At 45.1% G+C, this 279,434-nt stretch overlaps 3 protein-coding genes across 5 annotated transcripts; 2 read left to right on the top strand and 1 right to left on the bottom strand.

Moving 5' to 3' along the window:
- Window positions 1–19,644: 19,644 nt before the first annotated feature.
- PRKCD (protein kinase C delta) lies at window positions 19,645–48,789 on the bottom strand. 3 transcript variants are annotated; one of them, XM_061196988.1, is made up of 19 exons: window positions 48,580–48,789; window positions 45,221–45,334; window positions 32,656–32,789; window positions 31,346–31,545; window positions 29,973–30,033; window positions 29,638–29,800; window positions 29,508–29,539; window positions 28,276–28,361; window positions 27,890–28,019; window positions 27,141–27,241; window positions 26,010–26,106; window positions 25,732–25,829; window positions 25,393–25,566; window positions 25,006–25,097; window positions 24,376–24,438; window positions 23,218–23,356; window positions 22,876–23,064; window positions 22,152–22,280; window positions 19,645–20,250 (listed from the first exon to the last, which is right to left on the bottom strand). In XM_061196988.1, exons 3-19 carry the CDS (start codon window positions 32,768–32,770, stop codon window positions 20,092–20,094), a joined length of 2,028 nt encoding a protein of 675 aa, XP_061052971.1. In that variant the 5' UTR covers window positions 32,771–32,789; window positions 45,221–45,334; window positions 48,580–48,789; the 3' UTR covers window positions 19,645–20,091. The 3 variants fall into 3 exon arrangements, with proteins under 3 accessions (XP_061052971.1, XP_061052973.1, XP_061052972.1); XM_061196990.1 differs by having other exon boundaries at window positions 31,412–31,545; XM_061196989.1 differs by lacking the exon at window positions 45,221–45,334.
- A 34,866-nt stretch (window positions 48,790–83,655) lies between these two features.
- On the top strand, window positions 83,656–120,247 carry RFT1 (RFT1 homolog). Its single transcript, XM_061195434.1, has 13 exons — window positions 83,656–83,766; window positions 87,398–87,483; window positions 89,514–89,630; window positions 91,050–91,239; window positions 91,816–91,917; window positions 95,304–95,441; window positions 102,350–102,428; window positions 106,634–106,684; window positions 107,401–107,531; window positions 108,690–108,834; window positions 114,236–114,341; window positions 119,242–119,491; window positions 119,820–120,247. The coding sequence occupies exons 1-13, from the start codon at window positions 83,704–83,706 to the stop codon at window positions 119,985–119,987; spliced, it is 1,626 nt and encodes a 541-aa protein (XP_061051417.1). The 5' UTR covers window positions 83,656–83,703; the 3' UTR covers window positions 119,988–120,247.
- Window positions 120,248–150,875: 30,628 nt separating this feature from the next.
- On the top strand, window positions 150,876–279,192 carry SFMBT1 (Scm like with four mbt domains 1). The gene is made up of 21 exons (XM_061195433.1): window positions 150,876–151,024; window positions 223,073–223,227; window positions 232,272–232,366; window positions 243,028–243,268; window positions 250,401–250,489; window positions 253,436–253,682; window positions 254,693–254,787; window positions 255,294–255,395; window positions 257,277–257,427; window positions 259,638–259,720; window positions 262,076–262,202; window positions 263,263–263,376; window positions 265,126–265,168; window positions 267,346–267,410; window positions 269,616–269,755; window positions 270,507–270,616; window positions 271,710–271,885; window positions 275,799–275,977; window positions 276,158–276,403; window positions 277,265–277,393; window positions 278,507–279,192. Exons 2-21 carry the CDS (start codon window positions 223,200–223,202, stop codon window positions 278,645–278,647), a joined length of 2,601 nt encoding a protein of 866 aa, XP_061051416.1. The 5' UTR covers window positions 150,876–151,024; window positions 223,073–223,199; the 3' UTR covers window positions 278,648–279,192.
- The last annotated feature ends 242 nt before the right edge of the window (window positions 279,193–279,434 follow it).

Here is a 279,434-nt window from a genome sequence, read left to right as displayed (position 1 = left end):
CTCCCCCCAGCTCATTCTCTACACAGCAGCCCAAGGGAATCCTCTAGAACCTGACACAAGCACTTACTGTTCAAGCACATCCCCTCCCTCATGACTCCCACTGGATGAAGCCCTGAATGGCCTCTTCCTGCCCTGCTGCAGCCTCACCTCAAACCATCTCCCCCTGTCTCTCCAGCCCTGGCGGCCCAGCTTCTGTCACTTCCTCCATGGTCTCTCCCACTTCCTCTTCTCCCTCCCACCCCTTCCCCAGGCTGCACTGGTGCCGATCACTTAGTGCTGAGAAAAACACAAGGCAGTTTGACAACAGGAAGAAAACGGGGGACTGAGGAGGAGGAGGAGGAGAAAGCTTGGGTTGGGGGGCAAGGGCCTCTCAGGAGGAAGGCACAGCCTATCTGGGTGACAGCCCATGCCTTGTGTGATTAGAGGGCACACATGGTGGGGGGCTGGGGGAGGAAGGATGCAGCCTTAAATGCTAACTTCAGTAATTTGGATCTCAACTATGCCTGAAAAGACTTCCAATTTTACTTTCACAGGAAGAGGAACTTCTTTTTTTTTCCTTCTCCAACCAATATTTTATTGAACGTTTTCCATGGCCCGGGTCCTGTGAAAAGAGGAATCCAAAGCTGGACCAGCCCTAATTCATGTCCTCCAGGCCAGTGATTCCCCAAACCCAGCTAATGAACAGAATGGGAGATTTCCACACACACATCAAGTCCCAGGCCCAGAATATCACCTTTCTGTGGCTTTCCTTAGCAAAGACAAGATGGGCTGAAATTCTCAAGAAAGGGTCCACTAAACCAAGAGAAAACAAAAAGGATATCAATGCATAGAGTGCTTGAAAAATTAATCACACTTCTCCACAGATTCCAAACCTCCCAAACCAAAAGGTCGTCTTTCTGTTCACACCCCCTACACACCTAAGAAATCTGCAAGCAAGCCCAAATTACAGTCGTAATTTCCAAGGCCACTCACCCTGCTACCAGCGGCCTTTGGAGATAATCGAGATATTCTGGTGGTGAAAACTATCTTCCTCCACTTTGCTGCTTCACCATCCATTCTGTGTGTTCTCTCCCCCTCCCCCTCCCTCTCCACGCTCCTCCAGTTTCAAACATAGTAGAGTAACAGAAGGCAGGGGCATGAAGCAGGAGGAGAAATCTTATATTTTAACCAGAAGTTTAATATTTTCATCAGAAGCTGCCAACACGTGACAGATAAGATGCAGCCTTTCTTAACTAAATATTTCTAAATTCTCATGCTTTGGAGGGTTACCTAGGAAATGGCCTTCCTTAGATCTCTGGTTGGGAGAAATCCCTCCCTGCCTCTTCTATATTTCTTCCTTTCATAAGGCAGTTGTATTTATTACTTGCTATTATGGCAATTTGTTCTAGACTGTGAAATCCTTAAAACCTGGGTAATTTTCTGGTTCGTCTTTTTCTCCACATAGCCAGTTGCAGTGTTGTGCATGGGGCAGATGGCACATGAATAGCTGTCCAACAAAGCAGGTAAATGAGAAATGAGTAGCAAAAGAGTACAATTAACCTGAGAAAAACTTCACTTTGGTGGTTGGGAAAGGTGTATGCAGATGCATTGCTAATTTCCTGCCCTTCATTATCTGCAGAAACAGTTTTCCTGCCTTGCGTCCACCCCTAGAGGAATAAGGACATTTTGATAAAGAAATGTTAAATCATGTCACCTCTGGAACTAATTGGCCTGCATGTGCAATTCCAGAAAACAGTTCACCAAAGCTTCATTACTAGACCAAGTCATCCATACTGTTCCTACTTCTGGTATGCTTTGTTCCTTTGTGTAGATTCCTGTTTCCATCTGGAATAATTTTCCTTCTGCTTGACGGACCTCTTTTAACATTTTCTGTAAATGCTGGAGATGAATTATTTTAGCTTTGGATGTCTGAAAAACTCTTGACACCCTTGCTGGCCATAGAATTCTGAGTGTGTGTGTGTCTTTCAGTATTTTAAAGACTTGCCCCCTTGTCTCCTCACTTGCCTTGTTTCCAAAGAGAAATCTGTTGTCATCCTTATTTTTTTTTGTTCCTCTGCCTGTAACATGACTTTTTTCTTTGGATATATTTAAGATTTTCTCTTTATCACTGCTTTTTAGCAATTTAATTATGATGTGCTTTGGTGTATTTTCCTTGTGTCTGTTGTGCTTGGGATTCATTGAGCTTCTTGGAGCTATGGATTTATAGTTTTCATCAAGTCTAGAAAATTTTCTGCCATTATTTCTTCCAATATTTTTTCTGTACCATCATCCCCTTATCCTTCAGAGATTCCACTTCGATATAGATTAGATTGCTTGAGGTTGTACCATGACTTACTGGTGCTGTTAATTTTTCCCCCACTCTGGGTTTCATTGTGGATACTTTCTGTTGCTATGTCTTTAAGTTTTTATCTGCAATGTCTAATCTGCTGTGAATCCCAGTCAGCATATTTTAAAATCTCAGACATCATTGTGTAATTGAGGTCTTTTTTTGTATCTTCCATATTTCTGTTTATTTTTTTTTAATAGGCTTTATTTTTAAAAGCAGTTTTAGGTTCACAAGCAAAACTGAGTGGAAGGTAGAGTTCCCATATACTCCCTACCCCAACACATGCATAGCCTCCCCAACTACTGACATCCCCCACCAGAGTGGTACATCTGTTACAATTGATATGAACCTATATTGACACATCATTATCACCCAAAGCCCACGTTCACATTAGGGTTCACTCTTGGCGTTATACATTCTATGAGTTTGGACAAGTGTATAATGACATGTAGCAATATATTAACATATAGAATAGTTTTACTTACTGCCCTAAAAATTTGTTGTGCTTTGCCTATTCATCCTCTACTTAACTTTTTGAAATATGGAATAGTTATAATAATTATTTAGTTAATAACTAGTTTTAATGTCTTTGTCTGCAAATTCTAATATGTGTGTTGGTTCTGGGTCAGTTTCAATTGATATTTTTCCTGTTTCTTTTCATGCCTGGTAATTTTTTTTTTAATTTATTTATTTTTTAATTTATTTATTTTTTATTTATTTATTTTTGGCTGCGTTGGGTCTTCGTTGCTGTGCGCAGGCTTTCTCTAGTTGCGGTGAGCAGGGACTATTCTTCGTTGCGGTGCGCGGGCTTCTCATTGCGGTGGCTTCTCTTGTTGCAGAGCACAGGATCTAGGCACGTGGGCTTCAGTAGTTGTGGCACACGGGCTCAGTAGTTGTGGCATGAGGGGTCTAGAGCGCAGGCTTAGTAGTTGTGGCACCAGGCTTAGTGGCTCCACGGCATGTGGGATCTTCCCAGACCAGGGCTCGAACCCGTGTCCCCTGCATTGACAGGCGGATTCTTAACCACTGCGCCACCAGGCAAGTCCCCATGCCTGGTAATTTTTGATTGGATACCAGACATTGTGGATTTTATGTGATTGGATGCTGGATACTTTTTATATTCCCATAAATATTCTTAGGCTTTGTTCTACGATGTGGTGACCTCTGGGTACTCTACACAATGACCCTGAATCATGAGGTTTTCCAGTATGGCTTCTGAGACTAGCCACTGTTCCCAACACCCTGTGAGTTCTAAGGATTGCTCCCTCTTATCCACTCAGATAATCCTTTCTCACCTTGGAGCATTTCCTCACACACATGCCCTGATGAGTGCTTAGCCAAGTACTCCAGAAGGATTCTCTGCAGACCTCTGGGCCTTTCTCTCTCATCCCCAATAGGCTACTTTCTGAATTCCATCCCCCTTGGCTTCCCTGAATTCCCAGCTTCATCTTCCCAACTTGGGGAGTCCACGGGGCACCACCTGGTTTCCCCTCCCTAAGCCTCAGCCTGGAGACTGTCTCCAGGCAGTAAGCTGGGCAAACATGGGGCTCACCTCCCATGTTTCCCATCTCTCAGGGAACACTGCCCTTTGTTACCTCATGTCCAGAATCTTGAGAACTGTTGTTTCATTGATTTTATCTTGTTTTTGTTTTTGGTTTTTTTTTTTTCTTTTTTCCTCAGGCAGGACAGGAAGGTAAATATAATCCCTTCTACTCCATTTGGCAGGATGAAAGCAGGATTCTACATCATTTATTTGGATAAAGTGTGGTCAATATATATGATGGGATATCATACAACCCTGAAAGGGAATGCCTTAACCAGTCACAAAAGATTACATATTGTATGATTCTATTTATATGACACATCCTGAATAGGCAAATCTGTACATTCAGAAAGTAGATTAGTGGTTGCCAAGAGCTGGGGATATGGGGGAAGTGGGAGGCTGAAGGCTAAAGAGTATGGAGTTTCTTGAGAGGGCAGACAGCAGAAGCAAGAAGAACTACAATCCTGCAGCCTGTGGAACAAAAACCACATTCACAGAAAGATGGACAAGATTAAAAGGCAGAGGGCTATGAACCAGATGAAGGAACAAGATATAACCCCAGAAAAACAACTAAATGAAGTGGAGATAGGCAACCTTCCAGAAAAAGAATTCAGAATAATGATAGTGAAGATGATCCAGGACCTCAGAAAAAAAATGGAGGCAAAGATCGAGAAAATGCAAGAAATGTTTAACAAAGACCTAGAAGAATTAAAGAACAAACAAACAGAGATGAACAACACAATATCTGAAATGAAAAATACACTAGAAGGAATCAATAGTAGAATAACTGAGGCAGAAGAACAGATAAGTGAGCTGGAAGACAGAATGGTGGAATTCACTGCTACAGAACAGACTAAAGAAAAAAGAATGAAAAGAAATGAAGACAGCCTGAGAGACCTCTGGGACAACATTAAACACAACAACATTCGCATTATAGGGGCCCCAGAAGGAGAAGAGAGAGAGAAAGGACCCAAGAAAATATTTGAAGAGATTATAGTTGAAAACTTCCTTAACATGGGAAAGGAAATAGCACCCAAGTCCAGGAAGCGCAGAGAGTCCCATACAGGATAAACCCAAAGAGAAACACGCCAAGACACATAGTAATCAAACTGGCAAAAATTAAAGACAAAGAAAAATTATTGAAAGCAGCAAGGGAAAAATGACAAATAACATACAAGGGAACTCCCATAAGGTTAACAGCTGATTTCTCAGCAGAAACTCTACAAGCCAGAAGGGAGTGGCATGATATACTTAAAGTGATGAAAGGGAAGAACCTACAACCAAGATTACTCTGCCCGGCAAGGATCTCATTCAGATTCGATGGAGAAATCAAAAGCCTTACAGACAAGCAAAAGCTAAGAGAATTCCGCATCACCAAACCAACTCTACAACAAATGCTAAAGGAACTTCTCTAAGTGGGAAACACAAGAGAAGAAAAGGACCTACAAAAACAAACCCAAAACAATTAAGAAAATGATAATAGGAACATACATATCGATAATTACCTTAAACGTGAATGGATTAAATGCTCCATCCGAAAGACAGAAGCTTGCTGAATGGATACAAAAACAAGACCCATCTATATGCTGTCTACAAGATACCCACTTCAGACCTAGGGACACATACAGACTGAAAGTGAGGGGATGGAAAAAGATATTCCATGCAAATGGAAATCAAAAGAAAGCTGGAGTAGCAATGCTCATATCAGATAAAATAGACTTTAAAATAAAGAATGTTACAAGAGACAAGGAAGGACACTACGTAATGATCAAGGGATCAATCCAAGAAGAAGATATAACAATTATAAATATATATGCACCCAACATAGGAGCACCTCAATACATAAGGCAACTGCTAACAGCTACAAAAGAGGAAATCGACAGTAACACAGTAATAGTGGGGGACCTTAACACCTCACTTACGCCAATGGACAGATCATCCAAAATGAAAATAAATAAGGAGACAGAAGCTTCAAATGACACAATAGACCAGATAGATTTAATTGATATTTATAGGACATTCCATCCAAAAACAGCAGATTACACTTTCTTCTCAAGTACACATGGAACATTCTCCAAGGTAGATCACATCTTAGGTAACAAACCAAGCCTCAGTAAATTTAAGAAAATTGAAATCATATCAAGCATCTTTTCTGACCACAACGCTATGAGATTAGAAATGAATTACAAGGAAAAAAACATAAAAAACACAAACACATGGAGGCTAAACAATACATTACTAAATAACCAAGAGATCACTGGAGAAATCAAAGAGGAAATCAAAAGATACCTAGAGACAAATGACAATGAAAACACGACGATCCAAAACCTATGGGATGCCGCAAAAGCAATTCTAAGAGGGAAGTTTATAGCTATACAAGCTTACCTCAAGAAGCAAGAAAAATCTAAAATAAACAATCTAACCTTACACCTTAAGGAATTAGAGAAAGAAGAACAAACAAAGCCCAAAGTTAGCAGATGGAAAGAAATCATAAAGATCAGAGCAAAAATAAATGAAACAGAAACAAAGAAAACAATAACAAAGATCAATAAAACTAAAAGCTGGTTCTTTGAGAAGATAAACAAAATTGATAAACCATTAGCCAGACGCATCAAGAAAAAGAGGCAGAGGACTCAAATCAATAAAATTAGAAATGAAAAAGGAGAAGTTACAAAAGACACCGCAGGAATACCAAGCATCCTAAGAGAAGACTACAAGCAACTCTATGCCAATAAAATGGACAACCTGGAAGAAATGGACAAATTCTTAGAAAGGTATAACCTTTCAAGACTGAACCAGGAAGAAATAGAAAATATGAACAGACCAATCACAAGTAATGAAATTGAAACTCTGATTAAAAATCTTCCAACAGGGACTTCCCTGGTGGCGCAGTGGTTGGGAATCCGCCTGCCAATGCAGGGGACACGGGTTCGAGCCCTGGTCTGGGAGGATCCCACATGCCGCGGAGCGACTGGGCCCGTGCACCACAACTACTGAGCCTGCGCACCACAACTACTGAGGCCCGCATGCCTGGAGCCCGTGCTCCGCAACAAGAGACGCCACCGTGATGAGAGGCCTGCGCGCCGCGATGGGGAGCGGCCCCCGCTCGCTGCAACTAGAGAAAGCCCGCACGCAGCAATGAAGACCCAACGCAGCCAAAAATAAATTAAAAAAAAAAAAAAAAATCTTCCAACAAACAAAAGTCCAGGACTAGATGGCTTCACAGGTGAATTCTATCAAACATTTAGAGAACAGCTAACACCCATCCTTCTCAAACTCTTCCAAAAAATTGCGAAGGAAGGGACACTCCCCATCTCATTCTATGAGGCCACCATCACCCTGATACCAAAACCAGACAAAGATACTACAAAAAAAGAAAATTACAGACCAATATCACTGATGAATATAGATGCAAAAATCCTCAGCAAAATACGAGCAAACAGAATCCAACAACACATTAAAAGGATCATAAAAAAAAAAAAAAGGGTATGGAGTTTCTTCTCTGCGTGATAAAACTGTTCTAAAATTGATTGCGGTAATGATTGTACGACTCTATGCACATACTGAAAACCATTGAATTGTACACTTTGAATGCGTGAATTGTATGGTATATGAATTATATCTCAAAGCTCTCACAAAAGGAAGGAAATACACTTGAGCTACAGGGCTTAGTAAAGGTCAATTTCAAAAGCATGCGTGGGTTGGCGGGGTGGGCAATCAGGCAGCAGAAGGATCCTCCTGTGCACAGACACTGTTTATAATGAAGTTTAAAAACATGCAAAACAATTCTCTAGGGACTTCCCTGGTGGCGCAGTGCTTAAGAAGCTGCCTGCCAATTCAGGGGACATGGGTTTGAGCCCTGGTCCGGGAAGATCCCACATGCCGCGGAGCAACTAAGCCCGTGCGCCACAACCACTGAGCCTGCGCTCTAGAGCCCGCGAGCCACAACTACTGAAGCCTGCACACCTAAAGCCTGTGCTCCACAACAAGAGAAGCCACCGCAATGAGAAGCCCGCGCACTGCAACGAAGAGTAGCCCCGCTCGCCACAGCTACAGAAAGCCCACACGCAGCAACAAAGACCCAACACAGCCAAAAATAAATAAATAAATAAATTAATTAAAGCAAAATTTAAAAAAATTCTCTAGACTATGCTCAGGGTTGCCTATGGTACAGAGAAATGGTCCACACTCTAAAACCAGGTGCTGGTTCCCGCTGGAAGAATGCAGAGGAAATGAGGGTGGGAAGTACAAAGGGTGGCAATTTTATCTCTACACTTTTCTTTAAGAGCTTTGTTTTTTTTTTTTTTTTTTTTTTGGTTGGGCCACAGGGCATGTGGGATCTTAGCTCCCCAAGCAGGGAGCCAACCGGGCCCCCTGCAGTGGAAGCACGGAGTCTCACCCACTGGACCACCAGGGAAGTCCCTTTACGAGCTCTCTTAATAAGATTACTTGTCAGATAAATCACCCACATTTCCCCTGATGTCAGTGCCCCTCCATCCCTGCGCAGGCCCAGCACCTCACAGCGAACGCCAGCCCCACGGAGCCTGACTTCCCATCTCTGATGCAGAAAGAACACCGGAGAGTTTTAAAAAACAACCCTTGAAGCTTGTTTTTTGCTTCCCTTGGGAAAGCGCAACTATCCCACCACACTTGCCCGTGCTGCGTCTCCCGCAACCTTCCCAAAGCCCCAGAAAATCTTACCGAGCTGGTTCAGGCTGCCCTCAGCGGAACCTCGTGGGCCCATCGGGGTAGCTGCTCCTCCGCGCCCACGCCCAGGGTCCGCAGCACTCTCTCCGCAGCCCCGCCGGGCCACCACGCCCCGGCCACGAGCTCCCGCACTAGCTCAGCTGTAGCCCGCCCACAGCCTCCAACAAGTAATGCCAAGCTCATGATAACCCCCACCTGCGGGCTGCACGCCCACCTCTTAACACACCAGGAGGGGGTTAAACCGCTCATCAAGCCTGTCCTCTCACTCCAGCTGGCTCCCCTGCCTGAGCGCTCACTTTCTGCCAGCCTGGCCCCCCCAGTGCAGAGAGCCCGACCACCCACGGGTGGGGGCTGGGAGCAGGGCTGTGCTCAGGGGACCACGCATCCTTGGGGCGGGACTCCAGGGCCCTGCCCAGCTCCCAGGCCTTGGCTCTGCCAGTTCCTCTGCCTGGGACCGCTTCCCCGACCCCACCCTGTTGCCTACTCATTCTTTTTAACTTCTAAAATGCTGTGAAATGTCACCTCCGTAAAGAAAAGCACATAGCACAAATGTACAGTGTAACAAATCATTAGAAAGGGACACCTGGGTAACCAGCAGTCAGGTCAAGAGACAGAACGCCTACCTGTTCTTGAAAAAAATACTTTTAAAAATTATGAAATGTTTTGAGCATAAAGCACAGAGGATAAAATAAGCATCGGCAGACCCTCCACCAAGCGCTATGAACCTCTGATGGTTTTCTGTACATGCTTCAAAATTTTTTTGAAAGAGGTAAAGCATTACAGACAGAAGCCAAGCCCTTACGTAGCCTCTGGAGCCCAGGTCTCCCCCCACCCCTACCCTTCAGAGGAGCCAGCGTCCTGCGTCCTGGTTGCACCCTCTGACTCCTGGAGTTCTGGGCACTTCACACAGAAGCTTGCATCCCTGAGCTCGTGCAGCTCTGCGCTGCCCTATTTCATCACCCCACACATATCCTTCCACATTTCCTCTTAACGTGGGTTTGAGAGTCAGTCGGTGTTGAAGCTGGCAGCCCTGTCCACTGTGAAGGCGGAGGCTCCATACCCACTGCATGAACTCACCTCCCGTTCTCCATTTAGTCTCCTGTGTGGACATTCGGTTGTTTCCACTTTTGCACTTTACAGTGTGGCAATGAAAAATCTTACCTGTGTGGCTCTCAGTGTCGCGACCAAGACTTTCTCCAGCAAGAAGGCTGGGTCTTCAGCAGTCCCAAAGGGTGTCAAGTTGCCTTCTGGGGGAATGAGGCCAATTACGTTCCCACGCTTGCTAACAGGGACCCGCAGCTTTGCATCTCAGCAAAACTTGGTATTAGCAGACTTTAAAAGTGTTGCAGGTCCGACAGTGGGACCTACTCATTCTTTGGATCTCAGGATTAAATGTCTCCTCTTCCAGGAGGCCTTTCCAGTCCCTGTTGCCCTCCCAGGAAGAGCCGGTGCTTCCTCTTTCCACCCACAGCCCCAGCGGACACCCTGACCCCCACCCTCCCCTGTACTGTAAATTGCTTACAGACCTGCCTCCCCCAGGAGACCACAAGCCTGTTCCTCATTTGCGCAGTTTCCCACCATCCTGCAGAGCCCTGACATGCAGTCAGCGCTTACTAAATGCTCACAGAGTGAATTGACGAGTCCAGCCTTCATTTCAGAGACATGACCACAAATACACTAGAAAAGCCTCCAATGCAGGATCTGACCTTAGTAGCTGCTCAAGAAACATCAGCCCAACCTGTGTATCTGCATCCTGGACGCATTTGGGGTCTCCCAGGAGGCTCTCCAGCTCTGCCTCTGGAACATGCTGGGCAAGGTCCTGAGGGGTGAGGGAGAGGTTTTAGTGTGGCCCTAAGACCAAACAAGAGGGGGTGGAGAAGGGGAGACCTCCAGGCATCTGTCTCTCCTGCTGCTGCTGTGGCAAATTTCAATGGAATTTTGTGACAGTGGGAATTACTACCTTTCATGTCATTTGATTTTAGTTTTTGCCAAGAACTGGGGCTTTTTTTTTTTTTTTTTGAATTTTCTTTTATTTATTTTTTTATACAGTAGGTTCTTATTAGTCATCCATTTTATACACATCAGTGTATACATGTCAATCCCAATCTCCAAATTCATCACACCACCACCCTCACCCCCCCGCCGCTTTCCCCCCTTGGTGTCCATACGTTTTTTCTCTACTTCTGTGTCTCTATTTCTGCCCTCCAAACCGGTTCATCTGTACCATTTTTCTAGGTTCCACATATATGCGGTAATATGCAATATTTGTTTTTCTTTTTCTGACTTACTTCACTCTGTATGACAGTCTCTAGATTCATCCACATCTCTACAAATGACCCAGTTTTGTTCCTTTTTATGGCTGAGTAATATTCCATTGTATATATGTACCACAACTTCTTTAACCATTTGTCTGTCGATGGGCATTTAGGTTGCTTCCATGACCTGGCTATTGTAAATAGTGCTGCAATGAACATTGGGGTGCACGTGTCTTTTTGAATTATGGTTTTCTCTGGGTATATGCCCAGTAGTGGGATTATTGGGTCATATGGTAATTCTATTTTTAGTTTTTTAAGGAACTTCCATACTGTTCTCCATAGTGGCTGTATCAATTTACATTCCTACCAACAGTGCAAGAGGGTTCCCTTTTCTCCACACCCTCTCCAGCATTTGTTGTTTGTAGATTTTCTGATGATGCCCATTCTAACTGGTGTGAGGTGATACCTCATTGTAGTTTTGATTTGCATTTCTTTAATAATTAGTGACGTTGAGCAGCTTTTCATGTGCTTCTTGGCCATCTGTATGTCCTCTTTGGAGAAATGTCTATTTAGGTCTTCTGCCCATTTTTTGATTGGGTTGTCTGTTTTTTTAATATTGAGCTGCATGAGCTGTTTATATATTTTGGAGATTAATCCTTTGTCCGTTGATTCGTTTGCAAACATTTTTTCCCATTCTGAGGGTTGTCTTTTCGTCTTGTTTGTAGTTTCCTTTGCTTTGCAAAAGCTTTTAAGTTTCATTAGGTCCCACTGGTTTATTTTTGTTTTTATTTCCATTACTCTAGGAGGTGGGTCAAAAAAGATCTTGCTGTGATTTATGTCAAAGAGTGTTCTTCCTATGTTTTCCTCTAAGAGTTTTATAGTGTCCGGTCTTACATTTAGGTCTTTAATCCATTTTGAGTTTATTTTTGTGTGTGGTGTTAGGGAGTGTTCTAATTTCATTCTTTTACATGTAGCTGTCCAGTTTTCCCAGCACCACTTATTGAAGAGACTGTCTTTTCTCCATTGTATATCCTTGCGTCCTTTGTCATAGATTAGTTGACCATAGGTGCGTGGGTTTATCTCAGGGCTTTCTATCCTGTTCCATTGATCTATATTTCTGTTTTTGTGCCAGTACCATATTGTCTTGATTACTGTAGCTTTGTAGTATAGTCTGAAGTCAGGGAGTCTGATTCCTCCTGCTCCGTTTTTTTCCCTCAAGACTGCTTTGGCTATTCCGGGTCTTTTGTGTCTCCATACAAATTTTAAGATTTTTTGGTCTAGTTCTGTAAAAAATGCCATTGGTAATTTGGTAGGGATTGCATTGAATCTGTAGATTGCTTTGGGTAGTAGAGTCATTTTCCCAATATTGATTCTTCCAATCCAAGAACATGGTATGTCTCTCCATCTGTTGGTTTCATCTCTAATTTCTTTCAACAGTGTCTTATAGTTTTCTGCATACGGGTCTTTTGTCTCCCTAGGTAGGTTTATTCCTAGGTATTTTATTCTTTTTGTGGCAATGGTAAATGGGAGTGTTTCCTTAATTTCTCTTTCAGATTTTTCATCATTAGTGTCATCATTTCATCATTAGTGTCATCATTCATCATTAGGAATGCAAGAGATTTCTGTGCATTAATTTTGTATCCTGCAACTTTACCAAATTCATTGATGAGCTCTAGTAGTTTTCTGGTGGCATCTTTAGGATTCTCTATGTATAATATCATGTCATCTGCAAACAGTGACAGTTTTACTTCTTCTTTTCCAATTTGGATTCCTTTTATTTCTTTTTCTTCTCTGATTGCCGTGGCTAGGACTTCCAAGACTATGTTGAATAATAATGGCGAGAGTGGACATCCTTGTCTTGTTCCTGATCTTAGAGGAAATGCTTTCAGTTTTTCACCATTGAGAATGATGTTTGCTGTGGGTTTGTCATATATGGCCTTTATTATGTTTAGGTAGGTTCCATCTATGAGCACTTTCTGGAGAGGTTTTTATCATAAATGGGTGTTGAATTTTGTCAAAAGCTTTTTCTGCATCTATTGAGACGATCATATGGTTTTTATTCTTCAATTTGTTAATATGGTGTATCACATTGATTGATTTACATATATTGAAGAATCCTTGCATCCCTGGGTTAAATCCCACTTGATCGTGGTGTATGATCCTTTTAATGTGTTGTTGGATTCTGTTTGCTAGTATTTTGTTGAGGATTTTTGCATCTATGTTCATTGGTGATATTGGTCTCTAGTTTTCTTTTTTTGTAGTATCTTTGTCTGGTTTTGGTATCAGGGTGGTGGTGGCCTCATAGAATGAGTTTGGGAGTGTTCCTTTCTCTGCAATTTTTTGGAAGAGTTTGAGAAGGATGGGTGTTAGCTCTTCTCTAAATGTTTGATAGAATTCGCCTGTGAAGCCATCTGGTCCTGGACTTTTGTTTGTTGGAAGATTTTTAATCACACTTTCAATTTCATTACTTGTGATTGGTCTGTTCATATTTTCTATTTCTTCCTGGTTCAGTCTTAGAAGATTATACCTTTCTAAGAATTTGTCCATTTCTTCCAGGTTGTCCATTTTATTGGCATAGAGTTGCTTGTAGTAGTCTCTTAGGATGCTTTGTATTTCTGTGGTGTCTGTTGTAACTTCTCCTTTTTCATTTCTAATTTTATTGATTTGAGTCCTCTCCCTCTTTTTCTTGATGAGTCTGGCTAATGGTTTATCAATTTTGTTTATCTTCTCAAAGAACCAGCTTTTAGTTTTATTGATCTTTGCTGTTGTTTTCTTTGTTTCTATTTCATTTATTTCTGCTCTGATCTTTATGATTTCTTTCCTTCTGCTAACTTTGGGTTTTGTTTGTTCTTCTTTCTCTAGTTCCTTTAGGTGTAATGTTAGATTGTTTATTTGAGATTTTTCTTGTTTCTTGAGGTAGGCTTGTATAGCTATAACCTTCCCTCTTAGAACTGCTTTTGCTGCATCCCGTAGGTTTTGGATCGTTGTGTTTTCATTATCATTTGTCTCTAGGTATTTTTTGATTTCTTCTTTGATTTCTTCAGTGATCTCTTGGTTATTTAGTAATGTATTGTTTAGCCTTCATGTGTTTGTGTTTTTTACGTTTTTTTCCCTGTAATTGATTTTTTAAAATGCAAGCATTTTGTGAAATGAGTTATTTTGAACTTATCATTGATGCAAAGTGGGTCTAATTGGCTTAATTTTTTCTCAACTCATGATTTAAATCCAGGAAGTGGCTCAGAGAGGTTTTGCCAATACTATTGATGGCAGGTTTCTAAAGGTCTGTGGCTGGCCACAGCTGTCTTGCTCTTGAACCATGTCCCAACCCTCAGCTGGGACAGTGGGCCAATGCCACCTGCCAGCTGGAGGACATTGACTTCTGAGTTCCTGGGGTTTGGTCACCTGTCGCTTCTAATGTCACAAGGCAGGATTGGCAGCCACCCTTGTTTTACCGACTCCTTACCCATGTCCCCAGAGCAGGGGCAGGGGAGCTCATATCAGTCATTCACACCTTAGTAAGGAAGAAATTGAGGAAATGGGATTCTAATTGTGTGATGGATGCTAAAGAATGGGGTTGAGATTTGGGGCAGCCCAGAGACCCTCTTAATGCCAGGGGAGCTGTCTAGATGTGTAACCTCCACATCTCTGAATCTCTTCAAAATGGTCCTCGGGCACCTCCTTGCTGGAATATTTCCCCAGGGACTAATGACGGGAGGTGGGTTAGGAACCGAGCACTGTACCTGGCACAAAACGGTCCTCCCTGGGCCTGCAAGCCCGCCGGCCACCAGAGGGCGCTGTAGCTTCCCGGGGCCGCCGCAGGCTCCCTCCCTTGTGCCTTAGGGCCCACCGATCTTCCGCCTGTGCTGGGCGCTCACGCAGGGGGTCCCAGGGTCCAGCGGTGGAGCCTTCCACACACAGGGGCTGGGCGGTACTGGCTGGCGACTTCACCTTCCAGGGTGTGGCCCGCTCACAGCCGCATCTCCTTGCTCCACCAGGATGACTGGGCGAAATGCAGATTCCCAGATCTCAACCAACTGGCTCTCAATCCTGGTGCCCGTTGGACTGTGGGGCGCTTTAGCAATACTAATGTGGGGTCCCTTCCAGAGATCACCTAGAACTAGACGCGGGGCAGCCTGGGCATCGGATTCCTATGTACAGTCAGGGCTGAGACCTGCTGGCTAGAACTTGGCATAAAGGATGTGTTTTATCAGTATGCTTTGCACGCTGACTGTGAGAGCCACTGCCTTAAAGGGATTGTGGTCTGCGCAGCCCATGCATTCATTCACTCATTCACTCATTCATTCTTCATTCCACCTTTGGGTGCCCTCACGAGCTGGCACATGGAACCACAGGGTGGAATCACTCTGAAGTTTTGGTTCTCTAACTTGCTCATCTTGATTCCTTGGCCCTGCACCACTTTCCACATCAGGAAAGTATTTAACCACCTCCCCAGGTGCTGGGTGTTCTGCTTGCTTCCAGTTTTTCCCAATTAATCCATGAGGTGGTGGGCATCCTGGGCCAGCCTCCTGGGGCCTGTGGGTGAGACTCCTCTGGGTAGCTCTGCTTGGGAAGGGGGATTGCTGGGTCATGGGGTGGGTGCATTTTAGGATTCATTCATTCATTCATTCATTCATTCCACGCCACATGGCTTGCAGGGTCTTAGTTCCCAAACCAGGGATCGAACCTGTGCCCCCTGCAGTGGAAGCGCAGAGTCCTAACCACTGGACCGCCAGGGAATTCCCGCATTTTAGGTTTTAATTGAAACTGCCAAGGTGCCCTCCTGCAGTCTGGTCAAAAGGCCCATGGGTTCCAATGTGCAGCTGACAGGCCCGCTATCCTGAGCATGTTTCATCCCCTTGAGGGGATGGGGTCACAGTGGCTGCTGTTTACTAAGCATCTACTGTGTCCTGAGACCGTGGGATGCACTTACAGAAATCATCCTAGTCCACGAGCATCAGCATAGTTACATGCATACCTCGGAAATATTACGAGTTCGGTTCCAGACCACCGAAATAAAGCATGAGTCACAAAAAATTTTGGGTTTCCCAGTACATATAAAAGTTATGTTTACACTATACTGTAATCTATTAAGTGCAATAACATTAGGTCTTAAAAAACAATGTACATACCTTAATTAAAAAGTACTTTATTGCTAAAAAATGCTAACCATCATCTGAGCCTTCAGCAAGTTGTAATCTTTTTGCTGGTGGAAGGTCTTGCCTCGATGTTGATGGCTGCTGACTGATCAAGGTGGTGGTTGCTTGAAGATTGAGGAAGCTGTGACAATTTCTTAAAATAAGACAAAAATGAAGCTTGCCATATCAAATGACTCTTCCTTTCATGAATGATTTCTCTATAGTACACAGTGCTGTTTGATAGCATTTTACTCACAGTAGAAGTTCTTCCAAAATTGGAGTCAATCCTCTCAAGCCCTGCCACTGCTTTATCAACTATGTTTATGTAATATTCTAAATCCTTTGTTGTCATTTCAATAATCTTCAAAGCGTCTTCACCAGGAGTAGATTCCATCCCAAGAAACCACTTTCTTTGTTCATTCATAAGAAGCAATTCCTCGTTCGTTAAAAGTTTTATCATGAGATTGCAGAAATTCAGTTACATCTTCAGGCTCTACTTCTAACTCTGGTTCTTCTGCTATTTCCATCACATCTGCAGTGACTTCCTCCACTGAAGTCCTGAACCCCTCAAAGTCATCCATGATGGTTGGAATCAACTTCTTCCAAACTCTTCTTAATGTTATTTTGACCTCTTTCCATGGATCACAAATGTCTTAATGACATCTAGAATGGTAAATCTTTTCCAAAAGGTTTTCAATTTTCAGATCCATCAGAGGAATCACTATGTGTGGCAGCTATAGCCTTGTGAAATGTATTTCCTTTTTTAAAAAATAAATTTATTTATTTATCTTGGTTGTGTTGGGTCTTCGTTGCTGCACGCAGGCTTTCTCTAGTTGTAGCGAGTAGGAGCTACTCTTTGTTGCGGTGTGCAGGCTTCTCATTGCGGTGGTTTCTCTTGTTGTGGAGCACCGACTCTAGGTGCATGGGCTTCAGTAATTGTGGCACGTGGGCTCTAGAGTAGTTGTGGCTTGCAGGCCCTAGAGCGCAGGCTCAGTAGTTGTGGCGCACGGGCTTAGTTGCTCCGCGGCATGGGGGATCTTCCCGGACCAGGGCTCAAACCTGTGTCCCCTGCATTGGCAGGTGGATTCTTATCTTTTTGCGTTCTTCTTGGCTGCGCTGTGCGGCATGTGGAATCTCAGTTCCCCGACCAGGGATTGAACCCATGTCCCTTGCAGTGGAAGTGCAGAGTCCTAACCACTGGACTACCAGGAAAGTTCGGATTAAGTTCTTATATGGGCACAGTTTGTGGTGCTGCAAAACAATTACAATAGTAACATCAGACATCACTGATCACCATAACAAATATAATAGTAATTTAAAATTTGAAACATTGAGAGAATTACCAAAATGTGACACAGAAGCACAAAGTGAGCAAATGCCGTTGGAGAAGTGGTGCCGATCGACTTGCTCCACGCAGGGTTGCCACAAACCTTCAATTTGTAAAGAACGTGATGTCTGCAAAGTGTAGTATAGCGAAGTGCAGTAAAATGAAGTCTGCCTGCGTCCCCATTTTACAGTAAAGGAAACTGGGGCTCCGGGAAGTTGTCACTCACTGAGGTCACACAACCAGGGACATGCAGGGTTTGAAACCAGGGGTATCTGACAGCAGAGCCCTGCTCCTGCCCCCAGGCCCTCCTGCATCTGTGTTTGCTTGGCTCTGAGTGTGAGGCCTGGTACACATTTCAGGTGGAGGCCAAGCTCGCTGCTCTGCCTACCCACCTACCTGGCAGGTGGAGGGCCGCCTTCCAGACCCCCAGATCCCAGTGAAAGCGTGGCTCCGGGCCCACCACGAGAGGCATTTCCTGGGCCACCCGTCAGGCCTGGTGCCTACGCAACTCTGGGAACAGGCCTTGAGCTGCACAGCTTCCCAGGCAGTTTGGCAGCATCCCTGGCAGCTGCTTCCCCGTCCCCCAGGCTTTGCCCAGCCCCATGGGGTACTGAGCATCAGTCTCTGAGGGGTTCCCCAGAGCCGGGAGCTCCAAGAGCCAGTAGGGAGTAATGGTCCCGTTTTACAGATGAGGAACTGAGGCCTAAGGAAGAAACTCGTGGTGGTTACAGTGTGTGGGTAGCAGAGTAGAACTCACACTTCCGTTCTTCCCGCCACCCTCCACAGCCTCTGGCTGAAAAACGACTTAGTCTCCCAGCCCACACAGGAGGAAACGGGCTCTGGCTGCACGGCTCTGCCTTGGAGCTGCAGGACGATGGGAGAGGCTCTGAATTCACTCACCAACTGTAGTTCTGTTCTAAACACACTCTGGACCACCCCGGGGGCTTCTGGGGCCTGTGCAACAGAAGTAGGGAACAGGGGTCCCCAGGCTCCTCCTCTGGGCTCTCACAGCCCCAGCATTCCCCAGCACAGCCCATGTCACGCTGTCTCCCCCACCTGTGAGCCCAAGGGGACAAAGCCCCACTTCTGGGGCTTTCACTGCTGGACGCAGAGCAGGGATTCAAGTGTTTCCCGAGAGGATGGCAGGTGGAGAAGACAGGGGGACACTTAGGTCTCTCTGGGGGGGGTTCGCCCCCCAAACCCCGCAGCACCAGCCCCCCCTTATCCGGCTCCTCTCCAGCTGTGGAAACTTGTACCTCAGCCCAGAAAAATGAACTTGCTGGAAGTCAGCTGCTTGGCTGCCAGGGCCAGCCAATCCGGCGCTGGGGGCACCTCGCTCACCACCAGGGACGAGGGCCGGGGGCTGGACCAGAGGGGCTGGAGGGAGGGCCCTGCCTGAGGCCTGTGCCCAGAGAGAGGTGGAGAGGACGAAACAGGAAGCCGAGAGTGGGTGTTGAAGTGGTGGGGACAGAGAGCTGCACGCTCAGGGGGACACCGGCTGCCACCAGCTTCCTCGCTGCAAACGGGCACACTGAGCAAGTTTCTCAACCTCAACCCGGCCACTCGGCATTTTCTTTTTTCTCCTACCCTGCTCCCCTCCCTGTCCCCAGGTAGGAAAGAGCTCCTGAGATATAGATTCTAGAACTCAGACACAGACTCCTCTGTGGCAAGGGCGGGGACAAACGTGAGATGAGGAGTTACACCGAGTACCGCCTTGCTTTGTCCCCATTTTACAGATGAGGAAATGGAGGTTTCAAATGATTAAGTTACATCTTAAAAGCCATATCTTTTGGCTACTCTGCGATTTGAATCCAGAGCTGTCTGAAGCCTGAGCTGTATTTCCTTCCTCTCCCGTCCTCCTCCCCAGTCTGGGCTGGCCTCGACGACTTTGCTCACGTCTCCCAGCCAGACCTTGCACTGTCCTGCTTTTCAGCGCTCGCCCCTCACTCTTCTGAGATAGACTCTCTGCAGCTGGTCCCACCTCCTCCCATCACCCCACAGACACACCTGGGGCTCCCTCAGCCACCCAGAAAAGTTTTCTGTTTTTGGCCCACGGCCCTGGAGCCAGAGGAAACCCATAAATACAAACACATTTGCATGAAAGCCCAGGGGTCTGCATCTGCAGCTAACAGCTCGGTTTAACTTCCAAGACAGAGCTGCCAGAAGTGGGAGCAGCAGCCACCAGCTTTCTGGGAGAAACGTGTCCCGACAGCCAAGTCGGTATCAGTTGGTGTTTATTTAGACGCACAAATAAAAGAACCTGATGGTTCAAACAGCTTGTGCTCCTTTTTTTTTTTTTTTGGGGGGGGGTGGTGGGAGGTGGGGAGGGCGTGCATCATATATATAATATATATATATTTTAAAAGATCAACATATCACCAGTCCCCCACATTTTTCTCTACTGAGCAATATATACAGCCCATATATATATATATATATATATGTGCGTGTATATATATATATATTACATATTTTTTTCAATAGATAACTACATTCAAGTAATGAAACACAGGATTTACAATTTCCCTCTGAGAGCAGAGGAAAAGCAAATTCACATACAATTCACAGAGGAAGTACCATGAAAGCCCAGCCAGACAGGAGCTGAGGCCTCTCTGGGGGACGAGGGAGACAGGCAGCAGCAGAAATTATGACAATCACACTGCTGCTTATCGTGGGGGACAGGCAGGTGCCGATGAAGTGGGGGGCCCCGCCTGCTCTGCCTGGGCCAGGTCAGCAGGCCGTGCTGGCTGACCCAGGCTCCCTGGCTGGGGTGGGTTGGGGGCACATGTCTGGCAACCTCAATTTTCCAGGAGCCCCTCGAATTTGGGGTTCACAAAGGAGAAGCCGGCAAATGCTGTTTGGTCCATGGAGTCGATGAGGTCCTTGTCGCTGTAGGAGAGGCGCGGCTTCTCATTCAGGAACTCCTGGTCGAAGTTGCTGTAGTCTCCAGGGGACCTCTGCAAGCAGAAGGCAGGGGTGCGTAAGTGGGACCCAAAGGGCAACCTTCCAATGGGTTCCCGAGGTTCTGGGAACCCATTCCCGGAGCCATAATCCCTGTTGGGCTGGGCCAAGCCAGAGCTGTCCTTATTTAGAACAGAAAAGGGAGTCTTTCCTCTGGAAGGTGGATGCTGTTACCAAGGGAATGAGGGAAGCCAGCAGGGGGCCTGGAGGAGGAAAGGTGGACATCCACCCAAGCAGGGTTCTAGAAGACCACAGCCCTGGGTCAAAGCCCACCCACCACCTGTTTTTGTAGGTCCCACAAGCTAAGGCTGGCTTTTGCATTTTTAAATGTTTAGGAAAAAATCAAAAGGAGAATAACACTTCATGACATGTGAAAATTAAATGAAATTCAAAGTTCGGCATCCATAAATAAAGTTTTATTTGTACACAACCACACCGCCTCACTGACATACCGTCTATGGCTGCCTTGAGACTATCTGGCCTGCAAAGCCTAAGATATTTACTATTAGGCTGTTCACAGGAAAAGTTTGCCAACTCTCTGCTTCTGAAGGTACAATGAAAGGGTGATTGAAAGAGGTCTTAAGCTGGTGGCCCTCAGGCCAAACTGAGCTGCAGGTACAACCATTTTGACTAGCCATGGGTTTTAATGGCATTTGAGCCAATATTTTAAAATTGGGCAATTTGACATAAAAATCCTGGTTTCTGGCTTCTTTTGAAAATTGACAGAGCAGAGCAGCCCTGGGCCCATGTCCTGGCACGTCCGCCCACTCTTGGTGCTGAAACCCGCTTGGCCAGCTCATCACAGGCCCCACTTCCCACTAACAGGGGCTGCCGATCAGCTGCCTGGTGTTATTTAAAATCAATCTATCCCTCTTTCTATCAAAAGCGAGACACTGAAAGCAGGCTGTGTGATTTTCCTACAGCTGGCCTGGCCTGGTAGTGACGTGCCCAGGGCAGGAGGCACTGAGTTTGAGATCCCTGGAATGGGGGAGTGCTCTGCGGCTTCAAGACACAAACACATTACGCAGGCTGCTCAGTGGGAACAGCGTGTCCTGACAGAAGAGGGGAAGCAAAGGAGAGAAAGGGGAAGGGAGGGAAGAGCTGCGATCAGAGAAGGGCCACGGGGTTCAACTTCTGAGAAGTCCAGCCTGCCTCTGCTCTCCTGCAGGCTCCTTGGCGGCTTCTCTAGATTCTAGGCCTTTATGCAAACCATCCCTCCTCTACCTGGAATACCTCCCAACTGCCCTTGGCCTGGCCGAGCTTCCCCAGCCCTGCCGACATCCCATGTCCTCTCAGACCCACCCCGATCTCTGCATCTTGGGCACCGGCCCACAGACCCTCCCAATGGCAACTGATTGTGTGTGGCCTTGTGACATGTCTTGTACTGCTGTCATTTATCATAAATGACCATCAGTGTGCAAGTTTCCTATCTCTCTGAGGAGCTGGGGCCCCTCTAGCTCTGGGACTGGGCCTCCCACTTCGCTATGCAGCCCAGCACAGTGCTCTGCACCCAGAGGCCACTCAGCATTTCCGATATTTTTTGGAAAATGGATTGGATAGATGGGTAGATGGAGGGAGGGGGGCCTTAACTCTGATCCCCAAAGCATACTCCCCTGCACACAGTGGGTTTTAAAGAATGTATGCTAAAGGGTGGCTGGATCCACTGTCACCAACGTTTGTTGAATGACTGACTGAGGAGAGATGGTGAGGATACGAGCGTAGAGGCTGTGGCTCAGTGTGCCAAAGGTTGGGAAAGCAGATTTGCTAGAAGAAGGGAGAGGAGGAGAGCATGTGAATGATGCAGGAGAGAGGCAGGGCAAAGCAGGAGGAGTCCACCCCGGAAGGCAGTGAGGGACAACACTGAGTGGGCAGCCCCCACTGGAGTGGGATCACGTACCACTCTGGGCTTGAAGGGCGGCTCCACTGCACGTTTCTCCAGCAGAGCCCAGTTGATGGTCTTGAAGAAGGGGTGGATTTTGATGTTCCCTGTCACTCCCAGCCTCCTGGTTGTATCCCGTTCAAGCAGCTGCAACGCAGCAGGTAACCTGGTTAGCACCCGAGGGCTGTAGGAAATGGGAGCCTCAGAAAACCCCCAAGCAGGCCAAGGGGTGCCCAGGCTGGTCCAGCCCAGGCTGGTGTCACAGCCCAGGGCCTCTGGGGCTGAGAAGTCCTCTCTGGCCTCTGGTCCCATGTCCGGTGGAGAAACAGGGCGTGGACTGGTGCTGCCAGGACTCTAAGCTGGTGGGACTTGTGAGTAAAAGCAGGAGCCCTTACTGGGTGTTTACCATCTGCCTGGCATCATACATTTATGTTTTTTTCCCCAAAACTCTGTGAGAAAGGTTCTCTTCTGGCCTCATTTTGTAGATAAGGAGATAGACTCAGAGTTTAGCCTAAGGTCTATCTGTCTTCTGACCCCAAGCCCATCATTGCTATGCCAGGCTGATTCAGTGCAGGGAACATAGACAGGAGGTCCCAGGAATGTGGCAAGAGAGTGACCCCCCAATGTGTTAGGACCGGAGCACTGGTGAGGCTGCCATCCCTGAGACAGGAGGCTTCTGGCATTCCCGTGACCTGGCGTCTGCCAGCTCCTGCCCCTGCCAGCCCAGCCCAGGGGCTCCTACCTTCTCCAGGATGTCCTTGGACTCCCTGGTGATCCAGCGGGGATAATACGGTGAGTCCACACGGATGGACTCGAAGAGTTCGTCCTCATCGTCACCGTGGAAGGGGGACTGACCAATGAGCATCTCATAGAGAAGGACTCCAAAGGACCACCAGTCCACGGAGAATGAGTACTTCAGGCCCTGCAGGATCTGGGGCAGAGGGGGTGCCGGAGCTGAGGGGGCCCTGGAGCACAAGCCCCGGCCAGCCCTCCTCAGCCTCTCGGCTGTGGCTCGGACATCGCCACCCACCCCCTGTGGAGACAAGGTGTCGGCCAGAGGCGGGGCCGCGAGGGTGCCACTCACCTCGGGGGCGATGTAGTCAGGGGTGCCGCAGAAGGTGCTGGCCTGTTTGTCCCCGAACATGTTCTCCTTGCACATGCCGAAGTCAGCAATCTTGATGTGGCCGTCCCTGTCCAGCATCACGTTGTCCAGCTTGAGGTCCCTGCGGGGAGGGGACAGGAAAAGGAGTCGTTAGGGTCCAATTCCCCTCCTCCCCGTAGTCCCCTCCCATGTCCCCATTGTCAGCCTGGAAAGCCTAGGACTCTCTCCAGGGGATGAGGGAATGAGGAAGAGGAGGGGAAAGAGGTGCTAAAAACAGGTGCTTCCTGCAAGCCGCCTACTGTGTGCTGTGTGCTGGACACACACCATCCTACTTCCTGAAGCCCAAAATGAGGCTCAGCGAGGTGGTATCACTTGCCTAGGGTCACCCAGCTAGTCAGCTGTGGAAGCGCCCTGGACTCAGGTTTGTCAGACTCCACAAGGGCAGGGAGCCCGTCTATTTTATGTAGGTAGTTGAGTAGATAACTTAGGCACACGGTAACAAGCACCAGAAAAGCAGAACAGCACAAGGCCCATCTTCCACTAACCTCGCTTGCCAGGCCCTCCCTAGACTGAGTCCAGGCACGGACAGCACATTACAATGTGCATCTCACGCCAACTTTTAAAGCCTGGCCCCTAACATTCAATATGCACTGTCCCATGGATTGGTTTTCCACTTGACAACGTACCTTGGGATCATCCCACAATAGTACACACAGCACGGCCTCAGCCTTTCGGATGAGTACATATTAATCCATGGCAGGATGGGACTGTCATTTATTGGGTGAGAATTTATGAAACCAGACCCCACTGGTGGAAGCTCAGAGTGCTCGGATGCAGCTGCAGAGGGAGACCAATGGCTCCAAGGGAGGGAGACACCATACCAGTCAGTGCTACGCTCCCGCCAAAGGTGTCGAGTATGGGCAGGGAGTTCCCAGTCCCTGGAGCTGTGCCAGCCTCAGCTAAGGGGCCACAAGGAATTGTAGCAATGGAGTAGGTGGTTTAAGCAAATATCCAACTAAAGACCGACTCCAAGAGGAGATGGGGCCACAGCTGGACTGGGATCCACTCAGAGCATTTCAGAGGATATGATGGGGTTGGGGCCTCCCCTCCTAAACACGCCCCACCTTCCGATCCCCGCACCTGTAAATGATCCCTTTCTGGTGTAGAAACTGTAGTCCACAGACTATCTCAGCCGCATAAAACCTGGATGAGACACACACACACACCAAGTGTCCTGAGATTTCTGTGAGCAGCCCCTGCTTCTCCCTGGGTCTTCATCCCCACCCCGAGGGACAGGAAATGCTGAAAATAACTCCACGGACAACCTGGTCCTGATCAAGCACATCTTGTATCAGGCAAGTAGGGGCTGGTAGTCAAGGCAGAAGAGAAAATTGTGAAGAAAAAAGTTCCAAATGAGACAATTCTCTGTCCTAAGAGTGTATGCATTTATATAGATATGCCTGTGTGCACACACACACACAGTCTGAGGGTGCATGCTAGTTTGGGGGCCACCCACCTGGGTCCTGCATTGTGCAGGATCACCCACCCGCTGAGGCCCAGGGAGGGGACAGGACCTGGCATGTCTAGGTTGTGTTCGCAGCCACAGCTCACCCCTCACCCCTAGCTTCCCACACGGGGCGGGGGATGGCCCTGGCCACCCCAAGTCTCTCCAACCCCAGCTCCAGCCCAGGCTGGCTTCACCAGGGGGAGGGAAGAAGGAATGGAAGGCAGATGGGCAGAGGGCTCTTCCCCCAACAGGGCCTCGCGTACGTGGCACGGTAGAGCTCGAAGCGGCCTTTGTCCTGGATGTGATACATCAGATCGCCCCCATTGAGGAACTCCATCACAAAGAACAGGTGGTCCTGCGGGGGGAGAGTGGTGAGCAGAGGCACAGAAAGCGGCAGGAAGCTCCTTCACTGAGGACCACTAGGGGCAAGCCCCAACAGGAAGCAGGGGGCAACTCTGCCCTGGCGGATGTGAGGGGGGAAGAACGGCCCTGCCCTGGGGAGTCTGAGGAAGGGGGACTCAGTGGCCTTAAGTGGTCTGAGGAAGAAGACTGGGCCCTGCCCTGGAGAATCTCAATGGGAGACATGGTCCTGACCTGAGCGACTGAGGGGGGCTGTGGGCCAGGGGCACTGATAGTGGGCGGGCCAGCACCTTGGTCTGGAAGGTGCAGAAGAGATGGGTGAGAAAGGGATTCTCCCCAGAGAGCGCCAGCACCCGCTTCTCCACCATCGTGCACTCCACGTCATCATCGATCAGAACCACGTCCTTCTTGAGGGCCTTGATGGCGAAGAATTCCTTTTTGCCCTTCAGCTCTGCGAGCAGCACCTGACAGATGGGCAGGGGTGCTGAGCAGGGGAGGTTCGGACCAAAGGTCAGGGCGCATGGCCCAACCCAACCCGGAAGCACCCAGGGAGGGTGGGAAGCAGGTGCCCCTTGGCTACCGAGCCCAGGTCCCTCGGGCTGCCTGCCCCAGGGCCATGGGGCCCTCACCTTCCCGAAGCTGCCTTTGCCCAGGACCTTGAGGAAGGTGAAGTTCTCAATGCTGCACTTGGTGCTGCTCTCCCAGATCTTGCCGTAGGTCCCAGTTCCTGCCCGAGAGACAGCTGCTTCAGACTCATGTCTCATGTCCAGAGGGTGGTCCTCCCCTGCTGGGTCCCTCCCCACAGAAGTGCCTCCTCTCCGGTTGCACTCAACTGTGTGGAGAGGCTGGGTCCCATGCTGGTGTTGGGGGGTAGGGGCTTTCCGGGAAGGAATGGGCAGAGCTTCACCTGGGACATCATCTGCAGAGACTCCTGGCTTCTTCTCAAAATTCTGGTAGATCCCAACAGTCTCTGCAGTCTCGGAGTCTGACCTCCGGGCAGGTCTCTGGAAGGGGTAGGGGTTGGGGGGCCAGAGGTCATACCATGGTCAGAACTCCCAACCCAGAGGGGGGACCCCAACCATCCATAACTCCACCCTCAATATGGGTGACAGCAGGTACAGAGCCCGGGACCCCAGGCGGTGCATGTGCATGTACACATGTGTGAACAAGCACGCGTGCACACATGCACACACACACACACACTTCCGGCACAGAGACGCTCGGTGGTCTGGAAGGCACTGATTACAAACAAAAGTTCTGGAAATTGAACCCTAACTTCCCAACCACCTACTCAATAGATTTTTATTTGTGTTGCCTTCACTTGTTTTTTTTTTTCCTCACTTGTGATAGATTCTAGAATCTTAAAGTTCTGTGGCCTCCTTCAAGCTCCACCCATACCCAAACACACACAAAACATATACACACTGGACTTCCCTGGTGGCACAGCGGTTAAGAATCCACCTGCCAATCCAGGGCACACGGGTTCGAACCCTGGTCCAGGAAGATGTCACATTCCGTGGAGCATCTAAGCCCATGTGCCACAACTACTGAGCCTGTGCTCTAGAGCCCGCGAGCCACAATTACTGAAGCCCTCGCGCCTAGAGCCCGTGCTCCACAACGAAGAGTAGCCCCTGCTTGCCACAACTAGAGAAAGCCCGCATGCAGCAACAAAGACCCAACACAGCCAAAAATAGATTAATTAATTTAAACAAAAAAAAAGTAAAGGAGGAAAAAGAGATTTTAGGTAAACTCTTTTTTTAAAAAAAAAAACAACATATACACATAAAGGCTTTAGTTCCAAGTGTTCCAACCTTGCAGTCATCCAGGTTCACCCTCAGGAAAAGCACTGCTTGAATAACTAATTTCTTAGGAGAACAAGCCCACCACCCTCTAATGTCCAATCCTTGAACTGGATCTTCCAGAAGTAGGGTCTTATGTATAAACGCCCCTCACTGCAGTTCCCCAGGAGTGGGCATGAGCCCTGACTCGTCCCCAACCCTGCCACCCTCTGTCCAGGGTTCCCACAGTGCCTGCCCACCTGGGTGACTTGGTTCAAGGCCTCGGCCAAGAGCTTCTGGTTGATGCCACAGAGGTTGGCCACCTTCATCTGGCACTTATGGTGCACGTTCATGCCACAATCTGGGGTGGGAGAGAAGCAGAGCCATCAGGGCCCCCGCCCAGGCAGGCAGCCAGCAGGCTCCAAGAAAACTGTCCCCTTGTCCCAGGCCCAGCCAAGGGCAGGGAGGGATGGAGGAGAGAGCAGGAGAGAGGAGGGCTTTTGGCAGCGTCTGCTGGGTTTCCTGCCTTTAGAAAAAGATGTATCTGAAGCCATCACGAGCACCTCAAATCTTTCATTATTTAAAGAAGAAAAAGAAAAAACAAATGTCTGGGACAAGCTAGGCAAGTCACTTTTCCTCCAGATGGCTCTCGTTTCAGTGAAGCCTGAGGTGGGGGAGGGCCTGCTAGGAGCACGTGCTGAGCTGGTGTGAGACGGGCCCTGGCCGAGCACCTTCCGCCCGCTTTCCCCTCAGTGACTCTTTGGGGCCGACTCTACTCTAACGCCTGTTTTATACTTGCGTGGAGCTCTCAGTGGTGGGGCCACCTTCTGACGGTCACACAGCAGTAAATGGCAGTCAGTCGGGCCAGTGGGGAGGGGCCAGGAGGCCTCACCCACGTGAGAGTCCCCGAGCGAGGGGGCAAAGGCAGCCTCAGCTGGTCTCAGCTTCCGAGGTCCGGGTGGGCCCCCCTCCCACTTCCGCCGCAGCCCCCGCCCTAGCCGGCACGCACCTTCACACTTTAATCCCTGCTTCACCAGCCCCCAGAGCAGGCTGCCGCAGTGGTCGCAGAAGGTGGGGCTCATGTAGTTATAAACCTTGAACCGGTGTGGCATGTCAATGTTGAAACGTTCTTTCTGGAACTAGGGGTGCGGGGTGTCACAGGTCAAGGGTCACATGCCAGCTCCAGCCCCTTCCTCACCCCCTAACTCTCCCTGACCCAACCCCATGCGTGGGAAGATCCCCAAGAGGGCTCCATGGGGACTGGGAAATCCAGGGATCCCAGGGGCCAAGCCAGGGGAAGGAAGGAAGAAGGAAAACGGGGAGGAAGGGTGACCCCACAGGGAAGGGGTGGGGAGAGTTCGAATTCCTCCCGCCCTGCCCTGGGCCCGGCCTCACTATGGTGTCCCGGCTGTTGGCTGCAGTGCCCGTACACCGGCCAATGATCTTGTCGATGCATTTCTTGTGGATGGCAGCGTTGCATTCTTGAGGAGGCCCAGGCCCAGGAGGGGGACGGGAAGGCCCCGGAGGGGCAGAGTCTGTGAGCTGGCGCCCCCCGGCCCAGTCCTGCCCTCCACACAAAGCCCCCGTGCTCCCCGACCGCCCAAACCCTCACCACACGGAGCCCTCAGCCTAGAGCTTGATTTTTCTCTCCTCCAGTCAGTCCCTGTGGGAGGAGTCTGGGAAGGATGGGGCGGGGAGGACAGGTCGATCTGGGGGAGTCTCGGAGGTTAGGAAAGGCTCAAGGAGTCCCGGTGGGCAGGGAGGGGGGCATGGCAGTGAGAGAACTAGAGGCAGGGGAGCCCTCTTTGTGGCTCAGGACAGCAAACAGCTCTTAAGCTCTCTCACCCACCCACCCACCCACCCACACACACACACACACACACACACACTGACAGATGCACCCCAACACAAAGGCACTCAGATACACGTACACAGCATGTATAATGACAAACTTTCTTACATAGAATGCTTACCGGGCACCAGCCACACTTAAAATACAGCTTTACATATTTTATCCCATTTGATCTTCACAATGACTCTATTGCCCCTATTTTACAGATGAGGAAATTGAGGCACAGAGAGGTTAAGTAAATTTGTCTAAGGTCCTACAGCTAGGAAGTGGTAGAGCTGGGATTCAGACCCAGGCAGGCTGGCTCCAGAGCCTGTGCTCACCACCACCGGTCCACACTGCCTCATGCATGCACCGACGGCCGTAGAGAAGGGTGTGCTCATACGTGAGTACCAGATGCACACAGCTCTCAACAGAAGCACACATGCAGCCAGGGATGTGCTGGCAGAGGTCTAATAGCCTCTCTGGGGGGAAAGAGCCCCGATGTGCAGCACTGGCAGATTCTATGTACATACTCCACCAGGGCCTATTTCAGGCTGCCAACGTGATGTCACTGAACAGGAAGCGCTGGGAAGAGACACGCCGGCTCCAGCACTCACTGACGCAGCCGCCGTCCACACACACACTACCACATGGAAAGCCTCACGTGCACACACTCAAGCACAGGCTTCATCCAGACACACCGTCCCAACACAGGGACACAGGCTTCACTGTGAAGGCATGCAGGCACATGCGTGCACACACATGTGCATACAAACCGGGCTGTGGAGACACTTACGCCTGCACTTGTAGCCTTGCTTGTTGAGACCCCTGAAAGACAAGTGCCCAGGCAGGGTGAGTGAGGGGAAGCACCGGGGATGGGGGCCCTCCCTCACCCACCCCACCCCAGCGGATACAGCCAGTCTCACCAAACAAAGTCTCTGCATACAGAGCAGAAAGTGGGCTGTCCAAAGAAGGTGGCAATAAACTCGTGGTTCTTGATGTAGTGAATTTTGGCCTGTTTGATGGCTCCACGGCGGTTCATCGTTGGGAACTTGGCCTCGCCTTCACCCCGCATTGACTGCTTGCAATCTGGGGGCCGGGTAGCAGTGAAGTCAGCCCCAGCCCACGGGAGGGGCCACACCCCTTCAGTCCCTCCCAGGGCAGTCCTGGACAGAGCGCCAATGGAGGCTGCTTTCCTAAACCTCTGTTCTGGCTCTGGCCTCTGAACCTCCGTCCCCAGCCCAGGTAGGGAGGGGCTTACCTATGTCTTCCAGGAAATACTGCACAGACATCAACACCTTGGCCTGGGGTTGCAGGTCCAGCTGCAGGGGTGAGGGTGGGGGAGTCAATGAGGGCAGGCCTGGGCCAAGCCAGACTCAGAACCCGCCCCCATGGTTGGTCCCTGAAGGGCCAGGGAGTCCCGGCGGCCTAGTCAGACACCTGTCTGCCCAGAGTGGGCAGGGCCCCACCCCTGAGCCCCGCCCCCAGCCCTCACCCAGGGGTATTATTACATTTGGGGAAGTGAAAGGATCCAGCCCACACCCAGCTAGGCCACATGGCCCCAGGAACAGAGTGGGAAGGGAAACTCCCCGCCCCCAACCCCGGCTGCCCGCTTCACAAGGATCTTAGAATGGAGGCACGGCATCCCCCCACACATGCAGACACACAGACACACGCATACTGACACAGCGTGCTGGTTCTCTCTCTCTCCCTCTCTCTGTCGGGGGCTCTGTCTGTCCAGTCTCCTCACACAGACTGGCTCGTCCTAAGGGCAAGACCCTCAGCTCCCCCAGGGCCTGGTGACTGACAGTGTCCCTTGGGGTAGTGGACAGAGAGCACAACAGCAGTCTCTGCCTGATTCTTCAAGGGTGGGTGCAGCCCTGGGCCAACCTCTCTCGGCCCAGTTCCTTCACCCCTCACTGGAGGCTGAGTAGAGTCTCCATGGTCACAGGTCTTTCCTGGTGGGGACATCTTGGCTGCAGGAGCCCACATGTAACCCCAGGGGGCAGGGATGCCCTGCCAGCGCTGACATCCTGTGGCCACGAGGGACATATGGCCATGTGTGCGTGCAGAGTCCAGGTTTCAGCAGGTGAGTGGCGGGCCATGAGCCTTCTCCTCCCCGACCCCCCCTGCTGTGGAAGATCATAACTGGTGTTCCCCGATGCCTGCCTGGGTTTGGAATATCTGTGAAGATTCCAAACAGAACTGGGAACAATGGGGTTCTCTGAGAAGGGGGACCTGGTGTTGGGACTAGGACCCACCCTTTCATACAGCTTGATATGTTTTACTATGTGCACATCCTGCCTTTGCAAAATTAAAAGGGAAAAAAGCAGCTGTAATACCAAGGAGGGCTCTCTTTAGCACCGCCTACGTGCCAGGTTCTGCAGTAAGCCCTTTGCATCCAGCTGCTCGTTTCATCAGAACTGACCCCACCGTAGGTCTTTTAGTAGTTTCTCCTTTTACAGATTCAGAAACAGACTCAGAGAGGCGAAGGGTCTGATGAATCGCAGGACCAGGATTCGAACACAAGCTGTCGGCTACAGAGCTGCCCCAGTGGCCGGAGCAGCCGGGTGCCCTCGGCCGTACCCGCTCACTTTGCCCACACACATGCGTGACTGTGGCTGTGCCCCTCACCCAGAACTCGGCCTTGCCATTGTTCTTCTTGCAGCGCTCGGCCAGCACCGACACACCCACTGTCACCTCGGACACTGGCTCCTCCGCGGCTCGCATCAGCACGATCTGGATGACGCGACCCTCGTAGATGTGGGCATCGAACGAGGACTTCCACTCGGGGTACATGGTGGGCTTCTTCTGCACCAGCGTCTTCCCACGCTCTGCAACGGGTCAGGAAGGCAAGGTCGGGCTAGGGCCCCTCTGTGCCTCAAATCCCAGGCCTTCCCACAGCCTTCCATCCTATGGAATCTGCCTGCTCTCTCCCCCAGGGCCCAAGTCTCCACTCCTCAGCCCTCATGACCATGCTCTGCTCGCCTCACCAGCCCCGTCTCACTCACAATCCGCATGAGAGCACAGAAACGCTGGAAGTTTCCCCAGGGTGCCCTGCTAGGTTCCACCCCGGGCCTTTGCTCCTGCTGTTCCCTCTTCCTCCAGCCCCTCTTAGATGTCACCTTCCCTTAGACATTTACTCAGTGACACCGCCACAGGCTCCCACATGCCAGCCATGGTGTTGGAGGCAAGGAACACGGTACCTGTCCTCCTAGAGTCCCAGTCCTGGGCAGAGACATGAATCAGTTCACCCCTCAAGTGAACATTAAATCACAGCTGTCATGAGACTGAAGAGGACAAGGTCACTGGTTCTAGACCTGCCCATGGTCAGGTGGCCTGACCCAACCTAAGGGTCAGGGAAGGCTTCCTAGAGGAAGGGACAGCTCAGCTGAGACCTAAGGGATGAGCCAGGGGTTCACCAGGTGAGGGCAGAAGCAAGAAGGAATGGCGTGAGATGTTTGCTTCTTCCAGGATGACCTCCCTGACTGCAGCCTGGGATGGTTCCTCGTCTGGACTTCCCTATCACAGGATTCACTGTCTGGCTCTGCTACCAGACTGTGAGCCCCATGAGGGCAGGGCCTGGTCAGCCCTGGAGCATGGCAGTGTTCTCAGTGCCTAGCACAGGGCCTGGCACAGATGGACATGTGGAGCTCCTGCAGGGAGCCTGTTCTTGGGTGAAACAACCAGTGGGGGAGGAGCCAGAAGCCCTGAGCTCCACAGAAGGTTCCATGTAGCCAGTGCAGGAGGGCCTACAGGCAGTGAGTAGCCTCTGTTGTCCTGCATCGCAAGCTGAGCTGGGCAGGGAGACGAGGACAAGGAAGAGAAGGATCCCTCAGAGGCTCTAGGAGAACAAGGCACAGTCCCTTCCATTGCCTCTTCCTGGCCCTGGCTTCCCCGCCCCCCCCCCCCCCCGCAGCTGCTGCCAGTGCCTGCGGCCCTACCTGTGCTGAGTGCCTCCTTCATCCTCACAGCACAGAAGGGCTGGCTTGCCTCGTCTGCGGCCTGCAGGGAGCCCAGCTCGTAGGAGTTGAAGGAGATGCGCAAGAACGGTGCCATGTTGGGGCTTGCAGCAGGGCTGTGGAGACAGAAGGTGTGAGGCAGGCAGCAGGGACAGCCCTGGGAGGTGGTCAGGTATCCGCTCCCCCCAGGGCTCCCACAGCATTGAATGTGGCCCACATGGTGCTTAAAATGCACTAGTCCTAGTTGCCACCATTAAAATTCAGAAGTTTTATGTATGACTAGATTGGCGGCCTCCCTAGTGAAATTGGAAGGTGCAACATCAGGCCTACTGGGCAATATCTGGCTGGCACTGCCCCCTTTGTTGGGCACCCCTGCTGGTTGACTCCAGTTCAGAGGCCCCCTTCCACTTGTCTCCAAATCCTATCTAGGCCCTGGAGGCATGTGAGCCTGTGACTCCCATGTCATTCATTTAGGGAGTCAGTCATTCAATGCCTCCTTTAATACCCAATGGCTGTTACCTAGTATGTGCTGGCCATAGCACCTCGGTGCCAGCCAAGATGGGCAGGACAGCACCCCTCCCTCCCTGTACCCTGCCCCATGCAGCCCTCCTTGGTTTTTTGCTCATAACCACCCAGGCAGACAAGTAGGGCCAAGACAAGTAGCAGGGCCAAGATGATCACCCCCACTTTTCAGATGGGAAACTGAAATCCTGAGGTTGAACCAGAACCCAAAGCTGGGATACTACTAATTAAGCACCCACTTTGGGACCAGGGTAGTGAAAGGCCCCACCCACATCAGCGTGCCTGACACTTCTGAACCTGAGCCCCTTGGGGTCAGGCGCTCTCGCCTACCTGGAAGTTTGTCCGCACTTTCAGACTAAGTTTTTCCAAATATAAAACTACTTTAATGTCGAATGTAACGCTGACTTTGCTTCTTAAACCACACAGGTTGGCCCCACACGCCCCCATTCCTCACAGTTCCTCAAATCGAGGATCACTACGGGTGGCCCTGAAGGTCCTTCGTCTTGTCCTCGTGGAGGATGCTCAGCTGTGCAAGCCCACAGGTGTACACTCGTACACCTGCACAGACACTGGCTCCGGGCCTAGGCCCCACAGGCGGGAGCTCCACAGCCGTGGCTGCAGGAACGCTCGCTAACGTTCTTCCCCGTTTATACGTATTTGCTCCATCCTGAACATAAGCCGGCACGGAGGCAGACTCAGACACGCACTCTTACCCACACACGCGCCTGTGTGCACGGGCAACAGCCACCCTGGCCCTGGGACAGCTCCCCCAGCTCCTCCACATGGCTGCAGAGTACCAGCCAGGCCTGCTGGCAGCTCCAAGCCCAGATGAGCTCACAGGAAACCCTTGACCTCAGCCTACACCCCAGCCCAATGGCCCGGCCAGTCCTCTGAAGCCTGCAGCCAGAGTGGAGGGGAGGGACCATGCGGGGCAGACCCCACCACGTCCCCTGCCCGGGCCAGGCTCCTACTCAGAGGGAGTGAGAGTGGGTGTGTGAGCTCACGTCTGAGACCAGATAGGCCAGCCACAGTGACCCCTCAGCAGGCAGGGAGGGAAAGCCAGCTGTGGGCGGCTGCTGCTTCCTCCCGGGGCCCAAGCAGGCATGAGTGTGCAAGCTGGTGTTGGGGGGAGAGGGGCGGTATGTGTGGGTGTGACTGCACAGCCATGGAGATGTGTGTGCCTGCGAGGACGTGTGAGTGGGTGGCAGGTAGTGGGCACTCAGCCAATGTTGAAGTGGAGAGCGAGCTGCGTGGGCCTGGCTGGGAGCGTGCATAGGAGCCTGGGTGAGTGTCTCAAACTTCTAGGCAAAAGGACATCGTGCCCCTCCTGCCACCCTGTGTGGTCTGGGGGTCCAGAATCATCAGCAGGGCCCCTGCACAGCACACACTTGCCATGTGCCTGCATCCGCGTTCCAGGGCCTGACCCCCGGCAGACGTGGCTCAGCCTCATGCTTCCCAATAGGATAACCTCGAGACCCAGGTGGGGCCGTGATGAACTTCCTGAGTGTCTCAGAGGATGAGGGGGCAGGTGGGCAGGGACAAAGGAGGAGCAGCTGTGCTGCAGGGGGCTGGGCTCGTATGGGAGAGGGGGTCAGGGCAGCCCTGGGTGGCAAAATGATGGGCAAGCTGCCTGGGTATAAGATCCTATCACCCACACTGCCTTGGCTGTGGGACTCTGTGGGTCACTTGGCCTGAGTCTCAGTCATCCCCATCCTCCAGATGAGGAACAGTCCCTCGCTGCAGGGTTGTCACGATGATGAGAACTTGGATAGGACGAGAGCCAACACCAACCCCACAGCCTTAGGGCGGGGGCCTCTTACCACTACAACCCCTTCTTGCTTACAGCACCCCTCTTTCATCTGTGCACCTTCCTTCACCGCTTACAAAGTACACGCACATCCCCGCCACATCCACTCCACGTCACCCCCCCACCCCCGTAGCCTGGGAAGACGGTCCTGATAACTGACTCTACCTCTCGGGGAAACCAAGTCTCCAGGAACAGAGCTGCTCATCCTGGAGTAGCAGGTGAGCCCAACACCTACCGGCCAGCTCCTCCTCCACCCTTCCCCCACCTCCCCTCGGGGCCCAGTCCAGGTGGCCCATGGGCTCCGGGTCACCCAGCAGGAGCCGTCCATGGACCACCCAGGGCTGTGAGGCAGAGACAGGATCATCAGCCTGCCCTCCAGCTCTGCAGCACACTCGGAGCAGTTGCTGTTCGCAGTCAGTTAGAAGCCACCAGAGGGAAAACCACAACCACAGCAGGCCCCAGTCCTGGCCCCAAACCTGCACAGCCAGGCCGCAGCGCCGTGGGAGAGAGGACCCACGGGCTGCCCTGGGGCTACTTGGCAGTAACCCTAGGGTTAGGTCACCTAGTCCCAACTACCAAGGACGAAAACTAGAGCATGGGCCCTGGCCAGGTTCTATCACCTCCTCCACCTCAACTGCACCGCCTGGACCCCCAGAGGAAGACAGGCACCACGAGCTGGCATCTTCTTCCATTGATGGCCATGTGACCCTGAAAGAGGTCTTGGGCCCCTGCACACCAGGACCCCCCTGCACAGCAGAGCCAGAGTTGCCCACCTACCTTGCAGAGCATCTGAACACTGGTGGGAAGGCCAGGGGGTAAAGTGACAGCACAAAAGCAAGGTAGGCCAACTATTTATAGCCCCCATGCAAATTGGCTCAGGTCCACAGGCCCCAAAGGAAGGCCACTGGCTCAACCTCATCCCCACTCTGCAGGGCCACGGAGGTGGCAGAGGTTGGACTCCACACAGGCCTCCATGGGGACCAGCTCCTTGGAGCCAGCTGAGGCCAGCCAGGCCTTTCCCAACCGCCTGTGGACTCCAAGTCTCCACTCTCCTGCTTCTCTAGCCCACAGCAGAGGCAGCCCCGTGAAGCAGAGAGCTCCGGACTTGGGAGTCAAAGGGCCTGGGTGTGAATCAGTACCCTCACTTATAAGAAAGATCATCCTTCTCTGAGGCCAACATACGCCAGACCAACCTTGTAATGGCATTAGCTCACTTTATCCCTGTGCAGGTCCCGGAGGTGGATATTTTACTGATGAAGAAACAGGATCAGAGAGGCTAAGTGACTTGCCCAAGATCACAGAGCCAGTAAGTGGTAGAAGGAGGATCTGAATCCAGGCCTGCCTGACGTTGCAGCCCACATTCTTCTGGTATGCCACGTCAGGAAGAGGAGATGAAGGGCAAGAGGGGGCAGAGGTAGAGATAGATAAATGTGCAGGGAGCAATACACACAAACACACCCATGAGGACAAAGTAAACAAGAAGAGGGGTGAGGGCACCAGGAGACAGGTCCCCTGTGCTTGACCACCCAACCCCCTCCAGGCTGGTCCTAGGTCTGACCTTGGGGACCCCCCGCTACTGTACAAAGAGGGTGGTACAGACCCCTGAACTGCTACTTTTTCTCCTGACCCAGCTGTTTGGGACAGACTCCAGTTCTTAAAACCTGGGGAAGGTCTGGCTGCATCCCAGCCCCATGAGATGAGGGCTTGCTGGCCCTGCTCCCCACCCTGCCCTAGACCAACAGCCCAGAAGTACGGAAAGGCAGGGCCAGGCCGGACCAGAACAGGCAGCCCGCTCCTCCAGGGCAGCGGAAACCTTCTCCCAGCCAGTCAGGGGCAGTGGGCAAGGCCGACCTCGAGGTGACCAGTGACTGTGCCAGTTGAAGCTCCTGGGGCGTGGAGGACAAGTATGCACATTACACATCCACGTGTGTGTGCGTGAGTGTGTTCCAGTAAAGGGGGCAGGCGGGGGGCGTGGCCTGAGGGGCACTATCAGGAACAAAAACGCATTTTCTCATTTTCCTACAACAATCACATATAACTTGTTGGATAACAATTTTGTTAGAGGTAAAAAATAAAACCCATCAAGCCAAAAATATCTCCCAAGAGATGGGCCTTCAGAAACTGACATGTCCATCTCCTCTTTGTACAGAGTGGGGGAACTGAGAACCGGGTCCTGCAATGAGGGTCCCCTGGCCCCCAGATAGGGCCGGGTCCCCTCCACCCTAGTCCTTCCCTGACATTTGATTCTGCCTCACAGGCCACAGGGTGATGCCTGCTGGACAGAGGAGCAAAGCAGGGCCCGAGAAGAGAGGCCTTGGGCAGGCTCTTGGGGAGAGTGTGAGAATGTAGAGGGGGGCTCCCTCACAAAGTCTGCCCGGGGAACAAGAGGAGGCAGGCTGAGGTCAAGCAAAGCAAGGGTGAGTAGGACCACCTGAGGCCCCTAGTGGGTCTAGGGTCTGGTTCCCTTGAACAGACCCCTGAGGAGAGGGGGGTACACCCCTCCCATGCAACCCTCCCCACACACACCCGCCCAGCCTGGGGCAGCCCCTGTCACCTGCCCACGGAAGGCCACCACCCACTGCCGGTCAAGGCTGGCGGTGGCGGCAAAGCAAAGTGGGGCAGTGTCGGCCTAGGCCCTCTAGGGACACAGACCCTGCCTGGGGGGAGCTCAAGGTCCGGCCCACATCAGTCTTGAGGGATGAATGGAAGAAGGAGGACACAGGAGGCCCAGGCAGTGGGAGGGAAGGAGAGTGAGAGGCAGTGTGATTGCAGGAGGGAGCAGGGCTGGCCCTGGCAGGGTTGCAACAGGGCAAGGGGGCTGGGCGTGGCAGAAGCTGCCGGGCAGGGCAGGCAGGCGGGTAGCAGCTCAGCTGGGAGGCTGGCTTCCCCAGATGGCCTTCCCAGACAGAAGCAAGTTAAGGAGGCCACAGGGGTTTCACAACCCAGGAAATGGGCTCAGCAAGAACAGGGGGTGGGGGAGGGGAAGGGCTAGCAAGACCCCTCCAAGGCCCTTCCCCCAGGGCCTGTGCCCCAGCCCCCATGTCCTGGGAGAGGGACCAGCCATGGTCTCAGGTCATGGCCAAGTCCCACAGCAGGGGATGCTCCCCACCCCTGCTCTCCCCCAGGACTAGCACCTTATCCCCCAGCCAGACTCCTTCTCAGCCCCTCCCTCGCCCCACACAGACCACCCACTGCCGTGGACTCTCCTCCCCTTTCCCAGTGACCCCTACTACCTGTCACCACTCCCGGTCCCTCCCCAGTCCATTCTTCTCACAGCTCCGAACCTCCTGGACTCCCACTGTCCTTGGAGAAGGCCCATCCCTCAGCCTGGCCCTGGCCTCCCCACCACCTCACATCTCACCCCTGGCTACTCTGTGAACACATGCCTCACTTTCCAGCTTTTGCACAGGCTGCTCCCTCAGCCAGAATGTCTCCCTGAATTCCTCCATATCCTTACACATTGCTCTGAAGTCCAGCCCTTCCTTCCCCACTTGCCAGGAAATCAGCTGCCCCTCCATCTCACGTGCCCCAGCAGGTACCCTGTGCATGTGTCTGGGATCACACTCAGCAGAGGACCTGGGTGTCTGCCTGTAGCTCAGCCTTGTCAGCTCTGGCGACACATCTGACTGTCCTGGGGACATTCAAAAACCCCACTGCCGGCCGACCCGGCCCACTGATAGGAATCAGAGGTGAGGCCTGGGCAGCACAACTGAACCTTCTGCAACTGTCCTTCCCTCAGAACCAGTGAAACACCTGGCTTTTCCCTCAGGAAAACCCATGCCTGTGGCGACAAGATTCTGCACATGACAGGGTGGGGACTGTAGGTCTCGAAGGCCGAGCCTGGTCCCAGGTCACCCCCAGCCAGCGGGCATCACAGTGACAAGACACACCAGGCCCATGGAACTCACAGCCTCACAGGGGACAGCCACATAAGTGTGTAATTACAGAGAAGATGACCGCTGCTCAGGCAGCGAGAAGGCCTGGGGTAGAATGGGGGCCGGAGGGGCCTGTCAGCAGGGGCAGGGGAGGGGGTGTGCCTTAGGAAGGGCTTCAATCTGAGAGATGCCCAGGGTGCCACGGGCCCATCTGGCCAGAGGGTCTGGAAGGGTAAGGGGGACAGGTCTTGGGACCCTGGCTGTCACTGGCTCACACTCACCCCTGCCGGCCCGTGTTGGGTGTAGGACCTGTGTGGGGCACAGTCCACAGCAGGCACAGGCCTGAGCCACTCAGCTGGCCCTAGGACTGGGGAAGCCCTGGGCTCAGCCAGAGGGAGGGCTCCAGGTACCCCTGAGAGGGGAACAAAAGCCCCTTCATGGCAAGACTGAGGACAAGAGGCCTCTGTGAGGAGCCAGGGTGGGGGGTATGTCAGGGCCTTTCCCAGAATAACCACACGTGTGTGCCCACACGGGCACACCCACCAAACCAAACACAGTTACACGTGGGGAGCCCTGATTGCAGTTGGACATACACACACAGCTGTAACCATAGGCACATACACAATCCTATGACAACTCAGTAACGTACACACCGAGAAAGACACCCCTGCTCCCCAGCTCTCACATGTTGACAGACATCCAAGCCCACGTAGATCACACAGGACATTCATACCCTCACGCATTCACCAGCACAGAGAGATCTGTGTGCACACAGGGAGCCGCGAGCACACAGGCACATAGACACTCCAGGCTGGCAGAGATCAACTCACAAGCCTGGAAGGACCCACACGTGCCTGACTACGGTCTGCCACCGGAAAGTCCAAATGTAGCTTTTTATCCTGCAGCCCGTGGGGCACGACAACTGGGGACAGGGGAGGGAAGGGCAGCAGGACATCAGGCAGGCTGGGCCTGCCCACTGAGGGAGGTGGAGAAAGTCCCTCCTGGTCTGGGGCAAAGTCCAAAGTGTACAAGGGAAGGAGTGGGCCGGTCAGGCTCATCGCTGGGTGGCCTCCCACTGCCTGAGGGGAAGTCAGTGGAGGTTGGGGACGAGGCTGGGGGCCACAGGTGCAGTCACAGGCCTGGCGCACAGGAGGAGGGGCGGGTGCACCTGTGCAGGTAGAGCAGCCATGCGGGCACCCCACACAGGACCTCCACGGAGCTCCAGACTCACTGGGCAGAACCTGACAAAGAGAGGGTGGGTAATTCACCCAAAGCCACAAAGCCAACGGGGCAGACCCCAGGGTGGCAGAGAGGGACTCTCCGGTTCTAGCCCCAGAACTGCCCGTCTGGCCTCCCGCAGGACAGGGTACGTGCTTGACAGAGGGCACGGCTCCTCCACCAGCCCCCACAGAGGTGGGCCCGCAGTCCATTCCTCAGCCCCTCTCTGTGCACCTCCTTCTAGAGTCCCTGTGATTTTCCTGATTGTCGACAACAGCCTTTGTGTTTGAGAGACGGTGAGATGGCCATCTAAGGCTTTTGCCATCCATCCCCACAAGGTGAGTAGGGCCTAGATGATGCCTCCCCACTTTAGGGATCAGGAGAAAGCTGGAGAGAGACAGGACCATGGTGTGCCATCCCACGGTGGGCAGTGAACACAGGAACTGGAGAGCAGGGGCTGGTTGTAGGCTGGACAGGTCTGTTCAGATGGGGTCTACCCTGGGTGCCCTGCGAGCTTGGCCAAGGCCCTCTGGCGTCATCTGTGAAAGGGATGATCTTGCCCTGCTCAGGAGGTGGTGCTGAGTGTAGGAGCTGTACCGTCATCCTTATCAGCGCTGTCATCCTCACGCTGGGCCCTCTCCCCACCTGCCCCACCGCCCATTTCCAGCTGTCTGATAGCCATAGGGGCCTCCAAACTTCCTTGGATCAGTGGGTAAAGGGGCTCTCTCAAGCCACCCAGCCCTGTGGTACCCTGCTCTGGTCTGCTGCTCTGGAAAGAGACCAGGCTGGGCAAAGACAGCTGAGTCCACTGGCAGACCCCCGGCCAGCTACCGTCTCTCTCAGGACCTCAGTCTCCCTACGTTGACAATGGAGACTTCTCAGCTTCCTCCAGCTCTGATACTGAACGACCCTGCAGTTCTCCTCCTACCTCCTCCCAGCCCCAGCCCACAGCAAGCGGACACCTGCTCCAGCCTCAGGCCTAGGTGACTGGCTACTCCACTGTGCCTGTTTACCCAACACAGCCATAGACATAATCCAAAGCTTCCGGGGCTGTTGTGAAAACAGCGGCTCAGCCACCACAAGCCTGCCCTCCTGGGCACCCTGGCAGGGACCTTCAAGGGACAGCCACCCCAGCCCTGTACCCAGGGCCTCTCGAACTTCCCCGCCAAAGGCCTGCTGAACCCTCTCCTCCCTAGTCCGGGCTTTACGTGCTACCTCTCGACTCTCAGGTTTCACTTTCAGCCCAGACCCTCCCGAACTCCAGGATCCCCAACCTCGCCAAGCTCTGGAGGTGCTCAAACACATCCAAATGAGGCCTACTGATGTTCTCCACGAAGTGCCCCTGGTCTCCTAGCAGCGCCAGCACTCAGGCCAGACACCTGGCGGTCGTTTCCACCTTCCCCTTCTTCCCAGCACAGCAAGGCTATCACTTTTGCCTCCTGTCCATCCCGAAGTCCTCTCTTCTCTCCATCACCACCCCATCCAGACACCATCACCTTCTGCAGGCCTGCTCCAGCCTGCTCACTACCCTCCATCCTCTCCTCTGGCCCCCACGGTCCCTCTGCCCCAGGGACTAGGCAGGTCTTTTAAGACAGTAAAGCAAATCTTGTCACCCCCTGCTCAAGTCCCCAGTGTTTCCCATTTCCCTTCTTATGAGCCCAGACCCCTCTCCCCGGCCTCCTGGCCATACCCCGCCCTGCTCCTGGGCCCCAACCCCAGCGACCACTTCTGGTTCCCTAAACAGCCACGTTCCTTTCTGCTCAGGAGCCTCTGAGCTCGCTGTTCCGTCTTCCTGCTCCTCCCAAAACACACACTGGCTCTTTCTCATCATTCAGGTCTCAGATGGACACTCCCTGATCTGCCCATTTCACAGGTGAGGTGACTGAGGCTCAAAGCAGTCCAGTCCCTGGCTTGAGTACACAGCCAGTAAATATCAAGCAAGGATTTGAAGCCAGATCTGTCCGACGCCTGCAGAGGTCTTGCTCCTAAACCTTCGATGCCCTCCCTCACACTCCCAGCCGAGGCCCCTGCCCATCTCCAGCCCTCCAGGCTCCTGGCCCCTGCCTACTACACCGCCAGCATTACCATTCAACACCCGAGAACCCCAGCCCCTTGGCCCTGGATAGCGAAAGCCAAAGCTCAGCCCAACCCTCACTGGGCTGACCTTCTGTGTGTCCCTGGGACAGGCAGGTCCCTGCCACCAGCTGCCACATGGCAAGGATGTATGTATGGATGTGTGTAAGGGGATTTCCAGCTCTCCCCACTCCTCCAGCCTCCATCAGCCCCACACGTCCGCCCCCTTGCCCAGCCCAAAGGCCAACTCCAAGGGTCTGAAGGGCAGACAGGCTGGCGGGAGGGTTCACCAGCTACCCCCTCACCGCCAGCCTCAGCTTTTCCAAGCCCCATGTCCCAGGGCAGGGGAGGGGCTTTGAGGAGGCCAGAGGGGGCAGCAGGCAGCTGCGGCTTGCCTTTCCCTTCCCTGCATCCGTTTGTCAGGAGATCTATTTTTCTCCCTTTGAAAGAGAGTGAGGGGGAGAAGAGCTGAGTGGGCACAGCTGTTCCACCCTGGAGTTCTCCTCGGAGAACGCAGAACCTATTGAAACAACAGAACCGTCCCCACCCTGCAGCATTGCCGCTGGAGGCAGAATCGAGACCCGGCTTCTCAGCCGCAGCCACTTGGCCCTGTGACACTGGGCCCGTGCCCAGGCCATCAGACGATAATAATCCCATCATCAGTACCACCTGCTGTTCTTCGAACAGTTACCATGAACCGGGTGCTGAGTGCTTTTTACAGCTAGTTTCTACTTCTTACACACGAATAGCGTGCCAGGCACGGTCCTGGCTACTTTGCATACATCATCTGTTGTTTCCAGCACAACCTGGTAAAGGTGGATGCTGTCATGGTCTCAGGTGTCAGAGGGAGATACTGAGGCACTGGGTGTCAAAGCCACTTGCCCAGGCCCATTCATACAGCCGCTTAGAGCTGCCTAATCCCAGAGATGCAGCCCAGCTGATGTCACTCACACACAAGGGGCCATCCCTGCCTGAGCTAATGCTCTGACCCTCAGCTTACAGCTTGGAGGAAAATAGGAGCTGGGGTCATGGAGGCTGCAGGGGACTCCGTGGCCTCTGCACCCCCAGCCCACTCCTTGAGTTTCTGTCCAGGCCTGGCCAGCCCTGGCCATGGAAAGCCTGGCCGGTTGACCTAATCCACTGGCCAGACACTGCTCTCGGAGGCAAGGCTGGGGTGGAGCAAGCCACAGATGGAGAGCTGGTCAGTCCCACTCTAAAACCACTTCCTGGGCAGCCCAGAGGAAGTGAGCCTCCGGAAACACCTCGGACGGTCTCTCCTTGGGCCCAGGCCTTGGAAAGTGCACAGACCGCCCCAGGAGAAGTCCCCTGCCTGCCTCCCAGTCCCCAGGGCCCAGCAACTCCACGTGCACCGGGCATGGACACTGCAGGGAACAGAGGAGCTGACAGGATCCCTCACCCGCCTGTGAGCACCTTGGCCCCATGACCACAGGCAGCCCACTTCCTCCTCTGTGGCAGCAGCCACAAACGGTGCCAGCACAGCTGACATGGCCCCTCCCCTACATTTATCCCCCCTCCCCCCAGTGCCAAGCCCTGGTCAGCCTGGGGGCCTAGCCCAGGCGGGCAGGATAGCTGGTGAATGCCTGGAAAGAGCTCACCTCCCACTGTGGCCCTGTCCCCTGGAGTGCCTGTGGTCACACGGCCACACCTCAAACCTCACCCTCAGTGCCAGATGCAGGCTGAGCTGTGACCCTGACCAAGGACCGCCCCCCCTTCCTGACCCAGAATGGGCACAGTGTGGTATGTGTGGGCAGGCGTCTGAGTGCACGGATGACTGGGTGAGCGTCTGTGTGCGTGTTTGAGCGTGCCTGCGGGTGAGTGCATGTGAACACCTGTGTACGTGTGTGTGCATGTGTGCTACGTGTGCAAGTACTCGTGGGTATGCGGTATGGGTGCCGAATGCGCCTCAGCTTGTCTCCCTGTGTGTGTTTATATGTCTATGCCAGCGAGATAGGTGAAGTTTGAGAGTAGAAAGTGGGCTGGCTTTAAGGCTAATTAGTTGAACTTAGGGAATGAGGCTCAGTGGTGGGCAGGAATGGCGCCCTGATCTCACACAGCAGAGTCCCCCAGACAGCCAAGGACACATCACCTCCTCCCCACCAGGTTTGCAGGGAGGCTGAATAAACAGAAGACTCAGCGTAGACCCTGCCCTTGTTCAGCCCCTCCAGGAAGTGAAAGCCCTGACCTCTTGCCCTCCCCTCAAGGGGGAGCCCGGCCCCCACCATCTATTCACCCCTGAGACCTGTAGGTGCCTGGCAGCCAGTAGGGGTGGGAGTGAGGGGTTCATCTGGGAGGACGCCTGGGGGAAGAACACCTTGGCCACCCTGAGCACCCTCCAGTGCCCCCCAGAATCCTGTTCACTGGACTTCGGACACTCAGTGGGTAACTCACACTTACCCCTGTAATGCGGGCTGAAGGAGGCAAGTCTGGCCCCAAAGGAGGGAAGTTTTAGCTTTATAAGGGGCCTGAGAGAGTGCAGCCTTTCCCAGTATTCCTTAGAGACTCCCAGCTCACCCTGAATCTGGGGGCTGGGGATGGGGATTTAGAGCCTCTCCTCTGGCCCCAGAGAGGCTGCGGAAATGGGGGAACTGGGGTGTGGAAGAGAGCTTGTGCCAGGAGCCGGGAGACCTCGCTCCATTCCAGCTCAGTGTCCAACCCCTACAGGGCCCAGGGCAAACCTCAGTTTCCGTTCCTGATGACAAGGACAGCCTGAGGCAGAGAAAGGGGCCAAGGAAAAGCTGATATATCCACTCTCACCCTGGCTCAGACACCACCTCCTCTTGGCACCAAACCACTGGAGGGCCCCAGGCCTCTGAGCTCCAAGGCCAAAGCCTTCCCTGGGCCAGAAGCCAGTTCTAGGCAGGGAGCTCTCAGGGGCAGGGCCAACTGCTACCTGCTCTGGGTGCCTAGCCCCATACCCAGACCAAGGACTCTGTGTGTCCCCCCACTCCAGTCCCAGGGCAGAAGGGGAGGAGCCCAAAGAGGATGGTCATCCCTGTACACTGTCCATCTGCCTAAGAGGACCCCATCTTACCTGGGGCTCCCGGCTCCCCTTTGTCTGTAGCCCTGGCTCCTGCTGCCACCACCGCCACACAACCACCACCAGAAGTAGGCCCACCGCCCTCACCTGGGCCAGTTCCTGGCAGACCTGCAGGAACAAGAGAAAACAGATGAGCTGGGAGGCGCCACCAAACAGGCTCTTCCCATCAGTCAGCCCCAGCATGGCTGACACAGGCCTGGCTCAGCCTCGTCTGGTTCTGAGACCTTGGCCTCTGTGGACCTGGCTTTCTCTTCTATGAAATGAGGTATTGGGCTTGACTTTTCCAGGGCACTGGCTATGTGTCCACTCTATGATTGGGGTCGGAACACTATGTCTCAGCCCTTGGAGCATTCCCAGACTACAGATACAACAAGAAAGCTGTTCCTCATCCTCCTGTCTTCAAGAGCCTGCCCTGTGGGCTTGGAGACCTAGGGTGCAATCAGGTACCACCGCTTTGTGGCCTGGGGCAATTCCTCTGAGCCTCAGTTTGTCCCATCTTTAAAGTGGGGAGACTACATCTCCCCAGATGGTACTGAGGCTCCAATGATGTGGTGTGCCAGCTGCTGTGCTGAACTCACACTGGGAGTGCCAAATGAATAGTGACACTTTTTTATTCTTTGTTTTGCACCTTCTAGTTCAGGTGATTCTCACATTACTGTGGTGCCCATTATACAGCTGAAAAAATGGAGGCCCAGAGAGATCCTAAAAGGAAGGAACAGCAAAGGCAACAAGGTGACCTGAGTCTCCTGGCTGAAAGGCCTGAGCACTTTCTCTGCAGGCCAGGCCTCCACAAAAGTTTCTCCTCCCCAGATGTGAGCTGCTCCTCCAGCTGAAGCATCCTCGAGCTTTATCTTTTTGTCTGTGCTTTAAGTTATTTCTAATTTTAAACTCCAATTATCTGTGCCTGCTAAATGGTGTCAGTGGCCTGCGGTCACAGCTTCGAATCACCCCCACCACTCTCTCCCCATCACTGCTGCTGAGACTGGTAGGGGGTATCATGTGGGTTCAACAGGGCTGGATGTAGGTGGGGTCTCTGTCAGCCATCTTCCCTCCACAAGCAGTCTGGTCAAGGGGATGGGAGGGGGCAAAAGATACATCACAGGCAGGAAATTGGGTTGGGACTATCTGGGCTTTTATTAGCTCCAGCTCCCAGGAGAACGGGGACCATACAGTTTGGGGGAGGTGAGTGGTCACCAAACAAGACTTAGCATGTGCTGAGCTTTCACTATGGACCAAGGCTGTGCTAAAGGACCTCTGACACAGGACTTCTGGTCCTCACAACTTTCTCCACCCTGCAAATAAGGAAACTGCCTTAGAGAGGCCTAGTTCCCAGCTCTTGCTCTTAAAAGGCACAGCGCGTATTTGAGCCCAAATCTTTCCTGGGTCCAGAGCCCTCGGTCTTAGTCACAACACTGTGACCTCAGGTGTCTGTGAACTTGGTAGAGTGGAGGAAGGTGAGAGATGGAGGCCTTCCCCGTCTCCCCAGGAGCCAGGGCTGAGCCTGAGTGTGTCATGTGCACATCCACACTCTCACGGCCTGCCACATGCATACACATACACACACACACACACACCAGGGCTCTCACCTTCCCTCCCGGCACTGCCACCCCAGGGCACAGGCAACACACACCTTGTGACATCCCCTCCTGCTACTGACACCCACGCCCAAGCACTCTCGGTTCCCCACAATCACAATGACTCCCCAAGCACACATCCTCACAGTTTCATACAGTCAGACTGTGAGTCTCCCACCAGTCATACGCTCAGCCTCGCCCCCAGCCAAACTCCTGTCACACGCCAGATCCCTCATACCACCCTATAGCCAGGTACAGCTGTCCAAACACCTCCACATCACACACACACACCCGCACAACTGCCTTCTATCAGCCTGCCCACCACACCCCAGCTCAGTCCACGGCAGGAACGAGGAAACCCAAGGGACCAGTCCCCTCCCTCAGCGACTAGGTCAGCCTGGTCACAGTGGCTCAGTGGCAGAGAACAAGAACATGTAAGTGCACACACATACACCCACTTATACAGACACACTCACACATGAGCCTGGTGGGCTGACACTAACACTGCGGGCTGTACGTACTCATGACCACCAAGACATACCCAGTGTACAACACAGGACCCTCCAGGCACATGGGGACACACGTCCCAACACACAGAGGGGAGTCTGGTGACAAAGAACATAGTACACACATAGCTGCAGAGGGCACACAGAGCCTCAGAACACTCAAAGAGATATATACACATACACACAGGCAAGTCACACATGTTTAAAAGGACAAACAGGGTCAAGTCCCAGACCCGGTGACAAAGAACACACAAGGAGACACAGATACACAACATACCTACACGACAGATGCGGACAACTGAGCAGAAGACAGGGTCCACGCACATAGGGTAGGGGCCAGAGGAGAAAGGAACGTCGCCTCACTCACACCAAATCCTTCTGACCCGGTTCTGGTGGGGGTCTCAGTGGGGCTCTCCCCTCCCCGACAAGGACGAATGGAGGAGTTGGGGAAGTGCGGCAGTTCTGCCGGTGCCTACCTCCTGCCTCTTCACCCCTTCTCTCCTCCGCCTCCTCCCCTCTCCCGGCTGGGCCCCCAAAGGGGTGGCATCTGGACTGGGAAGGGGCCACTGGAAAAGGGGGCTGGGGGGCGTAGGGGTGGGAGGGGAAGGGCAGGGGATAGTGTAGACTGGAGCCACGCCCAGCCCGGAGACAGACAGGGAGAAACACACAGAGACTGAAAGAAGAGAACAAGCGAGGAGAAGGCGCCGCGCCGGCTGGGCAGGGCAGAGTCCCAGCGGCGGGAGGCGAGGCCCAGCGGGCGGCCTGGCCTCGGCCCCGCGGTAGAAAAGAAGAGGCGGCGGACAGGCAGGGGGCGGCGAGCGTGGCCGGGGGCGCCGCTCGCGGAGGACAAGATCTAGGGGGTGGCGGGAGGTGGACTGGGGGTGGGGTGATGAGGCGCAAGCAGGGCGAAGGACAGCCGGATGGGTACTAGGAAGAGGCGGACGGGGGAACATTGAGGGGGTGGGGACGGATGGACGGACAGAGAGCCCCAGGAATTCGGAAGGGACGGGTGGACCCTCGGAGGCGCTGGGGGCACACGCGGGTAGAGAGGGGCCGGGAGCAGACGGATAAGAGCCCCTCGGCCCCTACCGCTGGACAGAGGGCCAGACAGACAGACGGCGGCACGGAGGCACCGGCGGGTCTCGGAGCGCGGCGGGACTTTCGCCGGCCGCGGCTCAGTTTCGGAAACGGGAACCGGAGCGGGGAGGGAAAGGGAGGGGTGGCGCGCCCTCGGGGCAGCCCGATCCCACGTCTGGGCCCGGCCCTCACTCACCTCCGGGCGCGGGCCAGGCGCCAGGGGTCGCGGTGGCTAGAGTCTGGCTCTCGGCGCGGCTCCCGGGCGCGCGCGCGGATGGGGGTTCGGTGCGCACCCGACCCGGACGGGCCCGGCGGCCGGTGAGGTACCACCCGGGCCTCGGCGCGGCGGGCGAACGCCGGGGGTCGCTCAAGTGATCCCGGGTCCGCAGCCTCTAGCTCCCGCGCAGCGGCACACGGAAGTGCGAGGGGGCGGGGCGGCGCGGCGCGACCTCACCCAGGTGCCGGCCTGGGCCGCGGCCCCGCCCTGGGCCCGCCCCCACGAGGGCCCGCCTCCACCCGCGGCCCCCGGGGGTCTAGCGGCTCGGCATTCCCTGGCCGGCCACTCAGTGTCTGGGCCTCTCCGCCCGCCCCGGCACCCCTCGCCCCCGCCCGCCATTAGGGCACGTACCAGCCCTCAGAAGGGGCCTCATTTTACGGAGGACGCTGAGGCCGGGGGGGTGGGGGGCGATCTCCCCGCCCCACGCCCCGCACAGCGAGCCGGAGAGGCGCCGGAGGGGTTCCCCAGCGCCGGCGCCCGGGACTCCCGGCCCGCCAGCTGGCCCGCGTCGCCGGGCCCTCGCTCTTTCTCTTCCTGTTGGCTGGAGTGCGGACGCGGCCGGGCTCGGTGCCCGCCGCCAGGCCGGCTAGTCCCGGCCCTGCCCCCGGAGACGAGTGGGAAGACTCCAGGGCGGGAGGCTCTAGATGGTCCACCGCTGCTGGTCAAGCGATTCTGGGAGCAGCCCCTACCCCGATCCACCAGTATTCCTCCCTCCTGCCCCTGCTTTTCAGAGTTCCCCATCACCTCTGGGAGGCTCCTGATCTTCCTTTCCAGACTTAGAACTTGGTTGTCTGGCATAACTCATTCATTCATTTCATTCACTGGGTATCCTCTGGGCCTCAAGTCTGGGGAAAGAGTAAGGCCCAGGGAATCCATTCCCTTGCCCCCAAAGATCAGAAAACCAAACCAATGACTCCATACTCCAAAGAAACGTCACTTTTCAGAGGAAAAGAAGAGGGTTCCAGTTCCAGGCCTACCTCCTGGGGGACCACCTAGAGGACAGTCTGGACAGCTCTTCCCAGCTGAGACCTAAGGGATGAAAATGGGAGGCAATCCCTGAGGAAGCCTGAGCTGACCAAGGGGCCCACAGCCAACACAGGCCATGGCCAGGATATTAGTCTTCTCAAGGAGCAGGTGGTTGCAGCTGTTAGAGTGGAGTGGGCTTGTGGGGGAAATGGATGGGACAGAGTGGCTGCAGGCAGAGACGGGCTCACAGGGGCAGAGGTGCTGCCATGTCGTTCAGGTGGGAGGACCCTAGGTTGGGGAAGATGGGTGGGAAGAAGGGGTCACACCAAGTGGGTTACAGGGCTGTGGGAGTGGGAGGAAGGGGTGTCCAATGAGACCTCCAGGGATGGAGAGCCTGGCAGAGATGTGAATCCTGAAACTGTTTTAAGTGTGTGTCGGGGTGGGGGGGTGGGGGGGTGGTCTGGACTGGAAAGAGAAAAACTACAATGATTCTTCCCACAAATGGGAGGCTGGCGGGGGTGGGGCGTGGGCCGGGCGGCTGCTACTCTACGTTCCAGAAGGAGGACCTAGTTTGAAAACTGGTTAATGTCTAGGTTCCCAGCACTGGTGCCTGTCCCCTACCCCACTGGGGGAGGCTCTATCCACCAAACTGAACCTTCAGGTCACACTGGACTATCATTTGGGAAATAGGGCTTATGCCCTACTCCTCACAACCAGTCTTTTGTACACACTGTTCCCTGGGACTGAATGCCATTTCCCACACATCCCCAAATCTCTACCTCTCTTGGTTGTGTCCATTCAAATGCCACTCCTCCGTGATGCCCAGCTGTGAATCCATGGCACTTCCCTGAGCTAAGGGACTCCATTCATTAGTGTGATTTGTGTCCTCATCCCCACCCCCACCCCATGGCTTCCCTGGGGTTGGGCTGGAGGAAAGGGGAGCAAGGTGAGCTTCAGGTGACTTTTGCTCACCTGGGATCAAGTTTCCCTCCTGGCTCCTCCCTCCAGGTCCACAGTGGCCAGCCTAGCCTCTCCCTCAACATCAACAATAGGCCCAGCCTGTGCCAGGGATCACTGGAGGGAGGGCAATGGAGGGCTGCCTCTTGGGGAGCTCCAGGACCAGCCACCAGACCTTTGCTCCCACACGCCGAGGTTCACCTTGGAAAATGGAAAAGAAGAATAATCGCTATCACTGATGGAGCTTCCCCAGTGCCAGGTCCTGTGCTGGGTACTGGATGTGTGCAATCTGATCAGTCCTCAAGGCACTTCAAGGTGAAGGCCACTTTTGGTGATGAGCAAACTGAGTCTCAAGGAGAGATGAAGCCACTGGCCCAAGGATTCACAGCTAGTAAATGGCAGAGGTGGGATTCAAACCAAGGTCCACCTGGCTCCAAAGTCCAGGGGTTCTCAGTCTCAGCACTACTGACCCTTGGGTCAGATGATTCTTTGTTGTGGGGGCTGTTCTGTGCATTGGAGGATGTTTAGCAGCGTCCCTGGCCTCCACCCACTGGATGCCAGTAGCACTCCCCTCCCTTAAGTCGTGACAGATAAAAATGTCTCCAAAAAGGGAACCCTCCTACACTGTTGGTGGAAATGTAAACTGGTGCAGCCACTATGGAAAACCGTATGGAGGTTCCTCAAAAAAACTAAAAATAGAGTTGCTATATGAGGCAGCAATCCCATTCCTGGGCATATACCCAGACAAAACTATAATTCGAAAAGATACATGCACCCCTATGTTCATAGCAGCACTATTCACAATAGCCAAGACATGGAAACAACCTAAATGTCCATCGACAGATGAATGCATAAAGAAGATGTGGTACATATATATAATGGAATATTACTCAGCCATAAAAAAGAATGAAATAATGCCATTTGCAGCAACATGGATGGACGTAGAGATGATCATACTAAGTAAGTCAGAAAGAGAAAGACAAATACCATATCACTTATATGTGGAATCTAAAATATGGCACAGATGAACCTATCTACAAAAGAGAAACAGACTCACAGACATAGAGAACAGATTTGTGGTTGGCGAGGGGGAGGGAGGTGGGGGAGGAATGGATTGGGAGTTTGGGATTAGCAGATGCAAACTATTATATATAGGATGGATAAACAACAAGGTCCTACTGTATAGCACAGGAAACCATATTCAATATCCTGTGATAAACCATAATGGAAAAGAATATGAAAAAGAATGTCTAGGGCTTCCCTGGTGGTGCAGTGGTTGGGAGTCCGCCTGCCAGTGCAGGGGACACGGGTTCAAGCCCTGGTCTGGGAAGATCCCACATGCCGCGGAGCGGCTGGGCCCGTGGGCCACAGCTGCTGAGCCTGCACGTCTGGAGCCTGTGCTCCGCAACGGGAGAAGCCGCGATAGTGAGAGGCCCGCGCACCGCGATGAAGAGTGGCCCCCGCTCGCCGCAACTAGAGAAAGCCCTCGCACAGAAACGAAGACCCAGCACAGCCAAAAATAGATAAATAAATAAATAAATTTTAAAAAGAAAAGATGACTACTATAAAAAAAAAGAATGTATATATATAAATATAAAAATATATATATAACTGAATCACTTTGCTGTACAGTTGAAATTAACACAACATTGTAAATCAACTATCCTTCAGTAAAATAAATTTTAAAAAAATGTCTCCAGACACAGTCAAATGTCCCCTAGGGGGCAAAACCACCCCTTGTTGAGAACCACTACTTTAAAGCAGGACTGGTGTTGCAGGAACAAGAAGGATTTAAATTAGACACCAGGAAGCACTTTCCTGGCCCTCAGGATTATGCAGACTCATGAACTCAGGGGCTGTGAGCACACACTAGCTTCAGCCAATCTTTCTCCTATGGAGATTCCAAGGGGAGGCGAGATGTCCCCAGAGAAGGGCAAGGGGCTGAGGCTGTGCAGGCCACACTGTGGCCAATGCAGAGAAAGGATGCAGGTGGGCTTCCCTCTAGAGACAGGCCCTGGGATCAGGGGACCCAGGGAGAACAGGCTTGTGTGGGGCCCAGGGAATCCATGCTAAGCTCAGCTGGAGCCACTCTGCATGTTGGAGTTGCCCTTTGGTGCCACACTGGGTGGGCCAGGGCACAGTCCAGGTGAGCTTGCTTCTGTGCCTCCACAACCTGACTGGTACTGACCTTAGAAGGGCCTGCTGAGGCTTGGGAGCAAGGCTTGGCTGTATCACATGCTAACTGTATGACCCTGGGCGGGTGACCACACCTCTCTTATCCTGAGTTCTCACCTGTGAAATGGGCTGATGACAAACCATGTTGGTGGTTAAGTGTTGGGTGAGATGATGTGTGTGCAGTTTCAGCCAGGGTGGACACCTGGTGAGGCTCAGCTCACACTGGCCAGGGGCACAGGTAAGGTCACTTTGCCAAGTCACAGGCTGTTAGTCTCGGAAGAGCCCTTGTTAGCCTCTCATGATATGGGGCATAAATCCCCAAGCAGGGCTGGGTCCATAGCAGCCACCCAGAAGTGGTACTTTCCCTTTTCCCCTATCCAGGTTTGCAGCCAAGGAAACAGGCCCATCAGAGTTAGCACTGAGCAGTCTCCAGACTCCTACCCCCAGCATCCACCCAGGGCTGTCCCCCTGCAGGCTCCCTGGAGGGTTAGTCCAGAGGATGGCCAGCCTGACCCCTGCAGCTTCTACCCCACCCAGAGGCCATTAACCCTGGGGGCCCTCAAACCCCTCCACAGGAAGGCCAGGACTCAGCCAAGCAACCTGGAAAAGGCCTGGACCTCCCTCCGTCTCTGGGGCTCGCCCACCTGAGGGGGCAGGATGGGGTCCCCCACTTGATCCCTGCCAAGAGTTGGTCCTTGTTCTGGCCTCTCTGCCTATGCTGCCTCTCTGTTTCTGCTTCTCTGTATCACCATCCCTGTCCCTGAAGCTTTGGCTGCCATCACCATCCCCATCACATCCAGAGCACTGGCCTGACCAAGGGAGAGTGGGCTCATGTTTCTGGAGCAGGAGGCCTAGGCCAGCAGGGATGGTGCTCCTTGGCAACTGCTGGGGATGGCAGAGCCTGGGTGGGTCCTGTTGGGGGTAGTGCATGCAGGTGAGAAGGGCACTTGGAACATGGTCCAACCTGCGGCCATGCCTCAGGTCACCAAGATGACCATGGGCAGGGGTTTCAGCCTCAGGCACTGGGTAGGCAACAAGTAAGGGAAGTGGCCTTGGGGGTAGTACCAAATGGTAGGGAAGTGCCAGGTCAGGGGCCTGAACAGGCCAAGTTTACATCCTGGCTCCACCCTGGACCTGTGCCTTAACTGTGCCTACTTCCTCATCTGTGGAATGGAGAAGAGAACAGTAATATTGGCCTGGTGGGTGGTTGAGAGGATGGAAGAGATCAAGATTCTGGGGCACTAGGGGCAGAGCTCAATCCATGCTGGTGTTCACTACCAAAGAGTTGGTGAGGCCGGCTAATGGTCCACAAGTTCTGTCCTCAACACATCTATGTTTGGGTGAAACTTGAGAAATACCTGGGGTAGACAAGGGGAAGGTGCTTTCTGGGAGTTCAGGGCACAGGGTTTTCCCCAGGCTCTCACAGAGCAGGCAGCCCCTGGACTACCCCAGTCCTGCACTGACCACCGCACAGCCCCTGCTCTTCTGAGTCCCCTCTTCGGGCTCCTCTACTCCTCTGCCCACCAAAGGGGCGTGGATAGGCATTGGTGTTGTCAGGGGCAGTCACGGACTAGCAGCTATCCCCTGGCACAGAGACCCAGGGGACCCCCCCAGCTCTCCGGCATCACCCCTACTCCCCCATCACCCGCACGCAGCACCCCCTCTGCTAAGATCTGCCAGGTCTCACACTAGGCTCTGACACCTGCGGAGTCGGAGGGGCTCTGTCACCCACAGGGCGGGGAGGGCCGCCGGCCTCACCAGCTCCCTCGCTTGCTCACCTGCCTCAGTCTCCCTCCGCAGCGGGCAGCTCACCGTGCCCAGCTTGGCCGGTGGGAAACGGGGGACGGCGGGTAGGGGTGGCCCTGAGTTGGAAAGGGTGGGGAAGGACCGCCAGGCACACCCGGATCCCCACCCGGACAGCCTCGCCCCCCAGCAGCGGCCGCGGCGCACACGCCCCCGCAGGCAAGTCTCCCGCGCCCCGGGCCCAGCCCAGCCTAGCCCCGGGGAGGCCTTTCCCAACGGCGGGCGGAGGCGTCCGCCTCGCCACGTGACTCAGGCCCGGCTATAAATGACCCGGCTCTATTCCCGGGTCGGGCCGCCACCTGGAGGCTGGAGTGGCGCCGCCTCCTGGGCCCGGGCGCTGGGTGGTGTCTTCTCCTTGCCGTTCGCTGCTGGCTCCGTCCAGGAGAGTCAGGGAGACTTGAGCACGCCCGTTTCATGGATGGCGCAACCTGGAGCCTGGGCGAGAGTGTCGTCCAAGGCACCAAAGCCTGCCCCCTGGGTGGGAGGACGGGGGCTGGATGGGGGGCGGGGGTGGTGAGAGATGGGGAGGGAGAGTCACAGAAACCTAGAAAAGTAATGAAGTAATGACACACATTGGCTGTTCTGATGAAAAACAGAGCAAATAAGGAAAATAGTGACAAGTTTACAGAGAAAAGTAGAAATTTCTCATAATTGCACGGATAATTTCATCTCCTCAGACAAACCTACCCTCCACACTGTTATTGTATCTTAGAAATTGTCCTATTGGAAGGCACAATCTGGGCAGGCTTTCTGGAGGAGGTGACTGTGAGGAGGTGACAGAGCAGTCTGGGGCTCAGGACTCCTTAATCATTTTACCCTAGGACCAGGATGAGGGATCCTAGGTTCCTGACCCAGCCTTCACCCATTGTTTGCCAACAACTCTTGGCAGGGCTGTGAGCAGGGGCAGTGAGCAGTGCCTGCAGAGAGAAGTGGTTGGGCCAGTTGGACCAGCAGAGCCTGAGCAAGGTACCTGCACAGCCAGCACCCTCCATCCTGGGTGTGCTCAAGTTGTGCTTTGCTCTTGAAGATGCCATTCCATCAAGCTCTTAGCCGTCTAACAAGGCCCCATGCAAAAGATCCTCCTCTAGGGAGACTTCCAGATTCCTGTCTCTAACTAAAGAGGTCCTCTGCTTCCTATGAGCCCTCCCCTCAGTTCTAGCCCGCTCCCATCCCCTCTGTCCAGGGCCTCTCCTGAGGCACCAACCACATGGTGCAGACGCTCCAGAGTAGGAAGAACTAGCATGCAGCTTCCACACTAACTCACTGTGTGACCTTGAGCAAATGCCAGCCGTCTCTGAGCCTCAGTTTCCTCATCTGTAAAATCCCCAGCCCTTGAGGCTGCTCTGAGGATGGATTGAAATGCTGGCTGCAGAGGGCCCAGCCCTATGCCCAGCACTAGAAACAGGCAGCTGGGCTCTTCATGTCCGTCTCCCCCAGGCTGCGAGCTCCCTTGGCAGACATACGCCTCCTCCTCAGTGCCCAGCAGCCTGTGGTGGGCAGAGACAGAGGTTGCCAGGTGAGGAGCCTCGCCAGGGAGCTGAGTCTCACCCTTAGGCTACTTGCGCACCCCATCACCTTCACATGCCTGGGCCTTGCCTCTGCCCACAGGATTCTGCAGGAATGGACTGTGGCCATCATGGCCACAGCAGCTAGGCAGGTGGCCAGGCTGCTGGGCAGGCCTGGGCAGCAGGAATGGTGAGCCCTTGGAGCCAGAAACACAGCCAGTTCCCAGGCCAGCCCCTCAGGGCCTGTGGGCACCAGGCAGTCATCCCAGGGCAATAGAGGGAAGAGTGAAGAAGGCTGGAATTTCTGGATGGGGGTGGCATTTGGGTCAAAGGCTGGGATATATAATCTAAGCCCTCTGGTGGGGCCCATGTGGGACCCTTTACACCCTCACTCTAGGCCAGTGGGGTGAGGACTCTGGCTAGCTGCATCCAGCTGTACCAAGTTTCCCCAGGTGGGCACTGGAACTGGGGCCTCAGCTTCAGGCTGCAGGCCTAGGATCACAGGGAGATTTGGGAACCTTGCAAAGAAGATGAACTAGACTTTCAACTTGGCCTCAGGTTTCACAACCTGGAAGCCTGGGAAGTTCATGCTGATGTCTGCTCTAGCTCTACTGTGCTGCTGAGCAACTATGCTGGTCTGTCCTTTGGGGTGGGAAGGTAGCTTTCTTGTGTGGGGGCCACTCTTTGCCTCGGGAGCAGCTCTCTGGAGGGAAAGCAGAAAGGATGAGGAGGGAACTTGGGGAAGTGTGAGTGGGTTTTAGTGCTGGGCAATAGGGGTTGCGGTGGGAGTGTTCTGTGAAATCTGGCTTTGGGTTCTTGTGTGTGCACCTAGGTGCCGGCTGGTGTGCACGTGTGGGGGGCTGGGGGGTGGGGATGGAGGGAAGCTGGTGGCAGTGATGCCCAGTCTTCCCTCCTGTTCCTCAAGCCCCCTCCTTCCACACCACCCACATGAAGCCACCGGAATCTAGAGGAGAAGACTCCAAGGAAGCCTCTGCTGCCCACCAGGCTCTTGAGAAGCCGGGCTGTGGCCAAACCGCAGCCTCTGTGGGGTGGGTGTGGTGCATGGCATAGCCGTGCCACAGGGGATGAGAAATGAACTTTTCTTCCCTCAGGCAGAAGCTTTGCTCCCAGAGAGGCGGGGAGGGGACAAAGGATTCCCAGCCCCTGGGGTGGATCCAAGTGGGCCTGCGCTGGGCAGCCTCCTGCCCTTTCCCCACCGCTCAACCTCCACCCCCCACAATGTCGCCACCCCAGCCAGGTCCCAGGTCACTATGGAAGCATGTACAGGTCTTTGTCCCCTTGGTGCCTCAGTCTCCCCTTTCTTTTTTTTTTTTTTTTTTTTTGGCCACGCTGCACAGCATGCAGGAATCGAACCCACCCCCCCTGCACTGGAAGCACAGAGTCTTAACCACTGGATGGCCAGGGAAGTCCCTCAGTCTCCCCATTCTGACTTCTCCATTCTTTTGTACCCCCTGCCGCCGCCCTGGGCCACCAGTGCCTCTTGTCTGGCCACCTGCAGTCTTCTGTACTCAGGACCCCAGCTCCACACCCCCAACAATTCTTTCTTCTCACAGGAGCCACACACCCCTCCTGAAGAGTCCAGGACTGCTCAGTCCCAGCCCCGAAGTGACCATGGATCTCTCGGGATAAAGGACAAAGTCTCGACATGACTGTCAGGCCCAGCCTGGTTCAGCCCTGCCTCCCCGGCCCCTGCCAAGCGCCCCAGCTCCTGTGAGAGAAATTTCTTTCAGTTCCTACCAGACAACCTCCTGCAGTTTCTCACCTCCAGGCCTTTGCCCATGCTCTTCCCTTTGCAAGGTGCACCATGCCTAGCTAACTCCTTCTCAGCCTTCATATAGGTTCTAGCTTAGTTGCCACCTCTTCCAGGAAGCCTCCCCTACCCCCTGTACCAGGTTAGGCAGAGCTCAGACATCAGGGCAGAGTGTGCCCTCTCTCCCTGGGGAACACCACCACTGGGGGGTTGGGGGATCGTCCTTCCACCTCCCCACCCAGGCCTGCCCAGCTTCCAAGCCCCAGCCCAATGCTTTACCTCAGCCCCCAGGTGTCTGAAGAAGAGAGAACAGGGTGACCAGCAGGAAGTAAGGGGACAACTGGGGTGGGGGGGTTCTCAGGATGACTCCTGCAGCTCTGGCCCACCTGCCCTACAGGGCCTCCCTTGGGAGCTGGTACCACCAACTGATCCTCCAGATTTGCCCGGGGCTTCCAGGGTTTGGGGGGCTTGGCCTCTCAGCTGAGCCCCAGCTCAAAGGGAACCCTAGCAGCTGAGGATGGGTCCGGCATCCTGGGTGTTGTCTGATGGGAGGTAGGCATGAAGTGAAGCTTCTGGAGAAGGACAAACCTTTGGGCTGGGGTGGGCCTGAGCGCACACAAGTAAGCGAGTTTGTGTCAGGGGTGGGGATTGTGGCAGAATGGAGCTAGACACAGGCCCCCGATGGACATGCCTGAGGAGGTGCCTGGCAAGCACTGTGAAGCTGGAGGCTCACCCTGTGGTGCCTCTGACTTGCTGCAGAATCCCAGGAGGCCCCTCTGCCCCTCCAGGCCTTGACAGCTCCAGCTATACAAGAGAGGCGACAGGATGGGACGTATTAAATTATCACCAGGATGATACTGGCCCCTGCCAAGGACAGGCTGAGCAGTTCAAAACAGCCTCTCGTTTAGTGCTTGGGGCAGCTCCAGTTTACAGGTGAGGAAACTGAGGCTCAGAGGGGTGAGGTCACCACCCAAGGCCACTCGGCAGGTCAGGAAGAGGCGGCCCCCCAGGTCTGTGTGAGGTCGCAGCCTCCAGCCTTTCCGGAGGAGGACCTGGTGGCTTCAGAGGCAGAGGCTCCTAGTAGTTAAACCTGGTCTCTGGGTTCCCCTCCCAGCTCAGCCCTCACTGGTTGTGTGACCTCGGGCAGGTAGCTCAGCTTCTCTGAAACACGATGAAGGATGATAAGAGCCCTAGCTCTCCGTGGCCACGAGGATTAATTGACCCAGTGAGGGTAAGGAGGAGGCCACTGCCTTCCCTATCCCATCTCTCCCTCCTCCCCAAGTCCGCATGAGGACGTGCTGGGAGCATGGACAGGAGTGGGCCACTCTGAGGGTTGCAGGCATCAGGTCCCGCAGTTCCACCCAGATACATTCTTCTCTTTACCCCTTGGCTAGGAGCCCCCCAATTGCCATCTAATTGCCTCCACCTGGGTAGAGCAGGCATTCTGATCCCATCCCACAGAGGAGGAAACTGAGGCTCGGGTAAACCCCCGCCCAAGGCCACACAGGTTGTTGGAGGAGAATGAGGCAGGAGCCCAAGGCCTGGCTTGTCCACGTGTCCTGCAGAGAGTCGCTGCCCCTTCCTTAGACAAAGGCAGGATGCTGTGGTGGGGACCGGCTCTGCTGCCCTCCAGTTGGTTCTGACAGGGGCATTGTCAGGACAATTCCTCAGGAAGCTGGAACGGAGCAGATGTTCTGCCTGGCTTAGGCCGGGCCCAGATGGCAGCCTGGACGTTGGCCAGTGTCCCCACCAGAGGACGGGATGGAGTCCACCATGATTTGGGAGGCCGGACATCTGTTTTCCTCTGCCTGGCAGGGATACTGGGCTGGAGCAGCCGCATGCCTGAGTGACTGCCCTTCAGGGTCCCCTCTTCCCTTCCACGTGCCTGCGGGGTTCCCAGCCCACAGTGCAGCCCAGGCCCCTGAGCCTGAGCCTCCTGAAAAGGGCCTGTCCTTACAGGTTGTGTTGAAGGGCAGTGGCCGAGCTCAGGAGGCCCAAGCCTGAGACCAGGAGTCCCCTGGCCATTGGGGGCGGGCTTCTTGCAGCGAGTTCAGCCACTCAGCCTTGTGACCTTGGGCAAGTCACCTCCCCTCTCTGGCTTCAACTCCCTTATCTCTGAATGGGGTTGTTTATAGCCCCTCAGAGGCTCAGGGAGTGTAGACAGAGGAGGGTCTAGCACTGTGTCTAGATCAGAGTGACCTCCCAATAGATTACTGCTATTTCTGTTATATGATTTAATTTTGATATTATCAGGGTGCATTTAAGGATGGGGTGGGAAGCTTACATGGCCTGAAGCCCTCTGCATAAAACCTAAGGCTCTTAGAAGCTTAATGCAAACCATCTCATCTAACTCCCCATCAAATAGATGGGAGACTAAGGTCCCAAGGGGCAAAGTGACTTGCCCAGGTAACCAGCACAGACTCCAACAGAGCCAAGAATAGAACACAATTCATTGTTCTTTCCCTCCTGCAATCATTTAGCAAACACCAACTGTGTGCTAGACCCTGTACTAGAGCTGAGGAAGCAAGGACAGCTCCACCACAGGGTGCCCCTGGCCTGGGCCAGAAAGACAAGGAGGAATTCCTTCTCGGGCAGTGGTGAGGAGGCAGAGAAAGCACTCAGAGCCGGAGCAAAGACTACATCCGAGACCAATCCTAGGAAGAGCGAGGTGAGCCTGTGGGGCTGGAGCATGGGGTGCACAGGGTACCCCAGGGGTCAGTGGGGGATTCACATTCTCAGGGGCCTTGGATTCCATGCAAAGGCCTGGGTCTGCATTTGGGCCTGTGCTGAAGATAATGGGAAATGAAGCCTTGGGAAAGGGGTTTTCCAGGCAGAAACTGGAAGCGATAAGGTTGGGAAGACAGGCATTCTAGGCAGAGGAAAGGGCAAGGGCCTGGAGGCAGGCTCGGCTGCAACAAACCCCTTTAAATGAGTGGATAAGTGCAGCATGGCCTTTATCATTCACGCTGCCGGGGTCTGTGGGTCCATTAGGGCAGGGCTCAGAGTGCCCTGCCACATGCTGCTGATGGCACCTGCATTGCAGGGGTGGAGACACAGCTGATGCAGAGACCTCCACCCACCCACCCCCATGCCCAGCTCCCCCCACCCCCCGCCGGCAGCGCCTGAGGCTGATTACAGCCTGCTCCCTGAGCACAAGGTTTGCCGACGTGAAAGGGCACACATGGGTGTAGGTCCAGGGAGATTTCTCTAATCTCTGCCCTTCTGACCTTTGCTCTGTGAGCTCAGCGCGCAGCCCCGAAGGATGGGCTGCTGGGTCTCCGACCAACAGACTCATGGGTGAGGGTGTGGCTGTGTGTAGGGGGTTCCTGAGTCACCTCAAACCCTCTTCCTTTCGTTTACTGTTGGTTCTGGAACCTTTACCTATGGGTCTCTGGGCTCCCTGGTGTCATCATTCTAGCACGTGACCTTCCTGGTGCCTGTAGGATTGAGCCTTAAACTGTGTATGTCTTTGTTCCTTCCCTAGCTGCAGGGTCACACCCCCTTGAGGGCCATGTCCTCTCCTCCAGATCACTCCCCATGCCACCACACACATGGCCGCCACCCTGTGAGGGTCAGGCATACTGTAGGCTCTTAGTGAAGACTGGCTTTCCTGGGGCGGCACCCCATGCCCAAGCAGTGCTCAGCAGCATCTGTTCACCTCACGTTTGTTGGCTCCCTCTGGGCCCTGGGCCTCCACGGGCAAAGGGCCAGGGAGCTGCTTCCCCATGGAAGTCAGGCTGGCTGGGATTGGCCTGAGCCTCTGGGGCTCCCTGTCCTGTACCCTCCTGCAGCTCTGGCAGGCCCTGCCCTGGAAGCTCCTCTGCGGATCCAGAGACATCCCAGCCCTGCCCTGGGGAGAAAGATGCAGTAGGCGGGGATGTGCCCAGAAGAATCAGGAGCAGCAATGCACGATGAAACAGCTCGGGGCAGACCTGCCTGTGCTGCTGCCCAAAGCACTCAGACACAGGATCCTCTCCCTGACCTGGAGGCTGACCCCTCGAGTCCCCACCTCTTGCTGCTTTAAGATGGGGAAGTTTGGGGTGGGAAGTCACCATTACTTCCTCCATCATCACCCTACAATTGCTGACATGGTTGAGTGTACAAGGACGTGTCTGTGCATAAATTCTTGTGTGTGAGAGGCCTGCAGTGGGGGCAGCAGTGTGGGAGAGCAGGAAGGTGCAAGTGCACACGGTGGTGAGAGGAAGGCCAGGCTCCAGCCAGCAAGGGTGCATGACCTCCAGAGACGGCTCAGGCTCAGGGTTGGCCCTTGAGGCACCCTCATTCCCAGCCACCCCAATGCCAGCATCTGCCCTCCTAAGACCAAGGCCTGGGCACCTGAGGGGAGGAGGGGAAGGGGACAGTGGGGAGGAGGACGAGGATAGAGAGTCCACTGTGGGTCCTCTGGAGCCTCCCCATTCTGGCCTCACACTGTGTCCAAGAGGCCCTGGAGTACTCTCCAATCAACTCTCCTGGCTGCCAAGGGTCCCCAGAGCAGCCTTTGCCCCCAGGGCCTGGGCAGAGGCGGGTCCGTGGAGACTGTGGGGTCCTGAACTCTTGGATCCTGCACTCAGAGGTCAGCTTCCTTGGAAGGGCCTCCTCCCCAAAGAACTCAATCTTTATCTGTGTCTGGCAGTGGTCAGCCGGTGTGGGGAAGACCAAGGGCACTGACTGGGCATCAGAATAAAACTTCACAATTGCTGCCCCCGCCCAGTGCCACAGAGCTCTGCCAGAAGGTAATTATAGGTGGCCTGGGATGGCTGGCTCTGCTCATAGCCCAGAGCTCAGCAGGCCCAGGGGACTCAGGGCTGCAGGGAACCCTTGCCCACCCCATTTTGCTCTGCCCCAGGCCTTCAGGTTCAAAACATTCCAAGTCCCCAGCTCCAGGGCCCTCCAGCAGCCTTGATGCCTACCAATCTTGGAAGAGGTCCCCTGGGGGTCCAGGTGGACTCAGGACTCTACAGAGGATGTGGTGAACATGAACTTGGTCTCAGAATCTTAGAATCATAATAAGAACAATAATTCCAGCCCCTGCATATCAAGTACTCACTACCTACCAGGGCCTGAACTAATACAATGTTTATTAACTCACAATCTTTCCACAAAGCCCTTACGATGTGAGGACCATCATTAGCCCCATTTTACAGGAGAGGAAACTGAGACCCAGGGATGCTAAATGACACGCCGATTCTCACACAGACAGGACATGGCCAAACTGAGCCTTACATCCCAGACTGCTCTGAATTCCAGGCCAGAGTTCATAGCCACTAGGCCAGTCTACCCGTAATGCCACAGAAACAGGGATGGGGGTAGGGGGGACAGTTGGAAACTGGCCTGTGTGGAGTCAGACGAGCGATGGGTGCGGAGGTATTGGCAGCTAGCAGGGAAGGGACACAGCTCCCCTTCCAGAGGCTTGTTCCCCAGCTGTGAAGGCTTGTGCAGACCTTTCTGTGTGGCCTCACGGGGTGGGTGTCCAAGGGGCAGTGAGAGGCTGGGGGAACAAGGGTAGGCGCACACAGTCTGGCTGCCCCACTGTCAGCCTTCTCGGTCCTGCCCAGGTTCTCCCAGACCAGAGGGAGCATCCTGCCCGGCCCCACCTGTTCCGGACCCCACAGTTTTCTTCCGCCACAACCTGGGAAGCTATGTGAGGGCAGGGGGTCACACAGGAGCTGAACCTGGGACCCCTATGGGCCCCTTGCACTGCCCCGGGCCCAGTGGGGGTGCCTGAGTCTGCCGGGCATAGAACGCTTGGGTCCAGCCTCCTGCAGCACAAGCCTCCACCTCCTGGGTCCTTGCCAAGATTTATCTCTGGAATTTGCCTTGGAAAACTCCTGGTTCCTGCTGACTAGTGAGGGCAGAGCTGTGCCTGGGTTCAGGATCTCAGTCCACACCGTCCAGAAGTTCTCATGGGCATCTAACTTCTCATTTGCTGTCTGTCATTCTTTCCCATTCTCTTCTCCCTTTTCCCTTTCTGGTTCTTGCAGATACAATAGTAAAGAGGCCCTGGGTTCATAGCTCCATCTCCATGAATGACTAACTCCAAATGACTTCTGTGCTGACCTTGTTAGTAATCAACAATGAACCCACAGACATTTATTGGGTCCCTACTCTGTGCTGGGAGTTGAGGAGAGGTGAAAGGAGGGGCTGACAAATTCTGAAGTAGGCTACTGTGCCCCCCCCCACCCCCGTGCTGGTGGCCAATATTGCTAATCGATCACAGCACTTCTAACTGAGCCCAGAGGGATACAACTCAGAATCCTTCTCAACAGAGCTGCAGGGAGCCATTGGCAACCAGCCGCAAGTGACACATCAGTTGAAACCCATTTACCCTCCATCTCTTCTGCAGCCCACCTCCTGCCAAGGATCGAGGCCAGGGTCAGGCCAGGGCTTCTTGTGCAAAGCTGTCCTTGTCCTGTCCCACCTCACACTGCCTGTGCCCTGATTTCTTTGTCCTCGTTCTCAGCGCCTGACACAGGATGGGGAGAGGGCAGACAGGATCATCTGTCTTTGTGTCTCAGGTTCCTCCGAGGCTCTGATGGCCTGGTTAGGGACTTGGCCCCAAAGTAATGCAGTGCCTTTGGATGGAAGGCATCTGGGCCACTGCATCCAAGCATCTTTCAAAGCTGCCTCCGTCTGGGACCCAAGACCCTCCCCAGACACATATCTTCTCAGAGATGCTCTGGGGCCTGGGGGTCATAAGTCCCCTCACCTAGTCTCCTGCTCCCGAGGTGCTCACTGTGCATTCCTTCCCAGGTCGGCAATAAGATCCTGACTGCTGCCTTGCCTTTGGTAGCCATTCACACACGTGGATTAGCATCCACTGGGTGCCAGAGCCTATGGCAAGGGTCAAGGACCCCCCAGCAGAAACAGCGGGTCCCTGATTCAAGGAGCTTGAGGTCTGTAGGAGAAAGAGACATGTTCCTGGATGGGTGATTGAGAAAGCATTAAACTCAGGATCAGACAGGTGGGAAGTCAATCCCAGCACTGCCACTGAGCCTCAGTTTTCTTGCCCGTAAAATAAGGATAATTGTAATAAGAAACACAATAACACCTGCTTCACAGACTTATTTAAAGGTTAAACAAGATAACTTATGCCATCCTTTAACATTATTTGTTGAGCACCTACTATATGCTAAGATTTGCCCTCAGTTCCAGGGATATGATCGCTCTCTTGGAGCTGACAGAGAGAGAGCAGACAAGTCTCTAGGAAATGACCACATCCTGTGAGCAGAGCCCACATGGGGGAAGCCTAGGCACTATGAGAGCCAGAAGAACTCCTGACTCCACCCAGGAAATCAAAGAAGGATTCCTGGAGGAAGTGACTCCTGAAGGAGGTGGATGAATTAGCCAGGCTTAGGGAGAAAGGTGTTCCAGGCAGAGGGAGCAGCATGAGCAAAGGCTAGGCAGTGAAGATGGTGCATATGAAAGGGCCCAGCACTGGGCCTCAGCACTTGTTTAAAAAATACAAGGCAGGAGAGTGGCCCAGACAGACTGGCCTGGGTGCTGGATGTGGAGCAGATGAACTGGGTCAGGTACGTCCAGGGAGCTGCATTATTTACTGTCCCATCTATAAAATATTTACACAGGCTTCCTGATGATTTATGGTGTTTGTTTTCCTACCTCGGGGCTCCTGGCAGGTAAACCATGTGCCCTGCAGCTCACCCTTGGGCGGAGTCCCGGGGCACCGATGCCAAGCACCTAACTGGGCCAGGAGGAGGGCTCTGGTCCATCAGGCCAGGCCATTCAGCAGCTCTAAGCTCTTCTAATGAGGTGTGAGCCCCGCAGACCTGAAGTCCCCACCGCAGAGTACCCAGGGCAGAGTCAGGAATCCAGGGTGACAAAGGTCCAGGCTATGGGGAGAGGCAGACCCAGATGATGACCCAGTGCTCCCTGGCTGCGTGGTCTTAGACGAGGTGCCAGACCTCTCTCATCTTGTCTTCTCCCCTGTAAAATGGGGTTCACGGTGGTACAGTGTTCTGAGGAGTGGATTGAGATCACATAGCACAGGTGTCAGCTCAGTGACTGGAAGCTTGAAACTCTATACATGTTATATTAAATGTCTGCGAGGTGTAATATTAGGACAACCTGTCAACTGGAGCACACCTCATAGAAGAGCACAACTCTTATAAGTGTTTTACGTGGGAAGTGGGTGCCTTTTCATTTGCTTGGGTTGAGAGCCAAGAGCCTGCGGAAACCTTAGAAGGGCTTGACCCCAGCTTCCCACAGAAGGAGACCTGCTGTCCCCTCTGCTCGGCACCTCTCTCAGAGTCTTTTTAGAAATCTTTCTTATAATCTCTCTAAAATGGGCCCAGTTTCCTGTCCATTTCTGGAAAGGAAAAAAGGAAAAACCCCAGATAGAGGGAGGGAGGTGGGGTGGAGGGCTTGAGTGGACCTCTGCCCGGGCCAGCTGGTGCCTCCTACTGCTCTGAGGGGGAAGAGCCCTCAGCCAGCGAAGGTGGAGCTGGGGTGGGAGGTCCAGACCCATGGCTGATGGGCTGGCAGGCTCGTGAAGACTGGACTACAGGGAAAAGCAGACACAGGGCTGGGTGCCCCCAGCCTGAGACAGCAGGATGGGCAGGTATGGTGAGGTCAGCAGATTCCTGAAAGGAGCTTCTGGAGAATCATGGCCTGGATGTGGATGAGAAATCGGCCCACATACCCAGGGTCTTCTTCCAGGGCCCACCTGGACCGGCTCGACCAACCTCTCCATTGAGCAGATGGCCACACTAAGGGCAGAGGGAGTAGGAATCAGCAGGCCACGCGGGATCGGAATTGCGACCAGAACCCAGGGAAATCCACGCCCTCCTCTAAAAGTCACAGATCCATAGACTCTCAGAGAGCAAGTACCCTCAGGAACCACCAAATCTGACCCCTTGCCACAGTAGACAGAGGAGAATGTGCCTATTCTGGGCCTACTTACCGCAAATCATGCCTCACCCTTCCCCTGCTCTGATCCTCGTCTATAGCAGAGGGGTCAACCTCTTCAGGCTGCATTCCTCATACTTCTGTGGCTTGGTTTAGCCTGTTGGGGGCACTGGGGGAAGGGTGGAAGGAGACAGGAAGAGAAATGCCTTAGGCAATGTTTCCAGCAGTGCCTGCCTCTCTTCTGTGGCCTCAGATCCCCTGGACAGGCCCAATGAGGTTCTAGCTTCTTCTGGATAGCCAAGTATTAGTCAGTAATACTTTAGTGAGAATCAACTGATGAAGTTCCTTAAGTTCACTACATTCCCAGACAGCTCTCCACAAAGCAGAAGGAAGCTGGCACAGAGTGAGGGTGAGGAAGGCAGATCTCCAAAGGGAGAGGGGGCTGAGGAAGCAGAGGATGGGTGCCACAGGCAAGCCCTTTGATCCTGGACAAGTGGCCTTACCTCTGTGGACTTCAGGGTCCAACAGGAAAAGAGAAGCCACTTGAGGTGTTTCAAATAGAGGGAACTGAATGTAGGGAATCCATTACACAGGTGATGGAAAAGTAGAGAAGCTATGGGGAAAGGAAAGGCAGCCCAGAGAGTAGCACCAGCAGGAAGCCACCACTGCCTCCAGGCTAAAGGGACAAAGGAGAGAGTGGTGCGCATGTGCCACCCCTGGAGATCCCCTCCCCAGAGCCCAGCAGCCTGGTGGATTTTCCCCACCTTGTTTCTCAACCGGGTGTTTCGGGCAGCAACTTCCCACTGAGCACATACTTCCTTCCCTCGGCTGCAGCTCTGGGACACAGCTGTCTGGAAAACCTGTGGCCTCCTCTGTCCGGCTCATCTGGGAACTGGAGCGGCTGGGCCTGTGCATCACCCCCACAGTTCCCAGAGGGAGAGCCAGGGGCTGCTGCCCAAACCAGGCACTGGGGGAGAGAGCTGAGGACTGAGGCCCTCTGAGCAAGGCTCCAGAAACCCAGGAAGTTGAAATCTCTACCCCACCATCTAGACTCCAAACAGCACCACCCTCTAAGGGTCTCAAGGCCAGTGCTAACCAAGGGACCCACAAATCTTTACTGAGCACCTACTGTGTGCCAGACACCATTACATCACCTTGGTTTTACCTGACTCCAAACCTGTGAGGTGGGTATTATCATATAACCCCACTTTATAGATGGGGAAATCAAGGTTCTAAGGGGCTAAGTCATTTGTTCAGGCTCCCTACACTAAGATGCTCTATATCTCAGAGCCCTGAGGTATAGACGTGGAGAACCCTTGGCATTCACCCTTTCAACATAGGGGTTTCAAGTGCTTGAGAGTGATCCCAAAGGCTGGGGATTTTCTGTCATTGGTAGCATTGCCGAGGCATGAATTTGAACCCTGCATAGGTAAGGCTGGTGGTGGGAGGGTGTCACTGACTTTGAGGCTTAAACGGAGTAAAGCAGGCTAAGCATTTCACCAGCACCCTGTGTGAAGGCATAGGGGCTATTAGGCTCTGGGGTCAGGTTACCCACCCCACCTCCATCCCTTTACCTCCTCAGCTGTTAGATGAGATACATAGTCCTGACCTTAAAGGGTTCTTGTGAAGACTGCAATCACGTATGTAAAGGTTCCAATGCTTCTGTCATATATAGGGGCTGTTAGGACAATGACGTTGATCTTGGCCTTTGCAAACAGTGACATAATTCAGGGCTCAGTGGTAGGTTGTGAGGCCTGAATTGGTAGGAGGTCCAAGGGCAGACAGTGTGATCCTGGGGGGAAGGGTGGCCAGGAAGGTCCACGTCAGTGAGGTGTGAAGGGCAAGCAGGCAGGAGGCACCAGGTTGTGTGCTCAGGGCCTCTGGTCTTTGGGGTCACAGAGGCCTGAGTGCAAATGGCAGCTCTGCCCCTTCCTGGTGGTGTGACCTTGTGCATGTTACTTCAGTGGGGACTCACTTTCCTCATCTGTAAACTGGGGTGACATCACTGCCCATTTCTTAAGGTGTGTTGAGGAGGTTAAATGCAATAATACACCTGAAATCCCTGGTATACGCCTGGCACATGCAAAGAGCTTAATAAATGTCAGTAGTTACTGTTAGTTAACATCAGTGGTTACTGTTATTTTCATGAGGGTTGGACCAGCACTTCAGGACATAAGTGGAGGTGATGGTTCCTCCATGGCCCCAGCAGTGACTCCCGGGCCCCAGCAGCCTTGGGAACTACTTGCTTCTCCTCTCTGGCCTTCTCTGAGGGAGGATTCCTCTAGTCCCCGGGGAGGAGGTTTTTCTCCATCACTTCCCACCAGAATTGGACTAGGGGGAGTTAGACTCTGTGCCTCTCGGGATTTGGGGTCTGACTCATACCCTGACTCACTTGTTTATCAACTGGAGATTGAGCCTACGCGCCCAAGCAAGGGCTAGACTGGGGAGGGGAATGGACATTGATTAAAAACTGAGCGAGGTCCTGCCAAGAGGAGTTTACGGTCTAGGGCGCAAGGCAGACCAGACTGGCTGAGGTACAGGCTGTGATACATGTGGCGGTCAGTCTTCTTAGATTCACGGTATTTTCTGAGCAGCTGGCGCAGAATTCTCATCCTCCTCAACCAGGTTACTTTCTCTGGCATTCGAACATTGGCAGTACCCTTTCTCTTACCTATGCTCATGTGCCTGCCCTTCCAGTGGGCCAAGGTGTTTTTCCAGCATCAAGCCTGCGAATGGACTGTCACAGGCTTCCAGATGATCAGCCCATCTTTGATCAGCTTCCGGATCTGCTGACGGGAGTTGGCATTGGTAATTTCATTAGTCTCATTGGGGTCCAAGCAGACCTTCTTTTTGCCACAGTGGAGGACACTGAAGCCAAGCCTTTTCTGAAGCCTGAGCATACTCATGCCTGCGGCCGCAGCAACAAAAGAGTGGACAAGGGGCTTCCCCGGTGGCGCAGTGGTTGAGAATCCGCCTGCCAGTGCAGGGGACACGGGTTCGATCCCTGGTCCGGGAAGATCCCACATGCTGCAGAGCAACTAAGCTCGTGTGCCACAACTACTGAGCCTGCATGCTGCAACTACTGAAGCCCGCGCACCTGGAGTCCGTGCTCCACAATGAGAGAAGCCACTGCAATGAGAAGCCCGCGCACCGCAACGAAGAGTAGCCCCCGCTCGCCACTAGAGAACTAGAGAAAGCCCGCGTGCAGCAACGAAGACCCAACACAGCCAAAAATAAATAAATAAATTAAATAAATTAAAAAAAAAAAAAAAAGAGTGGACTGCCATTTTTGATTCCACTTTGCTTTCCCCGAACCATGTCCCAGACACCGAGCCTGCCCAAGGGGTGTGTGTGTGTGTGTGTGTTTGTGTGTGTGTGAATGACCTAAAGTTCCCCACCACACTAAAAAAAATTAAAATGCTATTTCTCCCTTACTGCCCCCTGCCCCAGAATAGAGAGCTCACTTGTCATGGTACTCAACTTCCTCAGACCTCATCAGAGACACACTCAACTTCACATTTCCAAGGAGATTCTTGACCATTTATCCTCTGATAGACACCCAAAGGCTGAGTCCTCCCTTTCCCATTCCAGGTCCCAGGTCTGTGGACAGATTGCTCATGGGCTCCATCCACTTCAGTCTTGAAGTGGCAAAGGGGAAACAATTTCAAGGGCATAAGCCATATTGCCCCCTGCTTCATGACACTGCTCTTCTAACCTATGAACTGAAGTTAGCTGTGAGGACCTGAATTGACCCAGGCTGCTCCAGTGCTTTTCCTGCCTCCGACATCTCTCTTCTGGTTCTGCCTACACCCTCTTCCCAGCAACCTTAGTCAAGGTCTGAGAAAGCCTGGTGTAGTAGAAAGAAACCTATTGTCTTGAGTTCCAAGCTCTTCTTTGCCATTTAACAGCATGTGATTGTGGGAAAATCATTTACGATAAGCCTCAATTTTCCCTGTCTTTGAAATGGAAATAATAATAGGTGCCATGCCTGAAGGGTTAAGAAACTTAGTAATTGTGATTATAAAACAACACTCAGGACACCAAGTAAAATAGGCTATTTCATTAATTGCTAGTGAGTACAAAGTGGGAGCACAAAGTGTTCCTTTTTAAAAAAAAATATTTTAATTTTATTGGAGTATAGTTGATTTACAATGTTGTGTACAAAGTGTTCTTTAACAGGTGAATGGTTAAACTGTGGTACATCCGTATCATGAAATAAAAGAAACAAACTACTGATACATTCAAAAACTTGGACGGATTTCCAGAGAATTATGCTGAGTGAAAAAATCCAATCCTAAAAAGTTACATAGTGTATGAGTCCATTTTTCGAATGAAAAAATTTTAGAAGTGGAGGATAGGTTAGTGGTTGCCAAGGGTTAAGAAGGGGGTGACATAGGCGTAATTATAAAAGAGCAACATGAAGAATCCTTGTGGTGTTTGAACTGTTTAGTATCTTGACTGTAGAGGCAGATGTAAGAATTTACACAGGTAACAAAATTGCATAGAACTTAATATACACACATACACAGGTAAAACTGGGGAAATATGACCAAGACTGGTGGATTGAACTAATGTCACTGTTCTGGTTGTGATGTCATACTATTGTTTCACAAAATGTTACTACTGGGTAAAAGTGGACAAAATGTACAAGGGATCTCTCTCTATTGTTTCTTACAACTGCATGTGAATCTACAATTACCTCAATTTTTTAAAAAGGATATGATAGATTATTAATGTTTCTGCTGGGTTTAGGAGAAAGAAGGGGCTGCCCTTGTGTTTCCACTGCAGAATTCCAAAGAGGAAGATTAAAAAATATTACTCTCAAAAAAAAAAAAAAAAAAAAGAATTGGACTAGGGGAGTGGTCGAGGCCTCCTGGACTGTGGCACTTGTGACAGCTCCACCTGCCCCTAGAAGGTCACTTAGAAAATAGGCCTGGAGACCCAGCTGGGAGGAGCTGGCTCCCCTACCCTGGCCTCAGCTCTGATGTCACTCTGCAGAGGCCCTCCCTGACCACTCTGTTGAAGTAGGCCTCAGGATCGCATCACCCTACTTTTCTGACTTCAAGGCACTTTTCAGGATGTGGAATTATCTTATCAACTTGGCTATTGGTTTACAGTCTACCTTTCCACCCTGGAGGAAAGCTTCTTGCGGCAGGGTCCTGGTCTGTATCTTAGAGACCAGTTTGATGCGTAGCTCTCAACAGGTACTCAGTAAACATTTGCTGGATGAATGGACCACAGAGGCAGAAGGTGTGTCTTGGTGGAGGCACAAGAAGACTACTGGACAGAGAGGCGAAGGCCTGAGTCCCAAGCCCAGCTCTGCCCCCACCAGCTGTGTGACCCTGGGCTCCAGTCTCCCCATATGTACCGTGAAGTCTTTGGGGAGAGAGGCTCCAAGTCCCTTTGGTTTCTGACATTCTGTGCCTCTGAGAGGTCCACAGAGCAGCAACTCTAGGAAGCCTCATTGGCTCCCAGGTAACAGGGAGTCCCCATGACAAATGCAGCCGGGTCTATTTTGAAATATGTTCTTGAACTGTCTGTGTCTGGGCTTTGAGTGACTAAGCCCAGAGAATTCTACCTTCCCTCGGGGCCACCACCATTAATAAGTGACCTGGGGCACCGACCACAAGCACATGCACATGCACAAACTGGTTTGCAAGGCAGAAATAGAGACACAGATGTAGAGAACAAACGTATGGACACCAAGGGGGGAAAGTGGCGGGGGGTGGGTGGTGGTGGGATGAATTGGGAGATTGGGATTGACATGTATACACTAATATGTATAAAATGGATAACTAATAAGAACCTGCTCTATAAAAAATAAACAAATAAAATAAACCAAAAAAACCATACACACAGACACACTCACTATCACACCTGCTTGTACACACTCACATATACTTGCTCACATGTTCACACCACACGACACAGGTGAACACTCACACATGTGTACTCACATGTTCTCAGACACACACACAGATGCTTAAGCAATCACACATACACTGGTATGAACACATACACGCAGTCACACACATTTGCACTCCTACACGCTCATACTCATTTGTACACTGTCATATGCACTCACTTGCACTCGCCTACACTTGCATGTAGACTCGCAATGCTTACATACTCACGTACGTGCTTGCACGTGCTCACAGACTTCGCCTGATACACAAGTGCACTCAGACACTCAACCTGCATCCACACACTCACGTATACACTCACACACATTCACACATACCCACTCCCATACCCACGTTTACTATCACACATGCTCAGTCATGCTTAAAGTCAGTCACGCACACATGCACACACTCACACACACGCACACACTCACACACGCACACACTCACACGCACACACTCACACACATGCACGCACACACACACATGCACACATACCATTCTGTTGTACAAGCCCAACCCCCACCCATCTGCAGCTTGCCCCTCCAGAACCACCCAGGCCTGGCCCCATCTGATGGCTGCTCTCTGCTCTCTTTTCCCTCTTGGTTCGATTTATTTTTCTTAGCCACAATGAGCATATTTGGAGAAGGATCTATTTTCACCCTATCTGGAAACGTACTTCCTTTCAGCCATGAGCTCGGCAGACCAGTGAGAAGGCGCCTGGCTGCAGTGGCACGGGCTGGGAGGGGTGAGGAGAAGCCGGGATGGAGACCAGAAAGTCCCAGAGGCCAGACAGCTTCCTAGGACGGGGCTGCTGCAACCCCTCCTGGGGCTGCTGCCTCTGAAATTCTTTTTTGGGTAACCCTGAAATCAGGACAGCTCCTTCCCATAGAGGTAGCTGTGACTGGGAGAGTCTGGCTCACCCCTTTGCTCCTTTCATGTGACGTGGGGGTTCCACTGGCTCCTTATCACCTCTCTTTTCTAGGAGGAGTCGAGCATTTGTAGATCATCTCGTCCCTCTCGTCCCATATAACAAAAAAGTAACATGAGTTATATTGAGTGAACATTTCCTCTCTCCCAACCTGTGTAAACCCCTTTGCATGCATCATTTCATTTCAGCTTCGGAAGTACCTCAAGAGATTGCGTTGTTAGTCTCCCATTTCACAGATGAGAAAACTGAGGCTCAGAGACATCAAGGGACATGCCTAAAGCACACAGCCGTGTGGGGCAGAGTAGGCTCCTCTGTCTTCCTATTGCTCAGGCTCCAGCAGCCTCACTATCCCTAGCATTCACCCTGCAGAGCTGCCTGGAGATGACCAGGGACTGTGTGGGGGCCCTGGCTGGGTGGCCATGGGTTTAAATTGGGATTCCCTGAGGGTGCTTACCCAGAGGGTGCCTCCTCTGTTGGTGACCTGGGTGGCTGCCACATATCAGTCACACCGGTGTCAGGTGTGGCAGGGCAGCCTGTGGGCAAGGCAGGCCCCTGGGAGGGTGCATGGCACAGACAGCCTCTGAAACCCGAGGCCCTTGTCCAGTCTGTGCCTCCTCCCCTCTTGGATCAGAGTCCCTTCTATCACACACATGCTCCAGTGTGACAGCCCTGGGAGGCCGAGCAAGGCAAGCCTTCACGCCCCAAGCAGAGTCCATGGCTCTGTGTGCCCCTTCCCATCCCAGTAAGTCAGCACACAGGAGGTGCTCAGTAAATGTTAGCTAAAATAAAAAGAATTTTTAAATGGCAAAGGATTTGAAGAGACATGTCTCCAAAAAAGATATACAAATAGCCAATAAGCACATGAAAAGATGCTCAACATCATTAGTCATTATGGAAATGCAAATCAAAACCACAATGAGATATCACTTCACACCCATGAGGATGGCTGTGATCAAAAACATGGACAATAATACGTATTGGTGAGGATGTGGGGAAATTGGAACCCGCATACACTGCCAGTGGGAATGTAAAATACTACAGCCACAGTGGAAAACAGGGTTACCACAAGACCCCAGCAATCCCGCTCCTAGGTACATAACCAAGAGAACTGAAAACATGTCCACACAAATATCTGTACACAAATGTTCATAGCAGCATTACTCATAATAACCAAAAAGTGGAAACAACTCAAATGTTCATCAGCTAATGAATGGATAAACAAAATGTGATATACCCATAAAATGGAATATTATTCAGCCATAAAAAGGAATGAAGCAATGATACCTGCGACAACATGGATGACTCTACAAAACATTAATGCTAAGTGAAAGATTCTGGGTGCAAAATACCCCATTCTGTAGGATTCCATTTTTAGGAAACGTCCAAAATAGGCAAATACAAAGAGACACAAAGTAGATTAGTCATTGCCAGGAGCTGAGGAGAAGGGGAAAAGGGGAGTGTCTGCTAATGAGTATGGAGTTTCTTTTGGGAGTGATGAAAATGTTCTGGAATTAGATAGTGGTGATGTTTGGAGAACGCCCTCCAAGCATGAATATGCTAACACCCACTGAATTGTACACCTTATTTTTATTTTTATTTTTTAATATTATGATGTTTTATTTTATTTTGTTATTACTTTTTAAATTTGTATTGAAATAAAGTTGATTTACAATTAAATTGTACACTTTAAAAGGGGTGAATTTTATGGTACAGAATTATGAAAATAAGTTATATATTTTAAATTTTATTTATTTATTTATTTTTGGCTGTGTTGGGTCTTCGTTTCTGTGCGAGGGCTTTCTCTAGTTGCGGCAAGTGGGGGCCACTCTTCATCGCGGTGCACGGGCCTCTCACTATCGCGGCCTCTCTTGTTGGGGAGCACAGGCTCCAGACGCGCAGGCTCAGTAATTGTGGCTCACGGGCCCAGTTGCTCCACGGCATGTGGGATCTTCCCAGACCAGGGCTCGAACCCGTGTCCCCTGCATTGGCAGGCAGATTCTCAACCACTGCGCCACCAGGGAAGCCCAAGTTATATATTTTAAAACATTTAAATGAGCCTGGGACTTCCCTGGCAGTTCAGTGGTCAAGACTCCGTGCTTCCACTGAAGGGGACATGGGTTCGATCCCTGGTTGGGGAACTAAGATCTCACATGCTGTGCGACATGGCCACCCCCAAAAAAATTAATTTAAAAAAAATGAGTATAAGAAAAAAAAAAGTCAAAATAATCTCTATGTGGGTGGAGGATGGAGGTCCAAATATTAAATGATTTTCCAAGGTCACAGGGAGAAACGATGTCAGCTCTACTGATGCAAATACAATGAAAATAACACTAATAGCTCCTATTTGTTGAGCATGCTCAGTCTATGTGCCTGGCAGTATGGAAGCCTCTGCATGCATTGTCTCATTTAACTCTCACCATAACCCATGTGGCAGGTATTATTATTATCCCCATTTTACAGATGAGGAAACAGAGGCTTGGAGAAACGAAGTGTCTTACCTAAAAGACACTTGAACTTAGATCAGTCCATCTCCAAATGGTTGAGGAAAATGATTCTGTGAGACCTATTTTTTAAAAAATTGTTATTGCCTGTTTTGGTTTTTACATGACACTTGCGTCCTCAATGCAAGAAAAAAGACACAAATGCAAGTTGGTGGTGCTGCTTTCGCTAACAGGCTGTCAGGTCCAGGAAGGGCCTGCCCTGGTACCCGACTCCACTCTGGTCCCCAGGTTCGATCCCCACCTTCTTCAGGAGCAGGTGCTGGCAAGTAGCCTTCGAGAAAACAGGCCCGGGAGAGCCTGGGGGCAACTCTCCATGCTGGACTGTTGTTCCATAGGGCAGCAGACACACCATGTGCTCAGGCTAGCGGCCTCCACTGGCTCTGGCCCAAATTCTTTGGGGTTTTGGATAAACAAAGTCTGCCCGTTTCACCTCTATGTGACCTTTCTACGTGTGTAGCCCTGGGTCCCAAGAGCCAGGCCCCAGGGACAGCCCCTTCCTACCTAGCATGTGAGAAGAAGCCCTGGGTGTTTATGCCAGGTCCAAGCCAGGGGCGGGAATGTGCCAGGGGCGGGAATGTGCCAGGGGCGTTTCCTCCCCGGGAGCTTTGTGAATTGCTGAGAAGCAGCTTGCAGAAAATGGTAAAGGGGGGCCTTTGAGGTCTGACAGTCTGAGCTCAATCCCAGCTCTACTACCTATTGGCTGGGTAACCCTGAGCAAGTCACTTTACTTTTCTAAACTTCAGTTTCTTCATCTGTAAAATGGGGATAATAACTCAGATGATTATTATATAACTATTATAAGCCCACCATGTAAAATTTTGTTTTAAATAAATTTATTTATTTATTTATTTATTTTTGGCTGCATTGGGTCTTCATTGCTGCATGCGGGTTTTGTCTAGTTGCGGCGAGCGGGGGCTACTCTCCACTGCAGTGCGTGGGCTTCTCATTGCGGTGGCTTCTCTTGTTGGGGAGCACGGGCTCCAGGTGTGCGGGCTTCAGTAGTTGTGGCACGCGGGCTCTAGAGCGCAGGCTCAGTAGTTGTGGCGCACAGGCTTAGCTGCTCCGCGGCATGTGGGATCTTCCTGGACCAGGGCTCGAACCCGTGTCCCTTGCATTTGCAGGCAGTTTCTTAACCACTGTGCCACCAGGGAAGTCCCCCCACCATGTAACATTGATGAGAGGGTTAATTGAGGTGATGCATGAAAAGTGGAGGCCTGACTCACAATGTTAACCATTTTTACACTTATGGGGGCCATGGACCCAGAATCAGAAAGTCCAGAGGCTGACTCCCTGAGGCAGCCTACGTATGTGTATACCTGCGTGCACACACACCTTCATGTCCCCACACGTTTACTGGCTGCGTGCACTGCACGTGATCTTACATTCACATTTTCACATCCGTGCTCATACATAAACTCACAAGCATGTATGCATTCACGTGCGTGTGCACATACTCCCACACACAGACTTTGTCTGTCTGAAGGCAGATCCTGGCAAATAGACCTGCACACACATACAGATGCACGCTCACCTCCCCCCATGCATGTGAACACATGTGCCTGAATTTGTATTCATTCACACATGCATGTCCACATCCATGAACTTGCTGTTCTTCTCAGGGCTTCCAGCCCGGCACTGGCCACGGACCAGTGGGGGAGGACCTCCTGCACTCCAGGGCAGTCAAAGGCACTTCCTGGGTCCTCCAATGGGCTCGGCAAGTTTCCTCCTCTGTGTTCTCTCTGCCTGCATGTCCCTCTGTCTGACCAAGCCCTCTATCCCTTCAAGGTGCAGCTCAAAAACAGTCCCTGCGGGAAAGCTTCCCTGATGCCCCCGCCAGAGAGCTCTGACCCCGACCCTGAGCTTCCCTTGCCTGTTTTTTTCCACCTCAGCCTGCCTGGTATCACAGTCGTGTTCTCTTGGAGAGGGACCCTGAGCTCTGAGAGGGCAGCGATTGTGACTCATTCACCCTTACCTTCCCTCCTAATGCCCAGCACAGGGTGGTGGCTCTGGAATAGACATTGTGTTGATATGAACCAGGCTGATAAGTGGACATTGCAGTTTACTCTGTTATCTCTGCACAAATCAAAGCCCACAGGAGCCAGCAAGGCCAGGGCCCTGTGGCTGCTCACCCCCAACCCCTGGGCAGACGCTGGGACCCAGGGGCTGCACTGTGCATCCTTCCTGATACAAAATTTCCCCAAGGCCCTCGCGCAGGCACCGCCTCCAGTCCCTGCTGCCCTGACCACTGAACTGTGGCCCAATCCTGAGAGCAAGACCCCTTGATGGCTGGATGGGCCTGGGGGCAGATCTCAGGACTCAGTCTGCTTGCTTTAAGCAGACAGAATTTCCCAGCCCACCGAAAGAGGTAGATTTTCCAAGGTGCCTGAAGATCTTCCCTCAGGCTGTCCTTCTCAGTGCTTGGTCCACTGTATCAGAATCACCCAGAGTGCAGGTTAATGCATATTCCTAGGCCCACCCCAGCCTTCCTGAATCAGAACTGCTGAAGTGGAGCCAAAAAAATCAGCACTAACAATAAACAACCTGGTTTAGTCCTGGTTAAGGGTCTGAGAGTCACACCGCCCAGTGCAAATTCTGACACCGTCATTTACTAGCCCTTAGGCAAGTCCCTTAACCCGCTAAGCCTCAGTCTCCTGGTCTGTAAAATGGGGATAATAATGGTGCCTACGTTGTGGGGCTGCTGTGGGAGTAAAATGAGATCATGAAAGTGAAGCGTGCAGCATAGTGCCTACACGGGCTCAGCAAATGTGGACTACTAGTAGCACAGCCAAATTCTCATGCCCGGGGACTTCTGAGTGAGGGACAGAGTCTTGAGTTTCTCTTGCAGGGAGGGCATTGGTGGAGGTCCTCTGGGCAGCAGGAAGCCTTGGCAGGGCAGAGCTAGTGGCTGGTGTATAGGACCATGCCCAGCTCTTCTGCCTCCTCCCAGCTGAGGTCCAAGGTCCTGCTTCCCATATCTTCCATCCTGCCTCCCCACCCGCCAGCAACCTCCCTCCTTGCCCTGATGCCCCAGGAGTCTAACTGGCTTGGCAACAGCCCTGGCACTTCCTCCAGCTTTGTAATAAAATAGTCAGCTCAGGTCAGCTTTCCCTGGCAGGGAGGCTACCTGCCATGGAAAGCAGGGGGCAGGGGGTGCGGGGAAGCCCAGAGAAACAGCTCCTTCAATGACCACCAGTGATAATCTAGTGTTCTCCCAGGGGTCACTTGCTCTCCAAACAAGGCAACCCCCAGGAAAGAACTCTTCTTATCACCATTATCATCATTAATCATTTTGTGTCTTGCCATGGGCTAATAAAACTCTTCCACCATTAAAATCTTTTTTAAACTGAACTTAAAATTTCATTTATGTATGCATTCATTCATTCAATATTGAAATGCCCACTGCTTGTCAGGCACCGGGGCTCAATGGTGATCACCAGGATTGGCAAACTTTTTCTTTAAAAGGCCAGATAGTAAATATTTTCAGTTTTTCAGGCCAAACTATTCTGCTGTTCTAGTAAGACAGTAGTTATAGACAACAAGTAAACAAATGGATGGATGTGGTTGTGTTACAGTAAAACTTTATTTGTGGGGAGGGGCAAGATAGGGGTGGAGATTAAGAGGTACAAACTACTATGTATAAAATAAATAAGCTACAAGGATATATTAGAAAACAGGGAATATAGCTAATATTTTATAATAATTGTAAGTGGAATATAACCTTTAAAAATTGTGAATCACTACGTTGTACACCTGAAACTTACATAATATCGTACATCAACAACTGTACTTCAATTTAAAAAAATAATAATTTGAAAATACAGTGGAAATGTACAATATGATTCCAATTTTCTTTTTTCTTTTATAAAATTTATTTATTTAATTTATTTATTTTTGGCTGTGTTGGGTCTTTGCTGTGCGCAGGCTTTCTCTAGTTGCGGTGAGTGGGGGCTACTCTCCACTGCAGTGCGCGGGCTTCTCGTTGCGGAGGCTTCTCTTGTGGAGCATGGGCTCTAGGCGTGCGGGCCTCCGTAGTTGTGGCACGAGGGCTCAGTAGTTGTGGCACATGGGCTCAGTTGCTCCACGGCATGTGGGATCTTCCTGGATCAGGGCTTGAACCCGTGTCCCCTGCATTGGCAGGTAGATTCTTAATCACTGCACCACCAGGGAAGCCCCGATTCCAATTTTCTAATTAAAAAAACCTTTACTGTGGACCCTGAAATCTGAATTTCATGTAATTTTCATGTGTCATGAAATAGTCTTCTTTTGATTTTTTTCCCAACCTTTTAAAATTATAAAAATTATCCTTAGCTTGCAGGTGGTTTAAAACAGGCAATAGCCAGTGGGTCACAGCTCACCAGCCCTGTGCTTAGCCCTCCACACAGGAGTGTGGCACACAGGAGTGTGCCAGGCCCTGTTGGTGCCAATACCTCTAACAGAGGCAAGGCCTTTGGAGAGGCTCAGCACGGAGGCAGGGGACAACTTCAAGCCCACTGCAGCTCAACCTCTGCAGCTCTCCCAGAGTCCTCATCTGTAATATCTACCTCATGAGTTGTTGAGAGGATGAAGGGGTTAGTACATGCATGTGCAGTGCTCACACGAGCACCTGACATGGAGTCAGTGGTCGGTGCTCACTGATTCTCATTACCGTTCCTTCTGTCCCACACACCCGTGCACCCCGCACGGCTCTGGGCACAAAGTGTCTGCTCAATCTCTCCTTGCTAAATCCTTCCTTCCAGAATGAGAGAAAAGGGCCCCTAACTCCCTGCCCAGAAGCCCCTTGGGGTCTGTACCCTGGACTCCGGGGAGGCTTTGCACCTTGGACTTAGCTTGGAGCATTTCCCTTTGGCTTCTTTGCCCCCAGTGAAACGATTCCCTAGTCACTCCCAGACCAGCCCACCTGGATGCCTAGGGTTAGAGTATGTTGATGTGAAGAGCTCTTGGGGACTTCCCTGGTGGTCCAGTGGTTAAGACTCCGTGATTCCAATGCGGGAGCATGGGTTCGATCCCTGGTCGGGAAACTAAGATCCCACATGCCGTGCAGAGCAGACAAAAAAAAAAAAAAAAGAGCTCTTGGCTGTTTGCACTCCAAGGAGGAGCTGTGGAGGAGGCAGCTGCTTGGCCGGGGAAAGAGGGAGCCAGAGCCCACCTCACCTGCCAGCCCAAGGTCCATGGGGGTGGGCAGGCAGCCCAGGTCAAGGCCTTGGGCATCTCGGCCCACAGGCTGAATACCTCGACCCTCCAGCATTTTGCTCTCCTCTCCAAGTGGTTGCCTAATTTGCTTTGCCTTCCGGAACAGCACCCCTCCCTCCCCATCTAAAAGCCTCTATTACCTTATCTTATTTCATTCTTTCATAGCACTTATCACTATGTGAAATTTTATTATTTATTTACTAGGGTTTTTTTTTTTTTTTTCAATCTTCCTTCCACTAGAATTTAAGCTCCTGAAGGGCCAGACTTTTGTCTACTATAATCCTTACAATTGCCATCACAGGGCTGATAATATCCCCTATTTAATAGCTGAGTGTATAGCGGTCACCTGGTTAGTGAGTAGCAGAATGAGGGTTCAGGGTCAGGTCTGTCTGACAGTCAAAAGCTTACATTCTGAGCCCCCGCCATAAGACAGAACTTGATTAATCTGGCAAGATGGGAGTGGGGGACATGCATAGGCCTTGAACCCCACAGTCTGTTTCCAGCAGTAGTAGCAGCAATAACAGGTCAGGAAGCATTCACGGGTGTCCTGGGGACTTTCTCTGCCACTGCTGCAGGAGGCAAAGCCAAATGGACTTCATTCCTGCCTTATTGGAACTCATGGGATGTTTAGACATAGCCTAGTCTCTTCACTGCAAAGCAGACTGTGCTAAGAGCTATAAAGGGTTACAAAGTGCTTTACAGGTGCTGTCTTTTTTTTTTTTTTAATAAATTTATTTATTTGTTTTTATTTTTGGCTGTGTTGGGTCTTCGTTGCTGTGCGCAGGCTTTCTCTAGTTGCGGCGAGCGGGGGCTACTCTTCGTTGCGGTGCGCGGGCCTCTCACTGTCGTGGCTTCTCTTGTTGCAGAGCACAGGTTCCAGGCGCGCGGGCTTCAGTAGTTGTGGCAGGCGGGCTCAGTAGTTGTGGCTCGTGGGCTCTAGAGAGCAGGCTCAGTAGTTGTGGCTTAGTTGCTCCACGGCATGTGAGATCCTCCCAGGCCAGGGATCGAACCCGTGTACCCTGCATTGGCAGGTGGATTCCTAACCACTGCACCACCAGGGAAGCCCTACAGGTGCTGCCTTTATCCGCTTAGGCTGCTGTAATAGAATACCATAGGCTGGGTGGCTTAAACAACAGGAATTTATTTCTTGCAGTCCTGAAGGCTGGGAAGTCCAAGATAAAGTGGCCGATTCAGTTCTTAGTGAGAGCCCTCTTCCTGGGGTGCAGCCAGCTACCTTCTTGCTGTATCCTCACATGGCAGGGAGAGAGTTCATCTCTCTGGTCTCTTCTTGTAAGGTCACTAACCCCATTCTTGAGGGCTCCACTCTCGTGACCTAATTACCTCCCAAAGGTCCCACCTCCAATTACCACCACATTGGAAATTAGGGCTTCAACATATGAATTTGGGGAGGACACAAACATTCAGTCTTTAGCAGGTGCTGTTATACTCACAAGTCAGAACACTGGGGCCTGGGAGGGTAGGCCGTGCCGTTTGGAAAGGAAGGCACTTTGGGCAGAGTTGGCAGCAGAGCAAAGGCCAATTTGGGCCTGTTTGAGGAAATGTAAGGGATCCAAATGGCGAGAGCCTAGAATGTGTTGTGAAAGGGCAGTGAGAGTGTGAAAGGTGGTTGAAAGGTAGGTTGGGGTCAAATCACCGAGTGCCTAAAAGAGATAGATGGAGCTTCCTATGGCCCGCATAGTAGATGATAGGAGCATGGACAGAACAACAGCCGATTGTGTCGGGCACTTTACATTTTATGAAGCACTTTCCTACCATTCTTCTGCTCTGTCCTCACAATTGGTGGCATGCAGACAAGAGAGGCAAGTTTAGGATCAGGAGCCTGGGGTCCACTCCACCCAGGCACAAGTTATGTATATATGAACAAGTCACTTCACGTCTCGTCTCACCTTACTCATCTCTGACAACAGGTCCCAATTTTCAACGCTTGAGAAAGGATTACATAAAACCACACATATGAAGATGCTGTATTCAACTTCTGGTCCTCAGTTCTTTCGTTGTAAAATTGGGACAATCCTGTCTACTCTAATTCAGGGGACCGTGTCCGTGATTTTGTAAGCGATGGCAAAAATCTTATTACGGAGGCCAGTGAATAGTTTGTTCGTTTTGACAGATGAGGCCAGGGAAGTTAGTGTTTCTTGGTTGGTGGGCTGGGAGCCTCAGAGAAGGGGCTTTGTCTACTTTAACAGCGCCTCTTAGTATGGTCACAGTATTTAACTTATTTGGAACAGGGAGGCATACGCACAGAAACCACACGTTCTCTCAAACGGCAGAGGCGATGCGGCGCAACCACGCTGACTCATCCGAACCCGGTCCACTTAAAGGGCCAGATCTTCCCGTGCCCCGCCTCCGCCGTACAAAATCGCCAATCAGCGAACGAGCCGCTCCGTGACGCTATCTTCTTGCGACAAAGCTGGCCGTGTGAGGCGTTTACTGGTGACGGTCCCCGGGCGCTGAGGCTATGCGCCCCCGGGAGGTGCTGGGCCAGGCGGCCCGGCTGGCCTCCTCTGGTCTCCTCCTGCAGGTACTCTGCCGGGCCGGCCCCAGCCCGTTCCGCAGCCGGGATTCACGGGGAGGTGGCCATGGGGCCCTTGAGAGCCCATCCCGGGGCAGACCCAGCCCTGGCGTGAACCCCGCTACTACGGAGGGGTTCCGCGAGAGGCGGTGGCGGCGGCGGCCGAGAGGGGACACCTGGACCCGGAGCTGGGAGCCTGCGTTCAGAATCCTGGCTGGGAGACTGCAAACAAACCCCTTTCCTTTTGAGCATTATCTACCCCATATGGCAGTAGAGGAGGGTTAGATCAGGTGGCAGGGGTGCCTCTGGTGCTTTAGAATCTCATTTTTTTAAGGCAAGGGTTTATTTTTTCCATGTCCCACTCCTTACCCTCAAACACTTTTTTTTTTAAATTTATTTATTTATTTTTATTTATGGCTGTGTTAGGTCTTCGTTTCTGTGCGAGGGTTTTCTCTAGTTGTGGCAAGCGGGGGCCACTCTTCATCGCGGTGCGCGGGCCTCTCACTATCGCGGCCTCTCTTGTTTCGGAGCACAGGCTCCAGACGCGCAGGCTCAGTAATTGTGGCTCACGGGCCCAGTTGCTCCGCGGCATGTGGGATCTTCCCAGACCAGGGCTCGAGCCCATGTCCCCTGCATTGGCAGGCAGACTCTCAACCGCTACGCCACCAGGGAAGCCCCCTCAAACACTTTTTTCAAACTCTGACTCCCACTGAGTTCAGAGAGACAATATGGCTTGGCGAAGAACAGGGACCTGGGCTCAGACAGGCCTGGACTGGAATCTTGGTTCTACCATGTCCTTGTTGCATGACCCAGGACAAGTGACTTCACCTGCTAAGCCTCAGCTCCTCCTCAGAAAATGGGGGTAATAATAGTACCTAGCTCATAAGGTTGCTGTGAGGCTAGGTTGGGGTTATTCAGATAATTGCACTTAACAGTAGTATGCTCTGGCTCTTAGTATGCACTCTTCCTTAAGGCAGTGTGACCTTGGACAAGTCACTTTCCCTTCTTGGCCCTAATTTTCACGTCAGATATGGTGCATGCCAGTTGATCCAAATGGTATTGTAAAGATTCTTTTAACCCTAGAACCTGGTCATTCTAAGTCATGTGGCTCAGTTTCTCTATGTCCCACTCTCGACCTGTTCAATCCTTCCTCACAAAAGTCCTGAGTCTACCTTTCCCCTTGTTTTAGAGAGGCAGCATTTCACATAGAGGTTAGGAGAAAGCACCAGGCAGACTAGGGCTCAAGTTTGGGCCTTGCCACTTGCTAGATGCCTGCACTTGGAGAAAATCTCTTGACTTCTACAATCATCAGTTTCCTCATCTTAAATGAGAACAATAATGCAACCTCATAATGTCATTAGGGAGATTAGATGAAATGCCTAAGTGCCTGGCATATTATAAGTACTTAGTAAATGTTAGCTAGTTTTATTATGGTAATATGAATTTTTAAAATGGTCACTGTAGGGGTGAAATGAGCCAATCTATGTAAGGCATGTAGAAGAATTCCTTGCACAAGATATGCACTTAATAAACATTAGCTAGTCATCTAACCCTAAATTAGGTGAACCCTAAGTTACCTAGTTGTGTTTTTTTTTGTATTTCACAACATTAATAACTTTGAATTCAGTGCTTTAGCCACAGTGTTGATTGTTCAACCTTTGATGATACCTTACTACTGAGATTAGCTTCATTAAAAGAAAACAAGTCATAGCAGAAAACACACTAGGCTAGGAGTCGGGTGGCCTTACCCATAAGGTCAAGCTGGGTCATTTGCTTGCCATGTGGGCAAATCCCTTTGCTCCGAGTTTTCTTGCTTCCCGTGCATTCACCCAGTTGCTTTTAGGGGTCAGGTAATTAACAGATGTGAAAGGGCTTTTTTTTTTTTTTAAACTGTTAAGGCCTTTACAAATGTTGCTAATAAGGGCCACTATACGGAGCAAATACTGGGGAGTGTGAGCAACCTCATAGCTTCATTAGCTCAAACCTTTATTCAAACCAATTAGGAGATATGGATATAGCCTAAGACATTAAGTTTCTTAGTGATAACTTTGAAGTTAACATAAATGTGTGCATGTGGTTTTTTTTTTAAATAGCTACAATCTTTAGGTTTCTTGGAGTGTTTTAATTCAGTCTTGTGTGCTTTCTCAAATTACAATGCAGACACTTGAGGTAGCTTTGCAATTACATTGTGTTCTGAAAGAATTTAAGAGCTTACTCTCTGTAACTCTGAGCCAGCCATAGTGTATTAATGCCTTTCATTTGTATGCATTTTTCAAAAATGCTTTCACTTCCACGATGTCTTTTGATCCTTGTCATCAACTCTCTGTGATAGGTAGCCTCACTTGACAGGGATGAAAATTGAGGCTTACAGAAATTAGAAGATGATGGGTTTAGCTAAATGGTGAGTTGAGACTCTCAGCTGAGTACTTTTTCCATTAAGAGCTGCATGAATTGGTTTCAAATCTCTAAAATTGAATACAGAATTTGGTGTCTATGTATGTACCCGCATGTTTCTAAGGAGAAGCTACCAAGCTTTCATCAGACTTTCAAAAGGTCACCTTTGACTCCATAAAGGTTAACACTGTGATACCTTGGCTTTGGAGACCTTGCTGCTCTGTGACACTTCAGGGACAGTGTTAGACTGCAATCTCCCTTTTTGGTCATACCTTCCCCCGGAGATTTTCAGACCACTGTGGTCCATTGGCATAGTTTGATTGGATTTTCCAGATTGCAACTGTTCATGTGTAACTCTGAGAGTGCTTGACACAGAAGTGATCTGTCATTTGCTCTGGAGTGCCCTTGAGTTACATCTGTGTTGCTGCCAGGATGCAGAGGGGGTGTCACTTAGTGAGGCTTGCACCCCAGCCATCATCCCCATTTGGCAACCTCACTTAATTGCAACCTGTTTTTCTCTGTCTCATGGGAAGAATTCTTTGTTCAGGTGGTTTTCTTGAATTCACAGGCTTGAAAGTCTCAGGATATATCCTTTTCAAATGGCAATAGCTGGACTCTGTTTTCCTTTCCCCTCTATTGTATATTATCTTATTGCTGTTTTTTGAAAGGTATTTCAGTTCCTCTCTGGAAAGTGGCAAATATTCAGTAAATAAACATAGCCTTTTCTGTTTTCTAATTGAGAAACCGAAGTTCAAAGAGATTTAATGTCATTGTTGGATCCTTAGATATTACTAGGCAAAGAAGGAGAAATTAGATTCCGTGATTCCTGGTAAATCTGCTATATTCTGCAGACTCCCACTTGCTAAGCGTGTGCTCTTTCTAAACAGGCTGGAGGGAGGGCCAGTGTGAAGCACTAACTAGAATTCCCTTTCTGCTCCCTAGAGTGCCTGACTGAACTTGAAGAAATTCAGTGCATCTGTCAGGGCCTCCCTCTTCTCATCAGTAAATTAGGGAGACTTCCACATGCCTTCTTGGGTTCTTTGACCATTGCACGAGAGTGCTGAGAGACCCCAAGGAATGAGATTTCAGAAGCAGTGCAGACAGGTTGAGCATTTTAAAGAGAATCTCTCTGGCAAAGCTGCTGTATGTCGTTACATTAGGAAGAGCAGCCATCTTGTGTTCATTTCAGCAAAGTAAACCTTCCCAATATAATTTATTCTTATGTATTTTTTTTCTTTTTCTGTAGGTGTTGTTTCGATTGATCACCTTTGTCTTAAATGCATTTATTCTTCGCTTCCTGTCAAAGGAAATCGTTGGCATAGTGAATGTCAGGTAAGAAGGGGTGTACCCTGGCATTGTCCACAACTCACATCCCTAGTAGGGTTTTCTTCAAACTGTGTACCTGTGTGTCACCCTTGGATTTTAGAAGCATGGACCTTTACCAGAAGCAGAGTGTTTCAGCAGTGGGCTGAAGAGAAGCGTTAGGTGATGTTACTTTTAATGGACCCATGGTGTGTTTTCCATTAGCAGCCTCCAAATACACATTTCTCTGCCCGCTCTTCCGCTGTGCCTTAGAACCCAGGAGAGGAGTGGGAGTAATTCACTGCAAACTCCAACTCAGGTATAATCCTGTGTTCTCGTCCTGCTGACAGCAAAGGAAGCAGGAACTCTGCAGATCGTGAGGATGTGCTTTGTAATTGCAGGGCTGGAACAGCCACCTTCCTTCCCTCCTCGGTGAATTTTATAATTGGAAAGTGGCAGTGGGATGAGAGCTGAGTCCTTGTCATTAGTTCCTTGGAGGCTCTTAGAAAGCCAACTTGCTTTGTCTTTTAGACTCTGTTTCTTCTACTCTCCTCCTGTCTGTTCAAGGACAGCCACACATATTCTGTCTTCACAAATGACACAAAAGTATATGAAGTGATGTGAGTGCTCAGTATAGCTCAGCTTCCCAGGTGTGTCTTCATGTCCTAGTAAACAAGACATTATGTTCCAGACAGCATTTCACATCTAATATTTACCGAACATATGCTCTTGGCTGTGTTCTCAGAGCTTAGAGAAGGGTCTCAAACTTTGATGGGCAAAGGAATCATCTGGAGAGCTTTGCAATTGGTAGGACTGAGGAGGTGCCCGGGAATCTGCACTTTGACAAGTTTATCAGGTGATTTTGAAATAGGGACCATACTTTAAGAAATGCTCTTTTTGGGACTTCCCTGGTGGCGCAGTGGTTAAGAATTCGCCTGCCAATGCAGGGGACACAGGTTCGATCCCTGGTCCGGGAAGATCCCACGTGCCACGGAGCAACGAAGCCCATGCGCCACAACTACTGAGCCTGCGTGCCACAATTACTGAAGCCCGCCTGCCCTAGAGCCTTGCTCCACAGCAAGAGAAGCCCCTGCAATGAGAAGCCTGCGCACCACAACGAAGAGTAGCCCCTGCTCGCCACAACTAGAGAAAGCCTGCACGCAGCAATGAAGACCCAACGCAGCCAAAAATAAATAAATAAATAAATTTATAAAAAAAAATAAGAAATGCTCTTGTAAAAGCAGGAAGGAAGAGGGCCAAGGCCTCTTAGGTACTCAGACTTTAAAGCAGTTTGGGCCTCTACCCACTGGCTTCCCCCAGATTTGCAGATCCCTGCATTGACAGCCCTTGTCTGACCTGTCCACTTGCTTAAGGTATAGTTCAGTCTCATTGGGACAGAAGCACTGGGTCACAGAATGGTCCCTGGACAACCTCAGGTACCTTAGCCCTGGGCCATCCTCCTTCTGGCTTCATCCAATCAACTGCCTGTTGAGGAAGGGGAACTGTAGCTACTCTTTGCTAAGGTGCAGGAGGGTCCACCTAGGTAAGCCCGCCAGGGGGAACGTGGGCAAGCCTTGCCCATCTGGGTTGCAGCAGCCCCAGTAGTGGTTGCCAGCCTCATTGCCTGTGTTGAGATTCTCCACTCAAGAGAGCCTCAGCGTCTTTCATAGGGGTCATTAGGTCACCAGTCTCAGGGTGGCCAAGAGGCCCTCTTGCTGTGTGGGGTCATATCTTGTCCTTTTTTCCTCCTTATGGTCAGAGCCACACCTCTGTATAGACACAAAGGCTGCAGGCTTTGGGGGCTTCTGTGGCAGTTTCTGTCCTAGGCATAACTCTCTATAGGCACACGCTCATATGTCCCTTGTTTGGTTCCTAACTCTCCTACTGTATGGATCAGATTAGCTGGGGAGGGGGCTTCTGTAAGAAACCATTGCCCCCCGCCAATCACCACCAGTGATTTATGACCAAGACTTTTCCTCCTCCCAATTGCTGGCAAAATCCCAGAAGTTGTCTCTATGAAAAAACTAGACATCATGTTGATTTCTGCTTTTCCTTTACAGGCTAACACTGCTTTACTCTACCACCATCTTCCTGGCCAGAGAGGCCTTCCGCAGAGCATGTCTGAGTGGCAGCACCCAGCGGGACTGGAGCCAGACCCTCAACCTCCTGTGGCTAACGTGAGTTGTGCTTTGGCCAGAGACGGTTTCACGGAGGCAAGTGTGATAAGTGTGAGAAATTAAACAACAACACTCGCCTAAAGCTGAATAGTTTCCAGCTTGGGTTTTGCAGTGGGCTTCTGGGCCCTTGGCGTGGGACAGGAAGGGGAGAACATCTGTGTGAAGGAGCATCCCTGGCTGTTTTCTCTCTGGATGGCCAGGAGCCAGGAGGAAGCTCCGGGTAGGGGTTTCTGTGCCACGTTTCTAACCCCACTTCTACCCTCTTTGGAGGCTGTTTCTGCTATTTTGATTCCCACTGGGCCTGTACCATCTTTCTTATTCCTAACCTTTTTCCTTAGAGTGTTTTCTGCGCTTTTAACAGCCACTTATTATTTTTTGAAAGCCTTTTAAGGGTTTCTTTGTATCTCTCCTCCATTTTGTTATGTTGATTTCAGTTCTGAGCCTTTTAGAATATTCTTGAGGACCAAGTACATCAGCTAAAAATTGTAATGGCTTTTCTGCAGTTCGATCCCTGCTGGGAGGGCTAGTGATTAAAATGGTTTCCCAGTCCTGCCCTTGCATAACTCCGTATTACCTCATGGAGATGACTGTCATAAGGGCTGGTAGGTGTTTATTTTATTAGAGGAATGACTGTTAGCCACCCAGTCATATTGAAGTGCTGTCTGGTCACACCTGAAGGGATACTGTGCACTGGACTACCAGTTATTTGAGGTACAAGGACCAGCTGTATACCGTCCTTCAGTTATTCTAGTGCAAACAGCAGGCACTTCTGGGAGTTTTACTTACGAGTCATTGTAACACAGTGGATAGGAGTGCAGGCTTTGGAGTTAGATCAGGATTGGGTCCTACTTCTGCCCTGAATAGCTGTCTATGACCTTGGCCAAATTACCCAATACTTGTCAGCCTTAGTTTCCTCATCTTTTAATTAATTAATTAATTAATTTTTGGCTGTGTTGGGTGTTCGTTTCTGTGCGAGGGCTTTCTCTAGTTGTGGCAAGCGGGGGCCACTCTTCATCACGGTGCGGGGGCCTCCCACTATCATGGCCTCTCGTTGCGGAGCACAGGCTCCAGACGCGCAGGCTCAGTAGTTGTGGCTCCCGGGCCCAGTTGCTCCGCGGCATGTGGGATCTTCCCAGACCAGGGCTCGAGCCCGTGTCCCCTGCACTGGCAGGCAGATTCTCAACCACTGCGCCACCAGGGAAGCCCCCTCATCTTTTAAATGGGGGTAATGACAGAGTATCATTGTGAGGAGTCAGTGAGATAAAGGGGGTGAATCATATGCCTGGCACGTAGTAAGTGCCTGAATAAGTGGTAGCTATTTTTATTATGACTATATTTCTTTTCTGTTCAATGTTACTATTTTAATATATTTTTATTTTTATATTTAGCATATTAAGAGACATTTTTTCCCTTTTCTAGAGTCCCTTTGGGTGTGTTTTGGTCCGTGTTCCTGGGCTGGGCCTGGCTACAGTTGCTTGCAGTGCCCGATCCTGACGTCATCCCCCACTATGGAACTGGAGTGGTGTTGTTTGGGTTCTCGGCAGTGGTGGAACTTCTGGGAGAGCCCTTCTGGGTCTTGGCACAAGCACATATGTTTGTCAAGCTCAAGGTCAGTGTGCCTTCTGCTGTGAATGAGAAATGAGAAGAATAGGAGAAAGAGTGGTTTTTAAAAAATGCTTTCATAGGAGAGAATGGTCTTTTCAGATTTGCATCTAAAAAAATATTTGGAAAAAGGTAACATGATCAGTTCAATTAATTCACTTGAGATTTGTCAGATGAGTTTGGTTGAAGTTTACCTCTGCTACACTATTAATGAAGAACAGGTTTTGTTAATAGGGAAGTTATTAGTGTAAATAAGAATTTAAAAGGACGTTTTTCAGATTTTTCTAGTGATTCTATTTAGTTGTATACGAATATTAACTTTTCATCTTTTAAAATATATTATTTGATACATACAAAATAATATAGTGTGTAACATATATGTAAATCTTAAAGCATGATAATATACTGAAGGTCCATGAACCTACCACCCAACCCAAGAAGTAGAACATTATTAATACTGTGTCCAACCATATGCCCCACCCCTACCACCAGGGTAACCACTATCCCAGATTTTCTGGGATTCCTTTGCATCTTTAGTTTTTAATAATGTTTGTAAAGTGTACCCTTTACCATGGGTTTGCAGGTGATTGCTGAGAGCCTGTCAGTAATCCTCAAGAGCGTCCTGACAGCTTTTCTCGTGCTGTGTTTGCCTCACTGGGGACTGTATATTTTCTCTTTGGCCCAGGTAAGAGTTATGACTTTTAACTTTTGTATAATCTCTGTTTCTCCATCTGTTTTTTACTTCTTGTTTCTGTTACTCCGTGATTTACATTTGCAGTATTCATGTATGTGGAGAAGGCTGGAAGCTCTAGAAAGATGGTCTTGGCACTGCTTCTCCTCTGGCTGCCATGTCCATCCCGCTGCATACACTGACACCACTGGTGTTTGTGGGGACCTGGTGAGGGCCACATCCGGCCTTGTTGTCAGACATAAAAACTCCTTTATACATTCTGTGGGCAAGCCCAGCCCGTATCAAACTGATCTTTGATTGTCTGACAATCCTATGGAGGAGAGAAAAAGCAGTAAGGGGGTGGAGTGGGAATCAAATTGCATGTGTGTTATTTTCCCTGGATTTCAATCAGTTGTTTTCAGAATAGCAGGAAACTCTGCCAAGCCTGTTTTAAACTTAGATTGAAATCTCTCATAATTCAGAGGGTGTGAATCAAGTCATAGGAGGTACGTTTTCAGTTTTAGCAATTTTGGCTTCAATTCCATCTCATTTTCTAGTTCTAGTTCATATTTCTAGTTCTATTAAAAATGTAACTACAGTACTAATGCTAATTTAAAAAATGAAAAAAGATCATATAGTTATCAGACCATCTCATAGTACAAACTACTTTGTAATTTTTCTTAATGTATTGGAAGACAAGTTAAAATTCTTAGTAATGATTTATGTGAAAATGTTTCCCATGTCCTAGGCAAAAGCTACAAATATTTCTGTGAAACACAGAAGAGCTAGATTTAAAATTATAGATTAAGAATGAGAATTGCTTCCTAAAAGCAGCTAGCTACAATTGCATATTTTAGAGAAGTTATCTCTGATTATTTTTGCCATGTTTTATTAGATCTAGAACTACAGTTCTCAACATTCATCATTGTTTGTGATCGACTCTCCCTAATAGGATAGGAGGGCAGTAGAGATGCCCAGTTATTGGTTGACTCTTCTTGGGAAAGTTACTTGCATTATGACTTTCTCATTGTCGTAGTTCCCACCCAGGATACGTCATAGATCATAGGTCAGCTAGGCCAATTCTGAGTTTATTGACATCCTTATCATAAGATTTCTGAGAGCTCTTCTCTGGTACATTCTCTGTCAGTCTCTGTGGGAGAGGTCTAAGAGCCAACAGCACCTCATATCAGCAGGCGAGCCCCACCTATGGCGCTAGGATTCCCCTTTCTCCAACCTGCCTTCAGGTTCCTCCTTGAACTGCCCCTCTCCCCATGGCATCATAGCTCAAATAAAAGAGTCATTCTAGAATATATAAAGAAATCTTACATCTCAACAACAAAAAGACACACCATCCCAAAAGTGGGTCAAGGACTTGAATAGATATTTTTCCAAAGAAGATACACAAATAAATAGCCAATAAGCACATGAAAAGATGCTCAACATCATTAGTCATTAGGCAAATGTAAATCAAAACCGCAATGAGATACCACTTTACAGCAGTTAGGATGGCAATTATCAAAAAGATAGAAAATAACAAACGTTGGTGAAGATATGGAGAAATTGGAACACTCATACATTGCTGGTGGGAATGTAATATGGTGCAGCTGCTGTGGAAAACAATTTGGCAGTTCCTCAAAAGTTAAATGTAGAAGTGCCATATGATCCAGCAATTCCACTCCTAGGCATATACCCAAAAGAACTGGAGATGGGTGTTGAACAAAATTTTGTACATGGATGTTCATAGTAATACTATTCACAATAGCCAAAAGGTGGCATTCAGTTGATGAATGGATAAACAAAATGTGGTATATCTATACAATAGAATATTATTCAGCATAAAAATGAAGTACTGATACAACATGGATGAACCTTGAAAACATGATACTAAGTGAAAGAAGCCAGACACAAAAGGCCACCTATTATATGTTTCCATTAATATGTAATGTCCAGAGTAGGCGAGTCTCTAGAGACAGAAAGCAAGTTAGTGGTTGCCAGGGGCTGGGGGAATGGAGAGTGACTGCTTAATGGGTCCAGAATTTCCTTTTGGAGTAATGAAAAATGTTCTGGAATTAGATAATGGTGGTTATTGTACAACATTGTGAATGTACTAAAAGCCACTGTCATTATGTGCTTTAAAATGGTTAAAATGGTCAATTTATGTGACTATTTCCTCAATTAGAAAAAGGGGAAGGGATCATGTAGTTAGGATACTCTGTAAAGAGGTTGTTGCTCTTCCCGAGGCTCTGGTCAGCAGGAAGATGGAGAGAGGCAGGGAAGGGGGCTAGAAAAGGGTGCTTGTTACAGAGGATGTTGGCATCAGGTGGTGTGGCTCCCCACAGCGCTGCTTGTGTCTTAGAGGGTTTGAGGCATGAAAGAAGGAGAGTGGATGGCGAGTCTGTCCTCAGGCATGGATGGGCGTGGAGAGCAGAGGAGCCTACACCTGCTAAACCCAGACTCCTTAGTGCGTTTACTAAAGGAGCAGGCTTGGTGTTTCCAGATTGAAAGTGGGGCCTGGAGGTCCCAGTACTTCTTAAGCTAGTGTGCACTGTTCTCAGGGGGAGAGGGGATAAGGGAGCTTATGAAAAGGGGCTCTTTAGTTTTTTTTTTTCCCTGCGATGCCACGCAGCTTGTGGTATCCTATTGTAGTTCCCTGACCAGGGGTCGAACCTGGGTGCCCGGCATTGGAAGTGCAGAGTCCTGACCACTGGACTTCTAGGGAATTCCTGAAAAGGGTCTCTTTGGATACTCCTCCCCAACCTGCAGACAAAACCCCAGGCTGCTGCTCATGGCCAGAAGACATCTTTTTGTCCTAGATGGGAAGAGGAAGGGGTGGAGCCTCTTAGCACCCCGTCCCTCCCCATCCTGTAGTAGCTCTTGCCCTGCCCATGCACTGGGCAGAGAGGAGAGCCAGCAGCTCAATTCTGCTTTTTAATCGTAATGTCACAGGTTTCTGGGGTTCATGGAAAATCCCCAGCCCTAGATGATGGACAAGTCCCTGGATACTAGCACAGCCAGGACACATGGATTCTCACGGTGTTCTGTCTAGGTGGGAGAGCCATCCCTTTGTCCAAATACGAATCTTTGGAGAACGTATCTGACATTGCTCTGGTGGTTGTCCTAGTGGATGCCTGTCACGGAACTTATGTTCTGCCTGCCTGGAAGAACTTCTGTTCTCCCAGTCAGGTGAAGTGTTGTGACACCTTCCCTAGAGATGCTGCAATGGAGCTGGGTCATACTGAGTAGTGCTGTTTTCCAGAGGGTGAGGCATTGCTGCATAGAAAGTACAGTTAATTAAGACAGTTCTATTTCTTGACTGGCCTTTGAGGTCAAATCTATAGGTGTATCTTAATTATGCTTACATTAAAACAGTGTAATTTAAACCCATTATTTTCTTTTTTCAGCTTTTCTATACTGCAGTTCTCGTGCTCTGCTATGTTATTTATTTCACAAAGTTATTGGGCTCCCCAGAATCAGCCAAGCAACAAGTTCTTCCTGTCTCCAGAATGACAGATATGTTACCCAATATTACGAGAAGTAGAGTAAGTAATGTATTTTGTCTGTTATCATTTTAATCACAGATGCTAGTTATCCTTGAGGGAAGGAAATGACAACCTTATTGCTTATTGTTATAATAATAAAGATAATTTGATAACTCATGTCTATGGAGTGCTTGTTATGTGCTCAGCCAGGGTTTCTAAATCTTGTCACTATTGACAATTTGGGCCAGATAATTTTTGTTGTGGGAGCTGTCCTTTGCATTGTAGGATGTTTAGCAGCGTTCTTGATCTTTACCCACTAGATACCAGGAGGTACCACCCCCAAGTTGAAACAACCAAAAATATCTCCAGACACTGTGCAGTGTCCCCCAGGGGACAGAATTGCCCCCAGTTGAAAATCACTCTGCCAGCCCCTGTGCTGGATGATTTACATACCTTATTTAATGCTTATAACAACTCTTTGGGGCTGACATTATTATTTCTATTTTAGCGTTGAGGAACTGAGGCTTAGCAACTAAATTACCTGCCCAAGGTGAGGGTCAGAGTGAGGACAGGAGCTGGAGTGGCATGAATCCCAGCAGAGCACAGGGCTCTCACCACTGTGCTCACTCTCTCTGTTCTGCTGCATCTCTTGGTTTTTCCCGGGACTGACCTCCAGCACAGATAGACTGCAGGGTGCTGACAAAGCAGGGAGGGCCCTTGCAGAATTCCTTTGCCTAGTGTCAGGCTGCTCTCTCAGGTGATCCGCTTCCCCACGTAGACCATTGAGGATTCCAGAGGCTGATGTGTGAGAGCAAGGCATAATCTCTTTCTACTCAACCCTTCAACTTTCAGTCCATTTGACTTTTATCTCCTGACTCTCGTGGGGTCAGTGCTAGTGTCTCTAGCCCAGGAGCCGTGCATGTGATGTCTTACCACATCGCCTCTGCACAGATGCTCTGTGACCTGCTCCATCTGGGCTGATGCACTTTCCCTTTTGCTCGTACTTATTTGCTTGCTGGATGTGGTGCACTTAGTTGAGGTAAGGCTTCAGCTGGACTTCTCCTTATAGCTCTTTTGTGATTACTTGAAAATGTAATAAAGTATTTGGGACTTAAGTCTCAGAACTTAAGGAATCTTGTTACGCAACTTTTCAAGAAAAACGAGAAATTATGTAGCAAAGCCAGGTATGTTCTTATTTGTTAGATGAGAGTTCTCCATTCTGATCAACTAGATCTTACCTTTAACCTAAATCAACATGACAGTTTTTGGATACCATGGTGCCTTATCTTCAGGCCTAACAGATCAGGACTCCAGATCACTTCTCTTGCCTGGAGCTTCTGCTCCCTGCCCACAGAGCGGGTCTGAGAGTGCGGAAAAGTCCCCCTCCCTGAGCGCTCCCCAGGGCCCACCTGTACCAAGCCTGGCCAGCTTTTCATACTGGACCAACGCCTGCACCCAGCAGTATTTTGGAAAGGAGCGTTTTTACTGTTAATACAGGCAAAGAGAGAGAGGGTAAGGAAAAGAGTCTGACAAGTGTGTACTTAACCCTGTGACGGGCTCAGAACTCCAACCTTCAGTTTCCTTATCTGTCAAATGGGCATAATAAGAATACCTCCCTCCTAAGGTGGTTGTGAGAGCCAGATGAGATGGGGCATATAAGGTGCTTAACACTGTGGCCTGGCATGAGTGCACATCCATACGTGACAGCCCACACCATCACCAGCATCTCGCTGCTGCTCTGAGAACAGGAGTAGCTCCACTCGAGCATCCTAGCCAGGCAGACACTGATGACATTGCTGAGAGCTCAGCGGTTTCACCTGGCAGTCTGTCCCGAAAGTACCCATGCTCATGTTGTCAGGACAGAAGTCTTGACCTTAAGAAGGTTGGGTGTACCTGTCACACACGATGGTGGCAGCGTTCCTGCTGACAGAACACAGCCCCTGCTGGGTGTTCTCTGGGATACAGACACGTAGGAAGGTGACTGCTTAGCCTCAGGGAGCTTCCTGTGCATTTGGGAGGCAGTAGATACAGATCTGAAGCCTGCAGGACTCTCTCCAGACCTCAGGGTCCTCACTTTTAAGGTGAGATTGTTGGTCTATACAACCCCTTAAAGACTTACAGAATTCTGTGAAAGTATTTGAACTTTGACAAAGAGCCGTTTATAATAACTGCCATTGACTACACACTTACTCTGCGCCCGGCCTTAGGCGAAGTACTGTACTTGGACTTCTGTCCTTAATCCTCTTGGTAACCCTATGAGGTAAATACTATTGTCTCCCATTTTACAGGTAAGAAAACGGAGGTTCAGAGACATTAAGTGACGAACCCCAAATCACACAGCTGGCTTTGGACCCACTTCTCTCTAACTTCTGTCTGTGGAAAAACCTTAGTCTGTGTGTTTAACCTCTATGCTATGAAGCCTTCCAAAAGAAATTGGCTTATTGCCAAAAGTAATTATTTATTTACTTAAAGATTGGGAGATTCCAGGTAGAACAATTCATTATTCAAGTTTACTTTTTTAAAGAGAAAAGAAACGAGACAAATCTGAATGCAGTGGATGACTACACCAGCGACATGCCTAACTCGACTCTCCAGAGCAGCTTTCTGCCCTGGGGGCTCCCTCCTACGAAACTGGTCAAAAAATTGCATTCACAATCAACTTGACCAAATTGGGAGATATCTTGCCTCCTCTTATAGAATTCCATCTTCTTTTTTTTTTTTTTTAATTAATTAATTAATTTTTGGCTGCATCGGGTCTTCGTTGTTGTGTGTGGGCTTTCTCTAGTTGCGGTGAGCAGGGGCTACTCTTCGTTGTGGTGCGTGGGCTTCTCACTGCGGTGGCTTCTCTTGTTGCGGAGCATGGGCTCTAGGCGCGCTTGCTTCAGTAGTTGTGGCTCACAGGCTCTAGAGCACAGGCTCAGTAGTTGTGGCGCGTGGGCTTAGTTGCTCCGTGGCATGTGGGATCTTCCCGGACAAGGGCTCAAAACCATGTCCCCTGCATTGGCAGGCGGATTCTAAACCACTGCGCCACCAGGGAAGTCCAGAATTCCATCTTCTTTAATGTTATTTATTTAGCCTTAAAATAATGACATCTCAAGTAACGGCTGCCTTTTACATCTTTTCTATTCTTTGACACTTCTGAGTGACTTAATATGAGAGATCGGCTAAAAGTCAAGTAAAGCTGAGGAATTTAACACAGCAAGCATGTACTAAGCAGTATCCTGTCTTAAGCACTGTACCAGGTGCCCTGAGTGGGGTCCCTGTGCTCAGAACTTGCACTGTGGTGGGGAGATAACATGTGTACTCTGCTAACTACACTGTGTGTCTAGTGTTAACAAGATAGAAGCACAGAGAAAGAACTGATGAATTCCATCTGCAAGCGTCAGGGAAGGCTTCATGGAGGAAGCTGCTTTTGAGCGGGGCCTTGACGCCTGGGCGGGCAGAGGTGAATGTGCACGTGTGGTAGAAATGAGCATTCGTGGCTGTAGGAAGGAAGAACATTTGCTCAGGGCCTGTTATGTGCCCATCACCGTGTTGGAATTGGGATTGCAGAGATGACTGGGTCCTTAGGTTTGTTGGACAGCTGGGGAGGGGAGAGGTGAGGAAGCAAAAGGGGGAAGGAGGTGATGGCGTGCTGGTCTAGAGCCGGGTAATAATGCCCTCAGTGCTGCCGAGTGCAGTTCAAGGGCAGTGGAGCCTAATGAAAGGTTTTTGAACAGTACCATGGTCTAATTGCTTGTGTTGAGAAACTTACCATCTGTTACAGATTTATCATTTCTAGTTTTCTCTCATTCAATGCTCATACCAGCTCCAGGAGATAGGACTTCTTATCCCACTTTGTAGGTGAGAAAACTGAGGCTTAGCAAAGTTAAGTATTTTGCCCATGGCCTTCATAGTCCGTAAGTCAGGAGCTGTAGGGAATTCCCTGAAGGTCCAGTGGTTAGGACTCTGCGCTTCCACTGCAGGGGGCATGGGTTTGATCCCTGGTTGGGGAACTAAGATCCCACATGCCGCCGTGGCCCAGCCAAAAAAAAAAAGAAAAAAAGGGTAAGAAATGGGACTTCCCCAGTCTCACCCCTGGGTCCAGTGGGTGAGACTCCATGCTCCCAATGCAGGGGACCTGGGTTCAACCCCTGGTTGGGGAACTAGATCTCACATGCATGCCGCAACTCAGAAGAAGCCGTCATGCCACAACGAAGATCCCTTGTGCTGCAACTAAGACCCAGCGCAGCCAAAATAAACAACAACAACAAAAAGTCAGGAGCTGTAGTTTGAGCCCCAGTCTCTGAGCTTGACTCCAAAGCCTGAGCCCTACCATGAGGAGAGAAAAGGTTGGAAGAGGATCAGGAGGAGGCAGTGGCAATCATCCATCACTTTTCAAGTGATGAGGACAGTGGAGGGTGGGTGGAAGCGGGAGCATGGACGAAGCCAGGGCAGTCGATAGCCCTGGAGCGACAGGGAGAGGAAAGAGTGCTGTGTGGGGTGTGGAGGTGATGGAGGGCAGGGGACAGGACCGTGGCCCTGGTGACTCTTGTCAGTGTGGTAAAGATGCAGCTGGTTGGACCATTCTGAGTCAGAAGAGTTTGGGAAGTGGAAGAGTAACTCAGGTTAAAGCACAATGAGCCCCTGAGTTCTGATTCCAGACTTTCTCTGGAGGTACTGCCCATCACCTTTCTCCATCCGTACCTCAGTTTCTCCATCAGTACCGGGAGGCAGTGGAATGGCTTGTTGGTCACGGGATTCTGGAGAAATTCACAGCCTGTAGACCAGCTCAGCAGCTTAGCAATACCAACCTAGCTCTTGGGGAAGAGGCCTCTTTTGACCTTCCCAAGTGACAAATCCATTCAGAACAGAATGATAAAAGCCCGAAGAGTGCTTCTTTTTCTACCACTTAGCAGGTGCCTCTGAGAAGAAACCCAATCTCTGATCAGACTTCCTGCCTCTGTGTCCTTAATGAGCATTTTGGAGTTAGTAAGCAGTGTGGCCATTCCTTCCAAACCATGGGTCCATTTAAATTGAAGGCATTAGGAGAAAGGAATGCTCAAGTATAAGCTTGAAGATCAGATGCACTGTCATGATTTCACTCTCCTAAAGAACTTTTTATTTACTTTTTTTTAAAGAGCTCAGCCACCTTCCCAAATCAATTCATAGCCTAACAGCAAGTAGGCTTCACAAAAGCCTTGTGGGCCCGCTGTAACTGTTCATTTCCTTTGGAAAGAGCACAGTTACTGCTTTGCAGATCACACCCCTCGCCCCCTCCAGAGGACCACCTGGCATGGAGGGGGCAGACTGTGAGAGAGAGAAGGTGCTGTACCCAGGCTCCCCTGAAGCCAACTATGGGCAGGATCAGTGTACGAGGATGACATGGTCCACAGTGCCCCCTAGTGGTATAGGGAGGTCTGGCGCTCTTTGTTCTGGGGAAAGGAAATGCCCAATTTCCTTCTCACTGAGGAAAATTTCCTCCTGGACTAGAGCTACCCCTGGCATTCAGCTCCAGGTCCAATGATGCACTGAAGTCAGTGTGGTTTGGCAGGATTCAGAACTGTCCTCCAAATCCGGAAGAAAGGTTCTGAAACCAAAGGGTGAGGAGATTTGAGGACTGGAAATGACCCTTGCTTTCAAAGGGTACTCTAGACTTGCCCTGTCCTAAATGGTAATGTGGACAGGGCAATGTGGCTACAGAGCATTTGGAATTGAGATGAGCTGTAAGTGCACTCAATACACACTGGATTTCAAAGAATTAATATAAAAAATATGAAATGCTTCTAGTATTTCTTTTCGTGTTGCAATGATAATATTTGGGGTCAAATCAAATATATTAAAATGAATTTCACCTGTTTCTTTTTACTGTTCACCGTAGGCTGCTAGAAAATTTAAAATCATATATATGGCATACATTATATTTCTACACAGATGGGCTTTGGGCCAAGAGCAGGGGCCCATGTGACTGGGACAGGTTCTACGCCTGCCTTTGGGCCAGCTTCCATAGCTAAAGTTGACCTTTTAGAGAGGTGGGGTGGGCTTGGCCTTGTGATTCACCCCTTTCCTCCTAAATAGCCCCCTGAAATCCCACCTTTCAAAAGTCATCAACTGAGTTAATAAGAACTTTCCAAAATGCAGGTACCCTGAGAATAAGAACCTAACACCTAAACTGAATATTCTGGAATCCCAGGATGCCTTCATGTTTGAGGAGGGGCCCCTAGAAGGAACTGGGAGGAAGTAGAAAAAAAGAAGTCATGTCCAGCTAGCTTGCCCCTCTCCTGCATTTTGTGGTCAGCTCTCTGGCTTTGAGGCTACCTGTCTCTTACAGGTTGACCTCTGCCCTTCCTAAGCATTTTCTTCCTTCTTACCCTCCTTGTCCCTAGGAAATGGGCAGTTTGGTGCTCCCCCTGAGAGTTTTAGAAGAGCCATATCAGAAGTTTGTTTTTTGTTTTTGTTTTCCTTTTCTCTGTCGTTCCAATTCTATGTGGCTTAACTGACCTGGAAGGCCTTACTTTCTTTTGAAATATACAAGCCAAGCTCATATGCTTTCTGTAAAGGGACCCTGGCTGGCTAAATAGAGCACTAAGATGTACATTGAGCAGACTTTGTCCTGCAGCTTGGCATGCTTCAGATGTCTTTTAAGGAAAGAACTGACTGTGAGCTGTGTGTGTTCCATGTGGTCAGCTTACTCTCTGGGCAGCAGCAAGGGGACAGCACAATTCTTTAGGGGTCTCAGTGAATGAATCTTGGGCAGGCCCCACAGGGAGGCTCTTCCACCCAGAGACTTTGTCTTCACATTTAGGAATGTAAGTTCTTTGCCAGTATTCGTGGATGTCTTCTGTGTGCTTAGCAGTAAATGAAAAATTAGTGGGGACTATCCAAATTGGGATTTAGAGACCAAACTGAGTTTGCCTCTCATGTAGTATTATTGTATTCTTAGACTTGGAATACCTGGAGTTTTTGTTTTGTTTTGTTTTTTCTTCTAGGCTTTTGTAAATTGGGAAGAGGCTAAATTGACTTGGAGTTTCTTCAAACAGTCTTTCTTGAAACAGATTTTGACAGAAGGTAAGTAAAAGGTCTCTCTGAGCAGTCAGGAAGCCGAAGTATCAGCCAGGGGATTCCATAGAACTGCTGATTGCCTAGATGCAGACCACCTGCTGCCTAGAGCCCCCAGGGCAGAGGACCCTCAGAAATAGGAGTTTTTTAAGCAAGGAGAGGAAAACTAACATTTATTTAATTTGATACTTCAGTTGTCTAATTTAAATCTCCCCACAGCCTTGTAAGAAAGATATTGTCACCATTTATTATGGATGAGGAAACTGAGGGTCCGTGAGGTTACATAACTTCTGCAGGAATGAGGAGCAATTTAATTTGAATCCAAGTCTAACTCCAGAACCCATGTTAACAGCGTTTAAACAAATGTATTATAAAAATATTATATCAATTACAGAAAGTTTGGAAAATACAGAAAACTATCTGTAATCTCATTTTCCTAACTTTTTATACACTTCTTTTTCTGCACTTTTTAAGAACCAGGTTTTTCTCATTTTATTTTCTTTAACAATAAAATTCACCTGTGGGATAGTTTGGTCGGCCTTCCAACTTCTCAGGACTTTCCAGTTTAACAGTGACAGAGCTCTGAAGCAGAGGGCAAGCCAGGAGCTGAAAGTATATGTAATTTTTCTATATATATGTATTGGTTTATTTATACCCAGCTTTAGTTCAAAGAATGAGATTGGAGGTGGCTATAAGCTGCAGAAGGTAGTAGTTTCTCTCTATAAATTTCGTGTGTCTGTACATCTATATATCTATTACTGAACGTGTTTCTAAATCTTTTCAAAAATTATCTTTTAATTATGAAAATAATATAACCCCATTACAAGAATTTTGGAAAATAGAAAAGTTTCCTATAATTCTAGCATTCTAACACAAACATCATTATTATTATCTTGTTGTTTTTCCTTTTCCACCTTCTTTATTTTATTCATTATGCTTCCAAAGGGAAGTAACTCCCCCTAAGCCTCACTTCCCGCATATGTGAGTTAAAGGATAGGACCAGGAGGCGCCTGAGGGCTCCCTGAACTTTGCGAATGGATGTTTCTAGCCTGAGCCCATAACGCTGCCATTACAGAAGTGAAACTGTTCATAGGACTTCTGGAGGAAGTAAAGGTCAGAAGCCTTCAGAGAGCTGAGTGAAGGTGCCTTAATGCTAAGTTTCTTGAGAGCAGCGAGTGTGCTGTTCACCACTGTCTCCGTGGCACCCTGCCAGGCCTGGCACATGATAGGTATTCAGCAAGTATTTTTTGATAAAGAAAGGTACTGTATAGTGAAATTGTATATTGTGATAGTTCCCATTATTGTTAGAACAGGCAAAACAATGGAGGGAGTTTTGGGAAGGGGTGTTACTTAAATGCACTTTTTTTTCCTCCTGAAGTTTAAAGGACAGTTTGAATGAGTTGAGGAATGGTCCTAAGTTGGTTGCAAGCAGTGGCCCTAAGTTGGTTGTCTGGACTGCAGTGGCTAGACGTGTTTGCAGTGGCAGGTGTCAGCCACACACTCAAGCCTCCCAAGCTGGGTCTGCTCCATGGTTGGGCCGTCCTGACCTGGCTGGCAGAGGGCCCTTAGGGACTTTCCAGGGCCTCCCTCTCTGTGGCTGTGAAGTAAGGAAGGGGCTTGACAAGGACACCCAGATTCTTCTTCTCTAAAAACTACAGCTCTAAAAAATTTGAAATCATTTATTGTTATAGCAAAAATGTGTGTGTGTGTATGTGTGAGTGTATATAGTATATGTGTATGTATGTGTGTGTATGTGTGAGTGTATATAGTATATGTGTATGTATGTGTGAGTGTATGTGTGAGTGTATATAGTATATGTGTATGTGTGTGTGTGTATGTGTGTGTATATAGTGTATGTGTATGTGTGTGTATGTGTGAGTGTATATAGTATATGTGTGTATGTGTGAGTGTATGTGTGAGTGTATATAGTATATGTGTGTGTATGTGTGAGTGTATATAGTATATGTGTGTGTGTGTATGTGTGTGTATGTGTGTATATAGTATATGTGTATGTATGTGTGTGTATATAAATGCTGTTACTTTCTGCCCCCACATTTCCTAAACACTGTGTGTCAGGTGCTGAGAACACACAGATGAATGAGGAACAGGCCGTGGCCTCAAGGAGCTCATTCTCTCCCCAGAGACACAGGCATTTGTGTGGTTAACTCCGATACAGGGCTGTGAGGGGCTGTACTTGGAAATGCCAGCTCATTCGCCAGACATCTCTTGAGTGCTGTTTAATTTCCTGGAGCTCTGCTAGGCAGCCAGGGGCACGGAGATGACTGAGACATGGTTCCTGCCCTCAGGGAGCTCACAGAACGTGGGAGGGAGAGGCCTTTTGTGCCAGAACCCAGGGAAGTCCCTGAAGAAAAGTCATTGCAGGTGGTGAGAATACCAACAGCTGAGGCTGGGAACACCGGCCCAGCCTGACTCAGAGCAGCTGGAGGGGCTAAAACCTCCATGTAGGGTATAGCAGAGGATAACAGTGTGATGGTGGGAGGTGGGGGTGAGGTTGGTGAAGGGAGGCCAAAAAGATAGCTTGGGGTAAGTTTATAAAAGGCCTCAAGGGCTTCCCTGGTGGTGCAGTGGTTAAGAATCCGCCTGCCAATGCAGGGGACATGGGTTCAAGCCCTGGTCCGGGAAGATCCCACATACCACGGAGCAACTAAGCCTGTGCGCCAAAACTACTGAGCCTGCGCTCTAGAACCCACGAGCCACAACTGCTGAGCCTGTGCGCCACAACTACTGAAGCCCACGCGCCTAGAGCCCATGCTCCGCAATAAGAGAAGCCATTGCAATGAGAAGCCCACGCACTGCAACAGAGTAGCCCCCACTCGCCGCAACTAGAGAAAGCCCACGCGCAGCAATGAAGACCGAACGCAGCCAAAAATAAATAAATTAAATAAATAAATTTATAAATAATAATAATAATAAAAAAATAAAAGACCTCAAATGCAGAATCAAGGCACTTGGACTTTTTGCAAACACTACAGAGCCATTCAAAGTTGTGAAAGCAGGGATTGACTTAAGATCTGTATTTGCAAAAGCTGGAACTGTTAGTGGTGGGGATGGATCAGAGCAGAGCAGAGATATAGATGGGAACTAGTGCAGTCCCTGAGGGCCCGTGCCTGGGAAGACTTGCAGAGGTCCCTGCCACAAATGCAGTGGCTGGGAGATTGTAGGCAGGGAAGGGCTGAAGAGGGACTTAAGATCACATTGCTTCTCGTCTCTTAATATTGCTTTCCTCTTTGAGCAAGTTGCTAGGAGGTGAGAGTTGGCCCTTCAGAGCTATGGACATTCTTCAGTGCCCCACCTCCATAGTGGTCAGTGCTTTCCACTCACAGATAATAAGAACATTCATGGAAGTTGGGGGTGGGGAATAGGGCTCTGGGCTGGTGTCTTCACCTTGAAAGCATTAGACTGTCTTGAATTGTGAACTTGGGCTCCAGGGAACTGCCAGCCTCCACGGAGCTTTATCCACCCAGAGAGGAAACTTTTGATGAATCTATGCACTTAATCATGGACCTTTCATTTCACAGAATTTACGCTCAGATTATCTGACCTCCCTGAAAACTTGAGATAATCATTTTCATCATTAACATTTTAGTAACTCCTCATACTTTTTAAAAAACTTATCAGACTGGTTTTATTGATTTTTGTTTTTTTGTTTTTATTTATTTATTTATTTATTTATTTATTTTTGGCTGTGTTGGGTCCTCATTTCTGTGCGAGGGCTTTCTCCAGTTGCGGCAAGTGGGAGCCACTCTTCATCGCGGTGCGCGGGCCTCTCACTATCGCGGCCTCTCCTGTTGCGGAGCACAGGCTCCAGACGCGCAGGCTCAGTAGTTGTGGCTCACGGGCCTAGTCGCTCCGCGGCATGTGGGATCTTCCCAGACCAGGGCTCGAACCCGTGTCCCCTGCATTGGCAGGCAGACTCTCAACCACTGCGCCACCAGGGAAACCCCTGTTTTGTTTTTAATTTAACTGGTTTGGAAATTTGTTGTCAGTAAAGCCCCCTGCACTATCCAAATTGTTATTATTTTGAGATTATTTGAAATCAACATTAGGACAAGGAACATGTCTTCAACTGATTACTTAATTTTTCTTCTTTGAGAATATTTACCAACTGGAAGAGATGATAGACGATAAAAGAAAAGGAAACAAGAAAATACTGTACATTTGAAATGCTAATTAGTTTGCTTTTCCATTTACAGGCGAGCGATATGTGATGACATTTTTGAACGTGTTAAATTTTGGGGATCAGGGTAAGATGAAATTCTGTATTGTTTTAATTAAAGATGAACTATTAGTAGACACTTTCTCATATTTTTCTCTGCAGTTTGATACATTTAATGAAAAAATGAACCTGAAGATTATTTTTTAAAAAAAGATTATAAGAAATGAATCCTGAAGATTAAAAATTGTAGGTCTTTATAAATATATATTTGACTATCCCCTCTCATGTGACGTGGGTGGCAAGTTCTCTTTTGAGATTCTCTGCCCTTACCCTGCTTTCTGCAGAGCTCTGGTGCTCATTTTGGGGGCCAAAGGGTGCTAAGGGAAAAGGGAGCTCATTGCAGTCACAAAGATTTGCTCCATGTTTGTGTGGCTAGATAGGTCTTAATATTTTTTTCACACTTATTTTTGAATATAATCCCAAAGTAGTGGAAATAAAAAGAAAAAAAATCAACTTGGCATTAATGACTTTTATAAAAAAATGCTGGTGATGGAAATGTTCTGTATCTTGACTGTATCCATGTCAGTTGTGATACTGTGCTATAGTTTTGCAAGAATTTACTGTTTGGGGAACTGGGTAAAGGGTACGTGGATCTCTCTTTTCTTTCTTGCAACTCCATGTGAATCTATAATTATCTCAAAAAGTTTAATTTAAAAAATTAAATTAGAAAAAATTTTAATGGTGCTATAAAAATTCAAATAGAAAAGCCAATATGATTGTTATTTCTTCCTTTTTGTTTTGTAGGCGTGTATGATATAGTGAATAATCTTGGCTCCCTTGTGGCAAGATTAATTTTCCAGCCAATAGAAGAGAGTTTTTATATATTCTTTGCTAAGGTGCTGGAGAGAGAAAAGGATGCCATACTTCAGAAGGAGGTAGTCTTGGTTCTCACGTCACCATCTCCCAAGTGAATTCTCTGTCTATGCGCAGGATAAACAGACAGAAACGTGGAACTATCTGTTCCCCTCTGTTAGATCTGAAATTTTCTTCTCGTTTTCATTCTTCTATCACATTCTGAATGATGGCAAGACCCTGAGCTCACTTCTTCTTTCACAGCTTCTCCTTTTCCCCCTGACCAGCCCTTCTTTTTCACCCTTTGTCCTTCTTTGTGACCTTATTCTTGTCCCAGCCCTCTCAGAACTCTCTGCGGCTGTCCCCAGTGCAGCGCAGACCTCTTTCCATGGTCTAGTCTTAGGTGTAAGAATGAGGTTGCCTCCCCCATCCTCAGATTCTCAAGTACAAAAGATGAGCCGAAGGATGCAGAGACTGGGTCAAGGCTAACTGAGGGTGCAGGGAGGAAAGCATGCGGGCATTTGGTCTCGCTCACCAACATGCGGGTTTAAGGTCTCGCTCGCTAAACAACTTAAGAAGTTGTTTAGCTTCTTAAGGACTGTGACATGCCCAGAGCTCCATTCTGACTCTGAGAATCGATATACTCCGGCCAGTAAAAACAGAAGAGATTTTAATCCAGGAGTATTTGGTTGTAGAAACTTCCCTTTTCCTAGAACCATTGAAAATGTCTGTCTTAGAATTAGAAGCAAGCTAAGTCGGCCTCTTACATCTCTTAGAAGACATTTTGCAAAATGCAGTTTATGCACAGTATTTCAAAATGAGCTAATCTGGTTCTCAGACTGATTTAGGAATGTTTTCCTAAGTGTAGATTCCAGGAACATCAGGGTTTGGAGTTGTTTGTCAGGAGAAGCACGCTGACAAAGCTAGCTAGCAATGTAAAAACTCATCCATTCAAGAATAAATGTCAGAGGGGGAAGTGAGTGTTTCCTAGGCAACATTTGAGATAGTTTATCCTAAATGAGTTAAAAACTAACCCTCCCCTGCACTGCCTAAGGAGGTACACTTTGTCTTTTTCCCTCCATTCTAATTGACATAGAAACAAACCCAGGCTACAGAAAAGCAGTGATGGCCCTCAGCAGTTGAAAGAGTGATCTGTAAAACAGCAAAGGGAGAAAGTCAGATGTGAAGTTTTTCTTTAGCTCATGATTCATCCCACTTCCTTCCCTCTCCCCCGGCCCAAGGAGGACGTTGCTGTGGCCGCTGCGGTTTTGGAGTCCCTGCTAAAGCTGGCCCTGCTCACTGGCCTGACCATCTCTGTTTTCGGCTTTGCCTATTCTCAGCTGGCTTTGGACATCTATGGAGGGGCCATGCTTAGCTCAGGATCAGGTATGCACGAGAGGTTTTTCCAGATCTGTTCTAATTTCCAAACCGAAATATTTAGAAGAGTCTTACAAAATTCAAACACACGACTGACATGTGTGTCAGTGTAGGGAAAATTGCCGGTAGCTGGGGCACCTGAGGTCAAACCAACTCAGGGTGCAGTTGGAGCTTTGGCACCAGGTCGATCAGTCCCGCAACCTCACTTGGAGCAGTTGTTATGAATCCTTGGCTTTCCTCTTAGCCCTAAAATGTGTTTTGCCGATTGCTTCCCTGTGCTCCCTCTGGGGTAAGCGAGGAAGGCAGAGAGCAGGCTCTGATGAGTCTCCGCTTGGTACTAAACACATCTGAAGACAGTAAATGCCACATAAATCTCACGGCCTGATGCATAAAAGCCTCCGAAGGATAACCCAGAGCCATTTGCAGAGAATGAAATTGATCTCGGCAAATAAAGTGGTATATTTAATCCAGTGACTCTTGGGTTTTGAAGGAGAAAAGTATTGAATGTGTCTAACTTTGAAACACTTGGTGCCCAGGCCACTGGGCGTTTCACAGCATCGCTGGGCCCTGGGAACTTCACCAGTTTCAAAATGCGCTGGGTCGTGGAGTGGCAATCCATTTGGAGTGTTTCATCTTGGGTTTAGCAAAGATGTTTTTAATTCCTCAGGTCACTAGACAAGAACCCTGAAGACTTCTTTCTGCTGCCCTATCTCAAATGTAAAGGGCCTTCTCCAGTGCCATTTTACAAGGTCACTGGCATGTTTTAGTCGCCACTATAATGGGCCCAAACTTTTAGTATTAGGGGAAGAAGGGCCGAGTTTCTGCTTGACAGCAAAGGTTGTTAAGTTTGGAGAAACACCTGCCATGAAACCAATGACGTGGTTTGCGGCTGCCTGGGTCAGGCAACTGCAGGGAGGCCCGCATTAGGAAGCCATTAGCAAGTCAGTGTGCAGAGAGCGAGACAGGCTATTTCACAGCAGCTCTGCCCCTTTGGAAAGGTAGTCACCAAGGAGCAGCCTTTGTAATGCAACCACAGGACAAAGCCACGAGGAAAGGGCTGTCCCGTCCATGTAATGTTCACTTGCTGGATTCGTTAATCATAGAAGATATATCAACAAACCATTGTCATTGTGTGGTCCTTTTACTCAAGTGAGATGCTGGTACCAGTCTTGAGAATTTAAAAGGGTCAGTGTTAGTTGATTTCTAAGGTAATAAATTCTGTCTGATGGTTTATGTCAGAGTCATTAATAATTTTATTTATTTTTTATTTTTAATTTATTATTATTTTTTATTTTTGGCTGCATTGGGTCTTCATTGCTGCACGCAGGCTTTCTGTAGCTGCGGCGAGTGGGGGCTACTCTTCGTTGCAGTGCGCGGGCTTCTCACTGCGGTGGCTTCTCTTGTTGCGGAGCACGGGCTCTAGGCACGCGGGCTTCAGTAGTTGTGGCTTGAGGGCTCAGTAGTTGTGGCTCACGGTCTCTGGAGCGCAGGCTCAATAGTTGTGGCACACGGGCTTAGTTGCTCTGCGGCACATGGGATCTTCCCGGACCAGGGCTCTAACCCATGTCCCCTGCATTGGCAGGCGGATTCTCAACCACTGCGCCACCAGGGAAGCCCCAGAGTCGTTAATAATTTTAGACTCAAAAAGGTACCCTCTCTGTCTCATCTTCAGAGAGAGAAGAGTCTTGAGAGTGGTCTGGTTTCTCAGTCTCTGAAAAGGATGTGTGGTTTGGTGTAGCCGCTGCAGGATCTTTAGGACCCTTGTCATCTCTTGCCTGGCTCAGGCCTCCATCAGCATCCCTGTCCTGGCAAGGTCTTCCAGCATTTGTCTCCTCATTGCAACTGCTTCTCATTTTGACCAAACTTCCAGTTCTCTGTGCCTCTGGGAGGGTCATTTTGTCTCCCCAGGGTGCCTGTCGGCTTTCCTTCCCTTGTCTGCACTCCACCCATCTTCTCCTTGCCCTACTCCTGACTCTTCGGACTAGTGCTGCATATCAGAATGCCTTTCCTGTGCCAGAAAACATTAACACTGCTGCTCTCCGCCCCCCACCATAGTCTTTTTTGTTCCCTTAAAACTACCTCACAAAACTTTACTTTCTCCAGAAAGTCTTACTGAATCAGAAAAGAATGGGAACTTTCCATGCCTCAGCCCAACCACTTAGTTTTGAAAGTGGACCTTGCAATGCTGCTGTCCTCCGTTGCCCCAGTTGCGTGCTGGTCTTTTTCCTCACCTGTGAAATGGACTCACCTATGACCTGAAGTGGCCTCTCAGAGGCCTCTGTGCTGCTGTCTCCAAATGTAGGACTTGGGCGCACCACAGGCAGGCTTTCGTGGGGCATTGTGGTTTTGCTTTGCATTACTTGGCCCTAGCCCTGTATATAATTAGGGGCTTTGGAAGTGCTCAGAGACTTTTCTCAGAAGTCTTTCTCATACCTAGCTTTTCCATCCTAAAGAAAAATACATTCAGTGAACTTCCCTGAGATTTCTCACATTTATCTCTTAGGTGCTTCTCTCTTGCCCTTTCTTTTACTTTTTTTTGTCTGGAGAAGGAAGGATTTATTATTTGCAGCAAGTAAGGAGAACACTTGCTTTCCCAAAGCAGTGTCTTCTCTTTTATTTTTTAAAATCTTTTTTTCTTCTCAATCCCCTAATATTAGTTTCCTAGGGCTGCGATAACAATGTATCACAAACTGGGTGGCTTAATTTCAACAGAAATTGATTGTCTCACAGTTCTGGAGGGCAGAAGTCTGAAATCCAGGTATCAGCAGGGCCGTGCTCTCTCTGACATCTCCAGAGTAAGCACCCTTCCTTGCCTCTTCTAGCTAATGGTGTTGGCCGGCAATCCTTGGCTTGGAAATGTATTAACTCCTATCACGTGGCTGTCTTCTCCCTGTGTGTCTTCACATTGTCTTCCCTCTGTGAGTGTCTGTCTCTGTGTCCAAATTTCCCTTTTTTATAAGGACACCAGTCATAATGGATTAGGGCCCACCCTAATGACCTCATTTTAACTTGGTTATCTTTATAAAGACCCTGTTTCCAAATAGATCATACTCTAATAGATCTAGATAAATCTATTAGACTTCAAATTACTTCAGATTACTTTTGAAGGGGATATATAATTCAAGCCATACTACCACTCACTTCAATCCATAGTTTAAGGTTCCATCCACAAATTCCCCAATTCCAACCTCTTTCCCCAAAATTGACTCAAAGCGCTTCTACTTGAATCACCGTTTCATGCAGGAGTTTTGTGTCCTCCACATTGCAAAGCAGCTCACTATCCACCTTCAGATAGACTCACACATGCCGTCGGCTTTCAGTTACCAAGTGAGAGGTGCAGGTTAGGAGAGGAGCCCCGCTCCTCTCTGCCAGAGAGAGGAGGATGGAGAGAAGCAGGAAGCACACTGAGCATAGCCTCGAGCCACCGCAGGGCAGAACCTGGTCCCTGCCTCCTTTGCTGGAGTCATCCCACAGCTGGGGTGGGGGCCAGGCTACTTTCTGCAGCGACTTGGGGAATGAAATGCAACAGGATACGGTACAGTGTGAACCCAAGAGAGGGCCATCAGGGCCGCCCTGTTAGTAGTCCTTTTGTCCTTTTTGATGGCCGTAAAACTATTTAGGGTCCCCATGACGCAGGGATGTTTTATATTAAGCAGCTTTCATACACCATGAATAAGTTTCAGATTCCGAGACTCTGGAACTCCCCCCGCCTTTCCCTTTTCTTTTAGCAGTTAAGTTTTTTCGTTATTGAGGTCTAATTTACATAAATTAAAATGCTGTCCTCTTAAGAGCACAGTTTGGGGGCTTCCCTGGTGGCGCAGTGGTTAAGAATCCGCCTGCCAATGCAAGGGACATAGGTTCGAGCCCTGGTCCGGGAAGATGCCACATGCCGTGGAGCACCTAAGCCCGTGTGCCACAACTACTGAGCCTGCGAGCCACAACTACTGAGCCCACGTGCCACAACTACTGAAACCTGTGCGCCTAGAGCCCGTGCTCTGCAACAAGAGAAGCCACCACAATGAGAAGCGTGCGCACCACAACGAAGAGTAGCCCCCGCTCGCTGCAACTAGAGAAAGCCCGCGTGCAGCAACGAAGACCCAATGCAGCCAAAAATAAATAAATAAAATTTTTTAAAATGCGTTAAAAAAAAAAAGAGCACAGTTTGATGAGTTTTGACAAATATCTACACCCATGTAACCAACATCCAGATTAAGATACAGAACATTTCTCTTACCCCAGAATGTTCTCTTAGGACCCTTTCCAGTCAACTGCCCCCCTCCAACTCAGAGACAAGCACTTCTCTGATTTCTGTTACCATAGATTAGTATTGCTTTTAAAGAGAATTTCATATAAATGAAATCATACAGCATGGGCACTTTCATGTTCGGCTTCTTTCCCTCAATATAATGTTTTTGAGATTCATCCATGCTTTTACATGCATCAGTAGTTTTTTTTCAACTTGACTGCTGAGAAGTATTTCTTTGTGTGGCCGGCCCATAGTTTGTTTATCCCTTCTCCTGTCGATGGTCACTTTGGGCTGTTAGGAATAAAACTGCTATGGATGTTTTTGTACACATGTTTTTGTGAACACATGCATTTGTTTCTGTTGGTTGTACACCTAGGAGTAGAATTGCTGGATCATAGGTTAAGTACATGTTTATTTTATTAGAAACTGCTTGGCTGCCTCTCAGTAATGACCCTCTTAAAAGAGGGGATCAGGGAATTCCCTCGTGGTCCAGTGGTTAGGACTTGGCACTTTCACTGCTGAGGGCCCAGGTTCAATCCCTGGTTGGGAACTAATGTCCTGCAAGCTGCGCAGCTCGGCCAGGGAAAAAAAAAAGAGGGGATCAATTTCGTTTTAAGGCTCCCGATTTTTGTTAGCAGATCTTCCCAAAGCTTGTTAGTTAGCTGTAGAACCACATCACTTTGTTTTAGGAGAAAATAATTTTGCAGGCTCTGATTCTCCCTGCAGAGTTGTGGGTGTTCTATCTCTGTAGTTTCCTGCTGCTCCTGAGCCCTGGGCTTCTTCAGGGCCTCCTCAACTGAGTTTCTCTTAGCATGCAGGGCCACTAGTGTCCCCAAGTGCTCAAACTAGCAGGCTTCTTCATGCTGATTTAAAAAGTGAGATTTGCTTGCTGGCTAGATAAGCTTTTAGTTGTTAGGCAAGAGATCTGTACATTTATTCCTAATTGTCCTTTTGTTTTTAGCTGTTTATTTTAGTCAGTACTGTAGAATGCTGGGAGTCCTTCCAGATAGTTAAGACCATAGGCTCAAGCATGCGTCTGCCCACTGATGACATCAGCAGGGCTCATGACCCAGCTCTGGTGTTCTCTGACCAACCAGCCGAAGTGAGGGTGCCCGTGGGCCTCCCGTTTGGGCTCTGGAGTCTCGGTGGGTTGTTTCCTTACAGGTCCTGTCCTGCTGCGTGCCTATTGTCTTTACGTCCTCCTGCTTGCCATCAATGGAGTGACCGAGTGTTTCACATTTGCTGCCATGAGCAAAGAGGAGGTCGACAGGTAGGTAACCTTAAAGACACACCTCTAATTATGGCCTTCAGCCAAAATGAAGTAACTTCTTTCTTTTCATTCTGAACATACATTTACAGAAGGCTCTTTTAGAACCAGGAGTGTGGTGCCTTCCTCAGGCACCATTCAGTAAGTCCTCCCCACGGTAGGGCTGGGGGCAGCAACTGCTCCTCGCCTCCCTTTGTGAAGGGAGAAGTCTGGGCCCTGAAGGGTTGTGTTAGTCCAGGTGGGCAGAGGCAGGCACCAGACAAGGTCCACTCCTCCACCCACCTCCTTGCCCAGTGCTCCGATAGGTTACCAAGGAGCTTCTTCAAGATGCAGATCTATAGAATCTGATTTGTAGGTCTTGCAGAATCTCAGGGATCTGTGACACCTCTCCTCAGAGAAAGGCCCAAGTGCACATACAAGTTTTGCCACATTTTTTCCCATCCATTGACCCCCCAGGTCAGGACCTCTGCCCTGGAATTTCAAGCAGAAGTTTTTAACACTGGTTATGAGTCACAGTGCCCCATGGAGCTTGTTAGAAATGCAGATTCCTGTCCACCCTACTCCCACCACTCTCTCTCCTACCACGCCTACAGAATCGGCAGGCCCTGAGCATGTGAATGTTTTTTTAAAACTCCTCAATGATTCTGACGTGAACTCCTGGTAAGAGCCTCTGACCCACACCTAGGATCATTGATCTCTTGTGTCCCAGATGCCAAAATTAGCAAGGTGGTATCTGAAGACATCACTGCAGAGTGCAGTTGAGGAGAAGGATACAACTGATAGGGACAAAGAAGAGAGAGGAAGAAGAAGAGAGAAGGGGTGGGTGTAAGTAATGGGGCGAGCGGCCCTCGTTATCCCTTTGCCCCTTGAGGTCTGGGTCCCTCGGGGGTTTCATGCTGCCTCTGTAGTGCCCTGAGTGCTGTTGAAACCCCTCAGAGTCCCGGTGCGGGGGTAGGATGGGAAAAAGGTACTCAGAGAGTTGACGAACCCTTCCTCTCATTCAGAGCAGCCTCTGTCTGCTTCCCACTGGGACCTGTCTCACAGAGGCTTGGTGACCTTGTATGCTACACCGTAGTTGAGAACTGGAGTCTAGGGCAGTGGTCCCAGCCCAGACTGCTCAGAAGTTCTGGCCCCCTCCCATACCAGCTGAACTGGAATTTTAGGAACTTAGGCCAAGGAGTCTTTTATTACTCAGCTCCAGGAGATTGCTGATGATAGATAGCGAGGGCCTTAGGAACCGCTGGCTCAGACCAGCTTTCAAAGTGAAAACTGCATTGAACACTGTGACCCAGTGCATATTTGGGTGTGACTGAAAGGAAGCTTCCATGAAGCAACAAGTACCCCGGTTACGCACAGGACACACTGATGGTTTTTAATTCTGTTCTATTTCATTCTTTAAACTGCCATGTCATGACCCACTTAATTGATTTCCCAGCCTACTTTTAGGTCACAACCCATAGTTTTCAAATGGTGGTCTAGACATGGATTTTACTTCAGACAGTTAAATTTATACCTATAAACCGCTTTGAGTGTATCTTTTTTTTTTTTTTTAAGTGGATAAAATGTTCTCTAAGTTTAATTTTGAAGTACTGTGTTTCTACTTGAAAGGTGCTTCTAACATGAAATAATTTAAAAATATAATTTAAAACATACTAAATAAGGCACTGAGGTGTAGTGGAAAGAGTTCTGGACTAAGAATCTATCTCTTTGAAGGGAATTTTGTTATAACAATTTCAGCATTAGTGTTGAGGGGGAGAATCAACACTAAGCCTGATTAAAACATTAAAAATACATATCTTGCAACAAATCATGGGGGAATATAGACAGTGGCCGGTTGCTTTGGTTTCTCTTACATTGCATTGACCCAAAGAAAGCAACTTTTTAAGTTATTTGTAGTAATGGGATCAGGACAGTATATTAAAATCTGGAAAATTGTTTTCATGGTATTAGTAGTCAACAAAGAGAAAAGACAGGGCCTTGTTCTCATCTGAAGTAACTCACTTCCCCCAAGAGTAAAATGTGTGTGCCTTTAAGCATGGTCTCCAGGTTTGTATTAAACATAGCAGCCCCCTTTCTGTCTGGGCCCCTGGCCCCAACCCTCAGTCCTGTCTGAACACAGGGAGCACCTGGGCTCATCACAGACCCCAGCATTTTTTCCCTCTCTATGAATTTAGCCAGACATAAAACGGTAGTAAGAATTTTTATAGTAGAATTGAGCAGCTTAGTTAAGTGTTATGATTGATTTACGTTGTACATTTCAGATTCTGAATTGAAAAATATATACTGATGAAATCATGGCTTTTAGTTAACTACCTACAGGTTAATCAGTGTTTTTCTAAATAAAAATAGGGGATTTGGTTGGATGTGAAATATTAGAATGTCCATTGAACTGCAGGTTGCTTTTTTGTTAATAACCTCATACTATGTATAGCATAAAATTGATGGCTTTTACATTATGCTCCACTGAAGGATTTTTGTTGTGTTTTGTTAAGGATATATCATTTTCTTTTGTTCATCTGACAAATACTTTTTGAGCATCTACTCTCTAACAGGCATTTCTTTAAGCTCCAGGAATTCAGCAATGAACAAAAGAGAAGCGATCCCTGCTCTCCTGGAGCTGACAGTGGGGAAGGCAGGTAGCAAACAAGTAAATAAGCAAGAAAATATTGTGCTTTGCAGAGAACTAAAACAGGGTTATGTAGTGAGAGTGGGGGCGTTTTTAGATTGGGGGGGCCCCTCCAAGGAGGTGGCATTTAGGCTGAGGCCTGGATGACCAAGAAGAGTCTGCTATGCAAAGATGGGGCCGAACCTTCCAGGCAGAGGGGACAGTGATGCAGAGGCCCAAGACTGACAGCTCCTTTTTCTGACTTGTTGGCCCTTGAGTGCCCAATGTGGAGTGGGACTCCGTAACTGTTGAATGAAGGACGAGTGCACACAAGACTGGCACCATCCTTTGCATGGTTGCGAAGCCTACAACGTATGGCTGTGCCTTGATGTTTTCAACCAGCACCCACTGGGGGATGCTTCAGTTGCTGCTGCAGTCATCTATCTTTTGATAAGCCTGATTAAATAACTTCCTGTCTATGTTAGCCAAGCCTTAGAAAATAGTCATTGTCACTGACTAATTTTCCATTGATTTAAAAAGTGGCATTTTAATTTTATCTTTAAAATTCTCATTTTTTCCTGAAGTGGATAATGTCTTTAAGGCTGTAGATTTATGAGTTCTGGAAAGTTCAGTAGCTGCAGAGCCCTCTTCTAGTGAAAAACAGTGGACTCCATCATCATCAGCACCTCCCGAATGGCTACGTTAAAGAAACCACACCATGGAACTTGTCCCTGCTTGAATTAGCATGATTTCATTCATTGTTTCCATTCTACTTGGGGCTGGGTGAGGATGACTTTGAAAGTTTGTGAACCTATGGCCTAAACTCCAAGCATTGGTCTTAATAAACCTTTCTGAGATCATTTCTGAAAAAAAACTGAACAGATTACACATCTCTGCTTCTTTTTGGAAAAGAGGTCAGAGTACTGGCCCAGCCTCAGTGGCCTGTTATAAAGTTGGCCATTCTGATCATTGATTAGCAGTTAGTGAAGAAACTTCCCCTTTGAAGATGTGGGCTCTTGTAGTTCCATTACTCATTAAAAGAAACTCTCTCAACTAAGAAGCAAATGAATTCCCTCTCTGGAATTCTGGATGAAAGCATACCTCCCCTGTTGGAGTACAGTGTGTGTGTGTGTGTGTGTGTGTGTGCACGCGTGCACGGATGTGTGTTCTTGCTATCCTCTCTGATGAATTATATCTCCCATAGCACCTTGGGCTTGGTCAGCCCAAGGACCAGAACCTGGGCATTTGGAGGCCACAGTGGCTTTCTTACCACCCCTCCCTCCTGTACAGAACCTGAGTGGTGGCCTCTGAGGTTTCCTAACCCAGCTGACACAGCTTGGGGATCTAAGGAGTTTGGTTCCCTCAACAACTATACACTTAGAATGCCTGCTGTGTGCTAGGCAGAAACGAGATGCTAGAGAATTTTGTTCATGGATGTACCACAAGCCTTTTGGAAGACTGTGGCAGCTATTTTATCTCTGCTGAGACTCAGTTGAGAAGTGAAAACTGAAGATAACTAAGTGATGTGCTGCTCTGGAATCATAGAAGTGAAAGGAGCAGTATAATCGCTCCAGTCATAGAACCCACAGAGCTCTGGAGATGCAGAGAGCAGAGGAGGGATGTGTAAGAGTCTGGGAAACCCTTAAGGTGGTCCAGGCCTTGCTCCCTGTTTCCATTTCATTATGGAAGCTGGTCACTTGCTTTGAGTGAGATCCACTGGCCAAGGTTATGGGGCTTCTGCATTTTGCAAGGGAAGCGGTATGCGGTGCTAAAGATTAGGGGCCAGGGGTCAGGTTGGGGTGTCGGCTCATTCCTTAGGCAAATTACTTAGCCTCTCTCTGCCTGGTTTCCTCGTCCATAAAACGGATCCAAGCTCCACAGGGAAAGGGCCGTGTGTTCATCCACCAGTGCATCCCCAGCACCCCTCACAGGACCTGTCAGAGTGCCTATTCACATGTAATTGTTACCCGTGTCATATTGTTGTGTCTCACGTTAAAGACAGGCTGAAAAGGATTTTTATGTGTTCTGATCACAGTGTCACTTAAACTAACCAGTTATTATCCTTAAACACCATAAATATGTTGAGTTGTTCATTTTCCTACTCTTCTATTCAGGGGTGAAAGGGACAGTGACATTTCCATGTTGTGCACTTAGCATTCGATGTTGTGAAAATCAGCTGGATCGCGGGAACTTGAAGGTGCTTTCTGTGAATTCATGTTCACAGCCACTTTCTTTGCAGCAGCCCGGTCTTGGGACCAGGTACCCACTGCCCTGCATTGCTTGCCTCCCTCTTCCCAGGTACAATTTCACAATGCTGGCCCTCTCATCTTCGTTCCTGCTGTTAGCCTATCTCCTGACCCATTGGTGTGGCAGCGTGGGCTTCATCTTGGCCAACTGCTTCAACATGGGCATTCGGATCACACACAGCCTTTGCTTCATCCACCACTACTACCGGAAGAGCCCCCACAAGCCCCTGGCCGGCCTGTTCCTGTCGCCAGTCCTCCTCGGGGCATTTGCCCTCAGTGGTGGCATTACTGCTGTTTCCGAGGTGAGGTGCCCCGCAGCCTTCACACCACGTGATTTTGCAGCATGTCCACTGTCCCTCATTCCAGGCATCCCGTTCCTGCTCTACCTGACCCAGCTGGACAAGTACTTGCTTCCTCTTACCCGTTCCCCTAAGCTTCTGGGACAGCATCTTATGATAGAAATGACTGATCAGTGGTACCCGTGGGAACAGAGTAGACCCTAGTACATAGCTGTCATGCCTTTACCTGACTGGAAGCTGGAGCGGTAGGGCCTCCACTCCCCCTGGCTTGCCCCAGAGAAAGGAGGTACGGCTGGGGGCCCAGGGCAGTGACAGTGGTTTCTTTCTGCAGGTGTTCCTCTGCTGTGAGCGGGGCTGGCCAGCCATGCTGTTGCACGTCGCTGTGGGGGCCCTCTGTTTGGGAGCGACTCTTGGGACAGCGTTCCTCACAGAGACCAAGCTGATCCACTTTCTTAGGACTCAGTTAGGTGTGTCGAGACTCACTGACAAAACGACATGACCTCGCGGAAGCCTTGTGGCACCTGGACCAGCTGTGGGGCAGTTTTGTGGGTGGAACATGTTTTCTATGCAGAAGAGCCCAGTTAGGGGTCTGTAGTGGAGCGAGACCAACACACAGGTGAGTCATCGGAGCGAACCACCAGACCAAACACTTACTGTCCATTTGAGGTTTCAGACAGCAAGGAGGAGTTCCATTTTTAAGGGAAGACCAAAAAGCTTTTAAAATAGATACAATTATTTTTTTCACCATTTTGTTGTAATCAGCATTTTTCTTTTTGAATAATGTGTTAATTCTTTTTGGTTGAGATTGACCTTCAGAACTACATGTTCCAACAAATTCTATCTTGGATGATAATAGTTAATAATCTTCTGGCCCAGAAGGAGAGATGTAGCCACTTTACCCTCCACAGGAATATTTAACATATTCCATAAAAGCTGGAAGGAGAACTTGATGTTATGTGATGTTGTGCACCAAACAAGAACAAGTTGGCCCTGGAGTTGTGGCTTTCCCCACGTCAACACTGTGGCCTGGTTGTTTAGCGAAGGAGAAATGTTGCTCAATGAGAAATCCAAGAAATGAAGACACAGTCTTTCAGATCACATTTCCCACAGTTAGCCAGGCAGAGTCACGTCTCTCCCCTTCATGGCTGTCCCCCACTCCTACCCCCACCCCCAGGCCAGCACATGTCTTCCCACAGCAGGGGAAAGCCGGCTCACGACCTCTGGCCTGGCCACTTGAGAGAGGAGGGCTTTGAAGGACACTGTGATCCTTCGTGAGCTACTCTGAAGGGAACACCGCTTTGCAGTTGGCTGTAACTTCTCATGAGGAGATTGCACAGATGACAACTAAAATTGAATAGAGGTGTCTTTTTTCCCATCAGAATGAAATAGGGTAAATTCTATATGGCATGTGTCACTGAATCACACCCTTCCCCCGCTGACCTGTTACTTCCAGCACTGGTCAGTACACCGGAATTCCAGCCCCAGGACAAGACTGGCAGGCCTGCGGATCTGGTCCTTCAGGCTACAATGTGAGCCCAGGCTAAGGCTTGCCTCCCTGCCCTGCACCCAGCAGGTGCTGTTCTCAGGCAGCAAAGCATTCTTCTTCTTTCATTAATGTATTACTATATTAACTGATGTAATTAATGTATTTATTAATTAGATGTGATTGACCTTTGGAGCTACATGCACAGACTATATCTTGGGTGGTAATAGCTAGTAATCATCTAGCCCCGACGTCCCCAAACTTTCTATGTTTACACCCAGAGAGCAGGGAAGCTTGTATCAGATGGCAGTTTGGCTGAAATGCACACATTTAAATCCACTGGCCCAGAGCCAAAGCCAAGAGGCCAAGGATAAAGACCCACCAGTGCACCAAGACTAGGACCCAGTCACCTGGACACCTTTTTATCTATTCAAGGAGAGAATGCTTCGTGTTAATTGCAGGGAAAGTAGCTAAATGCAAGGTGTCACTGAACAATCAGAGGCCCTCCAGAATCATGGGCTTGGTCATGTTTTGTAAGGCAGGGTCAGCCTACCTCAGAAGAACTGATTGCCCCGTGGGGTAGGGTGGGTGGCACACACAGAAGGCAGCCCCCCGCCCCCAAGTACTTTTTTTTTTTTTAATAAATTTATTTATTTATTTTTGGCTGAGTTGGGTCTTTGTTGCTGCGCGTGGGCTTTCTCTAGTTGCAGCGAGCGGGGGCTACTCTTTGTTGCGGTTCTCGGGCTTCTCATTGTGGTGGCTTCTCTCTTTTTTTTTTAATAAATTTTATTTATTTATTTATTTATTTATTTATTTATTTATTTTGGCTGCGTTGGGTCTTTGTTGCTGCCCACAGGCTTTCTCTAGTTGTGGCGAGCGGGAGCTACTCTTCATTGCGGTGTGCAGGCTTCTCATTGCGGTGGCTTCTCTTGTTGCGGAGCACAGGTTCTAGGCACACGGGCTTCAGTAGCTGTGGCACGTGAGCTTAGTAGTTGTGGCACCCAGGCCCTAGAGCACAGGCTCAGTAGTTGTGGCACACGGGCTTAGTTGCTCCGCGGCATGTGGGATCTTCCCATACCAGGGCTCGAACCCATGTCCTCTGCATTGGCAGGCGGATTCTTAACCACTGCGCCACCAGGAAAGGCCCCCCAAGTACTTTTTTTTGTCTTTTGAATGCACAGAAATGGGCCTCCAGCCCTCACAAGTTCCTACTCTGCTACCGTTGACCACCCTTCTCTCCCCTAGAACCCTGTCATCCAACCCCTGCCCACTTGACCCCAGACTCAAAGTGTGGTCCTCGCACTACCTGCCTCAGAATCACCTGGATTGCAAGTTATAAATGTAGGTTTCCAGGATCCATTCCAGACCTTTGGCCTCTGCGTCTCTGGGGCAGGACTTTGGGACCAGCTTTTTCGGCAAACTGAGGTTGGCACACCCCATTATCCTCACCAGCGTCAGTGCCCAGGGCCAGTCGTGCTCGTGTTCACAGTGTCCATTCCCAGCTCTAGGAAGACAGCTGCCATTGCCTGAGCAGCAATGCTGACGCCCCACCTCCTCGGGAGCAGGAACACCATGGCTCCCACTCTGTTCTCCAGCTTGGAGAGTCTCTGTGTCTGACAGCAAGGGCTCATGCTCATCTCGTCCCCATGCGGCCGGGCTCTGCTATCAGCACGGGGCTGCCACAGTCAGGGCCAGCGCCTCTTGAGAGATGGCCAGCTGGGACGGCCACCGGGGACTGCTTCCTGTGGCCTGCTTCCCCGTTTATAGAAAGAGGAGTCCCCGTGGCCCAGGGTTTTGGGAAGCAGGTGTTGTCCCATTACTAACACCTGCTTCCCGGGCTCCAGCACTTGGGCAGCAGGCCCTTTGCAGCCCATGGCCTCTGCCTCTGTCCCTGCTGCTCCCTGGAGCACAGCTGGGCCCAACCACTCGCTCTGGGGCTTTCCCCCCTGTCCCCCTAGAGCCACACCTGTGCCTCAGGGTGCTTGCATACATGGGTGCTGAGCTGCCCCACGTTACCCAAGAAGGGTTTTGGGGGGGAATCACACTTGAGGCTTTAAGTGCCACTCAAAATATAGTGAGGCTACTTCTCCATGGAAACAAGTCTCTAAAGCACATCCATTTATGAAACAAAGAAGCTTTTGTTGGTGAGGATAACAGCATTTCTTCTTTCTGTGCTGCTCTGGCCACATATGTGTTGGTGTCTTCAGGTTTGGCCTGTCAGGTCCCTCCATGAGGGGATGCTGCTGTGCTACTTAATACTTCCTCAGCTGTGACTTCTGGCTCAGGAGATGCTGTATACTCTGCCCCACTCCCTGCCACTTACCACCTAATTCACCAGGGCACCTCCTCCCTCCTGTCTTTTTTTAAAACCATGTATTCATATTGCTAGTTTCATGTCAATTTCCCCATTTTAAAATGAATAAATTATTTTCTTCACATCTCTGCGAAGATGTTTCATACTACTTCTGCTTCCAAAAAAAGAAACAAAAACTCTTAAATTTCAAAAAGAAAGTGGGCAAGTACCTTGAGTATGTGAATCATTTTTATTCCTCATCAGAACGCTTCTCCCTACATTGATGTTACTGGACCATGATTCTGACTTTGAAAGAGGGGCTGGATTCCTGGCCCCTGCGATGGAGCTTTCTGTGTCCCAGACTGACAGGCTTGGCAGTTTATTCACTGCCTTTCCCTTCCACCCAAAGTAGTGCTTCCCATTGTTGACAGCATTTTTCTCTTTCCTATCTTCTCTGTCTGGCCTGTCCTTGTCTTGGTCATGTTTTTAAAATATGCAGCCATTTTTGGCAGGTCAGAACTAATATCAGGGCAGGGAGGACAAGTGTGTGATTTTAGGCCTGTGGTTTTTAGGGAGTCCAGGGTACCCCTTCACCTTTATATCTTCCTCATTCGGGTGCTTGACTCGTGTATTTTATTTGGAAATCAGACTTCTGAGCCAATCACATGCAGGTGGAAAGTGATTTGTTTTACTGCTGTTTACCTGAGTGAATGTCCTTAATGTTGTAAATATTTTATTGATATTTGTTAATTAACTTTCTTTTTTTTTTTTAAACAGGGTTTTTTATTTTTATTTATTTTTGACTGCGTTGGGTCTTCATTGTTGCGCGCGGGCTTTCTCTAGTTGAGGCGAGCGGGGGCTACTCTTCGTGGCGGTGCACGGGCTTCTCATTGCAATGGCTTCTCTTGTTGTGGAACGCGGGCTCTAGGCGCGAGGGCTTCAGTAGTTGTGGTGCGTGGGCTCAGTAGTTGTGGCTCGCGGCTCTAGAGCGCGGGCTCAGTAGTTGTGGCGCATGGGCTTTGTTGCTCTGCGGCATGTGGGATCTTCCCAGGCCAGGGCTCGAACCTGTGTCCCCTGCATTGGCAGGCTGATTCTTAATCAGTGTACCACCAGGGAAGCCCAAATTTCTTTTTTTTAAGATTTCTTTTTTAATTCTATTTTATTTTACTTTATTTTATTTATTTATTTTTGGCCACGCTGTGCGGCATGTGGGATCATAGTTCCCTGACCAGGGATGAAACCCACGCCCCCTGCAGTGGAAGTGCAGAGTCTTAACCACTGGGCCACTGGGGAAGTCCCTAATTAACTTTCAAGGGTAGCAAGAAAGGTGTTTTATTTGAAGAGTTTGGGGGGAAAGGAAGACTCATTGATTTGCATCATCAGTCCGACCCCAATTACTGTGGCAGAATCATTCCCCCTACTTAGTGTCATTCCTTCTTAACCAGAACCATCTGGGTGTATCAGAGTGAAATAGGGAAAATGGGCTCCTAATGTAGTTCAGCCTCCTTTAGGGGCCTAATGAAGGAAGTCTTATAAATACTTCTTAATTATCCTCCAGATTAATTAGCCGAAGTTGCTAGGTGCCCCTGTCCCAAAGTGCAGTCAACTCTTGGCCTGTCAGCTTCTCCATCCTTCTGGGGTAGTATGGCTTAGAGGGAAAGTGCTAGAGGTGAGCTGTAGGGAGTTAAGTCTTTCCCTTCACGAACGGGGTCCTCACCAGAGTAGGTGCACCCAGAACCCTGTCAAGGCTGCAGCACGCTCATGGAGACCCCTCCCCATGGCTTGTCAAACCTGTTACAGTACACCCTGTCCCACATTGAGCATAACAGATATGTAAGTATGCAGGAGTTGTGGTTGGCTAACTCTCCTGGTGATATGTTCTGTAGACATTTGAACATCAGCTTTGAAGCTTTGTGTTTGGATCCAGTAAGTTTTTTTCCATCTCAGTCATTTCTGTAGGTTCCTGAAGAGTTGAAGGGCCCTGGATTCTGCGCCTATGAGGCTGAATAAACAAAGGGCCCCAGGGGGCTTGAGAAGGAGGAGAGGGGGTGCCTGGACGGCTGCCTCACCATGAGGCTAGCAGATGCTGGGTGCTGGGGCAGCTCCTGGTTTCTGTGCTCCTCCTGGCTTCACACTGGCGTGATGCCCACCTGTCCTGGGGCCCAGATGGTGGGCAGTCAGGCTGGTGGGCAATGAGAGGAGGAGTTCCCAGAAATAGGTGCTGCTCTCGGGTAGAGGTCCACGTTCTTCCAATGATGAGACAGTCTCTTTCTTTCTTTTTTTAATATTTATTTATTTATTTGGTTGCACTGGGTCTTAGTTGTGGCTCACAGGCTCCTTAGTTGCGGCTCACAGGCTCCTTAGTTGCGGCTCGCTGGCTCCTTAGTTGCAGCAGGTGGGCTCCTTAGTTGCGGCATGCATGTGGGATCTAGTTCCCTGACCGGAGATCGAACCCGGGCCCCCTGCATTGGGAGCATGGAGTCTTAACCACTGCGCCACCAGGGAAGTCCCGAGACAGTGTCTTTCACCACCTTTTATCTCCTGCCTGCAATCTCTCCTCTCGGGTTTAAGCTCTGTTCTGTACGCAAAGCCCCTGAGGAGAAATGGAACTGGCCCAGGTTAGCTACTGTGGGCCATGGGTCATAAGGGAGCCAGTGGATGGGCCACCCTCGGGGCAGCTGAGTGCCCAGTTCAATCAGCTCTCACTGGGTAGGGGCTGGGCAGGGTGGCATGGTTCATCCGGAGTTGCCCCTTCAGTCTCAGAGGAGCTGCCCAAGGGCCTGTGATGTAACACCCAACTTGTGAGGGAATGTTCTAGTCCACCATTTACTTGTCTCATTACCTCCCTCCATCCAAAAATGTGTCCCTGTTGGCTCTACTGTCACCGTGCTGCCCTGGTCTGACCAATGCACTTGGCAGAGGCCACCTGGGTTCAGAGTGCTCAGTGGGAAGGGGACCTGAAAACCTGGCAACTCTCAGTCCTTTAATCTCATCCGCATCACAAACTGGGGCCTTGGAACGGGACTCTGATGCTGTCAGCGCAGTAAACAGTGACTAATTAAGACACGACTGCATTAGTCACGTTGGAGGTGACAACTGAGCAGCATGTTTCGGGTTCGTGTCTGAGAGATCCTGACACACTTTTCAATTATGTGGAACTAATAGTGTGCGGCTTCCATGCAGCCGTGTCGGGGGGGAGAGAAGGGGAGTCTGAAATGAAAGCCTGACTCACTGTGGCTCTTCACTCACTTCTCTGCACTGCTTTTTGAAAATCACAAAAGTTGTCACCGGGGAGCATGGCATCAGGGGGACCAGAGGGCATCTTTCAGAAGGAGAGTTATGAGACAACTCCGGGTGACACAGGAGCCTCGGTCCTTTCAGGAGGTGTGCGTCGTGAACCCCAGCGTTGACTAGCCCCAGCTTCCCCTGGGCTCAGGGCACACTCTCGTCCAGCCCTCATCAGGGACTGGCACGGCCAGGCAGGGAGAACCACGAGGACCCAGGAGAACCAAAACCCTTAGCCGTGAGGGAAACGGCAATGTTTTCCCCCACACGTAATCCCAACCAAACTAGGGAATGTTGCTAAAATAGCTTTCCTTTTTGTTTCCCCCAGGGCATTGACACAACAATTTTATGAATAAACCAGATTAGCACAGCGCAATTTTATGTTCTTGAGCTAGAGCTGAAGATTCCTTTCTTCCTCATATGGCTTGTGAAATCCCTAAGTGGCATCTCTCCAATGACAAGACGATGTTCTTGCAGGTGTGCAGATGTCCAGCTCTGGGGGGCAATAGAAGGGATAGAGCTACTTGCATTTTTTTTCTTTTTTCTTTAGTAAGCGGGAGTGACATCATACGGGGCTGATGGCAAGATGCCGTAGCGCACTGGCCACTCATCCTTGCCTCTTTTCAACTCTCCCTGCAGCAACCCTACAAACACATGGCTGAGAGCCAGGCTCTGGGGGAAGACCCCAGAGGTGTCCTGCCCGCGGCGTTCCTTCCATGTGCACCACCACCAGGGAAGTCCGCTTGCGTCCATGTCTGCCTTCTGAAGTACACGAACAGAGTTTTGCTTTCTAAGCGGCCCATGGTGTCGCATACATGGTTATACTCCAGCCTGGCTGCCCTTTTCTAACTCAATGGGTGACCTTGAACAAGCCTCCCTCGCTCTACCACCTGTGCCAGGTACCATCTACCTTTGGGCTCCGTTCCTCCCTCGGGTTAACAAGGGCTGGATTTGAGCTGTAGTGATGACATTGAGCCTGAGGAGATGGACGGACCATCCAGCTCCTACTCCAACTGGAGCAGCACCCTTTTTATCTGTTTTGAAAATTAAGGGTTAGTCTAAGAATTTGCTTGAAAAAAAGGTTCTTTTTGTTAAAAACAAAACCAAAAGACCCCACCAAGTTTGAAATCCACAATTTTGAATGTTTTAAACCTCCTCGCTGACCTTCCATGACTTTTTCTCCCACAATTCCTCTCCCACCTCAGTCTTTATCTCATCTTAAAGAATTTAAGGTAATTGTTTTGCACAGGCATTAGCACGCATAAGAAGTATTTGGGAGAAACAAATCTGGCCAAAAATTATGTTGCATTACAAAGAAAAAGTTGTCTGTACCCCATGGTCCCCTGTCTGTTGGTGGCCTTGACCCCAGGTGACACCACCAAGGAGTGGGAAGGCAGCTAACTTTGGCCACTCCATCACTTTGTAATCATAGGCAGGATATCTTGCCTCTCTGTGCCTCAGTTTCCTCATCTGTCAGTAGCCCACCTTGCATAGCCCAGGGAGGATGGAAGGAGAACAGAGGTAGGACAGGCAAATGCAGCTCTGAAAGCCTTGGAGAAAACAACCCATAACAAGACTCCCTACATGTCCTGTGTGTGCACCTCCCTGCCCGCTTTCTCTTCTGCTCCTCACCCTCAGCCAGTCCTCTCCTGATGCTGTCCACCCCACCCCCTCCCCAGCCCAAGCTCTGTTCTCCCCACCCTCGCTCCTATTAACCCACTCAAGGCCTGTTTATGGCTGGGCCAGCAAAGGAGCGAGAAGTGAGGACATTACAAATACTGGTGATTTAACCACTTTTCTTTAGCCCTGTCACCCCCAGAAGGCACTAAACCCCAAACATGTGGCATTAGTAAACACAGGACCCATCCCTTTTCCCCCGCTTCTGCCTGGTCTGGTTCTTTGGGTGCCCTCGGGAGCCCAGCACCACCTGCTATCCAGCCTCCAACCTCTCACCTCTCCGCCCCCTGGGCCCTCGCCCCCGTCAGGTTCAGTTGCTCATGCCCTTGACCCCATCACGCTCCTTTCCCTTTCTTCCAACAGCCCTATTTTCATTCTCCCTTGAGAATTAGGAAGGCAGGTTGTGTGTGGGTTCCAGAGAGGGTCTTGGAGGCAGACCCATCCCCACTTCAACCTTGAGCAAGATAGTTAATCTCTTTGAGCCTCAGTTTACGCATCTAAAACTGGGCATTAGAGCACTTGCCTCATAGGATGTGGCAAGGATTCCATGAGAGGATGGAGGGGCACTGAGCAGGGGGTGCCCTGCACCAGCCCGTTTGCTCTGTGAGTGGAATTATAAATCTGCTGAACAGAGAGCAACTGTGGCCCCTGGGAACATTTGTTTCACGCCTACCTGCTCCCTCCTTCCCACCTAAACCCAGTCCACAGACATGCATGTGGTTGAGTCTTTTTCCCTTCAGTGGCAACATTTCTTTCCCCTTTTCTTGGAGGCAGTGCTGCAGGTGAAGAGGAAACGAAAGATCCTTCTCAGCCCAGCTTGCCCGGAGGAGCTTAGAAGGTGAGGACATGGGTAATGGAGACTGCCCGAGGCCTTCTGACTCTTGGCCAACTCAGGTAGGCAAGCCTGGGGAAGCAAAGCCACAGCTTCCAGGGAGAGCCAGCAAATGACCTCTTTCAGGCTCAGCCTGAGTGGCCCCCCAGAGCAAGAGGGGATGCTTCCAAAGCTTGTTAAATGATTTTCAGCAATTTCAGAAATTACCTCAACTGGTAGTTTAAATTTCCCTGTAGCCTTAGATTAAAGCAGAAAGAAGAAAGACCCCAGGTGATAGAAGAGAATGTGGCTTTGTCCAAGGAGGGCCAGCTGCTGTCGGCAGCTTCTGAAGAAAATGGAAAGGTCTGCATTGGTCCTGCCATGTGGGTGGGCGGCCATGGGCACTGGCTCCCCTGACCTCAGCTTTAGGCCTGGGCCATGGTGACTGTGAGGACACTCCCGAAACTCCCCCCGCCACCAGCCTCGATCTCCAGTTTGCCAGTGTCCGCACCTTGAACCCACTCATCAAAGCTGATCTGAAACTTGTTGAGTTCTTCCTCCTCACCCTAAAAAAGACAACAAAAAACAACCATTGCCTCTGCCATCAGCCTCTCAGACTTAACCTCTATAAACTTCTATTTCGTTTGTTGTTTTTCCTTCTCTGGACTGGGATAAAGGATGCCAGGTTCAGACCAACCAGCTTTCCCCTTCCAGAAGCAGCTGGGAGGAAGAGAAAGGCCAGAACCTAGGGTGCCCAGAGGGTTCTGTCTTGAGTGCTACTATTAAGGTGGGATTTTCCTAAGAAAGGAAGTGTGTTCTGCCCACAGTTAGGACTCAAGGAGAGCAGGGAGACACCAGACATGTCTGGGTCTGGCGCCGCTCCTTGGGGAAGGAGTAAGGCTGTTGACCTTTGGTGTCTGGGTCATTTCTGAGCAGTGGGGGTCCATCAGGCCTTCCTCTTGCTCCTCTTCAAAAGGCTGTGACCTGGGTGTGCCACAGAGCCAGGTGCTCCAGTCCTCCCAACTCCCATCAGCTTCTGTGGGCCACTCCCCCGACTCTGCAAGATTTCTGGTTGTCTTTGCAGCTTGGGAGATGATGTTTTAGCTCCAGGGACCGGCTGTTGATACAGATAATCAACAGAGCCAGGGAGCCTGAAAATCACGCTCTAATTCCAGGCCTGCCGCTGTCTGTTCGTAAGATCCTCTTCTCCATCTACAAAAGGTTCTGATCCCTACTCACTGTTGCTCTAGGACCATGGTGGGGGCCAAGAAAAAGTCACCATGCAGCACTATTTGGGGCTGAGTGGAGAGTGGGAAAGCAGGTGGGCCTGTGTGCTCCGAGGCTGGAGCCTGGGCCTGCGTTCAGACAGGGGAGCTAGACCAGAGCAGAAATCATCAGAGTCTAAAATATCTCCGGGTATTGTTCTTCCTGGTAGCAAATGATCGTATCTCTAACAGCATTATGTATTTTAGGTATTTCTTATGTTAACTTATAAGTTGTAAATTATAAAGTATCCTGGGCAGCCAAGTGCCCTGTAGACAGTTAGAAACGCCCCATCCCGTCCATGGCCTCTTTTTACTTTGCATGTGGTGCACACATCTTGCCATGTATACACTGCCCTCTACATTGTTCTTTTTTACTACACGGTGTACCAGTTAAGTTGTCCCCAGTTTTCCCTACATTGTAAACCATGTGGTAGAGAATATCTTGACACAGAGACCTCTTCTGCACTTTGCCCACTGATGGAGCCTGAGAGCGCTCTTGCTGTATCAGAGCAGGGCCCTGCCTCTCGGCCCCAGCCTCACCCCAGAGGAAGCCCCGGGATGGAAGGAAGCCTCTCCAGGTCACACTGTGTTAATGACCAGCCAGCCTGGAGCCCAGACCCAGGACCTGCTAGCCAGTGGGCCATACCGCTCCTTTCACATGAAAGAGGCTTTGCACAATGCCAGGCACCCAGGCCATGCTCAGCAGTAACTGTCAGATCATGGCAGCCTGTCACTGGGTCATTCAGCCGACTGTCTTTCCCACTGCAGAAGCCGGGAAACTCCTGGAGGAGCAGTGGACCTTGGTGCCTCTGGTGAGCACAAGCCAGCAACGAGGACCCGACCCTCCAGGCTCCACTGCCTCCTTGGCTGCAGGTGGAGTGTGTCTGGCACAGGGAACTGCTTCCCAAGGTGTCAGGAAAGTCACTGATACCCCAGGCCTCCCCCTGGAGAATCTAACTAATCAGCCTGGCTGGATGGGGAACTTGGGAACTAAAGCTACCAGTAAACAGAAAGGAAACCACCCGCTGCTCCTGCTCCTCCCTCAGGGTGACGTGATCTCCTCAGGGAAGTGGCTTTGGGCCTTGTTTCCCTGCCCAGAGGCATAGGGTGCAGCCGGTTAGGCTCGAGGCCTTATTTGTGCAGCCTTCCTGGGCGCTTGGTGAGCCACCGGCCCATAGGTGGAGTCCATGGTCTTGACAAGGTCACTCCAAGCTCTCAGAGCTGAGTGTGGATCCCTGCTAGGCTGTCTCCCAACTCTGCCACCCTGGACGAGTTACTCTACCTCTCCAGCCTCAGCCTGCTTTCTATCTAAACTCTACCTATTTTTATTTTCAGTTTTTCTTTTGATCAAAAAAACACATGTACATAGTTTTAAAAGATAACCCCCAAAGGGCAGGTTCTGCTCCCCTCCAAGCTTCCTTCTCCTTGGCCCATTGTTTTAGTTCTTTTCGTCATTCCTTCTTCTGTTTCCCTTCATATTTCTAAGTAATTTGCATATAATGCTATTTCTTGATTGTTTTCACTTCAGAATATTGACCTCCTCGTATGGAAAAATGAGCTCTGATGGCCACCTCCCTGCACACTTACCTTCCCATCCTCTCAGTGTTATGATTTGGGGTAAATTGATATTCATGTTCACATGGTTAAAACTATAGAAACATTGTTCTCTGCTAAATCAAGTAGTATCCTATTTCCTTTCTACTACAATCCTCAGGCTATTAATGGTCTCGTTATTTCATTTGCTTTTTTAAAAATACTTTATGCTGTCCCCTACAAAATTATAAAATGCTGAGCAAACACTATAAAGCTCTTGGCAACACGACTAACCTCAGCAAGTATCACGGAGTCTGTGTTTTCCCTGGAGACTTTGCTCGGGGAGCCCCTCACCCCGCCTCCTCCACTCTCACGGTCCCATCTGTGGGCCCCTCCCTTCCCCAGAGGGAAAAGGCTCAGAGAAGTTAAGGAACTTTGCCCAACATCATAGCAGTAGTAAGATGGGGACAGAGATGCGGGCCTAGCCCAGGAGATGCAGTTACAGTCAAGAGCCACCACCCCCTCACCAGAGGATGCTGCAGCCCTGTGGGGCAGCGACCATGTAAACAGGACCACGTGGTGGGTTTAACCTGCAGCAGGATTGCATGTGGTGGGAATTCCCTGGCAGTCCAGTGGTTAGGACACTCATGGCACTTTCACTTCCATGGGCCCTTGTTCAGTCCCTGGTCGGGGAACTAAGATCGCACAAGCTGAGCAGTGCAGCCAAAAAAAAAAAAAAAAAAGGATTTAACGTGGGGCAGAGGCCTCAGCCCTGACTGCAGAGGGCAGAGGCGGGTCTCCCTGCTCATCCTGAGTGACCCTTCCTGGTAAGTTCCCCCGCATCCACGTCCGTCCCTGTCCCAGGAAGATTTGAGAACAGCCTGAGCCACAAGTCTGCCCGACAGCCAGGTCCACACGTTTCTCTGACTGCCCATGGCTACCTCCCGTTGAACAGGCTGAACCAGCCCTCACGCAACTGCCAGGCTGACACGTGCCTCCCAGGGCCACTGGCAACCCCCTTATCACAGAGAGGCCACTCTCCCACCACCCCAGGTCTCCTTCACTGGGGGACTGAGCTCTGACCCCAGCCCCCATGCTCTGCACTGGAGGCGACTCCTTTCCTTTGCTGGTCACAGTCAGCTAAGGTGAGCTCCTGGGAAAGCATGGTTCTGAGGGCCCCAGGGCGCCTGGTCATCCAGTTGTTCACACACAGGCAATTCCCAGCCAAGGCCGCCGAGTCCCTAAAGGCAGCGCACACCCCTGAAGGGGACAGAGAGCCTTCTGAGTCCAGAGCTCTTGCTGGAAACCCCTGTGCCTCACACAGAAGAGGCCTGTGCATGGTCTGGGGCCTCTGATGACCACCATCCACCCGCCCCTGAAGCTGCACACCAGGAGTGTTGTCAGACGGAGGCCAGACCGGTAGGGGATGCTGCCACTGGGCCAGGACCGCCCCTGGGACACAGGAGCTGGTGCAGGACATGTCTCGCTGGCCTCAGCCATCAGGAAGCAAGGAGTGGGCGTCAGAGGTACTTGGGAAACGGAAGATGCATAGATCTCTCCAAGCAGCCACATGCCTTCTAAACAGACAGCTCACCACGATTTAATCGGCAGCTCAAATTCAATCTGCTAAGTAGGGAAGAAGAAAGTGTGTGGTTGTCATGGCAACACCAAATTGCCCAGGACTGTTAGTCTCTCAGGTAGGAAAGGGAGGGGAGCAGAGCCCAGCCTCTGTTTCCTTGATGGGGATGTTCTGGGGAACAGGGGCCAGGCTGGACACACCTGCTTTCTTCCCACCACCCCAGCTTGCGGCTGAGGGCCTGAGCCGTGTGGTGTGGTGTAAAGGGGGCTGGCTGGCTCAGGGGCCTCACCCTGGGGTCTGGGGCCCAGGTTGGTCAGCCATGCGTGTTCCAGCCCCACGTCAGAGCAACTGGGACTTGGACCCCCCCTTTTCCTCTTACCCCCCAAATCCTATGACTTCCTAGCAGTGCTGTGCCCACAGGCCTGGTCATGGGCATGTGCACAGCTGGCCTTGCTGGCCTATCCTCTGAGTCCAGTCTGAATGACCAAGGGAACAACAGCCTCACCCAGAGAGTGCCAACCAGAGCCACACGAAGGAAGGTGTGGGGCTGATCCTTCCACTCACAAGTACACCGCACTGCCAGCCTGGCCCCCTTCTCTCCATCAGGAATGGGATGAAGCCATCTGATGGGTTGCCCCCTGTAATCTATGCCAAGCTGGGCCCAGGCCTGGGTGGGGGTGAGTGGTAGAGGAAGGGGCTGCTCAAGTGGAGGAGTTAAGCACTAGGAGCTTCGCCTGCCCTCATACCCACCTCCAAGGCCCTGCTGATCAGCTTCATGTCTATCTCTGTGGTCCCAGGGCCTGGTCCTAGGAGGTCCATGGACACTTAACGCATGAATGAATGAGTGAATAAATGAATGAATGAGTGGATGACGTATGGAGTGAGGACTGGGAGCAGAGGAACTGGAGAGGCCAGGTTGGGATGAGGAGCTTGGGGGAAGGCCTCAAAGGGAGGTGTTTGTCAGGCTCCCCATCCTCCAGTCTGCCCCAGCCCTGCGGCAGCTCCCGTCTTCCAGAGGGACCACTGAGGTCCCTGGCAGATGTGGCCCTGTCACTTGATCCCCCCTCAGAGAAGCAGGGACCCCAGGGCCCTTCCCCCAAGGCCGTTCTCACCTGGTGCCTGATGGGGACTGCCTCCCTGGGACCCCACAGACCTGACTGCTTTTGCTACACGGTCTGTGGGTTCTTCCGCTGTCTAATTAGTGCTAATTGGGAGCAGGAAGTGTGTGCGTGAGTGGGGATTCATGGGGGTGTGTGTGCCTGGAGCTCGGATGTCCTTGTCAGAACCTAGAGGCTTCTTGGGACGGACCCTTGCCCAGAGCCACGGGGTCTCCGTGGGGCCTCGGTGGGACTGACTGGGCATCGTGTGCGCTGAGTGCTTCTCTGCAGAGGCCTGTGCTGTCACTGGCCACCTCCTACCCTGGGCGCCAGCTGCCCCAGGACCAGGCAGGCCCACTTTGTTCATGTGAATCCTCAGCGCCTCGCACAGAGCCACAACTCTTTGCATTTCAGACTCCAGGAATGAAGGGAAGAGGCCTCCGGGGCTGGCAGGAGAGACATGGAGGGCCTGGGGGAATGACCCGGTCCCAGGCTCAGCTCATGGTTCGGTAAAGGCAAGGAAAGACTTGCTTATCTGATGGGTTCACACTTGGGCCTCCCTTGAGGGACAGAGGATGCAGAGGCTCTCCCTAGAGAGGCGGGACTTCCCCTTAGTTTTCCCTCCTTCCCCAGTCCCCACCTCCTTTCACTTGGGGCACAGATGGGGGTGTCCAGAAGCAAAGCAGCTTTTGTGTCAAGCCCTAGGCTAAGTTCTCAGCTCCTGTGGTGCTCCCCCCATCCATAGGCACTGGTCACAGCCTGATGACAAGCTGCAATGGGGGAAGCAGGGGTGCGGGCATGTGGGGAGCCTGGGCAGAAGCATGTGCCCCATTCCAGAGCTAAGGCTCTCCCTGCTTCCTGTATTGCTTGTATTGACCATGGTCCGTGAGTACCCTCATCCTGGGCACAGTCAGGCCTCCCTCTTAGTGGACCCAGACCCTGTGACCCTAGGACCCTAGGACCACCAAGAGCCCGGAAGCAGGGCCCTCAGGGCTCAAAGGTGCTCAGAGATTAAAATAGCTGAGCCAGCTCCTAGGACCAGCCTCAGTTTCAGCCACTGTAAAACAGACTTGTTCCTGTGAAGCCGGCACTGGAGAAGGTAGAGCGGGCAGTGGCTTCCTCTGAGGCCTGGGATCCAAGAGGAGAGGCCTGACCGCCGGCGGCCACTAGAGGGCAGGACCCTCCCGTGTGTTTCCTCCAAAGGGCTGGTGAGCAGGGTGGTGGGAGACAATGGCAAGGCAGGCCCTGGACACAGTTGCCAAATGCTGAATGGCTGCTAGTCAGGTCCAGCAGAGGCTGGGGCACTGACCAGAAGTCCACCTGGGCCCTACACCCCACAAGCCCTCACTGAGCCTTTAGGCTTTCCCCTCCTGAGCCTGCTCAGCGCCTCGCCTCCCCTTCTTAGACTATCAGCGGCAGAGGAGCAATTGGAACTGGCTCTTCAGCCTCCTCTGGGGACACTGAGGACACTGAGGCAGGTAGGAACTCAGCTGGCCACACCCCATGCGTTGGCTTGGAGTAGACCAAGGGCAGACCGTGACCCAGGCACTCACAAAGACTCCGTGGGGTCAGAGTTGTTGGGATCATGCTGCTTCGGCAGATGAGGAAACTGAGGCTCAGAGGGGCTTTTGTCTGCCCGAGGTACACCAGCAATGGTGGTACAGGGATTCCAGCCCGGGCAGGGGGACGGCAGAGCCTGTGTTTGAGCTACCACACAGCATTGCCATCACACATGCAGAGACACCCTCCCATGACCCTCCCAGACATGAATGCATGTGTGCCCATAGGGCCCTGGTAGCTAGCTGCAGCAAGCACGGGGTGTCTCTGCACCCTGCCTCTCCCAGCCAGAGGCTTCTGCCTCATCCGGGCCTGGCCGGTAGCGAGGCCCAGGAGCGCTGCCTCACGGGTACAGGCTCATTGAGGATGCCCACCCCACCCCTGGGCAGGAGGAGCTGTGTGAGAAGCTGTCCATGCTGTGACCATGCCTCCTTCATGGCCCCTTGGCGCTAGTGGGGAAGTGGGTGCCAATTAAGGGAGCAGATGGTGGCCCTGTCCACCTCATGAGGCTGTGCTTGCAGCCACGGGAGTCAAGGACCTGCATTTGAGCCCTTGCTTGGCCTTGTTCCTCCAACCAGGCTTGGAGCTCTTTGCCCAGGGTGGGGAGTGGGGAGTTCCTGACCCAGGCCGCCCTACTTCTGCCCTTTCCCAGAGAGGGCGGAGGCCATGGAGCTGCTGGGTATCATATTTCCGGTGAGGGCCTGAGCAGTTAGAGGCTGAGTCCAGCTGTTCCAATACTGCCTTGGAGCAGTAGAGAATGAGGGTGTCTTGGGGGCCTGTTTCTGGAGCTCTGGTCTGAACTGAGCTGTAGCTCATACAGCTGATTTGCATGGAGATCCCCCACTGGGCTGCTGGGCTGAAGTGGTGGGCCCTGTTAAGGGCTGGGGTATGGTTGGGGAGGTAGCCCTGTTGCCAGATCTTTCTCTATGGCCCAGTTGGCCTCCTGGTGTGTTGAGACCTGTGAGCATCAGGCACGCCTGGGAGGGCAGCTCCGCAGGCAGGCCCGAACAGGGTACTTGGGGGAGCCCTGTCTTCCAGCCAAGTATCTGGGGAACAAACCCCACAGACTTCAGAGTGCACCTCCAATAGTGCTAGGGTCCTGTCAACAGCTCCAGTGACCATAGGATTCAGTGCACCCATTTTACAGATGGGGACCCCCAGACTCCGGCCACACCACCCCTTCACCAATAGCTTCTTCACTGGTCTCCTTGACTTCAGTTCTCTCTTTTCCTTCCTTGTTTTCAATTAAAACAATTTTTTTAACTTTTAAAATTAGTTTTTATTACATAAGAAGTACATGAAAACATCCTCATTTTTAAAATGTAATACAGTAAGATTAAATTGAAAGGCTCCCTTGGCCTTGTTCTTCACAAGCTCAGAGTTCACAAGGGTTAGGAGTTTGATATTGCTCTGTAAAATGAGAATAATTATACTTCTGCTACCCAAGCAACAGATTTATTGTATAAAAAAAAAGAAAGTGCTTTAGGAGCATGTGTGTTTAACACATACAGATGATTTATCAAATGTCCTGTGACTGTGAAATGCTTGTGTCCCAGTGGCAGTGCTCAGCTGTGCTAATGCCCTGGCCCTGCAGGCAGCCCATCCCATGATGACACTGCCACCCACGCCCTGACTTCCTATCTCTGTCCCCTTATTTTGGCTTCAAGACTCAATCCTTTTCCTTTAAAAGCTCACATCTCAAACTATTTTCAGAGTTTATTTTCTCCTTTCTCCCAACCCCCCCACAATAAGATTTGGGTTGGGATGGGGACAGGTAGGGACGTGGGGGAAGCCAAGCAGGGCAGGAAATGTCTAGCAGAACACCCCTCCCAGACTGTAGACCCAGGTGCTTCTGCACAGCCTGTGCGTCTGGCAAAGCCTGTGCTCCTGTGGACACGCAGCACCCCAAAACCAGCCATGTCCCCCTCCCCCTCCTCAGTCATTGTAATTGCAGCAGAGGACGTGCACTATATAGATGTCCCATGGGCTTATCTGTTCCTCTGTTCCTGGACGTCTAGGCTGTTTCCAGTGGGGTGCTATTCCAGACTGCCACAATGGACACCCCTGTGCACATCTCCTCTGGGGTCTTTCAGAGATGCTGAGAAGTGAACTCGCTGAGCTGAGAGGCAGGTGCTAAATCACCCTCCAGGGACTTCCCTGGCAGTCCAGTGGTTAAGATTCCGCGCTCCCAATGCAGGAGGCATGGGTTTGATCCCTGGTTGGGGTACAAAGATTCAGCATGCCACACAGTGAGCCTAAAAAAAAAGAAAAAAAAAAAAATCACCCTCCAAACTCTTGAGCTCATACCCAGGATCAGAGGGCTTGTTGCACTTTGTTCCACTAACACTTTGCCAAAACATCTCCTTTCAATGTGAATTTCTTTCATTACTCATCTTATATGTTACTTATTAATTAATTAATTTATTTATATTGTATATATTTAAGATGTATAACTTTACATCTTAAAGGCAGGAGCTGTCTGGTGAGGCCTCTCCTGAAGCAGAGCCCTGACCTCAGCTCCTTCTCCAAGGCCGGGAGACTTGGAGATTGAGGTCAGCGGCCTGCTGGGCCCTCTCCTCCAGGCTGGATCTGAACTACACCCTGGCCCCAGGTTTCTTCCTGACATCTGACAGCAGGGCTGGCTGGAGGTGTAGCTGACATGGTCCCTGCTCAGGCTCAATCTAACTAGGGGGGAACTGCCCCAAAGCAACTCACTTAGAAAAGATTGACCTTTCCTGGATTTCTCAATCTGAATGAGCAAATCCCAATCTGTCTCGGCCTTCACTTTCTGCTTCTAGAAAATGGGGTGAAGGAGGACCCAGAATAGGAGATTAAGAAGCAATGGACAGGCAGGTGCTTTGGGTAGCGGGAAGATAGGGTCCGGGTCCTGGGAGCTCAGTGTGGATTCTAGCATCTGCCAGGCCAGGTGCTGGGAGAGGTTGAAGTGTCAAGTTTGGGGCTCTCCTGGGCCTGTCTCAGATGTTTCTCCCAGCCCTTCCTGAGCTCACCGTGCCTTTTCTATGCCCACTCCCCCCGCATCCCACCAAACAGCACTGAGGATTTGCTGGCCAGTAGCCACCAAGAGCTCCAGGGAAATAGAGAGCAAGCCCATTTGATGATGGAAATGGGCTTTCAATAATGCGCATTCTTGGGATGCCCTGGGCTTGCTTCCCTCTGACCAAAGGAGACCCCACCTGGGAGAGGGTGAGGAGAGGGTAGGGAGAGAGGGAGTGCAGGGGGCAGGGGCCGGACTGGGCTTTCTGCCTGGCTGCAGTGCTTTGGGGTTATGTTGAGTGTCTGGGTGGACGATCACAGGCAGGTGACTTTTCTCTGAGCTCCTGTGTCATCATCTGTAAAGTAGGCAGAATACTACCTGCCACACAGTGTTGTGGTGAGAATTGAATGAATCCACACATGGACAGACCATCTAGCCAAGGGCTGCACACATTTGAAATGGACCACAAGCAATCGCTGATCAGACATTGCCCAGTGTTTAGTGGACACCCAATAAATGGTGACTGTTACCATGGCGGCAATAGTTTATGTGCCCATGGCCGCAGGCACCTGTGCACGTCTATAAGTCCACGCCTGTTGCCAGGGATCCTCCCGGGATGTGTGTGAATGAGTGTGTGTGTGGTATGTGTTTCCGCATGTGGACAACCATGTCTTGCCACAGGTGTGGGTGTGGGCCCCCTGGGGTCATTTCTTCTGCAGAACCAGTGCTCAGAAGGTAACAAGTAGGGGACAGTCTGAGGAAGGGCTGGTGCTTGGATGGAAAAAGGAGTGGACAGGCTGAGCATGGGGAGAAGACAGGGCAGGAAAAAACAAAGATGAGATTAGTCTATATTGGGTGCACTGGCTAAGGTCTGTTAAGGTCAATCCCTGTCACCCTCTGCACCAGGGCTACCCCTTAGGAGAGGCTTGGGCTGGGCCCCTCCTTCCCAGCAAGGTTGGCTACAGCTGACTTTATGCCCCACCCCAGCCAGGCAGTCCTGGGGCCTCAGAAAAGCCCAGAGTCTAGTGGTGACAGGTGGCCCAGCTGACTTGAGGGCATGATGTGGCCTGTCCAGTTGTGATCTGCCTCCAAGCCCTCCATGCTGTAAACTGCCACTGACATGTGTATGATCTCATTCACCAGCCAGTGCACTCAACATTCGGTTGAGACCAGAACCAGGAAGATCAATTCCCAGCCAGGCTCCTGCAGGATGGGTTGGATGAAGGGAGCGCTAGGGCGCACACACAGGGCCTCTGCCTGCTTCTCTGCAGCACCCCTCCCCCAGAGGCTCCTCATTTCGGAGTGCATCCTAGAGGCTTATTTTTCCTATCGAGGAATAAGTTACAGTCAGTAAAAAGCACTAATCAGGACTGTACAACCCGATAACTCTCATGCAGATGGACACCCATGTAACCATGACCAGAGCAAGGTTCATCATCCCAGAAAATTTCCTGTGTGCCATCCCAGTCTCTAGCACCTACCCAGGAAGTAATTGCTACTCTGACCTCTATCATCAGAAATTAGTTTTGCTGTCCTAGAACATCAAGTAAATGTAGTCATACAGCATTTTTTTTACATCCAGCTTCTTTTGGTCAGAATGATGTCTTTTAGATTTGCCCATGTTGCTTTGTCTAGCATTTGTTCATTCCTTTTTATCACTGAGTAGTATTCCATTGTATAAATATACCACAATTTACCTATTCTTCTGTTGATGGGCCTCTGGGTTGTTCCAGTTTTCAGTTATTATGAATAAAGCTACTCTGAATATTCTTGTGCAAGTCTCTGTGTGTGGGTGTGTTTTTACTTCTCTTGGGTAAATTTAACCTAAGAGTGGAGAAACTGGATCACAGGGTAAGTGTGTGTTTAATTTTATAGGAAACTGACAATAGCAATGAATGTGAGTTCCAGTTGTTCTTCATCCTTGGAAGTCCCTCTGTTTCAGACCCTCGGTTGCCTCAAAGAGCCCACCCCATTTCCCATCTGGAAGTGAGCCTGGCTGCTAGAGGTGGCAGGCATCCTCCAGGAACCCAGAGTCCTGCTACAATGGAGAATCTGGCTGATGTGGGAGACTACAAGTTGGGCACCACAGAAGACCTTTACTTGCATGCTTTTACTTAATCCTCTGGTTGCTGGGGTCCCACCAAGAACAGTGCACAAGACATTTGCTGTCTGCAGAGAGCCTGCCCCCACCTGCCAAGTCTGCTTCTCCCCAGCAGTGCCTCCTGGCTGTCATATTGAATCTATCAGAGGACCCAGCACAAAGGTGCTGGGAGGGTCTATAGAGTCTCTCCTCCTCCCCTACCTGCACAGAGGAAAAGCCAGGCCCTGGGAGAGAAGGGACAAGCAGACTCAGGTTTTCTGCTCCCAGCTCAGGAGAGGAAATCAGGCCTCCTTCCTTGGAGAGAGGCCCTTTCTAGGACCCCCTTTCATTGAACCAACGCTAGGGAGGACTTTACTCAACTGGGAGCACTTCTGGGTTGGCCATTTAATAGATCTATCTGTGCACCTCAGTCCCACCTGTGCAGGCACACAGCTGGCATCAGTGAGAGGAAGCACGCATGAATGATTTAGTCTGGCTCTGCTGCTTGGAAAACTCCTTATCTGAAATATTCACAATCGTGTTCACAGCCCAATCCCAAATCTTAGAGCTGAAAGAACCTCTAGACATCTTTGAGTGCATTGCTCTGCTTTCAACAGCCCAAATGTTACTAGCCAGATTATAAGGATAAAATAAGTGATATCAGGAAGTTAAAAGTGACTGTCTCAGGTTTTGTGCTCCAGAACTGACTGAAGACAGTGGAGAATGGAAATTTGAGGACTTAGGAGCAAGACCCAACAGGAATGAAGATCACACATCTCAGGACTTATAAAGTAAGTAATGAGAAAATTAGAATTCAATTGGCTACACTTCATTTTGTACAAAGCTACTGGGTAAAGCAAGGTCCATTGGCATTGTCTCTGATTTTGTCTGTATTATGCAGAAATCTCTTTCCTCCCAAATCCACCCAGCGCTGACAAGCAGGGAAACAAGTTGGGGGCCTAGAAGTGGCACCACACATTTGGCTGGAAGCCCCGCCAGGTAACTGTGAGGCTCTTGTTTATCAGGGAGATTAAGCTTCCCTGTTGCTATAACAGGCATCAAACAAACATAATGAATGTCCGTGTTAACATGTTATAGATTCATACCAATATCCTAATAGTTATTGAATGTAAGCTATACCTTTTTTTTTTTTTTTAATTATTATTTATTTATTTATTTTTGGCTGTGTTGGGTGTTCGTTTCTGTGCGAGGGCTTTCTCTAGTTGCGGCGAGCGGGGGCTACTCTTCATCGCGGTGCGCGGGCCTCTCACTATCGTGGCCTCTCTTATTGCGGAGCACAGGCTCCAGACGCGCAGGCTCAGTAGTTGCGGCTCACGGGCCCAGCCGCTCCGCGGCATGTGGGATCTTCCCAGACCAGGGCTCGAACCCGTGTCTCCTGCATTGGCAGGCAGATTCCCAACCACTGCGCCACCAGGGAGGCCCTGTAAGCTATACCTTAATAAAAAAGGAAAAATGGCAGCATGGGAAGAGGCAGGGAGTGCGATGGAGGGCATGGGACAGGTGGGGACTGTGGTCTCCAGTCATGGCAAGCAGGCAGGGGATGGAGAAAGGACTCCGAGCATCAAAGGGATGCAGGCTGCACTTGCCCAAGCCCAGCAGGTGGCTTTGGGGAGAGGCTGGGAGGGTCCGCTGTCATGTCACCCTTTACTCTTTCCTCTCCTGGTGGGCTTACCCTGCTAACTCCCTTCCAAGGGCCCAACGGCCAGCTCTCTTCATGAACCTCCCACCTCTGACCCTTCAGGAGGCCATGACAGGCTTGGAGAATGTTCTGTGCCTGAGTTGGCCCTACTCTCTACTCCCTCCTGGCTCCTGGGCTGCAAGCAGCCAAATACAGGAGCCCTTGGCCAGCATAGTGAGCCTTGGTGTCCTGATTGCAAATGCCAGCTCCTCAGCCCCAACTTGACCTCCAGGTCTTGGAAGTGACCTCTCTGGGGTCAAGCCTGAGTGACTGCTTCTTTTTAATGTGGTTTTCAGAACAGGTGGGTAGAGGACCACAGGGAATGGGGACTAAATGTCCCATCAAAGACATACACATCAGATAAAAGTGTGTATGTGTATTTAGGTATTTACATATATATGTATGTGTGTGATATATATATGCTTTTTAATGTGTATGACTGTTGACGGGACATTTATTATATATATTCAAAATATTTAATACATGTTATATTAATTACATTGTATTATATACTATAAATTATATTTTCATTTACATATTACATATTACACATTTCATATTACACATACATATCCCTATACATTTAGTATTTCATATTGTTTTATTATATATTTTCATAGATCATATGTTATATTACTAATTAATAATTATGAATATTTCTAGTACATTATATTTAATATATTACATAATATATATGCTGTTAACAAAGAGGAATGAAAACACACATCCGCAGAAAGACTTACATATGAATGTTCATAACAGCGTTATTCATAATAGCTCTAAATTGGAAAGAACCCAAGTGCCCATCAACAAGGGAACGGATAAACAAATAGTGATATATCCATACAATGGAATACTATTCAGTAAGAAAAAGGAATGAGCTACTGTTACATGCAACAGCATGGAGGGATCTCAAAATCATTAAGTTGTATGAGAGAAGACAGGCAAAAAAAGAGTACCGACTATTTAATTCCATTTATATAAAATTCTAGAAAATGCAATCTAAACTGTAGTGACAAAAGCACATCAGTGGCTGCCTGGGCATGTTGGCAGAGAGAGGGATGAATTGCAAAGAGATGTGAAGAAACTTTTGTGGGTGATGAAAATATTTGTTTTCTTTATTGTCATGATGGTTTCATAGGTATATTCATATGTCAAAACTAATCGGATTATAAAATTAAATATGTATAGTTTATTGTACTTCAATTATACTTCAGCAGTGTAAAAAAAGAAGCATTTTTAATCCCATTCCTTTTTTTAACAATATTATTTTTAATGTATATTTCTTTAATATTAAAAATAATCTTTAATATAATAGTTTGTGAGGGCCAAAATGATTATACTCCTTTGATAAATAAAATGAAAATTATATTAAAGTAGTATTTATCTTACCTTTACTTCTTCCTTTTAAAATTTCTATATATTGTGTATGTTTTATAATGCATGTAATATTTTACTAGATATAATAGTATGTGTGTATAAAATAATGATTTAAACATAAATAAACATACTGGAGGGTGTATGCTCAAAAATTCACCGATACGGGTACAATATTTTGAAGACCAGTAGAAAAGAGAGGTGCTGAATCTTCATTCCTTGGGCATTCTGTGTGATTAAAATAATACTATCTAACCTGAAATAAAGGAGTGGTTGACCATCAGAGGAAAAGGGAATAATCTTCTGATACATGCAACAATGTGGATGCATCTCAAAAACAGACACAAAAAGGTATTACTCTATGATGAATTTTTTAAAAACAGACAACACTAACTATGAAGATAGAAATCAGGTCAATGTTGCCGCAACTAAGACCCGATGCAGCCAAATAAATTAAAAAAAAAAAAAAAAATCAGATCAGTGGTTGCCTGTGGGCAAGGGAGTCACTGGAAGGGGATGGAAGGAACTTTCTGGGTGATGGAATGCTCTGTATCTTGATTGTGGTCGTGGTTACCTCTGTCAATACTCAGAGACTGCACGCTTATAAAATGGGTGCATTTTACTCTATGCAAATTACCCCCCCCCCAAAAAAAAGAGTATTGTAAAAAAACCTCACTGTGCAGGTCAAGTAAAGTACCACCTGGGGCCACATTTGATCCAAGGGCTACAGGCTTGTGTCCTCGGAACAAGTCAATGCAGACTTCTCTCATACAACTTTTAAATGGAGTTATTACTCATATACCATAAAATTCACCCTTTTAAAGTGTACAGTTCTGCAGTTTTTAGTATATCATGAAGTTGTGCAACCATCACCGTATCTAATTTTTGAACATTTCACCACCCCAAAGATAAACGCCAGCCTTGTTTTCCCTGCATTGCTGAGTGTTCTTGGTCACCAGTTCTGTGCCCTTAAACTCTTGCTAGCAGATAAGAAGTTGAAGGGGCAAAAAGGCTTAGGAAAATTGCATGGCCCAATAATATAAAATTGAGAACATTGCGCCCATTAATTTTGTTTTCCTCCATGAATTGGGAAAAGAGAGCTGTGGAGGTAGAGGGGGATCCCTGGGAATGAATTGTGCATAGCCCTGGGCTCGTGATACTCAAGGATGGAAATGGGGTCTGGTGAGCCTGTGCTTTTCCCAAGGTAGGTGACTGGGGAAAAGCAAGCTAAGTGCCCTAGGTAGACAGAGAAGGAAGTGGAGAGATCTTGGGAGGCCTCCTGCAGGAAGTGGCTTTGGACCAGGCCAATTATTATAATTCTGTTGTGCTTCGCAGTTTGCAAAGAGTGTTTATGAACATTACTGCCTTGGATTCTCAGGACCCAGCAAGATAGGTGGCTTTATCCCCATTTTTATAGAGATGAGGAAACTGAGGCCCAGAGAGATGAAGTGTCCCATAAAGGAGGTCTTATTGGGGAATTCCCTGGCGGTACAGTGGTTAGGACTCCGTGCTTCCACTGCTAGGGACCCGGGTTCGATCCCTAGTTGGGGAACTAGGATCCTGCAAGCCGTGCGGCGTGGCCAAAAATGAATAAATAAATAAAAATAAATACATTAAATTAAATTTTTTAAAAAGGAGGTCTCATAAATAAACAGTGACTAAATCTGGACTTGACCCCCAAGCTGTGTGCCTCCAAGCACACTGCTTTTTCCCTTACAACACAGCATAGGAGAGAGGGATGCCTGGCGGGGTGAAATTGCAGGAGCCAAGACGTGGAGGTGGAGCCGGGCAGGTGTTGAAGGGACACGTGACAGTGGCCTGTGCCCCTAGGGCAGCAGGGCCAGCATAGTGAACTGGGCTTCAATGGAGAGTAGCATGGTGTGAGCAGGGACTCTTTGGTGGTGATCTACTTGATCCTTTGCATGATTAGCCCCAGGGCATCATCATGTGACTTGCTTCCCTTGGGCTGACTGAAGGGTGCTGGCTGGTCAGTGGCAATGGAGGGCTGCTGACAGCAGGGCCTGGGAGGCTGCAGAACTTTAAGTTCTTCTTGGGTGGAAAATGGGCCCACGTCCTGGCTGAGGGCTCTGTGGGTCCCCAGAGTCCAGGCCTGGCCCTCATGCTCTCATTCAGAACAAGGCCCTGAGTTGACACCACCTGCAGAGTAGGACTGCTTGGTTGGAAGTAGCAGGGGATGGGGGTTCACACGGAATGATCACACACTGACCCCTTGGTCAATGAGGGCAGGAGGTCATAGCCACCACCCGCAGAACCAGTAGGAAGTGGAGACTGAGTTGGGAATGGCCAGGGTACTTCATGGGTGTGCCTACCTCTGGTCTTGGATGTTGCCAGCTGACCCACTAGCCACCCTCTCATCAACCTGCTGCCTCTCATGGAAAGGGCCAGCTTCATAGTGAATGAAACAGGCACATCTCTGCCCTCAAGGGGACTGATGTCTGTGGGGTTATTAGACAAGGGTGACAGAACCCCCCAAAATGACAAAAATACAGATATAAATTATAGGTACCAATTGTGGGGAGAGAGAGAACCTGTCAGGTGGAGCGGGCAGGGAAGACTTCTCTAAGGAGACCACCTTCTTATTTATTTATTTATTTATTTATTTAATTTGTTAATTTTTGGCTGTGTTGGGTCTTTGTTGCTGTGCACGGGCTTTCTCTAGTTGCGGTGAGCGGGGGCTACTCTTCATTGTGGTGCTTGGGCTTCTCATTGCGGTGGCTTCTCTTGTTGCGGAGCACGGGCTCTAGGTGCGCAGACCCGAGAGCACATGGGCTTCCGTAGTTGCCGCGTGTGGGCTCAGTAGTTGCCACGCGTGGGCTCTAGGGCTTGCGGGCCTCAGTAGTTGTGGCACACGGGCTCAGGAGTTGTGGTGCCCGGGCTTAGTTGCGCTGCAGCATGTCAGAACTTCCCGGACCAGGGATCGAACCTGTGTCCCCTGCATTGGCAGGCGGATTCTTAACCAGTGTACCACCAGGGAAGTCCAGGAGACTACCTTCTTAAACAGATACTGGAACAATAAGATGGTACTAACTATGTGAAGGTGGGTGCATGAGGTGGGATGGAGAGTGTCCCAGGCAGTGAGAACACAGTGTGCAAGGGTCCTGAGGTGGGAAGGGGCTTGTCATACTTATGGGATGGAAAGGATATAGGTACAGGTGAACTGCAGCAAGCAAGACTGGTAAGTGGTGCCTGGTGAGTTTGTAGGGTGGCCAGGGCCAGTCTCAGAGGCCAAAGTAAGTCTTTTGGCTTTTTCAAAGTGCAACGGGAAGCCCTGGGAGGCTTTTGAGCAGGGGTGTGCCATGATCAGAAGTCAGTTTCCTCCATGCTCCTCTGGCATTGCCTCCTCTGTGAATAACTACTATACGAAATTCCAAGCGGCAGAGGGGTTGAGGACTGGTCCACCTGGTTTGTGGTCTAGTTCTGGCTCTCACTGAGTGACCTGGAAACTCCCAGTTTGCTCTTTGTCCATAGAGAATGCCATGACCTGCCCTGGGGGGTGTTGCAAAGGGTAAAGAAGATTTCCTGCATGTGCACACATGTCCACACCTACACGGGGCCCTGCACAAGCCAGACTCTTAAATGGTAGTTTTCAATTGTTCCTTGTGGCTTTCTGCTCTTCCTCTTCCTCAGGGGTCATGAAGGTAAGCAACAGAGAGAGGCTGGAGTCAATGAGGGACCTTGCTTCTGTCTGAGTTTTAAAATATTTGGATAAATGGGAAGATAGCACATGTCCTGGTTGGGAAAATGAAATATTATAGAATATTTGATCTGTTTACATGAATTCATAGGTTTAATGTAACTCCATGCAAAATCCCAATTTTTTTTTGGAACTAAAAATATCAATAACAATGTTGATATTTACTGAATATATATATATATACTATATGACAGGCATTGAGCTTGTGAGGCAGGTGTTACTTTTATCCCCGTTTTACAGACCAAGACCATAAGGCCTAGAGGTGATAAGCAACTTGCCAAGGTCACAGGGCTGGTGAGTGTTGAACCTGGATGATCCCATCTCCAAAGCCAGCACTCTTAAGCCCTGTATGATTATCCTAAAATGTGTAGGGACTTAAACCAGTCTGGATATCAAGTGATATTCTGAATAAAAGAAGACCCCATGAGGAGGATTCTAGCCCTGCCAGATGTGAGAACCTATTTTAAAGAACCAATATTTAGATCCACATGGTATTTGCTTAAACCAAAGTCTGTGAAAGGAAATGGACAATTCAGAAATAGACCAACCAAAATCAAAAGCCTAGCATAAAAGTAGATTTTGACTAAGCAAAGGATAAGGGAAGAATTATTTAATTAATGGTGACTGCATAAAAACTGGTGATGATGGTGGTTAGTTAAATCTATATTTTACCCCACACGGCAAAATGAACTTGCCATGGATAATCACCAAAGAACTAGATGTAGAATGAAGTTTTAGAAAACTAGCAGAAAATAGACTATCAGATGGGTGGAAGAAAGGTTTGTCTGCATTGAAACAATTCTAAAAAACCACAAAGGACCAGAATGACAGACTGAATAAAACAAAAAAGAACAATGGACTGGGAAATATTTGGATCACTGATGACAGAAGAGCAATATCTATAACATAAAAAATGCTTATTCAATGTTAGAAGAGGTTCAAGTCCCTAAAAGATGAATGGATATGAACAGATCATTTACAGAAAGGGAAATACGGAATAGTAAATGCATGGAAAAAACATTTCTTTTTAAAGTCGTCTAAGAAATACTGAAGTAACCTTGAAATACCAATAGACACTGTTAAAATAGGGGAGAAAAAATGATGGTACCCAACGCTTAGAAATGTGTATTGAACTCTTTTACACTTGTTCCTGGGAGGTGCAGAGTAAGTGGGGCAGCTCTTTGGGAAGCCCTATGGCACTGTGGGGCAAGAACACCTTGCTGTTCCTTAACCTTCCACCTGGTTATTCAACTGCCAGGAATTTGTTCCAAGTGCAGAACTAAGATACACATTAGCAAACAATTACAAGGAACCAAAATAGGCAATATTAGGAGACTGAGTGAATGGATGAGGATACCTGCACACATTAAAAATGAATCATGTGAACAGAAGAAAAATGTTAGCGATGGTAGCAAACACAAAAGAGAATGTGTGGTTGCAACTATGTAAAGACGTGCATATAAGCGGAAGGTTTCATGTATGAAAAGTTGCATTTTGTAGTAGTAGTATTATGGATACTACTTTATTCTTTTTGCATGTTTCTTTCTCCCTGGTTTTCATATTGTCTTTTCAGTGGCAGTTAAAACAAAAACAAAAACAAACCAAAAAAAAACTGGATTCAAATCTAGCCAGCAGCGTGACTTTGAGCAACTCTGTCTGTAAAGTGGGGTAATGTTTTCCAGCGCGGTGGTTGAGGTCAGTAGGACGTGATTTGAGCCGCATTTGGCACCCCAGACCTCCTTCTTGCGGTGGGGGCGCCTCCTCCTCCCCGAAAGGCAGGAGCCGTCAAAGCCCTCTCGGAGACCTCCTCCCTGGGCTCGGGAGTCCAGGCACTCCTGGGTCTCCATGGCGCAGGGACTCCTTCCTGCATGGAACTCTCCAGAGCAGGTGGGGATAGGGGTGTCCCACTGGCACCTGCCCTCGCTGGGGAAGGGGCGAGCTCGGGGAACATAACGCCCGTGGGTACCTCGGGTTGCGGGGCTGGCTTGTAGCCACCTTCGAGCTTCTGTCCCGACCCAGGGCCCCCTGCACTCCCGCCGGAATTCGGCAGCCGTCTTGTGCCCCCTCGCCGGGGCCCCGAGCGGCAGGAAAACTCGGATTTACAGGGCGCCTCCTGCGGAAGCCTAGAGACACCGGGTGTGCCGGGGGTCCAGGTCTGACTTCGCAGACAGGGGGCACTTGGGTGCCTTCCCAGATCTCAAGGGTCGCGCCACGTCTCCGACGTGGGCCAGGCGGGCGGACGCAGCTCTCTCCCACGGCGACACGCGCCGATCTGGTATCCAGCTGTCGCTCGGTCCGTTCCTCCGCTAATGCCATCTTGCCGGAGGCTGTCACGTGTGGACGACAGCATCGCGCTTCGCCCCGGCTTGGACGCCAAAATCGACACAGGGACGCCACCCGGTTTCCTGGGCTCTGTCCACAACCCGAGGTGAGGCACGGGCCCCCTTCCCTCGTGGGTTGGAGCAGGGACAGGGTAGGCACTGGGTCCCTGGGGGCGCGTCTCCCCGTCGGAGCCAGGCAGCGCGGGGTCGCAACGCCGTCGGGGGCCGGAGGCGCCGCCGCTTGCCCTGCGCCACGGCCTCGGGGGTGTCCGCTGCAAGTTGTGGGCTGCGGGCACGTGGGGCGGGGGCGGCTGGCGGCGCTGGACCCCCAGGACCCCAGTCCGCGGCCGCCTCGCCTCCCGCAACCGCCCAGCGGTGCGGGAAGACAAGCGGGCGAGTTCTGGGAGGCCAGGCCGGGGGGCGCCACGCGCGCGGCGCGAGGGGCGCGGGCTGCCGGGAGGAGCGCGGATGGTGGGGGGGCGCGGGCGCATGCGCCCTGCGCCCGTGCCATATTGGAATGAGTCGGAGCGCGGAGCGCCGCCGCCGCCGCCTCCGCCGGAGCGCGGGTGGAGGGGGGCGGGGAGAGCTGCCGGCCGCCCCGCTCCGCGGAGCCCAGCAGGAAGAAGGGCGCGAGCGGGCGAGTGCAGGCGGCACGAGCGGAAAAAGCGCCCGCACGGGGGAACGAAAAGAAGGAAAGAAAGAAAGAAAACGAGAGCGAGAAGGGAAAAGCGAGCGATTGAGCGAGCGCGCGCGCGAAAACTCCCGACAGGTAAAAAAGCGGGGCCGCCGGCTGGGCCTTCCCGCGCGGCGGCCTGAAGGGGCGGCGGCGGCGCCGGGCGGTGGACCGCGCGGCGGCCCCCTCGAGGCGGCTACGCAACTTTGCCAACGAAAATCCGCCGGGAGCCGGAGGGCGGCGGGCGCGCGGGCTGAGGCGCCAACGGGCGGCGGCAGCACGTTGGGGGCGGGGGCGGGGCGGGTGTGTGTGTGTGGGGGGAAAACGCGGCGCCCGCGCGCGGCCTGGCGCGTCCCCGCGCGCCGGCCTGCCGGGCGGCAGGAGCGCGCCTGGGCGCCTCGCCGCGGCGGCGGCGGCCGGCCGTCCCGGGCGGGCAGCGCGACGCGCGGCAGCCTTGGGGCGTGAAAGGAAAGTGGCCGGGCGGCGGCAACGCCGGCGCCCAAGTTCCCCGGCGCGCTGGGCCCGCCGCGCGCCCCTCCCCGCGCGTCCCGCGCTCCCGCCCGCCGAGCCCCCGCGGACCCGCCCCCCGGGCTCGCTCCGGGCCGGGGCGCGAACCCGCAGCAGGACCCGGGGGCGCGCCGCCCGCGCGGAGGTCCGAACTTCGCAGGGCCGAGGCGGCCGCCGAGCGTCAAGCGGCCGCCGAGCGTCAAGCGGCCGCCGCAACCGGTTGCTTCGGGCCAGCGTGGTGGAGTGCGCTGGGCCTTCCTAGTGCCGCGCGAGCGGGCCGAGGGCTCGCGGGGAACCCGCTGCTCGACCCCAGCCGGGCTTGCCGCTCGGGAGGTCCGTGACCGTTTCGATTTCTGTTCTTAAAGTCTCGTTTTGGACCTTGAAAAGAGGCTATGGAGAGGCGAGCAGAATGTCCTGAGAAGGCAGGCCTGCCCTGTGGGGAGCAGAAACGCCTTATGAGAACAGAGATAAATTCCCGCGGAAAGGATGTATGTTAAGTTTTTCACAAGATGTCAGTTGCTCACTGGGTTCTAAAACTGAGCCGTAAAGGACAGATCACCTGCACGTTTTGTTATGCGCCAGGATTGGGGTAGGACACCCTTGCCAGGGCCAGGCGTTTTATTTAGTGGGGGTTATTCCCAGCGGTTCACTCAAAGCCATGCGGGTGGACGGCCCTGAGCGAGGTTTCGTGAGCCCTACTTAGCAGTGATACAGTCTTGAGAACCAAGAAACCATCAGATTTGAAAGGAAATAAGATGGATTTTGTCAATCCCTGCATATGCCTTCTTCTCTGGAACCACATTTTTCAGATGTCACACTTTATTGCATCGCAAGCAAAATGCCTGAAAATGTAATTGTTCATTTGTCAACTGTCTTGACAGGAGGAGGGAAGATGAGTGTTTTCTTGCATACACTTTGGGGCCTGTTTGCCTCGTGTTTTGAGGGATATGTTGAATCTTTCTAGGCCACAGGTAGATTCAGAGTTGAGATTTGTTTACAATGTCAGAAAAGTAACTGCTTGGTGCAAACGGGAGTGGCCCAAGATCAGGAAACAGTTACGTTACTGCTGTTGTCATTGACTAGCTGCCTTATCTTGGGTATGTTTCTTAACCTTTACAGATTTGGTTTTCCTTATTTGCAGAGTTAGAGGATGAATGGATCATTATTCTGCGTGCTTTCAGTTCTAAAATTCGGTGACTTTTTAAAGTGAACGATTAAAAAAATCTCGGTCTGTACTTTGAAAGGTTCTACATAAAAGTGCTCACAATGTGCATCTCTATTAAAATACATTTAGAGAAAATATCTTGGGAGCTCTGTCTGGATGATTTTATGTAATTTATTATCTGGAAAGATAGTTACACATGTATTTTAATATGTTTTTGAAATTTTATATATTTATTCATTTATTTATTGAGGCCTAATAGTAAAATCTTAAATACATAGAGTTCAATTACTTTTTATGTATGTATACGTTCTGGTAGCTACACTCAGATTAAGATATAGAGCATTTTCAGCCTCCCAAAGGGCTCTCTTAACATTCTTTCTGTTCAGTAAACACCTTCCCCCTCCCAAGGTGACCACTATACTGACTTCCGTCACCACTGGTGAGTTTTGTTTCGCAACAGAACTCTTTTGGGGGTGAAAGGGGGCAATATTAAACTGAAGGACAACACGTGTGTAAACCTGGAGTTATGGTCATGGTCGTTTTCGCCATGATCCTGATGCTTTTATAACAATTCTTACTTTTTAAAATATCTAAAATAACTAAAAATTCTGACCTGGGAGACTTCTTAGTCAGAAGATCACTTTTTAGCTGAGGCAGTACTGTGCAGGTTTGGATCTGTGGTTCTTGGGAGTCCTTGTGGACATGGGGCCTGTATTAATGTTATTTCTCGTTTTTGGAATACAGGTATATTTGCAGACAGTAGGTTTGAAGGATGAATCATGAACTTTCCCAGCAAGTCAGATTTAAGTTGTCAGTAGATGAATCAGTTCCTTAAAGCCTAGAATTTGCTGAGAAAATTAAATGAAGATTGATTTTTTAAAGTTCAGTGAATTAAAGAATGTGGGCATAAAGCTTTAACAACCTTTTAAATGACGGCAATTAACTTGATTTATATATGCAGGATATTTGCCTGGTTTATCAAATCATTAAAACTCTAGCGATGAAAGCAAAAACAAAAAGTAACTAAAAGTTATATCAGGTGTGTTTTTTTTTTAAATTTCAACATGATTAAGATACCTTTTTGTGTTAGACCTAGGAAGTTGAGTTTTTTACATTCCCCACTGAAGCAAGTACTTAAGCAATTTGCTTATCCTTCCCAAATGCCTTTTAGTATATTCTTGTACCCTTTCTTGTTTCTGCTGCTAAAGGAGAGGAGTTAGAGGTTGTAAGTGAATTCTTGTTAGTTCTCACAAAGGTCTGTGTTTTTTTACTGCATGGCCATCTGTGTGATAGAAAGTTGGGAACTGTCTGAGGCCTGTGGTAGGGATGTATGGGGTGTAGTCCACAAAGTTAAAAGATTTGCTTTTGTGAAATCATTCTGCTGAATAATTGTGTTTTTCTGTGACTAAGTCAGACAGTTGGCCAAAACCTAAGCTGAATTTGGTCACTCTACCCCAAGAGTCATAGCATCATTAGCAAAGAAAGTAATTCATCGCTTAGTTATTATTGATCCACCAGTTTTTCTCTCTCCTTCCTTCCTTCCTCCCTCCCTCCCTTCCTTCCTCCTTTCCTTTTTTGGTGGCTCTTTTTAGATTTCTTAGCTTTGGCATTATCAGATATTTAACTTAAAATTTGTTAAATTTTTGAGAGATGCAACTGAAGAGATGCAAAATGAGAAGCACACATGAAAGGGAATTCCGTCTTTTGCTGTTTGTTTTTCTGTAAACTATGATTTTTCTCTTTAAAAATGCTTTTCTTATTCATAGTCTTGCTGCTCCTGTAGGGTACTTTTGCTTTCACAGTGGTAACTAGATTGGGCTTAGCTGTAGAATGATGATGTAGAAGCTGCTATCTTTTGACTCTGAAGTCTATAGAAAAGCTGAACTGTCCAAACTTCATTGGCCTTTTTATTATGACTTCATGTTATGTTCACATTAAAGAAGTGAATACAATCCAGAAAGCAGAAGACCATAAGGCAGGTATTTTGAATGCTAAATATTTTTTATTAAAGCTTTTCTATCTTACAATTTCCTGAAACTTTTCTTTCTGGAATTATTTGGCTGTTAACCAATATTTCAGAATAATTTAAATGAGAATGAAAGAACATTTAATCAGTAAATGGTATGGCTTTGTTATGGCAGGGTATTTTTATCTCTGTAAATAGAATTTGTCTTCTAACTGGAATGTTTTGTAATTGAAAAAAAATTTTCTTCTTGTACATAGTTGTTAAATTGGCTGAAAGTCTCCGGGGATTTTGGTTACCTGGGAGATTTTGAACCATTAGACTTCAGGGAGTGGGATTTTGATATGACTCTATACTTCTTCAAGTGGAACTGGCCCCATTGGAAAATGTTTAAAATAGAAAGGATGTGGTCAGGTTGTTACAAGTTCATTTTTAAGCTTTACAAAAGTGGGAGAGAGGATAAGAAGACAGGTTATTAAAAGAAAAATTGTGACTTTACTGCAGAAGTTTTAACAAGTTTGATTGTAAATCTTTGCCTGTTGCTGAAAGGCACCTAAAGATTTGTAGTTATTTTTTAGTCTCTTTTATTCAAGAGGATGTTTATAAATTTATTCAGCTCTTTTTGACTTTAGATCGATCATCACTCAAGGACGTAATTTTTTAAAAATGTTGTCTATATATTGTGCTAAAGGTATTAGGTCCCTGCTGAACTTTGTGGTTTGATAGTTGAGTAACTTCAGAGCCAAGCACCGGACTGTGTGGGTAAAGGCTATACAGTGGCATTTCTAATATGGTGTACAGTGCTGCATGCAGGTGTGTTTGCTTAATCTAGAGAAAGGTTAATCACTAGACTGATTTGGGGTGGATAGGGCAGTTGAGAGTAACTGCTTGGTTTGGGAAAGTTGGTTTTGGGCTGAGATGACATTTGGAGAGGGTCTTAGATGAGAGATGGAGGGAGGTTTGTTGGCAGCTGCAAGTGCAGGACAGTTGTATTTGGAATGACAACATGAGATGAACTGAGAAATTTATCAATCATTAAAATACCTCAAGAGTTTTTCCTGCTGAAATTCAGTTTAAAGTGTTAACCAACAAGTACTTCGATTTAATTCCAAAATATATATATTTTTTACCCAGAATAGTTTTAAAATTTATTTATTTTATTTATTTATTCTTGGCTGCATTGGTCTTTGGTGCTACGCACGGGCTTTCTCTAGTTGTGGTGAGCGGGGGCTACTCTTCGTTGCGGTGTGCGGGCTTCTCATTGCGGTGGCTTCTCTTCTTACAGAGCACAGGCTCTAGGCGTGCGGGCTTCATTAGTTGTGGCTCGTGGGCTCTAGAGAACAGGGTCAGTAGTTGTGGCGCACAGGCTTAGTTGCTCTGTGGCATGTGGGATCTTCCCGGAGCAGGGATCGAACACTTGTCCCCTGAATTAGCAGGTGGATTCTTAACCACTGCGCCACCAGGGAAGTCCAGTTTTCATTTTTATTATTGAGCAAAATGGGCACGGGTAGGTGATCTAGTAGCTAAAGCTAGAAATATGAAAAACTTTGGGTATTTGATTGTTATTATGGTCATTTATGATATCTGAACCCCTTGACCTCTTAATGTAGTTGATGCTTGTTATTTTCATTTGTTTCCCTTTTGAAGTTGATTTTAGTCCTCAATCATGGTTTGTATTTGCATTTAAAATATACATAAGTTTCTATTATTGTTAATATTGATACAAGTAACACTGTACACAAATTGGGAAACAGACTTAATCTGCTCTTAGGCATTATCTGTGCCTGGTTTTCCTTAAGGGCTCCTGGGTGAACCCAGAGAAATTTTAAATGGCTCTGTTGCCAGTAGTAGCTGTGACAAGGGAAGCAGCGGGCTGGGTGGGCTCTTCTGGCCTTGCCTTCTAGGGTGGCTCTCCCTTCTCTGCCGTGAGTGCTTGAGGAGGGCTCCATGACTTCTACAGCCAGCTCCAGAGCTTTAAGGCACAACAGGGTTCTGAAAACCGTTTCTCCTCCCCGCCCACCCCTTCACCTTTACCCTGATTTTGGCTTTCTATTAACTTTGGGAGGAGCTCTTTCCAAAGCAGCTATACTACTGAAATCTCAGGTTCTGGTGTGGTATTCTTTTTCTGCCACTCCTTGAGAGGCTTCCCTGCTCTTCCTGTCTCATCTTTGACCTCATTGTTACCTCCTTTTCCTCTCAAAGAGTTCCAGCCCCTTTAAGCCTGGACCCATTGTCCAGTCTTTTGCTTCCTGGCCAGTACCCTTTACTCTGGTCCCTTTGCCCTTCTGCAGCTTCTGCTCTGTTGAGTACCACCCCTGCCAGTCCAGCCTGTGCCCGCTCTGCTGTGGGCAGACTGCCCACTTCAGACCCTGAAGGAGACTTCAGGGTCTCCTCCTGAAGTGGCCCTATGTGCCACTGGCTCCACACAATCTTAGCTCGAGGCAGACCCTTTTCTTTTTGCCTTCTGTGACCTTTTCAGACCCTCCTTTGGTGGATTCCCCCACATTTAGACTTCATCTAGCCCTTATGACCCCCTAAACCTTTCTGCTGAGCTTCAGATCCATATATCCTCTGCTCTCTGGGCCTGTCCAGTTTGGATGCTCTGCTGGCCTCTCAAAATCTACAGGTCCCGAACAGAATCCCTCAGTCTACCTTAAAGCTACTCCTCTAGCCAGCCCATCTGCCTAGGTCTCCTTTTTTACCTTCCTTCTTAGTGATGGTGTCCATTTTTTCCCCCAACAGCTTTCCCATGGAACTGAGTCTCATTCTTGAATTACCAACCCTTTACTTAAGAATGTGCAGTTCTGACTCCTTGGCTTTCAAACATTTTTAGAAGCTATGGGACCCTTTGTTAAGTGAAATCTTTCTAGGAAGCCCAATATATAAAATAAGTAAAACTAGAGTTCTGGTGGGAGGGGAGTGAAGGGTCAGCATCCTGTCCTGCCACTTAGGCCTCCTGGTGCTGTCCTCTTCCTCCTCCGAGGCAGAGCTGGTATCTGGTCCTTAGACTCTGTAAGTGGAACTCTCTGGAGTTGCTCAGTACTGCCTGAGGGCACTCTGCTTGTCGGAAAATCACTTGATCTGTTGTGCACCCCACCTCTTTCCCATTGGTTTTATTTTAATTGTGACTGGTAAATATAAAATTAATGTGGTGATGAATCTTGCCAAGGAAAAGGAAAGCCACTTTGGAAAGTGAAACTAGGTATTAAAAAGAGCCAACTCCTTTAAATGCTGAAACTTTCAGAAGTGCCCAAGGGTTTCTTTCAAGTTTTACGGAAGTCTCTACTAACTTATCTTTTTCTCTTAAAAGCTGCTCTTCTACAACACGAACATTCAAGTAAACTTAGTTTAGTTTTACTGTTTTTGTTTTGTTCCTTTACCAGTATAGCAGGTTTGTTCAACCCATAATATAACTAAAATGTTAAATATTTGCAGTTAAAAATATGTTCTGTTGCCTCCAAATGGTTGTCCATACCCTCCATCCTCTGCCCTTCCTTCTCCAATCCATCTGACACAATGTGGCCAGATAGCTCTTTCTAAGCAAACTTGATTTTATCACATAAACTTATTCTGCTGCCAGCAGGGGGAAAGTCCAGGCTCTTCAGGAATGTGCACAGAATCCTTGAGGAGCTTGTCCCCTCACCTGCCCAGCTTAGCCCCCTCTCACACACGCTGTCCCTCCAGCCACGCCCACACCCTGGTCCTCCGCACATACTCTCCTCTGCATGTCCAGTGTGTCCTCCACTAACGCAAGGCTCCCCAAATACTAGTCTCGCATGTACCAATCTCATGCTTTTGGCCATATTTGATTACCATAATTATTCTTTTAATATTTTAAAAATTTACTTTAAAATTTTGACTATTTTATTTTTTTAAATATTTATTTATTTATTTATTTGGTTGTGCCGGGTCTTAGTTGCGGCATGCAGGATCTTTAGTTGCGGCATGCGGACTCTTAGTTGTGGCATGCATGCGAGATCTAGTTCCCTGACCAGGGATCGAACCCAGGCCCCCTGCACTGGGAGCATGGATTCTTACCCACTGGACCACTAGGGAAGTTCCTAAAATTTTGACTTTTTAACTTAAATTTTATAAAGCATTATTACATTTTAAAAATAAAAATAATGAAGTACAAGTAATAATAAATCTAATCGTTTTATCAAAATATATTCCTTCAGTAAGTTTCTTTTATTTATTTATATATTTACTTATTTATTTTTGGCTGTACCACGTGGCTTGTGGGATCTCAATTCCCTGACCAGGGATTGAACCCAGGCCCTGGCAGTGAAATCCCGGAACCCTAACCACTAGACAGCCAGGGAACTCCCAAGGTTCTCAACAAAGACTTTGTACTTAAAATTTTTAAAAACTATGTACCTCATAATAGGTGATATTAAGGAATTTTTTTTTTTTTAGGTGTGGTAATGGCATTGTGACTATATATGAGAATGCCCTTATTCTTGGGAGAAGCAAGCTGAAGAGTTTAGAGCTGAGGTATCATGATGTCTCACGATGTCTTCAACACTTTCAAATGGCTCATGAAGTATACATATATGCACATATGTATAGAAAAATAAAGCAAATCAGGAAAATTTTCATAACTTTTGAGTCTAAGTGGAGAGTATTTGGAATTTTTTCAAAATCTCTATGTTTGAAAATTTTGATTAAAGGTTGTCTTGGCTTAAGTATAAAAATGGCTGCAAAAAAAGTTGGTATTAAAAAAAGTTTTTAACCCCAGTACACAATGGGTAACATACATACATGCACACACACACACACACACATACATATACAGAGAGCACAGACCCACTTGTTGAAGTGATATTTAGACTACCCACATATTCAGTGTTGTGGAAAAACCAAATGCTAGTGAAAGTTTTTTTTTAAAAATTTAATTTTTAAATTGAGGTATAATTGACATACAACATTATATTAGTTTCAGGTGTAAAACTAATGATTTGATACTTGTATACATTGGGAAATGATCACCACAATAAGTCTAGTTAACATCTGTCACCATACCTAGTTACAAAATTTTTTTCTTATGATGAGAACTTTTAAGATTTACTCTCAGATACTTTCAAATGTGTAATACAATATTATTAACTATAGTCGCTATGCTGTACATTACATCTCCATGACTTATAACTAGAAGTTTGTACCTTTGAAGTTCTTAATAAATCCTCTTTAAGCAATACCTGTGAAGTTGCAGTTGCATGTTTTATGTGTTAACTCTTTTTCCCATTCCACCTTAATGATGCTATGTAAATACTTTAAAAGAAAGTCTTCAGCAGCCCCTAAATTTTCTCATGTTCCACCAGTGGTTTGGGTGTTGTGCTTAGGGGACTACACTAAGGAGATTCTTGCTTGTCCTGTAAGACTCAGGTCTCCTGTGGAGTTTTTCTTCCTGGACTCCTCCAGGCCAGATTAACTACCCTTTGCCCTGGGTACTCACAGTATTCTACATATTCTCCTCTTGTGAATATTACAATTGTAATTATTTGTTCAGTGTCTATACCAGATTGAGAGCTCATGGTGAGAGACCCTGTTTTATTCTTTATTGGTACCTTGCATACAACGTAGCAGAGAGTAGACAGTAGATGAATTATAGCTGAATGAAAGCACAGAAGCAATACTGCAGCACCATCATTTATAACATTATTTCTACTCTAAAATGTATTATGTGCTAAATAAGAAACTATGATGTTTAATCAGATCCTATCTTGTCACTCCTAGGCTTAGAGCCTGCCAGTGGCTTTCCATAGTAATTACAGTAAAATCCAAACTCCTTTTGGTCTGTAATGCCCTTTGTGATTTGTTCCCTGTCCACCTCTGCCACTTTTCCGCCTGCTTTCCCACAATCCAGCCACATATCTTTTCTGTCCCTCCAAGTACACTGAGTTTGTTACATTTAGTTCCTTTTCATCAGAGGGGTCAGCTCAGTAATGAAACCTTTCCTAAACATCCTTACCTCCACTCCCCTGGTTTTTCATGTCTCATTACTGTTTGGTTTTCTTCATGGCACTTATCACTATATGAAATTATCTTATTTTTAGCTCATTCTAATATTTAAATTTAAAAGTTTAATTTATTATAAAGTGTTTTAGAGCCCCACTGTAGAGAATATTAAAACCTACTCCAGGAATGTTTTTCCTTATTGTTCCTTGTGGGAAAACTAGACAGTGCACTAATGCATTGTTCTGTTTGCTGTTGTAAACTCCGTGAAGATAGGAACCAGGTCTGTCCTTTAATCAGCATGGCATCCCTGTACTGAGAATGGTGTGTAGCAAATACATATATGTTAAGTGGAGGTATGAATAAACAACCAACTTGTAGATGATCTAAGAAAAAAATTTTTTTAAATTCTGGAGATTTGGGGGCGGTGTTATAGTTTAGTTCTGAACGTTCAGAATTTTTTTTTTTTATGAGAAGTCAATATTTTGCAGCTTGGAGTGTCTGTTTATTGTTTTAGGTGAGCCACATTCCTTTCCTCAACTTCATTTTCTTTATAACTTATAACATCACTTTTTCGAGGATAACTGCCCATCTTTAGATCTTTGACAAATGCATTTCCATTAGTAAAAATCAAATTGAAGGGCATTAGCTCCAGTCATTTGCTTTACTTTTCATGATAGTAGTTACAGAGAGGCAATCACCAGTCTGGTTCTATATGAGCATAGGATGGGGCAATTCTATTGATACTTCCTTTGCCCTCATGTAACTAATGAGAGCCTGTTATTTGCAGGTGCATGAGCCCCAGGTTGAGCTTCAGAATAAAATCCAGTGGATCCATTGTCCTCCCACCATTGTTAATTGAATTGGTGCTCTTACTGTGGTGGGAGTGCTGATGATGTTGTATCTGGATGAGGACTGGGGGTACCTGAGAACAGGGGAGGCACCACAGAAGTGAAAGAGGTTGGCCAGACTTAGACTTTGCCTATAATCCCTCCCACCCCCTACTCAGTCCTGCCTGGAAATGGAGAAGTTTTGGAAATCGTGAAGCTATGGGGGAAAAAACCCTCTATTTTTTAATTAAAAAAAAATTTTTTTTTTGGTTTGATATATTTTGTTCTGCTTCCATGCACCAAGGAAAAATGAGTCAATACTCTAGTTTTTTACTTAACTGATTTTTGGCTGGAGAGAGTTTAGAAAATTTGGACTCTTCAGTAATTCTGAAGTTCTTTGTTAGTTTAGAAACAAAAAGATAGTATGTAAAACTGTTTAATCATAATATAGTTAGTATGTGATAATAACATGTAAAATGTAATTGAACTTTAGTTGCAGATCTATTAATATATTTGAATCATTTAAACTTTGATTACAGTGGAGCCAAACATTTAAGGGATTTTTGCATCTTGGTTTGAGGAGGAAGTATACATTTTTTTTTTAGCACGGTTGGCAAAAAGTTGAAAGTTACTGTGGGTAGAATGAACCTCTTCCTATACCACCACTCCACCCACCTGTTTTACTGAATTCAAATGTTGCCACAAAGAATTTAGAGATAGATAAGAAAAATGAGATTGCTTTTAATAGGCATCACTTTTTCTTGCATTGCTTTATTTTTATCATAATCACAGACTTAAGTACTTAATCTTTTTGTTTGTTTGCTTGTTTTTCAGCCACACCGTGCCCGTGCAGCTTGTGGGATCTTAGTTCCCCGACCAGGGATCAAATCTGTGCTCCCTGCAGTGGAAGCTAGAGTCCTAGCCACTGGACCTCCAAGGAATTCCCTTAATCTTTTTTTTTTAAACAGGGATACATGTATGTAGTAAAATATTTTTTGAATAGTGAAAAAGAGTGTACAGTACTCCTTTACTGAGATCCCTGTCCTTCAGTCCGTTCTGTACAATTTTTTTTTTTTTTGGCCACACCACATGGCATGGATCTTTGTTCCCCAACCAGGGATTGAACCCGCACCCCCTGCCTTGGAAGCTTGGAGTCTTAACCACTGGACTGGCAGGGAAGTCCCCTCAGTCCCTTCTGCAGGCCACTGTTATCCCTAGTTTCTTTTGTTTTCTTCCAGAAAAATTCTATTTGTATAATGATATATATTTCCCCACCCACTTCAAAAAACTCAATTGGTAGTGCTCTTTTCATTTAAAATATCTTGGATATATCCAAGTACACAGAGATCTGCCTTGTTCTTTTAATGATTGCCTAGTAGTCTGTTAATGGATGCTCCATAATTTATTCAGTCGGTATTTCCAGTTTTTTATGCTATAAACAGTGTCATGGACTAATGATAACTGCATTTGCTTGGATTAAGACAAGCTTTCTAGTACTGAATGTGTTTTTTCTGAGTTAATGTGTTTGTATAAGTAGACTGTTCTCCAGCACTGGGTGCAGTAGAATAAGGGGAGCAGGAGATAAAGTCTCCGCCACTCCTTCCCCTTCCTGTGGGGCAGGAGGGGTAGAGGGGGCAGAGTTCCCAGCCGAGTCTTGGGAGGCTGAGGTGTCTGAAGATGTCCACAGACTGTGAGGTGTTAACCATGCCTTTAAAGCCCAAGACCTGTGTGTGTGCATCTTGTTATCAATTTAGTTTATTTGTGTTTGTGTTTTGGTTTTGAGAAAATCACAGCAGCATGGATTGGCTAACAAATTATTTTATTTTCTGGAAATTTTTTTGTATTCTTTTGTTCATTGGCAGTAATACAGCTAAATTTTTTTTTAAGTTGCTTTTTATCTGAGCCACTTGATAAGGAAGTTTAAACAGAATGCTATGGTTCCAGTATCGTAACTTCTGAAGAGACTGAATTTGGAATCTTGATGCATTATGTAGCTGAATCTTAAAGTGTTATTATATTTCAGTAATCTGAGTTCTTACTTCTTACCCTTTATTGGAAGAACTTGAGAACACTCCCTCAGAGCTTACATTCATACCCCCATAAGTATCTCCTCTGTGTACTGCCATTGCCTCTAAAATACTGTCGTCAAAAAATGGGTAACAATTCATGGTAGTATATTCCTAACCCAGGGCTGTCATCGCTTGCACAGAGGGCGCACACACTGGGCCAGCGATGGGCGGGCACTGCTGGTCCACAAGTGCTAGTGCCCTTCCTTGCAGGGGCTTGCAGCCGCTGAGTGCACTACTGGGCTTTCCGGAGTCAAGTGTGTTTGCTCCGCTGTGGCATTCTTTCTGCCGTTTATTTTGTATTCTAGTGAGTAGTTTTGACCCATGAAGGCAGACAAAAGGATGCGACTTGTAGACTTGGACTTGTGGCAAAGAAACAGCATCACATAGTATGGCAAAAAGCAAGTTCTTATGGGTTGATAAGGTGCCTTCAGAAAGTGATCTCAGGACTTTTCCTGGTGGTGCAGTGGTTAAGAATCCCCCTGCCGGTGCAGAGGACATGGGTTCGATCCCTGGTCCGGGAAGATCCCACATGCCGCGGAGCAACTAAACCTGAGAGCCACAGCTACTGATTCCACGCGCCACAACTACTGAAGCCTGTGCGCCTAGAGCCCCTGCTCCACAACAAGAGAAGCCACTGCAGTGAGAAGCCTGCACACCACAACAAAGAGTAGCCCCTGCTCGCCGCAACTAGAGAAAGCCCACATGCAGCAACGAAGACCCAATGCAGCCAAAAATAAATAAATAAATAAATAATTAAAGAAAAAACTGATCTCAGAAAAAGAAGTATAGAAATCGGCAATTAGATTTAGTCAAGTTCCTTGTAATGTGAAAAGCATTGTAAACAACAGGGCAGCCTGGCAAGGTGGACCGTTCAGTGTTTAAAGAACAGGTGGAAGAAACAATGGTTTGAAGCCTTGTTTTAACATCAGAGGATTTGAAGAGGACTGTAGAGCAAGCAAATTGCCTGTGGATAATGCCTAATAAATTCACACAGGAGCTCTGCTTTAACGCCCTCTCAGGTGAAAAAGGCACTCCCGATTGGTCAGTGTGCACACCAGGACAGTCAGCAGTGCTGACCTTGAGGCACCTCGAGGTGGTGGGCACTGAATTTACTTCTCTTGTGAGAATGACATTACCCCTCCCTGGAGGCAGGAAAGTTATTGCTGCATTCGAAAGTTGTGGTTTTTTCCTCTCTACTGAATTGGAGGTACCATGATCTGTTGACATAGAAATTTATTCAGCAAACTTTATAAAGCGGTGGTGCCAGGAGTTTAGGGAATACAAAGTTGAGTAAATTCCCTGCCCTTGAGAAGCTTATAGTACCAGGATAAGATATGATACAAAATAGCTAGTGTTTAAGTGCTGTCAGAAAGGTACAAAGTGCCTCCTATGGAAGATACTTTGACAGGACTGGGAGGAGGGGCTAACATTTTTGTAGGGTGTTATTTTGAGAAATGGTTTTTGTGGAATAATGTTTGTGGGAGTAAAGGTCAGGGAGTGAGTAATCTTTGAATACTTACTCATATATTATTAGTGTAAGACTTTCTCAGACTTAAGACATTTCAGTTTTTAATGGAGAAAAGGCCCAGTGTAAAATAAGAAAATAATCCTGAACTTTTCCTTTTCAAATCCCTTTCCAAGCCTTTATCTTTAGTGCTGCTTCCTCCTAAAGCTGTTTAACTTTGGTGAGGTTCCCACCAACTTTCCCTCTTTGAGAGTACCAGAAGAAGCAAAGAACTAGCTACAGTGATCTTGGGCTGTTGTATCTGAAACTGAAGGCAGGCTCATTGGGACCTACCTGGAACTGGAGTGAGCAGCAGTCAGGACATGGGGATGGAGGGGAAACTCTGTTAACTTGTGTCCATAAGCATGCAGCTTGGCAAGATTACAGTATATCCTAAATGGGCCCCAAACTTTTTACTTTGTTATCTGTTGAGTTCCCCTAATTTGCTGTTTAATTGCTGAGGGAGGTTATTATGCTGAGTGCTTATATGTGACTCATTTGCTGTTTTGATTTATTAAAATTTTTATAACCCTGGCATGTTATGCATTAATTTTTCCATATATTGAGTATTGTAGGAAGTTAATTTGCAATTATTACATTTTCTTTGGCTAATTATATTCTCACCTGGTAGGAGTCAGAATTTTTTTTGTTTTATAACTTTTATGCCCTAGGAGAGTACAGTTAACTGCATCATCAATTTTATTTATTTTTAATTAATTAATTAATTTTTGGCTGCGTTGGGTCTTCGTTGCTGTGCGTGGGCTTTCTCTAGTTGCCGGGGGGGCTACTCTTCATTGTGGTGTGCGGGCTTCTCATTGTGGTGGCTTCTCTTGTTGCGGAGGACGGGCTCTAAGCGCGCGGGCTTCAGTAGTTGTGGCATGCAGGCTCAGTAGTTGTGGCTCACCAGCTCTAGAGCGCAGGCTCAGTAGTTGTGGCGCACAGGCTTAGTTGCTCCGCGGCATGTGGGATCTTCCTGGACCAGGGCTTGAACCAGTGTCCCCTGCATTGGCAGGCGGACTCTCAACCACTGCGCCACCAGGGAAGCCCTAGAAATTTCTATTGTTGTGGATTTCAGCAAGATTCAGGGACCAGCCCCCGACTTTTTAATGATCACATAGGAGTTCAAGATATATTCAGAATTTGCTGAGCATCCTCACTGTCATTACTTTTCGTCTTAGCTATCATCCAGTCTCATTTGGATTATTACAGTAGCCTCCTAACTGATTCCCCTCCTTCTGCCCTTGCTTCCTCCAGGCTACCCTTGACACAGTGAGATTCTGTTAACAAGTAAGTCAGATGATGTCACTCCTCTCCTCAGAATTTCCTGCTTTCACTCAAGTCTTTGTCATATCCCACAAGGCTTCATGGCTTAGCCTTCCCACCTCTCAGACTTCCTCCCCATTATCTGCTCTCCAGCAAGCCCAGGGGGCTCCCACCTGAGGGCCTTTGCACGTGTTGTTTCCTCTGCCAGGAATGCCTTCCTGGAGATATGTGCATGACTAGCTCTCTAGCTTCCTTGGGGTCTTTCCCCCAAAATCACCTCAGTGACCTGTGTGATTAAAATTTCAACCCTCCTGGTATTACGCTCAGTGAAATAGGTCAGTCAGAGAAAGACAAATACTGTATGATATCACTTATATGTGGAATCTAAAAAATAAAACAAACTAGTGAATGTAACAAAAAAGAAACAGACTCTCAGATATAGAGAACAAACTAGTGGTTACCAGTAGGGAGTGGGGCAAGATAGGGGTAGGGGATTAAGAGAGGTACAAACTACTATGTATAAAATAAATAAGCTACAAGGATATATTGTCCAGCGCAGGGAATATAGCCAATATTTTAATAACTATAAATGGAGTATAACCTTTAAAAATTGTGAATCACCGTGTTGTACACCTGAAACTTATTACCTAATTTTTTTTTTTGGTAAATTTATTTATTTTATTTATTTATTTTTGGCTGCGTTGGGTCTTCGTTGCTGTGCGTGTGTTTTCTCTAGTTGCAGCGAGCGGGGGCTACTCTTCTTGCAGTGCGAGAGCTTCTCATTGCGGTGGCTTCTCTTGTTGCGGAGCACGAGCTCTAGGCGTGTGGGCTTCAGTAGTTGTGGCACACGGGCTCAGTAGCTGTAGCTCGCGGGCTGTAGAGCATAAGTGCTGTAGTTGTTGCATGGGCTTAGTTGCTCCGTGGCATGTGGGATCTTCCCGGACCAGGGATCGAACCCATGTCCCCTGCATTGGCAGGTGGATTCTTAACCACTGTGCCACCAGGGAAGTCCCTTATTACCTAATTTTGTAAATCAACTATACCTCAATTAAAAAAAAAGAAAATTTTAACCTCCTGCAAAATTTCATATCCCTGCCCCTGATTATTTGTTTTCTCCTTAGCATTTATTATCTAACACTGTGTATTTTACTTCTCTAGCCTGTGTATTATCTCTCTCCTCCACTTGAATGTTAGATCTTTGACGACAGGGATTTTTGTCTATGTTGTATCTCCAGCACCTAGAACAGGGTCTTGCCTACAGTAGATGCTCAGTAAGAAGTTGTTGACTGAATGGATGAATGAATATTTTATAGCATAGCTCCCCACCCTGGTTTGTGAATTATATAAATTCTGAATTTGGTAGGCTATCAGACAATGTCTAGTCAGGAAACCACTCCTAGGTGCTTCAATCAAAAGGGCATATAATTCTATGTGTATAACTGAGTCACTTTGCTGTACCGCAGAGATTGATACAACATTGTAAATCAGCTATACGTCAATTAAAAAAAGGGGAGGTATGATTCTAGGAATTGGATACAAAAGGAAGGGCTGGAGGAGCAAAGGGGAAGGTGGTATTGCGTAGAGCCCACACACCACCATTTTTCACCTATACTGCTGGAGTTCAGTAACCGCCAAGCAGGAACCTGTACGCCTGCCAGGGCTGCTGCCAGAGTGGAGTGAGAGCACAACTGACAAGGGGGGCTGGCGATGCGGATTCACGCCTGATGATTGGAGGAGAGTCTAGAAGGGTAAACATGGGGCTGAGTACCAACATAAACTATCCAGCACAGGTGGTATTTATTTAATTCATACGTAGAGATAAACTTAGATGTAGGACAAACTAAATTAATAGCAAGGGTAAGATCTGAGATCATGAGTGCAACATTAGAAAGCTAAGAATTAAATTCCAACTTAGCCTAGTCACATCCATGTGTTGAACCACAAAACTGAACTCAGCCTCTCGAAATGGAACACGACAGGAAACATATCTTCACTGTGGCCGTGATCTCTTAGTGTGATTAAGTGCTCATTTCCGTGAGTTCAGTAAATCTGTGTTTAGGCCCAATTGTGTCCCGGATTAGATCTCTGTCACCTACAAGATCATACTGGCCTCTCCTAATCTGATTGTAGTCCTTACTCAGAGCCCTGCTATCAGTTATTGGTCTAAGATGTGACAGGCTTGTATTTATGGTCCCTCTGATTGAGTGCTCCTCCCTTTGCTGCTCAGATCATTCTCACCTCCCCCACACCCCCCAAGACACATTGCCCGCATCTTGTTGCTCCTTTTCTCGCTTATGAACAAGGATACCAAGGTCTAAATATACTTGATTGCAAACTATATTCATGTTCAGTGCTCGTCAATATTTATGACATGAATCTATTACTGATAAGTTTATTTTTGATTAGGGATGGCAACATTTAAATCTCTCAAGATGTGGAGGGAGATCATAGTGGAAATGGTAGGAATTAGTGGGACTTCTGTTGCCTATTTCCCTGCTTCTCTAGGCCCCAATTAAAATTGGCCTAGGGATTTAGGTTGAATGTCTGTTTCTTGGATGTGAGGTCTGTCACTGATAGATCAAAAAATACTTCTTCCACCTACCCCCCAAAAAAGAAAGACAAAATGAAATCCTATGCAGTGATTACATTTACAGATTTAGAATTCTACTGTAATTTATTCATGAAATTCACATCTGTGCTTTTTTCCTTAAATCTGAAATTCTAAGGGCTTTTAATGTTAAAAGTTATCTTCAGGGAATAATTTATCCTGTTTTTGGTGAATTAAATAATTTATGTTCAAGTACTAGCTTATTTCTTTCATCAGGTTATTTCGGATTTCTGTAATGCTCATTATTTTTCTTAAATGATGATCCTTTTCTACTTGTAAACTAAATAAATGGATCTTTCATGTGCCAGTTTGGATCCATCTCATTATGTTCATGGATTCACTTGTAAGGATAAAATCAGTCTTAAAATTGTGACTAGCTATAGTCCCTTACTTTCCTAATAGGATTATTTTCTTCAGTCTAAACAAACTGAAAATAAACTTCTATGATTTTTATTTTCCCATAGACCGGAGTATTTCTATAGCAAAAAAATTAACTACTGCCAGAGCAGCTTACATTCTTCTATTCTCTGTGCCACCTAATAAATGAGGCCTTCACAGCAGCATCTCTACCACTGACAGCAGCAACATTTTGAAATGTTGGAGTCATGGAGGAGGAGGGCCATTTTGGCTGGGGATACTGGCCTCTGGCGGATTTGCATTTAGTCTTCTGTAAGTCCCTTTGAGAATCTGAAGTGCGCTTTAGAGAGAAATATTGCCTCATCAAAATTCTAGGAAAAAAATGTTCTGTTTAAGTTTAAGCAAAAATCATTTATTTTCCCTTTCTTCATGCTTCTACTACTTACTCCTTTTAAACGATTTTATTCCTCCCCTAAAGTTGCTCTGTTTTTGAGCTGTGGTTGTTGGAGACTCTCATAGAAAGGAGGCTGGGCTGGAAGTCTGTGACACTGAGCCGCTGGAAGGGCCCGCAGACACTCCCAAGGAGCCCATGTCTTACGAAAACACCTTTAGAAACTGTCATCAATTCATTTAAATTAAGTCTCCAGAGGGCAACAGAGCGCACTTGAGCTAGGAAAATAGCTGTGACCCAGAGATACTTACTTACTTTTGACTTCTTAGAGGCATTTACTCTTATTTAACTTTTTATTATGGGAAATTTTAAACATACACAAACGAAGAGGTAATAACAGTGTATCCCGGTTACCGATCACCCCTCATTAACATTTTGCTCTTTTAGAGGCATTTTTCTAATGCATTTAGGCATAAAGCACTTACGTTTTATAATTATCTTTTTCTCCTCTTGGCATTATGTTTTAAGCAAAATTTTCTCCTCATTTACATTGGCAGATTTAAGTGTGTACTAGTAACTGCTGAGACTAGTTGTAGAGAAGCGATAATTTGATCTTTCAGTAGAAATGCACTGAGTATAAAATAAACAGATCGCTGCTAGAGCTGTACTTTACAAATAGGTTAAGTTATGTATAGAATATTACTGTTAGGCTCAACTTAGCCGACAGCGGACCTCTACTTTCACTTACAGTATGGAAAAATCTGTACTATAAAACTCTGGTGGAAACCTGGCTATAGATAGGAAATGTTTTCTTTTCTTCCCTTCTTTTCTCTCCTTCCTCTGTCCTTGATTTATTTCTTCTTTCTGCCACTCATTCTACAAATATTTATTGGCACTGCATGTACAACCCAAACAGAGGGAAGCTTGTATTTTGGGAAAGTAGGGAGATAATAAACTAGTAAGGAAATAAATAGAAGCTAGTATTTGTGATAAGTACTTGGCTGGTAGGCTGAGTGATATGTTAGAGAATAAGATGAGGACATGCTCAATAGGGTGACGAGAAAAAATCTTTCTGTGCTGGTGACTTTTAGACTTATGATGTGAAGGGTGAGAAGCAGCTGTGTGAGGAGCACTTTGGGCAAGGGGATAGTACTTAAGAAAGAGTCTGAGGTGAATTAGGAACCAACAGAGGAAGTGATTGGAAGGAAGATGGAGTGGTAAGTAGGGACCAGACCTTCCAAGGCCTTGTAGATCCTGGTAAGGAGTTTGGAATTTATTGCCTAGGAAGTTACTGAAAGGCTTTAAGTACGATTGTGACAGGATCTATTGTGCCTTTTTTTTTTTTTTCTAGCTGCGCCTCATGGCTTGCGGGATCTTAGTTCCCAACCGGGGATTGAACCCGTGCCCTCTGCAGTGGAAGCGTGGAGTCCTAACCACTGGACCACCAGGGAATTCCCTCTGCTTTGCCTTTAAAAAGATTTCTATCTGCTGTGTAGAGAACAGACTTCCGAGTGTGAAAGGAGAGGCAGTTTGGAGGCTACTGCAATAGTCCAGGTGGCTTGGATTAGGATGATAGTGAAAATGGAGAGAAGTGGTTAATTTCAAGATATATGGTCACAGTAGACTCAGTAGGATTTGCTAATGGACGGAGTGAGGGCGATTGAGCCATTGACCATGGTTTCTAAGTTTTTGGCTTGGTTGGTTGTTTATCACTGAGATGGGGAAGCCTGGGGAGGGTTGGGTTTAGAAGCAAATTAGAGTTCTGTTTTGCTTGCCTGTGCAACATTGAAATGGAGATTCCAAATGAGTAGTTGGACATATGTGTCTGGAGCTCAGGGAGCAAGTGCCATGAATTTGCATGATATCGCCCAGGAAGAGAATGTTGGATGTATACGGGGAAAAAGAGAGCTCAGCACTCAGCTCTGAGGAATTCCAAGATTTAGAGTTTGTGTGATTCTGGAGGAGCCAGCAAAAGAGAGTGAGATGGATTGAACAGAGAGGAAGAAGGAAAACCAGGACAGTAGTGTCACAGTAGCTGAGAGGAGAAAATGCTTTGAGGAGTTTACTGTATAGTTGGGGGGGCCTGGTGAGACCAGAGAGGAAACCATTGGATTTGGTGATTGAAAGGTCATTGGTGATCTGGCCAAGAGTAATGTCAGTGTGTTAGGATAGACTAGCCAGATTGGGGAGGAAGTGAGGAAATGGCACATGTAGACAAGCTTCTGAGATGAGACTTCTTACTGTGAAGGGAAAGCAGAGAAATGGAGAGGTTCTTAGAGGGCATGACGGGGTCAGGAGAGGTTTTCTTTGATTATTGAGATGGCAGCATTAGAGCGTGTTTGTATGTTCCTCTGATGTGACTAATCCTGTGGAAATGTAGTACAGAAGGAATAACTGATGGTGTTATATTATTAAGTGGGTGAAAGGGGTGGAATCTAGAGCCTCTGGAAAGGGCGTTTCCTTTGTCTGAAAGATGGAAACAGATGCAAGCAGGTGATGGGAAAATAAAGGTAGTTCTTGGCCTCTCGCATTTCTCTGCATAGTTACCTTTTTTTCTCTCCTAGTTCTTTATTTTTAAAATTTTTTTATTTTTGGCCACGCCACGCGGCATGTGGGATCTTAGTTCCCTGACCAGGGATCGAACCCATGCCCCATGAAGTGGAAGCGTGGAGTCTTAACCACTGGACCGCCAGGGAAGTCCCTCTCCTAGTTCTTGAATTCTTCTATTTTCTGAATATGCATAGACATCCCATTTGTAATGAAGAAATTAAGCAGAAGTTTATTACTGCTTATTGTACATAGACATGCATCTTTTTAAAGAGGGAAAGAAAAGGGTTAAGAAATAGCACAAGATGTATGCTCATTTTTCTTACAAGAAGTCATGCTCATTTTGTTAAGGTAATTTGGAAATATTGCTAATGTTTTTTGAAAAGTGAAAGTATAAGCTACAGGAGAAGGGAAGAGGCATGGTGATGCTTTCTTTCATGGCGTTCTGTCAGTGTGAAATGGTGAAATTTCTCCAAGTTGCTATTTAAGTTCAGCCTTAAACTTGACAGTGCAACATGTTGCAGTCCTATTGCTCTGCTTTTGAGGAAGTATTTATTAAGTGTGTAAGACTGGGTCATGCAGAAGGGACATGGGAGACTGCTTATGAGCAGGTTAGATGTAAGCCCTCAAGAGGATAGGGGCTTTGTTTTGTTTATCACTTGATCCCCAGAGTAGGGAACAATACCTGGCAGGTAATAGGCACTCAATAAATATCTGTTCCCTGACTATTAAAATAAAGTAAGCATCATTTTATTAGCAGACCTGGAGAGTAAAGTGACTACTGCATACTCAAATGAAAACGTTTCCTCTTTTATCCAGAGGTCAAATTCTTACCTAAAACAGTGTGGTATGGTAGAAAGAACACGGTCATTAGATGAGACAGATGTGGATCCCATCTTTATCTTTTAACACCTTGGACTTGTTTCTTAGCCTCAGTTTTTTCATCTGTAAGATGGGAATAGTAGCAGTGTACTTCACAGAATTATTGCATATTTGTATAAGGTATGTAAAATACTCCTAGCTGGCATAGTAGGTCCTCAACAAAAGAAGGATCTCGTTAGTTTCCTATTTTGCTCAGTGGTTGAGTCTAGTTACTGGAGTCAGATCTAGTTCCCAATAATCAGTTTCACATGTAGGGGAAAAAAATGAAATTGAATCTTTCCCTTGTAGCTGATGGACTAAGGAACTGAATGTAGAGGCATAATTTAAAAAATTTTAGGTAATAATAATAAGAGAAGATCATTGTGACTTCAGGGTGGGGAATAATTTTTTAAAATAAGGTGCAGAAAGCACTAACTGGGGACTTCCCTGATGGCACAGTGGTTAAGAATCTGCCTGCCAATGCAGGGGACACGAGTTTGATCCCTGGTCCAGGAAGATCCCACATGCCGCGGAGCAACTAAGCCCATGCACCACAACTACTGAGCTTGTGCTCTAGAGCCTGTGAGCCACAACTACTGAGCCCACACGCCACAACTGCTGAAGCCCACATGCCCTAGGGCCCGTGTGCCGCAACTACCGAAGCCCGCGCGCCTAGCGCCCATGCTCCGCAACAAGAGAGGCCACTGCAATGAGAAGCCTGTGCACTGCAACAGAGAGTAACCCCTACTCGCCACAAACAGAGAAAGCCCGCATGCAGCAATGAAGACCCAACACAGCCAGAAAGAAAGAGAGAAAAAAAAAAGAGAGAGAAAGAAAACAAAAAAGCACTAACTACAAAGAAAAGGTTGTTAAATGTGACTACGTTAAAATTAAAAGTGTTATCAACAGATACCATAAAGAGAGTAAAAAAATTAGCCACAGAGTAGGAACATAAATTATAATCACATATAACTGTCAGAATATATAAAGAGCTCTTTCAAATCAATAGGTAAAAAAGACAAACCAATGGAAAAATGACTTGAGCAGGCACTTCCCAAAAGAGGAAATCCAGTGGTCAGTAGACGTTAAAAAAAGGTGTTCAACCTTACTTTAATTGGGGAAATGCAAATCAGAACACAGTGAGATACTGTTCTACACTCGCTAGATTTGCAAAAATTAAAAAATCTCACTGGGAAATGAGTTTGTGGAGCCATGGGATCTCGGTTCACTGCTGGTGGGGTGTGAGACGGGACAGCCACTTTGGGAACGTTGGACATTGTCTGCTTTAAATGTTGGATATAAGCTCATCCCGAACTCAGCCAGACTGACATGTCTGTGGCCTCAGGCTGGCACTGGGACGATCAAGATTAAGGCTGTGATTGTATGGTTACTAGAACTCAGGGGGGCCCGTGGTGTCTGATAGTGAGTGAGCAAATCGCTCCTACTTTGGAGGTAGGAGTGTGAACTTAAAGCTCTAATGATTGTTCTTCCTTTGTCCTTTAGTTATTATTAATGACTGTGTTCTGGATCTTAGAAAGCCCTGTATTTTCTTTTCTTTTACTGCTAAAAGTAGGGTGCTAAAAAGACAGCAGTCTAAATAAAAGAAAAACAGTTGTTTGTTTGTTTCTAATTTTTTTAATTTATTTTTTTTGACTGAGTTGAGTCTTCATTGCTGCACGTGGGCTTTCTCTAGTTGTGGTGAGTGTGGGCTACTCTTCTTTGTGGCGCACGGGCTTCTCATTGCGGTGGCTTCTCTTGTTGCAGAGCACGGGCTCTAGGCACGCGGGCTTCAGTAGTTGTGGTGCATGGGCTCAGTAGTTGTGGCTCGTGGGCTCTAGAGCACAGGCTCAGTAGTTGTGGTGCACGGGTTTAGTTGCTCCGCGGCATGTGGGATCTTCCTGGACCAGGGATAGAACCCGTGTCCCCTGCATTGGCAGGCGGATTCTAAACCACTGAGCCACCAGGGAAGCCCAGTTATATTGTTTTTGATGAAATAAGTCTTCCCCCACTGCATACATTGCCATTTGAGGCAGAATATTGAAAAACAAACAATTGTAGGCTTTACTTTTTCTCTTATTTTATTTATTTTTAATAGTTTGATGCCTCTATTCTTTTTTAAATTAATTAATTAATTATTTTTTGGCTGCATTGGGTCTTCATTGCTGCACGTGGGCTTTCTCTAGTTGCTGTGAGTGGGGGCAGATTCTTAACCACTGCGCCACCAGGGAAGCCCCTTTTTCTTTTATTTTAAAAATAGCTTCATTGAGATTTGATTTACTTATTATGAAGTTTACCACTTATTCAAAGTAAACAATTCAGTGATTTTTAGTATATTTCCAGAGTTGTGGAAACCATCTTTATGATCAAATTTAATTTTTATTAGTTTTTTTAAAAATTTTATTTATTTATTTACTTGGCCGCGTTGGGTCTTAGTTGCGGCATGTGGGATCTTTAATTGCGGCATGCAGGATCTTTTTAGTTGAGGCATGTGGGATATTTTATTTGTGGCATTTGAACTCTTAGTTGTGGCATTAGAACTCTTATTTGCAATATGTGGGATCTAGTTCCCTGACCAGGGATCGAACCTGGGCCCCCTGCATTGGGAGCGTGGAGTCTTAACCACTGCGCCACCAGGGAAGTCCCCATAATCTAATTTTAGAAGATTTTCATTATTCCAAAAAGAAACTTTGTACCTGTTAGCAGTTACTCTTTATCCCTACTTCCTTGCTTCCTCAGCCTAAGGCAACCGGTAATCTACTTTCTCTCTCTCTAGATCTGCCTATTCTAGACATTTTGTATAAATGATATATAATATGTGATCTTTTGTGATTGGCTTAACTTAGTATAACTTAGCATAAAGAGAAATCATTTAACTTTCCCAAAGCTACACAACTAGTAAGTGACAGCCAAATCCAAAACCTAAGTTCTGTCTTCCCCATACTAAGTTCCATTCAAAACAAAATCTTTACACATAAGCTTTACCAAAATAGATTTCCTCATTTTCTGTCATTTCCTCTTAGACATTTTCCTGCATATTCTAAAGCCCCAATTCAGGAAAGAAAACAAGTCACTTCTTAGAATGTTTTCAGAAACACCACCCAGTGAATCAGCTAACAATAAATAAAAAATACATCTGAGAGCTGTCACTGGTAACAGGTATTCCTCTGTAAAAAGCTCTGAGGAACAACAACATAGCTAGTCTACCTTCTAATTGTTCGGCTATTTTATCATATTCTTTATTCTCATCACAAAATCAGGTGTCCTAGGCGCTCTCGGGACTGGTTCCTTAGACACAGACAGGCCCCCTCAATGAGTGTTGATGGAGTGAATGAATAAAGACACAGCTAGCATAAACTTCAATACAGCAGAGAGAAATTATGAAGCTAGAGGAGCCTCAAAATGAGAGCATAGGGCTTCCCTGGTGACGCAGTGGTTGAGAGTCTGCCTGCCAATGCAGGGGACACGGGTTCGTGCCCTGGTCTGGGAAGATCCCACATGCTGTAGAGCGGCTAGGCCCGTGAGCCACAATTGCTGAGCCTGCGCGTCTGGAGCCTGTGCTCCGCAACAAGAGAGGCCACGATAGTGAGAGGCCCGCGCACCGCGATGAAGAGTGGCCCCCGCTTGCCACAACTAGAGAAAGCCCTCGCACAGAGACGAAGACCCTACACAGCCATAAATAAATAAAAATTAAAAAAAAAAAAAAGAGAGCATAAAGCAACGTCACCTCAACACAATCATTAAAAAAAAAGCCAAAACCATATTTGAGTCATACAAAAAATAATAGACCTCCACCTACTCACTTCCTACATTTGGATTTTAAAATATCAACATTTGCATATGAGTGCATAATGGCATCTCACTGTATTTTAATTTCTTTTTTTTTTTTTAATTTAATTTATTTATTTATTTATTTTTGACTGTGTTGGGTCTTCGTTTCTGTGTGAGGGCTTTCTCTAGTTGTGGCAAGCGGGGGCCAGTCTTCATCGCGGTGCACGGGCCTCTCACTATCGCGGCCTCTCTTGTTGCGGAGCACAGGCTCCAGACGCGCAGGCTCAGCAGTTGTGGCTCACAGGCCTAGTTGCTCCGCGGCATGTGGGATCTTCCCAGACCAGGGCTCGAACCCGTGTTCCCTGCATTGGCAGGCAGATTCTCAACCACTGCGGCACCAGGGAAGCCCTGTATTTTAATTTCTATTTCCCCAATTAAAGCCACAAAAATGGCTATAATCAGGAGAGAGAGAGAGACTAGCAAGTGTTGGCAAGGATGTGGAGAAACTGGAACCACCACACATTGCTGGTGGGAATGTAAAATGGTGCAACAACTTTGGAAAACAGTTTGGCGGTTTCTCAAAAAGGTAAACATAGAGTTACCATATGACCCAGCAATTCCACTCCTAGGTATATACCCAAGGGAAATGAAAATATTATACGCAAAAACTTGTACATGAAAGCTCACAGCAGCATTATGTATAACAGCCAAAAAGTGGAAACAACTAAAATGTCCATCAACTGATGAATGGGTGAGTCAAATGTGATATACCCATACAGTAGAATATTATCTAGTAATAAAAAGAAATGAAAGACTGATAGGGGCTTCCCTGGTGGCACAGTGGTTAAGAATCCGCCTGCCAGTGCAGGGGACACGGGTTCGAGCCCTAGTCTGGGAAGATCCCACATGCCACGGCGCAACTAAGCCCATGCGCCACAACTACCAAGCCTGTACTCTAGAGCCCAGGAGCCACAACTACTGAAGCCCGTATGCCACAACTACTGAAGCCCTCACGCCTAGACCCTGTGCTCTGCAACAAGAGAAGCCACCGCAGTGAGAAGCCCACGCACCGCAATGAAGAGTAGCCCCCGCTCGCCGCAACTAGAAGAAAGCCCGTGTGCAGCAACGAAGACCCAGTGCAGCCAAAAATAAAATAAACCTTATTTCCTGGCCTTTAGAATGGGACTATTTCTTTTTTTCTTTTTTTACTTTTTTATTATTTTTTTACCATATATTAAATTTTTTATTTTATTTTTTTATTGAAGTATAGTTGATTTACAATGTTGTGCCAGTCTCTGCTATACAGCAAAGTGACTCAGTCGTACACATATATACATTCTTTTTTTATATTCTTTTCCATTATGGTTTATCACAGGATATTCAGTATAGTTCTTTGTGCTATACATTAGGACCTTGTTGTTTGGAATGGGACTATTTCAAAGGGTGGTGGAATGGATGAGGTATTATATCGCACAATACCTGGCACAACGAGTCAGCTGTCTTCCTCCCTGATCTCAAGACTGTTTTTAAAGAAAACGATGCTGCATAAATAAGCCATGTTCTTTCTTAAAGTAATTGAAACTATCAATTAACTGATTATTATCTAATAGTAATGAAAGTGTGAGAGCATTTTGGCAAAAGAAAAAACAAGAGCTAACACAGTAATATATGCAGTTGTAATCATTTCGTAGAATGTAACAAAATTGATGCAATTTTATTTTTTATTTTATTTTATTTTTTTCTGCACGTGTGGCATGTGGGATCCTAGCTCCCTGACCAGGGATCGAACCCATGCCCCCTGCAGTGGAAGCACATAGTCTTAACCACTGGACCACCAGGGAAGTCCTGATGCAATTTTATTTTGTAAATTTAAAAAAATTATTTTTTTTAAATTTTATTTTTGGCTGTGTTGGGTCTTCGTTGCTGCACGCGGGCTTTCTCTAGTTGCAGCGAGTGGGGGCTACTCTTCGTTGAGGTACACGGGCTTCTCACTGCAGTGGCTTCTCTTATTGCGGAGGACGGGCTCTAGGCGCGCGGACTTCTGTAGTTGCGGCACGCAGGGTCAGTAGTTGTGGCTCACGGGCTCCAGAGCACAGACTCAGTAGTCGTGGCGCACGGGCTTAATTGCTCCATAGCACGTGCGATTTTCCCGGACCAGGGCTCAAACCCGTGTCCCCTGCATTGGCAGGCAGATTCTTAAGCACTGCAGCATCAGAGAAGACCCCCTGATACAATTTTAAATCACTCTTAATTCTTAGGAGTTACCTTTTTTTTTCCTTGTCAATTCTAGATTTTTCTGCCATTTCAAGTTATAAGTAAAAATTCTTAACAGGAGAAGATTTTTAGAGGTCACGATTATATTCTAAAACAAAATGTACTTCGTTTTGCAATAGTAACTTGTAGGAATGTTTCTGATAAAAGGCACAGGGAAATGCTCATAAATGCAGTGTTTTATTTTCCATCATTTTGTTGAAAATCATTAGTATGTCCTTGACGGAGAAAACTGCTCTTTTTTTCTATAAGGTAAGATGGTGTTACATGCTTTGTAACAAGTGAGGTTTGCATCTTGAGTTAATGACTCTGTAAGTATAATACTGTTACATTTTGAACGAATTTAAGAATCTATAAGGAACTTGTCCAGAATTTTTTTATCTGGTGGCATAGTTCTCGCATTGCTTTCAGTATTATGAAATTCTAAAACAGTGGATTTTAGTAGAACACTGCGTCTGGTCAGCTTTGAACTCATCCATATATACCACTAAGAGTTGTATTCATGATGACATATTCTGCCCATTTTAAATTTATCTGTTACTTACGGTCCCCTTTGTAGAAGAGTTTATTCTTCAGATAAAAGATTGAAGAATGAGTACTTCTATTATTTTGAGTACAAACTAATGCATAAGTTGTAACTTAGCAAGTTTTATGATTGGCTGGGACTATCTCTGTTTAAGGCTCAACACTGGAAACATGGAAAAAATTTTCCATTGAACCAGTAAGTGTTTTTGCAAATCAAATTCTATAGCACTACAATTCCTATAGCAAGTTTCTAGATGATTGTGATTGGTCTTTCAGATGTTTTATTTATAAAAACATGGTTTAGGATTTCAAAAAGGTAGTGAGAAATATTTGTAATTTTTTTTATAGCTTAACAAGTTCTTCGTGTCTTCGTTATTGGTCTCTCAGCACTCAAAACCTTTCAACTGTAAAGAAGACAGAATATGTTCCAATCAGTGTATGTTAATTTGTTATATTTATAGCTGAACTCTGTTCCTCATGGAATTGAGCTCGCAAAGACTAAAATGTGTCTGTCATTTTCTTTCAATTCTAGCACCTTCAATAATGAGAAGTATGGGCGCTAACCTTTGACTTTTGGATTTGTTGGTCAGTGTTTTCCTAATTACTTTGGTGAACAAAGGATTGTGAGAACTGTTCGACATTGCTGCCCTTTTTAAGGGGCCATTAAATCTTGTCCATTTGCTGCTTGTTCGTTTTATACCTAAATATATGGTTGCTTCTTATTCACTGCATTCACTTTGTATCCCCGCCTTCTCCTCTCAGCCACCCACGTTGCAGCCTCTGCTCCTGCCATACAACTGGAAAGCTCTCTCAGACGTTGCCGGTGATCTTTGCATTGGCATGTCCAGTGCCCTTTTCTCAGTCTTCATTATCCATTGAACTTCCTTTCATAATTGTCTTTGTTGATGGTGCACTCTTTGCGAGAGGGCATTTTCTTGACTTACTGCATTTATGTTTCTTCTCTATTTAATGTATGTGAAGTGACTTTGATAGTGGTCAACAAAAAGTGCTACCTCCTTTCCCCTTTTTGTTACCTCCTTTTCTTCCTCTTGGGTTTTTCTGAGAAGTAGCTGCCTGCACTTGCCAGTTGACTCATAATCTACAGCCCAGCCTGTCTTATACTCTGTCATCTCTTAGCAGCCTAATTTTCACCTGCCTTTGGGACTTCACCTGGATGGCCCACTCTTTTTTTTTTTTTTTTAAAGTATTTATTTATTTATTTATGGCTGTGTTGGGTCTTCGTTTCTGTGTGAGGGCTTTCTCTAGTTGTGGCAAGCGGGGGCCACTCTTCATCGCGGTGCGCGGGCCTCTCACTATCGCGGCCTCTCTTGTTGCAGAGCACAGGCTCCAGACTCGCAGGCTCAGTAATTGTGGCTCACGGGCCCAGCTGCTCTGCGGCACGTGGGATCTTCCCAGACCAGGGCTCGAACCCGTGTTCCCTGCATTGGCAGGCAGATTCTCAACCACTGCGCCACCAAGGAAGCCCTGGATGGCCCACTCTTAACCCAGGGGTCCGTATCAGTCATAAAGGATGCACCAGTCTTTGACATGTCCCCCACCCCAAAACCTCAGTTCTGTGTCACTACTCTTTGGCCTTTCACATGATAGAATTTGGAGTCATCTCTGATTTTTCTGTTATTTCCTACTTTGAAATATCTCTTAGGTTTAGTGTTTCCTCACCATTCTGATGGCTGCTTCTCTGCCCCAAGCCCTCAGCCTTTCGTCTCTGGGCTGTTTTCTGCTGGTCTGCCTCTAGTCCTAATTTTCCTTTAACTGTGTATATGTCAGCTGACAGATAAACTTTAAAACGTAGTACTCCTGGAGTCTTTTCTATTTGCTGCCTTTTGTGTAATATGTAACTTTCTACTGTGTACACCCCTCTGTGTGGCCTTATGCTATACACCAGCAGACTGATCTGTCCTTCCACCTTACGTGCAAGCACACTCCCCCCACCCATACACACAGCTGATGCCAGTCTCGTGCCTGCCTTGCTGCCTTTTGCATCCTGCTTGCCCTGCTAAGAATGTCTTCTACTCTTTCCTCTACCTTTCCAAGGTTCTGTCCATTCTTCTTCAAGATGAAGTTCCTTTACTTTTACATGCAGCTTTTTTTTTTTTCTTTGGCAGCTATCTTGACTCACGGTTAACTTTTCCTTCTCTGTGCAGCTGGTTTTCTAATGTCTTGCATTTCAGAAATTCCCCCCGTGGCTCTGTCCCTAACTTTAAAATCCTTTAGGGCAAGACTGACCTTTGTATCATGATCTTCCATCCCTAGTGTAGTGCTAGGAACGAAGGAGGCGCTCAGTAGTAGGTGGAGGTCAGTTTCAAGAAGGGTTGAGAAAACATTGTAAACATGTGGGTTTCTAATTGCATTGGTAAATATTGGAAGACAGTTCTAAAGATAAAGATAAAACAGATTTTTATAAGGTTGGTGGTATTTCCCTGGGATGGTTTTATCTTTTACCTGGTGCCGTTTTGTTGATATGGTATAACAGATATTGTGGAATTAAAATTCAGTGGGGGAAACTTTGAGCAAATTACTTTATTTAAACATAATGTTTTATAAGTTAAGTTCTATATATAGAGAGAGACTCATTTGCCACTTTCTCAGTCAGCTGCTGTAAATACTATGTTATAAATAAAATATCATTAGTCAGACATACTGTATTTTGATTGTACAGATTAAGTGAATGTCATCTTATTTTGAAACATGGCTCCACTTTACCCCCTTGTACGTTTTCCCATCTACATTATGTAAAGAAAGTTAAGAAAATTTCTTGTTGTTTAATTTTCCCAGAGCATCTGGAATAGAAAGGGCCTACCAGCTCTACAGAGAGTTAAATCAGGATCCATGAGCTACTTGCCCTAGCTGGGCAGCCGTGTCCAGTCACTGCCCAACTGTTCTCTCTCTCTTTTTTTTAAAAATTATTTTGGCTGCGCTGGCTCTCAGCTGCGGCACGTGGGATCCTCATTGCGGCATGTTTAGTTGCGGCATGCGGACTTCTCAGTTGTGGCATGCATGCGGGATCTAGTTCACCAACCAGGATCAAACCCGAGCCCCCTGCACTGGGAGCGTGGAACCTTATTACCCACTGGACCACAAGGGAAGTCCCGCTGTTCCCTCTTGATAGCTGTCTCCCTTTGCCTTCCCCTGGGCTAGGGAGGGGCTGCCTGAAGCCCCCTGCACTCCAGGCTGTAGGAGCAACTGAGAGCTAGAAGAGCTTTCTGATTCTTCTCCCTTTACTCAAATTGTGCCTTGTTTGTTTAGTGAGAAAACAGAACCTCTTCTTTGAGTTCAAAGGTTTCTTTTGCCCTTTTCCTCTAGGCCTTAAGACATTCTAACCTTGTTACTTGCTTTTGTCTCCTTTCCCACTAGTTTGAGGCAAAGGGGCAATGTTTTATCTTTGTAGCTGCTTCACAGTACAGCACAGTACAAGAACCAAGTAAATATTTGTTGAATGAATAAGTGGTTCATGTGTTTAAAAGCCAAACTTTTTTCCCCTTTATTCTCTCAAATTCTCAGCAGATTAACAGCTTTGTTGTTCAAAACCAGGGGTTCTTAAGCTTTTTGATATGCATGTATCCCTTTGGTAAACTAGTGAGGCCTGTAGACCATTCTCAGATTGCTGGTTTTAAATAAATAAAATACATAGGATTAAAAAAGAAATCTTTGTGTATATGTGCATCATCTGTAATGTGATATGAAAATATGTGTTCTTTCTGTGGTGACAAAGTTACAGTTACTGTTAATATTGCTGTGTTGTCGCCTACACTCATATTTGAAGGAAATCATAAATTTCAATTTGAGATTAGTTAAAACAGATGTAACAGCTTTCTCTCATTCACATTCATGCGCCCCTGAATTCTCTTCATGGATCCTAGCACTCCAGGTGAAGAACCTTGCTCTAAACAGTAGGAATAAGAGAAACTATTTAAGGTAGGAAGACATTTTAAGAAATTTGACACTGTTGCTGATTTTTAGTAAACAAGTCTGTGATAGGGGGAGTTGACAAGATTTTTGTAAATTGCTGAGGATGTTGATGGAGGAAGACTTGGGGGTTAAATAATTTCTGTTTTATAGTGATAACAGGGAACTGTGGGGGTAAGGGAGTAATTTCCTGAGTGCATAGTATACAGAAAACCCTTTTAAACATACATATGTGGTGTCTTTCTTAATCATGTTTGGAAATAATAGAGTTAGCATTTAGTGGGAAATTCATGAATGCTGGAGTCAGAGAGACCTGAATTTTGAGTAAGTTTCTTAATCTTGCTTGAACCTTGGTTTTCTTACCTGTAAAATCATTATAATGCTTACTTCCAAGTTCTGTGAAGATGAAACGTTTGAGAGCGTGTCACAGTGCTTGGAGCTCCCAGCCGGTGCTGGTTTCTCTGTGATGGGAGTGGTTTGCCTTTGCCTTGCGTAAGTCCAGGGTCTTATTTCCTTCTCCGTAAAGCAGGGGTATTGGAGTAAAGGATCCTTAATATCCCTTTAACCTGAAAAGTTGTTTGATATTAGGAAGCCTACTTCTTAGGCTTACTAAGATGTAAACTTACTAACTAGATGCAAGCTGTAAAGAGATTGTTTAGAAGCGGGAGAGAATTAGTCTTGAGTATCTATAATCTGGAAGGCATTCTCAAAGAAACCAGTTTATTTCATCCTCAGAGCCACTCTGTAAAAAAGGTGGTATTCCCACTTTACAGATTAGGGTATTGACCCAGAAGGGTAAAAAATCTTCCAAGGCCATGAATTCATTTGTGATGAACTGAAGTTTGAAGTCAAGGTTACAATGTGGAAAACCTGTTTTGGGCTTTCATTTTTTGTTATACAACACTGTTTCGTACTACTTTCCTAGTGATCAAATGCCAGACTCAGTTTAGTACTTGTCCTACAAAGAGAACACTCTTGTTGGAAAGAATACATGTATATGTATTAAGATTATATTTATTACTTTCATTTTGGAGAGATAACCAATCATTTAAAAATATTTTTAAAATTTTGAAACAGCCAAAAACAGGGAAAACTTGTAAGTACAATAGGGAAAATGTTTTCCCACCCCAGAGTCTTTGGCAGTAAGTTGTCCATCTGATGCTCCATCACTCCCGAATACCCTGCTGTGTTACTTCTGCAGTAAGGACATTCTCCTACATAAGTACAATATAACTCTCAAAATCCGGAAATTAACACTGACACATTATTACCATCAAATACACCTCAGACCCCATTCAAGTTTGACCAATTGCCCCAATAAAGTCTCCCACCTCCCCACTGCCCCCTTTTCTTGGTAAAAGCAAAGGGATCCAGTTGAGAATCATGCTTTGTATTTAGATGTCAAGTTGTCTTCAGCCTTTATTTTGATTTTCATGATCTTGATGTGTTTGGAGATTATAGGCCTGATATATTTTAGAATGACCCTCAATTTGGGTTTATCTGATGTTTTCTCAAGATTAAACTAGGGTTATAGGTCTTCGGCAGGAACGTCACAGAAATGATGCTGTGTCTTATGTACCCTGAAAGGAGGCACAGATTTCAATTTGTCCTGTTTCTGATGATCAGCTGTTTATGGTGGTATGTGCCAGGCTTTCCACTGATAAATTACCCTCTTTCCATTTGTAATTAATTAGTATTTTGTGACTAAGTACTTTGAAACTATGTAACTATCCCATTCTTTGTCAAACTTTTAAATTTATTGATTTATTAATTTATATCAGTATGGACTCATGGTTTTCTATTTTATTCAGTGAGCTATAGCTTTGTTACTCGTTATTTTTATTTATGTGTAAGTTGTCCTAGATGTGGCCAATGGGAGCCCTGTTAAGCTGGCTTCTTTGTCTTTTTGACCTGTGTCCATCATTCTTTGGAGCATTTTCTCACTTTTTGGCGTCAAGTGTTCTAGGCCAGGGTTTCTCACCTTTGGCACTGTAAGTGCTCATATGCATGGCTATTAATCTTAGTATCCATTCTATTCTGCAAGAAAATAGAACATTTTTGAAAAAAATAACTACCAAATGCCAACCTTTTTGTATCCTTAGTAATATATCACTTAGCGTGACTTTCTGATACTACTGTGAAGGTGACAGAGAACCTGATATTCCCTTTTGTGCATTTTTCTTCTCTCCTACCTAGGGGAAAAAAGAGGTCTTCTTGTCTAGGAACTGCCAAAAAAAAGGTAGTATAATTGTCAAAGCTTTTCCATTGTCAGAACAAACATTAAACAAAGCAAAGCAAAATAAACATTTCAGTGTCATTGGCACAAGAGTGGAAGAGGAAATGTGCTCTTCAGTTATTTGCTTGCTCATCTATCACGTATTTAATTAATATCTTCTGGTATCAGGTACTGAGCAGGGCTCTTTGCAATGCAGCTGAGATTCCAGGGCAAACAGAAATCAGTGGTTCCTGCATACCCTCAAGGAGCTTACAGTCTAGTGGTTAAGAGATGAGTAATCGTGAAAAGAAACATGGACTGACAGATAGTCATACAAGGAAATGCCCTGAGCAGCAGTTCCTTACTTACGAAATGTGGCAGATGTTCTACTTTACAAACTGTTCTGAGGGTAAAATGAGCTCATTAAAGGAAAAGTCTTTTGGAAACTGCAGACATCTTACATAAATGAAGTGTTTCTTTCCTGTCACTCTATCTTCTGGTGTTTCTGGTCTTCTTTTTAGAATTACTAAAGTAAGCATCCCCTGATCTAGCTTCCAGGCTCTTCCTCCCCACTCCAATCCTGAACATTACTGCCCATCTTTCTATATGTACACTACCATTCACTTTCATGGCACTTAACTCTGTTCGAGTGTTCCCATATTTCCTTCAGGTTGAAGTCCAAACCTTTGGTAAATAAGGCCTCCAGGTTAGCGTCAACCTAGCTTTCCAGTCTTGTCTTGTCACTTGTGTTGAAGCCCTCAACCCAAACCAAATTGGTCTAGTTGCTGTGTCTGAAGTACACATTGCACTTTTTCAACTCTGTACCTTTGCTCTTATCCTTCTGCCTGGAATTATCTTCATTTTCTCCATTTTTCACAGTTACATCCTCATTCTGGACCTGGCTCAAACCAAGGCCTTCCTTCGCTTTGCTCCCATTGTGTGTGGTCTGTCCAGAGCACTTGGTAGTCATCATTGCCCTCTTAGGTCACTGTTAGGTTTTCCCAGCTGGCATTACATGCTTTCAATGTATAGGGACCATATTTAACATGTGTTTTATATTTCCCATATTTATGTAGTGTTCAATAAATTTTTTCTAATTGATAAGAAAAGTGATTAATTCAACCCAACTCCGAAGAATTTAGAAACAAAAACAAAGGGCTTCCCTGGTGGCGCAGTGGTTAAGAATCCGCCTGCCAACGCTGGGCACACGGGTTCGAGCCCTGGTCCGGGAAGATCCCACATACCGCGGAGCAACTATGCCCGTGCGCCACAACTACTGAGCCTGTGCTCTAGAGCCCGTGCCCCACAACTACCGAAGCCTGTGTGCTTAGAGCCCGTGCTGCGCAACAAGAGAAGCCATCGCAATGAGAAGCCTGCGCACCGCAACGAAGAGTAGCCCCTGCTCGCTGCAACTAGAGAAAGCCCGCGCACAGCAACGAAGATCCAACACAGCCAAAAATGAGTAAATTTTTAAAAAATCCATTATCTAAAAAACAAAACAAAACAAAACAAAACAAAAACAAAGCCTGACTTTTCAGAAACACAAACTGAGTTTGCACTGCAAAAAATTATTGCTCTGTACCAATTTTGAATTTTGTTAAAAGTTACAGGGACTTCCCTGGCAGTCCAGTGGTTAAGACTTTGCCTTCCAGTGCAGGAGGTGTAGGTTCGATCCCTGGTCAGGGAGCTAAGATCCCACATGCCTGGTGGCCAAAAACCCAAAAAACATAACACAGAAGCAATATTGTAACAAATTCAATAAAGACTTTAAAAAATGGTCCACATCAAAAAAAAAAATCTTAAAAAAAAAAGTTACAACACATCTGACTTAACTTGTCCCTTGCCTCCGCAAAAGATGAACACTTTTGCACTGTGAGTACACTGTTGTCAAGAAGGAGGCTTCAAACTGAGACAGTTGCAACCCCTTTTGTCCCTCTCTTTTGACCCATTTTGGTACCAGGGTTGGACTGCTTCAGCTTAGCAGTTAGATGTATTAGCAGGGGTCAAGTGGGGTGCCCAAGATGATACAAGTGGATGCTGGTGGTGCTGAAAGGGGCTCAAGACAAGACCCAGTATTCCCCTTTTGTACATGAATGATAAAGAAGTTGTGTCTCAGAATCTGAGGAATCTGCCACTTGATTATCTACCATAATTAAAAATGAAAATCAGAATAAAACTGAAGTCATTAAAAGCAATTCATTCTACTAAAAAGAAAAAAAAAAAGAAATGCCCTTGTGTACTATGGGCAAAATGGGAAAAATGTCTCATGCTGTGAGAACAGAAAATAGGAGGAACCATGAGTTTAGGTTTCAGTAACCAAATGTGATCTAATAATTGGTGTTATTGCATCTTTTTGAGTTGAAATTCCATATTATATCTTGATGGATTTTCAATGATAGACTGTTTTTTTCCCTTACTGCTCTAACTCCAACATTCACTGTTGAAAGAATGGGTTGTTGAAGAAAAGAATGGTCAGAAATTGGAAATACTCAGATAACAATGATGATCTTTTAGTCAATACATACTTGTTAAATATTGATTTTCCAGAAAAATCTCTAAAATACAAAATGCATTTTGGATGTAATGTGTTTTGGACGTGATGTCCAAAATATAATTTGGGATATTAGTCATGGGAGTCGCCTCATGCTGCTGAGAATGCAGCAGGTTTTTTCAGAGTAGTAGCATCCATGAATATCAGGATGTCATTTACCATGCACACTCTTTATTTCTGTGTTTACAGCAATTAATGCTGCTGCTGCTTCTTTGTTACAGCCTCTAAGAAGACTGATTTATCACTATAATTTTTTTATGGTCTACTTGTCATTATAACAATATTCAAACATACATGGAAACAGAAAGCCCTGCTACTTGGTTTCTGCAATTATCAACACGTGGCTGGCTTATTTTATCTATACTCTTTTTCTCTCACACACACACAATTTTGCCTCCCTCACTGTATTGTTATACAGCAAAACTTGAATATTTTATCACTTCATAAATAATTCAGTGTTTATCTCTAAAATGATGACTTTTTAAACCATACATGTTTATCACATGTAAAAATCAGTTAATTCCTTAATACTGTTAAATATCCAGTTGGAGATATCACATGATATCGCTTATATGTGGAATCTAAAAAAATGGTACAAATGAACTTATTTTCAAAACAGAAATAGAGTCACAGATGTAGAAAACAAACTTACAGTTTCTGGGGGAAAGAGGGGGAGGAAGGATAAATTGGGAGATTGGGATTGACATATACACACTGCTATATACAAAATAGATAACTAATAAGGACCTACTGTATAGCACAGGGAACTCTACTCAGTACTCTGTAATGGCCTATATGGGAAAAGAATCTAAAAAAGAGTGGATATATGTATATGTATACCTGATTCACTTTGCTGTACACCTGAAGCTAACACAGCATTGTAAATCAGCTATACTCCAATTAAAAAAAAAATCCAATAGGTATCATCACTATTTTTTTTTTTTAAGATTTAATTTTATTTATTTTCGGCTGCATTGGGTCTTTGTTGCTGCGCGCGGGCTTTCTCTAGTGGTGAGTGGGGTCTAGTCTTCGTTGCGGTGCGCAGGCTTCTTGCGGTGGCTTCTCTTGTTGCGGAGCACGGGCTCTTGGCAGGCGGGCTTCAGTAGTTGTGGTGCGCAGGCTCAGTAGTTGTGGCACATAGGCTTAGTTGCTCCACGGCACGTGGGATCTTCCCAGACCAGGGATCGAACCCGTGTCCCCTGTGTTGGCAGGCGGATTCTTATCCACTGCGCCACCAGGGAAGTCCCATCATCACTATTTTGAATTCTCTTCCACGTGAAGATTAAAATTTGACTTGTGGTATTGGCTGTTATGCAGAACCTGTAGAGGTTTTTTTCTTTTGAAATTGAGATCTAAAAAGAATAGCTCTGTTTCTGGAATGAAAATCTAAATATCATAATTTTGTAAAATATTTCGGGCTAAGACCAAAAAAAACAACAACCAACCACTGAAAATCTAGGTATAACAACCTTGATTAAATTAACTTGAATCATTGTGTTTTTCCCATTGCTTCAGTACTTCATGAATACCATACTACTTGTTGGAAAAAAGAGGAAGGTGTTTTGAAAATTTGTGCTCCAGGTTTAGCAAGCTGGTGCTGACTAGGTGATGAGTTTGTGTATGGCTCTGGGTGGCAGTCACTGGTCTTAGACTATGGGATTTAGGGTGCTTAGGACAGGCATCCAGTTATTCAGTATAGTTCATTTTAGCAGGTGCTTAAATGAGCACTTACTCTGTGCAAATTAAACTGAGGAGAATATCTCCTAACTACTGAATGTTGAGTTAATTTGAAATAATAATTCTCTTATTTCTGTTATAATTCAGAAATATCACAATACATAGTGCAAATTGTGTTTGAACTTTTAAAAGTACAAACTGGACTACTCCATAGAAAACACATTTTAAAATAGGTTATGGGTACTTCCCTGGTGGCGCAGTGGTTAAGAATCCGCCTGCCAGTGCTGGGGGCACGGGTTCGAGCCCTGGTCCGGGAAGATCCCACATGCCGCAGAGCAACTAAGCCTGTGCACCACAACTACTGAGCCTGCCCTCTAGAGCCTGCACCCTAGAGCCTGCGAGCCACAACTGCTGAGCCCACGAACTGCAACTACTGAAGCCCATGTGCTCTAGGGCCCATGCTCTGCAGCAAGAGAAACCACCGCAATGAGAAGCCTGCGCACCACAACAAAGAGTAGCCCCCGCTCACTGCAACTAAAGAAAGCCCACACAGCAACGAAGACCCAACGCAGCCATAAATAAATAAATAAATAAACAAATAAATAAATCCCTTTTCTCCATGCCCTCTCCACCATTTATTCTTTTAAAAAAAAAAAAAATTATTTATTTATTTGGCTGCACTGGGTCTTAGTTGTGGCTCTTGGTCTCCTTAATTGCTGCTTGCTGGCTCCTTAATTGCAGCTTGTGGGCTCCTTAGTTGTGGCATGTGAACTCTTAGTTGTGGCATGCATGTGGGATCTAGTTCCTGGACCAGGGATCGAACCCAGGCCGCCTGCATTGGGAGTGTGGAGTCTCATCCACTGTGCCACCAGGGAATTCCCACACATGCTGTTACTTTTTAAAAATGTGTTGCGCAACAATGTGAATGTACTTGATGCCACAGACCTATACACTTAACAGTGATTAAAATGGTAAATTTTATGTTATGCATATTTTACCACAATAAATAAATTTTAAAATATTGTTTACATGATCCAAAAGGCCATTGCATTGCATTTGGTCTCTTAATTCTCTTTTTTTTAAAAATTGCTTTATTGAGGCATATTTTATACCTTAAGTGAACAGCTTCATAAGTTTTAGTAAGATTATACAGTTGTACAACCATCATCGAAATTTAGTTTTAGAACACTTCCATCACCCCCAAAATGATCTTTTGACCATTTACTGATAATCCTGCCTCTTCCTGGCCCCAGGCAACCACTGATCTGCTTTTTTTTCTACAGTTTTGCCTCTTCCACACATTTCATGTAAATAGAATCATTCAGTATGTAGTCTTTTGTGCCTGGCATATTTCATTCAGTGTGTTGTTTCTGAGATCCATCCCTATCATTGCATGTTTTGGTAGTTTGTTCCTTTGTATTTTGCTGAGAAGTATTCCATTTTATAGATATACCATATTTTGTTTATCCATTCACTACCTGATGGACATTTGGGTGGTTTCCAGTTCAAAGCAGTGAACACTTGTGTAAATGTCTTTGTATGGATATATTTTCATTTCTCTTTGGTAGATGCCCAAGAGTGGAATTGCTGGGTCTAAATTTTTAAGAAACTGCCAGACTGTTTTCAAAGTGGCTGTACCATTTTACATTCTTTTACATTCATTCCAGTATTGTGTGAGAGCTGCGGTTTCTCCACATCCTTCTTAACGCTTGGTATTGTTCGTCTTTCACTTTAATCATCTTCATTGGTGTGTAATGATATTTCGTTGAGGTTTTAATTAGCATTTCCCTAATGACTAATGAAGTCGAGCATCTTTTCATGTGCTCATTTGCCATTCATATATTTTTGTTTAAGAGTCTCTTCACATCTTTTGCCTATTTAAAAAAATTGGATTGTTTATTGAATTGTAAGAATTTTTATATACACATCCTTTATTAGACATATATTTTGCAATTATTTTTCCCCCAGTTTGTGGCTTTTCTTTTTCTTAATGGAATCTTTGAAGAGAAAACCACTTTTAAACTTTGATACAGTCGCAATTTATTGATTTTTTCTTTTGTTGTTTGTGCTTTTTTGGGGGTCATATCTAAAAAGTCTTTGCCAACCTAGGTCAAAAACATTTTCTCCTTGTTTTCTTACATGTTTTGAAATTTTAGCTCTTATATTTAGCTTATTGATTCCTTTTGAGTTTTTATGTATGGTGTGAGGTAAAAGTCGAGGTCGATGTTTACCATGTTCCTCTGACTTCTCTATTGGATCTAGAAGCTCAATCTGATTCAGGTTTGATTTTTTGTTTGTTTGTTTGTTTGCAAGATTGTTTCATAGTTGGTGTTCTGTTCTTCCATCATTAGGCAAGTAACCTTTCAGCTTGTTTTTTGTTTTGTGATTGGTGTAAACTGTTTGTTGATGGTCAACACTCAGATCCATTAATTGTATCAGAGATTCTGTCATTCCTTCATCATGTGTTAGCTGGATTACTTTCACTAAACAAACTCCTTATCTTCTATTATCCAGTGGTATAGTTGTGTATGATCTCTTTCGTTACAAATGCAGTGACTCTTGTTATTAACAAGTCATTTGGGTTATTTTTCCTAATGCACCATTTCCCAGATGACTTGGCAGACAAAGAGTTTCAACTAATTAGCAAGTTGAGTTTTGTTTTTTTTTTTCTTCCTCTGTCTCTGCATTAATGGCTTATGAACAAATCCTTCTGTTGGAAACTCTGTAAAGTGTTCTCCTTGGCTTCTTTGTAGGCAAAGACTGTATGTATCCTGAATTATTGCTTTATAAGAGCACATTGCAAGCTTGACCTTATCTTTTCCCAGCATAGTATTTTATACTGAATATATAGTAATTGCTTGCTTTTCTGTTTTTACAGCTCTGATTTATGATGCTGCTGTCTCTTATGCTGCTTTATTGTTATGAAAAGGTTTTCTGTTCTTTTCTTGATCTTAAGTGTAAATAAGAAGAGTTATAAAGTTGACATACATTCTGCTGAGTTTTTACTATTTTTTTTTTCATTTTTTGTACCTTAGTTATTAACCCTGTTTTCAGAATTCTCCCTAAATGGGATAATTTCTTTTTCTTTTTTTTGGCTGTCAGTGTATCTGTTTTAAATACTAATCTAATGTCACAGTAACTCTGTAGTGTTTTGTAAGTAGATGTACCTCTTAATTGGAGCTGTATGTAGCAGATGCTTAGAGTGGTCAGAACTAAGTGAATGGATGGGGCCAGGGGTGGGGAAAGTTTCTATACTAATTGATCAGCCTAGATTTAGTGACTTTGTTTCCTTTGGATAATACCCAGAAGTGGAATTGCTGGATTGTATGATAGTTGTATTTTTAGTTTTTTGAGGAATCTTCATGCTGTTTTCTGTAGTGGCTGCACAATTTACATTTTCACCAACAGTGCACAAGGATTCCCTTTTTCCCACATTCTCACCAGCACTTGTTATCTCTTATCTTTTTGATAATAGCCACCCCAGCAGGTGTGAGGTGATATCTCATTGTGGTTTTGATTTTCATTTTTGTGCTGATTAGTGATGTTGAGCATCTTTTCATGTATCTGTTGGCCATCTGTATGTCTTTGGAATAAAGGTCTATTTAGTTCTATGATTGGTTAAATTTAAAGAAACATAATGAGAAAGGAACAGTTCTTTAGTCCATCAAGACTGATTACCAAGATCTCAGTATCGAAGTCTAATTAACTGAGCAAACTTAGTTTTGAAATATTTTGCCTGGTCACATAAGTAGTGGACTGTGTAAAGTGAAATCAACATCATTTTAAGGTTTTATTTTATTCTTTTGTATTCTGTTGGGATACAGACACTGAAATGTGTTTCAGAGGAAGACTAGGATGGTGAGGGAACTCAGGACCTGTCTTAGGGAGAACTGTTCTTTCAGCTATGTGAAGGGCTCTTGTATGCGTGAAGGTGCAAACTCATTCTGAATGGGCAATGGCTATGGGTAGAAGCCATTGGAAGTTGGGGGCAGTTCAAAGACAGACTGTGTGGTGCAGCTGCTCAGAAGTAGAACAGATTGTCACAGAAGGTAATCATGGGAGTTTTCTGTACTGTATCATTGATGGTGTTGGAACACAGAATGGACAACTTACTCAGGGATGGGCGGGGGGAGACTTGTTAGAGAAGCACCATAGGTTAACGGAGAGATGTTAGTTGTGGAAATATTGGGGCATGAGAATGGTGTATAATCACAAAACTATGAGGGTCATTGGACTAGATGTGACCTATTGAAGTTTTTTCTAACTTTCAGATTCACCAATATCAGTTATTTAGTGAGACAAAGAAAGATTTAAAAACAATCATCCAGGCAGTTGACTTAATGTATTGTAAACATGTAATGTTAGGTATAGTTCCTGATGGCACTAAGCAAATGTTTGAAAATGAGACAGTGATGTGAGCATGAAGTATTTAATTGTTTGGGGAAAAAAACGAGTAAAGGGAAAAAGGTTTATATGTTGAATGTCATTACTCATTTGAGTAAGGTGGAAAAAGTATTTTATTCTCTTCATACTTCACCCCACTCCATCAGTATCCCTCCAAAATTGCAAGGTTGACCGGGTAACCCCAAAGTAGTAATTTTTATTTATTGGGTTTATTCACATGTTTTACAAGGTGTGCTGATGTCTAAATTCCCAAGGCCAAAATTCCATGATGTTTAGCTCTCATTAGAGGATATGTTAAAATGGGAGAAACTTTCCCTCCCTCCCTTTCTTGACAAGACTTTTTCATTAAGGTGGCTCTTTGAAGTCTAACTGGCATTCTGAATTTGTTTGACATTTTGTTAAAGATTCACGCAAGAGCAGTACTCTGGTGTTTGAAAAGCTTATTGATTTTTTTTCTTAAAAGATTGCTTTGAGAGGAATTTGAAGTAAGCTTATGACTTTTTGGTAGTTAGATTTGACATTAAGCCTCTTCCAGCATTGGATTTTGGTTTCCAAGTCAGCAAGGACTGACTGAGTGTCCTATTTGTCTGTCATCTGACTGGTGGGCATGAAATTCCAACTTGATATATCTAAGCCTGGGATAATCTTCAAATTATCATTTTGGAGGAAATGAATGTGAGTTTAAACAACTGAGTTGAGTTCTCTTTTCTACTTTAATAGAAAATAATGCTGTATTTATAATCTCATATCCTATAAGAAAATACTGAAGAAAACATGTTAATGATTTATAGGGTGTACTTTGAGTTGTTATTATCTTTATGATGATGTTTTTCCTGAGTGAGTGGCTGTGTTTTGACCAACTAGTTCATTTATTTATTTTCTGAACAGTTTAAATACAATTAAAGTAATAACCATGTCTCCCTCCCACCCCTCATCCTAAAAAACAACCAGCCTTTGGAATGTAAGTCAGAACAGTTTTCATAGATGGTGCTAGAAATTTTTTCCCTCTGAAAGAGACATTAATCACCAGTTATTTACTTCAAACCTACCTTCTGTTAACTTGCAGATAGCAAAGTTTTGATTTCTTTTCAGCTTGTTTTGATGACTTCAGGCACCTGTCTCTGTTTCAAACTGAAAGAAGTTTTATATTTTGTAAAAACTATTTTTTTTTAATAAAATATGAAAATTAGCGCAGCATAGTCAGTGTTGTTAAGGATTGAATATTATGTAGATAGTTTTGTACTACACGCTAAAAAGTGGAATTGGTAAGTGCTAATCTTAGAAAACTGGTAACCTTTGTAGTACCGTATTTAAGTTTACTTAAATAATAATTTAATGGCAGGAAAAATAACATCATTTTTAGGGGAAGAATAGAAAAGTGGGGTAGGAGGCATTGTTTTTGTTTAAAAAGTATGGAGATTTAACCAAAAATCTCTCTATATTTAGCATAGGCACTTCTAGTTTTTAGAGGATGTTCACTGTATATATTAATATATGTGGGTATTGAAATCGACAAAAGCAAATAACAAGCTGCAACTAAGTTAGGGTTTTGGTTTTACATCTTGCATATGAATTTATTTATTTATTTATCTGTCTATTTATCTATCTTATTTATTCATTCATTCATTCATTCATTCATGGCTGTGTTGGGTCTTCATTGCTGCACGTAGGCTTTTCTCTAGTTGTGGCGAGCAGGGGCTACTCTTCATTGCGGTGTGCAGGCTTCTTATTGTGGTGGCTTCTCTTGTTGCGGAGCATGGGCCCTAGAGCACGTGGGCTTCAGTGGTTGCAGCTCGTGGGCTCAGTAGTTGTGGCTCGCGGGCTCTAGAGTGCAGGGTCAGTAGTTGTGACGTATGGGCTTAGTTGCTCCGTGGCATGTGGAATCTTCCTGGACCAGGGATCGAACCCATGTCCCCTGCATTGGTAGGCAGATTCTTAACCACTGCGCCACCAGGAAAGTCCCTTGCATATGAATTTAACTGGATTCCTAATTAGTTAGCATAATACAGACTTTGTTTTTCTCATGCCTATTTAATACTTTGCACTGAATTATTTTATAGGTCTAACACATTTGCAGCATATCTCCAGTAGTGACCAGAGGTTTACTCCTTTTTTGGAAGCACTTACTTTATTTTATCTTATTTTATTTATTTATTTATTTTTGGCTGTGTCGGGTCTTCATTGCTGCGTGCGGGCTTTCTCTAGTTGTGGCGAGCGGGGGCTACTCTTCGTTGCGGTACGCAGGCTTCTCATTGCAGTGGCTTCTCTTTGTTGCGGAGCATGGGCTCTAGGCGCATAGGCTTCAGTAGTGGCTCGCAGGCTCTAGAGTGCAGGCTCCGTAGTTGTGGCTCGTGGGCTCTAGTGCGCAGGCTCAGTAGTTGTGGCGCACAGGCTTAGTTGCTCCACAGCATGTGGGATCTTCCCAGATCAGGGCTCCAACCCGTATCCCCTGCATTGGCAGGCGTATTCTTAACCACTGCGCCACCAGGGAAGTCCCGGAAGCACTTACTTTAAAAGCTACTAAAGAGTTACTTTGTTTTCTGAATAATTTATGCTTTTTCTAAATAACTTATACTTGTTCCTTGTATCATTTTTATTAAATGTTCAGCATGCTTCTTAGGTTTGCGGACCACAACGTAATGGCCCGGTGTTTTGCAATAGACAGTCGCCATCATGCTATTTTCCAGGGATGCCTCAGGGGGCAGCAGCATTGCCCTGGAGTTGGGAGGGGTTGAGGGACTGGTTTTGTCTGATCATGCAGTATGGATACATACAGTGATTTTGAGTGGTTATAGCCTATCCAAAGTTACTTGGCATTTATAGCTGATAATCTTTTAGGGCCTTAAATTCTTTTAAAAAATTCCAATGAATTAATCGTACTGCACACGTGATTATAGTCCAGGAGTCTGTGAAGTCTGTCATAAAGCTACTTAAAAATACCTGTGCGCTTAATGTAACAAAAGAAAGCAGCAAACTCCCGAAAGCATCCTGCCTTATAATCACGCCCTCCGTTGAAAGCTTTGAGGAGAAAGAGTGGGAGTTCAAGTTTGGTGAATGATTGCATAAAAGTCAAGCCTCCCAGAGGTCTGAAGACATCAATCACTGCAACTTGCCCTTGGTTCTCTTGTCGAGGCCTCTGGGGTAGGCAGAAGCCTCTTTACTCCCTTGGGGCAAAGGCTTTGTTTTTGTGCTTTCCTACTGATTTTAAGGTTTTTGGTGATGGCTGTTTATCACTGATTCTTTTTTTAGCCTTTTGACTGTTTTCTGAACTAACTCAATGTCATTTCATTACACCAAAGAAGAATTAATAAAGAAATGTACTTTAATTTTTTTAAAAAATGTGTGCTGTATAATTTTGCTAGGAGGAGTTAGGAGGATATTTGGTAAGAAAAATAAAGAAATAAAGAGGGTGTTTCAACTACATATGGTCTGGGAATCATTTTAGAAACAAAAGGTATTTTCATTCTAATAAGAGGCTTGTTAAAGAAATAATAGCTAATATTCTTTGAGGGCTTAGTGTGCTGTAAACTTTTACGTGCATTAATTAATTGAATAATCAAAGTAGCTGTATGGGATAGGTACTATTGTTAACATCTCCATTTTACAGAAGAGCCTACTGAGGCATAAATTGATTCTGTAACTTGCCCAAGGCCACACAGCAAACAGGCTGTGCGCCTGTCAAGCCTTAGCAGTCTGGCTTTTGAGGCCACATGCTTCCTTACCAGAACTGTCCAGTTACTTTTGATATGGTGTTGATCATTCATATACCTTGATTTCCTCTCTTTTAGAGACCTAAATTTACCACTTAAAATATTTTATTAAACTTTCTGAACTTTTGAAAGTTGTAATGTAGGTTCAGTAGCCTCTAAAATTTATGATCCCTAATAACTTCCTTAGCTGGGAAGACATGGTTGTATGGAAACATGAGGGTTTAAACATATCTCTAATATTCTGATGGATAGGATTTATTAGGTACCTGCTGTAAGTGTAAATTATCATTTACTCTTCACAACAGCTCTTTACCATATTCCCTATTTAACAGATAAGGAAACTGAGCTAGTAAGTGGTGGCCGGGGGATTTAAGCTGGGTCTCATTTTTACAGTTAGTCTGGTCCATTATTTCACTATCTGCCATTCCCCGGCATGTGAATTTTGTTGTTCACTATTTAGAGAAACATTTGCCCAACTGATGAAGACAAAGGCACAAAGTCAAAGAAGAGTTCTCTTCTAGGCACCTGTATTGGCTTTATCGAGTGATCTTTTTCAAGATACTTACTGTGCTGAACTTTGGGTAGAACAAATTTAGTTATACTCATTATTCAGCATCAGTTGATTTTTCATTCTCTTCAAGAGAATAGTCGGCTTTTCAGATTCATCAAGAAAAAGAGGGAGAGGACTCAAATCAATAAAATTAGAAATGAAAAGGGAGAAGTTACAATGGACACTGCAGAAATACAAAGCATCATAAGAGATTATTACAAGCAACTATATGCCAATAAAATGGACAACCTGGAAGAAATGGACAAATTCTTAGGAAGGTATAACCTTCCAAGACTGAACCAGGAAGAAATAGAAAATATGAACAGACCAATCACAAGTAATGAAATTGAAACTGTGATTAAAAATCTTCCAACAAACAAAAGTCCAGGACCAGATGGCTTCACAGGTGAATTCTATCACACATTTAGAGAAGAGCTAACACCCATTCTTCTCAAACTCTTCCAAAAAATTGCGGAGGAAGGAACACTTCGAAACTCATTCCATGAGGCCACCATCACCCTGATACCAAAACCAGACAAAGATACTACAAAAAAAGAAAATTAGAGACCAATATCACTGATGAATATAGATGCAGAAATCCTCAACACAATACTAACAAACAGAATCCAACAACACATTAAAAGGATCATATACCATGATCAAGCGGGATTTATCCCAAGGATACAAGGATTCATCAATATACGCAAATCGCTCAATGTGATACACCATATTAACAAACTGAAGAGTAAAAATCATATGATCATCTCAATAGATGCAGAAAAAGCTTTTGACAAAATTCAACACCCATTTATGATAAAAACTGTCCAGAAAGTGGGCATAGAGGGAACCTACCTCAACATAATAAAGGCCATATACGACAAACCCACAGGAAACATCATTCTCAATGGTGAAAAACTGAAAGCATTTCCTCTAAGATCAGGAACAAGACAAGAATGTCCACTCTCGCCACTATTATTCAACATAGGTTTGGAGGTCCTAGCCATGGCAATCAGAGAAGAAAAAGAAATAAAAAGAATACACATTGGAAAAGAAGAAGTAAAACTGTCACTGTTCACAGATGACATGATACTATACTTGATAATCCTAAAGACACCACCAGAAAACTACCAGAGCTAATCAATGAATTTGGTAAAGTTGCAGGATACAAAATTAATGCATAGAAATCTCTTGCATTCTTATACACTAAGAACAAAAAATCAGAAAGAGAAATTAAGGAAACAATCCCATTCACCATTGCAACAAAAAGAATAAAATACCTAGGAATAAGCCTACCTAAGGAGGTAAAAGACCTGTACTCAGAAAACTGTAAGACACGATGAAAGAATTTAAAGATGATACAAACAGATGGAGAGATATACTGTGTTCTTGGATTGGAAGAATCAACATGTTGACAATGACTATACTGCCCAAAGCAATCTACAGATTCAATGCAATCCCTATCAAACTACCAATGGCATTTTTTTACAGAACTGGAACAAAAAATCTTTTTTTTTTTTTTTTAACATCTTTATTGGAGTAAAATTGCTTTACAATGGTGTGTTAGTTTCTGCTTTATAACAAAGTCAATCAGTTATACATATACATATGTTCCCATATCTCTTCCCTCTTGCATCTTCCTCCCCCCCACCCTGCCTATCCCACCCCTCTAGGTGGTCACAAAGCACTGAGCTGATCTCCCTGTGCTATGCGGCTGCTTCCCACTAGCTATCTATTTTACGTTTGGTAGTGTATGTATGTCCATGCCACTCTCTCACGTTGTCACAGCTTACCCTTCCCCCTCCCCATATCCTCAAGTCCATTCTCTAGTAGGTCTGTGTCTTTATTCCCATCTTTCCCCTAGGTTCTTCATGACCTTTTTTATTTTTTTCTTAGATTCCATATATATGTGTTAGCATACGGTATTTGTTTTTCTCTTTCTGACTTACTTCACTCTGTATGACAGACTCTAGGTCCATCCACCTCACTACAAATAACTCAATTTCATTTTTTTATGGCCGAGTAATATTCCATTGTATATATGTGCCACATCTTCTTTATCCATTCATCTGTTGATGGACACTTAGGTTGCTTCCATGTCCTGGCTATTGTAAATAGAGCTGCAATGAACATTTTGGTACATGACTCTTCTTGAATTATGGTTTTCTAAGGGTATATGCCCAGTAGTGGGATTGCTGGGTCATATGGTAGTTCTATTTTTAGTTTTTTAAGGAACCTCCATACTGTTCTCCATAGTGGCTGTATCATTTTACATTCCCACCAACAGTGCAAGAGGGTTCCCTTTTCTCCACACCCTCTCAGCATTTATTGTTTGTAGATTTTTTGATGATGCCCATTCTGACCGATGTGAGATGATATCTCATTGTAGTTTTGATTTGCATTTCTCTAATGATTAATGATGTTGAGTATTCTTTCATGTTTGTTGGCAATCTGTATATCTTCTTTGGAGAAAGGTCTATTTAGGTCTTCTGCCCATTTTTGGATTGGGTTGTTTGTTTTTTTGATATTGAGCTGCATGAGTTGCTTGTATGTTTTGGAGATTAATCCTTTGTCAGTTGCTTCATTTGCAAATACTTTCTCCCATTCTGAGGGTTGTCTTTTCGTCTTGTTTATGGTTTCCTTTGCTGTGCAAAAGCTTTTGAGTTTCATTAGGTCCCATTTGCTTATTTTTGTTTTTATTTCCATTTCTCTAGGACGTGGTCAAAAAAGATCTTGCTGTGATTTATGTCATAGTGTTCTGCCTATGTTTGCCTCTAAGAGTTTTATAGTGTCTGGCCTTACATTTAGGTTTTTAATCCATTTTGAGTTTATTTTTGTGTATGGTGTTACGGAGTGTTCTAATATCATTCTTTTACATGTTGCTGTCCAGTTTTCCCAGCACCACTTATTGAAGAGGATGTCTTTTCTCCACTGTATATTCTTGCTTCCTTTATCAAAGATAAGGTGACCATATGTGTGTGGGTTTATCTCTGGGCTTTCTATCCTGTTCCATTGATCTGTATTTCTGTTTTTGTGCCAGGACCATACTGTCTTGATTACTGTAGCTTTGTAGTATAGCCTGAAGTCAGGGAGCCTGATTCCTCCAGTTCCGTTTTTGTTTCTCAAGATTGCTTTGGCTATTTGGGGTCTTTTGTGTTTCCATACAAATTGTGAAGTTTTTTGTTCTAGTTCTGTGAAAAATGCCAGTGGTAATTTGATAGAGATTGCATTGAATCTGTAGATTGCTTTGGGTAGTAGAGTCATTTTCACAATGTTGATTCTTCCAATCCAAGAACATGGTATATCTCTCCATCTATTTGTATCATCTTTAATTTCTTTCATCAGTGTCTTATAATTTTCTGCATACAGGTCTTTTGTCTCCTTAGGTAGGTTTATTCCTAGATATTTTATTCTTTTTGTTGCAATGGTAAATGGGAGTGTTTTCTTAATTTCACTGTCAGATTTTTCATCATTAGTGTATAGGAATGCAAGCGATTTCTGTGCATTAATTTTGTATCCTGCTACTTTACCAAATTCATTGATTAGCTCTAGTAGTTTTCTGGTAGAATCTTTAGGATTCTCTATATATAGTATCATGTCATTTGCAAACAGTGACAGTTTTACTTCTTCTTTTCCGATTTGGATTCCTTTTATTTCTTTTTCTTCTCTGATTGCTGTGGCTAAGACTTCCAAAACTGTGTTGAATAATAGTGGTGAGAGTGAGCAACCTTGTCTTGTTCCTGATCTTAGTGGAAATGGTTTCAGTTTTTCACCATTGAGGACGATGTTGGCTGTGGGTTTTTCATATATGGCCTTTATTATATTGAGGAAAGTTCCCTCTATGCCTACATTCTGGAGGGTTTTTATCATAAATGGGTGTTGAATTTTGTCAAAAGCTTTCTCTGCATCTATTGAGATGATCATATGGTTTTTCTCCTTCAATTTGTTAATATGGTGTATCACGTTGATTGATTTGCCTATATTGAAGAATCCTTGCATTCCTGGGATAAACCCCACTCGATCATAGTGTATGATCCTTTTAATGTGCTGTTGGATTCTGTTTGCTAGTACTTTGTTGAGGATTTTTGCATCTATGTTCATCAGCGATATTGGCCTCTAGTTTTCTCTCTTTGTGACATCTTTGTCTGGTTTTGCTATCAGAGTGATGGTGGCCTCGTAGAATGAGTTTGGGAGTGTTCCTCCCTCTGCTATATTTTGGAAGAGTTTGAGAAGGATAGGTGTTAGCTCTTCTCTAAATGTTTGATAGAATTCACCTGTGAAGCCATCTGGTCCTGGACTTTTGTTTGTTGGAAGATTTTTAATCACAGTTTCAATTTCAGTGCTCGTGACTGGTCTGTTCATATTTTCTATTTCTTCCTGGTTCAGTCTCAGAAGGTTGTGCATTTCTAAGAATTTGTCCATTTCTTCCAGGTTGTCCATTTTATTGACATATAGTTGCTTGTAGTAATCTCTTGTGATCCTTTGTATTTCTGCGGTGTCAGTTGTTACTTCTCCTTTTTCATTTCTAATTCTATTGATTTGAGTCTTCTCCCTTTTTTTCTTGATAAGTCTGGCTAATGGTTTATCAATTTTGTTTATCTTCTCAAAGAACCAGTTTTTAGTATTATTGATCTTTGCTATCATTTCCTTCATTTCTTTCTCATTTATTTCTGATCTGATCTTTATGATTTCTTTCCTTCTGCTAACTTTGGGGTTTTTTTGTTCTTCTTTCTCTAATTGCTTTAGGTGTAAGGTTAGGTTGTTTATTTGAGATGTTTCTTGTTTCTTAAGGTAGGCTTGTATAGCTATAAACTTCCCTCTTAGAACTGCTTTTGCTGCATCCCATAGGTTTTGGGTCTTTGGGTTTTCATTGTCATTAGTTTCTAGGTATTTTTTGATTTCCTCTTTGATTTCTTCAGTGATCTCTTGGTTATTAAGTAGTGTGTTGTTTAGCCTCCATGTGTTTGTATTTCTTACAGATTTTTCCCTGTAATTAATATCTGGTCTCATAGCATTGTGGTCAGAAGAGGTACTTGATATGATTTCAATTTTCTTAAATTTACCAAGGCTTGATTTGTGACCCAAGATATGATCTATCCTGGAGAATGTTCCATGAGCACTTGAGAAGAATGTGTATTCTGTTGTTTTTGGCTGGAATGTCCTGTAAATATCAATTAAGTCCATCTTGTTTAATGTATCATTTAAAGTTTGTGTTTCCTTACTTATTTTCATTTTGGATGATCTGTCCATTGGTGAAAGTGGGGTGTTAAAGTCCCCTACTATGATTGTGTTGCTGTTGATTTCCCCTTTTATGGCTGTTAGTATTTGCCTTATGTATTGAGGTGCTCCTATGTTGGGTGCATAAATATTTACAATGATTATATCTTCTTCTTGGATTGATCCCTTGATCATTATGTAGTGTCCTTCTTTGTCTCTTGTAGTAGTCTTTGTTTTAAAGTCTATTTTGTCTGATATGAGAATTGCTACTCCAGCTTTCTTTTGATTTCCATTTGCATGGAATATCTTTTTCCATCCCCTCACTTTCAGTCTGTATGTGTCCCTAGGTGTGAAGTGGGTCTCTTGTAGACAGCATATATATGGGTCTTGTTTTTGTATCCATTCAGCCAGTCTATGTCTTTTGGTTGGAGCATTTAGTCCATTTACATTTAAGGTAATTATCGATATGTATGTTCCTATTGCCATTTTCTTAATTGTTTTGGGTTTATTATTGTAGGTCTTTTCCTTCTCTTGTGTTTTCTGCCTAGAGAAGTTCCTTTAGCATTTGTTGTAAAGCTTGTTTGGTGGTGCTGAATTCTCTTAGCTTTTGCTTGTCTGTAAAGCTTTTAATTTCTCCATCAAATCTGAATGAGATCCTTGCTGGGTAGAGTAATCTTGGTTGTAGGTTTTTCTCTTTCATCACTTTAAATATGTCCTGCCACTCCCTTCTGGCTTGCAGAGTTTCTACTGAAAGATCAGCTGTTAACCTTATGGGGATTCCCTTATGTGTTACTTGTTGTTTTTCCCTTGCTGCTTTTAATATTTTTTCTTTGTATTTAATTTTTGATAGTTTGATTAATATGTGTGTTGGCATGTTTCTCCTTGGATTTATCCTGTATGGGACTCTCTGTGCTTCCTGGACTTGATTAGCTATTTCCTTTCCCATATTAGGGAAGTTTTCAACTATAATCTCTTCAAATATTTTCTCAGTCCCTTTCTTTTTCTCTTCTTCTTCTGGGACCCCTATAATTCGAATGTTGGTGCGTTTAATGTTGTCCCAGAGGTCTCTGAGATTGTTCTCAATTCTTTTCATTCTTTTTTCTTCATTCTGCTCTGCAGTAGTTATTTCCACTATTTTATCTTCCAGGTCACTTATCCATTCTTCTGCCTCAGTTATTCTGCTATTGACCCCTTCTAGAGAATTTTTAATTTCACTTACTGTGTTGTTCATCTCTGTTTGTTTTTTGTTTGTTTTGTTTTTGTTTTTAATTTATTTTATTAATTAATTTATTTTTGGCTGTGTTGGGTCTTTGTTGCCACGCGTGGGTTTTCTCTAGTTGCAGCAAGCGGGGGCTACTCTTCTTTTCTTTGGTTGCATTGGGTCTTCGTTGCTGTGTGCAGGCTTTCTCTAGTTGCGGCGAGTGGGGGCTATTCTTCATTGAGGTGTGCGGGCTTCTCGTTGTGGTGGCTTTTCTTGTTGCGGAGCACAGGCTCTAGGTGCGCGGGCTTCAGTAGTTGTGGCACATGGGCTTCAGTAGTTGTGGCTCACGGGTTCTAGAGCACAGGCTCAGTAGTTGTGGCACACGGGCTTAGTTGTTCCACGGCATGTGGGATCTTCCCGGACCAGGGATCGAACACGTATCCCCTGCATTGGCAGGTGGATTCTTAACCACTGTGCCACCAGGGAAGCCCCATCTCTGTTTGTTTGCTCTTTAGTTCTTCTAGGTCCGTGTTAAACATTTCTGGTATTTTCTCCATTCTATTTCCAAGATTTTGGATCATCTTTACTATCATTATTCTGAATTCTTTTTCAGGTAGACTGCCTATTTCCTCTTCATTTGTTAGGTCTGGTGGGTGTTTGCCTTGGTCCTTCATCTGCTGTGTGTTTCTCTGTCTTCTCATTTTCCTTAACTTACTGTGTTTGGGGTCTCCTTTTCACAGGCTGCAGGTTCGTAGTTTCCGTTGTTTTTGGTGTCTGTCCCCAGTGGCTAAGGTTGGTTCAGTGGGTTGTGTAGGCTTCCTGGTGGAGGGGACTAGTGCCTGTGTTCTGGTGGATGAGGCTGGATCTTGTCTTTCTGGTGGGCAGGTCCACGTCTGGTGGTGTTTTGGGGTGTCTGTGACCTTATTATGATTTGAGGCAGCCTCTCTGCTAATGGGTGGGGTTGTGTTCCTGCCTTGCTAGTTGTTTGGCATAGGGTGTCCAGCACTGTAGCTTGCTGGTCGTTGAGTGGAGCTGGGTCTTTGCGTTGAGATGGAGATCTCTGGGAGATTTTCCCCGTTTGATATTACATGGAGCTGGGAGGTCTCTGGTGGACCAATGTCTTGAACTTGGCTTTCCCACCTCAGAGGCTCAGCCCTGATGCCTGGCTGGAGCACCAAGAGCCTGTCATCCACACGGCTCAGAATAAAAGGGAGAAAGAAAGAAAGAAAGAAAGTAAAAGATAGAAGAAAAGAAAAGAAAAAAGTTATTAAAATAAAAAACAAAAAATAATTATTACAAAAAAATTTTTTTAAGTAATAAAAAAAAACAACAAAAAATGGACAGGCAGAACCCTAGGACAAATGGCAAAAGCAAAACTATACAGATAAAATCACACACAGAAGCATACACATACATACTCACAAAAAGAGAAAAAGGGAAAAAAATATATATATCATTGCTCCCAAAGTCCACCTCCTCAATTTGGGATGATTTGTTGTCTATTCAGGTATTCCACAGATACAGGGTACATCAAGTTGATTGTGGAGATTTAATCCGCTGCTCCTGAGGCTGCTGGGAGAAATTTCCCTTTCTCTTCTTTATTCGCACAGCTCCTGGGGTTCAGCTTTGGATTTGGACCCGCCTGTGCGTGTAGGTCGGCTGAGGGCATCAGTTCTTCGCTCACACAGGACGGGGTTAAAGGAGCAGCTGATTCGGGGGCTCTGGCTCACTCAGGGCGGGGGGAGGGAGGGGTACTGATGCGGGGCGAGCCTGCGGCGGCAGAGGCCGGCATGACGTTGCACCAGCCTGAGGCGCACCGTGCGTTCTCCCGGGGAAGTTGTCCCTGGATCACGGGCCCCTGGCAGTGGCGGGCTGCACAGGCTCCCGGGAGGGGAGGTGTGGAGAGTGACCTGTGCTTGCACACAGGCTTCTTGGTGGCGGCAGCAGCAGCCTTAGCGTCCCATGCCCATCTGTGGGGGTCCGCGCTCATAGCCGTGGCTCGCGCCCGTCTCTGGAGCTCCTTTAAGCAGCGCTCTGAATCCCCTCTCCTCGCGCTCCAGGAAACAAAGAGGCAAGAAAAAGTCTCTTGTCTCTTCGGCAGTTCCAGACTTTTTCCCTGGACTCCCTCCCGGCTAGCTGTGGTGCGCTAACCCCTTCAGGCTGTGTTCACGCCGCCAACCCCAGTTCTGTCCCTGGGATCCGACCGAAGCCTGAGCCTCACCTCCCAACCCCGATCTGTCCCGGCGGGTGAGCAGACAAGCCTCTCGGGCTGGTGAGTGCTGGTCGGCACCGATCCTCTGTGCGGGAATCTCTCCGCTTTGCCCTCCACACCCCGTTGCTGCGCTCTCCTCCGTGGCTCCGAAACTTACCCCCTCTGCCACCAGGAGTCTCCGCCCGCGAAGGGGCTTCCTAGTGTGTGGAAACCTTTCCTCCTTCACAGCTCCCTCCCACTGGTGCAGGTCCCGTCCCTATCCTTTTGTCTCTGTTTTTTCTTTTTTCTTTTGCCCTACCCAGGTACGTGGGGAGTTTCTTTCCTTTTGGGAGGTCTGAGGTCTTCTGCCAGCGTTCAGTAGGTGTTCTGTAGGAGTTGTTCCACGTGTAGATGTATTTCTGATGTATTTGTGGGGAGGAACGTGATCTCCGCGTCTTACTCCTTCCGCCATCTTGAAGCTCCTCCTCTCACAGTAGTTTTTGCTTGTTTTTTGTTTTTGGGGGGGCCAGAAATCAGATTTTGAATTTTGATTTAAATCTTCATTGACTGCTTCTCTGTATTTAGTGTACTCTTTAAACATATTCCTTAGAGTTATAGCAAAATTAATACTGAAGGAACACTTTCTCTTTCAGTTTACGCACACATATTATTTTTGAGAAATTGGAAATTCTCCAGTTTGCTTATAATAAATATAAATGCTTACCAATACTTATTACACTGAGTATTCTCTGGTATCTAAAATATATGTATATATATTTTAGTTGTATAAGAAAAACTGCTTGGTCTAAAGGTACAATATATAAAATTATCTGAATATTAGTTTCAGTTAAACTTTTACTATTTTACAGCTTAAAAATAATTCTAAAAAGAAAAAAAAACCCAAACCAATTTATTCTACCAAAGTTTTAGTTCAGTAATTAATCATTTGAATTTGCAGTTCGTTAATTCAACAAGTATTATTTGAGTACCAGCTGTGTCTTAGGAGCCAGGATTTTAATGTCTCATTTGTTCATGACTCTACCCTGGTGCCCAGCACAAAGCCTGGCATATCCTAGGCATTTAGTAAATATTAGTTGAATGAAACAATGCATGTTCTTGTGGAGTTTACTTTCTAGTGTATGTCCATATCTAGCATTGCAGGGGCCGTAAAAGAAGTAGAATACATAGTCTGTATACATTGTAATGGGATGTGTTTGCTAACCCTAGCTGTGCCAGTTACCACTGCAAGGTGAACACTGGGTGATATTAAAGATTCTACACATTTTGAAACTATCTTGCCTTTCTTACTAGGAATGAAAGTATATTTCCCAGAAGCTCCCCAGTAAGTTTTCTCTTATTTTTGAGCCAGGACTGGGTCACATAGCCATAAGGAAGACTCAGAGCACAATTATCTGACAGAGAGGAATGAGACTGCCTGAGCATGATCCATTATGTGGAACAGGGGACTTTGCCATCATGATCAAATGTGGAGTTTGGTGGCAAGGAGGAAGGGATGGAGGGAAATACATATTAGGCTCTGCTAGTAGTGACCATTACAGAATTGGAGAGAGTTGAACTGGACTGGGCTTAACTTTGTACAGTGCTATGAGAAAAGTAGTTTCTAGGTGTATAAAGGAGTAAAGTGGGAATTTAAACCTATTTGAGAAAATCTTTAATCTTAACACTTTAAGCAAAAGTCTCATAAATCCTCTTCTTTGGAGATTAGTTTGTCATTCACTTGAAGAATAAGAAAATTATATTTCTTTTTTCAAGTGTTCATTAATTCAGAGTTTTTAGGCTTTTATTCTTTCATATGAATTAACCTAGTTAAGGACCTAGTAGAATAACATTTTGGGAGAAATTCGTTGATGGCAACACCTATCTAGGTACCATTCAGACTCCTGGTTACTTACCCTTGTAGTAGAACAGTGTAGAACCTTGAAGTTAAATAAATGAATAAACAGGAGAGCTAGAGTGTAAATCATTTAGGGCCATCACTTTGTGGTACAGGAGATAGACACTTCACAGTTACCCTGAGCTACAGGAAAACTAGAGGAGTTTAGGCTCAGGAATCAGGCTAGGGTTCAAATGCTGCCTCTGGTGTTTCCTAGCTTTATAAACCGACAGGTTATTTAATTTCTCTGAACCTCAGTCTCCTCATCTGTAAAATGGGGTTATCATGTATGTGATAAGTAAATGGTTGGTTAGGATTAAATAGGATATAATTTTAAAATAGTTAACACTTATATTATGCTTACCATGTACTGTTGGGCAGTGTTTTATTTACCGTATAACACACAAAAAAAGTGCCAGGCACATACATAGTAGATACTCAAATATTACTTCTTCCTTTTTTTTTTTAAGATAAATGGCTGACAAGCATTTGTTGCATTGGAATGATGTTTCTCATCTGTCATTTGACATGAGAAGGCTGAGAAACAGCAACCATGAAATTACTGAATAGTTTCCTGGCTTTTTGTAACCAGACATGGTCTCTTCCTGTAATCCTTTTATAAAATTATTAAAAGTGGTACATTTTGACAGCGTTTGTGTTGGTGAATCACATTCCTCTTTATTTAATCAGATTAAAGACATATTGACTCTTTTAACATGTGCTCGTGCTACTGGCTCCTGTAAATAAAGCCTGTAATCAATGAGAAATGTGATAATATTTGAGCTCTAGAAGATCTGCTATTTCTGCAGCTTACAAGATAATGTGAGGATAAAGAAATGCTTTTTAAATGCTTATGTCATATTTTGGTACAGTGAAAGATAATTTCAAAACCTTGATTTAGTAGTCTTGGTATCTGGCATAGTGTAGGTGCTTAGTACCCTGGTATTAATTAGCAATTGCTGAGGAAACAGGACTGCAGAATGGCCATACTTACAACTGTGAACCAGGGATTTATAAATTGGTTGGCATAAAATTTCCAACCTCATTATAGTATGATTCAGTTTTCAAAAATTATTTATGTCTGAAATTTTTGATAGATGTGTATTAAAGAAGGCTTAGAAAAATGGACATTTAAGTGCTTTTAATGGAAAATTTGTGGGTATTGAATTTTGGGTTTTAAAATAAGACAATAAGACAGCATAAATTACTAAACTGGTATGAGGAAGTGCCTTCATGGATGATTAGTAAACCTAGAAAAAAAGTTGAAGTGTAAGAGAGGGATTGAAGATGACAAGAAGGTTCCCAAGGTGTAAGATAAGGATTGAACCCATCTAGCTGTTGTAAAGAGTTGTTATTTTGCTCAGATGAAGTATAGCAGATAAAGAAAATAGCTTATAAATTGGAAATACTTTACATAGTAATAATTCTGTTGATTGAAAAAGAATTTCCCTGAACACTCAAAGAGCAAACCCTTAATAATGAAGAAGGCAATCATATTGCCCTATTTTGCATTGAAGCCCTCAATTTGTCTTCCTCAAACCACTCCTCCTTTAGACTTTGCTTTTCCCCAAGTGGCAACTTCATCCTTTCTATTGCATAGACAAGAAACTTAAAGAGTCAGCCCAGGTAATGCTCTTTTTCTCACACCCCACATCCAGTCTCTCATTTACTATTATTCTCAGTGTTTTTACTGCTTCTAACCTGGAGTTAGCCACCAACACCTCTCACCTGGATTATTCCACCGTCTTTTAAATTGGTCTTCCTGCTTCTACTCTTGCCCATTTACAGTCTTTTCTCAACATAGCTGCAGAATAACCTTTTTAAAAAATAGGTCAAACTGTCTCTCTCTTCTGCTCCAAATCTTCCAGTGGCTTCCCCAAAACTAAAATCTTCACAGCAGCCTACAAGTGTACATGTAATCTGGCTCCCTGGTACCTTTCTAAACTCACCTCCTAGATCCCAGCCTTGATCATTCTGCTGCAACAGCAGTGACCTCAGATATCCTGCACGAGCTCTCACTTGAGGGTCTTTGCACTTCTCCTTTTCCTGCCTGGAATGTTCTTCCCTCAGGTGTGGGCTCATGTCACCTCATCACTAAGACCTTAATCACCTTTTTGAAAGTAGTACTTCCGTCCTCCTTCCTTGCTTCATTTTCCTCCTGACATTTATTTTTGTTCAATATGCTATATACACTTTGTTTTTCTGTCTCCCCGCGCTGGATTGTGAGATCCGTGAGGGCAAGGTTTCCCCCCCTCTATTTGTTTACCTAAAACAATATGTGGCAGATAGTATGTACTCAGTAAATATTTATTGATTAATTGAGAAAGCAATTCCATGGCAGTTTGTTGTATCACTACTGTTGATCTGTAGAGGCTTCTTTAAATAAAATAACTGATATTAGCTGTTGATATGAAGTCTAGAATATGGCAGTGCTAATTCTAAACACTCATATTTACTAATGTCGGGAAGTACTTCATTAGAGTTCCCGGCTTCCCTTAGAGCAGATGGGTCACGTGACTAAGTTTTAACTAGCAGAACGTGGGTAGAAGGGAGGTGCCGCTTGCAGGCCTGGCCCAGGAGACCCTCCCATGAGTGATCCCCCTATACTCGAAGATTTGAGAACCCTTTGTTGAAGATGGAGGAGGTGTGAGGTAGAAGGCACTTGGCTCCATGAATTACCACGTGGAGGGGAGTTGCCCCACTCCTTAGGAATATCTGTTTGGACTTCATGTGTGTGAGAAATAAATATCTGTTGGATTAAACAACAGAAATTTGGAATTTATCTTTTAAAGCATTAACTTAACTAATACACAACAGTGACAGCTAAATTATCTTTCCTTGTTCTGTTGCATATCCTAATGGTGACCCAGACTCCTTGTCTCTTTTTGTCATTGGCTTCTGTATTTGAAAATGGGAATAATATTATTTTAAAAGCACAGTTGTGTCCTTAATATTTTTTTACAGATTTTTTTTTTTACCTTTTTTTTTTTTACAGCTTTATCAAGATATTTTTACATACCATAAAGTTCACTTATTTAAAGTGTACAGTTCAGTGGTTTTTATTCAGAGTGGTACAGCTATCACAACAACCTAATTTTAGAATGTTTCAACACCCCTGCAAGAAACCCTGTACATGTTAGTCACTCCCCATTACCCTCTCCCCCAGCCTGGGCAACCACACTAATCTGCCTTCTGTCTCTATGGATTTGCTTATTCAGTACATTTCATATAAATGGAAGCATACAATATGTGGCCTTTTGTGTTTGACTTCTTTCACTTGGCACAGTATTTTCAAGGTTATCTATGTTGTAGCGTGTATCAGTACTTTGTCCCTTTTTATGGCCAAATAATATTCCATTGTGTTAGATATCCCACATTTTATTTATTTATTATTTTTTTAATTTTTGGCTGCGTTGGGTCTTTGTTGCTGCACATGGGCTTTCTCCAGTTGGGGTGAGCGGGGGCTACTCTTGGTTGTGGTGTGCGGGCTTCTCATCGCAGTGGCTTCTCTTGTTGCGGAGCACAGGCTCTAGGCGCGCGAGCTTAAGTAGTTGTGGCACGTGGGCTCAGTTGCTCCGTGGCATGTGGGATCTTCCTGGACCAGGAATCGAACCCGTGTCCCCTGCATTGGCAAGCGGATTCTTAATCACTGCGCGACCAGGGAAGTCCCCCACATTTTATTTATCCATTAATGGGTGGGTGGACATTTGGGTTGTTTCTACCTTTTGACATTACAAATAATGCTGCTGTGCACATTCATGTACAAGTTTTGGTGTAGACATATGTTTTCAGTCTTCTTGGGTATATACCAAGAAGTGAAATTGCTAGGTCACATGGTAAATCTATGTTTAACATTTTCAGGAACTGCCAGACTGTTTTCTAAAGGGATTGCACCATTTTACATTCCCACCAGCCTTGCCTTTATGTTTTATCACCCCCAGAGGAGTAGGGTCCTGGTAAATATCATAGTTCCCTAAGGACTGTAGGTGGGAGACAGTCACAAAGGAGACGGGGAGCGTGGCAAACAGTGTGAGGTTGACGGCTGTCTTGCCTCTCCTCTCGCTTGCTTATTTATGTGGCCTCTACTACCCTGGCTTCCTTGCTAGTCTTAAATAAATTTATTTATTTATTCATTTCTGGCTGAGTTGGGTCTTCGTTTCTGTGCAAGGGCTCTTCCCAGCTGCAGCGAGCGGGGGCCACTCTTCATCGCGGTGCGCGGGCCTCTCACTATCGCGGCCTCTCTTGTTGCGGAGCACAGGCTCCAGACGCGCAGGCTCAGTAGTTGTGGCTCACGGGCCCAGCTGCTCCACGGCATGTGGGATCTTCCCAGACCAGGGCTCGAACCTGTGCCCCCTGCATTGGCAGGCAGACTCTCAACCACTGCACCACCAGGGAAGCCCTCCTTGCTAGTTTTAGAACACACCTCATATGTCCTCATTCTAGGGCCTTTGTTCTGGGTTTTCCCTGTGCCTGGCAGGCTTTTTCCTTCTGTTTGTCCTTCAAGTCTTTGTCCAAATGTTACCTTTTCAGTGACGCTCCCCACCCCCTCGTCCCCATCACCCGCCCAACCTCCACATTTAATTTTCAGCCTATGCGTCTCCCCTGCCCAGCTCTATCACTTAACCATATTTCGAAAAGTACTTTTTCTCCTTCCCACTAAAACATAAGCTTCATGAGGGCAGAGATTTTGGCCAGTATTCTTCACTGATAACATCCCTAATATTTTGATAGGGCTTATTAACACAGAGTAGGTTTCTGGTAAATATTTGTTGAAAGAATGAATAAATAACTTTCCATGTCAGTAAATGCATTTTTTTCTTAAAATAAAAATTTAAGTCACAGAAGTACCCATATGAACACATTCTTATCATAAAATGTTTATTCAATGCAGATAAAGCACAAATTCCCTTTTACCCTGTTCCTGAATCTCACTCTCCTAGAAGTAACCACTGGTAGTGATTTGGATGCATTCTTCCAGATCATTTTAAAGGTATCTGTAGATATATAAAGAAATATATGTACTATAGAAATATGTAGTTTTGTGTATGTTTGAGTATGTTTTATAAGCATGCACACACACACAAACTACTGTCTATACCCAAAACCTTTTCATCACTCCCAACATAAACTCTGTACCCATTAAACTATCTCGTTCTTTTTAACTCTCATCTTAATGGATGTGCCCTAATTTACTGATTGATATTGAGGTTTCCAGTTTTTCCCTAGCCACAGACATTGCTCAAGCATACATTTAGGCTTTTGCACTTTGTACATGTGGGAGTGTTTTCTCTGTGTATGCCCTGGAAGTGAGAACAATTTAATCTCTTTCTTTGAAATCGTTATGCTGCTTATTTATTTTTTGGATAGTTTTCTGAAATAGATACTGGAAATTGAATTGCTCAGTTGTAGAGAATACAAGTTAAAGTTTTTGATGGAATAAAATTTCTCTCTAAAAGGGTTGCATCCATTTGTGCTCTTCAACTGGCGGTAGCAGCATTCATATCTCCATATCTTTACCTATATTGGGTGTTATTAATCTTTTATTTTTGCCAATCTGTGAGTGAAAAATAACTTGTTTTAGCTGTTGATGTTAAACATATTTTCATATGCTTATAAGTCATTTGCATTTCTTCTGTAAAATTCCTGTTTATATCTGTTTTGCCCCTATAAGGTTTGGTCTTTTTTTATTGATTTATAGGTGCTTTGTGTAATTATGGCTATTAATTCTTTGTCTATTATATTGATATATGCTGGCAATATTTTTTTCTAGTCTATAACTTGGCTTTGAAAGTTGTTTATGGTGTCTTTTGCTAATCAGAAGTTTTAAATGTTTATGTAGTCAAATGTATCCATTTTATAGCTTCCTTGCTTAAGGAAGTCTATACTATACCAAGGTTATAACCATATTCTCTTGTGTTTTTCTTTTAATTTGTTTGGAGTCTTAATTTTCATGTTTTGCTCTTTTAATTCACCTGGATTTATTTATGTTGCAGCATGAAGTAAGGATCTAATTTTTTTCCTCCCAAAATGGATAGCCAATTCTTTATTATTAGTTTGTTCATCCTTTCACAATTGATATGGGATGCCATTGTGTCATAAACTGTACTCTCATATAAATGCATCTATTTCTCAATCTCATTCTATTTTATGGATGTATTTGTCTTTTCTTGCACTAATACTACACTATTTTAATATTTTGATAGAAGGAACTAGCTTCATCATATATGATCTTTTACAAAAATGTAGCTTGATTGTACATTTTCTCTTTTAGATGCATTTAAAAATTAGCTCATCAAGGTGAATAAAATACCCTATTGGGATTTTGATTGGGAAGGAAAACATTTCTCTAGCATAGTTTTATTGGCCATGTAGTAATACATTGTATGTTTGTACCATATTTTACTTAAAAATTTCTCATTGTTAGTCCAAAATAGCCCTTTTAAAATATTGCCTCGTAATTTGGCTTTTTAAAAGATTGAGATATAATTGACATATAACATTGTATTAGTCCAAGGTGTACAACACTGTGATTTGATATATATATATATATTGCAAAATGATTCGATTGTGTATGTATATATGTGTACACAACATCTTCTTTATCCATCCATCCATGGACAGTTAGGTTGCTTCCATGTCTTGGCTATGGTAAATAATGCTGCAGTGAACATGGGGGTGTAGGTATCTTTTTGAGTTAGTGTTTTCATTTCCTTTCATTTCACATACCCAGAAGTGGAACTGCTGGATCATATGGTAGTTCTATTTTTAATTTTTTGAAGAATCTACATAGTGTTTTCACACAGTGCCTACACCAATTTATATATTCCCACCAGTGGTGCACAGGGATTTCCTCCACATCCTTGCCAACACTTGTTATTTCTTGTCTTTCTGATAATAGCCATTCTGACAGGTGTGAGATGGTATCTCACTGTGGTTTTGATTTCCATTTCCCTGGTGATGTGATGTTGAGCACCTTTTGAAAAAATTAGGGTATTCTTGAGTTGTGGGTTTTGTTTAAAGCTTTTACTGGTCTTGTAAATTAATAAGTACTGATTTGTTCAACTGAGATAGATGTGCCCTGTGTTGCATTTACATAATCATGAAAAAGCTAAGTTAGGGTCAGATTTAACTTAGATGATTTGAGTGGCTAAGATTTGTCAACTTAACAGACTTATTTTTTATCTCCCTAGTTAAACATGTAGCAGTGGGTTAAAAACAACAACAACAAACAACTTAATGAAACAATAGAAAATTTCTACCCATGATAATCAAGTTACATTGACATTTGACAGATGGAAGCATAAGATTTAATTTAGATAGCCTGTCAAATAAGATGTGCACAAGGTCAGGGAGTGATGATTAACCCTTATGGAGAGTGAAAGGCCAACTGAAATCAACACCTGTTGGGGAACAAAAAATACAGTGACTCTACCACTAGCATTTACCATCAAGGGCAGGGTTAACTTTGCAAATCTGCCCAAAATGGAGCATCTGATTTGCTGAATTGTTTGCACTTACCATATTTACAACATACTTGAAATTATTACTGACCTTCCATTTGTTCAGTTGAGGGAGAGGAGTGCAAATTCAAGCATTTTAGTTAGTGGGAATTTTCCTTTTAACTGTCTGGTAAATATTTACTGAATTAAAGCATTTTCTTGCAACCACCATACATACTAGGTCATATCTTTATAGTCACACTGAGTTTCTGTCCTTCTTCCTAAGTGCTTTAAAAATTATGTCCAACATGTTAAATCATTTGGCTGAGGACTCATGCTACAGAAATCTCTCTTGCATTATTGTAACTTTTCTACATAATAAATACTGTTACTCAGTGTTTAATCTTAGCCTTGAAAATCAAGAGCATTAACGTGGAGCCGAGTAGTATAAGCTTAGAGTGTGGACTGCATGGGTAAACTGAAATAGGATGAGAGGGGAAGCATCATGTAGCTGTTTGTTCAGATGACTTTTCCATCTTTTAAAAAATCTATTAAAAGATAAGTATTCCATGGTGGTTTTATTTTATATTGATATATCACTAAAAATGGAATAACGAATTCAGTTCAGTTTTATTCTACCTGGGTTTTGTTTCTGTTTTCTTTGTGTGCCTGTGTGTGTGTGTGTGTGTGTGTGTGTGTGTGTGTGTGTTTGACATCAAAGCTGGTTTTGTACAATTAGCTTTGCTTTTTTAAATTGTTATTTATGTTTCTTAGAAGTGTTTCCTATTTTAAAATACTGGCTTTAGTCTCTTTTATTAGAACCTCCTGTAAATATCTAGGCTGCTGTTTAGTTCACTGAAAGAATTCTAAATAAGATGAACAAGGTCCAGATTAGTTAGTTCATGAGAACTTATTTAAATAAATAATTCTGATGAATTTGGTCACCACAAGAGGAATTATAATACCAAAATCAATGATAAATAAAGACAGTAAAACAGTTTAACATGAATAGGAAATAAATGAAAAGTGAATTAAATTTTTATATTTTAAGCTTCTCGATATTTTACTGTTTTTTTCCTCGCTGCATAAAAAGAGAGCAGACTAGCAATAAAGAGAAAGATCTGACAGATGTTCTACAGCAAAAGTCTTCATCAGTTTATTTCTCATGATCCTATTAAGACAATGAACTAATTGTTTATTTGTTAAATCTAAGTGATGCTGTAGGATCGAAAAAATGTCACAGCCCTTTTTAACAACTTTGTATGTTGACAGATGGTAAATGGTCTTCTTGCAGTGATGTATAAAAATACTGGGGGCTTCCCTGGTGGCTCAGTGGTTAAGAATCCACCTGCCAATGCAGGAGAGACAGGTTCGAGACCTGGTCCGGGAAGATCCCACATGCGATGGAGCAACTAAACCCGTGCGCCATAACTACTGAGCCTGCGCTCTAGAGCCTGCGAGCCACAACTACTGAAGCCCATGTGCCTAGAGCCCGTGCTCTGCAACAAGAGAAGCCATCGCAACGAGAAGCTCGCGCACCACAACGAAGAGTAGCCCCCACTCACTGCAACTAGAGGAAGCCCGCGCGCAGCAACAAAGACCCAACGCAGCCAAAAATAAATAAAGAAAAATTAAAAAAAAAAATACTGAATCACTACACCTGAAACTTATGTAATAGTTATGTTAATTATAACTTAATTTTTTTAAAGTTACATTCTTAGTTTCAGCTACATAAGACTTGCATTTCCCCCAACTCATGTCTTTTTGGCTTTGAAGATTTATTAATAATAATAATTATTATTATCGCACTATGTGGCTCGCTGCACAAAATATGCTGACGTATTTCAAGAGTTTATGAGTGTAAGCAGTGGATGACATCTTCACAGCCTAGTAAACCAACAGATAATTTTGTTACATCAGACCCATGATGAAGTTTCAAGACTGTATGTAGAGATGACCCTAAGTTAGTGCCATAGGAACTTGAATCTGTCAATATTGCATACCAGTTAACATTAACTCAGCATTTACTATGTAGCTCTATGCTACGTGCACTTCATTGTTTATCCTACTTATCCTGTCAGTCTGGTGAGGTAGGTACAGTACTGTTATACTCCATTTTATTAGTGATATCATTGGCACCAATAAGGTGTTTGTTGAAAGTCACATAGCCAAGTAAACAATGGACACAGGATTTTGAAAAGTTAATATAAATGATAATTGTCCTTCACTTGCTTTTTTCGTTGAGAATATAGATGACATTCCCATATGCTTTTATGGATCTACTTGAATTCTTCTAATGATTACAAAGTATTTCCTAGTGTAGGTGTATCATAATGTCTGTAGCCATCTCATTCACATTTGATGGACATATAGGCTGTTTCTGGTTTCTCACTGTTAGGGATAATACAGTAGCAAACATCATTGGCTATGTAGCCTTCCACACATTTGTGTTGTGTGAAAGGTTCTTTTGTTGTTGTTGTTCAAGAGTGCTTATTTTTTATTTATTTTTTATTGAAGTATAGTTGATTTACAATGTGTTAGTTTCATGTGTAAAGCAAGGTGATTAAGTTATACATACATATATATCTATTCTTTTTTTTTTTAATTAATTAATTTATTTATTTATTTATGGCTGTGTTGGGTCTTCGTTTCTGTGTGAGGGCTTTCTCTAGTTGCGGCAAGTGGGGGCCACTCTTCATCGCGGTGCGCGGGCCTCTCACTATCGCGGCCCCTCTTGTTGCGGCCTCTCTTGTTGCGGAGCACAGGCTCCAGACGCGCAGGCTCAGCAATTGTGGCTCACGGGCCTAGTTGCTCCGCGGCATGTGGGATCTTCCCAGACCAGGGCTCGAACCCATGTCACCTGCATTAGCAGGCAGACTCTCAACCACTGCGCCATCAGGGAAGCCCCTATATATCTATTCTTTTTCAGATTCTTTTCCGTTATAGATTATTACAAGATATTAAATATAGTTCCCTGTGCTCTACAGTAGGTCCTTGCTGTTTATCAATTTTGTATATAGTAGTGTGTATCTGTTAATCCCAAACTCCTAATTTATCCCTTCCCTGCCATTACCCTTTGGTAACCATAAGTTTGTTTTCTATGTCTGTGAGTCTATATCTGTTTTGTAAATAAGTTCATTTGTATCACTTTTTTAGATTCCACATATTGTGTTGTGTGAAAGGTTCTTAACAGTAGAATTATTGCTCAAAGAGTTTGTCTTTTAAATCTTTATATGTTAAATTATTTATCATTAAATTCCTCTCCAAAAAGATAGTACCAATATATACTCTCTACCTTTGTCTGTCTTCCTTTCCAACTCTGGAGATTTTTAGTTTTAAAAATTTTACCAATTGGAAAGGTGAAAAAAATAGTATTTGATTAAAAAGTCTTATTATTTCACTACTAATGAGATTGAGCATATTTTTGTAAGTATTAACTCTCATTTTTAGTGTGGATTAATTACACATTTTGCCAATTTTTCTTTTCTTTTTTTCTTGTTGAATTATGGGAGCTTGTATATGGAAATTAATCCATTATCTTACATGTTGCTAATATTTTCACCCATCTCAACTGTCTTATTTATTTATTTTTATTGAAGTAAAATTGACATATAACATTATATTAGTTTCAGGCGTACAGCATAATGATTTGATATCTGTATACATTGTGAAGATTACCGCAGTAAATCTAGTTAACATCTGTCACCATACATAGTTAGAAAAAATTTTTTTGTGTGATGAGAACTTTTAAGACCTACTCTCTTATCTTTGAATTTTATTTATGGTGTCTTTTGCCATGTAGAAATTTTATACTTTTATGTTTTTTTGTCACTCCTTTATGGTTTCTCTGATTGGGTCCAGAGTAAAAAAAATTTTTTTTCCAGAGTCATGTCTTTATTTTATTTTATTTTATTTTTAATTTTATTTATTTATTTATGGCTGTGTTGGGTCTTCGTTTCTGTGCAAGGGCTTTCTCTAGTTGCAGCAAGTGGGGGCCACTCTTCATTGCGGTACGCGGGCCTCTCACTATCGCGGCCTCTCTTGTTGCGGAGCACAAGCTCCAGACACGCAGGCTCAGCAATCGTGGCTCACGGGCCTAGTCACTCCGCGGCATGTGGGATCTTCTCAGACCAGGGCTTGAACCCGTGTCCCCTGCATTGGCAGGCAGATTCTCAACCACTGCGCCACCAGGGAAGCCCCGAGTGATGTCTTTAAAAACACAGATTTGATCCTTTCTCTGCTTAAGAAAACCCTTGGTTGCTTCCCATTGAGAGGCACTATAATACAGCGTTTGAGGACATATAATGTGGACGTTTTGCTAGGTTTGAAACCTGGTTTTCCTACTTAACTAGCTGTGGGACACTGGCAGGTAGTACCTGTTTTGTGCCTGTTTCCTCATGATAGTGATGTCACCTTGTCCAGTTGTTGAGAGTATTAAATGGGTTAATATGTTTCAGTGCTTTGGACAGTACCCCGCTCATGGTGACTCCTCAGTATGTGTCAACTGCGTTACTCCTACTCTTCCTGTCCAGTTTCATGGTGTGCCACTTACCCGGGTGGTTCCCATGCTCCAGCCACAGTGGCCTGCTCTCAGTTCCTCCCCACCGTAGAGCCTTTGTATGTGTTGCTCCCTATTCCTGGACTATTTCCTTTCTGCCCTTTTTGCCTAACTGCTGTTTCCCCTTTCGTGTCAGCTTAAATACCTTTCCCCGCCCCAGGGACGCTGTCAGTGACCTCTTAGTTTAGGTTAGGTCTGCCATTATGTTCTATCTTAGCACCCACTGCTGCTTTTCCTTCATAGCACTTTAAATATTTGTTTTAAATTGTTGGCTTGAATTGTCTTACACCAGTTGAAAATAAGCATCATGAATGCAGGAACCAAGTGTCTCTTGATTGCTTTACCCTTATTCCCTAGAATAGTGGATGGTAATGAGCTGGTGTTTAATAAATATGGGGAGTGAATGAATTAGCAGGTGGAATGGTACAGTTTGAATGTTTTGGGCTTGGGGTAGGAAAGTAAACTGAGAGAAGAAAGCTTATTTAGAGGCTTTAAATCTCACTACCAGGATTCTATTCAGTTGTTCCTATCTGTGAAAGTGTGAGTTTCAGTGCTTATGTTGTATGAAAAGATTTTGGATAACTGGCAGTTACCTCAAATGGGATATCCATAATTTTAACTGTTATTAAGATTTTCTCTATGCTCAATATGAAATTTAGTTTTAAAATCTGAAAATGTTACACTCATTTTACAGATTTTAAAAATGGACATAATATAGTCTGTATAAGATTGCATAGTTAGTTATGGGTAGAGCTGGGACTAGAATCTGGGTATCCCTATCACCCAGCTCATGCTGTTGTACTTGAGGTAGCTCGTACCTTTTCAAAGAGTATGTTAAAATTTAAACTGATTTTTTCTTAGTGTTTAAAAGATTTGTATGATGATCTATTACTGGGGATCTAATACAGAATCAGAATCTTTTTGAGAGGTTCAGAGTTGTTTGCTCTTGTAGGTATCACCCAGGCAGCTGTGGCTGTTGAGTTCCTATTCCACCTTTATAGTTTTCTGCATTGTTGCCCTTGAGGTTAGTTCATATCACACCTTCCTGCAGCAGCTCCTTTTCCCCCTTGCATTTACTCTTTCTAATCTGTTAGGCACATATAAAGGCAGTATCTTAGATTGTTTTACATGTATGTAAAGCAAGAATAAATAGATTCATCCATGCTGCAGCATGGATGGGCCTCAAAAACATGCTGAGTGAAAGAAGTCAGGTGCAAAAGACCACATGTTGTATGATTTCATTTGTGTGAAATGTCCAGAAGAGGCAAAATCTCTAGAGGCAAAAGCAGATTAGTGGTTGCCTGAGGCTAGGGATGGAATGGAGAAGAACTGCAAGTGGGGAATGAAGTTTCTTTCCAGGGTGATGGAAATATTCTAAAATTGGATTATAGTGATGGTTATACAACTCTGTAAATTTATTGAAAATTATTGAATTGTACACTTAAAATGGGAAATTTTGGCATGTGAATTATATCCCAATAAAGCCTTTTTAAAAAAGAATAAATGGTTTCAGAGGTTATTTTGGAGGGATTGAGCTCTCTTTATAAGTGTAATTGTAGACAAATATAGTTGATACTTTTTGGTTCTGCATAATATTCTAGGTAAATGAAATGGAAAACTAGATAAAATAATATGTCGTATCCTGAATCTTATTTACTGGTTAAGACAGGGCATTGAAAGCTAACTTTTCCCCCCAAGATTTCATTAGGAATTAGAGTTTTTGTGGATAGTGGTGCTCAGTATTATAATCTAAGTTGAAGGGGTAGTGATTCATATATATGTTTATTTGTTGTGATTTTTAGATATCAAGATCTTGATAGCTCTTTCTCTCTCTCTACACACACACACACACACACACACACCCCGTCTTCAAAATTAGAAAAGGTGTCAAAATTTTTTTCTCTAATTCCATCTATTCTGCCAGTGTATTTTTGTTTTATCTGCCCTTTCAACCCACCAGAGTGTCATGTCTTATGACTGAATAAACACTGGACTGCAACCTGTTAATGTGTTCTTTTTGATTTTTCAGCACTTTCATTTGGACCCTTGGATGCCCATTGAACAGATGCTTGAGAACTGCAAGTAATCTTCAGATTGTAGCATAACTATAAGGCCTGTCCTCTGTGTGGGGAGGAGATCACCCATGTGCTGTGGAAATGAACGGGGAGCAGCAGATTGATGCAGGTATTGGTTTTGCTGAGCAAAATCCATTCTTCAGAGTGCAGAATTCCATTACTTACCTGTGTTATGTTGTCTGGCTTATCTTTGTACCACTAAATGGGAAGCTCTTTGAAGACATGAGTTGTCTTTCTTTGTACCTGGCAGAGAACCTGGCACTGGGTTGGGGGGGGGGTACTCAGCATGTTTGTTGAAAAAGTAAATAACTTTTACGAGCAGACTTCATTAAAAAAAAAAGAAAGTTAGGTTCTTTTGAGGTAATTATCAATTCATAGGAGCTTGCAAAAATACTGACAGTTCTCATGTACCATTCACCCAGTTTCTACTGTAAGTTACATCTCATTTAAGTATAGTACAATATAAAAGCTAGGAAATTGATCTATGTATAAAATGTATGTAGTTCTGTCACTTTATCACGTGTAGATACCTGTAACCACCACCTCAGTCAAGATACAGAACTATTCCATCACCACACAGAGCTCCTTTGTACTGCCCCTTCATAGTTACACCTACTCCTCTTCCCCAATATTCCCTAACCCCAGGTAACCATTAATCTGTTCTTCATCTCTATAATTTTGTCATTTCCGGAATGTTACATAAATAGAACCACACAGTATGTGACTTTTTGAGATGGGCTTTTTTCACTCAAAATAATGCCCCTGAGATCCATCCAAATTCTTGAATGTATCAGTAGTCTGTTCCCTTTTATTGCTTGGTAGTATTCCGTGGATATACTGCAGTTTGGTTAACCGTTCATCTGTTGCAGTACATTTTTGTTGCTTCTAGTTTTGGGTTTTTATGAATAAAGCTGCTATAAACAATCATATATATAAAATTTCATTTTTCTGGGATAAATGCCGAGGAGCACACCTACCTTCCAGAGTGGCTGTACCATTATACATTCTTAGCAGCAGTATGTGAGATCTGATTTCTTCACATCCTCACAGCCGTTTGGTATTGTCACTATTTTTATTTAAGTCATGCTGATAGATGTGTAATGATAGCTCATCCTGGTCTTAATTTTCTTTCCCCTATTGGCTGAATGCAAATGATGTTGAACAGGTGATGCAGGTGATGTTGAACAGGTGCTTACTTGCCATCCCTGTATCCCCTTCAGTACCATGTCTTCATATTTTTGGCTCATTTATTAATCATACTGTTTGTTTGCTTTTAATAATTTTTTTAACTATAGAGGTTTCCTGAAAACATCTTTATTGAAATATTTTTCTTTTTTTTAAGATATAATTCACATACTATAAAATTTACACTTTGAGAGTATACAGTTCAATAGTTTTTACTATATACACAAAGTTGTGTGACCAACACTACTACCTAATTCCAGAATGTTTTCATCACTCCTCAGAAGAAACCATTAGCAGTCATTTCTTGCTTAATCTACCCTCTGGCAACCATGTCTACTTTCTGTCTCTACAGATTTACCTATTCCTACTTTCTTTTTATTAATGTTTGCATGGTATATCCTTTTCATCCTTTCACTTTCTTTTTTTTTTTTTTAATTTTATTTATTTTTGGCTGCACTGGGTCTTTGTTGCTGCGCGCAGGCTTTCTCTAGTTGTGGCGAGCAGGGGCTACTCTTCGTTGTGGTGCGTGGGCTTCTCATTGCTGTGACTTCTCTTGTTGAGAAGCACAGGCTCTAGTCACGTGGGCTTCAGTAGTTGCAGCACGCAGCTCGGTAGTTGAGACATGCGGGCCCTATAACTCACAGACTGGCTTTAGTAGTTTCGGCGTGTGGCTCAGTAGTTGTGGCGCGTGGGCTCTAGAGCGCAGGCTCAGTAGTTGTGGCCCATGGGCTTAGTTGCTCCATGGCATGTGGGGTCTTCCTGGCCCAGGGATCGAACCCGTGTCCCCTGCATTGGCAGGCGGATTCTTAACCACTGCACCACCAGGGAAGTCTCTCATCCTTTCACTTTCAACCTGTGTAAATCGTTATATTTGGAGTAAGTTTCTTGTAACAGCATGTAGTCATTAAAAAATATTTTTTTCAGTCTTGTAATTGGTGTAGACCATTTACACTTAATGTAATTACTGATATGTTAGGGCTCACGTCTGCCATTTTTGTCCATTTGTTTTCTCTTTTTTTAATACATTTATTTATTTATTTATTTATTTTTAGCTGCGTTGGGTGTTCGTTGGTGCGCACAGGCTTTCTCTAGTTGCCGCGAGCGGGGGCTGCTCTTCGTTGCGGTGCGCGGGCTTCTCATTGCAGTGGCTTCTCTTGTTGCGGAGCACAGGCTCTAGTCACACGGGCTTCAGTAATTGTGGCTTGAGGGTTCAGTAGTTGTGGCTTGCGAGCTCTAGACCACAGGCTCAGCAGTTGTGGCACACGGGCTTAGTTGCTCCATGTGGGATCTTCCCGGACCAGGGCTTGAACCCACGTCCCCTGCATTGGCAGGCAGATTCTTAACCACTGTGCCACCAGGGAAGCCCTGTTTTCTCCGTTTTTTTGTTCCTATCTTTTCCTGCCTTCCTGTGGGTTACTTGAACTTTTTTTTAGAATTTCATTTTGATTTGTCTGTACACTGTTCTTGAGTGTTTCTCTTTGTATAGCTTTTTAGTGGTTGCTCTAGGTATTACATTATATATACTTAACTTATCACACTCTGCTGGTTTTATCATTTTGTTAATTTGAGTGAAGTGTAAAAATTTTCCCTATTTTTATGTCTCTTTACCTACTCTTATTTATAATAAACTTGTCTTAAATATTCTTCTACATGTTTTGAGAACCACATCAGATATTGTTAAAAGCTTTGCTTCAACTGTCAAATATAATTTAGAAAATTCAAGAGGAGAAGGAAAATGTATGTTTTCCAGTATTTTTACTCTTTTCATTGTTCTTTATTCCTTCCTGATTTTCCAAGATTCCTTCTCTGTCATTTCATTTCTGTTTATAGAATTTCCTTTAGCCATTTTGTTAGGGTAGGTCTCTTGGTGATAGAATTCATTAGTTTCCCTTCATCTGAGAATATCTCAATTTTGCCACTCATTACTAAAGGATATTTTTGCTAAATATAGAATTCTGAGTTGAAAGTTCTTTTCTTCATCTCCTGAAAAATATTGTGCCTTCTGGCCTCCCTTTCTGATGAAAAATTTCCTGTCATTGGAATTCTGTCTCCCGCCACTCCCCTTAAAAGAGGTATTGTTTCTCTTGCTGCTTTCAGGATTTTTTGTCTCTAGTTTTCAGCAGTTTGACTCTGTGTATCTGTGCACAGATTTCCTTGGGTTTATCTTGTTGGGAGTTTTCTCACCTTCTTAAAACTACAGGCTTACGTCTTTTGACAAATTTGGAACATTTTCAGCCATTATTTCTTCCAGGACTTTTTCTGCCCTGTTCTCTTTCTCTTCTTTTGGGACACTGAAGACACTTTTGTTAGATCTGTTGCTATTGTCGCACAGCTCTGTGAGGCTCTTTTCATTTTTTTTTCTCTCCGGTGTTGAAATTGGGTGTTTTCTATTGCTCTTTAATTTTGGTGTTTTTTTCCCTGTCCTCCTCATTCTGCTGTAGAGCTTATCTGTAGAGGAGTTTGTTTTGTTTTGTTTTTTGGTTATTGTAGTTTCAGTTCTAAAATTTCTGTTTTGAGCTGGGGAGGAATGAAAGATGGGAATGGCTCCAACTTAAGAGCCACAATCCCACTATTCTAACAGAGGTTCTGTAACTTGTCTTGATAGATGCTTTTCAGTTTGTTCTGTGCCTTCAGTTAATTTCAGAACTTTGAAATGGTCAATTTTCATTGTTTAGCCAGTATTTTTGCTGCTTTTCTGGAAGAGTGGGTTCACTGAGGTACTCACTCCGCTATTTAGGAAGTTGATTTGTTTTCTTTTAAGTGTTATTATTAACTCATATCGTATATACATTACATATATATTTTATATATGAATTTGAATCCATTGCTGTCATCATTCATTTGATGATCAAATTGCCTCATTCTAGACCAATGAGAGTTCTTTCAGATTGGTTCCTGTGTTCTTTGGATGTGATGTCATATATCTTTGATAGTTATAGTCCTTGCTTTCTGGCATAATAAGATTCCAAGGTCCCTCTTGCACATTTCCTGCCCCAAGCTTGCAATCTGCCATTTCTCTGAGGAGCTCTTTTTTTTTTAAGTGGATATGATATTTACAGTCTACAATCCAGGTGCTGGGGTGCTCATTGATAGCAGATTGCCATTTCTTCTAGGTCTTATCCATAGACATAGCTAGGAAATACACGTCTTTTGAAGAGAAAAGAAAATCAGATGGCTTCATCTGATATTTACAATTTTAATTTAAAATTACAGGGTTTTTATTTCTTTGATTTTATATTCGTGTCTCTTTTCTTTTAGAAATGTGTTGTTTTGTAATGTCTTTAGTATCATCACTTATTTGTTTTTATCCTATAATATTCATACAATTTTTTCATAATAACAATACCAGCCTTCCAAATATCAGTAGGATAATAGTGTATAGTTTAAGATTTCTTTATGGTTTTGCCTTTAGATATATTCCACTTGGGTTTGCAGTCAAAATTTTGTATTTTATTAATGACTTAAAGGGATCCTGTTTTCTTTGCGGTTTTGACACCAACAGTTAGGCATATTTGTTTAAGTTCATTTTCAGTTTTTAGAATTTTTAATTTAAATGTTTCTAAATTGTGTTAAGTACATACATAGTTACAAAGTCAAAATTATATAACAACATTCCCACTTTCAACCTGATAGTATTCATCCTTTTTATTCTTCTCCATATATATAACAAGTTTTATTACTTTTTATTCTATTTTTCATGTTTTAAAATGTAAAAAGATATGTGTGAGCATTTACATATATATTCATCTCTCTCTCACCTTATACAAAAACGAGAGCTACAATAAAAACTGCTCTGTGTTTTGCTGTTTCACTTAGTGTATACTGAAGATTATTCCACATCAGTATGTGGAAATCATTCTCATTCTTTTTTACAGATGTATAGTACTGGATGTATATACTGTATTTTATTCACCCTGTTCCTTATTGATGGACATTTGGGTTGTTTCCAGTCTTGGTATTACATATAGTACTGCAATGAATAGCTTTGTACATATGTCTTTTTGTATTTTTGCCAGCATATCTTTGGGATAGATTCCTAGAAGTGGGATTGCTGGATCAAAAGGTAAATACATATGTAATTTTGCTAGATATTGCCACGTTCTTTCACCAGGGTTGTATCGTTATGCTTTACCTGCTTAATTACCTGCCTCACCATGGAGTGTGTTGTCAGACTTCGGAATTTTTTCCATCTGATATCTCAATGTAGTTTCCATTTGCATTTTTAAAAAATGAATAAATTTGCACACGTTTCCATATATTTAAGGACTATTTGCATTTTTTAAAAATAAATTCTCGGGACTTCCCTGGTGGCGCAATGGTTAAGAATCCGCCTGCCAATGCAGGGGACACGGGTTCAAGCCCTGGTCCGGGAAGATCCCACATGCCACGGAGCAACTAAGCCCACGTGCCACAACTACTGCGCCTGCGCTCCAGAGCCCGCGAGCCACAACTGCTGAGCCTGCGTGCCGCAACTACTGAAGCCCGCACACCTAGAGCCTGTGCTCCGCAACAAGAGAAGCCACCGCAATGAGAAGCCCACGCACCGCAATGAGAAGCCCACGCACCGCAACGAAGAGTAGCCCCTACTTGCCGAAACTAGAGAAAGCCCATGCACAGCAACGAAGACCCAATGCAGCCAAAAATAAATAAATAAAATAAATTTATTAAAAATAAAATAAATAAATTCTCTTTTCATGTGTTTTGCTGACTTTTCTATCAGATCATTAGTCTAGTTTCTTCTCAGTTTTTAGGAAGTTTTTGATGAATGAGAGATTTTAGTCCTTTCATTCACTGCTTTTATTGTTGTTACTGTTTATTTTTTATTTTTAAATCAGCATGCTGTTTGAGGGACTAGGGTTCTTGCCAAGGACCATGAATATGAATGTCCAGCCTTGTTATGTTTTAGTGATGGAAGTTGACTTTCTACTGGCTCATACTTCCAGGATGCTCCCAATAAAGTCTTTGTTGGTTTGTTGTATTTCTAGGGAAAAATTTCAAATACATAGAAACGAATGGAAAGCAATATAGGAAATACCCACGTACCTACAATGCAGAATTTAGAAATTAATAAATAATAAATTAACATTGTCCAATATTTGTTTTCATTTTTTAAATTGTGGTAAAGTATCCATAACATAAAATTGACCACTTCAGCCATTTTTAAGTGTACTGTTCAGTGGCATTACATACATTCACATTATTGTGCAACTATTACCACCGTCCATCTCCAAAACTTTTTCATCTTCCCATACTGAAACTTTGTACCCTTTAAACACTAACTCCCCATTCCCCTCTCCCCCTAGTCCTTGGAAACTACCATTGTTCTTTCTGTCTCTATGAATTTGACTACTGTAACTACCTCAAGTAAGTGGAATCATAGAATATTTGACCTTTTATGGCTGGCTTATTTCATTTAGTGTAATGTTCTCATGGTTCATCCACATTGTAGCCTGTAGCCTGTGTCAGAATTTCCTTCCTTTTTTTTCAGAGATGTGGTGCTGTTTTTTTAATATATATAAATTTATTTATTTATTTTTGGCTGCATTGGGTTTTCATTGCTGCATGAGGGCTTTCTTTAGTTGTGGCGAGCAAGGGCTACTCTTCGCTGCAGTGCACGTGCTTCTCATTGTGGTGGCTTCTCTTGTTGCGGAGCACGGGCTCTAGGCATGCGGGCTTCAGTAGTTGTGGCACGTGGGCTCAGTAGTACTGGCTCATGGGCTGTAGAGCTCAGGCTCAATAGTTGTGGCACACGGGCTTAGTTGCTCCGCGGCATGTGGGATCTTCCCAGACCAGGGCTCGAACCCGTGTCCCCTGCATTGGCAGGCATATTCTTAACCACTGCGCCGCCAGGGAAGCCCCTCCTTCCTTTTTATGACTAAATAATATTTCATTGCATGCATATAGCACATTTTGTTTATCCATTCATCTGTTGATGGACACTTGAGTCAGTTACTTCCGCCTTTTGGCTATTGTGAATATTGCTGCTATAAACATTCATGTATAGATATCTGTTTGAGTCCCTGCTATCAGTTCTTTTGTGTATATACCCAGAAGTGGAATTGCTGGATCATATGGTAATTATATTTTTAATTTTTTGAGAAAGCACCAAAAATTTTTCCACAGTGGCTGTACCATTTTATATTCCGAGACCAGCAGTGCACAAAGATTCCAATTTCTCACAGCCTTGCCTACACTTATTTTCTGCTTTTTTGATAATAGCCATCCTAATGAGTGTGAGGTGGTATCTCACTGTGGTTTTGATTTGCATTTCCCTAATGATGTTGAACATGTTTTCATGTGTTTTTTCATTTTTTAAAAGAAATAAAACATAATACAGTTTAAGGCTCTTTTGTACTTTCCTTCTAATCTTCTTTGCTTCCCTCCATCCCCAAAGGTAGCACTGTTAATGTTGATGTATATTCTTCCCATCCTTTTTTTATACTGTTATTGATTTGTATTTATAAACATTATATTGCAGTTTTGTTTTGAAGCCTAAATTGTATCTTGTGCTTTTCATTCTGCACCTGCTGTTTTTACTTGATGTGATTTTTTTTGAGATTTATATATGTCAATATAGTTCATTTATTTCAGCTGCTATATGTAGTAGTACTCCATTGTAGGATTGCCATAATTTATCTATTCTTCTACTGATTGCTTCTGTCTGTTGCTGTTAGAAACAGTGCTGTGGTGAGCATCCTTGTATTTGCCTCCTTGTGTTTGTGAGAAGCACAGGTTCCCCAAGGGTATACTCATTCAGCAGCTGTTTATCACAGACTTGCTAGTGACAGGCATTGTTTTGGGCAGTGGGGATAGTCAGTGAACAAAACCCTGCTCTTAGGGAGCTTATGTGAATTGGGATTATTGGATTCCAATGGAGTGTTTGAATCTTTGCTCACTCAACAAAAATGTATTGAGTCTCTGCTGTGACAGAGATGTAGGAGTGACCAAAACAAAGTTCCTGTCTTCACAGAGTTTGTCTAATGGGGAAGATAAAAAGACATGGTATGCTTGCAGGTAGGAATGAATGCTGTGAAGATAATGAAAGCAGAGGCTGGAGGTTTCTACTTTAGATGCACACTGATGGAAGGCCTTTCTGGTGGAAGGCTTTTCTGGAGAGGTGTTGAGTAGAGGCTTGAATAACGTAACGCTGTCAATGACAGGGGAATGAGTCTAAGCGGAGGAAATAACAAATGCAGAGACTTTGAGGAAAGAACATGGTTAGAGAGGAGTGGCAAGAAACTCAGTGTCCCTCGAGCGCAGTGAGCAAACAAGAGGCTGGTTGGGGATGCAGGAGCAGGGTCGGGAACTAGGGGTCAGATCACATAGGGCCTTTGCAGTCTCCCAAATTTTAGATTTTATTGTGTGATTAAAAGGTGAAAGATATTGTTGTTAGACCTTGCGCTTAGAGAGATAGCAGTAGAAATGGTGGAAGGTGATTAGATTTGGGATATTTTTAAACGTAGTACCCAGAATTTTCTGATGGATTGGATGTGAGATGTGAAAGAAAGGGAAGAAAGTAAGGATAACTCCACAGTTTTTGGATTGAGTCAAAATATCAACCAGTGGTAACTTTTACTCAGTTGGAGAGTACTAAGGAAGAACAGATTGAAAATTTAAGTTTGAAATGCCTATTAAGGATCTCAGATATTTGGCATTAGATACTAAATTACAGTCCAAAGCGATTATAGTAGTTACACTCTCACCAGCTTTATGTGATCTATTTAGGTGAATCCCAGATAGATCCCAGCAGGAGACAGCATGTCACACTCTATGGTGTTGAGATTCATTGACAATCAGTGCACTAAGGGAACCTGCTATTTAAAAAGAATACTTAGTTATTTTGTGTGAAAAGTCAATTAACTTGTGAAGTAAATTGTAAGTTAGGTTTACTAAGTTTATGTTTTTATACCTTAAGTTTTTTTTAATTGAGTCTTACCTGTTTTTGTGTTGTTTTGTTTTTAATTCCAGATGCTGGATCTGGAGTGGAAGAAGTGGAATTAAGCTGGGAAGACTATCTAGAAGAGACAGGGTCCACAGCAGTTCCCTACGGGTCTTTTAAACATGTGAGCGGTGACTATATTGCTTGACTTACTATATTTCTTTTCTTTGACTCACTGCACCATCATTAGAGAGTTTAGAGTTATTTTAAGGTAGAATACTTGAGAGAATTTGAGTGCTTTTTCTTTTTCCCTCCTGTTGCCACTTTTATTAAGAAAACTTGACATATTCTAAAACCCTTTTGGTTTTGTGTATTTTTTGCCACTCGATGCCAGCTTGTCTTTTTTTGACCAGTCGTGAATATTCCTTTATTTTGTCAAAAAAAAAAAAAAAAAAAACCTCTTCAGTTGAAGAAAATGATTTATAGTCTGGTACAGGCAGACCTTGGAGCTGTTGCGGGTTCAGTTCCAGACCACCACAGTAAGGCAAGTATTGCAATAAAGTGCAAGTCACACGAATTTTTTGGTTTCCCAGTACATATAAAAGTATGTTTAAACTATACTATAGTCTGTTAAGTGTGCAATAGCATTATGTCTAAAAAAAAGTACCTACCTTAATTTAAAAATACATTATTGCGTAAAAATGCTAGTCATCATCTGAGCCTTTAGCCAGTTGTAATCTTTGTGCTGGTGGAGGGTGTTACCTCGACGTTGATGCTGCTGACTGGTCAGGGTGGTGGTGGCTGAAGGGTTGGGGTGGCCGTGGCAGTTTCTTGAAAAAAGATAACAGTGAAGTTTGCCCCATGGATTGACTCTTCCTTTTACGAATGATTTCTCTGTAGGTGCAATGCTATTTGATAGCATTTTACCCATAGTAGAAGTTCGTTCAAAATTGGAGTCAATTCTCAAGCCCTGCCACTGCTTTATCAACTAAGTTTATGTAATATTCTAAATCCTTTGTTGTCATTTCAACAATCTTCACAACATCTTCACCAGGAGTAGATTCCATCTCAAGAAAGCTCATCCATGAGAAGAAACTCCTGGGACTTCCCTGGTGGTCCAGTGGTTAGGACTCCATGGTGCCAATGCAGGGGGAATGGGTTCAATCCCTGGTCGGGGAACTAAGATACCTCATGCTACACGACGTGGCCAAAAGATTTAAAAAAAAAAAAAAGGAAGAAGAAGAAGAAACTCCTCATTTGTTCAGGTTTTATCATGAGATTGCACCAATTCAGTCACATTTTCAGGCTTCACTTCTAGTTTTCTTGCTGTTCCACCCCATTGGCAGTTACTTTCTCCACTGAAGTCCTGAACCCCTCAAAGTCATCCATGAGGGTTGGAATCAGCTTCTTCCAAACACCTGCTAATGTTCATTTTGACCTCTTCCCATGGATCACAAATGTAATTAAAGGCATCTAGAATGGTGAATCCTTTCCAGGAGGCTTTCAATTGTTAGATTCATCAGAGGAATCACTATAGCAGCTACGGCTTCATGAAATGTATTTTTTAAGTAGTCAGACTTGAAAGTTGAAATGACTTCTTAATCCATAGACTGCAGAATGGATGTTGTGTTTGCAGGCATGAAAACATTATTAATCTTGTACATTTCCATCAGAACTCTTGGGTAACCAGGTGCATTGTCAGTGAGCAGTACTATTTTGAAAGGAATCTTTTTCTGAGCAGTAGGTCTCAACAGTGGGTTTAAAATATGCAGTAAACCATATTGTAAACAGATGTGCGGTCATCCAGGCTTTGTTTTTCCATTTATAGAGCACAGGCAGGTTAGATTCAGTATAATTCTTAAAGGCCCTAGGATTTTTTCATGGTAAATGAGCACTGGCTTCAGCTTAAGCTCACCAGCTGCATTAGCCCCTAACAAGAGAGTCAGCTTGTCCTTTGAAGCTTTGAAGCCAGGCTTTGACTTCTCTGGCTATGGAAGTCCTAGATGGCATTTTCTTCCATCTTCTTCCAAGATAAGGCTGTTTCATCTACATTGAAAATCTGTTGTTTAGTGTAGCTACCTCCATCCATTATCTTAGCTAGATCTTCTGGATAACTTGCTGCAGCTTCTACATCAGCACTCGCTGCTTCACCTTGCACTTTTATGTTATAGAAATGTCCTTTTTCCTTCAACCTCATGAACCAGCCTCTGCTAGCTTCACACTTTTCTTCTGCAGCTTCCTCTCTCAGCCTTAATAAAATTGAAGAGAGTTAGGGCTTTGCTCTGGATTAGGACTTGTCCTAACCATAAACCTGAATTAGTATATGGTGAAGGGCTGCCAAATATAGTAAAAATCAAGCATGGATATAGGAAGATGTTGAGAAGGGATGGCTATGACTAGCAGATCATGGGCAAAACTGGTAGAACTCAGAACTCTAGAGCAATGGTAATGTATGTCCAAGCCACTGGCAAGACTTTTACACGACCAAGTTTGGCACAAAGGAAGGAGGGAAGACAGGGCTGAAGAAGGAATTAGAGATAAACCACATTTGCACAGAGGAAGAGTGTAAGATAGTGAAAAAGCCTTCCTCATGGTGCATGTCTGGTGGAGAGAACAGCCCCCACTATGGGAAAGGCACTAAGCTTTACCTGGGTCTTCTAGAACAAAAGCATCAAACTGATTGGGGAAGGGATGTAGGTAGGAGAGGGGTAGGAATACATGCTGGAGCATCAGAAGTCCCCTACAGTTGGGGGAAGGTTAGGATCACTGAGAAGTTTCCACCCCCAAGACCAAGGGACACAATCTCACAAGACTGAGGCTGAATCTCAGAGAATGCTTGTCCCCCACTACCAAGTTAGAAAATTGTGGGTAGTAGAGGTCTGTTTGTGGGGGAGAGGCAAGAGTGTGGAGAGAGAGAGAGAGACAGTCACAAAGAGAAGTGTAGTTACAAAAGAGGTGTAGTCACAAAGAGAAGATCTAAATGTGAGGGTGGAGCAGCTAATGTTGAGGGGAAAAAACGTATAGCAAATAAGCCTACAGCATAAATACCAGACAGTGCTAGTGGAATCTGAAGCCTGTGGTGCACTGTGAATAACTGTTAGCAACAATAAAACCCAAACCCAGCTCTACTCCTAACTAGATTGACTTAACCTTCTCTCTTGAATTTAAGACCTAAGAAGAAACATGCTCATTTCCGGGAGTAAATACTATGTGTCTCAGTCTTGACTGTTCTACCCAGGATGTCTAGCTTTCAACCAAAAATCATGAGAGACACACAAGAAGGAAGAGAAAAACAGCACACTGTCAAGAGGCAAAGCGTTCAAAAGAACCAGACTTTATGACCCAGATGTTTAAACTGTCAGAGAATTCTAAATAACTATGATTAATATGTTAGAGGCTCTAGCAGAATAGGTGGACAACATGCATGAACAGAAGAGGAATTTCAGCAGAGATGGAAACTATTAGAAAGAATCTAATAGAAATGAAAAACATGGTAACAGATGAGTGCCTTTTTCAGGCTCATCAGTTGACTTGACACCGATGAGGAAGGAATCAGTATACTTGAAGGTGAGTCAGTAGAAATCGCCCAGACTGAAATATAAAGAGAAAAAAGTGGGGGGAAAACAGACTAGAACACCCAATAGCTGTGGACAATATTAAAAAGAAAAAAAAATGTAATTTGTGTGTAATTGGAATCTCAGAAGGAGAAAAGAGCAGAGGTGAGGAAGAGATGTTTGAAGGGATAACGGCAGACAATTTTCCAAAGGAAAACAAAGATACTACACCACAGATCAAAGAAGCTCAAGCAATGCAAAACAGGATAATTAATAACAATAAAATGCATCCAGACACATCATATTCAGACTGCTGAAATCCACAGGGAAAGAGAAAATCTTGAAGGCAGCCAGAGGAAAAAAAGACACATTACATATAGAGGAACAAATATAAGAATTATAGTGAAATTTTTTTGGGAAACTATCCAAACCAGAACACAGTGGAGTAAGATCTTTAAAGTGTTGAAAGAAATGAACCTATCAACCCAGAATTCTGTCCTCAGCAGAAATTTTTTCCAGAAGTGGAGGAGAAATATAGACCTTTTCAGGAAAAGAAAAATTAAGAGGTTTCATTATCTACAAAAAAGTATTAGGAAGTTCTTAAGGCAGAAGGAATTTGAAATAAGACAGAAACTTAGATCCACACAAAGAAATAATAGAAATGGCATAGATGTAGCTAGATATAAAGTTCATTGTTTTCCTTATTTTTAGTGTCTCTAAAAGATACCAGTTTGAAACAACAACAAAAAAATGGTAGCAGTATATTGTGTGTTTATAGCATATGTAACTATAGTAGCACAAAGGATGGGAGGGAGGATTTGGGAGTATATGGTTGTAAGATCTTTGTGCAACACATGAAGTGGTATGGTATTATTTGTAAGTAGACTGCAATTAATTAAAAGATGCATATTGAAAACCCTTCATTGTTAAAGGTTTTAAAAAAATTAACTTCTTCCTCAATGTTGTACAACCACTAACATTCTCCATTTCCAGAACTTCTTCATCATCTCCAACAGAAGCCCTGTATTCAGGGTTTCTCCCCTGGGTGGCTCCTCCCACTCTCCTCCCCCAGCCCCTAGTAACCTCTATTATACTTTGTGTCTCTGTCAATTTGCCTATTGCACTTAGTGAAATCATACAATATTTGTCCTCTTATGTTGGCTTATTTCACTTAGCACATCATTATACTTTTAAAAACTTTTTTAGTGGTTGCCCTTGTTTTTGCAATATACATTTACAACTAACCCAAGTTCTCTTTCAGGTAACACTGTACCATTTCATGGATAGTGCCAGTAGCTAATATCAGAGTATTCCCAATTACTCCCTCCCAGGCCTTATAACATTGTTATCATTTGTTTCACTTACGCATAAGCTATAATCACCAAATAATTTGTTGCTGTTATTAGTTTGAACAGTTATCTGTTAGATATATTAAGAATAAGAAAAATAAGATTTTATCTTCATTGATTCTTTTATATGTTTATTATATATTTATTCATTTATTCTATTGCTCTTCCTTTATGTAGATCTAGTTTCTGACATATATCATTTTCCTTCTTTCTGAGGAATGAATGAATGAATGAATGAAGTTTCCCAGCCGCGCTGTGTGGCTTGCGGGATCTTAGTTCCCTGACCAGGGATTGAACCTGGGCCCTCGGCAGTGAAAGCGTGGAGTCCTAACCACTGGACTGCCAGGGAATTCCCTGAAGAATTTATTTTAATATTTCTTGCAAGAAATATTACTGGCGACAAGGTTCCTCAATTTTTGTTTGAGAAAAGTCTTTATTTTGCTGAGTACAGAATTCTTAGTTGGTGTCTTTTTTCTTTAAGTAATTTAAATATTTCACTCCACTATTTTCTTACTTGAATGTTTTCTGAAGAGGAGTCTGATGTAATTTTTATCCTTGCTTCTCTATAGGTAAGGTATTTTTTTCTCCTCTGTCATCTTTCAAGAGTTTTTTCTTTGTTTTTCTGCAGTTTGAGTATCTTATGCCTAGGTATAGATTTTTTTGTGTTATTTATACTGCTTGGTATTCTCTGGGCTTCTTGGATGTGTGGTTTGGTATCATTAATTTGGGGAAATTCTCAGTCATTATTGCTTCAAATATTCTATTCTTTCTCTCTTTTCCTTCCAATATTTATAGTACACTTATGTTACACTTTTTATAATTGTCCCACAGTTCTTTGGTATTCTTTTCCAACTTTCTCATTCTTTTTTCTCTTTGCTTTTCAGTTTTGAAAGTTTCCATTGAAATTTTTTCTAGCTCACAGATTCTTTCCCTGGCTGACCCCAGTCTTGTGGTTGAGCCCATCAAGGAATTCTTCATTTTTGTTAGAGTGTTTTTGGTGTCTACCATTTCATTTTGATTTTTCCTCGGAGTTTCTAACTCTCTTCTTGCATCATCCATCTGTCCACTCTTTTCATTTAGAGCCCTTATCATATTAATCAGTTGTTTTAAATTCCTGGTATGTTACATCTCTGCCATATCTGAGCCTGGTTCTAATGTCTGCTCTGTTTCTTCAAACTGTGTTTTTTGTCTTTTAGTAGCTCTGTAAGTTTTTGTTGAAAGCTGGACATAATATACTGAGTAAAAGGAATAGAAATAAATAGGTCTTTAGTGTTTTATGTTTACCTGGATAGGAGTTAGGTTGATTTTTACCGTTTGTTGTAGCTATAGGTGTCAGAGGCTAAAATTTACTTTGTTGTCATTAATTTTGTCTCCCCTGTTTTACAGGAGCCCTCTTGATGTGGTGGTAAGGTGTGAGGAGAGCAAAAGCATTCTCTAGCCCTGTGATTTGGTCTCAGTGTTTTAGTGAACCTGAGTTGTGCATATCCTTTCCCCTATTTTGGAAGCTAGAGGGGGCTGGAATTGGGTATTTCCCTTACCTTAGATCAGGAAAACTCTGGTAAAAGTTCTGGTAAAACTCTAGTTGGTTAGGACCTAGTAAAATAGTTTTTCTTGAGGGTTAGTCTTGTTAAGAAGAGCAGAATGCTTTGGATGTATTTCACAATGCTACTTTATTCTTCCCTCTGTCAGAAGTACTAGGAGATTTTTCTCTGATCTTTATTGTGAAAACCTGGTAGGACTCCTGGGGGGGTAAACTCAGAGAAGACCGTGGGCGGCCCTGAGACTGGGCCCCCATGGAGTTTTTACCTCTCAATCTTGTCCATACTGAGCCTCTAGCAATTCATTAATAACAGTTTGAGGTTTCCTACCCTGGTTCTAGTCCTGCAGAGGTTTCTGCTCTGTCTAGTATGTTGTAATTCTCTGTATCTGTCTGTCTGTCTCTAATTTTGAGCACAGCAGTTTTGCCCTATGACCTCAATTCTCTGCTGTATCTAAGAAGAGTTGTTGATTTTTAGTTTGTTGAGGTTTTTTTTCTTCTTAGGACAGGAGTTCCAACATCCAAAAATCCTTACATGTCAAATTGAAAACCAGAAGTCCTGTATTGTTTTTCTGTTCTCTATTTTATTTATCACTACTCTAATCTTTATTATTTCCTTCCTTACGCTAGCTTTGGGTTTAATTTGCTCTTCTTTTTCTAGTTTCTTAAGAAGTAAAGTTAGGGTGTTGATTTGAGATCTTCCTTCTTTTTTAGTGTAGTCATATATGGCTACAAATTTCCCGCTTAATGCTGCTTTTGCTGCCTCTCATAAATTTTTATGTATTTTTGTTATAATTTGTCTCAAAGTATTTTCTAATTTCCCTTGTGATTTCTTCTTTGATCTATTGGCTGTTTAAGAGTGTGTTTCATATCCATGTATTTGTGAATTTTCTAGTTTTCCTTCTGTGATTGAGTTCCAGTTTTATTTCATTGTGATTAGAAAAGATACTTTGTATGATTTTTGGTTTTTGGCCTAAAATTATGGTCTATCCTGGAGAATGTTCCATGTAAATTTGAGAGGAATGTGTATTCTCTTGTTGTTGAGTGGAGTGTTCTCTATATGTCTGTTAGGTCTAGTTGGTTTATAATCTTGTTCAAGTCTTCTGTTTCCTTTCTGTCTGATCATTCTATCCCATATTGATTGTAGGGTACCAATTTGTTTAGAGATCAGCACAACCTTGATACCAAATCTAATAATATTTCAGGAAAGGAAAATTACAGAGACATGTCACTCATGACGACTAATGCATAAGTAGCATACAAAATAATACCAAACTAAATGTAACTATATTTAAAAAGGATAGTACATTAATAACAAGTCGATTTTTCCAGGAATACAAGATGGCTTAAGTGGCTTAACATTTGAAAATCAATGAGCATAATTCACCATAGTAGTAGAATAAAGGAGAAAAATCACATTATCATCTCAATATATAAAGAAAATTATTGATAAAATTCCACATCCACTTACGATAAAACTCTTAGCAAACTACAGATGGGAATTGCCTTAATTTGATGAAGTGTATCTATAAAAAAATCTACAGCAAACTTTATTAATGGTAATATGATACATCTTTCTTTTTAATATGGAACAAGACAAAAATCATGCTGGTTAACATGATTTCTGTTTGATATTGTATTGGAGGATCTAGCCAATATAATGTAAGAAAAACAATTAAAATGTATAAGAATTAGGAAGGAAGGGAAAAGGTCATTATTTGCAGATGAATAAAATAATTTACAGCTATATTATTAGAATTAATGAGTAATTTTAGCAAGATTTTTAGATACAAGGTCGGTATAAAAAACCTATTATTTGTATATACTAGCCGCAAACAGAAATGGAAACTGAAAGATGTGATTTACAATAACATAAAAAACATCAAATAGCTAGGAATAAAATGTAAGAAATATTTGCAAAGAAACTTCAAATCTTTATTTATATAAGTTAAAATGAAGGAATATACCTGTCCATCTGTTGGAAGACTCACTATTGTAAAGATGTCAGTTTTCCCCAAATAGATCTGTAGATTGACTGCAACCCAAGTCAAACAGCAAAAAAAAATTTAAGTAGAAATTGACAAACTGATTCAAACAAGTAAAACCTGACCCCTACCTAATACCACACACAGAGATTAACTCAAGGTGGATATTAGTTCTCAATATAAAAGGCTTCTAGAAAATAATATAGTAGTATATCTTATGACCTTTACGGATAGGGAAAAGTTTGTTTAAAAATATAGAAAAACCATTAACTTTTTAAAGGAAAAATATTGATGAATCAGAGTATATTAAAATTAATAACTTCTGTTTATCAAACATCAAGAAAGCGATATTTGTAATACAAATAATTGACAAACTGATATCCAGAATATTGACTCAATTAAAAATTGGCAAGAAATTTAGGCATTCCCCAGAAGAAGAAATATAAATGGCTAATAAATAAAAAGGTTCTCAACTCTGTTAATAATCAGAAAATGCACATTAAAATTACAGTGAGATAATATAATACATGTTTCAAAATGGTTAAAATGAAAAAGGTAGAAAATACAGTAATGTTGGTTAGAATGTTAAGGCAGAAGAATTTCTTGTATACTACTGGCAGAGTACATTGGTACAGCCACTTTGGAAAATATTTGTCTTTTTATTATAGGAATCCATGTAGGTATGCATCAAATGACATATAAAACTATTCATATAATTATGAGAATATTATCAGTAGTCTTCCAAAACTGTGACCTACCCAGAGTGCCTACTACGAGGAGCATTAGAATGGATAAATTATGGCATATTTGTATAATGGAATACTATACAGGAGTGAGAAGACCTAAAATACTGTTACATGCAACAGCACAAATGAATCTCATAAGCAATGTTGGGCAAGAGAAGCCCCACACAGAAAAACATTCATACTGCATAATTTTGCTAACATAGTGCTGAAACACAGGCAGTGTTAAACTGTAGTGTTATAATTCAGGATAGTGATTACCTTTCAGGAGTACAGCAGGTTAGTGATTAGAATGGGGAGGAATTTTACACAGAATGCGGACTTTCCCTCTCTGGCCTCTCCTTTCCAGGAGCCCCCTCCCTTTCCAGTGGTTATAATGGCCACATTGCACTTAGTTGTCATGTCTCCATCGTCTCCTCCAGTGTGGGACAGTTCCTCATTCTCTGTCTTTCATGGCCTGGATACTTTTGAAGCGCATATCATATACCAGTTATTTTGTAGAATGTTTCTCAATTTGTGTTTGGGTTTTCTCATGATTAGCTTGAGTTTATGCATTTGGCAAGAATGTCATAGAAATGATGTGCTTTTCTGGTATGATATCAAGGGTATATGATATTGATGTTTTAGGACTGGTGATGTTAACTTTGATCCGTTAGTTAAGGTGGCGTCTGCCAGATTTCTTCACCGTAATGTTACTGTTTTCCCCTTTGCGACTAAGAAGAATTTTGTGGAGAGAACCTTTGAGATTATGCAGATATCATAGTCGTCATAGTCATTTTGGCATCCATACCTCTGATTTCAGATCAACACCACAAGATTCATTCTGCTTTTACCTTCTTCTTTTTAAAATTTTATTCTATTTTATTATTATTATTATTTTTGGCCGTGCCGTGCGGCATGCAGGATCTTAGTTCCCTCACCAGGGATTGAACCCATGCCCCCTGCAGTGGAAGCGTGGAGTCTTAACCACTGGACTGCCAGGGAAGTCGCATTCCCCTCTTCTTATTTTTACTTCTTTCTCCCACAGTGAGAAACCTGGCTCTCATTATCCATAATATATTTATTTAATTTTAGTATACACATACAGGAGTTCCAGAATTGCAGACCCCTAACTTTGTGACCATATAATTTATCATCTAAATTAGGACACTTTTGAGAGAGATAAGAGACATTATTATTATTCAAGAATAACAGGTGTAAACACAGACTGTTTTAGGGAAACTGGGAAATATGGCTCCCTTTGTATGGTACATATTATACTAATTTATTATCAGTATAACTTATTTTTGTCCTTTACCTTGTCTAGCTTCATAAATTTTCTTTCGAATGATCGAGAAATCACTCTTGAAAACTTAATGTGTTGAAGGTTGTTAAAATGGTGAACATTCAGTGATTTGTATACTTAACAGAAAGCATATTAGGTAATCATAATAGACTGCTTCGGTGGAATATTGAGTTCTCTTAAAGCTCGTTCAGAGTCAGATGGAACAGAGCAGCATTGCTAGTCCCTGTTTTGTTTGGATCACTCCTGTGAGTTAGAATTGGAATTTCTCAGGTTTCCCTTGAGAAGATTTTATTGCATTTAGTGCTTCAGAATTGTAAGTCTTAAAGAATGTTGGCCAAAGAAGTATTCATTTGAGATGTTTTTCTGGTGGTTAATTACATTTCCCTGTTTAGGTGGACACACGTTTGCAAAATGGATTTGCTCCTGGGATGAAACTGGAGGTGGTTGTGAAAACCGATCCTGAAACCTACTGGGTTGCCACCATCATTACCACCTGTGAGCAGTTGCTCCTCCTCCGCTACGATGGCTACGGGGAGGACCGGAGAGCAGACTTCTGGTGTGACATCAGGAAGGCTGACCTCTACCCCATTGGGTGGTGTGAGCAGAATAAGAAGACCCTTGAAGCCCCGGAAGGTAATGCGATACTTCGTATCAAGGCGTGATGTGGTATTGCTGTAGGAAAATTTGGGCTGTCCACAGTCTTAAGGTTTTCAGTTTCCCAAGCACATAGGTCTTCCTAACTTCTTTGGGTTAGCATTTTGAATGACAGTATTTATAAGGAATAATTTACATTTCCCTTTAAAAAAAATTATATTCTGTGCTCACTAAGCCTGAGGCTTTTATGACATTCATAGGAAGCATCTGTTGCTTATAATCCTGTAGGTCTGTGAGGCTCTCTTAAGTTTGAGACTTGTAGGTCTGGTTGTCTTTGAGTACTTTGGGCCAGATTGATTCTCTTTCTGATTTTATCGTCCTCCCTCCTATCACCTACAAGCAATCTGGGACCTGTGAACACTTAGAATAAACCAGGTGAAGCTCCCTTCCAGGAAAGAGCCCTACTGGGAGTAGAATCCAAATTAAGTAGGACAGAGACAATAGGACAAAAGAAAGAGAAGGGTCATATAAATGTGCAGAAAGGAAAGACAGACCTTAAGAAAATTCCAGACCTTATATGCTTTACTTTCAACTTCTTATTTTTTTATAATTTCAGATTTACAGAAATACTTCAGATTTGCAAAAATACTATAGAAAATTCTTGGGGACTTACTGCCAACTTTCCCCAAATGTTGGCATTTTACCACATTTACTTTATCCTCCCTCCCTCCCTCTCTCTCTCTCTCTCTCTCTTTCTCTCTCTCTCTCTCTCTCTCTCTCTCTCACACACACACACACACACACACACACACAGAGGCTTTTTTAATGAACCATGAGAGTCAGTTGTACATGTGATGTCCTTTTACTCTTTACTTCTAAAAACAAGGACATTCATGAACACAATAAAATAAAATCAGGAAATTAACTTTGATATAATACTGTTATTTAATCTATAGACCTTGTTCAGTTTTTATCAATAATGTTTTTATAGTAAAATGTTTCTACAGTAAAAGAAAATCCTGGATCATGTGTTAACATTCATTTGTCGTGTCTCCTAAGATTCCTTTAATCTGGGACAGTTCCTCAGGCTTTCTTTGACTTTCATGACTTTGACATCTTTGAAAGGTACAGGCCAATTTTCCCAGTAATGTTCATTGTGTCCTGGGTTGAGTACTGTTCATTATTCCTCATGTCTTTTCCTCGTCCAGGATTCAGTGCATTTAGCTGTCATATCTTTTTAGTTTCCTTAACCTTTCTTTGTCCTTCTTGGCGTTGACGTTTTTGAAGAGTACAGGCCGGCTATTTTTTAGAATGTCTCACAATTTGGGTTTGTCTGATGTTTACTTAGATTCAGATTGTGCACTTTTGGTAGGAAAAATGCAGAAGTGATGCTGTGTCCTTCTGGTGCATCATGTCAGGAGACACATGCTGTTGGTTTGTCCTGTAACTAACTTGTGATATTAACTTTCATCACTTGATTAAATTGGTATATGCCAAGTTTTTCCACTGTAAAATTCCTTTTACTGTTTTTAATTAGTAAGTATCTTGTGGGAAGATACCTTGAGATTATGTAAATATCTCATTATTCTTCAAACTTCACCCACTATTTTTGGCATCCATTGATAATTTTTATCTGAAACAGTTATTACTCTCATGATTACCAAATGGTATTTTCTAATTCCTTCTTCATTTCATAATTGGCTTTCTACTATAGAAGGAGCTTTCTCTTTTCTACCATTTACACACATGTATTTATGTATGCATGTATGCATGTGTGTATTTATGTATCTATGTCAGTATAGACTCATGAGTATTATTTTATTCAATGGATTATAATCCTTACTATCATTATTTATTTTGATGCTCAGACTGTCCTAGATTTGGCCAGTGGACACCCCTTCAAGCTGGCAAATGTGTCCTTTGCTATGTTCCCATTATTCTTTGAGTAGTTTCTTGTTCAGGAAACTTTTCCCTGCCTCAGCCCTGAAATCAGCCATTTCTCCAGGGAGCCTTAGATTTTTTTGTTTTGTTTCATTTTGTTTTTTGAAGGATGGTATTTAGAAATGGAGTTAGAGTCCTGGGTTATCGGTGGGCTTCTAGCTTGCCATTAACATTCTGTGAAAAAACATTGTAAGAGGAAGCTCTAGAGACATGAAGCTACCTGGCCCACTATCGCATCTTAAGAGTATAGGAAAATTCACCTCATTTAAACATGAACAACAGAAAATGATTTCAGTTGAGTCTCATACAAGGTCCAGTTAGTATAATAAAAAAAAGAGGAAAAAAGGGTAGAATAAAATCCTTCCAGAGAAACATAACCACAAAAGACATGAACACTGTGTCAGACAGAAATGTAGTAACAGTGATAGAGTAGTGAGAAAAATCATAAATAAAATTTATAAAAATTACAAAAATGAAAAGATTTGAAAAGAAAAAGATTTGAAAAAAAAACAGAAGGTAGGCAAGAACTAGAAATTTAAAAATACTAGAAATGAAGATTAAGTTAAGATGAAAACAGGAGTGAATCAACCATGAGTAATATCTGAAGAGAAATAGAAGATGAAAAAGAGGGAAAAAAAATTTAAAAAAGAAATAAAAAGGACTTGGAAAAAAATATTAATAATATAGGTTGGCAAAAATGGTTCAAGATACATAAAATAGAAGTCCCTGAAGATGAAAACCAAAGTAACAAAATAATAAAATACTGTAAACTAAAATTCAAGAAAACTTTATGGAAATAAAATAGGACTTAAAAATACATATTGAAAGGGTTCACTGTGTACATGGGGAAATAAAATGAGAACAGCTAAATCAAGGTGTGTATTGAACTCTAAAGCAAAAAAGGATCCCTTAATCTTTTAGGCAAAAAACAGTAAGTTTCTTGAAAAGGAAAGAAAACAAGATTGTCATCAGACTAATTGACAACAGTGCTTTATGCCGAAAGACAATAGGGTAACATTTTTAAGAAATTCAGTGAAAGAAAACATGAGGCCAGGATTTTATTTCTAGCCAAACTGAACATCAGGTGTAAAGGCCACATGCAAACTGTTATGAAGATGTAAGGATTCAGGGAATATTGTTCCCATGATTTTTCCTTCCGAAGAAATCCACTAGAGAATGAGGTTCAGAAAAATCAAACGAGGGCTTCCCTGGTGGCGCAGTGGTTAAGAATCTGCCTGCCAATGCAGGGGACACGGGTTCGATCCCTGGTCCAGGAAGATCCCACATGCTGCGGAGCAACTAAGCCCCTGCGCCACAACTACTAAGCCTGCGCTCTAGAGCCCGCGAGCCACAACTACTGAAGCCCATGTGCCTAGAGCCTGTGCTCCGCAACAAGAGAAGCCACCGCACCACAACAAAGAGTAGCCCCCACTCGCCGCAACTAGGGAAAGCCCGCGCGCAGCAACAAAGACCCAACTCAGCCAAAAATAAATAAATTAATTAATTTTTTTTAAAAAAGAAAAGAAAATCAAACAAATGAAGGAACATTAGCATGAGAATTGTTAGTGAAACACTAAATGTATATATGACTGTAGAACTTCGAGCTAAATGATGGTTGTAAGAGAGACAGTATAGTATATAATGGCTACATGCTCTGACAACATAAATACAGTATAACTATAAAAAATATGGGACCACAGTGGGGCGAGCAAGTGAATACAGTGGTATAAGCTTACTCATCCCTCCTCCCCTTTTAAAACAGGTTTATTGCCTAGTAATTTAACTAATTGCCTTTTAAGTGTTAACTGGGGGTAAAAGGCTATTACCTGAAATGAGATGCTGAAAGAGAGGAGAAGAAAGACATTATAGCTAACTTTAGTATTGTTTATTAAAAAAAAAAAAAAATGGGGGCTTCCCTGGTGGCGCAGTGGTTGAGAATCTGCCTGCTAATGCAGGGGACACGGGTTCGAGCCCTGGTCTGGGAAGATCCCACATGCCACGGAGCAACTAGGCCCGTGAGCCACAACTACTGAGCCTGCGTGTCTGGAGCCTCTGCTCCGCAACAAGAGAGGCCACAATAGTGAGAGGCCCGCGCACCGCGATGAAGAGTGGCCCCCGCTTGCCGCAACTAGAGAAAGCCCTCGCACAGAAACGAAGACCCAACACAGCCAAAAATAAAAATTAATTAATTAATTAATTAAAAAAAAAAAAGAAATAGAAAATAGTCTGAAAGTAGAGAGGACTAAAATTGTTATATAAAGATATTAGTATAAAAGTAACCAGAAGAAAAAAAACCACAGACCTTTCTAAATGCCAAAAGATAGATTTTAAAAAAAAGTATATATTTAAGTAAAATAGATCACATAGTGAAAGACTGTACACATACACAAGCAATTTATGTAATACTTAACAATATGACAGAATTGAGGTCGTATCTTTTGGTAATATAAATAAATGTTAATGGGCTTACTCTTCTATTAAAAGTAAACAATTCAGGTTGGCTCACAAAATAAAACCCACTTCTGTGCTATTACAGGAGACATACCTAAATGGAGATATTCTGAAAGAATAAACATAAAAGGATGGACAAAGATACATAGACAAATGCAAATAGAAAAGAAAGCAGGAGTCTCAGTCTTGATATCTGACAAAGGTGGAATTCAGATCAGAAAGCACTGTAAGAAACAAAGAAGGGTACTTTATTATTATTTTTTAATTGAAGTATAGTTGATTTACAATGTTGTGTTGGTTTCAGGTGTACAGCAGAGTGATAATCTCTTGGTTCATCCATGTTGCTGCAAATGGCATTATTTCATTCTTTTTTATGGCTAAGTAATATTCCTTTGTGTGTGTGTGTGTGTGTGTGTGTGTGTGTGTATCAATATATATCACCTTTCCAAAGAAGAGTACTTCATAATAAAAGGTGCAATCAGTCATTAAAAAAAGAAACAGGGTCCATCTACATATATCCAAGGAATGGTCTCCAGATATCTTGTTATATGAATAAAGAAAAATATGTATTGAATGAGGGAGGAGGAAGATGTATGAATGCATGTGTATGTGTGTGTTAACTTCGTTTTTTAAAACTAAAGGAATCTTTTTTTTTTTTTATTGAACTATAGTTGATTAACAATAAGGAATACACCATTTTAAAAAGTTGCCTGTGGGTAAAGAAGGGAATAGGATGAAGGGCACAAGGTTAAAAGGTGGATTTTCTGAATGTACCTTATTTTGTAGATTTGAATTTTGAACCATGTAAATATTTTATATAACTTATAAAGCAAAATTAAATTTAAAAAAGCAATTTGTAAAAAAACAAATGCAGAAGCAAATAAAGAAACCTGTGTATGGAGCTTGTGAAGTAACTACCCAGAGAACAACTATTTCAGTGACTTTCAAATACAGAAATTTAAATGTATGTCCCTAGTAAGGCTATGCCAAAAGGAACCAAAAAAATTGCCGAAGTAGCAACAACAACTCAAGCTGTTTTTAGTAATCATATTGTTGGTGGTAGAGTTGATGTTATTTTGAAATCATTATTTGTGTGTTGTGGGATAAAGCTGGACTGGGGCAGGAAATGTACAAGAGGAGCATGGAACATCTTTTTATACCAAAAGTGAAAAAGAGATCAATAACTATTTACTACGGTTATGTCAAAGGACTCAGGAGCCAACCTGAAGAGACCCCCTCTTCTTAAAGATGAGACACTTTGAGCATCAATAGGACAGTAGCTGCAATGGCCTGAAACATATATGTGATTTAATCTGTAACTTCGTGGTGAATCTTTTAAACAAAACCCTCATTGGTCACCTTGGGACGATGCTGGAGAACCAACTGATAATTTTGAAGGCTGGTAAATACAGAGAAAGAATAAAGAGAATCAAGCATATATCCTGCCTTCTTTTTGTGATCAAATAGTAGAAGAAGATAAATTTTTCTTTATAGAAGTATTTTGGTTAGTAAATGAAGAAGGGGTGATAGAATATCACCATTTTTAGCCCCTAATGAATCAGTATATCTATGTAGTGACCATTAAAAGCTGCTAACATCACAGAAGGAGAGACAACCAGAATGAATGTGCCTCTTGATGGAAAGATACAACTCCACTTATGAACTAATCTTACCCCCCACCCCAGAGAGTCAAATCTGAATTTGATCAAGCCTCTAGATCTAAATACTGATTTATAGAAAATGGAAAGGACAGTAGAGCAACTGGTTACCACAAGGAGGCAACCAGTAAAACCAGACTCTGAAAAACTCTATATAGGACAAAATGTTGAGTCTTAACAAATATGCTGCAAGAAAAAGAGGGAGTGTGGGGTATACGTACACATTAAAAGAGATTTAGTGATATATTAACCATTTGCAATGTATGGCTCTCATTTGTATCATGATTTGACCAAACAAATTGAAAAAATCATTTTTGAGATATTTTGGAAAGTTGAACATGGACTAGATATTTGATATGAAGGAATTATTGTAATTGTTAAAGGTGTGATGTTATTGTGGTTATACAAAAAGTTATTTTCTTTTAGAAATGCATACTGAGATTATATTAGATGAAATTACATGATATCAGGAATTGGTTTCTGAATAATCCATGGTTGGGTCACGGGGGGGCGGAATTTGTGAGGATATAGATCAGGGTTGACAAAGTAGCTGTAAAGGACCAGATAGTAAAATATTTTAGGCTTTTCAGGTCCTGTGGTTTCTGTCACAGCTGCTCAACTCTACCTTTGTAATGTGAAAGCAGTACTTAAAAAATGATGTTGGCTGTGTTCCAATAAAACTTTATTTACAGTAAAGACAGCAGGCCAGATTTAGCCCACAGTTTGTTGTTTGCTAACAGCTCCTGGTCTAGATATAAAGATTTACCATGAAGTGACAGTTTTTGAAGCTGGGGATTCATTATACTGTTTTCTCTATTTTTCTGTATATTTGAAATTTTCCATAATAAAAAATAAAGTAGTTCATTTTGGATAAAATTATGTTAACAGGGAGTTGGGCCTATTCTCTTTTTTCTGGATGCAACTCTTATTAAACTAACCAGGAAGTACCTCTATCTAGAGGAGGATTATTTTTAAGCTGTCAAAGAAGCAATATGTTGGGCTGTTAAATATTAAAATGACAGATGCACCTCTAAACCATTTTCACTGGTTTAGTTTCTCTGTATTCTGCTTAGTTTAATTTCTCTGTGTTTTGTGGCTGACAGTATGATTCCTTCATCTAGGCATCAGAGATAAAGTGTCTGATCGGGATGAGTTTCTGCGGCAGACCCTGATGGGAGCATGTAGTCCTCCTGTTCCGCTGCTAGAGGGCGTGAGTATTTTTGCTTCCAGAATCAGTGTGGAAAACCCTTCCAATCTTCCTGTCCAAGGAATCTTAAAATTGCATGCTCATTTACCACTCCAAGACAGATCAGCATTATTAGTACAGACATAGGCATAGGTATTGGGGGGTGTAAACTTACCCTCAGAGGTTGCAAACTGGCGGCTTGCTCAGTGCGTAAAAGGTTTTTGAATTAGTTGCAAACACATGAAAATCTAGTTTTCCAGATTCTTTCACGCAGTTGGAAAATGTGGCCATTTTGAGCTCTCACTTGGAACTGAGCAAGGGCTGACTCTACTTCAGCATGGACATTTGTAATTCCCACACCAGGTGACTTGAGACCCCTTTTCTTTTGCTCAGAAGACACTGGACCACCACCTACCTGCTTTCAGCAGTTCTTTTAAATTAGTATAGCTTTTGAGCTTGTTGGTGAAAATAGATTTCTTGTTTTTGTGAAATAAATTTATTGGTTATGACGTTTCTAAGTTATATTTTGTCACTATCTGTCGTACCAGCAACATTCTTTGTATCATACGTGAAATGCAGTTTATGAAGGTTCCAATTTCTTTACATCCTTGCCAACACCTGTTATTCTCTTTTTGATTATAGCTATCCTAGTGGGTGTGAAGTAATATCTCACTTTGATTTGCATTTCCCTAATGACTAATGATACTGAGCATATTTCTGTGTGCTTTTTTCGAGAAATATCTGCCCATTTTTAAATTGGTTATTTATCTTTTTATTATTGGGTTGTAAGAGTTCCTTATAAATTCTGATTATAAGTCTAGATCAAGATATATGATTTTTAAATATTTTCTCCAATTCTGTAGATTGTCTTTTCACTTTCTTGATGATATTGTTTGTAGAACAAAAGTTTTTTATTTAGATGTAGTCCAATTTATCTATTTTTTTCTTTTGTTGCTTGTACTTTTGGAGTCTTATCTAAGAAGGCTTTGCTTAACCCAAGGTCATATAGATTTACTCCTATATTTTCTTCTAAATGTTTTATAGTGTTAACTGTTATATTTAATTCTGTGATCCATTCACAATTCCTCTTTAAACTTGATTGGTGAACACTCTGTTTCTAGGTGATCTTTATATTTTATACAGGCATACCTCATTTGATTGTGCTTCACTTTATTGTGCTTTTCAGACACCGCATTTTTTACAAATTGAAGCATTGTGGCAACCCTGCTTTGAGCAAGTCTGTCGGCGCTATTTTTCCAACAGTATTTGCTCACTTTGTGTTTCTGTGTTACATTTTGGTAATTCTCACAATATTTCAAACTTTTCATTATTATTATATTTGTATGGTGATCTCTGATCAGTGATCTTTGATGTTACTATTGTAATTGGTTTTTGTTTTGTATTTTTAAATTAAGATATGTGCATTTTTTTTTAGACAATGCTGTTGCACACTTAATAGACTACAATATAGTGTAAACTTTATTTTTATATGCACTGGGAAACCAAAAAATTAATATAGTTCACTTTATTGCAATCTTTACTTTATTGTAGTAGTCTGGAACTGAACCTGCAATATCTCAGAGGTATGCGTGTACTCTGACTCATTTAATTATGTTTAGTCTGGGCCCGGCTAAACACTCAGTAACATTTGAATGAATGAATGAAATCATGAACAAATGAATTAATAAGTGTCCTGCAGTACATTGACCTTGATTCTGCTGTTCTTATCTTTAGCTGTGAATGTGTTCCTTCATTTGTTCATGTGTTCTTTTGCATATATATGAATATGTAAGTGTCATAGAGCAGTTCTTTTTTTTTTTTTTATAAATTTATTTATTTATTCATTTATTTTTGGCTGCATTGGGTCTTTGTTGCTGCCCAGGGGCGACTCTTGGTTGCGGTGTGCAGGCTTCTCATTGCGGTGGCTTCTCTTGTTGCGGAGCACAGGCTATAGGCACGCGGGCTTCAGTAGTTGTGGCACGCGAGTTCAGTAGTTGTGGCTTGCGGGCTCTAGAGCACAGGGTCAGTAGTTGTGGTGCACGGGCTTAGTTACTCCGTATCATGTGGGATCTTCCCAGACCAGGGCTTGAACCCATGTCCCCTGCATTGGCAGGCAGATTCTTAACCACTGTGCCACCAGGGAAGTCCGAGCAGTTCTTACTAGGAAAAAAATGTAAGTTTGAACATTAAGAAATGGTTAAGTGATGATATTGGAATCAGCCTTTGTTTTTATTCTTTTTTCTAGCTTTTAATATGTATCTAGAGAGTGAGAATTAAACTTTTCCTTTCCCTCAGTGTAATCAAAACACTCATTGCATTCATAAGAACATCGTTGTGAAATGAGTAAAAAAATCAGAACTGAAATGCTGTCAGCAGATAAGTGGATAAATTACTGCCCATGTATAATACATAATGTCAGTAAAACAGGTTAAAAGAATGAGGAAGATTTATATGTGCTATAGTAGAAAGATAGCTATGAAATATTAAGTGACAAAAACACATTGAAAAACAATATACGTTTTTCAAAAAATACAAAAGAGAAAAAGATAGACATGGGTGGATGTTGACTTGTGTGTAGAAAACCCATTCTCAGAGAGTATATGCCAAAGCGTTTATCTTGGTTCTTTCCTGGAGGTAGGATTGTGGGGGATTTTGACTTTTGTCATATTTGATTTTTTTTTAAATGATGATCATATTTGCTTTTACAGAGACTAGGTAATGATGATATTTTAAAAATTCTTTCTGGATGAAACTATAACATAGTCCTAGAAATAGAAATCTTTCTTTAAGATAAATATTTTCATATCACCAGAAATAATACTATAGAGACTTGTATGATATTAGGCAGTTCAGTGTCACTAGCTTTGAATGGGTAAAAATATAAAGGCTAATTTGAGTTCATTTAAAACTTGATTTTAAAAATACTATGTTACCTCTCTTATATAATCATTTTGCTTTTTTTACCTGAAGCTCCGTAATGGGAGGAATCCTTTAGATCTCATTGCTCCAGGTTCCAGGCTGGAATGTCAAGCTTTCCAGGACTCTTTAAGTACTTGGATTGTTACTGTAGTAGACAACATAGGGGGAAGGCTGAAGCTGCGTTATGAAGGACTTGAGAGCTCTGATAATTTTGAACATTGGTTATATTACTTGGATCCGTTTCTTCATTATGTTGGTTGGGCTGCTCAACAGGGATATGAGCTTCAGCCCCCATCAGGTGAGGAGCAATATAACATTTTTCTTTTAATACTACATTATTGTTTATTATATATATATATATTTTTTTTTTTTTAATTTATGGCTGTGTTGGGTCTTCGTTTCTGTGCGAGGGCTTTCTTTAGTTGCGGCAAGTGGGGGCCACTCTTCATCGCGGTGCGCAGGCCTCTCACTATCGCGGCCTCTCTCGTTGCGGAGCACAGACTCCAGACGCGCAGGCTCAGTAATTGTGGCTCACGGGCCCAGTTGCTCCGTGGCATGTGGGATCCTCCCAGACCAGGGCTCGAACCCGTGGCCCCTGCATTGGCAGGCAGACTCTCAACCACTGTGCCACCAGGGAAGCCCTGTTTATTATATTTTTATTAACATCTATGAGACTGAAAAATACATTATTCTGCATATTATGGAAGCCTTTGTTAGTTTACATAATAGAGATATTGAAAAAATGTATATGGAGTAGTTAAATGCCTTTTTTTTTTTTTTTGGCTTTATTGCCTTAGTAATTTGCCACACATATTGATATACCTTCTGCTCCAACTTTTACTGACTTCTGCCCCAACTCATACTGATCCGTTACCAAAACTGAAGAGAAATTCTCTAGGTAGCATTCACATAGTTATAGGAGTAGGACAGGTCTTGAGTTCAAAGCAAATTGTTGATTAAAAGATATCCCAGTACTATTAAAGCAGGAGTTAATGTTTGAATCAATTTACTACATTCGTTATTATGTGCCCCAATTTGGATGCTATATTATATTATTTTGTGGACAACAGCAATCCTTATGATCTTACTGTAGGTATTTTCACCAAACCACTACCCAGGTTCTGAACAGAGGAGACAAGGTACTGAAGTTGAAGTTGTAAGTTCTCTGAGTAAAGATGGTATAAGTGGGCTTGAACCCTTTCCTTTTCCCAGTGGAAAGTGACTTTTTTATGTGAACGCTTTCAGAGCAGTTATAAAATGTGTAAGTTCTCACATCACTTAAAGCATCCTGTCTTGTTTTAACTAAAGCCATCAGACATCTGAAAACTGAAGTTGAGTGGCAAGAGATCTTGGCCAAAGTGAAAGAGGAGGAGGAAGAGCCATTACCATCTTACTTATTTAAGGTAAAAACAAAAATGTGGTAGATAGGTACTTATCTTCTCACAGTAGAGTAAAGCAATATGGAGGAGCTGCAAAGCATAAAATAACCCCTGGCGTCACTGAGAGTGCTGTGATGCCTGAAGGAGGGAAGAGGTTTGAAGGCTAGCTAGAGTGATGATCATCCTTTTTTCCTAGAAGTAGTCTACGTTTTTTCCCGAAGCGCTCTTAAAGCATTTTGAGTCTTTTCTTTTCTACTCTGAAGTACATAGCCTTGACTTGTTATAAAATAAACTTGTTTTTTCTCTGTATGACCCTCATGTTCCGAATGTAGAGAGTAGGAGTGCTTCTTTTGGGTTTTTTTTTCCCTAAATAATTTTTTCCAGGCTGGGAAGACAATTATAGGATTAGATTATTTACCAGAAGCTGGACTGTTCCATTATTTTAATTAAGAGTAGTATTCAGCTATATATGAGTATAAAATTAATGTGCAGATACTATATTTTATTCCCTCTTGGCATTTGCATTTCAGGATAAACAAGTGATCGGCACTCATTCATTCTCTGTAAATATGAAATTGGAAGCTGTGGATCCCTGGTCTCCTTTTGGGATCTCTCCTGCTACAATTGTTAAGGTAAAATGGAGGCAACTCTCTTGGTAAGAATTCTTGTCAGGGTGACTGGTTTAGGAAATTGGTAGTATTTTAATCTTCAGACTCCACTAATTCAACCCATTGTTTCTCCTAAGCTGTGAGGCTAGAATTAGTTCTGTGCACATTTTACATTTGTAATGTCTGGTTCTTTGTGGCCCATTCCTTTGTCAGAGCTTGGTTGCCCCAGCTAACCAAAGCCTGGGCACCAGAGTAGTGGGGTGCACATTCTTTGGGGCAGGCCTAGCTGTACATAACTATAGAGGAGATTTAAGTGGCAGGTAGCCCATGGTATCTGAAAAGTTTGGAGGCAGGCAGTGTCATCAGTGTCCAGCTAGGTGCAGGGCTCATTGGGTGAGCAGATGTGTGGGCAACAGTTGATTAGTGTCACAAGATCTGCCAGTAGGATTGCTCCAGCCATGGATTCCAGATTCAGACTTTAATCTTTTGGAAGACTGACAAAAGCGAGGTTCTTGTTAGAAGTAACCACAGGAACTGGGCAGGTTGTCAAGGCCCAGTTACTCAGTAACTAGAACTGAGGCATAAGGTAGAGGATTTCGTTTTAAGAGTAGAGCAGAAGCCCATTTACTGAAAGTAGAACCAAAAGTCAAGTGTGACAAGAGGAATAGTTATGTGGACGCTGAATCATCTGACCTGTTGAGATTTAAATTTTCCTTACCTTAGAAGAAGATTATTCTTAGAACAAGAAGTGGGCTTCCCTGCTGGCACAGTGGTTAAGAATCCGCCTGCCAAGGCAGGGGACACGGGTTTGAACCCTGGTCCGGGAAGGTCCCACATGCTGTGGAGCAACTAAGCCCATGTGCCACAACTACTGAGCCTGCGCTCTAGAGCCCACAAGCCACAACTACTGAAGCCCATGTGCCTAGAGCCCATGCTCTGCAACAAGAGAAGCCACCACAGTGAGAGGCCCACGCACCGCAACAAAGAGTAGCCCCCGCTTGCCGCAACTAGAGAAAGCCTGCGTGCAGCAACGAAGACCCAACACAGCCAAAAATAAATAAAACAAAATAAATAAATTTATTTTTAAAAAAAAGAGTAACTTCACAAAAGGAGGGGGAAAAAAAGAACAAGAAGGGATTCTGAACCTGCAGTGGGGTCAGAAGGTCCTTTCTGGAGTTGAGGGGTAGGTGGTAAGGAGCCAGGGGAGTTTCATAAAACCTTCTCTTTGGCATTTGAAACTAGGCTAGGATCTGATCTAATAAACTGGTGTAGTTGACTCCTCACTGAGCCTGAACTAAGCTTTGTTTGGAGCTCAACAACTTGGATGTAAATCTAGGTTCTGTTTCTTCCTGTTAGTGTAACATGGAGCAAGTTATTTAACTGCTTTTTAAACTCAGTTTCCTTTTCTGCAAAGTGGGGTTGATAATGGTACCTCGTTAGAGTGTTAGGAAGATTAAAGCTGAATTAATACAATAAAAACATTTAAACAGTACCTGACACAGAGATAACATTTACTGAGTGCTTAGTAGTAGTATTAAAACACACAATGTTATTATTAATGTGGCTATTAACTTTTGTAACATGTTCAGCTATGCCAAGGAAGTGACGTGTGTGTGCGCATGCGTGCGTAAACATACACATATTGGGATTGACATATATACACTACCATGTGTAAAACAGCTAGTGGGAACCTTCTGTATAGCACAGGGAGCTCAGCTCGGTGCTCTGTGGTGACCTAGATGGGTGGGACGGGTGGGAGGGAGGTCCCAGAGGGAGGGGGTATATGTATACATATAGCTGATTGACTTTGTTGTACAGCAGGAACTAGCACAACATTGTAAAGCAACTATACCCCAATTAAAAAAAAAAAATTTGTCTATTTTATGTGTTAAATTATATATACAGGTTTTTGATGAGAAGTATTTTCTGGTGGAAATGGATGATTTGCGACCAGAGAATCGTGCACAGCGATCCTTCGTGTGTCATGCTGACAGTCCTGGTATTTTCCCTGTGCAGTGGGGTCTGAAGAATGGTTTACACATCAGTCCCCCTCCTGGTGTGTATTCATTCTTTTCTGATTTGTTTGCTTCGAAATGAGATTTATCAGATGGCTTTACCTGGATCTTTTGTCCCCCTCTCTCCTCACACCCAATCCTGTCCTTAATGTTTTGGGGGCCCAAGACAAGTGTAAACAAAGACCTAGATTCCAGTATCTACATATTTAAAAGTTATAAATTAAGCTTAAAAACTAGTAAGTAGGGACTTCCCTGGTGGCACAGTGGTTAGGACTCTGTGCTCCCAATGCAGGGGGCCCGGGTTCAATCCCTGGTCAGGGAACTAGATTGCACATGCATGCCACAACTAAGGAGCTGGCGAGCCACAACTAAGGAGCCCGCCTGCCACAACTAAGACCAGTGCAACCAAATAAATAAATATTTTTTAAAAAAACAAAAAACTAGTAAATAAAGTATGTCCTACTACCTTGATAAATATCTTCATAACATCCTGGGGTTCCATGCAGCTTCCTTAGTTCATTCCATCTGTGTCTGCTGGGAGGCAACAAGGGGTGAGGGTAGGATGCAATGAGTGTTGGGAGCTGATTTATGAGAAGAGGCCTTAGAGTCAGAGTTAGGAGGTAGATTACTGATTTTTAGGTTTCTGGGCCTCCTCTTAGTGGGAGACTCTTTGGACCTCAGAGGGAGATTTATGGTCAAAAGTAGAACTCAGGCTGTAAGTAGGAAGGTAGCAGCTCATTTTCTTCATGTTTGCAACTTTGCAAAATTTAATCTTTGACCCTTTAATCAAGGTTACTAAATATGACTTATTTGAGCTGAAATTTTAGGTATTTTTTTAACATAGAGTATCTGGAAGTGTAAGGTGTTTATCTGATTTTTATGTCAGCAAATCAGATTATTTGACTGGCTCTGTATATACTTTATTGGTAAGCTCTTAGTAAAACATAGCTTCACTTTCTAAATGGCGACTGCTGGAACACTGGGCTGGAAGTGCTCTTTTCTGTTAATAAGAGTCACAGACTCTGAACCTTTGTCTTCCGTTCAGCCTTCATTCATCCAACAAACATTTTGTGGAATGTTTGCTTTGAGCCAGGCATTGGACTTGTCACAGGGGAAACAAAAGTGAGAATGGCAGTTCCTTCAATGAGTAAATAGGGGAAAACCATAACAGAACCCCCCAGGTTCTCCCTCATCAGTGAACAGACAGTGGGAGTGCCTGCCTGGTGGTGATGGTTGGGGGGACATACCTACAGGAGCATGTTCTTGCTTTGCAGTAATGCTCTGAACATCCCAAGTTCCTTATCCTGCCCGCCGCCATTACATGAGAAGAAAAAAAAATTTATTAAAGATATCACCTGTCTCAGCATTGTTGTAGACAACTCAGCTGTCTTTGTAAATATCAATAGAAGGAAAGTAGTGGATTATGTAATTAAAAATGGTAGATAATTTACTGTCAGGAATTGAGGGGGAGACAGAGAGAACATGGTGCCAGTCTGAGGTGGGCAGAGGAGGTGACTGCAGGGGCTGTTTGGCTGTAGGCTGGTGTGCTCTTCAGTAGCCTGCTCTGTGCCTGTGGGACATTGAGCTCTGGGGAGCGGAGGTGAGCTCAGACACGGCGGGCAGCCGGACTCAGTCCAGCTCCTTGCACAGAGCCGGTGCCATCAGGGTGTCAGGTTAGAGGGGCTTCTGCCAAGAACCTGTAGACTTAAGCGGGGAATTAAGCTCAGCTTTTTTCCTGAAATGAATTCATGATTCAGCTTATAGAGCACTGAGATTCTATAGAACACGAATCTGAAACCTGTGCTGGGAATATTAGTAGTTGCTAAGACATGTTTAAGGGAATAGCTTTACGAAAGAAAAAAGTCTTCACTGATTAAATAGTGCTGTAGGTTGGTTGTTGTCTCTTTTCCTTTAGACCCTGAGTCTCTCTCCTTTAGAGACTGGATTTATTAGCACAAATCAAATTCAGTCATAACTGTCTTAAATTCTTTTGGTAAATTGTCAACAACTAATCATATAAAATATTGTTCAAATAAATGCCTAATTTGAAGTGTGAGTTTAAAAATTTATCCGGAGTTGCTCTATTTTATAAAATTAATACTTTGGATTTAATAGGGTGTTTTTTCCTCTCTCTAAAATGATCAAAGTCCTCCAATTAGCAAAATTAGAAGTGGTGGGTGGACACCTGGCAGAGTGGCAAAGCCAGGCAGGCACGTGAGGTGTGAATCATTGCTCTTTTGTCCCTACCTAGGCTACCCAGGCCAGGACTTTGATTGGGCCGACTACCTCAAACAGTGTGGTGCTGAAGCTGCTCCCCAGAGGTGCTTCCCTCCGGTGAGAATCCTGTCCCCTCAGGGCCACTGCTTCGGGGCTGCTGGGGACTGCTGTGCTTCCCTTGCTGTAATGATGTTTACTCTGAAGCCAGTTCTCTCATGCAACCCCAAAACGCCTCTCGTTGATTGTAATAAAATGGTCCAAGGAAAATTTCATTTGCTGCGGAAGTTAATTTGTTAATTTAATTAGTTTAACAGTTTATCAATTTGTTTTTTTTTATTAGCTGAAATCATGTGAATTTAAAATTTTAGTTTATTATTAGTTTTGATGGTCCATTAATATGAAAAAATGATGAAATACTAAGGAGAGAAAATTATTAAACTTACTTATGGTTTACAAAGCCAAACAGCAGTAAAAAGCTTAGAACATAAAACAGCAGTTTCCTGCTCTGTCCCTTTCCATGGCTTCCCTTCCCAGAAGTATTCACTTGCTATTCTTCTCACTGTTTGTTATTCTCATATTTATACTTCCTCACTTATAATTCGCTGCTATCTTTTGAGTTAATTGTAGATGTGTCTCTCAATTCTGTATTACGGTAAGTGAGTAATCTAGCTATTTTACCTTACCTTTCTCCTCTGTCTTACCTATCTCCTCTTCCTATTAGAGTGATATTACAATCCTCGGTTAAGTCTGAATTTGTGTATTTACATTATCATGGGCATTTAGGTGTTACTCACAGGTTAGCAGTGTAGTATTTTACGATTGTTTTCTTCTTTTATTTGTCCTCAAGTTAATAATTGCCTTGTTTTTCATAGCCTAATTTTCGTTGCTTATAATACTAGTTCTTCCCACACCTTCCAGTAGATTCTCAAAACTATTAGCGTATCAGGAAATCTGTCATGTCTAATATATTTTTTTAGAGACACCCCTCTTAGCAACCTCTTTTTAGACAGGTTACTGTCTTGGCTTGCCATGTAGTTTTAATTCTGGAAACTGCTCTGCTGTGTCACCCAAGGAATTGCCTCTCCTTCTTCTTAGGACTTGGGATTCCTGTTTTATATATCTCATGGCCTCTTCTTTTTTGGTTTACTCCCTTGTTTTGATGGAGCCTGTCTCTCAGTAGCTTCCTGAAATGGGATGCAAGAGATGTAAGTGTTAGTAGACTTTTGGTGTTTGAAAATATGTTCACTCTACTAACTTGACTGATCGTTTGGCTCAATGTGGAATTTTAGAATGGAAGTTATTTCACTTTAGAATTTTGAAAACCTCAGTTGTTTTCTACCTTATAGTGTTGGTATTGAGAAGTTGAAAGCCATTCTTATTCTTGATCTTTCATATATGACCTGCCCTTTTCTCTATCCCTGGAAGGTTATAGAATCTCTTTTGTCACTCCCTTTCAGTGTCAAGCCATGGCTTGGCCTGTCTTCACCCATGTGCTGGGGTGTGGAGAGCACATTCTCTCTGGAAACTTGCACCTCTCTGTGCTGGGAAGTTCCCTTGGATCTCTTCTTTGATTTCCTTTTCTTTTTCTCTCTTCTCTTTCTGGAATTCTCATTTTGGTGGCCCTCTGGACCAGGCCTCCAATTCCGCCGCACCCTCCCCACCCCCACCGCTTTTCCTGCTTCTTAGGGGGTTTTTTTTGCTTTGCTTGCTGGAAGATTTCCTAAACTTTATCTTTCAACCCTTATTTTGAGTTTTTAATTTTTGATGTCACATTTTTAATTTTTAAAAACTATTTCTGAATATTTTTAATAACGTACTGTTCTTATTTTAAAGATGCAATAGTTTTTCTCATCTTTCAGAGGATGTTAATTACCCCCACCTTTTTGTGATTTTTCTTCTTGCATAATCTGTTTTCTCCAAGTTGCTTGTTTTGTCTGTTTTGGTCTCTAGCTTTCATATATTTAGATATCTGGTAATTCCTTGGTGGAATTTGCTTGCTTATATTTAAGAAATGGGAGACTAAAAGAAGAAGCTGATTGGAAGCTCTGAGCATGTGGGTGGGGCTTGTCAACCTTGAACTTCCCTATTGGGTAAGATCTGTCTGGCCATTTGTTGGGGAAACCTAAATCCATGTCTTTATGTGTTCCTTCTTGTGCTTCATATTGCCACAAGAAGTCTCTTCCATTCGCTTGCGTGGAGGGTAGAAGCAGGGACTGGGCCTCAGCATTCCACATGCTAATCTCTGTTGTGGACAGCATGCATACCCTCAATAGTTCCTGTGTCCTCCTGCCCAGGGATCTGATGTTTTACCCTCTGGAGGATAAATCTTATCTTCTCTAGGGAGGGGAAGGGACAGTTACCCTGGGGTGTGGAATGGAGGAGTTACTCTAGGATTAACTGTTACTTGGAAAGTTCTCTCAGATGAGCACGTGAGTTAATACTGAGTATGTATTTGATTAATTTATCTTCTAGTCAATTTCTGAGCATGAATTTAAGGAGAACATGAAGCTTGAGGCAGTGAACCCTCTTCTCCCTGAAGAAGTGTGCGTTGCCACCGTTACTGCAGTGAGAGGCTCCTACGTGTGGCTCCAGTTGGAGGGTAAGTGTCAACACCCCTGAGAAGCCTTCGTCTGACCACTCTTCTTTGCCTTCCTGTTTACCCCTGTAATGTGGCTTGTTAAACTTAATTGATTAGCTAAATAGGGGTCTTGTTCAGAGACTTCTAATTTGTAATGTAAGACTGAGCTAAAAATTCATCTTCCTCTCCTTGACCTTCAAATTTTAGGAAATGAGTATGAATAAAAGCCTTCACTTATATGGGCCCCTGTTTTCTTGAAGGGGAAAATACAGGTTAAAAATAGCATATATTTTGATGTGACCAAAATACATGAGCATGAGCATTAGTAACTAGCTTATTCGAGAGATTATATTTTGGTTGCCCCCAACCAGTAGAACCAAAAAGTATGTAAAATTGAAAAGATATATTATGCTAAAAGTAATATTCAGTGATGGGACAGGTTTGTGGACAGAAAGTAGTATGTGAGTACTCAGCACTACAGTAACTATGCCTGGGTTTCTTTTTATTCACTGCTGAATAGTCAGACGCGGTACTTACTGTTGTTCCCGGTTTGTAGAATCGGCCTTTAACATAGGTGTCAAGGACAGTATTGGATGTACATGTTTATGCAACCCCTGCTGAGCAACTTTGTTTACATCACTCTCTGATTTGAGCCCACCGATCTAACTGCTGGCTTGTTCCTGAGTACCAGAAGTAATGTTTTTATTGAGTAGAACTATAACGTTTGCCTTTTATTTTCCAGTTATTTCATGGAAATGACGACCATATTTGTCAACCACCTGAATGATATTACTGGTAGTTCTAGGTGCTTATTTGCTGTTCCCTAACCAAGGGTCACTCTGTACATTGACTACCTGTTTTGGTCTTTATACAGTTACGCTTGGGGGACAGTTTGCTTTTTCTCTTAATGTGAAAAAGTATGACTTCTGTGTAAAGGGAACTTGCTTAAGAGACTTTGTGTCTGTATTATTGCAACAGTAGAACACTGTCTACTAGAACATTGTCTAGAACATTGTCTAGAAAGTAGTTTATGAAGAAAGCTATTTAATAGTCTTTAAAAAATTTTTTTAAATCTAAACAGGTTCTAAGAAACCCATACCTGAATTTATTGTGAATGTGGAATCCATGGATATATTTCCTTTGGGCTGGTGTGAAACCAATGGCCATCCCCTCAGCACTCCTCGCCGAGCACGAGGTAGCTGTCTATTTCTGGGTCAAAGGATTGATTGTTAAATAATTTGCTGTGTGGCTGTTACCAAGTAGGATGAATCTGGACATTTCAGAGAAAAATAAAATGATATTCTGGTTATCTGTTTCTGCATAGGAAATCATTCATTGCAACAAAACATTTATTATCTCACATTTTCTGTAAGTCAGGAATTTGACACAACTTAGCTGGGACCTCTGGATCCGAGTCTCTGGTGAGGCTGCATTCAGGGTGTCAGCAGGGCTCTTGTCATCTCAAGGCCCAACTGGGGGAGGATCTGCTCCCAAGTTTACTCAGATGGTTGTGGGCAGGAATTCATTTCCTTGTGGACTCTTGGACGAGGGCCTCAGTTCCTTGTTGACTGTCAGTTGAAGGCTTCCCTCAGTTTCTTGTCATGTGGGCCACTTCGTGGGGGAGCTCACAGCACGGGAGTTGGCTTCCATCAGAGCCAGCAAGCAAGAGAGAGAGATTGAGCAAGACACAAGTCCCCATGTTTTGTAACCTAATCTTAATTGATCCCCCCCCCAACTTTTAAAAACAGCTTTATTGAGAGATATTTATATACCATAAAATTTGCTCCTTTAAAGTACAGTTGACCCTTGAACAATGTGGGTTTGAACTGTGTGGGTCTACTTGTATGTGGATTTGTTTCAATAAATATTTACTACAGTACTGCATGACCCCTGGATGGTTGAATCCGCGGATGCAGAGCTGCACATACAGAGGGTGGAATGTAAAGTTATACATGGATCTTCGACTGCTTGGGGGTTGGCACTCCAACCCCTGCATTGTTCAAGGGTCACCTATATTTAAAACCTAGTTCTGTGTTTTTTTAACTATCAAGTACTATAAGTATTGCTATGTCTTTATACAGAAACCAAAAATAATATTTTTAAGTCTCCCTGGGACAGCCAACTTCTATGAATATTTTCTGGGGGGAAATTAAATGGTGTAGCTGCTTTGGAAAACAATCTGGCAGTTCCTCGAAGTGTTAAATATAGAGCTATATACTCATGAGAAATGAAAACATATATCCACATAAAAACTTGTACACAAATGTACATAGTGGAACCAATCCAAATGTCCATCAACTGATGCATAGATAAACAAATGTGGTATCTCCACACCATGGAATAGTATTCAGAAATATAAAGGAATGAGGTGTTAGCACACACCACAACTTGGATGAACTCTGAGAACATTATGCTAAGTAAAAGAAGCCAGTCACAAAAGAGCACATGTTGTATGATTCCATTTATGATTTAACAAGCAAATCTAGAGAGAGGAAAAGTAGATTAGTAGTTACCTAGGGCTCAGGGGTGGTTAAGTGGAGAGGTGATTGCTAAGGGGTACCGAGTTTCTTTTTGAGATGATAAAAATATTCTCAAATTGACTGTGGTAATAATTGCCCAACTATGTGAATACACTAAAGACCAGTGAACTGCGTATGGTTGTCCCTCCGTATATGTGGGGGATTGGTTCTGGGACCTGCCATGGATACCAACATCTGCAGATGCACAAGTCCCATAGTTGGCCCTCTGTCTCTGCTGTTTTGCATCTGAGGAATCAACTAACTGCAGACTGTGTAGTACTACAGTATTTACTGTTGAAAAAAATCCACATATACTCAGACCCATGTTGTTCAAAGGCCAGCTGTAAGCTAAAGTTAGCTTAATGCATATGTAACTTTTCCTTTGTCTTTTTATTTTTCTTGACATTTTTTTTTTCTTTGTACAGTACACAAACAGAGGAAAATTGCAGTGGTTCAACCAGAAAAACAGTAAGTGATAGTACGTTTGAATAGTTGACATTTGAAAGTTAGATATCTAGAAGAAGAAATAACTATTTCAGAGAGTATAATCTCCTCATATATTGTTTTCTCAGATGGAAGCATAATCCTTTAATTCAGCTTTTGATAGTTTATATACTTCTCCTTACAATATGAGCATTTCCTAAAGTGGCATTATATATAAAAGGGTACAATGCATTCTCAAGATGTTCCCCAAATTGAATTTTCTTTGGCTTTTAGACCCTGAAGACATTTGAATAAGAGAGGAAATAGAGTCTCTATGCTGGTATTTGTTAAGGAAAACCAAAAATTATAAATCAGGTTATGATTTGTCACAGTGAAAAGAACTTGAGGTAGAAAACAACAACTCTACAAGAAAAGTCACACTCAGAGGAATGCTTCTGTCTCCCATTAAGAAGCCCTTTGGGACTTCCCTGGTGGTCCAGTGGTTAAGACTCTGTGCTCCCAATGCAAGGGACCCGGTTTCGATCCCTAGTCAGGGAACTAGATCCCGCATGCCACAACAAAGATCCCGCACGCGGCAACGAAGATCCCACGTGCCGCAACTAAGACCCAGTGCAGCCAAGTAAATAAACAGATAAATATATTTTTTAAAAAGCCCTTTGTAGCATTCCTTCATACACACTGTTGAAAAGCAAAGAATTAGTGGTGCCTTTAAAATACAAGGGATTCTGTGTGCATGCGTATTTTTAAAAATTGGGTTTTCAATTCTGTCTTAGCTCAGGCTACCAGAACAAAATACCAGAGACTGGTGGCTTAAACAACAGAAATGTATTTCTCACAGTTCTGGAGGCTGGAAGTCTAAGATCAGGTACCAGCCTGATTTGGTTCCTGGTCAAGGCTCTCTTCCTAGCTTGCAGATAGCCATCTTCACGCTGTGTCCTCACATGGCAGGAGCGAGGAGGAAGGGAGTTCTTTCTTTCTTGTTCTTCTTATGAGGCCACTGATCCTATCGGGTTAGAGCCCCACCCTTATTTACTGCCTAAAAGGCCTATGTCCAAACACACTCACATGGGGTGGGGGTGGAATTAGGGCTTCAACGTATGAATTTAAGAGAACACAATTCAGTCTGCAGCAAATTCTGTATAATTTATAGCTGCTTTCATGGCTATATGAGTAATAAAACTGACAATTGAGGTGGAGAGAAAGGCTACAGCATTCTAACCCAGCTAGAGGACTGAGAAAGCAATGACAAAAAAACTGGCTTTGGATTTTTCCTTGACTTAGTCATCAAGACTGATCCAAAGGTTTAGTCAGGAAGTATTCTGAAAAGATAAATTAGCCTTTTTCAGTGATTGCTGCATATGGTGTAATTCTGTTTTTGTAATTTGTCTTTAATTTTGAAACTGATAGAAGGAAACAGACCCTATATAAAAATGCTTCTGTTCTTCATCTATTAAAAAAACAAGTACAGATCTTCCTCGATTTATAATGGGATTATGTCCCAATAAACCCACCTTAAGTTGAAAATATCATAAGTTGAAAGTGCATTTAACACACCTAACCTACCAAACATCGTAGCTTAGCCTACCCTAAATGTGCTCAGGACACTTATACATTAACCTTCAGTTGGGCAAAATCATCTACCACAAAGAATACTCATGTGACTTATTGACTACTGTATTGAAAGCAGAAAACAGAAAGGTTGTAAGTGTATTGATTGTTTACCCTGTGATCTCCTGCCTGACTGGGTTGCTGCCCAGGAACATGGATTGTACCGCATATCACTAGCCAGGGAAAAGATCAAAATTCAAAGTATGGTTTCTGCTGAATGCATATTGCTCTTGCACTGTCGTTAAGTGGAAATATCGTTAAGTAGAACCACTGTAAATTGGGGACCATCTGTAGTTTACTTGTGGTTTAAGAATCCAACAAGGAATTCTATAATTTGTTGCTCACATGAATGCAAGTTCATTGGAACATGCAGTATCACAGCACTGTCTACAGACTGTTGTCCCCTTAGAACATGTCCATAGTTTTTAAAACAATTGCTGTTTCTAAAAAAAGTACAATTGAGGAAGCACCTTTTGTTACCAATTTTGCAATCTGCCACATTTGTTTTCTTCTTAGATTTGAAGGAAACTAATCCTCACATTTTACTGATCTTAGGAATTAACTCAGTATTTCGTTGTGTTTTCTTGATGCAGAGTACCATCCTCAAGGACTGTCCATGAGGGTCTGAAGAATCAGGAGCTGAGCTCCACAGACTCAGGTATAAGTGCATGCAATCTTAAGGAAAAGACGACCTTTAGCTTCTTTTAATGGACTATATATAAAAATAACTTAAACAATACCTTTGATTTATGGGATGTAGCTTTATAGAAGGGTCTCTTAATTGTGATTTTAAAGCGTTATAATTGTCTAAGATATATTTAGTTTAATAATTATCTTTAGGCTGGTATTTCTGTCCATTATAAATGGACATTATGATATTTTAGCCATTATTTACTGATCACTTGTCAGTGTTAAAGGCTCTGGAGGTCAATATATCATCCCTGAGTTTAAATAAAGAAACTTAGGCTTTTCAGATCGTGCTCTTTTTTTAAACTGGGTGGTTGAGAGGTAGATATTTATTCTTCTTTAAAACCTTTTTATGATATACACACTTTGTATATATATTTTGCAATTAAAAAAAACAAAACAAAACACTGAAAAACAGATTGTTCCAGAGGCAATGCCTGATAAGTTAGACAAGGATCCTTGCTGGAGGCCCAAGCCTTTTGACCAGGGCTCCTTGGAACTACTCTTGACACCCCTTTGCTGGTTGTATAATGCTTAGCATCTTGGCTCTGTGTATTTTAGCACAAATTAGGCATTTGGGTGGTATTTAGTAAATGCCTAGAAAAGAAAGGAAACCAAAGCTCAAAGAGGTCACACAGCTTACAGTAGAAGGGTCAGAAATGGAACTCAGATTTTTCTCAAGTTCAGAACCTGCACTTTTGTCTCTTCTACCCACTGCCTTTTCATAACATCATTTATACATAGAGGATCACGGCTGCATGACTCCTTATTTTTGACGTGTTACTGACCATTCTAATGCCTACTAAAACTAAAGAATTAAGACATTAATATCTCATGTGACCATAGCCAAAATGTGTTTGCTTTGGGTTTTGTCATATGTCAAGTTACCTTGGAAACAGAGCTTGAGACTGATATTTGCATGCAGGAGTTTCACTGGGGAATGCTTTTTGAAACACTCCTGGGAAGGGTAAAAGATGCAGGACTGGGCAGAGGGAGAAGTTGAGTCACAGTGCAGTTGTAACAGAAGTCTCTTCCAGTCCCACAGGGAGCCTTGGAGCTGGTATAGCCACTGAGTGTCCCTCAGTGGTGTGTCCCTAGAGGTGTGGTGGCCACACCCTTGTACTCCCTCATTGGTCAGTTATTGGAAGTGAGCTGCTTCTCCCTCCCCACCTCACAAAGGGTGGGACATTGGGCAAGGTAGCTTTCTCCTACTGAGGGACAGTTCTGGACTGAGAGATATTCCAGGATAGACTCACAACTGAGAGCTGTAAACTCCCAAAATTCCCAGCAGCAGGGAGCATCCCCTGAGAGGATCTGGGTGACAGAGTTCAAATGGAGAAGTGGGCACCGACATGCTGACCACTGTGCTAAGACTGGGTTCTTAATTAGAGAATGAACACTATGTACTTCAGGGTGCTATCAACACTGGGCAGTGTACACGCTCGTTTCCTTTTGATTAACGGGCAGTATCCATCAGAAGAGCTTTCTTTGCTTTATATGAAAATGGAAAATGTTTTTGTGTCCTTGAATTTTTTTACATTTAGTAGCTGAATTGCCAACTACTCATATGAGGGGATTAAAAAAACCCTATATTGGAGTACAGTATTCATACAGAAAAATAGTTGAAGAGAGGGGTCTCTAGGCCTAGTTATACCCCGTAATACCTAAAGAATTTAGAGATGTGGTCACAGAATGCTTTTATCCCTCTGAGGAATTGCAGTGATGGGAGGGCTCCCACATCACCAAAGGCTACCAGCATACTAGTTTGGTAGTTTTAAGGGGACAAACTGTAGTTCTGGATATTTACCACCACTGTCTAGAAATATTCTAGAACCGATTATTGAGTTGTTGATCTTCAGGAATCATGAGTTCTTGAAGTAAATCCTCCACTTCCTGTAGTGATAGAAGTGTGGGGCTCTGGAACAATGTTGCATTAACCAGGAGTTAATCTGCAGTAAGTCAGGATGTTGTTGATCTCAGCAGAGTGATAGCTCTATAATAGACTTGTTGTAAGTATAAGGTATTTCACACTCAGACAGTATGTTAAACTCCAAAATAAGTTAAGTCCTGGCTTTATGTAATGGATATGCTGGTTTTTTTCTTCAGTAATTCAGCTTTGGAAACATAGGGTAGAAAACTATTCTGTTCTGAATATTTGTTTCTCTTCATTTCTCAGTTATGATTAATGGAAAATATTGCTGTCCAAAGATATACTTCAACCACCGTTGCTTCTCAGGGCCATATCTTAACAAAGGAAGGATCGCTGAGCTGCCTCAATGTGTGGGACCTGGGAATTGTGTCCTGGTCCTCAGAGAGGTAAGGTTCCCGCCTAGAGTAAAAGAATTTAAGAAATTTCACAGCAGTCTGGTAGACTCATTCAGACAAGGATCAGCGTGCCGTAGGTGTGACAACTCTAGGTTTTATCAAAAGTGACTCACTTTTCTCATGTATTGGGCAGTGAACTAGGCACATAATTATTTTTGCTCCATAGGAAACATTCACCTAAGCAGTTCTTCACGTGGCAGGTTCACCTCTTGTCAGTGTAGAAAGGTCTTCTGTCAGAGACCACGTGAGGACCACGCAGGAGTGAACATGAGAGTAGTCTAAGCCTGAGAGGCTGTGTGGCATTAACCTGGGACCGTGATAGAACTACATACACATCTGCTGGACTTGAGCTTCCCAGGCAGGGTGCTGCACTGTGGGTAAGAGATGTGAGGTTTTCAAACCTATCAGCCCTTAGGGTGGTGAGGCTGTGTCTGGGGAGGCCAGAGCTTCTGTGTGTACCATGACTAGGAAAGGATTTGGAAGCAAATGCTAGAGTAATTTTAAATTTGTGGTGCCTATTTCTTCCTGACCATAATGTTTAGAATATTTAAGAGGGTGTCATTACTGTCTTATTTGCAACTTTGGTCAACTGTCATATCTTCAGTATTATCATTTTGTTAATGTTTGTTAATTAATATGACTAGAATTAATCACCTAGGTGACATTCTAGGGAATAGCAAGGTTCTAATCGTCTGCTTTTCTCCTCCCCAACCCATATGTCTGCTTTAAAAATGGAGCACAGGTCCTCACTTTACTGATCAATGCAGCCTATAAACCCAGTCGTGTCCTTCGGGAGCTGCAGCTGGACAAAGACTCTGTGTGGCATGGATGTGGGGAAGTCCTCAAGGCCAAGTGAGTAGGCTCCCCTGCCCTTTATTCTTTTATTTTATTTTATTTTATTTTATTTTTTTTGGCTGCATTAGGGGTCTTCATTGCTGCATGCGGGCTTTCTCTAGTTGTGGCTAGCAGGGGCTACTCTTTGTTGCGGTGCGTGGGCTTCTCATTGTGGTGGCTTCTCTTGTTGCAGAGCACAGGCTCTAGGCGCGCGGGCTTCAGTAGTTGTGGCACGTGGGCTCAGTAGTTGTGGCTCACGGGCTCTAGAGCGCAGGCTCAGTAGTTGTGGCGCACAGGCTTAGTTGCTCCGAGGCATGTGGGATCTTCCTGGACCAGGGCTCGAACCCATGTCCCCTGCATTGGCAGGCGGATTCTTAAGCACTGTGCCACCAGGGAAGCCCCCCCTGCCCTTTATTCTTAATCACGCTTAACGGGTCACAGAATTGATTCTTCCATGGATAATATTAGGATACTTATGTTCCCTTGGGCAGTGCTTCTTCAGCTATTTGTGGTAAAGGACCAGGTTTGTTTTCTTTTTTAAGTTGCTATCCTATTATACTTTTATAAAATATGGTAAAAATGAGTTACAAAAATATGGAATTCAAAAGACATACAATGCAGGAACAGCTTTTTTGTTACTAGATTTAAGAGCCATGAAATTACTTTTGCAAGTTACTGTGAAAGTTTATAAAACATTTGCTCTTGTTTTCTGACCTCATCTTGTCATGGATGGGTGACAGTTGGCAGGTTGTATTGGTCCGTGGACCATACTCGTGGAACCACTACTCTAGGGTCAAGGAAGACTTAATGAAAGTCACTTTTTTTTTAGTGGTTAGTGTAGAAGTTATTATTTGAAAACCTTAAACATAGGAACAGAAAGCAGGGACCTTATTTTGCTAATTTAAAAAGTCAGCTTTTAGTTGTCATAGCTTACTAGATTATAAATTTAAGTACAATATAAATTCCTCATTGTTTTCAGAGTCCTCAAACTGTAAGGGACATAGAATATTCTAAGAAGCAAAAATATTTTTCAGGTCTGTTAATATACTTGATTTTTCTCTGTATAATCACTAGCCCAATAAACTTGGTATCTGATGTCTTCCAATGGCAGATACAAAGGAAAGAGTTACCGAGCTACTGTCGAGATAGTGAAAACAGCAGATCGGGTGACTGAATTCTGCCGGCAAACCTGTATCAAACTGGAGTGCTGTCCTAATCTCTTTGGTCCACGGATGGTTCTGGATAAGTGTTCAGAGAACTGCTCTGTACTTACGAAGACTAAATATAGTGAGTCAAGTTTTTTAAATTTGTTAACTGTAGCAGCTGACCATATCTCATATCCTGGAAGGTTTTTATTTTGCAGACGTTCAGATATAGCAGAGGTACGCAAACTTTTTCTATAAAGGGCCAGATAATAATATTTTAGGCTACGAGTCATATGATCTCTTTTGCATATTCTTTTTGTTTTGTTTTATTTTAATTTTTTAAAAGAACACTTTTAAAAATGTAAATACTATTTTTAGCTTGTGGGCCATACCAAAACAGGCCATGGGTCACATTTGGCCTACAGGCCCTAGTTTGCCAACCTTTATGTACAGAGTGTATATAAATTAACTGTTGCATCTAATAGGGTATGGAATCTGTTTATACAATCTGCATGTATTTATTACGGGTCCACTGTGTGCTGCCACTGTTCTAGCACTGGGATACAAATGTAAAGAAAAAAATTCCTTTCCTCATTGAGTTTACATCTTAATGTGGGAGATAGATAACAAACAAGTGAACAAATAGAGAGAAGTATTATGGAGAAAAATGAAGCAAAATAAGCAAAGTAGGAGAGTGAGGAAGGCTAGCAGGTGGGGTGCTGTTCATACAGGTGGCCAAGGAAGTGAAGGAAGCAGGAGAGCTAGCTGTGCAGACATTGGGGTGATTCTTTTCTCATTGCTTATCTTCTCTTTTGTGAAACTGCAAAAAAAAAAAAAAAAAAAAGGCATTCAGAATGAAATGTTTAATTTAGAGTCTTGTCAAGGCATTGTTACCCAAACACAAAATTCTGATCCTACTTTTCCTTAAATCCCACAAGCCCTGATGTCACTTAGGAGAATTAATACAGAGGTGGATTTTACCATGTTAAACTTGAAGATTTCTTTTAGGGGGTCTCTAATTTTGGGCCTCTTAAACTCTATCATGCGTGCAAATTATCTGAGGATCTTGTTAAAATAGAGGTTCTGGTTCATCAGGCCTGTGGGTGTCTGGGGCCTAAGTGTCTGCATTCCCAACAAGCTCCCAGATGCTGGTGATGCTGCTGATCCAAGGTCCATATGTAGCCTGACAAGTTTTCTAATTAGTATATGAATCACAAAACCATATGAGAGTATATAACCTTCTACTTATATTTATTGGATTGTAAACTCCTTAAGAGCAGGGTTTGTCTAACTTATTATTATTGTGTCAGATTCAGCACTTAGTTTAGTAAATTGCAATGATTAGTGGCTAAGTGAAATGTACTGTTCATATAAGCACATGTGTAAGTACACCAATTTGAGCCTTTGGAAGTATGTGGATTATGTTATGCTTTTTGTCTTGAATTTATTTTTTACAATGATATAATTGAAATTAGCCTAGATTTTAGGACTCTTTATAATTTTTCCCAATTAGTAATTTGAATGATATCAAATGGATTTATATCCTTTAGTATTCATTTTTTGCAAAAAATTACATTATATTTTGATATTACTTTAATATGTAACTCAGAGCTAAACTATGTATTTCATTTTTGGAATTGTCTCTATATTCTAAAATTTATATGAAAATACAAAGGACCTAAAATAGTCAAAACAATCCTGAAAAAGAAGAGTAAAGTTGGAGGGCTTACTCTATCTGACTTCAAGTTTTACCATAAACTATAGTAATCAAAAGTGGGGTATTGATGAAAGAATAGTCAAATAGAGCGATAGGACAGAATCGAGGGTCCAGAAATAGAGACAAACCTATATAGTTAAAGAATTTTCAACAAAAATGATAAATTTAATGGGAAAGGAATTTCTTTCAACAAATGGCACTGGTACAATTGGATATCCAAATCGAAAATGCAAAAACAGAACTCCTTGACTCCACCTCACTATATACAAAAATTTATTCAAGGTAATTAATCATAGACCTAATGTAAAAGCTAAACTATAAAGCTTCTAGAAGAAAACAAAAGAGGTATCCTCAAGATCCTGAGCTAGGCAAAGGTTGCTTAGAGAGGACACAGAATTCACTAACCTGAAGGAAAAACTAATACATTAAACATTACCGAAATTAAAACTTTTGCTCTCTTAATAATACTATTTATAAAAAGGAAAAGACAATCCACAGTCTTGGAGAAAATATTCCTGTTTATTTGTTTGTTTTGGTATCCCTGAGGGGGCACAAATGAGAAAATATTCTTAATATGTATATCCAACAAAGAACTTGTCTCCAGAATATATTAAAAACTCTCACAACTCAATAAAAAGAGGAGTTTTGAAACTAGAGAAAGCTGGTAGTTGTACAACATTGTGACTACACTAATACCACTAAATTGTACATTTTTATATGTTTAGTTGTTTGTTATGTGACTTTTACCTTAATTTAAAAATAAGTAAATAAAAAGAGAAACAAAATGATCTGGTATTCGATAGTGGTGATGGCTGCACAACAGTGTATTCATTCATAGTCTGTGTCTAAAGACCGTTGAATATGTACAAATGACGGATTTTATGTTATGTGAATTATCTCAGTAAAAAATTAAATAAACAGAGAAAACCATTTTAAAAAGTGAATAAAAGACTTGAATAAACGCTTCACCAAAAAAAGATACGCAAATGGTCAATAAGTACATGAAAATGTTCTCAGTAGCATTAGTCGTCAGAGAAGTGCAGATTTAAACTATGATAAGAAATTACTATATATCCACTAGATTGGCTAAAATGAAAATTACTGACAATTCCGCATGTTGGCAGAGGTGTACAGAGCAGCTACATCTCTCGTACATTGCTGGTGGAGTGTAAAATTATATAACCCTTTTGGAAAACTGTTAGCAGTCTCTTTAAAGGTAATCATATGTCTACCATATGATCCAACAATTCCATTCCTAGGTATTTACCCAAGGAAGATGAAAACATTGCCCACTAAAAGCTTTGTACAAGAATGTTCACTACAACTTAATAATTGCCAAAATCTGGAAACAACCAGGGGCCCATCAGCAGGAGAATAGATAAACCGGTATATTCATACAATGGAATGCTCTTCATCAATATGAAGAAATGAACTACTCATACACACAACATAGATGAAACTCAAAAACATTATGCTGGGACTTCCCTGGTGGCGCAGTGGTTAAGAAGCCAATCCGCCTGCCAATGCAGGGGACGCGGTTTGATCCCTGGTCTGGGAGGATCCCACATGCCGCAGAGCAGCTAAGCCCACGCGCCACAACTACTGACCCTGTGCTCTAGAGCCCGCACGCCACAACTACTGAGCCTGCATGACCTAGAGCCCGCGCCACAACCACTGAGCCCGTGAGCCGCAACCACTGAAGCCCGCGTGCTCTAGGGCCTGTGTGCCGTAACTGCTGAGCTCACGTGCTGCAACTACTGAAGCCTGTGCGCCTAGAGCCCGTGCTCCGCAGCAAGAGAAGCCACCGCAATGAGAAGCCCATGCAACTAAGAGTAGCCCCCGCTCACTGCAACTAGAGAAAGCCCACGTGCAGCAACGAAGACCCAATGCAGCCAAAGATAAAAAAAAAAAAGTTAAAATTAAAAAAAAAAGAAGAAACATTTAAAAAAAAATTATACTGAGTGAAAGAAGCCTTGTTGGAAAAAGTATTTACTGAATGATTCCTTAGATGAGGCAAAACTAATCTATAGTGATGGAAATTAGAATAATGATTATTTCTGGTGAGGGGGACTAACTAGGAAGTGACCCTGGGAACTTTCTAAGTTAATAGAGATGTTCTGTATCTTGTTAGGGGGAGGATTATTCAGGTTTATGCATTTGTCAGTTACTAATCAAACTGTATATTCAGAATCTATAGTCAAGATTATTCCATTGTATGGATTTTAACCTTAATCAAATACACTGTACCCATTTTGTGCTATGCTAGTGGAATCTCTTGTGGTTTGAGGTACACAAAAATAATGAAGCTACTTCATTTTTCTTTGTCATTCACATTTAGCACACTACTATGGAAAGAAGAAAAATAAAAGAATTGGGAGGCCACCTGGTGGGCATAGTAACTTAGCATGTGCCCTGAAAAAAGCGAGTAAGAGGAGAAAGAGGCGAAAAAATGTTTTTGTTCATAAGAAGAAACGCTCCTCTGCATCTGTTGATAATACCCCAGCAGGCTCTCCCCAGGTACGAGATCTATGATGTACCTGTAATGTCTAGAAGCCAAGAGATCCCTGCTTTACAATACAGACAGAAGGAATACCTGCAGGTCTTTCTATTCAGATCTCTGGCCAATGGAAGATGGTCTCGTGGTCCAGGAACTGATTTGTCCTGAATTTCAATGAGACTTCTCTCCTTGTCCTCTAGGGAAGTGGAGGTGAAGATGAGGATGACCCAGATGAAGGGGATGATGATTCCCTAAGTGAGGGCAGTACATCTGAGCAACAGGATGAGCTACAGGAAGAGTCAGAAATGTCAGAAAAAAAATCATGCTCCTCCTCTCCCACCCAAAGTGAGATATCCACATCACTGCCTCCAGACAGAGAGAGAAGAAAAAGAGAGCTTCGCACTTTTTCATTTTCTGATGATGAGAATAAACCTCCTTCACCAAAGGTACCCGTTTTAAAACTACAGTGTCTTTTTTTCTCTCTTGACAATTTCCCTCTAGAATCTAATCGTTAATGATGTTGGCGTTACATTTATTTCACTATGGCTTCAGTTGAATTTCCTGGGTCTTTTTTTAAAACATCCCAAATTCAGTGATTTACTTGCGTTTCAAGGATTATTTGGAGATCAACTACTTATCAGGAGGAAAGTCTCAGAATGGCTGCTTGTTTTAAGTAAAAAAAAGTTTCATTGGTAGTTTATTAGTAACTTGTCATTTAGTTTAGGGAAAACTGCCTTTTGATATTTTTCATAATGTATATGGTTTTGTAGTAATAAATTATCTTTTTGGTTCTGATTAAACCATTTTGTTTGGTAGATTCATACATGCGTATTAACACATACATGCATTATAAGAATGGCAGTTAAGTTAGTGTTTTAAAACTGGATTGCTTTTTAAATATAGTCTGTGAACAGAAGTGGTTAAAAACGATTTCTCCTGATAATTTAGTTAAGCCTTCTCTTATTAGAAATACCAGCCCATTTACTTCTGCACCCTGCCAGAGTGTGACCTGAAATAAACCAAGGAACAAGTGGAAGATTTTGAAACTATTTTTCTCTGTTAAATTGTCCAAATTATTTGTGCTGAAACTTTGAGATGAATTCTTGTCCGTTAATATTTCTTTTTACAAAAGACAAACATTTCCTGAGTACCTAATGTGTATGGACCTTTGCCATCCTTGCTGGGAGAAATCATGTCCTAAAACCACTTTAAATCCTTCCTTAAAGGGTTATGACTTTATGTAGAGACTTTCTTAGAATGAAATAGCTCTAACACCATTTGGTTTGCTTTTGTCGTGGGGAATGAAGGAAATAAGGATTGAAGTTTCTGAAAGGCTTCACCTGGACAGTAACCCCCTGAAGTGGAGTGTGGCGGATGTCGTGCGGTTCATCAGATCCACCGACTGTGCTCCCTTAGCAAGAATATTCCTAGACCAGGTAATCACAGAGACCTTGAGGTTTTAGTAATGTATCTCTTTAGCAGAGGGCTGTGGAGGTAATAGCAATTTATTTTACAAGTCTAAGGAAAAATATCTCTATCCAAAACAAAAAAAAATTATTTCCCTTCTCAGGAGTAGAACTATGATAAAAAGTTACTTATCTGACTGCCTCCATAGTTGAAGCAGATTATATTATTGCATTCTCATTTTTCCTAAGAGTTTGTTTCCATCCCCTATTAAATAGCTTAAAATTACGCATGCTATACTTAATTGTCCTCCTCTTTTCCAAAATAACGATCTGCTTGTTTTAAAAAATAATTAACATCTATAATGTGTTAGGCTCTAACAGAAATAGTCTGTGGCCTTAAATATTGAAATAAATTTTGTTTTGATAATTGAGGAGATTCAAAACTGAACATCTTTGAAAAGCTGGTCAGGCTTTTATGAATGTTACAGAGTAGGAAAACATTGCAGTTTATAGGTAATATTTTCTTTCAGATTTAGAAAGAGTCCTCTAAAAAGATATTTCTTCTGGCACATTTAGTTGCCGGTTACTGTAGGCTAGTTAATTTACTGGATTTCTGCAGAGCAGAATGGATTCTTACCCTTGGTAAAACTTTTATTACTCATTCTTTTATTTTTTTAATTTATTTGGCTGTGTTGGGTCTTAGTTGCGGCATGCAGGCTTCTCTCTAGTTACGGCACGCAGGCTCTCTAGTTGTGACTCACAGGCTCAGTAGTTGTGGCACACGGGCTGCAGAGCATGCGGGCTCAGTAGTTGCAGTGCATGGGCTTAGTTGCCCCACAGCATGTGGGATCTTAGTTCCCCGACCAGGGATCGAACCCGCGTCCCCTGCATTGGAAGGTGGATTCTTAACCACTGGACCACCAGGGAAGTCCCCTTTATTACTAATTCTGAAGATTGATTAGTTTGGAGGACTGTGAGAGGCGTTTAAAAGGAAGTGTGTGATACTTATTTAAAGGGAAAAAGTGATGAAAGGAAAAGCACAGGGACTTTTGATTTTGACAAAGCGAAGTGAACCAGGGCTGTAACGGTCGAGCTGCCACTCATATGCACATCACAGATGATTTGTATTTTATGCTTTAACAGGAAATTGATGGGCAGGCCCTGTTGCTCCTTACCCTTCCCACCGTTCAAGAGTGCATGGACTTAAAACTGGGCCCTGCCATCAAACTTTGCCATCACATAGAGAGGATCAAGTTTGCTTTTTATGAACAGTTTGCCAACTGAGAAGGACAACCAAAGTGAGCTGTATCTTTGAAGCACAAATGCAGCAAATCCTTCGCCCTGCTCTACAAGTGGAGCTGAAATAGTCCTGGGGCTCTGGGCCCTGCAGGTGTCGGCTTGCTCTCTTTGCACTTTCAGGGAAGGAGGACCCACACTGAATAAGCAAAAACTGCACAGAAGTGGCTCTCCTGCCAGTGGAAATGTGGGCGTCTCTTGTTCAGCAGATTGCAGTTTTAAAAAAATAAAGGTTGTGAAGAAAAGACTCATATAAGAAGAATAAGCATTTCCACTGGTGTGGCCTGAAAACGAAGAATAATCTAGGTTGCTGGAAAGCACCCTTTTGGTTTTCTTTTTGTTCTTTCTGTTCCTTCCCGTTCCTTCCCACTGTAGATTGAACTTTGTTCTCTGCTTTCTCTTTCTTGGAAAGAGAGAACATAGCTTTAAGTCAGCACTGATTTGGGACTGTGCCTAAGGCACATCAGTGCTTCATTGTCATTGTGTTTTTTAAGCTTTTTTAAATTAAAACAGTTCATTTTGGGGATGATTATGTGGCTCTAGGGTTTTGAATGTACAGTCTCACACTTTGATCCATTTTAAAATCTATTCTTAGGAGTTCCTTTGTTTACTACCTCTGTTGATAACTGAGCTTATAGCCATGTATGAGGTTGTTTTAATGATACCATTTTTAAGCTACATGAACACTAAAACTATGACAGAGTTGGAGGAAAAAAAACACTGTTTGCTTTCTTAAAAATAATGTGTGGCACTTAACACCAATTCCTTAACTGAC

This window comes from Eubalaena glacialis, chromosome 7 (genome assembly GCF_028564815.1).
Source record: "Eubalaena glacialis isolate mEubGla1 chromosome 7, mEubGla1.1.hap2.+ XY, whole genome shotgun sequence".
NCBI classification, from domain to species: Eukaryota; Metazoa; Chordata; class Mammalia; order Artiodactyla; family Balaenidae; genus Eubalaena; species Eubalaena glacialis.
The sequence above is the reverse complement of the archived record's forward strand: the minus strand, read 5'-3'. Positions and strand labels throughout refer to the sequence as shown.

What these genes read in the sequence shown, in the direction of transcription:
- RFT1 (XM_061195434.1), top strand. Translation starts at nt 83,704, where the DNA reads ATGCGCCCCCGGGAGGTGCTGGGCCAGGCGGCCCGGCTGGCCTCCTCT. An exon ending in ATATTTTCTCTTTGGCCCAG is followed by an intron (nt 91,918 to 95,303) that starts GTAAGAGTTATG and finishes TTCTTTTTTCAG; the next exon opens with CTTTTCTATACTGCAGTTCT. An exon ending in CATGCTTAGCTCAGGATCAG is followed by an intron (nt 108,835 to 114,235) that starts GTATGCACGAGA and finishes GTTTCCTTACAG; the next exon opens with GTCCTGTCCTGCTGCGTGCC.
- PRKCD (XM_061196988.1), bottom strand. Translation starts at nt 32,770, where the DNA reads ATGGCACCGTTCTTGCGCATCTCCTTCAACTCCTACGAGCTGGGCTCC. An exon ending in GAAGGAGGCACTCAGCACAG is followed by an intron (nt 31,546 to 32,655) that starts GTAGGGCCGCAG and finishes GACCCGTTGCAG; the next exon opens with AGCGTGGGAAGACGCTGGTG. An exon ending in GCAAAGGCAGCTTCGGGAAG is followed by an intron (nt 25,567 to 25,731) that starts GTGAGGGCCCCA and finishes CCCATCTGTCAG; the next exon opens with GTGCTGCTCGCAGAGCTGAA.
- SFMBT1 (XM_061195433.1), top strand. Translation starts at nt 223,200, where the DNA reads ATGAACGGGGAGCAGCAGATTGATGCAG. An exon ending in TACCATCTTACTTATTTAAG is followed by an intron (nt 254,788 to 255,293) that starts GTAAAAACAAAA and finishes TTTGCATTTCAG; the next exon opens with GATAAACAAGTGATCGGCAC. An exon ending in CTCCTGCTACAATTGTTAAG is followed by an intron (nt 255,396 to 257,276) that starts GTAAAATGGAGG and finishes TTATATATACAG; the next exon opens with GTTTTTGATGAGAAGTATTT.